Below are 246,840 nucleotides of genomic sequence, written 5' to 3' on the forward strand. Positions count from 1 at the left end.
ACAAAGAGCTCAAACAAAGAAGCTAAGTGTTGGCCCTTGTGAAGAGAGAGTACCCACAGCTAAAAAGCATAACAAAATTGACAAAATCCAAATTTTTCAACAGGAGGAACATTTTTATTATCAACGATAATTTTTTTGTGAAGAGGTGCTTCATAGATTAAGAGGCAGAGAATCAAGCGGCATCAAAGAAGATTTGCAAACTTCACAAAATCAAGGAAATCTCTCTCTCCCTCTCTCTCGCATTTAACCCTAAATTTTTGCAACCAAGCACAATATCTTTAAAATTTATACGATCATCTACATTTATGGAGATGATTTTCTAGTTGTACTCATGCACGCGTTTAGAAATTGCCTATAATTATGTATATGGTGAGACCTATTTCTCACTCACTTTCCTTCAGCATGTACATGGAGCCCATAAACATGAATTTTGAAGATCATGAAGACCATCAACATGAAGACAAAGCACTAGAGGAAGAAGAATTGGACAAAGTAGAAGACAAAGGGTTATACAAATTGGCGAGCGAATATTTTCGAGCTGCAAAATTATCGAGCAAGTCCCTTTAGACATTCTTCATTACTTCGAGAAAATCGCAAAAGTGCAAGCGGATTTTCCAATTTTTTTCTCTCGCTCTCATCACCACAAAGATCATTGTCATCAAAGTCCTCTGTGATGACTAACACAGAGCACACTTGATCACTGCGTAAAGGATTGTGAGCCCAAGACCCTCATCCTTTTATTTTAGAGGCACTCCTAATTGCAAGGCTACACCAAAGTTTTCAAAAAATTAAACAACCCTTTAAATCACTGCACAATCACCGCTAACATTCGTGTTTTACACAATGTCATTTATCATGTAGTCAATACACTCATTGTAATCAACACACTCATTCTATGTTGAAAGGCAAGCATGAGGTAAAGTCTAGCTATGAGCAAGCCGTTATAACAAAATAACATCATATCCTCATTCTGATGAGGAGATACCAAAGATGAAGTTGCATCATTATAGCAACAAGACATTTGAGATTAGGACACCTTTATGTCACAAACGAAATCATTTTAATCACACGATGTAACTACACGACATTGTTTGAGCTAGTGATTTTTTAATCATGAAGAACTATATCATTAAAAAAGAAAATTTAAGTTTTTCCTTCCTTCCATTAACGCACCAAGTCTTCCACATCCTTTTCAATATGCTGACTAGAAATGATCATGTTATGCATGTCCCTGATTATATTCTCAGCGCAAAAATTTGGCTACTTTTTGTGGGTGCCCTAGGTTGAGGCATCATTGTAGCATGTACAACAAGTCACTTGTCTTATTAACATTAAGACTGGTTTCAAGAAAACATGATCTTCAATTGTATCTTGAAAGTAGCTTTGACTCATGTTCGTATCCCTTGCCCTGCCTCTACAATTTTTATAATTGAACACATTGATTCAAATATTGTTCCTTCAAAATTTTTGGCACATTGACATGTGTCTTGCTTCTATCAGAGTAGTAGTTCTCAACTCCATTTCCTTCTAGGTGTTTTGGATTCTAGTAGTTTTTTTGGCATTTACACTTTTCCCCATTGGGCGGACAGGTTGCGTGCCACTGTCCAGTGTCAATGCTAAGGGCAACAAGGGCCACGTGCCAGAGGGAGGGGAAGGGGCTCAACTCTCAAGAGAAGCTGATGTACGTCAAGTGTATGGTGCTTGTGGCAGCATTGCAGATGCTTAAGCCACGTTCAATGTCATCCAAACACCAAATGTGCACTCACACAACATTCTTATTCACGCTTATACTGCTCTCAATGGGCATTTCAAAGATGCGATCAATGTTTTTGAGTCTATGTTCAAAAGAAATGTTGTGTCATGGACCACCATCATATCTTTTGCTACACAACAAGGCTTCTGTGCAGAGGCTATGATGCTCTTCCATAGAATGGAAAGTGCAAGATTTGCCCCGAATATGATCACATTCATAAGCATTCTTAAAGCATGCACCACCCAAGAAGAAGGCTGTGAGATTCATCACTCACTTGTTGTGAGAGGATTTGAAGCAAGCACCATAGTGGCAACTGCCCTTATCACAATGTATGGAAGTTGTGGTAGCTTGACAAATGCGAGATATATATTTGCCAATATGCGTAAGAGAAACATGGTGTCTTAAGGTGCATTAATTACCGCACTCATCGAGAACAATAGGCCAGAAGAAGCACTAGAAATTTTGTTCATATGAGTAAACAGCTTGTGGTACACGAGAAGGTAATGTACATCTATGCACTCAATGCTTGTGCTTGTTTTGGAGCCCTGAAAGAAGGCTAGAAGGTCCATATGAAGATGATTGAAGAAGGGTTTGAGCAAGACATTGTTGTTGGGAATGTTCTTATCACCTTGTATGGACGATCTCGTGATCTAGATAGTGCAATGATCATATTCAGGAAAATGAGGAAGAGGGATTTTGTTTCATGGTCTGCCATCATCTCAGGATGTGCACAAATTGGAGATTCAAAGGAAGCATAAAGACACACATGTTTTAGTTCTTGATGCGTGTTGCAATTTAATCAAATGAAATTGGAAGGGTTTGAGCCCCACATAGCCTACTCCTCCGTCTCCTACTCCTCCATCTCTGATGCAGCCTTCCACTCCCTCTGCTTGTTGCCTTGCTTCGAGCGTCCTTTCCTCTCTGTCTCTTGCTCCCCCTCTGACACAAACACCCTCTCTGACCTACGACATCTTTTATTTGAAAGAAGAGTACTGCTTGCCCAGCTTTATGTTGCCTTTTCCTCGGCCTCTCCCTGCATGGGTTCATTATACAAGCACTATGAATACAAGCCATACACTTGCTCTTCATCCTCAAAGTCATCCAGCCCAAGCCTCCTGTAGTTAACGCAAGCGAGCGAAACCCTCTGTCCGAACAACTTTCGTGGTGGACTGATGGGCACGATGGCGACGAAGCATCTTGCAAAGGAAGGTGCAGGCTTAGAGCTGACAATTCTGCTGGCATTGTGATACCTATCGAAACCAGTCCGTGCCGACGCGAAACGATTCCAGCAGGTTCACAATTTACAATGCAGCAGGGCTCGACTCTCACGTGGCAAGCCCAAAGTCAGCAATGCGGGCAGAGAAATTTCAATCCAGGAGGATGTTGTTGGGCTTGATATCTTTGTGTATAATGGGAGGGTTGCATCCCACATGTAGAAATTCCAAATGTCTGGCTGTGTCCCTTATTATCTTGAACCTCTTCTTCCAATCCAGACGCTCAGGGTAGCCTTTTTCAAACAAGGCCTCCTACAAGCTCCAATTTTTCATGCATTCATACACCATACACCAGAAGCCTTAATCTTTTGCCATGAGTACAATAGCCAAGAAAGCTTACCACATAACGCAAATCAAGACCACTACAGATAAAAAGCAGTGGTGTCTCCAGGTCCATGCATCTTGCAAGACGCGCACAGAGAAGAAGCCAGGCTGGTGGTTGTAAGCTCCCCTTGGATACGCAGTACCATGATCAGCTGGTGCAGAGCTCTCTCTCTCTCTCTCTCTCTCTCTCTCTCTCTCTCTCTCTGCGCATAAATTTCACAAGCACTGGTGCGGCCGCCATGAAGACCAAAGTAGCACGTTTCTTTTGTGCTGAAAGTGAGAGTTCGTCGCCACATTTTTGGGTTTTTGAAGGACCACTTCACCATCTCTTGCGTGCGCCTGGACTCGGATTTCCCCATTGCAACATTGTAGGTGGGTGTGATATGCGCAACAAACCACACAGAGAAGCCTCCCAGAAAGGAGCTTGTGAAACTAGTTCTGAAACCAGCCACCACCTCCCGCATGCGCGTCTCACACTGCTTAAGCTTGCTCATGCAAAATCACCCTACCCTCATGACCCTTTCCCTCCCAGGTCGAGCGGTTGCAGCAACAGACCAGGGAAAGGAATTAGGGTCATGAGGGTAGGTCATCGTCATCACTTTTTTTAAGCAGAGAGGGGTAGGGTCACGCAGATAGGGTCGATCCTTTTATTAAAAAAAGAATATTACCAAAATACCCATCTAATTTGTGGAGTTTTCCAAATTACCCCTCAAATTTCAAGAATTTCCAAAACATTCCCAATATTTTGTCATAAATTCTCAAAATGCCCTTCAAATTTTCCAAAATTTCCAAAATACCCCTGGTTGTGAGATTAAATTTTCCAAAGACAAAAACATTTGTAGCTTTTCATAAGAAGATTGATTTTCTATGAATACAAGATGCTAAAACTAGAATTTGAGTTGATTATGTAGGCCTTGGAGGTGAATTGCTTCGTTGTTTTTAGACATAACTGTCTTTTTTTACGAGGTAATTTGTGACAAATTACATGCTAAGCACTCAATTAAAATGGATCTCAATTGTTAAAAAGGAATAAAGAGGAGAAAATCTTGAACAATCCAACAAAATAGACACAAGGGTATTTTGGGAAATTCTGAAATTTGAGAGATATTTTGGAAATTTCCACAAATTAGACTCAGGGTATTTTTGTAATTTTTCATTTAAAAAACGTCAAGCAAACCAGGGATCTATTGTAGCATGTAGTGCCACAGGAAAGGAAAGCGGCGCCACATGCATATAATTCAATAGTGTGCCTCTTGGGCAAACGATAGCGAGGCGGCATGATGTTAAGGTATTTACAGCGGATGACAGTCTAACGACACGTGCAATTTGATGGCGAGCAATGGGAGGGCATTTTTTTCCATGATTGAAGGGACTGGGGCATTGGATTGCATCCACAAATTTCAGTGTATAAAAGAAACAACTATGCTCCTGTGTTGGTTTTTGCTCTTGTTTACGTGCTAATGCAAAGGATCCTAGCAAGCTTTGGAAGCTTTAAATTGCCATTATGTGAGTGAGGCACGCCTAGATATCCTATGACGTTGGATGTTTTCATTAGTGAGAGCACGCACAATATAGGAGCTTTTAAGAAGTTGTTGCTTCATGACTTTACCTCTGCATCTTGCAGGCAAATGCACTTCAGACTTGGGCCTTTTCTATGCGAAAGAACTTGCAATTGGCTCTAGGTCGTAAAGCTTTTTTTTAATGATCACGATAGACTCATTAGGCAAGAAATTATCCTCACAAAAATGTGGTTCTAGAAGCAAAATGATCACATCAAGTAGCCTTTTGGAGGTCCCTGCAAGGCACCTCTTCAAGATTTGTTTAATCCTTAAATTTGCAATTATAAGGTCTCAAAGAATGAAGAGGTAGCTTAGAATCCAATATTGCACAAGTTGCCAGAGAACTTAAGCGAGATGAGAACTTTTGGTAACTAGTAAACTAGAGCTTTCCACAACTACCTCTTGACAAAATACCTTGCCACTTTGCTTTTATCTTGGACTCCTCCCTTAAAATATTGTATAAGACCTCAAGCATGTCAGCACCTATGTTCACAAATCCATTCATCAGATCCCATGACAACTAGACATGTTAACCTCTCAATCAATTTAACTTGCTTGTACAAGCACCTGCTAGATTCTATGAAATGGTTCTTGTAACATTTAATGGCCTAATAACTTATGTGTAGCGGAAATTAGCATGAACATAGTGGGCATTTCATTAGAATAGATTCCTAATGAGAATTACAAGAGTGCTTGGGTGGAGAGAGCAACAAAAAGCATAACACCTAGTTAGATAGCATCGACAATACTTTCAAAAGAGAGAGAAATTAAGCTATTGACAACAGTTGAGGACCGGATTTTCATGGAGCCGGTCCCCCCTCCAAAAGGCTTTGTATTATGGTTTCTCGGCCCATCAAGAGAGACATTGTACAATACAATTCTTTGTGTTCCTTCAAGACTAGCTAGTGCAATGAAGATGGAAACTTCATGCACTAAGCAAAACACTTAACAAACACAACTTGAATTATCCCCGTTCTCAGACCCAAGACCTCACACACCTTCGAAGATGGTGAGAGCTAGCAGGGTATGAGAGTAGATTGAGAGGAAGAAGGAGTATCTTACGAGAAAGATGTACATCTCCTCACATAATCACTCATATGTAGCATAGCTTAGCTTAGTAATTAGCTTGGTAGAGGAGATGAGCATGCATTGAACCTTGGCTCTTGGTTGGATTTGCATCCACATGCCAAGAGAGTGTTGATGTAGCCTTCTATCTCACAAGCTTGGAGTAGGTGATGAGTTCTCCATTAAAGCTTGGGAAGAGATAGTCTTCTCTTTCTTCACACATGAGCTTGTGTGAGTGTGTGTGTGATAATGCCTTGCAAAAATCAGCCCCCTCTCTCTCTTCGGCGAGCCCTCTTGCTAATTGCTCTTGCTAAAGCCTCATTGGCCCTCCCCAAGTCAAGCCAATTACAATTAAGCAGCATAAGTGATAGCCTTCTGACATGTGTCCCCCTTTCCCCTTTTGTGAGAGCTTTAGGTAATTAAATAATTAAACTAAACTCTCATTGGACCCCTTTGCCTCCTGGCCAATAGGAATCAAGCAAGCCATGGGGCTCCTGAATGCTCATTGGACCCCTTGGGAGACTGCCCAATAGTCTTCTAGGAGACTTAATTCTCATTGGTTTTTTTTATTAAATGTTTTTAAATTAATTAAACTAGATTTACTCTAGCTTAATTCTCATTGGTCCACTTCAAGGGTCATCCAATAGAAATTGGGCACACCTTGTGGGCATTTGGCCTAGGGAGCTGACATGTGTCCCTCATTCCCTTTGTGTAAAAAGGGAGCCTGTGTGTGTGTGTGTGGCTTTCTCTCCCATCCCCTACCTTTAGGGCTCGCCCCCTCCCATGTAGGGATGTGCAAAGACTTTTAGGGCACACACAAAGCATCCAATTTTCCCTAGGGTTGACCTTTGGACACAACCTTTGAATTTTGGAACCTTAGCATTTTGGAAGTCTTAATGGGCTGAACCTTAGGGTCTTTTTAGCCCATTGTTGCACATGGCTTTTTTGCAGATGGCCCCCCCTTTGGATCCCTATTTTCCCTCCTTTGGATCCCTACTGTGGCCGGTCTGCTAGCTTAACCAATATTCTAGCTTTTTCTCCCTTGGCCTTCCCCACATTAAATGATCAATTTAATATGAGAATATCATTTAAGAGAATTAGATATTGATTATTATGACAGTTCTCCGTTTTACTCAGATTTTTCATTATAACTATGACTCTATCGATTTCTCTCTCAAGCATAGAAATCCATTTTTCTTCACAAGTATTAACTTCAAAGGAACGCTCTCAATGTGATGCAATTATTTTGAAAAGAGATCACAACCTTCTATGCTTCCTTGGTTGATTTTTCCCCTTTCATGGTCTTGTCTATCCAGACAAGCCCCAATTTTCACTTGCAAGCTTCCTTTAAAGAATGTCATTGTCTGCAAATCTGTTTCAGTAAAGAAGACGTTAGAACTCAGCTTTTTTCACAACTAAGCATTTAGCAACAACTAAACATCTATTTGTTTCACATGAGCCTCATAGAATGGGCCTTTCTCTTGTGTTCTTAGCAGACCTTAACATGGATTAACTGTTAGTCAAGTCTGGTAAAAAGCAGTAGAAAAATCACCTTGAGATGGTCATGAGGTAGTTGGGTATGCATGCATTGGGCACGTCACTTCATCATTGCTACTACATATGTCATCAATGTAGTTGAAGCGGGTGCATCCACAACTTATTGCTGTCATTTCCTCCACCATTTTAGTGTCAAGCTAGCAAGAGGAAAGGTAGGGTTGCTCAAGGGTGCTGAAGAAGAGAGAGAGAGAGAGAGAGAGAGAGAGAGAGAGAGAGAGAGAGAGAGAGAGAGAGAGAGAGAGTACACTTTTTCTCACTTGCTTTAGGCACTTGTTTTTCCTTGCTTACAAAAGTGGAGTTGTTTCATGCTTTAGGAGGTTCTCGGGTAGCATTGTAGTCTTACAAGGTTGTGTGTTGACTTTATTACAAAATCTAGGTGCCAAATTTTTGGTGCGCTATTTTTGAGAGGAGGCTAGATATGCCACATGGAATTGAATTATATATGTTTCAAGTATGAATAGATTGCTTGCTTGTGTCTCGAGTATTCAATTTTCATAATGGTTCTAAAATCTCATTTTGTGTCAATTAAGTATCAGATTTGTGGTAGTGAAAGTAATGTGCATGGCATAATGTTTTTCTTTCACCATTATTGATCTCTTGTATCAATTTGCTTCGATTTATCTTCACTCAGTTTTTCTTGCTCGGTGATAAGAAACCCCCAAGACAAAGACCATGAAGCAGTTGAAGACACGGCATTGAAGAAGACAAATGTGCTCTTGGTTTACAACGAAGCAAAAAAAATCAGGATTTTTCTCTCAGATTAAAGCGTTGTATTCTGCTCTTGCATTGGAGTGTGGCTCCTGCATTGGAGTGTTATGCTATTTGTCTCCTAGATTGGGGATGCATGTTGTCTTTTCTCTTGGATTGGAGTGTTGTCTTTCTTCATCAAGTTGTAGCCCAAAGTTCAAGGGGAGGATTTCTCTTGTATTGACATCCTTAGTGGATACCATGTGTCATCCTTAGTGGATAAAGAACCTTCAATGTATTCTTCCTAGTCCAAACCTCAAGGGGAGGATTGTAAGGTGTAAACTTTGTCCTAGAGTCACTAGAGTGTAGAAGTCATTAGAGTGTGAGTCATGGAGAGAAGAGTGGAATTATCCCACATGCAATGGTGCAAGGCTATAGAGATACTTGAAGCTCATTTCATGAATGAATAAACCAAGTCTATTTTGCATTACATCTCTCTTGTCTGTGGTGACCTTGTGATGGCTTAGCAAATACTCAAGATCATGTTTATGAGTCCAAGTTAATTGATCTTAGAACCTAATTTGCTTGAGTGGTAATCTAGCCAACACACACTCACTTCTGTGTATGATGTTTAACTTTCATCCACCCTAGCTAGCATGATCCCATTCCCATCATCACAAAGCCTCCTCTCTCAAATTGATTGTCTTTTGAGAGTCCAATAGCACCGTCGTGCTTGTGTGCACCCAATCTCATAGGTGCCAGGTTTATTCTCAAAGAGCTTGAAGTGTATACATTTGATGATGACATGAGCCTGTTTAATGGAAATTTGAGTATTGAAAAGGATGATATAGGCTTGAAAAGTGGCGAGACAACTGGAGTGCATGATGTTGTTGTCGATGAGCATGCTGACTTTGATTTTCATGATGTAGACATGGTTGAGCCAGAATTGCCAAAGTTCTTGGTTGTCGAGTCTTCCAAGGACCTCCATGAAACATATTTAACAGTCTAATGCATAGAGAAAGCAAAGCAAAAGAGTTTTCCATCAATTATGGTGATTTGATGCCAAGTGAAGAAGCTTATGTAGAGGATCTATCTAGTAATGTAGTAGAACTAACCCAATTCAATGCCCCCATGACTCAGGCAATTGATAAACCTTTGCCATCACATCATGCCAAGAATGGCAAGAGAGAGGCCAACCAAACAAGTTGTGTGCACTTAGACACTGATAATGATGAAGCTAGAGGAAATGACTTGGAAAACATTCTCTCTCCAAAAGCCGGTATTAAAGAAGTACTAGACAATATTCTTGTTCATGGAAGCATGGATTTCAAGTGCCTTTTAGCAGATGACAATAATGGTGGTTGTTTTGATGCTCACCTCAAAAGCATTCTCTCTCCAAAAGTTGATATTAAAGAAGTAATAGATGATAGTCCTCTAGATGGAATCATTCTCTCTCTTTAGCTTTCTTGTGTGTAGGGACATGTGGTTCTATATATTTCTCTCTCTCTCTCTCTCTCTCTCTCTCTCTCTCTCTCTCCCCACCATGTCAGTGAAAAAAAATCATGGAGGCACTTGTAGCTAGCAACATTCATCCAAAACTTACAAAGTTGTGGTACGGATTTGTGAATGTATGCTTGGTTTAGGTGATTTTATGAAACTCCATCTTTTGTTGTTCTTGAGGTGGCATATGTGGGTCAAGTATTTACAATTTGAATCAATGTATAGAGTTGTTCTTCCAGCTTACCCTCCACACGGATCACCCACACCATTGTCAACACCCTCCTACTACGCAGCTCCACCACCTGACTACCCTATACACTTTCCACAATATCCTTCCCATTTCTTGCCACCATAACGCTTCCCACGATACTCCATGCAACACCGCCAACCCCACCTCCCTACACCTCTCCACCCCCAAGTACCTCTTTCTCACACTCCTCCAATCACCCACAGTAGCACCCTTAGGACGTCAGGGCCTCACCACCATTTTGAGGCCCACTATTCATTCCACTTTGTAGTTACTTCATTCTAAGGTTCAATTTCTTTGGCATTGTATTCACTAGTTTCCATTTCACCCAATCATGATCTTTGCAATGGTTTTCTTTTCTAGTAGTGTGGTTCTACTTTGCAACAGCTCTATTCAAGTTCTTGGCGTGCCACCCCACTCATTGGACCACTCATCAAGACATTGAATGCAATAGTGATGGGCATCTATAGTGGGGCTATAGGGCTACACAGGGATTAGGTTGCATGGCCATCTTGGTGGACATGCTCAAGAGGACATTCTCTTCGAGTTGGACCATACTTGGTTTGGGGGCCCATGCACTCTTGGACTGCCCCATCACACGGGCGCCCAGTGTGAACACATCAGTTGGCTAGGGTGCGGCTCAGAACACCTTGTCCAAAGAGGTGGCATTCATGATATAGAGTGGAGCCACCCTATGGCCACCCTTTTCAGAGCATTCAGGAGCAAGCATTTAGGAGCTACCAGATAGCACTTCATTGCTTGGGATAGGAGTGATGTGGGATAGGCCGTCCAGTGACCAGTGTGACGACTAATCACCAAACCCACTAGGGCCTTCCATAGGCCACTAGCATCACATATTTCTAGTTTCCAAGGGTTTCCTTGGCTAGATATTTATGTGGTGGTCATTTGATGGCCTTGGCTTGTGGATATATACAGCATGATATGGATTGTAGAGATAATACTGAAAGTCTTGATAGTTTTTGAGAGTCTTGACACAGTCTTGAGAGTCTTGATAGAGTTTTGTCATATGCTTGATGTTGTGAGATTCCACTATGTGTGTCACATTTGGAGCACTTTCCTTGCACTCTTGGGCATTAGCCTTTTTAGCAGTTCACCTTTGTTGTCTACAGTGGGGCATGTGAGCCTTGTAGTCCTATTATGTAGTTACATTGGAATTTCATTTTCTTTTGGAATACGTCATCAAGCTTCAAGGAGCCTTAAAGATTTAAATACTTCAATTGATATGTATGCACACTATCTTCCTAATGAAGATAAAAAATATAAGCTTATTGTACTTTCATATAGAGGGTTAGACACTACCCCTAGTCGGGCAAGACCTATCTCTCACTCACTTGTCATGAGCACTCACATGAGCACACACACAAGCATCGTACTTGACATGTATGCATGCCTTCCATTGGCCATGAAGTTTGCACCTTCAACAGTACGGACCAACAAAATCCAAAAAACCAAAGCACAACATCAACATACGAATGAAGATGACGAAGATGACAAACAACAACAACGTCAGGACGAAGACAATTTTAAAGAGGACAAAAGCTAATGACCTATTCACATACACACACACACACACACACACACACACACACACACACACAAAATGAATGAACAAATTTGTGCTACCTAGGAATATTAATGAACCTCCTAAGTCCCACTTGTGAACCATAGCAATGAATCCGGTAGAGAACTGCTATGATGTATCATGGGACATTGAACCATGGTGATGAATCAAATTGAACCGCCATGATATATCAAATATATCATGGGACATTGAACCATGGTGATGAATCAAATTGAACCGCCATGATATATCAAATATATCATGGGACATTGAACCATGGTGATGAATCAAATTGAACCGCCATGATATATTAAATAGATGAACCATGTTAACCTAGGAGTACACCATGACAAAAATTCATGAACCAAAATAATTAATTCTTTGTACAAGCCCAATTTTGGCTTAAGGGGGTGATCGTAAGGGTAAGCCCAACTCATGGCACCATGTGGAAAAGCCCTCTAGCCACCTAAGAAGGATAAATGATGAGGTGGTCCAATAGCAAGAGGGTGCAACCCTTTAGCCGATTATTGGAGAGCACAAAGCCTATACTAGAGGCTATTTTCTAAGTAATATTTTCACTTTGAGCATTATCATTGTGTCTATATTCTCTCTATATGCTCTTGCCCTTGGCATAATCTGACAGAATCATCATCTCTCTAACCCTAACCCTAACGCCATGGTTAAGCTAAGGCTTCACCCTCCATAGCCTAGCACTAATTATTGGTGAAAGGAATACACTTTTGCATCCACTAACCCATTAGGAATTCAATCACTCGTGCCAACAATGCCTCTTATCCATTTCAGAGAGTTGGAAAGATTGTGCTTACTCCTGCAAATGTCAGTTCTTTCACACTTTTGATGCATTGTATGTACCTAGGATCAAGAAGAATCTTATGTCTGTATATGCACCTGCTATACTTGGTCTTGTAGTCAAATTTGTGGATGATAGATGTATAGTACATGATCTCAGTTTTGGTGATGAAATTGTTGCATCTGGCATTTTACGTTGTGTAAGCTCACTTTATATGACAAGTGTAGGCATAACTTGCAAATGCTGTTGTGGATTCAAAGGCTGTTTCAAATGAAAAACTTTGGCATACACGTTTTGGGCATCTAAATTTTGTCCGTTTGTTGCGTTTGCAAAAATCTAATATGGTTTCTTCTTTTCCGCCTCTTGAAGCACCTGTCAAACACGTTTGTGAAGGTTGTATTTTGGGTAAGATGAAATGTTCAAAATTTCCAAAGGATGGTTTAGTTAGAGCCACATGCAGGTTGCAACTTGTGCATAGTGATGTTTGTGGGCCCATGCAAAATCCATCCTTGGTAAATTACCTTTACTTCGTGACTTTAATTGATGATTACTCCAGGCATGCATGTTTGTATCCATTTAAATCAAATCTCGAAGTGTTTACATGCTTCAAACAATTTTTGGCAATAGCTAAAAATGTCTCAAAATGTACTATGGGCACCCTCTGTTTTGATCGGGGGGGGAATATATGTCTCATGAATTTAATGCATTTTTGGCTAGTTGTGGGATAAAATATCAATGTACAGTGCCGTATACACCTCAAAAAAATGGTGTTGCTGAGAGGACAAATAGATCTCTCACGGAAATGGCACGATATATGGTCAAAATTCAAGCTTTGTCGCATTTGTTTTTGCTTGAGGCTATCGTGTGTTCCACTTATGTACTAAATAGGTCCTACAAAATCTTTGCAATCTATGAATCCATATGAAGCATGGCCTGATAGAAAGCCTTCTATTGAGCACATGCATGTTTTTGGTTGTTTGGCATATGCTTTGGTGCCACAAACACAAGACAAAAAATTGTTTGGCATATGCTTTGGTGCCACAAACACAAGACAAAAAATTGGATGATAAGGCTATCAAATGTATTTTTGTTGATTATAGTGCTGAAAGCAAAGGTTACAAGCTCTATTATCCGCAAACAAAGAGTATCTTTGTCTCAAGGAATGTTGTGTTTGTGGAAGATTTTATTATGTCCTTGATGTCATGTACTAAAGACAGTAACGCAAGCTCATCGGACATTTATGACACCTTTTTGCCTCTTTTTAGTGGTGGGAGTTTGAATGTAAATTCCAATGAGGCAAATGTATAGCCTATGGGGGTTTTTGAAAAGGTTACAGATCAGCCTATTACTGATGTAGATGTACATGATGTACTTGATGAGGAAAGGGTTGAAAATGAGCACGCTAGAGGTATGCCAAGGTGCATACTTTGTGTGACAGTAAATTGGAGGCACCTTTGTCTAGTCATACTCATTTAGGTTCTCGCCATGCATCTTATGCATCATATTTTTATGCTTTGGATGTGTCTAGCTTATGTGATGTTGAAGCACAAAATTCAAAAGATTGGATGGCTACCATGAAATCTGAATATGATGCACTTATAGTAAATGACACATGGACTTTATGTGATTTGCCTCCTGGTAAGAAGGCCATTGGTAAAGTGATTTTACTAGTTAAAACGCAAGACACATAGTGAGATTGATCGCTATAAGGCTCGACATGTTTCAAAGTGCTATGCACAGCAAAAAGGCATAGATTATGAAGAGACTTTTTCTCCCACTTGTGGTATGACTACTGTGAATTTTCTATGTGCATTTGCAGCTCATTTTGGTTGGAATGTACATCAGCCAGACATTGTTACTACTTTCTTGACTGGTGACATATTCGAGGAAGTTTATGTAATGCAACCTTGCGGTTTTGCCGTTAAAGGGTATGAAGATAAAGTGTACAAATGTAAAGAAGCTTTGTATGGGCTGAAGTAATATCCTTATGCTTGGTATGAGAAGGTTGACACTCATTTGGTCAACCGAGGCTTTTGTAAGAGTCCAACAGAAAGCACATTGTATGTAAATCATGAGGGTGATGTACTTCTCATTATTGTTCTATACGTGGATGATTTGCTAATCACTCGAACAAATGAGAGACATATTTCTGAATTTAAGGCTGATTTGAATGCTACTTTCAAGATAAAAGATTTGGGGTTGTTGCATCATTACTTGGGTATACAATTTAAGCAGTGTGATGGTGGTATTGCCTTGTGTCAAGCAAGTTATATAGAGACATTCTATGTAAGTTTGGACTTAAGGATTGCAAACTTATTGCCACTCCCATGGAAACAGGTTTGAAAGTGATTCTTCATGATGCTAAAGATCCTATTGATGTCACTCTTTACCAAACTGTCCTTGGCTACCTATTTATGTATGCAACACGAGGCCGCATATTCAATTTGCAGTCTCACAAGTCAGCAGATTTATGCATAGCCCAAGGTCTAAGCATTGGAAGGCTGTCAAGAGGATTTTTCACTACTTGAGTGGCACTTTACATCTTGTCTTGTTTTATTCCAAGGGGGATCATTGCCACCAGATTTACATGCTTTTTTGGACTCAAATTGGGCTGGTTGTTTTGGCACGCAAGTGTCCACAAGTGGTTTTTGTTTTATGCTCAGTAGCTCATGCATATCATGGTTGAGCAAGGAGCAACTTGTTGTGGACACTTCTACTTGTGAGTCTGAGTATAGGGCAGTCTTCACAGCTACGCTTGAGTGTGTATGGCTCAGACACCTTATGGCTGATTTGGATGTTGGACAGGACACTTCCAACACTATCTACACTGACAGTCAGAGCGCATTGGCAGTTGTGAGGAGCCCAGTTTTTCATGCTCACACAAAGCACATTGAGGTGCATTAGCACTATGTCACGGAGAGGCTCTCAGTAGGAGAGATCAGCTTGGCTTATGTGTCAACACATGACAACCTTGCAGACCTTTTCACAAAGGCATTGTCTCGTGAGAAGTTTGAAGATTTTTGCAAAGCTTTGGGCTTACTCCCCTTTTTGAACAAATCAGGTCCTGAGGGAATGGCACTCCCCTATACTCTATCACTCCTAGGGGGCATTTGTTACCATCACTCCTAGGGGGCATTTGTTACCATATACATGTGGTAGTGATGTGACCGAACACACTTAGGATTGTCGCGGAATTTTTCCCCTCACTAGGAGGTTTTTTCCCCTGTGCATTGTATATATGCCCATCACTCTAGGGCTATCTCATATTTCCATTGCAAACTAAGTAATACACTCTCAATTGTGTGCCTTGAGCTTTCTTCTTCTTCTCCAAGTTGTGTGTGTTTTCCTGCAACCCTAATTCCAACAGACCTCTCCCTTGGCCAACCAAGTTTGGTTACACCATCATTGCCCACCCCTTAGTTGAGCATTGATGCTCAATCATAGCATTATTTAGGTATAATATGATTGCAAGCTAGGAGATTCCCCATGTGCAACGTAAACTCGTCTTACATCAAAAATAAACTAACACGTCTGCCGTAAACCACATCTGTTACGGCTTGGATCAAATTGATGGATGGCTATGATCGATCCAAGCGGTATGGTTGATCCATAGCCATCCATCTGCAAAGCATACATACATACCCCAACATCTCTTTATAGCATGGTTCTTTATCACCCTGCATCCATAAGCCTTTATTCCCATTATAAGCATACATACCAACATTTGAACCATTTGCATTACATGCAATAGTTCACCCACCTGCTAGAGTGGACTTCACAGCATAATTCGTATCAGGTAAGTATCATAACCAATGCATACCACCTCAAAAACAAACCCTCAATAACATGTCCATGAACAACCTAGCATAGAGTTGCAACACATTATTGTTTTCCTCCACTTGTTGCATAGCCAAGCATACCTGCTCTCCTTGCAAACTTGCATCCAAAAGCTCCATTACTAGCTCAAAAAACTAGTCCAACATCTACCTCTATAGCCACAAGAACATGATGTGCTAAAACTTCAACCTTTTCATCATATATTGGGCTAAGTTGCCCAACTACCAGCTCTTGAAGTGATTCTTCACTCTCACACTCTATCTTTATGTGCTCTTCAAACACCTACCCAATCAGACATCACTAGACAATCAAGACAAAAACTAATCCAATACCTCATCACCTATAATGTTGGCAGCACCTTCCTCTTTGCATAGAGCCTCGCTCTCATAAGTTGCACTTGTATCAATATCAATATAGCCAATTGCCGGAGTCACCTCTCCACGGCCACATACTAACTGTGGAACCATACAATGAACCTCTACATGTGCCTCAAGGCAAGGTTGCCCAACCCCCTACATAGCCAAACCATTTTGACATACCTTTTCTTTGTCTTCTCCCAATTGTGATATAGATAGCCGATCACCTTCTTCCACTATGTCTTCGAAGTCTAGTGCTTCTTCAGGGCAATCTACTTCAAGCATTGCTTTCCAGTCTTCACCTTCTTCTTCAATTGTCTCCATCATGTCAGTGCATGTGTGTGCGGTGCGTATGTAGAGAGCAAGAAGGGGGAGAGAGAGAGAGAGAGAGAGAGAGAGAGAGAGAGAATACAAGATGTGGGTGGAGCAACTCAACACTATGTGTGTGAGAGAGCCCCTTATTCTTCTATCTAATATAGAATAATGTGTGTACAAGTAATGGGCGATCAAACCTCTCTGATGTCACACATGCCCGACAAAGGTAAGAGGCACACCGCCTTTACCCCAACAAACCCCCACTTAAAGCCGATGTGACGATAAGTGAAACCTACTAGCTAAACTACTAGTATGTACAAGAAAACTAGGTGAGAGACTCTCTCAACATACGCCCACTAGCTCACTCTGTTGATCTACACGTAGTTGTATCAGTTGTCATGCTAGATCCTGTAAGTAAATCTCACAAACTACTATGTATGGTCTACAAAACTCCACTATACATCATGCTAGTGTCAACTATCCCACGACTGAGAACCCTTGTTGAAAATGCTCCCACTGCAGTTGCTAGATCAGGCCTCGACACTAACAAGTCAAACATGAGATGCCTGAACGCTGACAAATGTGCACAAACCTCGATGTCCTCGCCTTCCCTGCATTATTTGCAATCACCCCATCATCAAGACTATCCATCATGTATGGATGTGTCAACGCCTATACTAGGAAACCTATGTCCCTGTCACCCATAGGCAAAACTGTGCGTCCTAATACCAACTCATCAGTCTCTAACATGAGCATATCAAAGAACTCCATGTCTATCATCTCTGTTTGTTTCTCTATGGAGAAGACCTGCTCTACCTTTGCCTGCACAAATTGTGACAACACCTATCTCTACAGAGTCTACTAGCTCAACCTGCACAGGTAAATGCTCTGTCTTGTGAGCATGGTGGATCTCACATGTGAAAGAGACACATCTCGTCTTTCGCTCAAAGCATGCCAGCAACAAAACCGAGACTATGCCATCTTGAACCTCAAACACATACATAGAATATACCAAGCCACTATGGGCTCCTCTAGCAATCACTAATGAGCCACAATGCATCTGGAAAGACTGATCTATAAGAAGTATCTAACAACCAAAGTTTGCTAATTGTCTCACTAAGGTCAAGCTCTATCTCAGCTGAGAAACATAGCGCACATGTCGTAACGTGTATGATGCACCATTGGGCAAAGACAAATAAACATCTCATTTATCCTCGATGTCAAATGTTGAACTATCTGCCAAGTGTAGACAACCAGAACTCCCACTAGAGAAGGTGCTAAACCAGTCACAATGCGGTGTGACATGGAAAATTGCATCCTCATCTAGCAACCAACATGGAGAAGTGTCACTGCTCAAAGACATGTAATTGGGAGGAATGCTAAATGCAAATGTGACATCACCGTCACTGGCATATGAAGCCACTACTCTAGCATGTGTTTAAACCTCATGTGCACCATGCATAGATATTTGATGTTGTCTCATGCACCTGAAACAACGATGTGTAATGTGCCTTATGTAACCACAATGCCTACATCGTACGTATCAGCAAGAACGAGACCGCCGTCTCTCACTGTCACACATATCTGCTACCATAAGTGAACGCCAAATGGCAACAAAGGTGGAAGGTAACTCAATCACTACACAATGATCAAAAACATGACCAATCACACCAAAACCAATGCTAACATATGCATAAAACAACTCCACAATCTGATATCTGCAAGCATAAACTGGGACAAACTTCTTAACTGAGTATAACCATATAGGCAAATAGAGAGCAAACTAGCTCAAAACACATCCCACAAGAGAAACTGCCTGCAAAATTCTACAAAAAATATGTGAAACATGTGAGTAGCAAAGTCTGTAGCCACACAAGCATATGCTAATCCTCACTCTTGCGAGAGTGGGTATAAGAATACCAACCTGTGTCCAAGCTGACAAAACGTGGGAATGGAAATATATCAGCCAGTATACAAGATGGCATAAAACTATATGTTTTTGCAAATGACTCAAAACTCAACGTAAACCGAAAACCAAAAAATTGCAAATAATTGTCAGAGTGGGGTCAAGTCGACCACTAAACCATCAGAGAGTAAACTGAAATACGCATAAACCATGGCAAGAATCTGTGAATAATGCGACATAGTTTCCCTTGAAAACTAAGCAAAAACTCAAGTACAATCTCTACCGTAAACCATGACATTACTCAATTCCAATGAGTAGAAATGCCAAAATGGCTCCACATTTTCACATACAATGGCAATCCGCACTCAACATACATCAATGGAGTGACCGCGCATAAGCAAGCATTAAAAGAGTTGCAATCCAAAAACTTAATCAATGTGAAAACAATTCTCTCAAGAGAGCTCACCGGCACTTGAAAGTGCTCGCCATTATGCATGTACAATGGGCATCAACCATGTGCCATCACCGTATGAAAATCCATCCGAAGGGACCATAAATCAAAGCACAGAATCATTACCAAAATATCATGTGAAAACCTGTGAAAGAAGCTCCACCTATTGTGTGCTCCAAAAATTGTGTCTCTCAAGAGACCGCTTTGATGGTGTGTAAACGCCTCCGTGACTCTTTGCCCAAATCTACCAAAAAACTCTCAAACCACAAGCTCTGCACAAGCTGAAATTGCATCTTCAACTCAAAATTTTATGCACCCACTTGGAGCAAATGTAGTGCTTCCAAAAGTGCATAAAACCCGTACACTATGCAAAAACAAAAAACCTACAATTTCTGTATGCAGGCAGTCTAAGCTAAATATCAATCAACCAATGAGTAATTTGCAAAAACTTTCTTCTGCAAAGTTGTAGACCACGTCAAAACAAATAGGCCTCACGGGAAAAATTCCCAGATCTCCATTTTGCAAGGAGAAAAACAAATCTAAAAACAATGTTGCTGCGCACGCAATTTTTAGGGTAGCATCTTCACTTACACACAATCTTCCACGCTCCTTTCTAAGACTTCACAAGAACATACATCACTCTCAACTGAGCTCACAAGCTCCCATTGCAATCTCACAAATCTTTGAAGCTTTCTTGATCTCTCCATCGTCGAGAGCGAGCGAGCTATCACCTCAAAGCTCTCGAAGCGTCGTGCTCTTTGCGATCACCATGCACTCTGATACCAATTGTGAGTGTGCGTGTGCGCAGTACATTTGCAGCAATGAGAAGGGGAGAGAGAGAGAGAGAGAGAGAGAGAGAGAGAGAAAGAGAGAGAGAGAGAGAGAGAGAGAGAGAGAGAGAGAACACAGGATGTGGGTGGAGCAGCTCAACACTATTTGTGTGACAGAACCCCTTATTCTTCTATCTAGTAAAGAATAAGGTGTGTACAAGTAATGGGCAGTCCGACGTCTCTTACGACACACGTGTCCGACTAAGGTAAGAGGCACACCGCCTTTACCCCAACACATCATCGCTATGTCAACCTTGACCTCTTGCTTTGTGTCATGGTCCTAAAAACCTACTATAACCTGTTTTTCATGCATGGCTACATTTAACATGACTTCAAGGCCTACTTTCTCATTGAAGTAGCTATCTCTATCTTCTTATATGATTGCATGATGAGAAACATAAGGTAGGATTTGCCCACACATATGTAATTATTTTGAATCTCCTTTACAAATTGATTTACTAAGTTTGACTAGACCGACAACTATATGAAGCACCATTTCAAAAATTGAAGAACTGCCTCATCTCTGATCCAATCTTGAAGGCCCTAGAAGATATTTCATGTCCATATTGATGAGTTAGCTTATGCTATTGGGTGCATATGGGCTCAACCAGGCATGGGTAACATGGACTTTCCCATTTTCTATGCCACTCGCCAGATGAACAGCACAAAGAAGAACGATACCCCCACCTAGAAAGAAGGATTGGAAAAGTTTTATAATTATTTACTAGTTAATCATTTCAAATTTTCATAAATCCTCACGCTCTACTACTATACTTTGTGAATAAACCTTGCAATAGAGGACACATTCTTTGGTTTATTATTCTACTAGAGTTTGACTTTATTATTGTAGTCAAGAAGGGCATCACCTATCAGATATCATACCATATATCAAGAGTTTTTCTTTATTATTATATTCAAGAAGAGTGTCACCCCCGTCAAAGGTCCAACCATCTATCAAGGATGTTTTATGAAGAAGCACTTGACGGCATAGATGATGACTTACTTTAGTCATATCTATTAGACATCAAAATGGTGCCAAAACGAAGCAAACACTTGATTCCTCTTTCATCTTAAGGCAACAAATTTAAGGAGTATGACCCACAAGAAATTGGACAAAAAGGATCTCTCCTCCTATTAGTAGGACGTCTCTATAAGTAGGGTGCTAAATAAATATTGTGCTTATGCATTGAACCAAGGGAATGGAAAGCCTACCTCAATCAAGCCCATGTTCAAATCATTAAACAAACGGATTCCAAATAAACAAACCAATTCTTGAGGTGATTGTGAGTGTACGAACCCCATAATAAACATACCTAGGTCAGTACCCATGCTTTGAGTCATTGTAGCACTCGAGTGGGAAAATACATAGTTGAGTACTTAGAAACTCAAATATTCCCATAAAGAGTTAGAAAGTGGCAATAGAAATACATTGTGATGGAAGCTAGAGAGTCTAAGATCATCTCAAATAATCTCTCTAAGTGAGGGAGATACAGGTACCTCAAAATGTGCAGCACAAAAAGAGACTATATACACATCCTTATGCAAGCACAAGTTGGACTTGTAGGAGGCTATTTCTCTATTGAAACCACAGCCAAGTCAATCCTTGTGGTAGGGCTTTGGTGGCCTACATTGCCCATGGATACAAATTCCTATGTCAAATGGTGCGATGAATGCCAATGAACCAAAATACTAAGTATGACAAATGAAATGCCATCAAGACCAATGATGGGAGAAAGATTTTTCCAAGTGAGGAATAGATTTTGTAGCAAAATACCAACAACTCCACTAGCATACTGAACTCGTGCCCAATACATCATAGAGGAAAAATACCCATAACTCCACCAGCATACTAAACTCATGCCCGGTAACTCAGAGTGGCAGCCGATTATCTTACAAAAAGCAGACACCAAAGCCACACAAAGAAGAAATGACACAAAAACTACATCTCAATTCTTGTACAACAACATTTTCACTAGATGCGGTCTACTGGTAGAGTTAGTTAGTGATCGAGGAACGCACTTCTTAAACAAAGTGATCAAACGTCTCTTAGATGATTTTCTGGTCATTCATAAAAAATCAGCAATATACCACTCTTAGGTGAACATACAAGCAGAGAGCAAGTTAGTGATTGAGGAACGCACTTCTTAAACAAAGTGATCAAGTGTCTTAAATGATTTTTTGGTCATTCATCCAAAATCAACACCATACCACTCTTAGGCAAATAGACGAGCAATGAGCACCAACAAAATATTATGCTCTGTAATCATCAAGATTATCAGTGACTCACGCACATATTGGGACACAATTACGAGCAATTATAGGTATATGTGCTCAGAAAAGACTCATGAAATAATTTCATGACAAAATATGAAGAGCAAAGAGTTTTGAGTGGGTAATTACATCCTTGTAAACACACTAAAACAACATGCTAATAAATTTAAAAATGCACTACGATGGAGTGTTTGTGGTTCATGATATATCATCAAGTGGTGCCATTAAACTTGCAACACTGGATGGCAACAAAATGTCTAACTGGATTAGTGGTTGTAGGATTTAGAAGTACCATCTAACTCTACCCACATAAATGTTGGCACAAATACATGGAACACGTCAACAAAAAATGGATTGGGTACTATAGATTCAAGATGCCAAAGAGGAAGCATGGGTTAGATATCTCAAAAGGAAGGCTTAGGCCCAAGGAGAAATACTACAAGAGCCCCCATCTCCACCTATTCAGGTGATTCCATCCTCAACCAAATGGTATGTGGTGCCAATGTATGAATTAGTGTGTAATTTCTCAATGCAGCCTTTGAGCGCGCTTAAGTTGACACTAGTGCAAGAGAAACTGTGATGAGCTACACCACCTATTTCAATATGACCATCGCCACTCTCACCACACAAATTTTTCTATCAAGGCTACAAATTGTAACAGTTAATGGTCTAGTAACTTGTGTGTAGCGGAAAATAGCATGAACATAGTGAGCATTTCATTAGAATAGATTCCTAATGAGAATAACAAAAGTGCTTGGGTGGAGAGAGCAACAAAAAGTATAACACCTAGTTAGATAGCATGAACAATACTTCAAAAGAGAGAGAAATTAAGCAATTGACAACAGTTGAGGACCGGATTTTCATGGAGCCGGTCCCCCCTCATAAAGGCTTTGTATTATGATTTCTCCCATCAAGAGAGACATTTTACAATACAATTCTTTGGGTTCCGTCAATACTAGCTAGTGCAATGAAGATGGAAACTTCAAGCACTAAGCAAAACACTTATCAAATACAACATCAATTCCCTCACAGTCTCAAACCCAAGACCTCACACACCTTCAAAGATGATGAGATCTAGCGGGGTATGAGAGTAGATTGAGAGGAAGAAGGAGTATTCTTACGAGAAAGATGTACATCTCCTCACAATATCACTCATATTAGCATAGCTTAGCTTAATAATTAGCATGGTAGAGGAGATGAGCATGCATTGAAGCTTGGCTCTTGGTTGGATTTGCATCACAAAGCCAAGAGTTGTTGGTGTAGGCCTCCCTTCTCACAAGCTTGGAATAGGTGGTAAGCTTTCCATTAAAGCTTGAGAAGGAGAGAGAGTCTTCTTTGCTTTACACATGAGATTGTGTGAGTGTGTGTGTGATAATGCCTTGCAAAAATCAGCCCCCTCTCTCTCTTGGTCGACCCCCCTTGCTAATTGCCCATGCTACAGCCCTATTGGACCTCCCCAGGCCTAGCCAATGGAAATTAAGCAGCAAGTGATAGCCTTCTCACATGTGTCCCCCTTTCCCCTTTTGTAAGAGCGTTAGGTAATTAATAAATTCAACTAAAAACTCTCATTGGACCCCGTTTCCTCCTGGCCAATAGGAATCAGGCAAGCCATTGGGCTATTGAATGCTCATTGGTCCCCTTGGCAGACTGTCCAATAGTCTTCTAGAGAGCTTAATTCCTATTGGTTCTTTTATTGAGTGTTTTTAAATTAATTAAACTAGATTTACTCTAGCTTAATTCTCATTGGTCCACCTCCAAGGCCATCCAATAGGATTTGAGTACACCTTGTGGGCATTTGGGCTAGGGAGCTGACATGTGTCCCTCTTTCCCCTTGTGTACAAATGAAGCTTGTGAGTGTGTGTGTGTGTGTGAGTTTCTCTCTCATCCCCTACTTGCAAGGCTCGCCCCCTCCTATGTAGGGATTATGAAGACTTTTGTTGACACACACAAAGCATCCAATTCCCCTAATGGTTGACCTTTGGACACAACCTTTGAATTTTGGAACCTTAGCATTTTGGAAGTCTTAATGGGTTGAACCTTAGGGTCTTTTAAGCCCATTGTTGCACATTGCTCTTTTGCAGATGGCCCCCCCTTTGGATCCTTATTTTCCTTCCTTTGGATCCCTATGGCGGCCGGCGGTCTGCTAGCTTAACCAATATTCTAGCTTTTTCTCCCCTATCACTTCCCCATATTAAATGATCAGTTTAATATGAGAAAATCATTTAGGAGAACTAGATATTGATTATTATGAAATTACCTCTCTTTTGAAATCATAGTCATCCTCGACTATGGGGTAGAGAAGATAAAGCATATTCATTAGCCCTTTTTCCTAGCGGGTAGAGGATCCCTATGTTACCCTACGAGATTGTTCCAGAATGGATGACTAGTCCATTTGGTGCTTGAGAGCCTAAGCTGCCGCAAGCATGTCTGCACATTAGTCCTATCAATCTTCCATAGTAGAGTGACAAGGTCTACTTGGTGTTCGGGAGACGTCGTTTCCACAAACTTGATCTAAGCATGCATACTACTTCATTTTTGTCCATAATAAAGAAAAAGAGAGTCTTATAAGACAAAAACTTTCTTCATTTTTAACATTTGTACATTTGCTTACTCTAGGGAAGCATTGTAAGCATTGACAAGGTTTAGGTTATCCTTTAATTGTATGCCTTGCATCCATCTAGCATCTTCAAAAGGATAATTCTTAAACTTAATAAGGTATCGTCGGATAGTCTTACCGCCTCTTAGTACCTTGTCTTCATGTCGGAGAATGGACTTGGGCTGCAGCACCTCTTCTTGGTCCTCGATCTCCGGTGGGTCTTCAATAGTTGGTTCTTGAGGTGGCTCTCCTTTGTAAGGCTTTATTAGGCTCACATGGAAAGCATTGTGTATGATTCAATGGTTGCACAACTTGAATTGATAGGCCATCTCATTGATTGGCCTAAGAATTTGGAAGGGACCATAGTACCTTTTTGCTAACTTATATAGTACTTTTGGTGTCCCGTAGGATTCTTGCCCGTCGTGTGCTTTAATAGAGCCTTGGGAAATTTGAGTAAGACCCAATCATTTTCTTTAAAGGCTTGGGCTCTTTTGTGCTTGTCAACAACAGCCTTTTGCCTTTGCTTTGAGATAGAGATAGCATCCTTAATCTTTTGGAAAGATTCTTGTAGGTCTCGGCTATACTCATCTGCAGCGAAGATTCTTGTAGGTCTCGGCTATACTCATCTGCAGCGAAGATCTTCCCGTGTACCTTAAGTAGCAAAGGACTTTTTGATCTTCCCTCTATTACCTCAAAAGGTGTTTTTCCCGTGGAAGTATGCACAGTATTATTGTAGGCATACTCCACTAAGGGTAAGTACTTCTCCCATTGGGACCTTTGATCTACTTCCGTTACATAGGCTTTTAGTAGATCAAGAATTGTTAGGTTAGCTATTTCACTTTGGCCATCCGTTTGCGGGTGATAGGCCGAAGAGAAATTTTGCCTTGTCCCTAAATTCTCAAAGAGACCCTTCCAGAAGTTACTAGTCATTCTAGGCTCTCTATCCGACACTATGGACATTGGCAAGCCATGGTACTTGAAGATTTGTGAAATGAAGAGGGTTGCCATTTGATGGGCTTTGATAGTCTTTTTGACAGGTATAAAATGAGCTTGTTTACTGAACCTGTCTACTATCGTCCATATTCCCGTATTCCCATGGATAGACTTAGGCAATCCAAAGATAAAATCCATGGATATGCTCTCCCATGGTGACTTAGGGATTGGCAAAGGTTGACGAAATCCGAATTGCTTCCCTCTATCAAACTTCTTCTTTTGGCATACCACACATTTAGAAACATACTCTTGTACGTTTGCTTTCATGGTAGGCCAATAGAAATATGTTTCAATCTCCTTTAGAGTAGACTAAATCCCTCTATGCCCTGCATAAGGAGGAGCATGAGATTCATACATTACTTTCTCACGTAGTGAGCTAGTAACGCATAGTCTATTGCCGTAGAGAAGATAACCGTCTTGTAAAGTAAATGGTTCCTCTTTCTTCCCTAGTGCAAGGGCTGAAATCACATTTCTAAAATCGGGATCAATAACATACTCATCTATCATAGAAGATAGATCATTGTGAGTTGCTATGGAAACCGCATTCACTCTCGGCCGTCTTGAGAGTGCATCGGCTACTTGATTATGCTTGCCAACAATGTGAGCAATATGAAAATGAAATTGCAAAAGAAAGTTTTCCCACCTCATTTGTTTGTTGGAGAGCTTGGTCTGCGTCATGAAATACTTAAGACTTTGGTGATCCGTTCGCAGAATGAAAGGAGTCCCCAATAAATAGTGCTTCCATGAGTCTAAGGCATGTAGAACTGCAAGGAGTTCCTTTTCATATATGCCTAGAGCTTGATGAATAGGGTCAAGCCTTCGAATTTCATAGCCTATGGAGTGCCCTTCTTGAAGCAAAATAGCTCCAAGGCAATCACCACAAGCATCACATTTCAAATGGCTTGGAGAGATCTGGTAGTGTAAGCACAGGTTGAGAGATGAGCTTTTTGAAAGCATTGTTCTCCTTGGCAGACCATGTGTACCTAACGTTTTTCTTTGTTAGGTCATGTAATGGTCCTGCTATTAGTGAGAACTTTTCTATGAAGCATCTATAGTATGCGTACATACCTATAAAGCTTCTTAACTCATGAAGATTCCTTGGTTTAGGCCATCTTTTTATTACCTCTAACTTTGATGGATCCATTTGGATGCCATCTTGAGAGATCATGTGACTTAAATAATGAATCTTTTGTAAGAAAAATTCACTTTTCTTTCAATTAACATAAAGTTTATTCTCTTAGAACTTGAAATATTACCTGGAAGTGTTGCTTGTGTTTGTCTAATGAATTAGAGTAGATGATGATATCATCAAAGAACACTCCAATAAAGGTTCGGTGAGGCCTGAATAGCTTCTCCATCAAGCGGTTGAATGTGGTTGGTGCATTGGTCAAGCCAAAAGGCATGACAATGTATTCGTAAAGACCAAACGTAGTGCGAAATGTGGTCTTTATAATGTCTTGATCAACTATCCTTATTTGATGATAGCCACTTTTTACGTCAATCCTACTAAAGTAGGTGGACCCTTGTAGCTTATCAAATAGGTCTTCTACCCGTGAAACGGGAAACCTATTTTTTATAGTGATCCTATTTAGTGCTCTATAGTCAACACACATACGATATGTGTCGTCTTTCTTTTGCACTAGTAGCACAGGAGAACAAAATGGAGATGAGTTATGCCTAACCATGCCCTTCTCAACTAACGCATGCACTTGCCGCATAATCTCCTCTTGTTGAGCTTGAGAAACTCTATAAGAAGGTTTGCTAGGCGGTGAACTTCCTGGAAGAAGTTCAATTGCATGGTCATCATTGACTCATTTAGGAGGTAGCTCACAAGGGATGTCATCAATAAAGACATCTTGAAACCCCTTGAGAAAATTGGATAACTCTAATTCCTTTTAATTGTGTATATTCTCTTTCGCTAAAACATTAGGTTCATTTTGAGAATCTTTAACAAAAATCATGTACACGGAAATATAGCTCTTTATTGACTTGTTGAAAGCTTGTGTATGTACAATAAGTATAGTGTTACCCATTTCTTTACCATCTATATACATATCTTTTTCCCTAAACTTAAAGGAGATTCTCCTTTCATGGAATTTAACATTGGCGGCCATGCAATCAAACCATGGTGCCCCTACGATGACATCCTCATGCTTGAGAGGAGAGATAAAGAAGTCCTCTTTGTCCACATAGCTTTGGACATGGAGCCTCAATTTCCCGATTAAGGGAGTGACGGAAGCTTCTTGCCCCTTGAAAGCACCGTCTTGCGGGTAGGACATCTCCCATCTCGTAGGCTTGTATGCCTAGCTTGGTGGCCAACTCTATAGATATAAAATTGTGAGTAGAACCAGGGTCAAAGAGAATAACAGCATCATGTTCTCTTACCTTTCCCCAAGCATGGCATAGATGAGATCCTTTGTGGTGAATTTCCTCCTCTTGGATTCCGACCAAGGTAGCTCTAGGAGGTTCATGGCGGGTGTTCTTTGGGGACAAGCACGGTACGCATGCCCTTGCTCGTCGCACTTGAAACAGCGGTTATCCTTGCGATAACGCTCAAACTCTTTAAGAGAGAGTTTATTTTTGCCTTTATAGACTCCCTTCTCTTTAGCTTTGTTGGAGTTGCCCTTAGGGGACTTTTGGATATTGTCCTTCCCCTTAGGCTCATTGGAACCCTTATTTCAGTGGGCTTAGAATTTCTTTTAGCCCCCGTTTGGAAATTGATTTGAGAGGCCACCATAGTATGGTGTATAACCGTCGATATGGTGCGTGGCCTTTGGGAGTCTACATACTCTGCCATTTCTTCAGTTAAGCCCGCACAAAATTTTTGCTTTTGCTCTCCAAAATCCAACTTCTTGAAGACAGTGGCTTTGAGTTGTAAATCCCAAAACTTGTCTACATATTTGTGAATGGATTCATAGGGAGAGAGCTTCAAGCTTCGCCATTCAGTGAGTACTTTGTCTTTGGCATCGGTGGCTAAAAATTGCTTCATAATGGAAGCTCTTTAAGCTTTCCATGTTCGTGGAGCTTCATCGTTGGCCCATAGGCTAGACCACCAGTGCCTGGTGGACTTTTGAAAGTGCATAGCTACATGGCGTAGCTTAGAGGATGTAAGGTTTCCAGTTTCTGAAACCTTAGAAATTGTACAAATCCTGATCAAATTAACTTGGTTATAGAGAAAACACTGTAGAATGATCCAACTATGGCAAAGATTGGTATTTTTGGAACTGTAACCAGAGCTTTACTATAGTTAGAATTTTTCAGAACCGAATTTTGATAAAATTTGGAAAAATTACGAGCTCTGAAAGGTTACATTATGAATCTAATTAGTTAAGTAAAATTAAATGGTTTCAGTAATTATTATTGCTAAAGACTTTTTATCCTAAGGTTCTAGAAATTGCAAATATTTCCAAGTTTAATCATTAAAAGTCAGAAAAAATAGCAGAAATCTATTCTGGAAACTGAGGGGGCTGTGTGGAGCTATGTGGAACCTGCCCAAGATAGAATTAGTAGCACGGGGTGCCATCTTGAGCCTGGGGGCTGCTTCAGCTACAAGCAACTGCCTTTTTCAGCCTATGAGAGCTTCTGAGTGCCAGAAACCTATAAATAGGACCCATTGCTTCACAATTTCAGGCAGACTCGAAGCCTTGGCAAATTCTCTCTCATCTAGAGGGACCTCTACGCAGAAATCACTAGAGAGCAAAGCTCTAGTTGGTTAATCAACGGTTATTAGCATTAACCTTTTTTAATCAGTACAACTATGTAAACCTATTTACATTTTTCTTAATGAATTCAAGATTAAACCTATTTATACTCTAAAATTCTCTCCTAATTCAAGATTCTCTGTTGATTATTGAGATTAAGCTTAGGAATACTAAGCTAATTAATTATTATATTATATTAGGACTGAAATTACTCATTTTAACCATAAATTAATGATAATTATACTAATTAAATTTAGATTACAATGAGATAATTATCAGAGCTGTGTTAGACTGTCATTATGCTAGTAAAATAATCTTTTAATTTTTTGAGTAATTCTTGTAATTATTTAAGCAGAATTACACTTTATTAAGAAAAAAGTAAAGGGAAAAATGATCAAACTAATCCAAAAAGCTTTGAGATACTTATCAGAGGTAAAAATCATCTTAAGAAACCCGTGATAATTGTCTTAACCTCAGATAATTAGTCTAATTAATTATCTCAGTTAAAAAACATTGGTTTTAAAGAAAAATAAATGTGAAAAAATAGTAAACTAATCCAAAAAGCTTTGCAATAATTTCAAAGAAAAAATACATTTTATGAAACCCGTGATAATTATGCTAACCTCAGATAACAAGTTTAACTAATTATCTCAAAATAAAAACATTGTTTTTAATAGAAAATAAAAGGGGGGAAATTACAAACTAATCCAAAAAGCTTTGAGATAATTATCAGAGGACAAAAACATCTTATGAAATCCGTGATAATTATTTTAACCTCAGATAATTAGTTTAACTAATTATCTCATCAGAGAAACATTATTTTTAAAGAAAAATAAAAAAGGAAAGACAGCAAACTAATCCAAAAAGCGGAAGTCCATCTTATGAAACTCATGATAATTATCTTAACCTCAGATAATTAGTTTAACTAATTATCTCGTCAGAGAAACATTGTTTTTAAGGAAAAATAAAAGGGGAAAAATAGCAAACTAATCCAAAAAGCTTTGAGATAATTATCAAAGGAAAAACACATCTTATGAAACCCGTGATAATTATCTTGACCTCAAATAATTAGTCTAACTAATTATCTCAGAAGAAAAACATTATTTTTAAGAAAAAATAAAAAGAAAAAAAAAGCAAACTAATCCAAAAGGCTTTGAGATAATCATCAAGGGTAAAACTTATCTTAAGAAAATCGTGATAATTATGTCAAGATTGAAAAATGACTATAGATATTAGTAAATCATGTTAGATGATTACATGCTATTTTTTAGCGCTATATTATATCATGAAAAAACCATGATAATTAAGTCATGGTTAGAAACGTAGTAAAGATATTTATTTAAGTCAAATTATACTAATTCTAGCTAGAATTTAAAAGGGGAAATTAGTAAATAATGTTACATAATTACATTCTATTTATCATAGTTAAATTACATGATAAAGAGGCCATGATAATTATGTCAAGGTTAAAAAATTAGTATAGATATTTATTTGAGTCAAATTATACTAATTTTAAAAGAAAATTCAAGATTGAAATTAGATAATTCAGTTGGAAAATTCAAAGATAACTACCACAGGTCACAAACATCCTTATCTACTTGTGATAATTATACCATTGTTAATTAGTGAATTTAGGAAATTATAATTGATTAAAAGTCTTATTTTTAGTAAAAGATTAATTAAAATAAATAGACTTTGCAGTCAAAAGTTTTTACGAAAATTAAAGTAAGTGTAAACCTATGATATAAAGTTAAGGAAATAAAATCTTTAAGAGAAAATAAATAGAATAAGTATTAAGCTCAAAATAAGCAAATCCCAAGCTTAAAATTCGATGGGAAAATTAGGAAAAAGATATACAAAATTATAAGTAGATTAGGATAGCTTAGAAAAACCCTTAGGGAAGCTGTGGAAAATGTTATCATACCTATATAGGTAAATAAAAAATTACTAGGTCAAGAATCTACCAATTAAGACTACAAATTTAACCTAGATTTGGGTAAACTTGGATATAAAGGTTAAGTCTAGCTTTTGTATTATTTTACCTAATGATTAAACGTCCTTTTTATAAGGATAAGAAGTTATGGCACCTAAAAGGACCCAAGCCAATCCTACATCTGATGATAAGGGTAGAGCTCTAAAACGAACTAGAGCATCGCATGATGATGAAGCTGGGTCTAGTAGTAGGCCTATGGGGGAGAGACTTCAGACGCCAACGCAGCAGCAGAAGGTCGTTCAGTCCCAGGTGGTTTTTCCCATTATTTAATTAAGTCTTTAAATAGTTTAAATTCTTTTATAAGTTAGCATTGCATATGTAAGGAATGATTAAGAATCGGAAAAGGAAGAATTGACCAAAAATGGAAGGTAACTTCCAACGTGCATTTGTTTATAATGTAGAAAAGAATTGTTTGGGTTAAAACTGATTGAATTAGAAAAGATATGATTGATCATCCTTAAGACATCTTGTCTCAATACACCTCTGACTCCTTCGTATAAATTGATGATAATGATGGCTTTCCAGCCACGGATAAGTCGGTTACCCCCATGAACGATGAGTTTCTACTCCGTGTCATGTCTTGATGTTTCTACATAAGTTAGGATACCGTTTTTATCCTAGCGGAGCCGCCCGGTTGTATGGGCACCCGGAACCTTGGGTGGGGGTTTATCCACTCCAGATTGTGAATAAGGAATGGGTGTCATTTTTTCACCATTAGGTGGTCTTGAGACAAGAAGAGTACTGGTCATGGTTATTATGGACAATGTTTTGATTGACAGTATCCTTTCGTAAGTCTAAAGATGTCTGTTTTCTAAAAGAATCCTTTCAATGTTGTCTTTAATAATTGATTTAAGGAATTACTGTGACGGAAAGTTAAAAGAAACTATTATTTTAAGTGTAAAAACAATGTGATAGTAATTAAAAAACAAAAGAATCATGTGTGAGTGCGGGGTGGTAAGTAGGGATTGACTAAGGTTGTCAATCATGGACGGGTGGACCTGATTAGTCAGGTAACCATCCATCCCTGCGCACTAAAAACGTTTAGAAAACTTCTTCACTTGGAAGAGGAGTCCACCAGTGGCTGTGCCCTCACATCTGTTAGGGGGAAAAAGCGTTGGTTGAGGATACCTTAGCCCAATTTGTGGAAGTTATAGGGCCGAAATAGTTTTTTGGAGTTTTAATACATTGTCCCGTTTTCGCTGTGAGACAATACTAGGTCTTCTTCTAAGGCTATAGACCCAAGCCATTGTCAATGGTAAAGGTCTATTCCTTGGATTTTTCTTGTTTAGAGACTCTGATTTTTATCAGACCTAGAGACCTGTCAAGGATCCCATCCCGATCTTGGTACAGGCGGGTTGGGGATCTCACAAGTGGTATCAGAGCGTGTGTTAATTAAAGTCTTGGACCTAAATAAACTTTAAGGTATTAGGTTGAAATAAGTGATCTATGACAAATTCAAATTAAAGACGTATTTAATTGAAAAGAGGGAAAGAAAGAAAGAGAGAGAATTATCCCCATCTTTGCAGGAAGTTTTCCATCATGCCTACCGCAAATCCATGGATTTCAAAATTGGGTTTATGAGAGCTTGCCTATCCCGACACTATTCAATGCGAAAAAGCGTGATGAAATGGTTAGATAAGAGATTTTCTCCTTCCACTTGGAAGATCAGCTGGTCAGGATCTAGTGGAATTTTCTTCATTAATGCGGGAGAGTTAGAAGGTTTAGAACTAAATATGAAGAGACTCAAATGGGCTTAAGATCTTCAAGTGATTGAAGTATACTTTTTCATTGGAACGGATAATCGTGAGGAAACCCTTGTAATAGATGATGTCCAAGTATCACAAAATCAGTGGGTGTTTGATCAGGTGTCTAAAGTAATCTACATAGGTAAAATTAGGCCCATAGGTGTAGGTCCTAGTTTTAATGGACCAAAAGATGTCGTATATTTTGACCATATATCTGATCCACCCAAAGTCCACAAGATTCTAATATAGGATTGTTGTCACCCTTGTACATAGTAGGACCTTTATGAATTGTATTAACTCTTGTACATACTATGGTTCTCATGGGTATGCTATAAGCAGTTTTATTTATAACTTGGCCATTGTTTTCATCCTATGTGCAAATAATTTAAAAGCATAAGTAAGAGAGATTTCGTTTTGTACTAAATTCCAGTAATTTAATCTCATGGAAATACTCTTGTAAATAGCCTTTACAATGTTGCTCAAGAGAAAAAATTACTACTAAAGCAAGTTCAATTCCCTACTTTCAAGGGAGAGGGACCCAATTTAGAGCGAGATGCTAAAGCAGGGCAAGATGCTCTGGACGACTATTTTAAAACTGCAGGAACTGCTCAGGAAAACCAAACAATGTTTATTATGTTCCGTCTCAACGGAGATGCCAAACTTTGGTGGAAGCAACACTGCAGAGATAATCCCACGAGTAGTCCGTCTTGGGAGAAAATGAAGCAGGCAATCAAAGAACTCTATCTCCCTCCTGCACATCAGGATATCAAGATGAATGAATTCTTTGGTCTACGCCAGCTAGGACTTCCATTAGAGGAGTACTACACCAAGTTTGTGTCTCCACGACGCTATGCTCCTCAGATGACCATGGAGCAACAAATTGCCCATTTCTGTCAAGGCCTCAACAAACCCCTGAGTACACGTCTCAAAGCCATGAGGCCTACATCAATACAGGATGCCCTTCTCCGGGCTAAGCCTCTTGCAGCCGAAGGAACCAACTCTACAAGGAACTTTAATGAAATTAATAACTTTAGGGGAAGAGCCAGAGGAACTTTCAACCAAGGATATCAACAACGTGGAGTAGCGGCAGTAGTGAACTTGGAGCAGACCTTCCCAAATGTTAGGTGCTATGGATGCAATCAAATGGGGCACTATAGAAATAACTATTCAGAAGAGAAAAACCCTCGAACTACTAGAGCCATTCCTCCAAATCAAGGAGATAATCTAAGAGGAGGTAGAAATGGAGGACGAGGTAGAGGAAGAGCAAGAGGAGCCAGAGCTTATGCAATCATGGGAGAAACAATCTTAATGAACGAGAAAGATGAGAGACCCACTTGCTTGGCTATAGTTAGTAATCCTAGAGCTCAACAACAATAGGCAGTTTGTAACCACTATAAGTCGATAATGTAAAACTTTGAGTTACTTATATAATGGTATACATTATTTTCTTTCCCAAATTACTTAAGGAATCTAAAGTTAAATTAGCATTCAATCAAGAAATTAAGGATTGATCTAGCAAATGAGACAGAGGTTCTCGATAGTATGAAAAGAATTTGAATCTTGAGATTGAGATAGTTATTAAGCAACCAACTCACATTCTTTATGCACATGATAGCCTTCCTTGAAAAATGACATAGATATGAAAGTATTAATGTACGAGACTAATAGGAAGCCAAAAAGAACTCTTAGTATGATACTTCTTAAAACCCTTTACATATTGTTGGTCAATCAGGTTAGAGCACAGAGGGGGTACCTCTGGTGCAATGGTGGAAGCTTGTGCCGAACGCAGATTGCTCAGAATGGCAAGAACACACTTAGCGCGTTCAGATTGGCAAAGTTGAAATACATGATACTTGTCGAACGTTGATTGCTCTGAATGGTCAGTTAGATCGAGCGCGTTCATGTTGACAAGGTGGATATATGGATCTTTTATAGAATTGATTTAACCTGGTATTTGAGATGATACAAATGATTTGTAAAGGTTTTTAAGATGGGCTCAACACTAAGAGTTCCTTGGGGGAAAATTGACTAGCAAGTAACTCTAACTAGGGAAAGAAGTCTGCGAAACAGAGTAATCATAGAACATTTAGTAAAATGGAAGGACTACCCCACTGAAGACACCACATGGGAGGACAAAGTATCACTTTTCAAAGATTTCCCCAAATTCGGTTGACGTGAGGATATCTCAAATTCTTAAGTTGGGGTGATTATAAGGTTTCCAATTTCTGAAACCTTAGAAATTGTACAAAGCCTGATCAAATTAACTTGGTTGTTAAGAAAACATTGTAGAATGATCCAACTATGGAAAATATTGGTATTTTTGGAACCGTAACCACAGCTTTACTATGGTTAGAATTTTTCAAAACCGAATTCCGATAAAATTTGAAAAAGTTACGAGCTCCGAAAGGTTACACTATGAATCTATTTAGTTAAGTAAAATCGAATGGTTTCAGTAATTATTATTACTAAAGACTTTTTATCCTAAGGTTCTAGAAATTGCAGATATTTCCAAGTTTAATCATTAAAAGTCAGGATATTTCCAAGTTTAATCTTTTGCAGATGGCCCCCCCTTTGGATCCCTATTTTCCCTCCTTTATATCCCTACTGTGGCCGGTCTGCTAGCTTAACCGATATTCTAACTTTTTCTCCCCTGTCACTTCCCCATATTAAATGATCAGCTTAACATGAGAAAATGATTTAGGAGAATTAGATATTGATTGTTATGACACAAATCAAGGCATTATGGTTAGTATCAGATGTGTAAATGTCAACATCACTGTTAATGGTCAACAATTCCCGCATCAATTCCACATCATGGTTGACAAAGAAATCAATGAAACTATCATTCTTGGAGTACCTTGGATGTGAACCTACATGGTTACACCAATGTGGTCCACATAATCCCTACAGTTTGTCACCAATGTTCAAACACATGAACTTTCCTTGGCCACTATTCCAAGACAAAACGCCTCAACCAAGCCGACCACAACCAATCATCTCCCATATGGAAGGAACTACAAAAAATTGGCTACCCAAAATAATGCTTTCAACATTCTCAATGATTGTCTGGGTACCCAGTACAAATTACATCAGCTCCACATAGTTGTATCGTACCAAACCCAACATTGCAATCCAACTCTCAAAACTAGGAATTTTAACCACCCACAGTTATTTCAAAGTTCAAAAAGACCTCAAATGAAGCAATGGGTCTGGCTACCTAAATAACCATCATCGAAAGAACCATTGAACCCACATCTTAAATGAAACATTGGGTTTGGCAACCCAAACGACACACACCACCCTCACAAACACCACCACAAAAGCTCATAGAGTCACACATATCTACAAAGCTAAACCTCAACGTCACACTAAATTTCCCAGTGCATTCACCATTAAATAATGTTCTATACACTTGCAACAACTGCTCTTTAAATAGGTACCAGGTAACAAAAAAGCCTTGCCAACAAACAACCTTGAGAGCATTGCTCAAGACTCGCATATTACACCGCATTGTGTTATCCCATGCATTGACTCCATTCACAGAATAGGGTCGCATTATACGGCATTGCACAGGCACTTTTCTATAACCTATGCACACATCCCACCCTTAACACTAGGTTCCTAATGTAACATCACATAAAAGTGCCCTTTTACCAACCTTAACACTAGGTTGGTAATGTAACATCTCATAAAAGTGTCCTTTTAGGGTTTTGAAAAAATTTGTAATACCATAGAAAGTACAATATTTTTTAGAAATCTTTTCTTGAGCTTATAGTTCAAGGACCACTACATATGCGAAAAATGAGAAATTTTGTAAAATATCTCTTATTTTGACCATGGCATGCCTTCAAAGTTGATGTACCAATTGATGTACCACTTCATTTCACTCAAAACACTCATTATTGTGGTATATTGCATACTAAGAAGACTTGGGATTTTTATCTCCCAAGAGATAATTTTTTCCCAACTTATGTGGGAATGTGATCAAAACTCGTCGTTTTTCTAGACTCACGTGCATGGTCCGAGAAGGATGTCCCTGCCAGGATGCCCACTGATCCGCCCAAGTCACTGAAGTGGTCACTAGTGTAGAAGCGATCTATCCGCGATAGATTCACTCCTCCCACTCTGCGGTCCGATCTAGAGAAGGCAAGACTCTCTGGAGGCCTCACAAAGCCAGAATGCTGCCATGTATCCGAGACCCTCAAAGTCATACACAACCTCTCCCAAGCTGCTAACTTGACTCCATGCACAGTAGCATGGCTGCCTCCGATCCTGTTAGAAGGGTCCTCCAACATGTTGAAGGCCCCTCCTACACACCAATGGTCAACCTGTGTCAAAGACTCAACAATCTGTGACCAAAACTCTGCACGAGCACTCGCCACATTGGGCGCATAGATGTTCAGGAAGCCCACAAGCCACCCTGAACCTGCATAGTAATCCACTGAGCCCTGCCTGGCACAATAATCCCTCTGCCCACAATGGCCTGCTGCAATGAGTCCGCAATAGTCATACATACACATAGAGTTAGGTACAAAAAATTTGTGTTTTTCCCATTCTGCTGACCTATCATCAAAATTTATGTTGTCACTGTGAAAATAAGAGAGAGAGAGAGAGAGAGAGAGAGAGAGAGAGAGAGAGAGATGAACACAACGTAAATATGAGAGAGACAATGATATAATGTAATTGAAAGCTTTATTTTTCCATGAACTATTTTGAGAATCTGAGTACTTAAAATACACAAACAGGTAGTTTAAAGTATTTTTTATTGTTTGTAGAAGGTACTCTAAAGTAACTTGACAAGTATTGTAAAGTGCCTATGATACATAGTGTGGGTACTTTTGAGAGACTCAATGGATGTTCCCCAAACCCAAGATAGAGGCTAAAGTCTCGAGTACAATGAGTGTGTTTTCCCAGCTAACAATGCTCTGTACAAGATGATTCAATGCCTCACAATGTCTCTCACTATGTTCTCTATTCTTCTTCCCAATGCTAAGGTGTGAGTGTGCTTCCCAACAGCATCACTTTACCAGCTTGCTAATTTCACTCCCTAAGTTGTAGTGCCATCCCTTCTCTAGCCCAATATAAGCACCAATACTAGGCTCTAGGGACTAGGTACAACTGTGTAAAAAGGGACAATTGCATCCTGCTCTACTGCACTCTCTTGCCATGTCCTTACTCTGGGTACAGGACAAAATGTGGGATCCTTTTGTAGAGTTGCAGGTGCTCTTGCGAACAGAATCAGATATCTTGGATTCTTGTTCAACCAGCTTAATCTCCACTTTGGGTGGTCTTTATCTGCTCCATCTTCTTGCATGTCTTTGTACAGCCTCTCTTTTACCTATAGTAGTTCCACTTTGATGAGAGGGTATGGCAGGGATTGATGATGCCATTGCGCATTGATCTGATTGGGAGTGAGTTTAGTGATGTTGACAGAGTGTAGAACTCTCAACTCCCATTCCATTGCGGCTTTCCACTACTCATCCACCTCTTGGGTGATCTTCTCTTTCAGTGCGTCTTCTTCAGCTTTTGACAACTGGACCATAGGCATTGTGTCTGTATCTGTGATGTTTATCTGAAAATCCTCTTCACCACTCGGCTCTGCTGTGGACTATGTCTCAAACTAAGCAAATGAGACCGAGGGTATGTCTATCTGCGATGGCTCTGAAGTGCCTACCTCTTCCTGCGTATCCGTCCTTCCTTCCCTCAGGAGCTGGTTAACTCTCTTGAGCTCAACTATTTCTTTGAGGTGCTCTTCTTCTCTTTGGACCCGCATCAATGCGAGATCCCTGCGCTATGATTACTCCAGCTTTAATTCTAACTCTAGGTCCTTGTTTTTCTTTTCTAGTGCCTTGTACACTTCATCAGTCCCTTTGATCGAGGCCACGGCTGGATTTTCTCTTATTTGCCGTAAGAAGATTTCCTGATCATTGATTCGTTGTTCAGAGTACTGTAAAGAGGTATTTGCAACATCCAGCTGCACTTGAATTTTCTGAGCTGACAGAGATGTCGTAAGAAGTTCATTTGTAACTTCTCTCAGCTACTCGTCTTTTGCTTTGCAGGCATCGGATAATTTGATGAGTAGATCACCTAACTCCTCCATTTCTTTTTTTTGTCTATCTCTAGCTAGTTGATGGTGTTCAGCTTCTGCTTTCATTTCCTGCACCTGCCTCTAAAGATCGGTGATGACAGTCATCCTGTCTTCTAACTCTCCTTGGAGAGCGTCAATCACCATCTCAAGCTCTTTGGCCTTTGTGTTGCGGCTTAGTGCTACTAAACGGAGTCTCTCCATCATGTATTGCATCTGCCTTGCATATTCGTTTACTTGTAATATTACCTCCTTGTTTGACTGCCAATCCTCCTGTCTTGCCAGCTGAGTGGATGTGCCTGCAGCCTCATGTGTGTCTTTCTGTTGCGTCGTAGTTGTTGGCTCTTCTTGCGTGGAGGTAGAAGGTTGGTCTTTTTCCTTGTCATCTTAAGGCCTTGTTGCCTCGACGGTTTCTTGTTGAGTGGAAGTAGAGGGTGCCGGCCCAGACTGTGTAGTCTCTTCATGTGCAGGGCTCACTTCCTTCTCTGGCTTCGGTTCTTTCTGTTGTTGTTGCTCTTGTGTAGCAGTGGCCTCTTGTGCAGATTCACTTGCCTTTTGCTCTTTAGGCTTTTGAGTAGCTTTGGTGACTTTCTCTTGTTCCAGCTCTTCTTCTTTGTCTTTTTGTTTATCGTGTTGGTCAGCCTCTTATGTAAATTCTGTCTCTTTCTCAGGCTCCGCTTCTTTATTGGTGTCTTGGCCCGTAGGTGATGGTGGTGGGCTTGTCATGGGATGGTCCTGTTGTTCTGTAGGTGGTGAGGTGGGTCTGGGAGACTCGTAACCTTGCTCTTGTGCTTCTTCTCTAGCTGTTTTCTCGGCGTGTCTTTGTTCCTCCACCACTTTGTCTTTTCTTGCCGCGTCTTCTGCTTCCTTCAGTTTGAGGGCTTCGGCTTCTTGGTACAATTTTTCCAAACGCTCTATTGGATCTTCAGCCTCTTTTCTTGTGTGATGCTTCGTTCTTGAGCCTTTAAGTCCAGTAGGCACCCATTTCTCTGGGTCCTTTCCTTGTGCTTGTCTACCACACTGGTAGGGTTGTTTCTCTCTTTCAAAGCGAGCTTGTTTTTTTGCGGGCTCTTCTTGGTGGACGGCCACAGCTTTTCTTTTCATTTCTTCTCTACGAGCTCTCTTTTCCTCGTTATGAGAGCTCTCGCTGATGTGCCTTTCCAGCAAGCTGTCAGCTGATTCTTCATCAGATTTATAAGATCTTTTTCATGACCTTGTAGCCCTTGGAGAGGGTTGTGCTGCCAATATCCATGTATTTTGATCAAGAGCAGATGGTAAATTGTCAGCCATGCCAATGGCATGATATGCTATCCTCCTCAAGACTTCTAGTGCACCCAAGTAAGTGATTTTGCCTTCTTCTTGGTGCCCTTCAAGGTGGTTAGGCCATACTACACGTGGTCCACTGGTTGCCTGGTTGTTGACTTTAGAATTTGGGTAAATGTGGTGGCAACCGCGTGATTTCGCATGGTGTACCGTGGTGGCCTTTTTATGGAAGTGCTGATGGTACAATCTGGCTGGCTCTTCCACCTGTTTGTGAATCAAATCTGTGAAGATAGCCGCGGCTGTCTCTCTGGTAAAGGTTCCTGTTGTTTTCTTGTCTCTTGATCTCATGGTCATTCCTTCTATAGGCAGTTTGAGTGCCTCTATCACTATATCTTTAGTGATGACCACTTTGACCTTGTTTCCTTGAGTGTCAGATATATGTGCGGTTCCATCTTCTTTAACTGTGGATAGAAGCTCGTAAGCTTTCTGAAAATCCACTTCACAAGGCTCCTGTTCATAGAAGTCTTTGAGTCCAAGCCTGCGGTTGGCTTCTTTGGTCTCTCGCTTAGCGGCAACATCATATACTTCTTTGGGTAGGAGTTGCAACTCCACTTGATGCCCCTCTTCACTCTTGAATCTGCCGGTGAAGACTGTAGTGTGATGCTCTTCTAGTTGTTCTCTGGAGAGGTATGTTGCATTGGCTGCTTTGACTGAATCAAGGTCTAGTTGATATGCGGGCAGTTCCTACAACTTCTCCTTTTGGTTGAGCTTCTTCTTGGCCCTCTCTGCTGCTTGCATGGCTTTTATTCAGTGTTAGCAGATTTGTCGAATTTTCTCTGAATTGTCCTTTAGTCTGAAATGCTGACAATTTTGGTCCAATTTGCGTCAAATCAATTTTTGAACAAGCATAGATGCATAAAAACATGCAAGGAACAAAACTGTGAAGTCAAAACAAATTTTTACAACCAAAGTAAATAATCGCGATTATTTACAACTGAGTAAAATTTTCAACTTTTTACAAACTTGGCTTCATAGCCTTGAAGTATATACCAAATACATGCTCTGAGTGAAATATGGGCTCATTTGGATGCATAGGGTGAAAATGGTACTAGATTTTGGCTTTAGGTCTCTGAAACAGTAGATATAAAGGAAATTTGAGATTTTGAGCTCCAAATTGGTTCAAACTTGGCTAGTGGGCTTAACACATCATGTACTTTGGATGTATGATGGCAAAATATCCAAACTTCCCAATTTCAGGTAGAAAGTAAATAATCACGATTATTAACTTTTCTTCCAAAATTAACATTTTTCTCTACAAACAACAACCTCCCACGTAAAGGACAATGTGACTTTAAGCTGGGGTGATAATGTATATATACATACAATAAAGGTAGACAATGACCATGATCATCTACCCAATGCCCATGAGTGCCTGACAATGTGCAAACCGCTCTGAAGGTAATCCCTTTGTTAGATGATCAGCGGGATTCTTAGAGGTGTGAATCTTGGCAAGCTGTAATCACTTGTCCTCAAGCACCTCACAAATGAAGTGATACTTTGCATCCACATGCTTTGTCTTTGCATGAAACAATAGAATCTTTGCCAATTGTGTAGCACTTTGCAAAGACTTCTTTGCGTTTTTTGACAACTTTCCAAGTAATGGGTAGTCATTTTGGCTCATACTTATTTTTTGGCATGCATTAGGTGTGTACACATGATAGGTGAAGAGATGTGACAATTTCCAAGCAAAAATGATGCAAAAGTAAATAATCGTGATTATTTACAACAGTGACAAATTCTTTGCAAAACTTATAAATTTTGACCTAGACATATTCTATACACCTAAAACAAATCCTTAATTGAATTTGGTCAAGTTTGGTCAAGCCGGCATCACTTTATGCTTTGTCGACTCTGAAATCACCGTTTTCTGTGACTACACTGCATGTTGGGTTGGTCGGTCAACTTTGAGGCTTTGGACTTGTCCGCAACATAGTCGTGAAGCAACATATCCAATTCTGGCTCATTTGGAGTCAGTTTGACTCCATATGTCGAATTTGACGCTTTGTAACCTTCGAACCGTTTTCTGATTTTCGAGGGATTTTCTTGATGGATTTCACCAAACCAATCATATACATTGTATATGGACCTCATAAGCAAGCCATCTGTGGAGTCAGATCGGAATTCTGGCAGTTGCCAAAAACCTAGCTTTTCTACTGGGGACCCCCTCGACCTCTGCCGAATGGTCAACTGATGATATAGAAAGGTTATATTATGTTAGGGCATGCTATGGTTCAAATCCCATCTGATTTGGTCGAGTTGGCAGGCCGCTATGATCAGTTTTTGGTCGTAGGTCTTCGTGCACTGCTCGGTTTCTAGGTTTTTTTATAGGGCTTTAGACTAGCTACCGGCCATACAAAATGGATCATTGACGAGTAAAGAATTACCCCTCATGTCTCGTGCGAGACGGCGCTGAAAATGGTCAACTGTGGGAAAAGTCGCGCGAAAGAGGTCGAAATCTCTCTCTGCAAAGGCTGCAAGTGGAAATGAGGTGGTTTTAGCCTACCTTGGATATCTATACCAAGACTTCCCGAACCAATTTTCCCTAGATTCCCCCGTTAGTCCTACTAGGCCGTGAAATCTATGTTACACTCAAAAATTTCCCTGATCGGATTCCTGTAGCTCATTCTGCATGAATTTTGCAAAAGTATGCCCGGCCAACTAATTTAGGCTTCCCGCTTCCATCTTCTGATTGCATTCAAAATTTTTGTGCTTGTGCACCTTGTCTTTCTGATCACCATCGTGTCTTCCGTTTTTCCATCTGAGCTTCCTTGCTATTTATTATTAATTTTTGACTTGTTTATTGAAAAAAATAAGGAAAATAGCAAAATGCTCTACAAAAGTAAAGTAAAAATCCAATAATTAAGAGAATTCATTGAAAAACACATTTTTATTGTTTTTTGTTGGATTTTTTTATTTTTAAGCCTCATTATCAATAAAAATGATGAAAAATATCCAAAAATGGACTATTTTTTATGATTTTTTGATAGTATATACACTATTTACACTCATCAGGGAGATATTATCAGTGAATTTTTCCTTGATGATGAATTATAAGGGTATTATTAGATAATTTTATAAAAAATCACACGTTAACATAAAAAATTATCCTCCCTCTTCAAACATTGCCCTTAATTACTTAGTACTTAGTGCCCTTCCACCCCTCCTAGATGGCGTACTCCAAGGACGACTGTGTGCATGGATTGAACAATTGTGTCTATGCATAGCCGTGGTTGGCTCTACCATGCTATGAATATCAATGCAATTCAAACCAATATGTTGTGCAAGAGCTGGGTCTTGACTAATCAACTCAAGGGTTTCTGATGTCGAGGTTTGCTGCTGATGTCTTCCACAGAGCAAATCTTGTAGCTTGTGTGCTCTCTGTTTGATTGTACCATCAGAATGCTTCAGCACACTGATTGCTTGAGATGTTGGTGGCACTTTTGTTTGTTGTCGAGCTTTTTCTCGCCATTGGTAGCTTGGTCTGCTTGGTGCTGTATGGTTTGGTGGAGTCTTTTTGTTGGAATTAGGGTTGCAGAGAAACGCACACAGCTTGGAGAAGACGAAGGAAGCTCAAGGCACACAATAGAGAGTGTGTTTCTTAGTGTGCAATGGAAAGATAGATAGCCCTAGAGTGATGAGCGTATATACAATGCACGAGGGAAAAAACCTCCTAAAGAGGGAAAAAATGCCCCGGCGGTCCTAGTGTGTTCACACACATCACTACCACATGTATATGGTAAAAAATCCCCCCTGGAGTGATGCGGTGAACGAGAGCTGGCACATGAGTAAAGGGAAGTGCCATGCCCTGAGGACAGGATCAGTCCACAAAGGGGAGTAAGCCCAAAGCTTTGCGGAAAGCTTCAAGCTTCTCACGAGACAATGCCTTTGTGAAAAGATCTGCAAGTTTGTCCTGTGTTGGCACATAAGCCAAGTTGATCTCTCCTGCTGATATCCTCTCCCTGACATAGTGGTAATGCACCTCAATGTGCTTTGTACGAGCATGAAAAACTGGATTCCTCGCAACTGCCAATGCGCTCTGACTGTCAGTGTAGATAGTGTTGGCAGTGTCTTGTCCAACACCCAAATCAGCCATAAGGCGTCTGAGCCATACACACTCAACCATAGCTGTGAAGACTGCCCTGTACTCAGCCTCACAACTCGAAGTGGCCAGAGTAGGTTGCTTCTTTCTCAACCATGATATACATGAACTGCCAAGCATGAAAAAAAAACCACTTGTGGACACTCGCGTGTCAAAACAACCAGCCCAATCTGAGTCCGAAAAAGCATGTAAGTCTGGCGGCAATGATCCCCCCTTGGGATAAAACAAGCCAAGATGTAAAGTGCCACTAAGGTAGCGGAAAATCCTCTTGACAGCCTGCCAATGCTTAGACCCTGGGCTATGCATAAATCTGCTGACCTGGGAGACTGCAAACTGAATATCGAGCCTCGTGTTGCATACATAAATGAGGCAACCAACATCAATTTGGTAAAGAGTGACATCAGCAGGATCGCCAGAATCATGTAGACTCAACTTCAAACCTGTTTCCATGGGAGTGGCAATAGGTTTGCAATCCTCAAGTCCAAACTTACATAGCAATGTCTCTCTGTAACTTTTTTGACACAAGGCAATACCACCATCACACTGGTTAAACTGTATACCCAAGTAATGATGCAACATCCCCAAATCTTTCATCTTGAAAGTAGCATTCAAATCAGCCTTAAATTCAGCAATATTTCTCTCATTTGGTCCAGTGATCAGCAAATCATCAACATAAAGAACCACAATGAGAAGTACATCACCCTCACGCTTTACATACAATGTGCTTTCTGTTGGACTGTTACGAAAGCCTTGTTTGACCAAATGAGTGTCATCTTTCTCATACCAAGCACGAGGAGATTGCTTCAACCCATACAATGCCTTGTTACATTTGCACACTTTGTCCTCTTGTCCTTTTATGACAAAACCGCGAGGCTGCGTTACATAAACTTCCTCAAATATGTCACCATTCAAGAAAGCAGTAACAATGTCTGATTGATGTACATCCCAACCAAAATGAGCTGCCAATGCACATAGAAAACGCACAGTAGTCATACGACAAGTGGGAGCAAAAGTCTCTTCATAATCTATGCCTTTTTGCTGTGCATAACCCTAACAAGTCGAGCCTTATGGCGATAGATCTCACCATCCGGCTTGCATTTCAACTTGTAAACCCACTTCGTACCAATGGCCTTTTTGCCAGGAGGCAAATCACATAAAGTCCATGTGTCATTTTCTATAAGTGCATCATATTTTGATTGCATGGCAGCCATCCAATTTTCTGAATTCTGTGCTTCATCAAAAGACAGAGGCCCCTCAACATCATGTAAACTAGACACAGTCAAAGCATAACAATCTGATGCATAAGATGCATGGCGAGAGCCTGAACGAGTACGACTAGACAAAGGTGCATCCAATTTACTGTCACGCAAAGTGTGCACCAGCCATTTTGGCATACCTCTAGCCTGCTCATTTTCAGCCCTTTCCTCATCAAGTACATCATGTACATCTGCATCAGTAATAGGCTGATCTGAAACATTTTCAAAAACCCCCATAGGCTGTACATTTTCCTCATTGGAACTTACATTCGTATTTCCACCACTGAAAAGAGGCAACAAAGTGTCATAAATGTCCTGTGAGCTTACATTACTGTCTCTAGAACATGATAGCAAGGGCTCAACAGAATCTTCCACAAACACTACATCCCGTGAAACCAGAATACGTTTTTTTTGCGGATGATACAACCTGTAACCTTTGCTTTCAGCACTATAACCAACAAAAATACATTTGACAGCCTTATCATCCAATTTTCTGCGCTGCACTTGTGGCACCAAAGCATATGCCAAACAGCCAAAAACACGCATGTGCTTAATAGAAGGTTTTCTATCATGCCATGCTTCATATGGAGTAATAGACTGCAAAGCTTTCATAGGATACCTGTTAAGTACATAAGTGGCACACATAATGGCCTCAAGCCAAAAAGAATGCGGCAAAGCTTGACTTTTGACCATACATCGTGCCATTTCCGTCAGTGACCTGTTTTTCCTCTCAGCAACACCATTTTGCTGAGGTGTATAAGGCACTCTACATTGGTGTTTTATCCCACGACTAGCCAGAAATGCATTAAATTCATGAGACATATACTCCCCCCCTCGATCAGAACGGAGGGTGCCCATAGTACATTTCGAGACATTTTCAGCCATAGCCAGAAATTGTTTGAAGCACATAAAAAATTCGGACTTCGCTTTAAGCGGAAATACCCATGCATGCCTGGAGTAATCATCAATGAAAGTCACGAAGTACACGTAATTGCCCAAGGACGGAGTTTGCATGGGCCCACAAACATCACTATGCACAAGCTGCAACCTGCATGTGGCCCGAACCGAACCATCCTTTGGAAATTTAGAACGCTGCATCTTACCCAAAATACAGCCTTCACAAACATGTTTGACAGGTGCTTCAAGAGGTGGCAAAGAAGCAACCATATCAGATTTCTGCAAACGCAGCAAACTGGCAAAATTCAGATGACCAAAATGTGCATGCCAAAGTTTTGCATCTGAAATAGCCCTTGAATCTACAACAGCATTTGCAAAATTTTTTCCACACTTGTCATACAAATTGAGCTTATACAGCCCACGGCACAAAAGGCCAGATGCAACAATTTCATCACCAAAACTGAGATCATGAATTGTACATCTGTCATCCACAAATTTGACTACAAGTCCAAGTCTAGCAAGTGCGGATACAGACAAGAGATTCTTCTTGATCCCAGGTACATAAAGTGCATCAACAAGTGTGAAGGAACTCCCATTAGCAGCAGTGAGCACAATCTTTCCAACTCCTTGAACTGGATAAGAGGCGTTGTTGGCACAAGTGACTGAATTCCCATGAGGGACAGACTTAAGAGAGGTAAACAATTCCCGATGTGAGGTAATGTGCTTTGTAGCACCACTGTCGAAATACCACACATGTGAATCTGCAGCAACTGACAAGCATGCATCATGGACAGCAGGATTGTAAGTGCACTCTGCGTTAAAAGCCCATTATGCATCAACATCAGCAACACAGTCTCCTTTCACAGAAGACTCAACAATGGCTGCATTTGTAGTGGAACCAGCATTTGCAGTGGAACCACCCTCTTTCTTCTTAGCCTCTTTGGCCTTCAACTTAGGACACGACTTGATCAAGTGATGATTGGTTTTACAATAATGGCAACGCATCTTCTTTTTGCCCTTATCGCCACAATTACCAGACGAAGTACTGCCAGAAGAAGCATTAGGAACATAATTTTTGCCACTCGCAGCAGAACCATAAGAAGTGGCTGCATTACTGTTACCACCCTTTCTTTGAGAAGCAATAAAGGCATGTTCAATTGCACGCTGCCTAGTCCTGTTTTTTCTAGAAAGTGACTCTTGCAACAGCAATGTGCATAATGCATCAAACTTGACAACTTCTGGATTTCCTTGGGTCATCAGTCTCCAAGTACTAGCAAAAGTCTGGTAGGAATCTGGTAAGGCATCAAGAACAGTCTACACAAGGAAACTGTCTAAAATGACTTCACCTACAGAAATAAGCTGCTCATTGATATCCTTGACACTAGCAAGGAAAGTGTCCATATCATCTTCCTCATGTATAATCTTCGACTCCAGCTCTTTACACAGCAAAGCAATTTTAGCCTCATTGCGGCTTGCATAAAGACCTGCTAAAATATCCCAAGCCTATTTTGCAGATTTTACTGAACGAATGTCAGGAACTATGGTGCGCTTTACAAACAACGCAATCAATGCATGAGCCTGCGCATCCTTAACATCCCAACGAGCTTGTTCTGTCGTAGGCAAAACATTTCTAACAACTGCAATCCTTGCAGCAAGACCTGCAACATCCTCAATATCGCCTACATCCTCAGAACCAGGACGTACATCAATGCCCTGCACAATGTTCCAGACACCCTTTGACGTAGGAACATGTTGCATCATATAAGCCCACATAGGGTAGTTGTCCCCATCCAACCTGTCCTCGACAGCAAACATCTTGAATACATCTGTGTTGTTGTTGTTGTCAGCCATGGTAAATGCTACACCTGATGTGAAAACTACCCAAAAATAGGAGAAACGGAGCGGGAACAACCTGTGCTATATAGCACAAACCGTAGAAGACTATAAGGCACCTGTTATGCAGAAAACGGCACTGACAGAAATTCTGCACAAAATGACGAAATAGCTTGTGCAGTACTGCCTGTAGTGGAAACGGAGGCCGAAATGAACCCAAATCAAAATTCTGAGCAGACCTGCGAACGCTTGCCAAAGCTCACTGAAATCGGAGAAAGTGAGCAGGCGTGTGCTAGAGCAGCTGGCGACTAAGCCCGGGAGGACGTGACCTGCTCTGATACCAATTGTTGGAATTAGGGTTGTAGAGAAATGCACACACCTTGGAGAAGACGAAGGAAGCTCAAGGCACACAATAGAGAGTGTGTTTCTTAGTGTGCAATGGAAAGATAGATATCCCTAGAGTGATAGACGTATATACAATGCACAGGGGAAAAAACCTCCTAAAGAGGAAAAAAATGCCCCGGCGGTCCTAGTGTGTTCACACACATCACTACCACATGTATATGGTAACACTTTTGAGACTTAACTCGCCATTGCTTGATTGGTTTTGCGGTTTTTTGGAGAAGATAAGTGCTCCTTTTTCCTCCAACCATTTTCATGTTAGGTTCCTTGCTCTAAAATGCTCGTCTTTGTGTTTTAACCCTTGGAACCTTCTTTTGTTTTGTCGGTGAAGTCTTAGGAACCTAGATCTGAATCGGTTTATCCTTAAGCTGTGCTTTTGGTACCCAAATTTGCATGACTCCTTGCATGCTACTTGTAGCATTTGATTGTCGAGGGGATGGAAAAGATTGACTACTTTGTGGTTTGGTCTGCTGATTACTTCTTTTCCATTCCTCCTTGCTTGGTGCAATTGGAACAATGAGTTGCCCTCCTTTAGGTGATAGCTTTAGCTAATTTGTATCCCAATTTGGTACTGCTTTGTATGTTCGCATCCAGGGAATTCCAAGAACCATCATCTCATTCATGTGTTCATTTGGTAAGCATACAAATTGATGAGGACATGAACATCCATGTACTATCACGTTCAAGTTGACTACTCCCAATGTTGGAGTTGGGTTCTTGTTGCATCCTTTGATTGTCGTTATTCCTGTTGTCAATGCTTAACTTGTTGCCTTCTTGTATGTGGAATAACTGACTGCATTTACTCTAGCTCCTGTGTCGACCAAAGCATTGGTGCTATGATTGTTGAGTTGTACTTTGATACGCAGGTCCATTCCATCTAACCAGTCATCATCTGTCGAAACTGCATCTTTAGGTAATTTCCATTGTCGATCATCTATTTCCATAGTGTTGATGGGAATCGGTATCTGTTGATTTTTGAGAGCAGCTTTTCGCTTGAGTACCCAAAGCCGAGCTTCCTCTTGGGCTTCATCAATAACCTGTTTTCCTTTAATCTTCCTTTGCTTGGCTGCATGCATTCTTTCTAGCAATTCATTGGTTAGTGGCAAATTGTATTTCTTTAAATTAAGACATCCACTAATCCAATTAGCCATTGGATCACCATCTAGGGTGGACAATTTTATTGCACCACTTGGAGATACATGTTCAATGATAAATGGTCCATTTCCCTTTTTCTTAAACTTGGGAATGTGTTGCTTAAGGGAATAGACTAAAACTAAGTCCCCTTTCTTGAAGATTTTTGTGATTAAGTGGGAATCAAAAAACTGTTTTTTTTTTCGTTTTTGTGTATAGATATGAGCTATAGGAGTTAGCCTTTGCTCATCTAGCTTTTCCAAATCTTCAAGTCTTTCTAACAATTCATGTCCAGTCCATGCAAGATTCTATGCTACCCTTAATGTCAGCAATAGAAATTCTATTGGAAGTATGGCATCAAGACCATAAACAAGGTTAAAGGGTGTAGCATTTAAAGTTGTTTTGAATGAAACTCGATAAGCCCATAGAGCAGCATGGAAATTCATTTCCCAGTCTGTCCTTCCTGAACTAACCACTTTAGTCAGCACCGAGTTAAGAATTTTAATTGTATGCTCAGTTTGTCCGTTTTCTTGTGGGAAATAGGGAGTTGATTTGTTATGGATGACCATAAACTCATTAAGCAAATACTCGACTACCTCATTGAGGAAATGAGTTCCTCGATCACTGACAATCTCTATTGGCAGTCCATATCTCATGAATACATACTCATATAAGAATGCAGCAGTGGTTATGGCATCATTCTTTTGAGTTGCTTTAGCCTCGGCCCAGTTCGTCAAATAGTCCGTAGCTACAATGATATATTGAGCTTGGGTTCTATAAGCAGGTGGCTGTATTGGTCCAACAAAATCTATACCCCATTTTGCAGAAGCTCTAGCCCCCATCATTCGTCTTAAGGACATGCTATCTACTCGTGTTTTTTCTCGTTGACAAGCATCACACCTTCGAACATATTCTTTGGCATTTGCAAAAAGTGTTGGCCACCATATGCCTGCCATCAAGATTGCTCTTGCGATGGTCTCACTTGAAAACTGACCTCCAGCTAATCCAGCATGTGCTTGTTCTATAATCAGAATATACTCGTTTTCATTTGCACAAAGACACAAATGTTGATCTTTACCTCTCCGATACAATTGGTTCTCAATAAGAGCATAGTCTCTTGCTTCAGTTTCAATTGCTCTTTGACGGTGTTTACTCATATTCTCAAGAGATGTTCGGCTTGATAAGTAAGTAACTAGATAGTTACTCCACTTAGGAACAGGTGACATTTGAAACAATGTTACATGAGGTATGAGTGTTTGTTTTTGACATTGAGGACAATCCTTTACAAAAGATCTAACATCTCTCCTCATAGTCGGCCAAAATACTCCAAGTCTCAGGATTCATTGCATAGTTTGGTCTTCCGTAAAGTGAAGTCCGACTATGGTAACATGTGCTTGACTTAGGTATTGTTCTTTTTCTTCAAGATTAATGCATAAGAGCAATATCCCGTCTCGATTTATTTGTATAGCCTACCAGCTAGTAATTGATACATAGCCAATTGCTTGATTAACCTGATTGTGATAGGAAGTGGTATTTGTGAATCCCCTTGAGCAATTGTCATCAATGACACAATGTTTTTCGACCATCTAGGTATCATTTCCACGGAGAACAAATAAGCATCTGGTAGATCATCGTCTACCCCTTTAGGTGATTCTCCTGAAACAATCCTTGACAAATGATTTGCTCGTTGATGTGTAGTGCCTTTTTTTATAACCACAGTGAAATCAAATTCCAAAGAATGATGAACCATCTCACTATTTTTCCTGTGTTGCATGGCTTGTTGACCAAATACAACAAAGCTTGGTGGTCCACAAAGAACACAAACTTGTTGGCTAATAGGTAACGTCTATACTTTTTAACGGCATAGATCATTCCTAATCCTTCCCTTTCGATGGTGGTGTAATTCTTTTCCACCATGTTCAATTGTCGGGTAGCATGAGAAATAGGAAAGTCAATTTTTCCGTCTCTTGGTTGAGCTAGTATACAACCAATAGCAGAATTGAAAGCATATACATGTACGTGGAATACCTTATTTTAATATGGTGCTTTCAATATTGGAGCTGCTGAGGTGAGAGCTTGCTTAACCTTCATGAAGGATTCTTCACATGCCTCGGTCCATTCAAAGTGCGTAATCAAGATATACATGGGTTTTGCAATTATAGTGTACATGTAGATGAACCATCGGTAATATCCACAATGCCCCATGAAGGCTTGTACCCCCTTTACTGTTGTTGGTAGAGGCAAATCAGCAATGACATGAATCTTCTCAATATCAATAGCTATGTCATTTTTAGACACTATATGTCCAAGAATTTTTCCTTGTCTTCCCATGAATGTGCACTTTTCAGGATTTAAACAAATCCTATAAAGTCTACATTTTTCGAATACCTTTTTGAGGTGTTCAAAATGATCAATCCGGATCGATGAATGTATGCATAGATTATCCATATATACTTCTAAGAATTTCCTAAGATATTCTTTGAAAGCATGTCTCATCAACCTTTGAAATGTGGCTCGAGCGTTAGTTAACCCAAATGGCATAACCCGATAAGCAAATATACCCTATTATGTTGCAAAAGCAATTTTATGCTGATCTTTTGGGTCAACTAAAAGTTAATTGTATCTCGAAAAGCCGTCTAAGAAGCTGTAAGCTTCTTTTCCTGCAACTCATTCTAAAACATGCTCAGTTATCGGAAGAGGAAAGTTGTCTCTAATGGTAGCTGCATTCACCCTTTTGAGATTAACACACACTCGTAATTTTCCATTCTTCTTGGGTACTACCACAATTGGAGACACCCAATCTGTGTGTTCAATTTCCTAAATGAATGCAGCTTCCTTTAGTTTTTCAATCTCTTCTTTTATCGTCCTATCAAATGTTTCATTATACGTGTATAGCCTTTGTCTACTTAGTTTCGTATCATCTCTCATGGGTATGGTATGTTGACAGATTTCTGGATCAACACCCTTGAGATCCTTATACGACCAAGCGAAGATATCTCGGTATTCCTTTAACAAGCTTAGCAAAAGCTCTTCTTCTTCTTCTGTTAGGTCATTCGCAATGTAAGCAGGTATAGGCTCTTCTCTTAGTTCAGCCAAGATCCTTTTAGCATTTTCAGGTCCTCGTAAGACTCGCCCTATTTTCGTAGTTCCCTAACAGGTTGTTCGACTATGATTTTTTGATCTTGGAGAGTATACTTTTTGTAATGGGATGGAACACGCATTACATCCTTACCATCCTCTTTCGTACTTTCCATTTCGGTTGTGTATATCTCCTTAGAGCTTTTTTCAACTCTTGATATTTCTTTTTCCGCTCGACTCGAGTCATGAGTAGTTTCTTATCCTGTGGGTTTGCTTGAGTATCCTTCCTTGTTTTTCTTGATGTCCTAGACATTTCTGAGTTTTTGTTTGCAGGATATCTGTCAGTGATTTTGTCCCTGACACAATCATTTGCATCTATCTGCATCAGGAATTCTGTTTTACTGGAGACTGATGGCATAGGTCGTGTTTCACAATTCTGTAGTCTCTTTTTCGTCTATACCATTTTTGTCTTCTTGATTTCTGGTTTGGAAAGTCAAAAAAAATTTCCTCCCCTCCTTTTAAGAGTAGCTTAGCTCTCACATGCTCTTTTTCTGACCCCGAATCTTCTGAGGTAGATGAGTGTTCATCTAACTCACCAGTTGCATCGTAATAGAGGTCTGAAAAGACTTGTTGAGCTTTCATTAAGTCCTTGGGTTCCTCATCTTCATCTTCAATGTTGAGGATTGAAGTCATTTGGATAGGAATTATGTCGTAGCCATCCTCATTGCAAAATTGAGTAGGCATAGACGTATACACACATATATCCATTGTCGCTAAAATTTGAGTCCACTCGAATGGCTCAAACAAATGCTCTGGAAAGGACTCAAGTACATAAGCTTCGTCTGTGCAGTTCCTTTGTTATAGATCCCACTTGCTTCAAGTACAGGTAATTCTTTCCCCAATCTTGTATAAGCTGCACGTGTCACATGAAAGGTCTTCCCAATATGGTTTCATAGTTGAGTTTTTTCTGAAAGTCTACTATGGCAAAAGTGTGTTGATATTCAAGTCCACAGGAATTGACTATCACTTTTTCAAGCAACCCTAATGGGCTCTCAATGTGTCCGTCAGCCAACTACAATTTCATTCGAGTTTGTCTAATGGCTTGTTGTCCCCAGGATTCCCATACTGCTTTAATGGCTATGGCTATGCCAGCTCCATTATTCAGTATCGCCATGGTTTCAATGTCATTATATTTCACGGGGAGGGTGGTGTTTCCTTCTTCTCCTTCATAATATTCTCCGACTTTGTTCATGGGAACTGATTGAATCTCTTTGTTGTCCATTTCATTTTTCAATTCCAATTTTTTTGAGATTAACCCCGTTATCCCCACCTTGTCTAGGGTTTTCTGTAAATCGTTCCATAAGTATGGTCTGAGTTTTAATAGTTCTCCCAAGGTAAGAGTGCATTGGATGGGTGTAGACATGATTGAATGAATGTTGTCTACTTCTAGGGTCTGTTCAGCTCTTTTTACTTGAGTGGTCTTGCACACGATGGATTCATCTTCGTTATCTTCCAAGTAAGAGGGTAATGTTTTCAAGGTCAATGGCTTTGATATTACTGAAGATTTAGATCCGCAATCCCCGTACAAGGATTGTACATCCATGTTTACGTCAAAAGGTAGGTTATCCAACCAGACTTCCTCTATAGGAGCTGACTTTAAAGTTAGGCTCCCATCATTGATCTCTCTCACTTTTTTCCATAAGTGTCCTGGTCAGTCTTCCTCTACGAATGGAATTCCATCTAAGGCATCTTCGTTGTCATGCACTATAAGCTCTGGATCTTTTGTTTCAAGGTGGGGTTCTGCCACCACATCAGATTTTCCTTTAGTGTCTTTCACCACAAGCTCTTCAGGTTTTGCGATACTTTCAAGCTTGGGTTTTTGTTTTTTCAGCATTTCCTGCGTGATTCTTACCAAATTTTCATAAGCTTTCAGCTTATCTGCTTCCATTTTCCATTTGTTTTCCATGTTTTGGTCTGCTTTAAGTCCTGGTTGGTAGGCTTCCAAGGCTGCGTTAATAAGCTCAAAAATTTTATCAACCAGAATGGATCCTCCCAATCTCACGGTTGTTTCTTTCAACTTTTCCTAAAATAGCTTTTTTGCTTTCTCCTCTATTTCAACCCGTTGTTTTTGTTTTCTCATCTCATATCTTTTGCTTCTGCTTCTTTTGATTCTTTGAGAAGAAACTTTCGTATGTTTCGAATCATCAGAGGAGTTGTGTTCTTTTTCTTGGCCTGGGCTCTAGTGATCACCTTGATTTGAACAATCGGTTCACTCTCTAATGAGCTACTAAGTATTACTTGGACTACGTTTACTACGGTTTTACCCTTGTTCAAAGGATTTTTTGGACAATCTTCCGGAAAGTGTCCTCCCTTTTTGCAACATTGTATGCAATAGGCTTGAATTGGTTTGAGGTTTTTGTCAGGCTCTGGACATTCATTTTTCCAATGATCATCAACACCACAGTTATGACAGTTTCTTGTTCTTGGCTTCATCATGGGTCTTACCATGGGAGGTCTGACACCTTGATTAGCTACATAATACATTGGTGCGAGCTCTGGTGGAGCATAAGTCACGGTTTCTTCCATTGATGGTGGATGTGGATTATACCAATCTCCTTCTACCATTATTGTAGATGGACTAGGCTCTCCATAGGGTGTAACAGGCACTAATGCTTGTTCACCTATGACTCCTTCAGAGTGCATGTACTTTACAAGCACTGCATTATGTTTTGGATACGGAGGTTGTTGTCCCAACATAGGTTGAGGTCTTTCCATACCAATTGGTGGTCTTTGAGCTTGGGCCATATTAAGCTGATATATGTACATGGGTTGTCCTTTTGGCCTCATGGGCACGTACTAGACATTCCCATCATACTTTGGTGTGAAGTAGTACTCGTGGGTCTCATGATTGGTCCATTTACCCTCGATTGCACACCATTTTTGTGGCCTAATTCGTTGTCCATGTTGAGGTATCCCCTGTCCTGGTCCACTCATAGGTGCTTTTTGCATGTTGTTCATCATGTCGTTCATCCTTTTAAGCATATCTTCTATGGCTGAGAGTGGTGTTGCAGCAGCTGTTCAATTGTCTCCTAAGTCAATAGCATCTGACACACACGCTTCTAGGGTGGTATGCTTCTTGCTATAGAGTATAGCATGAAGTTCTTTGTTTAGCAGTCCCTCCAGAAACAAAGATACAAGTCATTCTTCTGCAAATATCTCCAGCTCTGGGCATCTGGCAATGTATTGTTTCATTCGAGTTGCACAGTCCCTAACAGACTCACCATGTTTCTGTTTAAAGCTATAGATTTGAGCTACCGTATTATGTTTGATCCTTGTTTTGGAACAAGCAGCTATAAATCCTTGAGCTAAGGTGTTCAAATCCATGATTGACCTTGGTGGAATTTTTTGAAACCGTGTCAATGCTTTTCCTTGTAATGTCATTCCAAACCCCTCGAATTGGGTATGAAAATCGAATATACGTTCTGCTCTTAGCAATTGCTTAAAGCTTGCTAAGTGGTCGTATGGATCCCCTGATCCACTGTATTTTTTGACCCATTTTTGAAAATCAATTGGTCTGATGCGTCCATTTGGTTCAACTCCCGATCTCCTGGCAGTTGGTCCTGTTCCGAGTCCTTCAACCAGTCTGTTGGAAATAGTGACTCATGTAGCCCTGAATTGGCCTTAGTGTCACCCGGTTTTCTACATGATGAGGTGGTTTCTGGTTTCTTTACATTACTCTCAGATGATCTCTCACGGTGTTCATCTCGTGGAATTTTTTCTGTTCCTTGTCCCAATATCCAATCCCTTATGGAATACACGTGGTATTTGGTTTGTTCTACCTCCTCAGGAGTCATCATAACAAAGTTGTTATTATAACAATCCCTAAACAGGTAGGTTGGTACATCTACTGATCCCTTATCTTTAATTTTGAAGATATAGATGATCTTCATGGTCGTTAGTTGTTCTGGTTTGGCATGTGAAGTCCACAAAAGATCTTTTATGTTTCTATCTTCCCAACAATAGACCCCGATCCTAAGATTATCTGTACTAAGCCGTTTCAAAGGTTTCAAATCTACTTGATCGTATCCCTCGAATTCTAAAGTTGGTGGTCCTTCTTTTGCTGACATATCTGGGATTATGGTGTTTACTTCTAAACCCCATTTGTCTATCACATCAAGGCTTTCAACTTATACATACTGAGTTCCGTTTCTGTCCATGTACATTTTTCCTTATTTGTTTGCCCTAATGTCTTCTTCGAACTCAATGCCATGGTCATCAATGCGAATAGTATACTCCTCGTTAGGGTCCAAGTAAACCTGGGCTCCATGACGGTTAGTCTTGTAAAAAGATAGTATATACTTATAGCGCACTGTCGTTCCAGTTTCTGAGTGAGTCGAGTAAGAAGACATTTCGGATGTTGAATCTGAAAAAGTGCCTGAGACTTCTTCAAGAATTGTATGCAAGGAATTGCCTTGATTCATGCTTTCTTTGGTGGATACCCTACTGGAGATTTCTCCGAGTATGCCCTGATTTCCCAGTACATGACCAGATCTAAGGTTCATATAGACTTATGAAGCCTTTGATAGTGTACTTACCTTGGGATTGACTTGTCATCAATTTCCACTTGATTCAATTGCAACTTTCTGTCAAGCCACTGATTCCTCGTCTGCAACCTGATTCCTGTACAAATTTGATCAAGTTAGCTATTCTTTTATAAAGACAATAGATTTTTTGCTAACTCACGTGATTGGTCTCTGTGTATCACTTCAAATCGAGCTATGGGAGTCAAAATTTGAGTTTCAGATTCGACTTTAGCAAAAATTCAAAGGTTTGATTTGCAACCTGGAAACTGAGTGTACCTATACCAATTTTGATCCGATTGAACCCAAAATTGCCATGTGGCTTTATATTATGTTGGTCTAACACTGTATAAGCTCAAAAGTCAAAATTGATGTCTCTGGATAGCAGTAGTAAATGATCGCGATTATTTACTTTTGTCAAAGTTTTGCACTTTTTGGATTGGTTTAGCAAGTATACAACTTGTTGAAGTCTCTAGACAAGTTTCAACAAGTTTGGACAAAATTTGATCAAGTTTATCAACTGTTTTGTGTTCGCAGACTCTGGTTTCGAGAATCTGGCTTAAGTATCACTTTTGTGATCCAAATTTCACCAAAATTGATTTGTGAAGTCCACTTGGTATGCTTGACCTTGTGGTATACTCAAACTTGCAAATTTCTCAAGTTTTGAAGCAGATGTAAATAATCACGATTATTTACTTCAGCTATAATTTTGTAACTTTTTGTCCCAACTTTGACACACATCCGTTAAGCACCTTAAGTTAAGGTCACTAGCCAAGTTTCATCAAGTTTGGATAATTTTTGGTCAAATGGTCATCAATTATCCGTCCACAGACTAACTTTATAATTTTAGTCACAATTTTCAATCCAGTGATTCAAATCTTACCAAATTTGGTTTATGGGCTTATTATAACATGTTAAAACTAGTGGTATGCTGAATTGGTCAAAAAAGTTGAAAAATGGGACAAATGTAAATAATCGTAATTATTTACAACTGACAAGTTTTTGATACTTTTTGGTCAACTGAGCATGTACACATGTTTATCACATCAATATAAGCCTATGAATCAATTTTCAACAAGTTTGGATAAATTTTCCCCAATTTACACTCAAGATTCAAAAAGTCAGTACAAACTTTAGTTTTTACCCAGTTTTTCTCCAAGTTAGTGATCCAAATCTCTTGGGCCTTTACAAAAAGTTGTTTGTATACATGCAATGAGTCAATGGTATGAATCTTGGTCAATTTAGAGCAGAAAGTTAATAATTGCGATTATTAACTTCAAGCTTGAAATGAACACTTTTTTGCAATTTTTTCAAAGACAGTCCTTATATGAGCTATTTTAAGCCTATGAATCAAGTCAAAACTTAATTTGGCCTAAAATGTCAAGAAAAAGTAAATAATCTGAGTTTGGCCAACTCTTGAAATTTTTACCTTGAAGTGTCTTTGAGCTTACCAACTAGTTCAGACAACTATTAAGCTTACTCTTCAGTCGGATTGAGTGTTTCCGAGTCTTTTCGAGCTATTTCGTAGACCTAAAATTTTGCAACTTCCAATCACAACTCACACTTGATTCTTTCAGAGAGAGCAATGTTCTGAAATCCACCTCGGATCCTACTTACCCTACTCCTAGATTCTCATGCAATGGGGTTGTGGGAAGTGTCCACAAACACTTGTTTTCTTAATTTTTATGGTTGTCAGAGCCTTGATCTTAAGAGTTGTCTCGCCTTTCAATCATTCTTTAAATCTTAATATAAATCAACAATCCTACATACTAAAGGCACTCAGCAAGTACGATTACTTCCAAGCTACCTCTACACAACAGAAGACGGCGATCTTAAGCTATGCGGTTTCTAAAAGAAAGTTTTGAACTCTAGGTGAACCTAGAGGAAGTTAAAGGATAACTTCACAAAACGCTCGTGTTTTTCCTTAGTTTAGGTCTCTTCGATCCCCGGTAACAGTGCCAAATGTGGGATGCATGTCTAACCTCACCATCCTATCTTATTGCAGTATTAGCGAGAACCACAATAAAATTGCCAATCCATGGGAAGAAGCTAACTCAACTAGTGCATAGAGGCTACAAGAGGTTGTCAATCTCTGAAAAACAACTAACAACTCGCATCTAACTCAAGCTACACTCAAGTGATTGAAATCATCAAAAGCCAATCACTCATTGGCAAACAAATCACATCCGTTACAGCATCAGATGACATCCAAACGTAACGAAACTTCTAGGACAAGTTTATAAGACCTAAATACACATGCTTATGGTCTCAAACCCCACTTTGGGTCAAGCTCCAAAATCGCGATTATTAACAGCATTGGATTTTTGACCTAGTCGTTTTCAACCCAGAATGCATCTAAATGCTTAGCAATGATGCCCCAATATCCCGCCTATGCTTATTTTTTATTTAAAAGTATGAATTCCTAGTTATGATGAAATTAGACCGCGGGTCAGTGACGCCAAAAGCGACGAAATACTGTGAACTGCTTGTCAATGCAGCTCTTACCTGTTGTTGCAATGTAACAAATGCAACTGCAATGTGACAACCGAGGAGGGAGTAGGAAGCGTGAGAAGGAGAGGAGTGAGCGTCATTAGCTCACGCTGTGTATTTCTTATCCAAAAACTTATAAAAAACTTACAAAAATTGGCTTTTATACCTTAGCCAAGGTTTTTGGGTGGCCAAAACTAATAATCTGGAGTTTTACCAATATTGAGAAATGACTAGCTGATACAATCTGGAAGCTTGTAGCCTTGGCTCATTAATTACAGAGTCTATCCGAGAAAATAGGAGTTACAATATTCCCGATTTATCAAAATAATAAATGTTTTACAAAGAGAACTCCAAAAAATGGTGTCCGTGTTAGCTTGCTGCTCTCTCTCTCTCTCTCTCTCTCTCTCTCTCTCTCTCTCTCTCTCTCTCTCTCTCTCTCTCTCTCTTCATTGTCTGCGTTGTCTACCCACTACCATAGCCTTTGGGAAACACCTTTTCAAACCAAGGCACCCAATTTAGGGTACCTTGGCCACTCTAAAATAAATTAAGGGTGCATGCCCACCTGCCCCACAATTGCAGCATTAACTAGCTTGGCAAGTACATAGCTTTGGACACGATCAAGCTCAATACAGTTGAGGCCTTACAAACTCTTGTACCGTTGGAGAGGAAGAATGGGGGAACACACCCGGCACAAAAAATATTGCCTCTCTGTAGCCCAGGGCATACATAGCACCCCAACCCACTAGATTTCACCTTTAAAACTCACGACACATGTTGGCAAGAACAGCATTTCACTGCTTGTTTCGAGCCACACACGGCTACCGCACACAAAACCACACTCTCACTTCCATTTCGCACACAAGGAGGGGCCCAAGGGGGCACACACATCTGCACCGGCATCTCACACACAAGCAAAAGAAGTGGAGAAGGAGGGGTAGGGGAAACGATGCGAGAGAAACACAATGGAGGCTTCACCACTGCTCAAACACTCTTTACAACTCTTTTGCATCAAACAGCGCATCCACATGATCACCGGGTAAGAAAGCGCACACTTGGGGCTTTGCAAGCACACACCTCTGCACAAAAAATCCAACCCAAGAACTCACACACAGACTCTATCTTGGCTCTCGGCAAGCTCACCGGCTCAAGGCCCTGACAAGAAGCCTATTGTGTCAAAAAGCATGAAAAATGGCTAAATTTTGACATTTATAGGAGTGCCACTTTCAATTTGGACATCTGGGCTCTGATTGGTCCACCTTGCACTCTCATTTAGCAATTTTGGGAGGGTAGCCACCTTTGTCTTCATCTTCTCTCTAACTCTCTTATTTGCACTTGAGGGGGGTGCACTAGTGACATCGTTGGTGCCCCTTGGCATTGTTTTTTTTTTCTTGCCCTCTTTCTACCTTTGAAACTCTCCCCTTTGAACAATTCCCTTTTCATATGTACTACTTGGCCCCCCTTTGCCCATTTGGTCGGCCCTTTGCTTGCACTACTCTCTTTTGCCCTTCTCTCATTTTGAATTATGCTCAAACTGCCCCCTTCTATTCTTTGCACACATGGTGCCCCTCTTGGGGGACCTTTGAATGCCCTCTCTCTCTCGTTCTCTCTTTCTATGTGGAACTCACGTCCTACCCTTTGTTTTTTTTCCTCTCGACCTAGCTCTCCATTGATCGCGTATTCCTCTCTACCTCCTCTGCATGTGACTGACGCCTTGCCCCTAGCACTAACAACAACACTTTTGGGGGGGGGGGGGGGGGGGGGGGTCGCTTTGACTTCACTCCAAAAGGGGCTTTGGGCCCATGTGGGAAATCTCCCTTAGGGCGGGCTACCACGTCATCACTGCACGAGCTCCTCCGAAAACCACCACCTCCATGAGCCCGCCTTGCGTGCTGCCTTCTCCAGCCAAAAGATCAGTGCTATGCACCCCTGTAGGGCCACGAGCACCGCCAACAAAACCAGTGCAGTCTTGGAGACACGATCTCCAAGAGATAGCTACTCCTGCAAACATGAACACATAGCCAGGTGTGGATCTTCTACGATCCACGCAACCCACATAATCCGCACCCGTGTAACTTACTATAGATGCATCACTATTTTCAAAGCGTAAACATTTGCTAGGTATACCCTTCAAATATCGGAGGATTTTCTTCACTGCTTCCCAATGCTTATTGCCAGGGTTTGCTATGTACCTACTAGCCACTCCCACTGCATGTGCAGTGTTTGGTCTTGTGGCTACCATAGTGTACATTAAACTGCCAACTGTTGAAGAATATGGCACTTTCACCATTTCCTCTTTCTCAGCAACTGTCTTGGGAGAATCTTCCTTGCTAAGTTTGGAGTATACTTTCATTGGGGTACTCGATGACCCCCTCCCGTGCATACTAAAATGTTGCAAGACTTTGTCGATGTACTTTTCTTGATCTGCCAACCTGCTCGATTGTAGTCTTTGCAACCTGTCGAAACCCACTTCTGCTGCTGAGCTTTGCCTTTCAATTCTACTGTCTGACCCAAGGCTACCCTCCTTGGTCGCCTCCCCCTTGCTCGGTTGTTAGCTGCCCAATTGCTGCTCCAATTGCTCTCGGTTCTGCTCAAGCCTTGCTTGGTGCTTCAAATGCTCACACCAAAGCTTTGTTAAGGTTGTGCAGCTTGATTAAATCAAGCCTTTGATTCCAAACCTGCATGTTCTAGATCTACAAGAATTTGCAATGCCTTGCTTTCCGGATTCTGTAGATCCACTCCAAAGGATTGAGCCTTAGCTTGCTGGGAAGCAGATGCCGCATACAAAACCAGGGCTCTGATACCAATTGTAGTGCATGTGCTGCTTTGGAGTGTGCAAGAGAGGGAAGCAAGCAAGAGATCGGAGAAGAGAATTGGGGAAGGGGATGAAGCACAGACAGAGTTGGGTTATGGAGAGGAAAGTAAGAGAGTTGACTCTCTCACTTTCTCTCCCTATATTGATTGGGGAGAAAAGTAAGTAAGGGTTGTTTCCCACAGCCACCTAGCCTACATCCCAACACTAAGCAAAGAGAAATGCCATCTAATGGAGCTTAAAACATGTTAGGGTTAGCTTCATTTAAGACCTCCAAAGGTTAATGTTAAAAGTCCTTAGACCTAGCACCTTAGGCAAGCTAGGGCTGAGATTGAGGTGGGAACCTAGTCCAAGCTTCAGGTGCTTGTCGTGCTTGCTGACTAAGGTGCTTGTTGTGCTTGCTGACTAAGGTCCTTGAGGTGCTTGTCATGCTTGATCATTAAGGTGCTTGAGGTGCTTGTCATGTTTAATGACTAAGATGCTTGAGGGGCTTCATGACTAAGGTGCTTAAGGGGTGAGGTGTTCCAAAGTCAACATGGATCCCTACACAAGGGGGGGCGAGCCCTACATATAGGGGCAAGAGAGAGAACACACACATACTCACTCAAGGCAAGCCAAGTCCAAAGAGGCAACAAGGACACATGTCAAGCTCCTCCCCATGTTGCCCTCATAAGGCTCCCCTATTGGATGACCTTTAAAGGGGTCCAATGAGAATTTAGTTTATTTGATTAATTTTCCAAGCATTATTCAAGTCCTCTCTCTCTCAAAGGGGTAAGAAGGACACTTGTCCTAATGCTACCCTTGTTGCTTGTGATTGTCCAGGCTTGAGGAGGTCCAAACATTTGCAAGCTAGAGCTAAAAGAGGGGGTCGACGCAAGCAAGGAGGAGGGTAGCTTGACCATATACCCTTCTCTCTCTCTCTCTCTCTCTCTCTCTCTCTCTCTCTCTCACACACACACACACACACACACACACACACACACACACACACTCTCATGGTGTGGTGCAAGAACTCCATCTCCTTCTCCAAGCTTGAAAGTTGAGAGCCTACACCAACAACTCTTGGCTATGGAATGCAAATCCAACCAAGATCCATGCTTCAATGCTATGCTTGCCATCTTCTTCATCTCCATTACTATGCTACTATGCTATGCTAAAATGTATGAGTAATGGTATGAGAGGACACTACTTCTTTCTTGTATGTTACTTCTTCTTCCTCTTTCCTACTCTCATTCCCTGCTAGCTCTCTCCACCTTCGAAGGTGTTTGAGGTCTTGAGATTGGGGCCAGAGATAAGTTAATGCTTTGGTAAAATAGTTAAAGGCATAATCTTGGTGCATGAAGCTTTCCAACTTCATTGTACCAACGAGGTCTCAAGGAACATCAATCTTGTATTGTACCAAGCCTCTCTACATGGGAGAATCTATAATACAAAAGCTTTTGGAGGGGGGACGTGCTCCAAGTAAACCCGGTCCTCAACTGTTGTCAAATTTCTCTATCTCTCTCTCTCTTTTACAAGTATTGTTCATGCCAAGCTAATTAGGTCTAATGCTACCTTCGATCAATTACTCTTCTAAGAATCCTCTTAAAGGAAATGCTCACTACTATTATTTTATGTATGCTACAATCAATGTTATAGCCACATTCCATTACATTGGTATCAGAAGTATTTGTTTCTCTTTTCTTGCTTAAGAAGAGATGTCCTTAAGTTGTCCATGAAAGGTCGGACATGTTCATTGCAAGAGAGTAAGTGGGATAGGGATCTATTTTCTTGGGTTGAAAATGACTTAGTTTGAGGTACACTCTTAGGAACTATAAACTTAATAATGTAGTCTCTCAGGGCTTTCCTTTGGCTTAACCACTATTGAGCTACTAGCAAACTCAACAGGATCCATAATCAATCGAGCAAAGTTAGAACCTCTTCACTACTCTTTGCAATCAACAGTCTTTAAACCATTAAATTTTCAAAGGTAAAGAAGAGTAGCAACTAAGGTTTTTGAGGGTACCAAAGCACAAAGTAGCATATACCTCAGTTTAATTAGCATGGCTACCAATAATAAAGGGAGTAGAATGAATATTGATAACTTTGATTTTGCACATGAAGGTGCTACTGATGATGCCCCAATGTTTGTGAACTATCTTGTCACTAAGTTGCAACAAGCTATGGGCAACCTTGCCTTGCAAGCCAAAGTTACTCAACAACTTTGTGCTTATGGGATTTCCCTACCTCTCCAAGAAGAGAGAGAGAGCTTAGGGAGCCTCTTGTTGAGACTTCCAAAGAAGACTCTCTCCTTTGCTCGCAAACCAAAGAAAACATAATATGACTACTTTCTTTGGGGTGTTAGGAATCATTCTCTTATGTTCAAGAAGAGATACGATCATTTCGAGATTCAATTGTGAATAAGATTCCAAAAGATTTACGCTTAGTTGCAGCACTGATTGTGTCTTCCGAAGTAGTAATTGCAACGTGCCAAGGGATAGTGGACAAGTTGAACTTTCCATGTTGATTCCAATCACTAGTAGACATGATAGCCTATGTTGGTCATTGTTGGCTACTAGTTTGAGCAGTTTTTATACAAAGTCTATCCAAGGGGTTTAACACTCCAAATTTTAACGAAGGGTTTTAGATTGCAAAGGCAACACCCAGGGTTACCAGTACAATACTACTTGATTTTCATAAATCTTTCAATTAGTGTCACTAGGCCTTTTCAAGTAGGAGATTCGCTCATGTGCATTTGACTATGGGTAAGTGAACGCTATGTTCAACCTCCAGGTACGCATCCAATTTGATTTTATTTCATTTTTGAATATGCTTTGATTCATTTTGCCAAGTAGGATGTATAAGCTTCAATGCTTTTCTCTTCAAAGAAATGACAAGGTCATGTAGGAGCACAAACTTTTGGGATGTAGTGTCCTAGCTACATTTTTACATTATGCAGTAAAAAAGATCCACATGATAGAGTTTTGTTTGGCACATGTTGTCACAAGTGGAGCAACATGGTCTAGGAACTCATGAAGTTTGGTTTAGCTAGTGTGGAGTAAGGATAATGACGGTCCTTCTCACTCATGTCATTGAGTGTTTATAGTTACCTCCAGACACAAGTACATCTCGTACTTGAAGGATGTTCTTTTTTCGGACATCCTTATCTGAGATATATTCCACATGTGAAGAATATGAGTCTTCAACTGACATTGGTGCCCGTTATTTCAATTATGTATCGTGACAGAGTCCCTAGGTGCTGGTCAAATCCGTTTATTAGACCATTCTCTATGCATTGCATCAGGAACAAATTCAATGGCCAAAAATTGTCGATACTTAGTGAGACTTGTTAAGGTTACAAATATTCATAAACAACTTTAATGGATGGTTGTTTATACACATAGAAAAGTTATGTTATGTTAATGAACTAGTTCATTTGGTACCTAAATGTGATGGATTTTTACATTCTATTATGGTCCAAATATGTTGGCACAATTTTCACGTGGACTGTATATAGTTCTTTTCCTGTGAGTTGTGCGCATACTAGTAGACATAAGCATTGGCACGTACGATTATGGATATGCAGGTTTGGATCTATTTTTGTTGAATGCATGCACACTAGGTGCTATGGGCCCTGGTATTCAGCAAAGGCTGATTTGAAGCGGCATGCACATTCATGACATTAGTAGGTTTTAAAGCATTTCACAATATATGTGCAATATTTCTATGAGATTAATTGTAGATCTACCAATCACTAATAGAGGTCATGGATCGATTGGGTGATTGTAGATCAGCTCACTAAATTTTACCAAGATGTTTGTTCCTAACATTATTATTTAATCAACCATGTTGCAAGAAATTGTGATCCCTGTTTACTAATCATGTTGGAGTACTGTTTGTAAATGATGGGGAAACACACCTCAGTATTGTTAGTTATCCAGAGAGGATAGGCAATTTACAAGTGTTAATCTTGTGCTAAAGGATATGCTAAGTACATACGTTAGCACCAAGCAATCCAATTGGAATGGTTGTCTCTCTCGTTGGAGTTTGCTTACCATGAGGCAAAGCATGTTGCGAAACTAAGTTTAGCCTCTTCATGTTCTCAATCTTGAACACCGGTTATGGTGGGGTATTTTTCTAGTGACGATCAATAACACATTAAGGACTTATACTTTGCTAATGAGTTAAGTCAGCCAGTTACTTTCATGGAAAGTGAAAAGAAGTACTCTTTTGGGTACATCTTAGTTGTGATAACTCGTTTAACATACTCAAGTGAGTTCTAAATGTAGTCTATACGCTATGTTGGATATGGGCCGGTTACGTATACGATCGTTGCAAAGGAACAACAATGTAGAAAATCAAGATGTTTCTTTTGATTTCATTGAACCTCTTACTAAACCGTATTCTGATCAAACAAAAAGCTCGATCCATGAAGGATGCCATTGTAGAAAACATTAGTGCTCTTATGAAAATATCACCGATTTTGTTTTCTAGGACGAAAACACTTTTCCAAGGGGGGAGTAATGTAATGCCAAGGGCAAACCCATGGGGTGCACGGACCCAGGCCAAGGGCCGACTGCTAGTTGTGGACATGTGATTCTAATTCCGAATGGCCAAGGGATTATATAAAGGGTGGTAGGGCAGACAATCCTCAAGGCGATTCCCTAGTTCTCACAAAATGGGATGGTATTCACCATCCTTGTCAGACTCCAGATGTGGTCAAGGCATTGCAAACTAGCTTGACACTAGAAGGTAAAGCCTATACATGGTGGATGTCACTCAAGGAGGGGGAATCATACTACACACATGGGCTGCTTTTGAAGATGTGTTTAGAAAATGATTTTTTCCTACTAATGAGAAGAATAGAAATTGGACAACATGGGAGAAGTGTTCTATGCGACAGCACATAAGACAGTGCTTGAATATATCTTGCATTATAGAGATGTTATCGTTAGGCTAAAGGGTTCATACAACTTCTAGTAGGTATGTTTTCATATGTGAATTAACTCTTGAGCTTAAGAAGCATGTTAAAACCCAAGATCCCAAAACACTTGAGGAAGCCATAGTGCAAACACATACTCATGATGATCCTAATGAAAAATCATTGCAGATTATACATATGCATGATAGTTTGCATGCATGTGCATCTCATGGTAATCATCAAGTACATCATATATATAAAAATTGGTAGCCTCATTTGATGAGTCCAAAAGGCCCAAGGGGCCTAGATGCAAATTTTCAACTGAGAAATTTGAAAAGCAAAGAAAGATAAATTATGAATTACTTTCATGGGAAGTGGGAACGACAAAAAGAATTGTCCCAAGGAGAAACGTGTTGTCCAAATTAAGGAAAAATCTTTGCACATGGTGTCCTTACTTTCCCTAGAATCCTCTTCTTGTTAGTCAAATGTAGAGGTAACACATACCAAAGCAATTCATGAGTGTTGTATTACGATCTCTATGTGGAAACCGACATTTGGACCACACAAGATTGTGAGAATGCATGGCTATATCCAAGGTCACAAGGTGAGAATTCTGGTAGATGATGGAGCTTCTCACAATTTCATTAAGTATAAGTTAGTGAAATATCTCAATCTGCCACCTAGTTCCCACTACTAAAAGGTAGCTATGATTAATAGCCATGATGTTGAAGTGTGGGATACACAAGTTAATGGACTACCTTTTGAGATTCATGGTTATTAGACAACTATAGATTTTTGGGCAATGAATATGGATATAACAAATGTGGTGTTAAGTCGAGAGTGGTTGCATGGGTTAGGATCATCATTATGTTATAGTTATGAGCATAATAGTCTTATGTTTGAATCCAATGGTGTGCATGTATTTCTTTTGGAGAAAAAAGATGTACTTTCTTGACCACTTATTTGTACACTCGAGCTTATGAAGCTCTCATCAAACAATGAAATAGAAGAACTCTTTTTGTGTTTCTCTTTGTGTCATTTTTTATCAAAAGTTGATAATGATTCTATTACAATTGAATATTCCTCAATGCCTCATGCTTCTCTTCCTTCTCTTGCTACTTCTCTACCACCATAACAAGTAAATGTTACTAATAGATTTAAGAAACTCTTTATGAAATCCAAAAATGTTTTTCTATAAGATTTACCTCCAGGGTTACCCATTGACATGTTCTACAAAACATGACATAGATGTGGTTGAAGGTAATAAGCCACTTAGTAAACCACCCTATAGATTAAGTCATTATGAGGCTATAGAGGTGTACCATCAGCTTGTTTACTACCTTAGTAGAAGGCTTATTCATCCTAGTTCATCACCATGGATACCTCCCATTTTGCTGGTGAAGAAAAAGGATAGTAGTATGCACATGTATGTAGACTATCATGGTTTGAACGTGGTTACTATTAAGAATAAGTGTCCATTGCCTCGAATGGATGAGTTGTTTGATAAACTCTTGGATAAACTCACACATTCTAGTACTTTTACGAAAATAGATATGCAGCCAAGGTATCATCAAGCAGGAATTAGACTTGCTGTTATACCTAAATTTGAATGCAGATCATTAGTGCACATTCATTGATTTGGGTAGCATGCCCATAAATTAAAATTTGCCAGTTTAAGCAGCAGAAGTGCAAATCTGCTTATTTGGGTAGCACGTGTAGATTTTCCACTTTAGGCAGCATGCCAAATTGGGGTCAATTCGCGTGTTTAGACAACATCAATTACAAAATCATAGTGCAATGGCTGGCCACCAACTCTACTAATGTGATTTTATCAAACCAGGTATCCGCTGGAAGTGATTTGGATTTGGATTATGGTGAGGATATGTTGATGCCACTGTTTATGAATTTTGACTTGTTATTGACTCTAGGCATCTCATCTCCTTGTATGAGCCTATACTCATACAAGGAGATGAGAGAAACAGATGCCTTGGCTATTGCCATTGCCGAGAAGTTTGTTGCACTTGCAAAAGTTGAGGAAGGAGGTGTTGCCTTGACACAATAGAAAATCAATAGGCTATAGTAAAAGGATGTGAGAAATAACATAAGCAAAGACCAATCAGGTGAGAAAGCCCTTACACAGAGAATCCGTGAAGTGTTGTAGTGGTGGCAACGAAAATGTCAGAAGTTGGACATTATTGTAGATTGAACCTTGCTCCAGAATCATATTCACCGATAAGGGAAGAGGCATGCTCTATAAAATATATTGCGCACGGTGCTTTCGATGAAGAAAGAGCTCCAATCCATGTAGGAGCAACATTGGTGGTTGTCAACACTTGGGTTTCTTTCTCCAACTCTCCTTTGGAACTTCTAGTACTAATGATAACCTCCATGTAGGATCAACATCGAATGGTTCCACAAGGGTAGAGAAAATGGAGGTTGGAGATAAGCGAAGTAGGGCATAGTGTGGGAGGGCGCATTCTTGTAGTGAAGCCTATTGTGCCGATAGTAGCTAAACAAAGTATAATTTGTGTCTTTAACATGCCTGTAAATGAGCTAGCTATGATTCTCCAAAAACATGAGGAGGTAGAGGTTATTGGGTTGAAGCTGTTAGAGACTTTCTATGATGTCTGCAACCCTAGGGTCAAAGGGTAACATTCAAACATGTGTGGACCTCGTATTTGCAAAATTTTCCTATTTCAATAGGGTGGGATCCCCTTTTGGAACTAATGACACTTCTGAGCTTGCATACATGTGCTTGAGTGGTAGGGGTTCTGTATACATTTGCACACAATGGAGGAGGGGGTGAGAGTGGAGCATGTTGCCAAGCAAAAAGTGTTTGCATTCCACCATAAATAGACACCTGGTCTGATTCACACCACCTATAGGGAAAAAATTGGGCCCCATTGTCACACATGTATAATCCACTCACCATCTTGTCTTTAAATAGGGAGCACAAGTACTTAAACATTGGATTATAGTCTTGAATAGATTGCATGCTTTATGATGTCTTCTTTTGTACGCTGGTTGAACCTTGGTGATGACCCTCAATTCAGGCAAGGCATGGGCCTTTAATGTGAGCAACCATAGTTAAAAACCTTGGTGATGACCTTCAATTTAGACAAGGCATGGGCTTTTAATGTTACTTGTTAGTTTTTTTGTGTCACAATAGTCATAATAGCATTGCAACCCCTATTTTAGGGTGCTAGAAGAAGATCTAGGTAAGAGGACAGGAAAACCATGGACGAGTGGTTGTTAAAGCGATCAATAGCTTGCAAGGTACATAATTGCATTATTAGCTATCCTCAAGATGTTTTTGTTAATCTTTTTGCTGACACAAGTACTCTTACATTAACGGTGGTAGGCTTTATGGCTTGTCATGTATGAGAGCGAGGAGTGCATTTGTAATAGACCGCTTAAGCCATTTGTATTCAAGTATGGAGAGTTTTTTTTGGGTCACTTGTGTTGGATTACCCCTTTTATATTCCCAAGCTTTTTGAATGTTGTGCTTTTTTAATGGAGATGGGTTGAGAGGAGAGGGTTGTCAAAAGTGTCTAAAGTGGTGATGAAGTCATTACCGAAAATAGTTGCAGTTGTATGTTTAGGGCCATGGGCCTTTGTGATTGGAATAATATGTTGGATTTTTTTAGAATGGTTTGAGCTATGGGACTTCTATAATTATAAATGCTCCTTGTGTCATGTGTGAAAATTGATTTCTCTCTCTCTCTCTTTCTCTCTGGCAAACTAATTTTGTGTCCACTCTCCTAATAGCATACAAGTATGAGAGAGTACAACTTTCAATGGCGTGGTTGGTTCCTCAATGTGGTATTCATGTTTAGAAAGAGAGATCCACTCGCTCAATCAGTACCTTGAGGAGCCCATAGATGCAAAAGGGTGCATGTAGAGCCAAAGTTATGGCTGATAGCGGGCATTGTGATATTATTACTTGTCTTGGAATTGGTTGGCCTTGTGATCTGATCACTTGTTTTGGAATGAAAAAGAGCCTTATTTGTTTGGCTTGCACTTAATATTCCAAGTAAGGCTCCTACATCTTCTTTGATCGTCCAAAACTAAGAAGGATGACACACACACTAAGCATCATGAATTAAAAATAGAGTTTTGTCCCTCAAAAAGGAAGAAAGATGCTAAATATCTTGAACTTGAGGTGATGGAAAGAATAGGAAGCTCCCTTAAATTCGTCATGATTATGAAATGCGCTTCTGAATGCATCCCCCTTAGATGCTATGTAGGAATCAGGCATAGAGAAATAAAACAAAAGGAAGAAGGTTACATATGAGGCGGGCTTTATCCAAAAAGTAAGGTATCTTTTTTAAAAAAAGAAATTGCAACCTGATGTAAAAAGTGAGGTATCTTTAATGGGTTTTTCAAAGTTTTTATTGGGAAGAGACCTTGGGAATTTGATATTGAAATGGTTTAAGGTACAAGAGTGACTAAAGGCTTATCTACGGGGAAAAGACCTTGGGAATTTGATATTAAGATGGTTTAAAGTACAAGAGTGACGAAGACATATCTATGCCACAAATTGAGATGTGAGGATTAAGACCTCCTCCACCTCTCTCTCTCTCTCTCTCTCTCTCTCTCTCTCTATATATATATATACACACACGCACACACACACACACTAGTGTGGCTGGCGGCTTTTGGTCGCCTCTCCTTCTCTCTCCTCTCAGGCGAGCGTTCAATCCACTATCGCACCGAAAGAGCAGAAGAACCACTACCCGGATGAATCTACTGCCATGTGTGGTGGTGGTGGTGGGGGGGGGGGGGGGGGGGGGGGGGGGGGATCCCTCTCCCTTTTATATTAGTATTTTTTTTAAATAAATAAACAAACAAATATAAAAGTTTGGCCTCTCTTATAATTTTGGTATGTCTTTTCGTTGGATACACAACTCATCCAACAATTTGAATGATTTCTCTACCAATATATATATTCATAGAACAACCCATTTCAGCGCGACCTTCAATTTGTATTCTATCAAGTAAGTCTCATTCTCATCAAAACATAGCGTTTTCAATCTTTAAAGCAAACATTCAAGCATTTTGTGACATTTTTGGGCGGTTTGATACATTACACCTTGGGAATTTAGAAATGGACACTTTCAATTCTTGAGATTCACTGGAGTGGGCATTCTCAATGCTTTGGACTTCTGGAAGGAATAAGCAGGTTTTTTGAAGAGGGGATTCCCACAAATGTGTGTGTGTGTGTGTGTGTGTGTGTGTGAGAGAGAGAGAGAGAGAGAGAGAGAGAGAGAGAGAGAAGAAGAAGAAGAAGAAGAAGAATAGTATTTTAACGTTGTAGGAAACTATCCCAAGGGACCTTAAAGAGGTTATACCATTTTCCTCTTTTTATTAGCACACAAACACACACCCAAGAAAAGAGAGAGAGAGAGAGAGAGAGAGAGAGAGAGAGAGAGATTAACATGTTACGAAAGGCCAATGTGGCCTATGAGACAAATATCAATTACATCCATGTTTGTTATCACTCATCAAAGCTGAGTGGAAATAAAAAATAGTAAAATAACATCTAGAATTCATAATCCTCTTGTGATGTCTTTTATGACATGATCCGAAGCTGCACCATTCATGTGTTGACAAGCAAGTCTTCAAAATTTTGAAACAATGGATTTTATTTTCTTGTGTCATGCAAGCATGGCTGTTGTGGTCCTTGAGGTCGAGGTCTTTGTGCTTGACAAAACACAATGGCTATGTTCAGTGTAACTCCATGGTGTGGTCGTCGTAATGACAATGATAGATGGGGTAAGTGGCTTTGCTTTTGATGGGCTACGAATGTCTACAGAGCTAAATCCGTAGAGAAAATCTGTCATCTCTCTTTGTATGGGTTCTTTTGGGTGGATTGTTCCCTTGTCTCATAAGAGTGTTGCACAATGTCTTTGGATCTCTAAAAAGAAGAGTTTAAGGCATCTATGGTTCTCATACTCCATGACATAATGTAGGGATCCAAAGCCCTCCTTGTTGATACCTCCCTCTTACATCATAATATCATGTGCATCTAGATATGTAGTGCTCAATGATACCTACCCCATATATCATAGTATCATGTGCATCTAGATATGTAGCGCTCCTCGATATCTGGGTTAGTGGGTATAGTGTGTGCGCACGCGGACACAAACTCAGGCAGGAGAGAGAGAGAGAGAGAGAGAGAGAGAGAGAGAGAGAGAGAGATTATTAATGTAGGATATACATAATGTCTAGCTTATTTGTTCTTCTACAATTTGCTTAAAAGCACATTTTCTAACTCCTTTGTAGCAAATTTGATGGAGCAAGAAATTATTTTTGAAAAGGATCCAATTTTAGATCTTTAACCTAGGTTTTGGATGAGGATCTTAAATTAACACATAATGTAGATAAATAATGCAATAGAGAGTGAAATGATTAGAATTAAACCCATGGATCAATTTTGTAAATATGGCAAGTCCCCTTTTGGAGGTTTTTGTTGGCCATTACCATGTGATTAGTTGTGCAGATTTTCCACGAATGATAGTGCCGAGTTCCAAAGGAAGGAATTTTAGCCATTATCAGTTAAGCACCCAGATTGCTTGGCTCAATTCTAGAGGCATACTGAAAAATAGAGGACCTTGTCATTCACAAATTTTTCATGAACCATTTTCATGTTCAAGGATATTATTATGGAAGAAAAAGAGGAGCTTTTATCCTCACATAACCATCTCACGAGAATTCTAAGTCGTATATTTTGGTGGCAAAAACCTTTGGACCAAAGAAAATGCATGAGCAGCCATTGAAGTCCCTCTCAAGTAAACGACTTTCTAGGAGTCTTCACATGCTTTTTAAAATCGGCGAGAAGGAATCACTCTTTCCAATGGCATGCGATATTGCCGACGAAGCTTAGCAAAGGTTGCTCCATCGGATGTGCATGCTTGGTGTAGGCATTTTCGGCTTAAGGGCTTGGTAGACAACCTCTACCGGAGGTTTATTGAATTTACTTGTTATTCAAAAGTGATATTTCACCAAACATTTTTTCTACAAGAGAGAAAAAGACGTTCTGAAAACTCCTCCAATTCTTATGTCAAATTTTGATGGGTTTGTCGATGTTTACAATTAAACAAGCAAAATTTTGATGATTATCTTCAAAACTTTCTTAAAACTCTTCCAATTTTACGGTCAAATTTTGTCAATGTTTACAATAAAACAAGTAAAATTTTACGGATTATCTTCAAATTTTGATGGGTTTGTCGATGTTTACGATAAAAGTAGCAAAATTTTACCGAGTATCTTCAAGAAAAGCTTGGAATCTTGTCAAGATTTTCCAATTTTAGTTGGTGAAACTACACGTATGCGGGTGCAATAATGAATGTGGATGCGATAATGAAAAGGGGGTTTATTAGAGGGTATCTAAGTGAGATACCCTCTGATAATTAGAAAAGCAAGGAAAGGAAGAGGAAAAGGCTTTGAGCATATGGCGGGGAGCTAGGTAGGCCATGCGGGTGAGGCAGCTAACATACGTACTTGGCGATGCGCAACACAAGTGGGAGGGAAGGTGGGTGAGAGGATGACCCGTTGTCGGTGCATATGGCAGGGAGCTAGGCAGGCTGTGCGGGTGAGGGAGCTAGCAGACATACCTGGCGACGTGCAACACAAGTGGCAAGGAAGGCGGGTGAGAAGATGACCGGTTGTCAATGCACATGGCGACAACAGACACACCAGTTGGAGAGGGGACATCAGGAGAAAGGTTTTTTAAAATGTATGGGTGCACCCTCCAAGCAATGACAGCTCTAGGGCGAGTTGGATGGTCACTGAAAATAGAGGCAAGCGATAGTGGGCTGGTGGGATCATTAAAGAGAATATCTGGAGATTCTGGCTAATGTAGCGAGAACAAAGCGAATACGTATGTGGGGATTGTATGTCTTAATAATACACTTTGTACTCCCATGAATTAGAAAACTAAAGGCTAGTTGCTGATTCACGGGACTTGAATTCAAGATCATATAATTGAAACACCAACCCAACTCGAGAAAGTTATATCCCTTTTCGAAAGGATTGGCCACCCCTTCGACATCGTGTCTCTTCTCGAGCAATTTTTAGCGAAATTGCTGCTAAGAGGAGTATAAATGAATGATCGGATTTGAACTCAAGACACCGCGAGGGAAGGAGATAAGAAAAGGAAAAGGATGAAATGGATTGAGAATGGGTCTTTTTGGCGACAGTAGGCATCAAAGACTAAAAGTGATCCCACAAAAGTGAGGTCCTACACACAAAACAAGCAAGCAAGCACACTCACGACACACATACAGAAATTCAACATATAAGTTATACATGGTCGAGAGAGAGAGAGAGAGAGAGGACTTTATTAGCCATCCATGAAGAAGCGCTAGCCTAGCCAGGGACCAAAAAATATGCAACACGCGGAGCTTCCTCGCTAGCGTCGTTGTCTCTACAAACCCCCCGCCCCCCCTCCCCATCGCGTTTTCAAGTCTCCTTCAACGCGCACACATATACACACGCACACACACACACAAGCAGGTACGCTTTCCGTCATCGGCCTCCTTGATCATTTTTCTGCTTCTTTCCTCCTATCCATCCCCGCAGACTGCTGAAGTTGGCCTCTCCCTCTACATCTCCGATCCCCGTCCTCATCCTCGGCATTGCCTCTCTGCCGATCGTTCCGACACTTGCAGAAGATCAGGTCGGATCCCTTTCAGTAGGCTTGTAATCGGACAAGGTTCTTGCGCATCTTCCACCACTTCTAGCGCCTTCCCCATTGGTGCCATTGTATTGGAAGCAGCTTCGTTGCAGATTTTAGCAGACTAGATTGCTTCTTCCAGCATCTTCTCTTGCAGGGTTGGAACTCTTGCCTTGAGGTTAGCACCCCTCACTGATTAGCATCATAATATGTTCGTTCTATCATTCAATCTGCTTCGAAAGATTGCTGCATCTTGATACTGGTAAGCTTTTTCACGCATTTCTGAATACCTCTATGTATACTTTTGTCATCACAATCCAATATCTCAGATCCTTTGACATGGCGATGCTTTTTATTTATAGGCCTTGGTTTCTTTTTAATCAAGGATTATTAGCACTGTTGATTGGAGTCTCTATTGCCACGAGATAAGATCAGTAGCTCAGGTCAAACAGGAATTTGTGAAGCCTCTTTCATGCTAGCACAGGAAGAGATTATTTGAAGTTGTCATTTTGTATAATAAGGAAAAGGAACAACGTCAAAGGGGAGATTTTTATCTTTTATGTGCGGAGACATGCTTTGTAGCAAGCCTCCAAGCTCATTATGCCAGATTTTGTAGTAGCACATGGAAGCTGTGGAAACAGTGTTTTGTGACTTAGTTCAAAGATTTCGGTTATGGCTTCCTCGGAGGGTTGAAACACAGGTTATGTCCCGAGATTTCTGGATGCCAGATCAAAGTTGCCGAGTATGCTATGAATGTGACACTCCATTTAGCCTATTTAATCGACGACACCATTGCCGCATCTGTGGTCGTGTGTTTTGTGGGAAGTGCACTCAAAATACTCTTCCTATAATTGACAGTCAAACAGGTCTATGTCATGAAAGTGAGCGCGTGCGAGCATGCAATTTTTGTTTCAAATTGAAACAGGAAGAATGCAAGCGAGATACCATTCAAAATGTGGTCAAACCATCTACACCATCTCTTACACCATCTTCTTCAAGCTTTAGTCTTTCAAGCAGTGGCACAAGCACCAGTGGGCATTCCACATCCTCGACGTTCTCATCTGGCAATCCCAATCAGGTTTCAGTGGCTTATGGCTATAAAACACCTGCTACAGATAGGATAGATCCTATTGCAGAAAGGAAGCAACGAAGGCCGATGCGCACGGGTCGCAAAATTCACCGATCACAGTCCCCAAAAGGAAGAGAGCTGTCTCCAAATCCCTACGACTTTTGCAGCAACAGGCTAGTTGGCAGCCATCCCTGGCCTATTTTACATTCTTTTTTAGTTTAACCTGAAAAAGACCGTCTTAATGTTTTGCCACTGTCTTAACAGGAGTGATGATGACGAAACAGATGATGCAAAGGAAGGACTGTACCAGACAACGAGGATTTTTGATGTGCAAAGTCAGGATGAGGAGGATGATGATGGCTGCATAGAGATAAAGATTGCTCTTGCTGATAACAAGCAGACACCATGTGATTTTTCTGGAAACTCTACACCTTACATTAATAAAGTAACAAGCACAGATGATGAGATAAGGTGTGAGGAGGTTAGCTTGGGGATGGAGAAATCCCCACATGTTGAAAGAAGCCTCTCCAGGAGATCCATGCTATCGTCTGATGATTACGAAGGGCCAGAAGAAAGTGTCGATGAAAGCAATTTTTACACACCCTCTTTGGTTCATGATTCCACTCCTGCAGTTGGTGAAGAGTTTGTAGACGTGGAGAACAATGAGGCAATCTGGGTTCCACCTCCTCCCGAAGATGAAGCCGAAGAGATGGCAATGAGTATGGTTGACGACGACGATGATGGCGACAACGAGAGTGGTTGGGGTAGCCTCAGCAATAGTGAATACAGAATTCGAGAAAAGGCAACAGCTTCTCAGGAACAAAGGAGGGCAATGAGAGCTGTGGTTGATGGTCACTTTAGGGCTCTTGTTGGACAGCTACTTGATGGTGAAGGCTTGGTTGGTGATGAGTACGAGAAAGACGGTTGGTTAGAAACAGTGACCTCTGTGGCTTCTCAAGCAGCAAGTTTATTGAAGCCGGATACAAGTAAAGATGGAGGCATGGATCCGGGGGGTTATGTGAAAGTCAAGTGCATAGCATCTGGCCAGCGAAGTGAGAGGTAAATCTGTTGAATAACTTAGGTTCAGGTGGGTTTTCGCGGATACAACAGGCTCCAAACTATTGGCATATGTTCTTATCTACTGGTTTTGATATGTTTATTGCACTTATCCTGCATAAATAGGCTTTTTTGTTGTTTTTCAGTTGTGTAATCAAGGGAGTGGTGTGCAAGAAGAATGTTGCTCATCGACGGATGACCCCTAAATTTAAGAATCCGCGGCTGTTGTTGTTGGGTGGTGCACTCGAGTATCAACGTGTTCCTAATCAGCTGTCTTCTCTAGACACTTTATTGCACCAGGTTTTTCAGCTTGACTCTCTCCTCCAGAATGTTTCACGTTGTCAACATTAGTTTTGTTTGTGTGTTTAGATCTACGTTTTCTTTTATGCTGCGTTAGGTGCACACTTGCCAACTTTAAAGCCTGGAATTCGTAGGTAATTAAGTTGAAAAGAAGTGTAGACAAACTCACTGGTTAAGCTGGACGTGACTATGCTGTTTACCACTCCCTTGTATCTCGTGCACATGTTCTTGATTAGTATATCCCTATGGATTTTTGTTCTTTATAGGTAATAGTCACACAATTCTTTGAACTCCAACTTCCCATGTTGAAGCAGTTAGCACAGACAGGCATTATGTCCTAGGGCCATACTTGAGACGCAGTAGAGGTTTTTAGTCATAAGGGTCTCAATGTTGAAGACTCTGTGGGAAACACTTTGTGCATCATGTCCTGGGGCCATTTGTGAGACATCAGAGTTTTCTAGTCATTATGTCACCCTCAGATAAGGTACATACAGTACGCAATGTATGTAGAAAATACAAAAACTTATTGTATTTCTATCATCGTTGATTAAAGATAAAAGTTTATGCAAACTACAAACATAAAAACAATATTTTAAGTGAGCGTGCAATGATGCTATTAAACCCTACCATCTCCTCGTTTCAGCCAACCATTCTGCCAGCCCCGCCCACCACCATTCTTTCGTTGCTTCCCTCCATTACACAGCATGCCTTGGCATTAGCCCTTGGCAGCACACAATTTTTGTTGCAACCCCTTCTTGCATCCCTACATTACACAACATCCCTCAAGACACACACGTGCGCCCCCGCACACACCTCTGTGTGCAGTGACATACCTCTCACCAAGACCTTCAAATCCAATTGAAGGGTGCTATGACTGAGACTAGCATTGTTGAAAAAGATCAAGGAAACCCACCCTTAGAACTTGTGGAGATGGTGTCATTTTGAAGTAAACTTGGCATGGGAAGTGTTTCCTATTTGGGGCGCCCTTTTTAACCTCTTGGATATTATAAGCATTCATACCCTTTCACGCTTCTCCCTCTCTCTCTCTCTCTCTCTCTCTCTCTCTCTCTCTCTCTCTCAATAGGAGAGAGAGGGTACGGGGCCACAGGCAGCACGACAAGCGGATTTCAGGAGAGGTTTCTCTACTCTTGATCATATGCAAACACCTCAGAGCCATTATTGAGGAGGGGAGATGACATGGGAGACGGCTCTATTGTTGCTTTGTGGATTTCCACAAAGCCTTCGTACAATGCCCATAGCTAGATTGTGTGAGAGTGCGCATGTGCGGAAGCGTGAGAGGTGAGAGAGGAGAGAGGAGAGACAGAGAACACAAACGTTGCAGATGGTGAAGAGCTGGTGATCAGCCGCCCATGACTACTAGAGCAGAAGACCCAATACACAATAATCAGAGATGATGGAAGTGGGTACCCTCCTGGGCCCCATAAATAGGTGCCCAAGGGGAGGTAGGGCAATGCCTAGAAAAAAATCCCCCGCGACCCAACAAGAAATAAGTGAAATATAAGGGCGCCTGGACAAGGTGGACGGCCGGCCCAGAAGTGGGCAGCCGGACAGTGCAGTCTAAATGCATATGCAAAGGGTGGCCAGCTCGGAGCCGTACATGTATGTCCTAGACTTGTGAAGCAGCAGAGTGGTGTAAATCTAACACCCCCTCTCAGCACCTGATGCTGAACAAACCGCATGAAGCGGAACTTGTGAGGCAAATGATGAAGATGTCTACTGCAATGTCCACTGAAGGACAATACTCCATGAGTGTAGCAGCAATCTGGGGTGTACCGACCGTCAAGAGATCTCCATGGTAAAGTGCCGTCACGAGCAGTGTAGCAAACTGATGTACTCCGCCGATACAGGGTGAAGATACTGCGTGAAGGTCCCACACTGAGTGTGAAAACAACTCCTTGTCGTAATAGAAGTGCCAATAGACCTGCAAGTGTCCTGCCCAAAAGGATTTATGGTGTCTGTAGTCAAACTGTCTGGAGAAAATGGGGAAGCCTAGGAACCGTCATGAGAATGACTGGAAGCCTGTTTATGCATGAACCTGCAACCCAGGGTGGCCAGGTGGCTAAGCTGTGAAAAACTCTAGGAAGGCCAGATGTAGCAATCTGGGCCATAAACATCCTTTGAAACAAGGAAAGCCAGACGAAGCAGTCTGCATTGTAGAAGCTACCGTAAGTTGCAGCAGTCACCGATAGACTGCACGGACCACCACTGGATGGTGTCCTGTCAGTAGGTAGGGTAATCCAAGATGAGGGGAAAGCCAGACTCAACAATCTGTGCTGTGAAGGGCCTCTGAGAAGAGGTGTGGTCAGACCAAGCTTTCTGCACTGTAATCATTCTGTATGAAGAAGGGAAGCCAAACTGAGAAGTCTGCGTTGTGAAGATCCTCTGAGAAGCCGTCTTGCCTGTATCTCCTGCCTCCAATCCTCCGGTGTCAACCAAAACAGAATCCATGCCAACGCCGCCACCAAACCGCATGCCGGTGTGGCTCTCAATGTGAATGAGCTGGGAGTGGCTCACTGCCCAGGTCGGGGGAGAAGTCTGCTGTAAGGTTACCGAGGGTGAGTGTAAGCAACTCTGAAGGTAGCAATTCAAATGATCAGGAGTGTAGAAGAGCAAATGTACTACCAAGTTACCAACATCCAAGCCATGCTCTGGGTGACTCCGGATGTAGTCCCGTAATGAAGAGATCCAAGATCCTCTCCCTAAGTCCATGTAGATGCTCCTGTGTAAGCAAGTGATCTGACGTGCTGAGGGTGGTAAGTGTCTGTCCACCCAAGATGGTGGTGTCCTCTCGGGGGATGTTGGATACCCATATGCCATGAGCATGGCCATATCTTGTGTTAACTCCTCTGATGAGTGCATACGTGTGTCCATAGCAACAACGGTCACCACCCCTCTGGAGTGCTCAACCGCCAAATGATGGCTGGAATGAATGGATCTCTTAAGGATCGTACGCCTGTAGATGATCAAGCCGATGTCGAAGATATTGTGTATTGCAGCAGTCATTGAGAGAGCGCACGGACCACCACCGGATGGTGTCGTGGCAGGAGGTAACTTCATCGTCTGTGGAAAACACAAGCCAAGAGGCTGCTGTCCACCCAAAAACGCAACTGCGATGTGATGAAAACGCTGCTGTCCAGTGATTTTCGGCGCGCTCGTACGCTCTCGGCATGGTCCGGAGCGGTTCAGAGTGTGTAGGGAGGGCGGGGAATCAATGTAGCAACCTAAAATGGGCTGAAAACAGAGAAAAAACAGCAGGTGTATGGCGGAAATCTGTAGCAGATGAAGAGGATTCAGGACCAGCAAGGCGTCGGATGCCGAGCTGGGTCGAGTAGGCAAGATCCAGGGTTGAAAAGCTGAGCGCTGCCCTCTTGCTGCAAACACGCAGCAACTGTCAAAAAACGCAGATTTGGATTAAAAACGCAAATCTAGAAGGGGCATTTCCGGCGAGGAAAAGGGGTCCAAGCCCTAGCGCTAGTAGAGGGAACAACAGTTCTGAAGGTTTCCTGCAAAAATGCAGATGGCAAAGCATTCCGTCGTGATGGAAGCTGTCCAAAAGGTGGCGCCACCCCCTCTTGCAGGCAAATTGCAGAAATGCTGCGGTTTAAGGAAAACATTGGCTGGTCGTTGTCTTCTTGGGAGGGAGGACCTGATGCGGAGATGCGCCTTGGATCATCGAGAGCATGAAGCTGCTGATACCATGTGAGTGCGTGTGCAAAACAGAGAGAGAGAGAGAGAGAGAGAGAGAGAGAGAGAGAGAGAGAGAGAGAGAGAGAGAGAGAGAGAGAGAGAGAGAGAGAGAGAGAGAGAGAGAGAGAGAGAGATTTTTTACGTCTATTAGAAGGCCGAAATCAGCCTGAGACAAATCAATGTACATGGGTGTGTCTTCCGTCAATCGGAAAGACAAGTGCTGAAAAAACTGACTGACTGATTGATAAAGCTGATACAAATCTCCATGATGAGAGTGTGAGTGTGTGGAGCGCTATCACTATGGTAGCCTATATGCAAGAGGGTAGTACACACATGATATGCATCTGGGTGACTGACTAAACTAGCTCCATCCTGTGCTAATGGGTGGGTGTAAGATGTGGTACATGGGTGGAGGTGGAGCCAGGGCTGCTCCGATGGTTGCAGTGGGGTCGGCCATCATCTGGGCTTGTCTCTCCTCAGTGGCTTGGCGATCACGGGTTTGAGTCTCCGCAATCTGGCGTTGACGTAGTCTGGACTCTGGGGCCCGACAACGTGTAGCGCGGGGCCGTCTCCTAGCTCTGGAGGTCTCAGCCTGCTGAAGAGTCACCCCTCTGTGTGTCTGGTGGTGGGGGGTTGGTAGATGGCGTGAGACGAAGAAGTCAGTGAGTTGGGTCTGTTGCCCTCGTGTCTGAGCAGTTGTGGGCTCAAGTAAGGCCTCTCTGTGGCTCTGTATCTCTAGTAAGAATCGCCCTAGCTGGCGCTGATCTCTGGAGTCCATGATCTCTCGCAGGGTAGACTGCCCTGTGAATAAACCCTCATATCTGCCTCTGATGTCATCATATGCTCTGCATCTTCATACAAAGTGCTCCTCATCCTCTAGCTCTACTTTGCATACCCGACATATCTGCTCCTCTCTGGGGGTGTCTGATGCTCTGCCAGACTCAATCTCTAGTCGATGTGAGGAAACCCTCAGCTGGCCAATAGCTACTCTCGAGCTGTGAGGCATGTAAGTATCCATGTATCGTGGTCGTTGAATGAACCCGTGTCACCAGGGTGTGACTACTATCTATCCTTTTTGTTGATTTCTTTCTTATTATTTATTCATTTTCACTTTTTGGAAACACCCCTCTAGAAATCTAACTGCTCTGCATTGCATAGCTAGTGTGGAACTGTTCAGAGGGAGTCCAGGCCGGATGGCAAGAGAGCACTAAGGTTGGACAAGGACTATGGTTAGCCAAAGTGGGGTCATTGACTAGCCAAAGTGGAATCCTTTGCTACAGAGGCTACATTTCAGTTCTTGGTGTGGCTGCAGCGTGCAAAGAGGGTCAAATGACCTAGAAAGATACAATGGCAGCATCTCCTAAAATTTAGGGAACTGCTATTTTGGGACTTGAAAATCTGTTCGCGTCATTACCTCCGGAATGACAAGGGGAACATTTTATTACCCTGCCGTGAAGTCAACTGGGCAACCTGTCGGGAGAATTTTAGGCGGCAACCCCGAAACGGGAAATAGCTTGTAAGTGTGCCAAGTGGCACATTTCTGTGCAGTTTCCTCATGCAAGAGAAGGTAGCGCTGAATTTATAGCTGGGAGGCTCATTTTGGAGCTCTCTGTCACAGGTTGAGAGCTATGGAGTGCTTCCTTTCCCTCTTATGTACAGTGCAGTGCCAGGAGTGATGCCCTTTACGCTACGCACTGCCCTCTCTCTCCCCTATGGCAGCATGTTATGCCCCTCTAGTGGGCTTTTCAATTGACCAATGTACAGTTGTGTGGGTTCATGCGCGATTGCCGAGGCAAGAGCCTCTTGCATAGGTACTGGATTAGCTAGTGGCTAATCCCCCGCAGGTACAGGTGATTCGGAGAGGTTTCATGTGCGAAATCTCGTCTGATTCAAAGGGCAAGTAGCCCTACAGGTGCGGGAGCTCGAAGACTGCTACGGATGCGACTGGCACGCAAAATGGAGCCTGAAACAGTGAATTACAGCCTGCTGTGTATTTTTGTAGGTTTAGGGTTTTGGCCCTAAATGGACCCTAATACCCCCAGGAGGTTCGGGGACGCAAGGGGACCGTTGTACAGGTGATCTGGCGCATTTTCGGGGCAGAAAACAGAGAATTCAGCGTGCTGCAGATTCTCGCCAGGTTTTGCAAAGTGTCCGTATGCGTCGGGAAAGTCATCCAATGCGTGGGGATACTGACTGTGAAGGGTCCTAGTACAGTTATGTTGCCGAAATCGGGCCAGAACAGTTGAAATTCGGCCAAGATTGTGCGGGGCAGCCTGTAGGGAACCACAACTTTTATTCCCTTTGTTAAAGAATAAAGAAATACCGAAAGGGGCGCCTAATTTAGGGGCCAGTCTATTGTTGGTCTTCTCATACAGGTGCAGTCTAGCAGCCTGTATCCCTTTCCCCTTTGTTGTGTCTTGAAAGTACAGGTAAAGTGGGCGACAAATTAAATGGGTGAAAGCAAATAAGGTTTAAGTCTAAGGTCTATCGCCCTTTTTGAAAGTACAGGCCGGTTTCATGGTTCCATCGTCGGGATTAAATCAATTTTTCCCATAGAAGTGAGCCTTGGTCAGTTTGGGCTTGAAGACACAGGGGATCATAGACCAGACACAGGGAATTGCAATTATGGCTGACAGGCTAGATGATGTGACTGAAGAGGTTTCCTCCTCACATGGTCAATAGACACATGAAGTGGGTGAGTCTTCAAGACCACCACATACGGATGATGATATATTCAGGACCCAGTTGGCTACTGCTGTGGCTATGTTCACACAAGTATGGCATTTCCAGGTCAATTTAATAGCGGTCAAGGAACACAGATGAACCCTAACAGTGTTCCCCTGTTTCAGTCACTTCCATATGACAACGCCGTTGGAGAGGCCAACTCCGTACAAAGAAGGTGGCAAAGGTGTGACATTCACGACCTTTACAGGGTTTGATGACAGGAAGAAGGCTCTCTCATTCCTCCAGCAGTTTGACAAAGCCTATGCAGGGGGAAACTTTACAGAGGCTTCAAAGGTCCGCAAGGCAGCCACTTTCTTGACAGGGAATGCGGGACAATGGCGGACAACTTTATTGCTTCAAGGGCAAGCTCCGTCCACATGGATTTACTTTAAGCAGATTTTTGCAGCAGCATGGTTATCTGATGACTTTGAAGCAGATGTCATGATAGAATGGCACCAGCTTAATGCTGCCACTTGCAAGAATTTGGATGACTACAATGGGAAGTTTTGAAAAGCTCTACTTTCAGTAACTTCCTATAGGTTTGTGCCATTGACAGAACAGGTTGAAAAATACTGTTGTGGCCTACCCAAAGGATTGAGAAAATACTGCACGAAGACCAAAGTCACTACTTTGACGCAGCTCATCGAGGTAGCAAACAGTTGCAATGGTTTGCTCAAGGGAGAAGATTGTGAATTTAATATTGGCGTCAAGGAAGGATCAGCCAAGAAAAATTTAGTAAAGAAGTACGTTTCCAATGAGGTTCCTAAAGAGACTCAGGAGCCACCCAACGCAGGGAAAGGCAAAGCTACGGCTGAATAAAAAAAGGGACCTGCAAAGAAATGGAAAAGACGCTTTCCTCGCAAGTCGGAAGAGTAAAAGAAGGTCCTGAGGTCAGAGAACAAATGCTTTATCTGTGAGTAGCCTGGCCACATTGCTTACAGTTGTCCTCAAAAGAAAAGGCCAGCTGATTCTGAAGACAAGGAGGACAGGAAAGGAAAGAGACCCATGGCTGGTCTAGTGCCAGATATGGTGGGCAACAAGCCAAATTCAGATGCAAGTGAGCTTTGCAGAGCATGGGGAAAGGTCATGATCAAACAATGCTTATCTTCTTTGATCTAGGTGCCAAAGCCAACTTCATTTCCCCATAATTGGCTTCAAAGTTGGGAATCAGACCTGAAGAGATGGGGTATACAGCAAAGGCAGGTTTGGCATGTCCTGGCCATACAGAGGCTGTGACACCCATCATCGGAAAGTTGCGCCTACATATCCAGTCCTATGTAGATGCTGAAGAATTTTACATCATGCCACTGGACGGATGTGATGTGTTGCTAGGTATTCCTTGGTTGTTTCGTGTACAGGGAATCATGGATGCCTACAACAAAAAGATCACTGTACAGAGCAGGGGAAAGACTCACATTCTGGATGTAAAGCTTAAAGGGGAGTCTATTCCCACTATATCAGCTTTTGCTATTACTTGTGTAATGAAAAAGAATCTTTCTGCGTACTTGGTTTTTGCACGTGAAGTGTCAGATTGTGATGAATCAAATTTATCTGTTTTAGATAAAGAAAGGTCAATGTTTTTACAACAGTATAGTGACTGTTTTTCCGATTCACTACCGTCTCAATTACCGCTAGAGAGACCCAAGGACCATGCGATAGATTTGGTGCCAGGCAGTAGCCCACCAAATAAGCCTCCGTACAGGGTTAGTGCGGCTCAGCAGAAAGAGATAATGAGCCAAGTACAGGAGCTGTTAGAAAAGGGGCTGATTCAACCCAATTCATCTCCATTCTGTTCATCTCATAGGTTGCTCATCAATGCAAAGAAAAGTGAGTTTTTTTTGGAAGAGATTCACTTTCTGAGACACATTGTCTCAAAGGATGGTGTCAGAATGGATCCTGCAAAAGTTGAAGCGATCAAGTCATGGCCAAATTTGAAGACGGTGCATGATGTCTGAAGCTTTTTGGGACTATGCTCCTATTACAGAAGGTTTATCCGAAATTTCGCTGAGATTGCTTCACCTTTACATGCTCTTCAAAAGAAGGCAGTCACTTTTAGATGGACACAGAAAGAGATTTCAGCTTTTAATCTCTTAAAGGAAAAGATGACTTCAGATCCAGTCATTGTGTTGCCAGATCTTAGGAAGTCATTTGTTGTCCAGTGTGATGCCTGCGGTAGTAGCATTGGTGCAGTGCTAATGCAAGATGGCAGGGTAGTAGCCTATGAGAGTAGAATCTTGCAAGGGCCAGAAAAGACTATGCAAGTCTATGAAAAAGAATTGCAGGCCGTGATTCATGCGCTCTTGAGTTGGAAACACTACCTGCTAGGTGCAGATTTCGTTGTCCAAACGGATCATCAGACCTTGCGATACTTCTTGACACAGACAAACTCATCTGAGAAGCATATGCGATGGGCAAATATCTTGTCCATGTTCCATTTTCAGATTGTGCATGTCGAAGGCAAGAAGAACGTTGTGGCTGATGCCTTGTCAAGGAAGCCACAAATTTCAGCTGTGTCAATTCCTTATCATCATGAACTTGATGATATGAGGGAACAATATGCAAATGAGGAAGATTTTGCAAGGGTCTCCGAGCAGCTAATGGATGGACAACATCATGAACACTATCTTCTCAAAGATGGGTTCATGATGATGCATGGCAGATTGTGTCACAAAGCCATTGCGACGCAACGTTACAGAAGAGAGTCATGTCCCACCGTATGCAGGGCATCGTGGTATCGATGCTACAGTTAAAGCGGTTGAGACATTCTTCTATTGGCCTACATTGAGAAGAGATGTGGATGCCTTTGTGCGAGAATGCCTAATATGCCAGAAGGTCAAGTTTGACGGGCAAAAGGCACCAGGGTTATTGCAACCACTACCTATTCCAGATAAACCATGGGAAAGTATTGCTATGGATTTTATCTTTGATCTTCCGAGAACGCAGACAGCAAACGATGGTATTTGGACCATCATTTGCAGATTTAGCAAACATGCTCATTTTATTCCTGTCAGGAAGAAGATAAAGCCAGATCAGATGGCACGCTTGTTTATGAGCAATATTTTCAAGTATCATGGCATGCCATAGTCGATTGTTAGCGACCGTGATCCACGCATGACAAGTTTGTTCTGGAGAGGCTTGTTTGAGAATATGGGCACCACGCTCAAATTCTCTTCGTCATTTCATCCTCAAACAGATGGGCAGTCAAAAGAGGCAAATTCTACTGTCCTAGATCTGCTGAAGTGCTATGTGTCAGAGCATAAAGGAAAGCGGGAGCAGTATTTGCCATTGGTAGAGTATGCATACAATAATACAGTGCATTCATCAACTGGCAAGGCACCTTTTGAGATAGTTGAAGGTGGCAAGAAAGTTCCTCCCATACTGCATACAAAGGACAAGATATTTGAAGCAGATAAGTATGTTCAGGACATGGATGAAATGTACAAGAAGGTCAAAGTGGCCTTGGAAAAGACTTAGGCAAAGCAAAAGAAAGCAGCTGATCGTCACCGTCGTGAAGTGGTATTTTCACTTGGTGATTGGGTGCTTCTACGCTTTGAAAAGGCAAGGTTAAAGAAGATGAAGGGCAAGGAAAGACTATTTTCAAAGCTCAGCATGCGTTACTATGGGCCTTGTCAAGTATGTGACATAATCAATGATGTTGCATATAGGCTGAAATTGCCTGAGAATTGGAAGATTCACAATGCGTTTCATGTGAGTCTTCTCAGACCCTATGTGGGTGATGTGCCAGAGGATATGCCAGCTGAAGATCAACCGGAAGTCCAGGAACTTGACGAGATCTTGGTCCCGGAACAGATTTTGGCACATAAAGAAAGAAAAGTGAAAGACAAGGTTGCTAGGCGTTACTTGGTGAAGTTCAGAAACTATCCACCAATGGATGCTAAGTGGATGGGAGAAGGTGAACTTGCAGAGTCACCAACTGTGTTATCACTTTACCTTGAAGCCTTCGATTTGCAACCTACCTTGACCCCTTCAGTTTCAAAGCTACATGGATTGTCAGTGTGACAATGGCTTCTGAAAGAAATGATGTACACGGTATTTAAAGTGAGCTCAAATCAAGTACATGTTACATGAATGTTAGAGTTGTACAGATTGTCAGTTTGGCAATTGCTCTTACGGAATGTCCAAAAGTGTGGTTAGTGCTATAGAAGTGAGTATTTCTTGTCAGTTTGTCAAGGATACAGTAATTGCTTCTATTAAAGGGTACATGTGTAACTGCATTCTTAAACTGTCAGTTTGGGTATACTCGAAAGTGTTACTAGATCCAACGTGTACTAAAAGACAGTGGCAAAATGCGTAGCTACCATTTTGTCATTGGAAAGTTAATGACTCAAAGCAATGGCAGAGTGCGAAGCTACCACTATGTCATTGGGATAGGGTTCACACGCAGGCAATACATGTGTCGACGAGGTGTTGAATACACCAGGGTTGACAATGAGCATATATGTGTCGTACATGTGTCGACAGGTCTTGAATACACCAGTGTTCATTGTGAGCATGTACGACATAGATGCAAACGAGGACGTCTGAGATTTCAAGAGGGGGGTATGTCACCAACGTGTGACTACTATCTATCCTTTTTGTTGATTTCTTTCTTATTATTTATTCATTTTCACTTTTTGGAAACACCCCTCTGGAAATCTACTGCCCTGCATTGCATAGCTAGTGTGGAACTGTTCAGAGGGAGTCCAGGCCCGAGGACAAGAGAGCACTAAGGTTGGACAAGGACTATGGTTAGCCAAAGTGGGGTCATTGACTAGCCAAAGTGGAATCCTTTGCTACAGAGGCTACATTTCAGTTCTTGGTGTGGTTGCAGAGGGTCAAATGACGTAGAAAGATACAATGGCAACATCTCCTAAAATTTAGGGAACTGCTATTTTGGGACTTGAAAATCTGTTCGCGTCATTACCTCCGGAATGACAAGGGGAACATTTTATTACTCTGCCGTGAAGTCAAGTGGGCAACCGGTCGGGAGAATTTTAGGCGGCAACCCCGAAACGGGAAATAGCCTGTAAGTGTGCCAAGTGGCACATTTCTATGCATTTTCCTCATGCAAGAGAAGGTAGCGCTGAATTTATAGCTGGGAGGCTCATTTTGGAGCTCTTTGTCACAGGTTGAGAGCTATGGAGTGCTTCCTCTCCCTCTTATGTACAGTGCGGTGCCAGGAGTGATGCCCTGCACGCTATGCACTGCCCTCTCTCCCCCCTATGGCAGTATGTTATGCCCCTCTAGTGGGCTTTTCAATTGACCAATGTACAGTTGTGTGGGTTCATGCGCGATTGCCGAGGCAAGAGCCTCTTGCATAGGTACTGGATTAGCTAGTGGCTAATCCCCCGTAGGTACAGGTGATTCGGAGAGGTTTCACGTGCGAAATCTCGTCCGATTCAAAGGGCAAGTAGCCCTACAGGTGCGGGAGCTCGAGGACTTGCTACGGATGCGACCGGCACGCAAAACGGAGCCTGAAACAGTGAATTACACCTTGCTGTGTATTTTTGCAGGTTTAGGGTTTTGGCCCTAAACAGACCTTAATACCCCCAGGAGGTTCGGGGACGCAAGGGGACCGCTGTACAGGTGATCTGACGCATTTTCAGGGCAGAAAACAGAGAATTCAGCGTGCTGCAGATTCTCGCCAGGTTTTGCAAAGTGTCCGTATGCGTCGGGAAAGTCATCCAATGCGTGGGGATACTGACTGTGAAGGGTCCTAGTACAGTTATCTGCCGAAATCGGGCCAGAACAGTTGAAATTCGGCCAAGATTGTGCGGGGCATCTTGTAGGGAACCACAACTTTTATTCCCTCTGTTAAAGAATAAAGAAATACCGAAAGGGGCTCCTAATTTAGGGGCCTGTCTAGTGTCGGTCTTCTCATACAAGTGCAGTCTAGCAGCCTGTATCCCTTTCCCCTTTGTTGTGTCTTGAAAGTACAGGTAAAGTGGGCGACAAATTAAATGGGTGAAAGCAAATAAGGTTTAAGTCTAAGGTCTACTGCCCTTTTTGAAAGTACAGGCCGGTTTCAACCTGTCTGCTAGTATGTCCAGGAACTGATCTTGGTAATGTGACCGTCTAGATGCTAGGTCGGGTGTGAGCCATGTTCGACTGGTGTAGAGTTGCCATAGATCCTGTTCGAGCACAGTGTTTCTCTCTCTACGTGAGAGGCGGATATGGGGTGAATCTGGGTCATATTGGAAGGGTGGTAGTCTATCCATGTCTAGATCCTGTCTGTCAAACCATGCTCTAACCTGAGTGTACCAAGCTCTGTCATACCCTGTCTCTGAGATCTGTATAGCTGCCCCAAATGCTCTGTGTGTGAGTCTGTCTGCTGGGAGCTCTCTCATTCTCTGAATGAAGGAGATAGTCTGGAACAGTGCCTCTACTATTATGGGAGTGTGGAAGTGTTGGCTTCCTGCGAAAGAATCGCGAGATCATACATACGTGGGGCCTCTCGACCCCACTTCACTGGGTGTCTGTGAGGCCTGGGGCCCAAACTGTCGCTGCATACATCATAGCTGGTGTGACTAATGTGTCAAATAGCCACCCCTTTGTACGTGGCTCCTGAAAGGGTGCCTGGTGACATCGTCGCTCTATCATGGCCAACGCTGCGTACCCCCGTGTCAGTCTGTCTGTAGCTGCCTGTCTCATGGAGATGGGGAAGAGGGGGCGATCAGCCCCCCATGACTACCAGAGCAGAAGACCCAATCCACAGTAACTAGAGATGATGGAAGTGGGTAACCCCCTGCCCTCATAAATAGGTGCCCAAGGGGAGGTAGGGCAATGCCTGGAAAAAATCCCCCACGACCCAACAAGAAATAAATAAAATATGAGGGCGCCTAGACAAGGTGGGCGGCTGGCCCAAAAGTGGGCGACCGGAGAGTGTAGTCTAAATGCATATGCAAAGGGTGGCCAGCCCGGAGGCACACTAGCCGTACATGGATGCCCTAGACCTGTGAAGCAGCAGAGTAGTGTAAATCTAACAGATTGATGCGCAGACTGCTAAAGGGGATTTTTGATTTGGCTCACTTCACTATTGGGGTGAAACAGGGCTGCCCGCTATCTCCTACACTATTTGGCATGCATGTGGATGCGGTTTCTGACTACATTGAGAGGGATGGTGATAGAGGAGCACAGTTGGCAGGGACATGGATCCCACTATTGCTATATGATGATGATATTGTGTTGATTTCTGACTCCCCGGAGGGGATGCAACGTCACTTAGATGCTTTGTACACATTTGCTCATGATAGTGGATTGTCTGTTAACTTGGGGAAGACCAAGGTTATGGTGTTGAATAGCACACCATAGTGGGTCAGGAGGTCAGCATTCACATTTACATACGGCCAGGAGACGGTGGAGTATACAGAATCCAAATGCTTACACCTATCTTGGGGTAGTCTTCAATGGACCGGTATTTTCATTGAGGAGAGCAACAAAGACTAGATTGACGAGAGCTTATGCAGCCTTGGGAGAATTGGAGAGGATGTGTTTGCATATTCAGTTTTAGGAACCTCGAATAAAGCTCTGGCCTTTTGACACTCTAGTGGCTTCAACTATGCTTTACGGAGTACAATTTAAGGGTTCTCAGTGGACCACCAAGGCAGATCTGGTAGCATTGATGGATGGAGATGTATGGAGAGGCCTTCGGTCTCATTGATCTCTCGGATGATTCAGGCTAAGGCCTCAGTGCCACATGTTATTTGAGCTGAGCTAGCTGTCCCCCCTTTCGTGGTCGAGACACTTACTAGATCAATATCCTTCATGCATAGTTTATGGGACCTCCCCAAATATAGATATGCTCGGCTAGCCCTTGAGTCATCCCGATAGGTAGCGCTACTTGGGGATACACCATACTGGTATGGGCAGATGACATCATGGTTTCAGTCACATGGTTTCAACATGGATAGACTGCCTCCGTCCAAGTACTCTATGGATGCACCCTCCCTATTTCTCACACAGACAGAGATCGCACTACTCATACGTGAGGATCTGATTCAGCTAGATACTAGGAGCGCATGGATACAACCGACATAGGAGTCGTGCACGAAGATGACTTTCTATAGAGAGCATCTTCTCCAACTAACAGAGGATGGATATGTGATCAGACTGGCCTATATGGACATTCATTTATCCCATGGGATACGATGTGCTAATGGTCAGATGCGCACATCATCGCATCAATTAAAGAGATTGAGACTGACAGATTTAGGAGAGTACCAACAGAGGCCAGGATTTGGCAGTTGTGTCATATAGAGCCAGAGACAGAGTTACATCACATTTGTCATTGTCCGGTATACTATGAGATACGAGGCTGCTTTCAATGTCTATTCAGAGAGGGTTTTGGACCGTTGGCAAGTGTCATGAGATTTCAGGATCAAGGATGCCTCGTGTCACGTGCGCACTTCACTTGCGCTACGTGGACATGCTTCTGCTACAGTCCAGCATGATTCTTAGCTTAGGACCTAGCTTGGCACCTTTGTGAGCCTCTAGCAGGAGTTAGGCCGGTCATAGTTGCATACCCTCTCTTGCAGAGTACCGCATTTCAGCATATAGGTGTTTTGCTGTGTGAACCACCTCTTATCATCCTATTTATTATAAAGTTATTTTCAGCCTCTATATCCCAGAGTCGTGGGGTCTCACTTGTGTCTGCTCGACCCAGCCTTTGGTGGGTTTATATGCAGCCTGGAGGGGGCGCTTGGAAGGCAAGAGGAGGAGAAGTACCGGCATTCCTCTCAGTCTCGCTGGCGTTTTTCAGCCAGATCGCTAGCGTTTTCCTTGAGAGTTTCATCAACGTTTTCAGCCCTGAAAAGCCAGCTTTTTAATCCAGAACAGCCGGCAATTCAGCCTATGATTGCCATCAGATTTCAGCCCCTAGCCTTGTCATGGTTGTAGATTCTAGCCATCGACATCGCTAGCGTTTTCAGCATTCAGCCATAGCCTCGTCGTCGTCGTTGACATAGTACCCCAATGTCGGGTGCAGCGGAAGTTTTTATGGATTTAGCTCGGACATAATACTCAGCACAAACACAAGGGACACTTTACTTCACTTGAAAGAACTGAATTGAACTGAAAGAAAGAGAGAGACACAAGAGAGAGAGAGAGAGAGAGAGAGAGAGAGAGAGAGAGAGAGAGAGAGAGAGAGAGAGAGAGAGAGAGAGAGAGAAGAGATGACACCGAATGTCGGGTCCCAAACCGTCAAGGGCCCCCTTGCTCTGTTGCCAGAGAAAGTACTTTCTTTAATCTTGCACAAATGCTCATACAATGACTGAATGCTGAGATGCCGATGCTAGTGGGTAGTGACGCTACTGATGTTGGGTACTGGTACTAGTTACTACGTCGACAACGGTGACGACGACGATGACGAAGACGACGATAGCGATGAGGCTATGGCTGAATGCCGAACTGCTAGCGAGGTCGATGGTTAGGGGTATGCAACCACGACGAGGCTAGGACTTAAATCTTGAAACTGAAAACTCTAGGCTGGAGTGGGTGTTGATGGTCGATGCGGCGAGGATCTGCAACCTGGAGGGGTGCGGTTGTAACAAACTTGGACACCCCAAGTCTAGATTCTGTTGCGACACAAAAGATATTCACTCAAAATACTTCACAGTAATTGAGTCGACACGGCTCGACATAGTTCCGAGCCAAGAGAGATTTGTCACGCGACACATCCAACCCTATGTGTCCGTGGACAAGCTACAGCATGATCAGGGTTCAGTCAGTTCAGTCAGTCTAGATTTAGAAGTGATCTGGCACTTTTGTGAGTCTATTCGTAGACCGTGCATGTCCAAACACTTAGTGTAGATGCATATCCTCTGGTTGCACAGAGCATGATCATAAGCATTCCCATCAGAATCCTTCAGGGAAATTTTCTAGTGCATTTAGCCTATTTTACCTATTTTTGACATTTTCACTTATTATTTTTAAGTGACTTTTGTTGGAAAGTAGGTAGGGCAAATTGAGTAAGTTTCTATATAAGCAAACCTAGGCTAGCACTAAATGGTAAAAGAGGCAACAAGAGCCAAGCTCAGCAAGCAACTTCTTAAGCAAGACCTTGGCGGTTCTCCCCTCCAAGCAAAACTCAGCATCTAGCGTTTTCTTCACCAAGCACCATCGCCAAGCAAGTCCCAGTCCTTGGCGTTTTTGCATCAGGATATCATCGCTCACACACCCCCAGACCTAGCGTTTCCAGATTGCAGCCCTGGCATTTTTCATGAGGCTTAGCATTTCCAGATTTGCAGCAGTAGACATGGTGATTTTCAGCAATGAAAGACAATCAGTTTCAGCCCTAAGAAAGTAGCAGATTCAGCCCGGAAAGACCATCAGTTTCAGCCTTTAAGAACCTCAATTTTCAGCCCTAAATTTGCAGATTTTCAGCGTCAAAGACCTACAGAAACAGTCCCAGAATCAGCGTTTTTGGACTAGTCGCAGATTTCAGCCCATAGCGTTTTTGGACAGCAGATACTCACTTGCAGATTTCAGCTTTTAGACCGGTGTCGTCATCCCCGTCGTCATCGCTGACATAGCGTAGACTTGCATCAGTCACATGCATTCAGTTTGTACCAGTTTGTGCAATCAATAGTAGACCACTCTCGTCGACGAGAGTGGGGCCTTCGGAGGAGGGTTTTACAACGTCTTATCTCTCTTCTCTCTCTATCTCTCAGTCTCATACACTTGCACGCACAATGTCCATTCACTTTGTTTGTGATCATAGCATTCTCTCATTAAGAACGAAAGGCTCTACCTTCCATAAGAACGAAAGGAACCTTGAGCACAGTTCGGAGCACTCATCTTGAGCAAAGCGCAAACATTCATTCCGTTGCACCTAATATTGGTATCAGAGCTTTGGCAGTGTTCTGTATCACTCAAGGAAAGAACCACAGGAATCACAAGATTTTTTTTTTGCTTGTTGCGGTCGCACGAACCCAAGTTCACTTGGGCGTGTCGATTCCTAATCATGTTTTTGAAGCGTGATAGGAATCCCAAGAAAGAAGGGCTTGTCCAGCACCGGGCGCGATCCCGTCTTCACTGCAGTGTCTTACAAGGCATAAGCCAATTAAGAACCCAATACTCGGAATTCATGGATTCAACAGAATATTTGCAGTTTCTGCTCAACGAGCTCCACGACATTCTTTCGCGGCATCCTCAGCAGAATCTTCAGATGCTGCAAAGTTTTCAACAAATTTTGAACTACATGTTACCCCCTTTGATGCCCGAGGTGGTAGCTCCTCCTCCGGCACGAGAAAGTACGAGAGCTTCCAACCATTAACCTTCTTAGCCATCTGTTCCGATTGGGGGAGTATTCAAGAATATGGTGCAGCCATCTGACCTTGATCCAGTGCAACCGCCTTTGCCACGGCCATTGCCCCCCCCACCTCCACCACCACAGCCGCCAGGCTACAATGTTTGGAGCCCATATGGACACCCTTATTATCCATACCCGGACATGCGCCTAACCAACCCAAAGATTTCAAAGATGGTGGCACGACAGTTAAATTTTTCACTTTTTCCGGGGCGAAAGATCGCAAGAAAGCATTGCAGTGCTTACAGCAATTCGACAACATCTACGCTTTGGGGAACTATACAGAAGAATCCAAGATTTCTCGAGCAACGGGATTTCTTAAAGGTAATGCTATGCAATGGTGGAGTTCAATCGCGACACAACCGCATGCTCCAAGGACCTGGCAAGCTTTCAAGACAGTATTTGCACGTAGTTACATGACTTCGATGTTTGAAGTCCGGATTTTGGCAGAGTGGGGAAACTTGAAAATGCTTGTCACCGAAACCATGGACGAATATAACCAAAGGTTTCTCGACGTGTACCTTCCGGTGTCCTTCTTTAGATTTGTTCCCTTGGAGGCCCAATGCGAGCGATACACCATTGGACTACCATCATCATTGCAGGAATATTGTCTCTCCAAGCAAGTCTCTACCATGCAAGAGCTTATGGACCATGCCACGGTTGGCTGCAAGCTCATGAAAGGAAAGTTGGAGTTTACCACAGAAGAACCTTTGGCCACTAATCGAACTCCCGGCAACAATGAACAAATTCTCGAGAATCCCGTGAAAACCAACCTCAACGGCCTCGTTTGACATGTCAACGAGACACCTTGTTACAAAAAGGCCGATGCTTCGAATGTTTCCAATCAGGACATACGTTCAATACATGTCCTAAGCGAGCCTAGACGTCCTCAATGCAACCTTCTGCTCCCACCACAGACAGATCCCCGCGGCCACCTCCGGCCAAGAAGGCTAGACCTGCTATTGGACTAGTACCTGATATTTATGGTATACACCTCGAGAGTTTTAATGAATTATGCAGAGCTTATGGAAAAGTCAGGGGCTTGAAAGCTCTTATTTTCTTTGACCCCGGAGCTATGGAGAACTTCATCCATCCAGAATTCTTGAAGCAGATGCACTTTGATTATGATGCAGAGGGTGGAGAAATTGAAGCTGAGCTGGCCACGGAGCAAACTCAGAAAGTGGTACCGCTCATTGGTGCACTTCTAGTGACTATACAAGATTATCATGGAAAAGCCGATTTCCACATTATGAAGTTGGGCGATTGTGACGTTCTCTTGGGCATGCCCTGTCATGACAAGAATGATGCAACTCTCCAGGTCTGGAACCAAACCATCACCATGATGCAGAAGGGCAAGCCCGTTGTCCTCAAAGTTCGATTGTCTGAACAAAACCCTGAATGACCTCTCTAGTTGTTTTCTAGTTAGATACTTTTGAACATTGTTTGAGAAAGTATTGTTTGAACTTTGTTTGAAATGGATGCTATCTGTTTTAAACCTGTCTTGGTGCCGATTTGAAATGTTTGACTCTAGTTTCAATACTGGTTTCATTGATTGGTGATTTTTACTCCCGGGTGGAGAAGTGAGAAATACTGTTTTGGTATTGTTTGAACCTCGGAACGACGTATGCCGATGCCTGGGGAGCGTTTCGTTGTATGCTAGAAAACCTCTGAACGATGTAGGCCGATGCCTGAGGAGCGTTTGGTTGTATGTTTGAACCTCCGAGCGACGTAGACTGCGGTCTGGGGAGCGTTTGGTTGTACAGTCCTCTGAGCTCATGGCGCGGACCTTTTTAGGTTATTTGCGGGGGAAGTGACGAGGTAGTCGTTGAGTAGCTTCATACCGCAGACCGTTTGTCTCGGGGGAGTGCTCAGCGGTGCTGTTTGTTGTGTCTTGTAACATGCATATGTGAGCATTTGTGTTGCATTGTGATGTGTCCATTACTGAATATTCCTAATTGGATGAGATTGCCTCGGTATGTAATTTTAGTGCATCAAGACACCCGTGGAAGATCAGTACGGTCTGGGTGTGATGGCTAATTTTACTACGCCGAAATATCAAGAGTTCCGATCTGGACGAAAGGAGAAGTTAACTCCTTGATCAAAAGAGCAGAAAAGAGAAGCTAACTCCTTAATAAAAAGAGCAACTGATTGTCCCTCGGAAATTTTTGAGCTAACTTGAGTTGTTTTGCAGATATGCTGTAATCGCGGACGATTACTCTCTTTCAAGAAGGGGAGATGTAACCGCTGACGTGTCAAAGCCTAAAGAATGGAGCCAACTTACAGATGATGTGGCTGCCCGAGAGCAGAAACCCTAACCCTAATTTTTACCAAAAACCCTAACCATTGAAACCCTAATTTTGGAAACCCTAACCCTAAACTGCAGAAACCCTAACTCTAAGGGCAGCAGACAAATTTATGAAATTTGCGTTGACATGATGATGTGGTAGGCTTTACGGATTTTCGCGTTTTGTACTGGCTGATGACGTGGCAAGTTGTACGGATTTCCGTGATTTACGTTGGCAACTTTTTGGCTTTGCTTTTGGACCAGATGCTTTTAAGTTTGAAGGCTTTTCATTGTAATTGCTTTTTAGGCCAAGGGCCTTTAAATATGAGGTTAGGGCTCATTCTCTGGCATGCTTCCTGGAGAAGGTGCAGAGTCTGGAGTACCGGCTTGTACTGTGTTGATGCAATATAAAGAAATACCGAAAGGGGCGCCAGGGTTTGGGGCCAATACTCTCTAGGGTGAAATTCTGCCACTCTGTGTCGCGTGGGGAATTTCACTGGGGACTGTTTTGGTGGCTGAAAATGACTGTTTTGGCTGCGTTTTCTTGGGCTAAACTTGGGGGATCATCTGCAACTGAATGGGGGCTGATATGCTACTGTTCCTTGGCTAAGAATCTGTGTTTGTAAGGGTTGAAATCTGCGTTTCTGCAATGGCTGAAATCTGCGTTTTCTTCTATGCTGAAACAGTGGATCTGCTGTCGTTTTTGATGGGCTGAAAAACGCTGGGAAGAGCTGAGGGTTGTTGGCGTTTTTGCATGAAAAAACGCTGGCTGAAGGTGGATTGTCTTGGCAATGAAAACGCTGGCTGAAGGTGGATTGTCTTGGCAATGAAAACGCTGGCCTGAATGCCTTGTGGGAAGTCGCTAGGCAATGGCTGATCTGGCGATGGCTGATCCTGGACAAAACGCCAAGAGGAAGTGGGAGTATGGCGATGGGGGGTCATGAGGGGGGGGGGGGTACTGCTGAGAAGTTGCCTGTTGAGCGGGAAGCTCCTGCTGCCTCTTCTGCCAGAAAGTGTGAACTTTGGTTTGCTTATATATTAACTTAGCAAAATTGCCCTACCTACTTTTGTTGGAAAGTCACTTAAAAATAATAAGTGAAAATCCCAATAAATAGGAAAATAGGCTAAATGCAATGAAAAATTCCCCTAGCTGATGCTAATGGATTCTGATGGGAATTGCGATGATCATGCGGTGTGCAACTGGAGGATATGCATCTATGCTAAGTGACTGGGCATGCACGGTCTACGAATAGACTCACAAAAGTGCTAGATCACTGCTAATCTAGACTTGACTTGATTGACTGAACCCTGCTGTGGTGTAGCTTGTCCACGGACACATAGGGTTGGGATGTGTCACGTGACATATGTCATCATCCAAAATAGAGAAGGGGGACTGTCCTCTAGGTGGTGCATATATTGATGTACTTGGGGGAAGGTAGCAAATAGCAATGTAAAGATATCTGCCAGTCTCTGCTCTCAATCTCACCCACATGTACCTAGCTTGCTCATCCCTGCGAGCTATATGTATCAATGGTTGCAACTCCTCCCTGAATAACACTGCCACTCCTCCTGAGTCCCACCCTTTGTGCTCTGATCGTGTCTCCTGTCTACAGGCCGTCTCCCATCTGTATTCACTAATGTGAGGCATAGATTGCCCAGGGGCCTGATGTGTCTTAGAGTAGAAGATGATGTCTCTCTCGTTAAAACTCTCCTCAAAAGCACCCACATCAAGACGCATAGATCCATTACAATTCCAAGTAGTAACTTTGAGTGTGGTCCCATAGGTCTCACACTGTCATGTGGAGCGTGGCTCCATATCACCACTCTTCCATCTCGGTAAAAAGAAATCTTACCTTTTTCCCTTGCCGCTCTAATCTCTGGCATTACCTCTTGCATATGGGCGACCTGTGAGAGGGTAAGGTCATCCCCACGAAAGATGCCCGTCTTCTTAAGAGTTGGTCTCTTCTTCAAAAAGTCCTTCGCTTCCATGGAGGAAAACGAAGGATAAGTACCCTTTCTTTCGAGGTTTCCCCCTTGCTTCCACTTTTCTTGTTGCCCACTCTCCAAGCTCTTGAGTGCATCGGCTCATGAACTCCCATCAAAGGCATGAGTTCTTTTACCTCTTCGTCTACATTATCTTTATCTTGAAGGCCGCGAATTCTCACATGTAGAGAGCATACACGTCTTCTTTGCTCCTCTTCAAGTGTAAGGTTGATAATGGTGGTTGTGGATGTTTCCTTACTTTTCCCTTTCTTGGCAACCTCAATCCATTTCTCAGCCTCATCTGCTTCTTCTTGAGTCTTTGTGATAACATCCACCCAAGAGGTCGTCATTTCTTTATGCTGCTCTTTCCTCTCTTTGATGGCTCGCACTTGCTCTTTGATTGTGTTGAGTTCTTCTATTACAGAGGGTTGCAATTCTCCCTTCTCAATTGTGTTTCGTGATCGTGCCTCAGTGAGCTCCTTCTTGAGTGATGTAATCTCTTCGCCTGGGCCGTCACATGATCTCCCATTGCAGTGATCTTGCTTTCTTGGGCCAAAACGTGATCTTCGAGTAGTTTTATTGTCTCTAATCGGTGGCGGTTGATCTCGTTAATGGTCTCGGCCATTTCTTCTTTGCACTTTTGCACCGCATCTTCTAAGGGGTCGGCCTTGTCATTTTGCTTCTGTCACAAAACGGGAGCGCACACGAGCACTTAGGAAATCTGAAAATTATAATACTTTGCAAACATGAGAGAAGGGAGAAGATCGACACAGTATTGGGGACCAGAAGATGGGCTGGTCCCCCCCCCCCCCCCCCCCCGTTAAGAGTATTCTTTTATTCAGGGAGAATTCTTATACAAGCACGAGAACCCGAGGAAACCCCTCCGTTCTGTAATCTTAGACCCGAAGGTCGTGCTTTCCCGTAAAGGGCTTGGGCACAAGGCCGTTCCTTCCTGTAAGGGACTTAGGTGCGAGACCGTACTTTCCTGTAAGGGACTTAGGCGTAAAGCCGTACTTTCCCGTAAGACGGGAGGTTCCTGCAAAACAAACCACACAAAGCAACAATTCTCAATGCGTATCAACACTGTATACCTGTCGCTCCTTACTCGGAAAAGCGACTTCCGTACTCAGTCGTCACACGAACACTTGCAGTTTCCATCGCCAGAATCCCAGCGCTAGTGCTTTCTGCTGCTTCCGGCATGTTGCAAACTGGAACGCTGGCTTACCCTTTTATAGGGTATGGCACCCGGCGGGAATAGAGGCCCAAAAACAGAGCCTGGCGCGCCTAGAGAGAGGAGAGAGAGAGATCGCAATTTCAGCCCCCTGCATTAGCTTTTAGCGCTGGCTTTTCTTTTTTTTCAAGAGCCTTGCTTGCTTTATTTTATTAATAAAGGCCTGGTCACTTAAAAGTGACCGGCCACTTAATAAAATAAAGTGTTAACCTGTTCAAACTTTAAAAACTCACTTAGTTAATGAAAACAATGCTACACGGACACATTCCAGGCGTCCCCGGGTGCAGGACACGACACAGATGCAATGCAGACACAGACTCCTCGCGGGAAAACATCTGTCCTCTCGCGACTGTTTCTGCTTTTCGTAAAAAGCTTCATTGAACCCATCTTTATTCTTGTGCTTGCGTTCTTACGCGTATTTTTTTACTCAGTTCGGATTTCCTCCTTAGCCTACGGGATGCCCCCTTACTGATGCACCCGTCACCCATCATGTGACGCATCAGGGGCACTTGTAACCCGGCCCTTTCCACCGAACTTACGAAAACTCCTTTGCGATGTTTACCGTCACCCATCAAATGACACATCAGAGTTTGTCCGTTCTTGATGGCAGTTCCTGTAGCTACAATCTTTTAAGTTCTTAGTGCACACAATAAAATATCCTAAAAAAGAGATTAATCATTAAAAATAAGAAAATAGTCCAATTAGCAACATCCCTCTGGCTTCTAAACAATTGACCTCAACTGTAGTGCTTGGACATATACCTCCAGTATCTCGGGATAAGCTGCTAATTCCTCCTGCGTCATCCACTGAGCATCTAGATTCGAATAGTTCTTAAACTTAACCAAATACTTCCGTGTTATCTTTCCGGATTTGAGAGGCCGCTCTTGATGACTTACTATCTGCTCCGGTTGGAGTATTTCTTCTGTTTCCTCAACCTCAGGAGGTTCCTCAGCACTAGGCTGGCTCGGAGGCGGTCCCACATATGGACGGAGGCGGTCCCACATATGGACGGAGTAAACTGACATGGAAAGCATTATGGATCTTCGAATTAGGCGGTAGCTCTAATCGGAAAGTGACATCATTCACTCGCTCAGTGATCTTAAACGGCCCATAATAACGGGTAGAAAGTTTTACCACTTTCCCCTTATGAGACGCTTGTTTCTTAAGTCTTGCCTTCTCAAACTTGAGTAAGACTAACTGTCCGACTGTTAAGTTTAGATTCCTTCTGTGCTTGTTTGGAGCTTTCTTATGCTTTTCTTGAGAGCGTAGAATAGCTCTCCTAACTTGCCCGTAGGCTGTGTCCAAGTCCCGGACAAATTCATCTGCTGCAAAGATCTTATCCTTAGTTAAAAGGATGGGTGGAAGCAAAGGCTTACCATAGAGAATCTCAAAAGGTGCTTTTCCTGTCGATGAGTGTATCGTATTGTTATACGCATACTCGACAAGAGGCAAATATTTCTCCCAGTCAGATTGCCGGTCTGACACATAAGCTTTTAACATATCCAATACTGTGGAATTGGCTATCTCACTTTGCCCGTCCGTTTGAGGATGGTAGGCAGATGAAAAATTCAGCTTCGTACCAAGATCATCCATCTAGGCACGCCAAAAATTTCCTGTCATGCGAGGATCTCGATCGCTCACGATAGACTTAGGTATTCCGTGATGCTTAAAGATCTGTGCTAGAAAGACCCTAGCCATATGATCTTCTTTGATCGTTTTCTTGACTGGTATAAAGTGTGCTTGCTTGCTAAACCTGTCCACAATGGTCCAGATCGCGTCATTTCCAGTCTGAGTTCTAGGGAGGTCCATGATGAAGTCCATGGCAATACTTTCTCAAGGTTCATTAGGCACAGGCAAAGGTTGTAGCAACCCAGGCGTCTTATGCCGATCATACTTCACTTTTTGGCAAACCAAGCATTCCCTGACATACTTATCAATGTCTACTTTAAGGCTAGGCCAAAAGAAATATCTTTCCATTGCTAAGGTCGTAGGGAGAATACCCCGATGTCCCGCATAAGGCGAAGCGTGTGCTTCATCCATGATCTTCTTTCTTAATGGTTCCGTCACACATATGGCATGAGGGTGGTAGAGATAACCGTCCCGAATGGAATAGGGAAACTCATTCTCTCCACGATGTAGCTTTCCCCAAATGGTGGAGAAGTCTGGACCATTCGGATATAAATCCGATAGTGCTTCTAATTCTTGGTGATACACCGAAGTGATAGCGTTCACCCTTGGCCGCCTAGACAATGCGTCTGCGACTACATTCTTACTCCCAGCCGTATGAAGGATAGACAAAAAGTTTGCCCATCTCATCTGTTTCTCAGATAGTTTCCTTTGCGTAAGAAAATACCGCAAACTCTGGTGATCAGTCTTGATCACAAAATCCTCTCCTAGAAGATAGTGCTTCCAGTTGGATAAGGCGTGTATCACAGCCGTGAGTTCCTTTTCATAGATTGATGCATGCAACTCTGCATCCTTAAGCCGTCTGCTTTCGTAAGCCACTGCATGGCCTTCTTGGTTTAACACTGCTCCGATGCAATCGCCTGAAGCATCGCAGTGAACCTCAAATGGTTTCCTTAAGTCAGGCACTATCAAAATAGGTCCATGGCTTAGCAAGTACTCGAGCCGACCAAAAGCTCCTTGTTGTCTCGATCCCCATCTGAAAGGAATCTTCTTCTTTGTCAAATCATGAAGGGGTCGTGCTACATGAGCAAATCCTCGGACAAACCTTCGATAATACGAACATAATCCCAAGAAGCTACGTACATCATGTACCGTAGTGGGAATAGGCCAATCTTCTACCACTCGGATCTTGGCAGGATCCATACTCACTTGATTGTGAGAGACTATATGGCCTAGATAGTGTATCTCTGAGAGAAAGAACTCGCTCTTCTTTGCATTCACATGCAACTCATGCTTTCGCAATTCTTGAAACACTAAGTCCAAGTTCTTCCGATGTTCCTCTTTTGACTTAGAGAAGATGAGTATGTCGTCAAAGAACACTCCCGTAAAAGCTCGATACGAGCTGAAAATGCAGTCCATCATGCGATTGAACGTCGCAGGAGCATTGGTCAAGCCGAAAGGCATTACCAAAAATTCATATAGTCCAAAGGTTGTGCGGAAAGCAGTCTTGTGGACATCCTCAGGGGCGATCCGTATCTGATGATACCCACTCTTTAAGTCTATGCGACTAAAGAGACTTGCACCCTGCAACTTATCAAGTATATCATCAATCCAAGGGATCGGAAAGCGATTCTTGATCGTGATCTTGTTTAAAGACCTATAGTCTATGCACATTTGAAACGTGCCATCTTTCTTCTGCACCAGTAGAACTGGAGAACAGTAGGGTGAAGCACTTGGCCGTACTAACCCTGAAGCTCGTTGACTTGCTTCAAAATTTCCTCTTGCTGAGCAAGACTTACCGGATAAGGGGGTTGATTGGGAGGCGAGCTACTCGGTATGAGATCTATGCGGTGATCTTCCGGGCGTACCGGAGGGAGTTCATCAGGAAGTGTTTCCGTGAAACAATCTTTGTACTTTTCAATAAATTGAAGACGTTTAATTTCCAGACTAGAGAGAGAGTCCCTACTAGTTTTATCCTTCTCAGGTGCAAAAATCAAGTAAGCAGAAACACACTTCTTCATTTCTTTCTTAATGGAGATATGGCTTACAATTGGGAAATGCCAATCTCCTGCATCAGCATGAATCTTTATTTTCTTACCCTCATGATCAAAAGTGAGGGTCTTTTCCACATAATCGGGAATAGGTGTCATGTGGAAGTGCCATGGCATACCCAAGATGATATCACATCCCTCGATGGGTGCCATTAAAAATGATTCGCGGTCCTTGTACTCGCCGATCCGAAGATTGAGCTGTCCTTGCACGGGAGTTGCATTGGTTGTCAACCCCTTGAATGCCGATCCGGATGTAACCGGTGTGCCAAGCTGAGGTGGTGTGAGGCACAATCGTTCCGCAGTATCTAGGGAGATGAAGTTATCCATCCTGGATCATAAAGAATCAGTACTCGCTGGTTGTTTAAAGACCCCCAGCCCTTCAGAAGTTGACGCTTCCCTTTCTCCGTTTCTGTGTTTCCTTCAACATTTGGAATTGAGTTCGAGGTTGGCGGTGCGGGCTCCTTCCTTGCTTTCTCTTGCCTCGTAGAGGCTTGTTCTTGCCGTTGCTGCTTTAGCGGGCAATCCGGTTTCATATGTCCTTTCTCGCCACAGTAGAAGCATCTTCCTTCCTCTCTGAAAGTTTGAAGTTGAGTAGGAGAAAGATACTTAGTTCGCTTGCCAATGCTCTCTGGCTTCTTAGAATGATCATCGTCCCTAGATGGAGGACGTTTTCTTCTTTGGCCCCCATTGTCATCGTAGACCCCTCTTTGTCTTGCACGGTAAGTGCTATGCTCCATTTTTCTGGGCGTCCCAGTTGAGTGCAAATCCTCAGCAATGATTGCTGACTCCATCATCCTTTGAAGAGTATCATGCGGATACACCTTCATACTCTTTCGAAGCTGCGGTTGGAGACCCGCTTCGAACTTTCTTTTCTTTTCCTCGTCGGCAATCTTCATGAAGGGAGTGACCTTCAGAAGAACCGACCAATACTTACTCTCTCATGTTCCTTCTGGGCAAGCCAGTCCCATTCCTTCCGTATGTCCTGCTCGAAGTCAGGTGGAAGAAATTGCTCATAAAATTCAGATTTGAAGCTCTCCCAAGCTTTGGCTTGTGAACCTTCCAGAATCTTGGCTAACTACCAATTACTTGCCGTTTCCTTGAGGTGCATCCCCACATGGCGTAATTTGGATCTTTCTGTGAAGTGCCCATTGGTAAAGGCGACTTCAAACTGTCTGATGAAGGACAGTGCTTTGGAGATGTCTCTCCGTCCGTTGTAGGTTTCGAACTTGATGTCCTTGTCGCCCGATTTGAAGACTCTCATGCGATGTTGGGACTTGCGACCATGCTTCTTGAATCGAGGCTTATCTTTAGGTTGATGTAGGGTAGTGGCAGTAGTAGCGGCTTCCTTCTTCTGACGAGATGATCGAGAAGTAGAAGTATAATCAGGAGAGTAGGATGGAGATGAGATAGAGATGTCCTTGCTCTCGTCTAACAGAGAGAGCGCTTTTTCCTGACCTTTCCGTGAAGTAGGCCGTTTATTCCGATCCGAAGATCCTTTGTGCACTTCGGCACATTCTTCTTCTCTTGCCTCCTGTGGTCTTACGCCAACAGTGTTGTCTGGATGCTTGGCTGCATCAGTTCCATTCGAACTTGATGTCCTTGTTGCCCGATTTGAAGACTCTCATGCGATGTTGGGACTTGCGACCATGCTTCTTGAATCGAGGCTTATCTTTAGGTTGATGTAGGGTAGTGGCAGTAGTAGCGGCTTCCTTCTTCTGATGAGATGATCGAGAAGTAGAAGTATAATCAGGAGAGTAGGATGGAGATGAGATAGAGATGTCCTTGCTCTCGTCTAGCAGAGAGAGCGCTTTTTCCTGGCCTTTCCGTGAAGTAGGCCGTTCATTCTGATCCGAAGATCCTTTGTGCACTTCGGCACGTTCTTCTTCTCTTGCCTTCTGTGGTCTCACGCCAACAGTGTTGTCTGGATGCTTGGTTGCATTAGTTCCATTCGTTTTCTTCATTCCGCCCAAAAACTTTTGGATGTCTGGCAACAGTAAGATTTGTTGCAACTCCGCAAGCTGAGCTTGCACTTGTTGAAGCTCCTCTTCAACGCTTCTCCCTTGGTTCGACATGGTTCTTCCCGTTCTTCCCGGAATCGTCCTTCTTTGCAGAGAAAGAGAGGAGTCCGAGCTCTGATACCACTGTCACAAAACGGGAGCGCACACGAGCACTTAGAAAATCTGAAAATTATATTACTTTGCAAACATGAGAGAAGGGAGAAGATCGACACAGTATTGGGGACCAGAAGATGGGCTGCTCCCCCCCCCCCGTTAAGAGTATTCTTTTCTTCAGGGAGAATTCTTATACAAGCCCGAGAACCCGAGGAAACCCCTCCGTTCTATAATCTTAGACTCGAAGGTCGTGTTTTCCCGTAAAGGGCTTGGGCACAAGGCCGTTCCTTCCCGTAAGGGACTTAAGCGCGAGGCCGTACTTTCCTGTAAGGGACTTAGGCATAAAGCCGTACTTTCCCGTAAGACGGGAGGTTCCTGCAAAACAAACCACACAAAGCAACAATTCTCAATGCGTATCAACACTGTATACCTGCCGCTCCTTACTCGGAAAAGCGACCTCCGTACTCAGTCGTCACACGAACACTTGCAGTATCCGTTGCCAGTCTCTGCTCCAGAATCCCTGCGCTAGTGCTTTCTGCTGCTTCCGGCATGCTGAAAACTGGAACGCTGGCTTACCCTTTTATAGGGTCTGGCACCCGGCGGGAATAGAGGCCCAAAAAGCAGAGCTTGGCGCGCCTAGAGAGAGAGAGAGAGAGATCGCAATTTCAACCCCCTGTGTTAGCTTTTAGCGTTGGCTTTTTTTTTTTTTAAAGAGCCATGCTTGTTTTATTTTATTAATAAAGGCCTGGTCACTTAAAAGTGACCGGCCACTTTAATAAAATAAAGTGTTAACCTGTTCAAACTTTAAAAACTCACTTAGTTAATGAAAACAATGCTACACGAACACATTCCAGGCGTCCCCGGGTGCAGGATACGACACAGATGCAATGTAGACACAGACTCCTCACGGGAAAACATCTGTCCTCCCGCGACTGTTCCTGCTTTTCGTAAAAAAGCTTTGAACCCATCTTTATTCTTGTGCTTGCATTCTTACGCGTATTTTCTTACTCAGTTCGGATTTCCTCCTTAGCATACGGGATGGTCCCTTACTGATGCACCCGTCACCCATCATGTGACGCATCAGGGGCACTCGTAACCTGGCCCTTTCCACCGAACTTACGGAAACTCCTTCGCGATGTTTACTGTCACCCATCAAATGACACATCAGAGTTTGTCCGTTCTTGATGGTAGTTCTTGTAGCTACAATCTTTTAACAGTTCTTCGTGCACATAATAAAATATCCTAAAAAAGAGATTAATCATTAAAAATAAGAAAATAGTCCAATTAGCAATAGCTTCCTCATGTTTGGTCGTCGTTAACAAACGAGAGAAAATTTTACGGCGGAAGGAGACCTACGCGCACAAGGACTTCCACATTATGCATACATGTTCCCACATTAAGCATACATGGCATACATTTCTGCAAATTACAACCAAGCCCCGCTTTATTCAATTTCTGCAATTTCTACCAGTTCTGCAATTTTATGAAATTCTGAAATCTGCTATTTTCTGAAAATTCTGCACTGAAATTTTTTTGCGAATTTCTGACTGTCTGCTATACCTGGGGGGGGGGGGGGGGGGGGGGGGTGTGGGGGGATTGCAAGGCACACACATAGAGAGAGAGAGAGAGAGAGAGAGAGAGAGAGAGAGAGAGAGAGAGAGAGAGAGAGAGAGAGAGAGAGAGAGAGAGAGAGAAAATAAATGAAATGTTATATTAACGTCTTCAAAAGGCCAAAATGACCTATGAGACCAGAATGTGTGGTGGATCTGATACAAAGTTAGAGTAACAAAAATGACAAAATAAAATACTATGGAATCCTAAACTGCTAGGTGGGATAGCTGAATCACAAATCACAAAAGATCCAGCATTGGTCGCTGGCGGATCTCTTCCAGCATTGGTCGCTGGCGGATCTCTTCAATCTCCTCCATGGTCAATAGCCTGACCAGCGTCGTGCATGTCGGGCCAAAGTGATCCGAATCCTCTGATGCAGCCTCCGTCGATGCTGTGTAGTCCTCCGTAGTCGTGGGAGAGAGAGAGAGAGAGAGAGAGAGAGAGAGAGAGAGAGAGAGAGAGAGAGAGAGAGAGAGAGAGAGAGAGAGAGAGAGAGAGAGAGAGAGAGAGAGAGAGAGAGAGAGAGAGAGAGAGAGCATACGATCGTGTTGAGTGGGAGTTTCTCGAAGGATCATTAGACAGGATGGGTTTCCCTTCGAGATGGATCGCAGGCATTTCCGCCCTCTTCAGGACTGCCAGCAGTGCTATTACTATTGGTGGTCGTGTCAGTCGCAGTTTTGAGCTCTCTCGATCTGTCCGTCAGGGATGTCCTTTAGCAGCATATCTGTATCTGTTTGTAGGAGAGACTATGTCCGACTTTCTTCGTGCTCAGAGTCATGCATTTCGTGGCTTGACCATGCCAGTACCTTCAGCTCCGGACCTTATTGATCAGGAGTTTGCTGATGACACTATGCTGATGTTGCGTTATTTGCTAGCAGCTCTTGATGCCATGCGGGAGGCCCTGGAGGTTTTTTGCATTGCCAGTGGTGCACGCATTAACTGGCATAAATCCTATGGGTTACTGGTTGGCAGTGATGACATACCTACTTGGGGGGTAACTGATGGTTTCACATGGCTGCAGCCGGGTCAGTCATGCAAATATCTGGGCTTTCAGGTTGGATTTGACGTTTCCTCACAGCAGCAGTTTGCACTCGTACTACAGTTTATTCGCAGGAAGCTATGTCATTGGTCTTCACGTCATCTGTCGTTGGTTGGCCGTGCATTGGTCGCCAACCAGGTCATTCTGGCTACAGTATGGTATACGGCCTCCTGTTGGATGCTACATTCTGGTGTGATAGCACAGCTCCGCAGACTCGTGCGAAACTTTTTATGGAGTGGCACAGATGGGACTACTGATACTCGTGCTCGAGTTCGCTGGTCCAGGATTATTCGTCCTAGGTCAGCGGGCGGCCTTGGCATTATTGATCCAGAATTACAGAGCCGCGCCCTTCTTACCAAGCTTATTGTTCGGGATCTTTTTCCCGGCCAAGAACCTTGGAAGATGCTTCTTCAGGCCGCTCTTTCCACAGCGACTCCACGCCTCGGCACTAGAGATGGCCTTACTTGGCAAACAGGATATCGTTTTCTCTTTACGGATGCCCCCTTGTGCACCAGCACTCTCTCACCCTTCATCCGTTTGCTCCTTCAGATCTGGGTATCCATGCGACGAGCTATCATACGCTCACCTCCCTCATGCCATGAAGAGATTGAGCGCCAGCCTCTCATTTGGAATGATGCAGTGCTTGATTCTTCGGTTAATCCACACCGTCAGCTTGGAGAGAGGACTCACATTAATTGGGCTGCTTGGGACATTGGCCCTGCTGCCTCTATGCGGTTGTTTCATGAGACACGTATGCTAGATGCAGATTTTGTGGCAGAACATTATGACATTGGTCGCGGGGTAACAGACAGACTGCTTGAGATTGACTCCGCCATTCCTTCACACTGGGACGCAGTCATGCGAGGCACGGTTCAGATGCCTCCACATTGTGGCTGGGAAGGCCTCTTTGCTCAGAGCACTCTCTTATTAGTTCGTTTTGACACCATGCTGTTCACAGTTGAGACTGACTACTCTCCGGGGATGCATGCTAGATTGACATATGCTACCACCTCTCCGCACCTTGTCTACCGCGGCGCTCGATGAGAGGCCATACGAGTAGTTGGCTCCCGTGGGAAGCGTTGGTGTGTTGACCCCCGTTTCGCTTCCGCTGATGCTGCACTTTGGAGGCTTTGGGTGTGGGAGGGTCGTGCCCTATCTTAGCTTTATTGGGACCCAGGAGAGTGGCATTGGCCTCACTCTAACCCCACCGGTGGACATGTATCATTCTTTGAGTACACTGTCAGAATTGGAAGATTCGCATTGATGAGACAACACCCAGAGCAGCCCACTCGTATGCGTTTCTGGTTACATTCAGGTCTCTCCCATGCCTATCTACAACAGTTTTGGTCAGCCATCTGGGATTTATATGTGGCTCGTCGTATTTCTTTTTTCATGTGGATGATTGCACATGCAGGACTTCCGGTTGGGACTTGGCTAGCTTCTATGGGTCATGATCCGTTATGTACTGTCACCAGGAGGTGTATTTTTCCTGTTGCCTTCCGTAAATAAGTATTAGATATATTTATTTTATTTTTTTACTTGTTTGTCCCGGAACCCTTGAAAAGGTGCAAGTGGACATTGCATAGCCAGTGTGAAACGGCTGTAGCCAAATGGGTTTCTCACATCGGGGATCTAGGCCGGTCAGACAGGGACTGCCCGAGCCAGTTAGCACTGAATTCTGATGAGTATGGAAGCTCGTGTGCGCCAAACTGGAATTTGGGCCACTCGTCAAGTCATTGCAACTTTATAAGTTGGAAGGGGCCAGTAAATTAACCCACATTGTAGATGTTGGTCAAATGGTAGTCTTCAATGATGGTCAGGAGACCGATAGGGACGCCATGGAAGCATCTCCTAAAATTTAGGGAACTGCTATTTTTGACCGGAAAATGTGTTTGCGTCATTAGCTCTGGAATGACAAGGGGAACATTTTATTGCTCTGCTGCCAAGTCAACTGACGCACCAGTTGAGATATTTTTAGCAGGGAAAGCCCAAACTCGGAAACTGGGCGACGTGTCAGCCTGTGATCGATTCTGCCACTCTGGGAGGCAAAAACGAGCTGCATATCAACAAAGGGGGCGCCATTTTCAGCCTCAGGTGGATTGTAGCAGGTACAGAAGCTATGGAATGCTTACCTTGCCCTCTATGCACAGTATGGTGACGGGAGTGATGCCCCGCACGCTACATACTGCTCTCTTTCTCCCCTACGTACAATATGTTATGCCCCACTAGTGGGCTTCTCATTTGACCTATGTACAGTTCTGGGGGTTTATGCGCATTTGCCAAGGCAAGAGCCTTCTGAACAGGAACTAGATTAGCTAATTGCTAATCCCCCATGCGTGCGGGAGCCCTTGGGACACGCGTAGGCGTGTTCGCTCCGCTAAAAACGATCCGAAACAGGGAATTACAGCCTGCTGTGTTTTTCTGCAGGTTTAGGGTTTCGCACCTAAACTTCAAGGAACATCGGGGGAGCCTCGTGAGAGCCTTGGGATGCATGTACAGGCTTTTGGCCTCCCGGCAGTGAAAAACAAAGAATTACAGCCCGCTGAATTTCTGTGACAGCTCACCAGAAAGCTTCCAGATATCGAGGGAATCCGTCCTAGACAGGTGTTTTTGACCTACAAGGGTTTTTGCGTCGTTATGTTGTCGAAATCCGGTCGAAAACCTGCGTTTTCAGCCCTCGCCAGGTTTGGACAGCTTTGTGAAAGCTTGTGCTAAGTGGTCGGATCGTCTACCTTAATTTGAATAAAGAAATACCGAAAGGGGCGCCAGTCTTTGGGGCCTACAGGGTGTCGGTCTCGTGTGCGCAGTGACATTCTAGTCGCTGGACGCAACTGTGTTCTCTTCCCTTCTCAGTGCTCTGTGTAAAGTTAACAGGTAATTGAAATAGTACCGCCCTCTACGTTGTACGGGCCGGTTATATGTACTCGCTGTCCTTTGCGACTACTTGAGTCACCTGCACACTGTCTTTGGTCATGCTCGTCTTCTCAAGTAGTGTGGCTAGCAGTTTGCTCTTTACTTAGCAGAGCTGGTGTTCAACATGGATTTCTCACTTGGGAATCTGTCTCCTGGTTGATGCCGATGCCCGGACATCATCTTTTCTACGAGGGCTCAGACATAGATCCAGCTCTTATGCTTACCTCGACTGGTTATCGGCGAGGGACTTTGGCTATGTTACCACAGATTGCTTGGCAGGGGGATCCTCAGAAATGTGATGAAATCTTCTCAGTCATCACTGGCATTGCACTATGGAATGTTTGGATAGCTCGTTGTCTTCACATTCTCAGTGCGGCTCCACAGCTCCTTCCAGATACCCTCATTGCCATTTGGCTGGACATCATTCACACCCTCATTTGGCAGTGGGATTCTTCCTCAGGTACATCTAGAGCAGCCGAGGCTCGTCGATTTGACTTCCTTCGGCATTGGGCTCGATCTCCACTCTTCTTTACACTTACAGGTGGACAGATTACATGGCATTATGCACCTCCGCAGTGGTTTCTCCTCCACTCATCATACAGACCACCATGAGATTGTTCTAGTCGAGTTGTCACTATAGTGGCTCTCACCCTTTCATTCAGCTTGTACACACCACGTGATAGGCTATTTTGGCATCCGCTGGGGATTATATTGTACTCAGTAATATACAGCCCTGATTTTTCCAAAAAAAAGAAAAAGAAAAAAGAGAGAGAGAGAGAGAGAGAGAGAGAGAGAGAGAGAGAGAGAGAGAGAGAGAGAGAGAGAGAGAGATGAAATGAAATGTTATATTAACGTCTTCAAAAGGCCAGAATGACCTATGAGACCAAACTGATACAAAAGTGGTGAATCTGTTACAATGTTTGGGTACCTTAGTACTAAAGTACTAAGTGTGAAAAGTGTGAAAAACTAAATACAAAGTATTAAATAAACTTCTTAGGAGCATTCTAGGTGTCTGGCTAGAATGTTTCTAATCCTTTGTTGTAGTCTCCTCCGGTGAAGTGTGCTTCTGCATCTTGGCCGTGGTCGTCTCGATTTCCTAAGCTCAGTCGCTCTGTCAATTAGCGTGCCTTTGGTATGATTGTGGGTATTCCTTTGTGCTGGCTGTTGGCCTCTTGCTTCTCCTTCCACTCCTGCTTCTCTCGATCCGAAGAAATCTGTGATCGGCCTCTGAGGCTGTAGTGCTCTTTGTCTTCTCATTAGATTATCCCTGTGCCGATGTAGTTCCAGTAGGTACAAGACTAAGCATCTTTGATCTTGGTATTGCATGATTCTATCTAGAGGTCCAAAGTCTTCTTTAAAGAGGCAATGAAAACGCCCCCGTATCTCATAGTATTCTGTGTAGTGGCATATATAGTGTAATTCTGTCTCCGGCTCCATTCCGCATAACTCGCAAATTCTGCTCTCAGGTGGGATTCCCCTAAATCTGCCAAATTCAATTTCCAACTGGTGTGAGGATGTACGAATCTGACCAATAGCACATCTCAAACCATGAGACAGGTGGATATCCATGTAACTCGGGCGAATCACAAATCCATCTTCAGATAGTTGTAGGAAGTTTTCTTTGTAGTCGGCCATCTTCGTGCCCAATTCTTGAGTAGGGTCTGTCCATGTCCTCTTAGTATCCAACTGTATAAGATCCTGACGGATGATTTTATTAATCTCCATTCGTGTAATTGCCAGTGATGGAGCCTCAAGAGAGTATTGGAAGGGGGGTAATCTTTCCATACTGAACTCGTGTCTCTGAAACCACGAGGATAGTGCGCATACCAGCATGATGTATCCCCTTTCATTGCTAATTGTCGAGAGCATTCGAGGGCCAGTCTAGTATATCGACAATTATTTGTATCCCACAAACCATGTATAAAGGACACTGATTTGGTAAGAGCTTCAATTTCTATCGGAGGGGCAGCTAGTTCCGCTTGGGTAATCGAGTGTGGTACGGAGGCCTTGGCTCTAATCATTCGGGAAATCATAGATACCAAAGGTCTCTCCATTGACTTCCAATTATCCTGATCCACAGATGGTCCCCAAATCTGGACCCCATAAAGCATAGCCGAAGCCACCACAGTATCAAAGAGCCAAAGTTTTGTTCGTGGTTCCTGAAACTGCACTTGTGAACACATCCTCTCCAACCCTCCCAAGGCCGCAGAGGCTCTGGATAATCTAGCATCCGCTGCTTTCTTAAGAGTAAACTTCGGTCCTGCAAATACCACCCCATGGTATGTGTATGCATCTGTGTACTCTACTGTATCCTGGCCATATGCAAATGTAGGTGCCGATCTCCTGACCCACTGCGGTGTGGTGTTAAACACCATAACTTTGGTTTTACCCAAGTTTACCGACAGTCCACTGTCCTCCGCGAATTTATGTAATGCATCTAGCTGCCTCTGCATTCCATCTGGTGATTCTGCTATCAATACAATATCATCTGCATACAACAACAAAGGGATCCATGACGTTGCAAGTTGAGCCCCTCTGTCACCCTCTCTATCAATGTAATCTGATACCTCATCTATGTACATACCAAATAAAGTAGGGAACAGTGGGCATCCCTTCTTTACTCCAACGGTGGAATGAACAATGTCGGACTCCCCTTCTGGAGTACGTACATACCCCATTACTGACCCGTATAAGACCATGATCCCCCAAATAATCTCTTTGGGGACCCCTAACTCTTGCATCCTGCACATCAATCTGGCCCTTGGTACTGTATCAAAAGCTTTCCGAAAATCCACAAAGCAACAATACATGCTTCTCCCGCTTGCTCTTCCTTCCTTCCTCAATAATGGCTCTGAGCGTAAGAATATGATCTAAAGTGGAATAACCCCTCCTGAATCCAGCGTGTCCTGTTGCTCTTATGCCCTCATTCTCTGCCCATCTACTCAATTTTTGTTCAAGAATGGATGCGTACAGTTGGGTCAAAGTGTGACCTACCATAATGGTGCGGTAGTTCCCGGGTATCATAGAGAGAGAGAGAGAGAGAGAGAGAGAGAGAGAGAGAGAGAGAGAGAGAGAGAGAGAGAGAGAGAGAGAGAGAGAGAGAGAGAGAGAGAGAGAGAGAGAGAGATATGAAATGAAATGAAATGTTCTATTAACGTCTTCAGAAGGCCAGAATGACCTATGAGACCAAAGAGTTACAATGTGGTGGATCTGATACAAAGTCAGAGTAACAAAATTGAGAATGACAAAATAAAATGCTATGGAATCTGAAATAGCTAGATGTGATGCTTAGATAGGTGGGATAGCTAAATCACAGATCACAAAAGATCCAGCATCGGTCGTTGGCGGATCTCATCAATCTCCTCCATGGTCAATGGCTTGACCGAGCGTCGTGCATGTTGGGCCAAAGTGATCCGAGTCCTCTGATGCAACCTCCGTCGATGCTGTGTAGTCCTCCGCAGTCGTGGGCGTCTGGATCGCCCTAGCTCGGTCGTTCGGTCGCTCAATGTGCCTCCGGTGTGAGGCGGCGAGCTCTCTTGTGGTAGTAGCTTATCCGGGTGTCCAGTGTCTGCTCTAAAGAAGTCTGTGATCCGTCTCTGAGATTGGCTGGCCTCTCCTCTCATCAAGCTCTCTGTGTGTGTTAGGTGCAGTGGAATGATCGAGTCCTCTGATGCAAACCGTCGATGCTGTTCGTCTCGCAGTCGTGGCGTCTGGATCGCCCTAGTCGGTCGTTCGGTCGTCCAATGTGCTCCGGTGTGAGGCGGGCGAGCTTCTGGTGGTAGTAGCTAATCCGGGTGTCCGTGTCTGCTCTAAAGAAGTCTGTGATCCGTCTCTGAGCTTGGCTGGCCTCTCCTCTCATCAAGCTCTCTGTGTGTGTTAGGTGCAGTGGAATGATTGTTTGGCTTTTCAAGATGAGTGCTCAGAACTATGCTCAAGGTTCCTTTAGTTCTTATGGAAGGGAGAGCCTTCCGTTCTTAATGGAAAGTGCTATGATCACAAACAAGTGAAAAATCTTGGGGCTGTTTTGGGTGGCTGAAAATGACTGTTTTGCTGCGTTTTTATGGCTGAAAATGGAGTGTGTCTGCAACCAACTAGGGCTGAATTGTCTGCTTCTGATGCATGCTGAAAACGCGGAGTCTTCTGCTGCAAAAGGCCTGAAAACCAAAAACGCTGGCTGACTGCTGAGCGTTAATGAGAAACGCTGGTCCTTGAGGATCTGCTGGCGACCATGGGGAATTGGCAAAACGCCAGGGAACTGGGGGATGCTGGCGCTATGCAAAACGCTAGTAAGGGGGAGGTACTACTGAGGATGTCCAAAAACGACAGAGGTTTGGAGAGGGAATCTGCAAACGCTAGGGTTGATGGGTTCTTGCTGAGAAGGTGCCTGTTGAGCATGTGCTCCTGCTGCCTCTTCTGCCAGAAAGTGCTAACTTGGGTTTGCTTATATATTAACTTAGCAAAATTGCCCTACCTACTTTTGTTGGAAAGTCACTTAAAAATAATAAGTGAAAAATAGCAAAAATAGGAAAAATAGGCTAAATGCACTGGAAAACTTCCCTGGCTGAATCTGATGGATTCTAATGGGAATACTGATGATCATGCTGTGGGTAACCAGAGGATATGCATCTACACTAAGTGACTGGGCATGCACGGTCTACGAATAGACTCACAAAAGTGCCAGATCACTTCTTAATCTAGACTGACTGGACTGACTGAACCTTGATTATGCTGTAGCTTGTCCACGGACACATAGGGTTGGATGTGGCACGTGACATCCCCTCCTTTTCAAAGTGAGGTACTGGTACCGAACTGTATGGCGTCGAGGGAGATTGCCAAAAGCATCCGGAATCCTGGAAGAGACTCTTCGCCGGCCCACTCCGAATTGTCGGTCGTGCGGTACTTGAACTTCATAAAAGTATGCAACGCTTGTTTCTTTGGGCCGCGCCGAAAGCGACACAAAGTCTTCTGTGGCTCCTTCGATGCTTCATCCTCATTGAGAGTCATGCTTCCTTCTTCGTCAAGAATCTCCGTGGTTGACCATTTCCAACACAAAACCATGAACATACCTATTCCATGTAAAGTGAGTGGAAAAAATCTTGTCTTCTCTAAAGACTGTGTATGCAATGTAGATGAACATAGAAACGGAGTGACCACCCGTTCATCAAACACATGTAAACAATGAGATCGAATCGTGTCATTCTTATCTAAATCAATCAACTGTGGCAATTCACAACGGAAATGCCCATGCTTAGTGCTCATACTTTCATGTGCTCGTTCGGAAACTGTGTCACGCCAAGGAAGAGACATGGAATGTGACTTCCTGACTTACATACTTTTTAGCTTTTCATGAAAAATCCACATACATTCGTGCTCATCCATGAGAGAAACGTGCTCAACATACAATATGTCATGCCTAGGAAAAGGGATCACATAACGATGCTGATGAAAATACAGGAAACGATCACGAATGAAACATTCGAACAATGCATACGTATCAATCATGCGAACACATAATACTTCTTGTAAGGGTTCTTTGGACCTAGGCTCGAGAGCCAAGATCGATCCTTCTTGAAGGGGTTCTTTCTGACTGCGTTCTTTTTGAGGGGGTGCTTTGGACCTCGACTCGAGAGCCAAGATCGGTTCTTCGTGATTGATTGAATCTACAACGAGGTTAGCTTCGCTAGAAAAAGCATCCACTAACACATCATCCTTGTGAACAATCACATCATCTTCATGCAACTCATCATGCTTGTGAGAAATCACATCTTGATGATGCAAATCATCATGCTTGTGAGAAATCACATCTTGATCATGCAAATCATCATGCTTGTCATTGTCAATCAAAACATCATGCAAGTCATTGTCAATCAAATCATCATCATGCTTCACACAATCATGCAAATCCTGTGTCTCATGCTTTGGAGAAGAAGAGATTGAGAGTCTCCTTTTCCCGAATCTCTTGCATCTGTGCCTGAGCTTGAGAAAAGAGTTGCAAGAGCTCTTCCCTTCTTGCTTTGATCTCGTGATCAAATTCTGCTTGTCTTACTTTGCTCTTTGCTTGTCTTTCTGCTTCATCTTCTGCGTGTCTGCGTTCCATTTCTGCTTTTCTTTCTTTGAATTCATGATCCAATTTGGCTTGTCGTTCTTTGGCTTCCAAGCGTGCTGGCTCGCGCTCACGCGCTATGGCTGCCATTCTTGCAGCATCTCTTGCTTTGCGTTGTAAATTCTGTTCCACAAACAACAACTCCAACTCCTCCAGTGGAGTTAGTGCAATCGTTGTTGTAGATGGGGAAGGGTCGGAAAAACCTCCTGGTGGGGAAAATTCTTCTTCGCCTCTCTCATGCTCATCACCTCCAAGCGAAGTATCCATTCCGCTTCGAGTGATGATCATTCTGAAGTCGTGGGTTCTTGTGGTCTTGTGTTCTTAAGTTCATGAGGAACTTGGGTTCTTGAGGGTCTTGAGGTTTTCTTTCGCTTGCAAATCGCGTTTGAGAAGGATCTTCTCTTCACCCGAGTTCTACTCTTTTCCGTAGGCGCACCCCTTGGCGGCCTTGCGCTCACACCAAGGTTTCTTTTTCCCACCTCACGTTGATTGGTCGGCGGCTAAGTGCACGGTCCGCTCTCACTGAGTGAAAAGAGACACAAGGGGAGGCTGAACAAGCCCTTCTTTCTTGGGATTCCTGCCACTCTTCAACAAAACACGATTAGGAATCAACACGCCCAAGCAAACTTGGGTTCGTGCGACCGCAACAAGCAAAAAAAATTCTTGTGGTTCTTGTGGTTCTTTCCTTGAGTAATACAAAACATTGCCAAAGCTCTGATACCAATGTTAGGTGCAGTGGAATGATTGTTTGCGCTTTGCTCAAGATGAGTGCTCCGAACTGTGCTCAAGGTTTCTTTTAGTTCTTATGGAAGGGAGAGCCTTCTGTTCTTAATGGAAAGTGCTATGATCACAAACAAAGTCAATGGACACTGTGTGTGTGAGTGTATGAGATTGAGAGATAGAGAGAGAAGAGAGATACGACACCAGAGACGTAAAACCCTCCTCCAAAGGCCCCACTCTCGTCGGCAAGAGTGGTCTACTATTGATTGCACAAAGTGGTACAATGCGTATGCAATGGACTGATGCAACTTGGGACTATGCCGATGACGACAACGGTGATGACGACGACGACTTTAGGGCTGAAATCTGTGGTCTTCTAACCGCTGGAATGTGCAAATCTTGGGGTTGTTTTGGGTGGCTGAAAATCACTGTTTTGCTGTGTTTTTATGGGCTGAAAATGGAGTGTATCTGCAACCAACTAGGGCTGAATTGTCTGCTTTTGATGCATGCTGAAAACGCCGAGTCTTTTGCTGCAAAAGGCCTGAAAACCAAAAACACTGGCTGATTGCTGAGCGTTAATGAAAAACGCTGGTCCTTGAGGATCTGCTGGTGACCATGGGGAACTGGGAAAACGCCAGGGAACTGGGGGATGCTGGCTCTATGCAAAATGCTAGTAAGGGGGAGGTACTGCTGAGGATGTCCAAAACCGCCAGAGGTTTGGAGAGGGAATCTGCAAACGCTAGGGTTGATGAGTTCTTGCTGAGAAGGTGCGTGTTGAGCATGTGCTCCTGCTGCCTCTTCTGCCAGAAAGTGCTAACTTGGGTTTGCTTATATATTAACTTAGTAAAATTGCCCTACCTACTTTTGTTGGAAAGTCACTTAAAAATAATAAGTGAAAAATAGCAAAAATAGGGAAAATAGGCTAAATGCACTGGAAAATTCCCCTGACTGAATCTGATGGATTCTGATGGGAATACTGATGATCATGCTGTGTGCAACCAGAGGATATGCATCTACACTAAGTGACTGGGCATGCACGGTCTACGAATAGACTCACAAAAGTGCCAGATCACTTCTTAATCTAGACTGACTGGACTGACTGAACCCTGATCATGCCGTAGCTTGTCCACGGACACATAGGGTTGGATGTGTCACATGACATTGTGTGTGCGCAGCTCGAGCAAAAACAGACCCAAGCATCTCTGATTCTCCTACCGCATGACTCTGGAGAGTGGTCCGAAGCCCTCTCTGAACAAGCAGTGAAAGCGGCCGCATATCTCGTAGTAGACGGGGCAGTGGCATGTGTAGTGCAACTTTGTCTCAGGCTCCAGGTTACATAGGAGGCATGTCCTGGCCTCTGCTGGTACTTTGCTGTATCTCCCAGTCTCGATCCGTAGCTGGTGTGAAGATGTACGTATCTGGCCAATAGCACACCGTATCAGGGAGGGTGTGAGATTCAGAGAGGGTGCATCCAGTGAGTACTGGAAGGGGGGCCGTGTGTCTATGCTGAACCCATGCGCCTGAAACCATGATGTCATCTCCCCATACTAGCATGCTCTAGCTCCCTGCATGGCTAACTGTCGAGAGGACTCAAGTGCAAGGCGGGCATATCTGTTTCTGGGAAGTTTCCAAATGCGGTGTATGAAGGAGACAGATTTGCTGAGCGCCTCAACCACTAGCGGGGGGGGGGGCAGCTAGCTCTGCTCGTATAATGGCATGTGGTACTGAAGCCTTGGCTCTAATGAGCCGTGAGATCATAGAGACTAGTGGCTTCTCCATATCCCCCCATCCATCAGTGCGACCTGTCCTTCCATGATGATCCAATGAAGGTCCCCAAATCTCAGCTCCATAGAGCAATGCAGAAGCCACCAGGGTGTCAAAGAGCCAGAGCTTCGTCCGAGGCTCCTGAAACTGAACATGTGAACACATCCTCTCCAATCTAACCAATGCTACATGGGCTCTGGTCAATCTAGTTTCTGCTGCTCTTCTCAATGAAAATGCTGGTCCACTAAAAACCACTCCAAGGTAGGTGTAAGCATTTGTATACTCCACTGTCTCCTGGCTGTATGTGAATGTGGGCGCTGACCTCCTGATCCATTGTGGGGTCGTATTAAATACCATGACCTTTGCAAGGTGCAGCGGAATGAATGTTTTATTTTCTCAAGATTAGTGATCTTTATTGCTCAAGGTTCCTTTTAGTTCTTAGGGAAAGAGAGAGCTTTCCATCTTATAGAGTGTTGTGGTCACGAACAAAGTGAGTGGATATTGTGCGTGCAAGTGAATGAGACTGAGAGAAGGAGAGAGAAGAGATACGACACCCGAGAGGTTGTAAAACCCTCCTCCGAAGGCCCCACTCTCGTCGACGAGAGTGGTCTAACTTGATTGCACAAAGGTGTACAATGCGTATGCAATGGACTGATGTAATGGGACTATGCCGATGATGACGACGACTTGGGCTGAAACTGTGGATCTTCTATATGCTGAATTTCTTGGACTGTTTCGTGGCTGAAAATGACTGTTTTTGTCGATGGTTCTTGGCTGAAAATCGGTGGATCTTTGCAACGCTTCAAGGGGTTGCTCTGCTACTTGTCAAAGGCTGAAAACGCTAGGTATCTGCTGCTGGTTTGGGCAGAAACTCAAAAACGCTGACCTGCTGAATTTCCCTTGTCAAAATGCTGGGCTACATGCTCCCAAAAATGCTGTGGAACTGCCAGCAATATAGGCTGGATATCTGCTGCCAAAAATGCTGGTCTTGTGAGTCAAAAACGCTGGTCCTGGCTGATTTGTTAGCGACCAAAAAACGCCAGAAGTAGGCTGCTTGTAGGGGGAACAAAAACGCCAGAAGGGGACTGTATGCGACGGCTGAATTTGTGAAGAAAACGCCAAGGAAGTGGGAGGCTTGATGGCGAGGCTAAATGCTGAGGGTGCTGAGAGGCGGGGGGGGGGGTGTACTGCTGAGAAGTTGCCTGCTGAGCGGGAAGCTCCTGCTGCCTCTTCTGCCAGAAAGTGCTAACTTGGGTTTGCTTATATATTAACTTAGCAAAATTGCCCTACCTACTTTTGTTGGAAAGTCACTTAAAAATAATAAGTGAAAATAACCAATAAATAGGAAAATAGGCTAAATGCATTGGGAAATTCCCCTAACTGATGCTAATGGATTCTGATGGGAATTCCGATGATCATACTGTGTGCAACCGGAGGATATGCATCTAAGCTAAGTGACTGGGCATGCACGGTCTACGAATAGACTTACAAAAGTGCTAGATCACTGCTATTCTAAACTAACTTGAGTGACGGGAACCCTGCTATGGTGTAGCCTGTCCACGGACATATAGGGTTGGGATGTGTCACGTAACATCCCCTCCTTTTCAAAGTGAGGTACTGGTACCGAACTGTATGGCATCGAGGGAGATCGCCAACAACATCCGAAATCCTGGAAGGGACTCTTCGCCGGCCCACTCTGATGTGGGGGTCGCGCAGTACTTGAACTTCATAAAGGTCTGCAACGCTTGCTTCTTTGGGCCGCGCCGAAAGCGACTCAAAGCCTTCTGTGGCTTTTTCGATGCTTCAACTTCGTCTAGAGTCGTGCTTCTTTCGTCTTCAAGAATCTCCATGGCTGAAAATTCTTGAAACCATCTCCAACACAAAACCATGAACATACCCATTCCATGTAAAGTGAAGGAAAAAAATCTTGTCTTCTCTAAAGACTGTGTATGCAATGTAGATGCACATAGAGACGGAGTGACAACCCGTTCGTGAAACACATGCAAACAATGCGATCGAGTCTTTTCTGGGTGATTGACATCAATCAACTGTGGCAAATCACAACGGAAATACCCATGCTTGGTGCTCATACAATCATGTGCTCTTTCGGAAACTGTGTCATGCCAAGGAAGAAACATGGAATGTGACTTCCTGACATACAAACTTTTCAACTTTTCATGAACAATCCGCATACATTCGTGCTCATTCATGAGAGAAACGTGCTCAACATGCAATATGTCATGCCTAGGAAAAGGGATCACATAACGATGTTGACTAAAATACAGGAAACCTTCACGAATGAAACACTCGAACAATGCGTGCGTATCAATCATGCGAACACATAATACTTCCTGTGAGGGTTCTTTGGACCAAGGCTCGAGAGCCAAGATCGCTTCTTCGGGATCTATCGAATCGTTGTGTGGGGGATCTGTGGACCTCGACTCGAAAGCCAAGATCGATTCTTGGTGATTGATCAATTCTACGACGAGGTTAGCTTCGCTAGAAAAAGCATCAACTAATACCTCATCTTGGTGAACAATCACATCTTCTTCATCATGCTTGTCTTTGTCATCCAAATCATCAAGCAAATCATTATCATTCAAATCATCATGCTTCTCATAATCATGCAAATCCTGTGTGTCATGCTGTGGAGAAAAAGAGATTGAGAGAATCTCCTTATCCCGAATCCTTTCAACCTTGTCCTGCATATTAGCAATGAGAGATGGAGAAGGAGCAGTGTCCATTCCATGAAAGAGAGTAGGAGAATCGCTTTTGGCATTGAGAGTTAAAGTGTTAGCCTCAAAATCAATGAGAGCGTTAGTCTCACGAAACCATCGAATGCCCAAAATCGTATCACATCCTGAGAGAGGAGAAACAACAAATCTTCTAGTGAAGGCAGTCTGTTGAATTGCAAACAACACATCAAGGCACTCCTCCGTGATGAGAGCGTCCATACCGAGACGAAAGCCAGAGACCTCGATAGGAGATCTCGGACTAACTTCGAGACGGGCTCTCTCAACAAGTGAGGAACTAATCACATCATGCATACTACCTGGGTCAAACAATATGATGAAACGGTGCCCCGACTTAGGACCATAACATTTAATGAGAGAATCATCAATGGGAGGGTCCTGAGAAACTTTGGGCACAATCGTGTTATCATTCATTGCATTGACAGATGTGGTGGGTGCTGTGGGTTCTTTAGATTCATTCGATTCAAGCTTAGGACATGTTCTTTTTATGTGACCCTTAATGTGACAATGAAAACAACGACCTTCCTTAGAATAAGTGCTTTGTTCTTCTGAAGTGATGTAACCTCCTACAATTCCTTGTGCTACCTTTTCATCTGGAGTAAGCTTAGGTTTAGCAGTTGTGTTAGCCTTACCCTTAGATTCATTGAAAGAATTCTTTGATAAGAGACTGTTGGAAGATTGGTTAGAAGAGTTATCATTCTTACCATTCTTACCGTTCTGCGGGTTCTGAGAAGTCTGCGAGGTACTTGTGGAAGTCTTGTTCTCCTTAGGCTTTCCCTTGTTGTGCTTCATCTCCTGTGCGAGAGCAATCGCTACCGCCTTGTTGAGATCGATTGGATCGAAAACCTCGACATCGTACTTGATATACTCGTCCAATCCAAAGAGAAAAGCCTCTTTGCGCTCTTCATCCGACATGCGTAGTTGCGTACCTAGCTACAAAACACGATTAGAAAAAGACATGACTGGCATACCATTTTGCTTGAGAGCGCGCCAATCGTCCTTCAATCGTGCGAGGTAGTGAGGTGGCATAAACCGCGCCTTGAGATTGTCTTGGAAATCAGCCCAACTAAAAGAGAGGGGCGTGAAATCGTCGGCTGCCTCAAGGTGCGCGGCTAGCTGTTTCTCTTGCCATGCGTGGTACCAATTAATGGCATCACCGGCAAGGTACATAGCTGCCGTCAAAACTTTGCTATTTCCTGTCTTCTTAGTTGTCACAAAATAAGCATTAAATTGATGCAACCAAGAATGAATAACTATAGCATCCATCTTACCGTCATACTTACTGAAAGCCAACTTTTCTGTAACTGGATGATTGGAATCCGCATCGTGGTTTGCGCCACTTGACGAACTCCCACGATCTTTCGGTGGTTCGGTCTTTGAGGCTAGGATGCGGGAAATAAATTCTTGATGACGAATCTCCCTTTGAGCCTCTCGTTCATCGCGCTCGCGTTCGAAAGCAAGTCGATTTTCTTCTTGTTTAGCGGCAAGAGCAATGCGCTCACGTTCTTGAGCAAGGCGATTTTCTTCTTGTTTTGCGGCAAGTGTGACGTTTCTTTCATCGCGCTCGCGGTCCTTGGCTTCTTGTGCTTCTGCTTTGCTTGCGAGTTGTGCCAATGCAACTCGATTCGTTTCTTGTTGTTGTGCCATCATGTCCAACATCGACTTGACCATCATCTCCATAGAAGTGAGGACAACTCGTAGCATAGATGGCGAAGGGGGAGGGTTGGAAAAATCTCCTGGTGGGGAGAATCCTTCGTCGCCTCTCTTATGCTCATCACCTGAATGCAAAGTATCCATGCCGCTTCGGGTGACGACCATGCACTAGGATCTTGGGGTCTTACGCTCGCGAGGAACTTGGGTTCTTGAGTGTCTTGAGGTTCTTGAGGTCCTTGATTCGTGAGAATCTTGGGTTCTTGAGGTTCTTGGGTCTTGGGTTCTTGGGGTTCTTGAGTTTTTCTTTCGCTTGCAAATCGCGTTGGAGAAGGATCTTCTCTTCACCCGAGTTCTACCCTTTTCTGCGGGCACACCCCTTGGCGGCCTTGCGCTCACACCAAGGTTGCTTTTTCCCACCTCACGTCGATTGGCCAGCCGCTAAGTGCATGGTCCGCTCTCAATGAGTGAAAAGAGACACAAGGGGAGGCTGGACAAGCCCTTCTTTCTTGGGATTCCTGTCACTCTTCAACAAAACACGATTAGGAATCCCCACGCCCAAGTAAACTTGGGTTCGGGCGATTGCAACAAGCAAAAAAATTCTTGTGGTTCTTTCCTTGAGTAATGTAGAACGCTTCGAAAGCTTTGATACCAATGTAAGGTGCAGCAGAATGAATGTTGTATTTTCTCAAGATTGGTGATCTTTATTGCTCAAGGTTCCTTTTAGTTCTTAGGGAAAGAGAGAGCTTTTCGTCTTATAGAGTGTTGTGGTCATGAACAAAGTGAGTGGATATTGTGCGTGCAAGTGAATGAGACTGAGAGAAGGAGAGAGAAGAGATACGACACCCGAGAGGTTGTAAAACCCTCCTCCGAAGGCCCCACTCGTCGGCGAGAGTGGTCTAACTTGATTGCACAAAGGTGTACAATGCGTATGCAATGGACTGATGTAATGGGACTATGCCGATGATGACGACGACTTGGGCTGAAACTGTGGATCTTCTATATGCTGAATTTCTTGGACTGTTTCGTGGCTGAAAATGACTGTTTTTGTCGATGGTTCTTGGCTGAAAATCGGTGGATCTTTGCAACGCTTCAAGGGGTTGCTCTGCTACTTGTCAAAGGCTGAAAATGCTAGGTATCTGCTGCTGGTTTGGGCAGAAACTCAAAAACGCTGACCTGCTGAATTTCCCTTGTCAAAACGCTGGGCTACATGCTCCCAAAAATGCTGTGGAACTGCCAGCAATGCTGCGTTTTATAGGCTGGATATCTGCTGCCAAAAACGCTGGTCTTGTGAGTCAAAAACGCTGGTCGTGGCTGATTTGTTAGCGACCAAAAAACACCAGAAGTAGGCTGCTTGTAGGGGGAACAAAAACGCCAGAAGGGGACTGTATGCGATGGCTGAATTTGTGAAGAAAACGCCAAGGAAGTGGGAGGCTTGATGGCGAGGCTAAATGCTGAGGGTGCTGAGGGGGGGGGGGGGGTACTGTTGAGAAGTTGCCTGTTGAGCGGGAAGCTTCTGCTGCCTCTTTTGCCAGAAAGTGCTAACTTGGGTTTGCTTATATATTAACTTAGCAAAATTGCCCTACCTACTTTTGTTGGAAAGTCACTTAAAAATAATAAGTGAAAATAACCAATAAATAGGAAAATAGGCTAAATGCATTGGAAAATTCCCCTAACTGATGCTAATGGATTCTGATGGGAATTCCGATGATCATGCTGTGTGCAACCGGAGGATATGCATCTAAGCTAAGTGACTGGGCATGCACGGTCTACGAATAGACTTACAAAAGTGCCAGATCACTGCTAATCTAAACTGACTTGACTGACGGGAACCCTGCTATGGTGTAGCCTGTCCACGGACACATAGGGTTGGGATGTGTCACGTGACAACCTTGGTTTTACCAAGGTTGACAGACAAGCCACTCTCATGGGTAAAGCTATGCAAAGCATCCAAGTGACGTTGCATCCCCTCTAGAGAGTCGGAGATCAACACAATATCATCAGCATATAACAATAGTGGGATCCATGTTCCTGCCAGTGGTGCACCTCTATTACCATCTCTCTCAATGTAGTCAGAAACCTCATCCACATACATACCAAACAATGTAGGAGAGAGCGGGCAACCCTGCTTCACCCCAATAGTGGAATGAACCGCTGCCGCTGTAAATAGGCCCGCTGAGATGCGTACATGCCCCACTATTGACCTGTACAGTGGCAGGACCCCCCAAATGAGCTCTGTGGGTACTCCCATCTCCTGTAATCTGTGCATCAATCTAGCTTTGGGTACGGTGTCAAATGCTTTGCGGAAGTCCTCAAAGCTGCAATAGATCCGTCTCCCATGTGATCTGTCCTCCTCAATGATGGCTCTGAGTGTCAAGATATGGTCAAGAGTAGAAAAACCTCTCCTGAATCCTGCCTGCCCGGCTGCACGTATCCCCTCCTTCTCTGCCCATCTACTCAGTTGCTGCTGCTCAAGAATGGATGCGTACAACCGTGCCAATGTGTGTCCGATCATGATAGTGCGATGATTCCCAGGCTCCATAGGGTCTCGTGACTTGAAGATAGGTACAATAGTAGATAGTCTCCAAGTATGAGGCAAGCCCTCACACATGGCACGGTTACAAGTGCTCAGCCACTAAGCCATCATGATCATATACCCTCCCAGTCCTCATCCTGTCAATGGCCTTCTTCACCATCTCAGCGGTGAAAAAAGCACATGTATGGGGGCATCGATCGGGGGGGGGGGGGGGGGGGGGGGGTCGGGAAGGGGCGGCTGTCTAGGAACTGTGAACAGAGATGACACGTATTGGCCCCAAGCCTTTGTGGAGGTAATGGCAGGGGGAGGGGAGTGCTCATGAAAGAGCCGCCATGCGTCATGTGAGTCCTGACTCAAGAATAGCTGGTATAGATCCTGCTCTAGGTGAGCCAAAAATGCCCTCTTCTTCCGTTGCACTAGGCGTCGGAAGTCAATCTGTGACTGTCTATGAGTGATGTCCCCCAAAAGCACCTCTCTCTGGAGTCTAGCTCTGGTCTCTCGGCATTCCTCGTCATACGAGCTGTTCTGGGGCATGCTCCCAGAACGACGTCTCTACTCAGGCTGTGTGTGTGGGTATGCCTCTGTCGCTGCATCATGTAACGTCTGCGTCAGTATAGTTGTAAGCTCCTCCAAAGGTCGCCCTGGCTCTTTTGTACACAAGCGTCTGTAGATCCCATCTATGTATACAGAGTCCGTCTCCCGTGTGAAGGTGTAGCGAGTAGGAGCTGCTGCCTAAGGCCTGTGTGCTACACTAGACTCGAAAGAGATGGTCAGCGACACAAGAGCATGGTCCACTGCCACACCAATAGACTTGGGTCCAACTGTGAGGTCCTGGATACTAGAGATGAGACTCGGCTGTGCCATGACATAATCCACTGTGCTAGCTCCATGTCTGTGTGGAAAGCATGTAAAACCCCCCGCAATGGGAAATCTCTGTAGGCCATTCAAGATGACCAATCCATGTGCAGTCCCCATATCTATCAAGTGTCATCCATACTCAGGATGCTCCCCATCTTGTGATAGTCTAGATAGGACCTGTCTCTGCCACATCTTGCTCTCTCAGCATCTCTTCTGAAGTATCGTAAAAAACTGTCTGATGATGAGCAGTCCTAGCATTGAAATCCCCTAGAATGATGATGTCACCATCTTTAGAGAAATCCCATATGTCATCATCCAAAATAGAAAAGGGGGACTGTCCTTTGGGTGGTGCATACACTGACGTACTCGGGGGAAAGTAGCAAATAGCAATGTAAAGATATCTGCCTATCTCTGCTCTCAATCTCACCCACATGTACCTAGCTTGCTCATCCCTGCGAGCTATGTGTATCAATGGCTACAACTCCTCCCTGAATAACACTGCCACTCCACCTGAGCCCCGCCCTCTGTGCTCTGATCGTGTCTTCTGTCTACATGCGGTCTCCCATCTGTATCCGCTAATGTGAGGCATAGACTGCCCAGGGGCCTGATGTGTCTCAGAGTAGAGGATGATATCTCTCCCACTAAAACTTTCCTCAAAAGCACCCACATCTAGACGCATAGATCCATTACAATTCCAGGTAGCAACTTTGAGTGTGGTCCCATAGGTCTCACACCGTCATGTGGAGCGTGGCTCCAATATCACCACTCTTCCATCTCGGTAAAAAGCAATCTTACCTATTTCCCTTGCCGCTCTAATCTCTGGCATTACCTCTGCATATGAGCTATCTGTGATAGGGTAAGGTCATTCCCCAGGAAGATGCCCGTTTTCTTAAGAGTTGGTCTCTTCTTCAAAAAGTCATTCTTTGCTTCCATAGAGGGAAAACGAAGGATGAGTGCTCTTTCTTTCGAGGTTTCCCCCTTGCTCCCATTTTTCTTGTTGCCCACTCTCCAAGCTCTTGAGTGCATCGGCTCATGAATCCCCATCAAAGCCATGAGTTCTTTTACCTCTTCGTCCACATTATCTTTGTCTTTAAGGCCGCAAATTCTCACGTGTAGAGAGCGCACACGCCTTCTTTGCTCCTCTTCTAGTGTCATGTTAATTATTGTGGGTGTGGACGTAGTTGTTTCCTTGCTTTTCCCCTTCTTGGCGACCTCAATCCATTTCTCGGCCTCATCTGCCTTCTATTGAGTCTTTGTGATAACGTCCACCCAAGAGGTCGTCATTTCTTTGTGTTGCTCTTCCCCCTCTTTGATTGCTCGCACTCGTTCTTTGATCGTTTTGAGCTCTTCTATTACTGAAGGTTGCAATTCTCCTTCTTCAAGCGTGTATCGTGAGAGTGCCTCTGCGTGCTCCTCCTTGAGTGATGCAATCTCTCCGTCTTGGGCCGTCATCCGATCTCCCATTGCCGCGATCTTGCTTTCTTGGGTCGAAACGCGATCCTCGAGCATTCTTATTGTCCCTAAAAGTTGGCAATTGATATTGTTTATGGTTTCGACCATTTCTTCTTTGCATTTTGAAACTACGTCTTCTAAGGGGTCGGCCTTATCACTTTGCTTCCTCATGCTTGAGAGAGAGAGAGAGAGAGAGAGAGAGAGAGAGAGAGATTTTATGAAATGTTAAATTAATGTCTTCGAAAGGCCAAAGTGACCTATGAGACCAGAAAGTTACAATGTGGTGGATCTGATACAAAGTCTGAGTAATGAAATGAAATGTTACATTAATAATTAAACGTCTTCAAAAGGCCAAAATGACCTATGAGACCAAACTGGTACAATCCTCATGAATTTGATACAATATCAGGGTACGAAATAAAATGAAGTGAAATAAGATAAAGGCTAAAAGGCTACTGTTATGAATCTAAGTAGCTCAGAGCTGTGTAGCTCTATAGAAGTGTTACGGTGAAACAATGGGTAGTACAATCTCAGTGTATGAACGTCAATGTCTGAGGATGTCCGGCATTGGGGGCTGTGGGAGGATGTACCGCATAGCTCGTTGCAGAATATTGTCGATGTCTACCATGGTAAGTACTGGTACTGGGCGTCTCGAATGTTGAGCTAAAGTAATCCATATCCTTTGTCGTAGTCTCCGTTGATGCTGTGAGGTATCCCCAGTCGTGGGCGTTTGGATCTCCCTAGCTCAGTAGCCTGATCGAGGAGCATACCTTTGGTATGGGTGATATCTGGGCTATGCTGAGCCTTTGTTTGCCAGTAGGTGGTCTAAAAAATCTATACTTTTTCTCTAAGACTATCTTTCTGCTGGTCTCTGCAACAACAGGCTCTCTTTGTGTCTGAGTAGCGTGAGTAAAAATAACCCAAGACATCTTTGATCCTGATATTTCATGACCCTGAATAGTGGTCCAAAACCCTTTCTGAAGAGATGATGAAATCACCCCCATATCTCGTAGTACACTGGGCAGTGACATATGTAATGCAACTTTGTTTCAAGCTCCAGATGGCATAGCTGGCACATCCTAGCCTTTGCAGGTATCCCCTTAAATCTGCCAGTCTCAACCTCAAGCTCATGTGAAGAGGTGCGTATCTGACCAATAGTGCATCGTATCCCCCAAGATAAATGAGTATCCATATAACTAGGTCTAGTCACAAACCCGTCCTCCGTCAGTCGGAGAAGATGCTCTCTATAGAAAGCCATCTTCGTGCCCAACTCTTGTGTCGGCTGAATCCAAGTTCTCCTAGTGTCAAGCTGAGACAGGTTGTGACGGACGAGCCTGGTGATCAATGTGCGCGTGATAGACAGAGAGGGTGTTATCTACCCATGTACACTCTAAAGATCACTCATTATGGACTTGACAAGCATGAGTAGTGAATGGTGGTTGATGAAATTTATTGAAATGAGATTCTTGAATTCTATTCAGGTGTTAATGAGGTAGGTATTTGAGAGTTTCTTTATAAAGTTTCTCCTTTGCTGGATTCTTTGTACCTGCATAAATCTTGTGGTGAACGTGTTTAATAATATTGGAAAGTCTGATGACGACAGTGAATATTTTCTGATTGATGTTTGTGTCTATGGGGGACTTATTTTTAGTGTTGCTTGGTCTCATTTTTGAGGAACTTCTGTTATATAGGAAAAGGATCATCTTTCAATGACTGCTTCGCGGATTGAAGCACACCATCCCAATGTTGTGCTTGTGGAGAAGACAGTGTCGCGGCAAGCACAAGAAAGGCTTCTCTCAAAAGAGATTTCTTTGGTATTGAATGTGAAAAGACCACTCTTAGAGCGCATAGCTAGGTGTACCGGAGCAGAGATAGTACCTGCTCCTGATCAAATTATAAAGGCGAGACTTGGACATTGTGATTTTTTTCATGTGGAAAAATTTGTCGAGGACCTTGGGAGTGCAGGGCAGGCGGGAAAATTGCTAACAAAAACTCTAATGTTTTTTGATGGGTGCCCAAGACCTTTGGGTTGCACGGTAGGCAACCAGATCTTGTTTTAACTTATATATTGGTCCCTTTCTTAGTACAACAACAGTAAGGTTTTTGAAACTGTGCCAGGTCTTGCTCAGGGGGGCCAATGGCGATGAGCTTAAGAAGGTAAAACGAGTTGTTCAGTTTGCAGTTTTTGCTGCCTACCAGCTGGCCTTGGAAACTTCCTTCCTGGTAGATGAGGGAGCCACAGTACCTGATCTATCATTTAAGTCCCCTATCAGTGTTGCTCTACCAGATAAGCCTTCAAAGCTTGATAGGTCCATAACTACTGTGCCTGGGTTTCTCCTTCCTGCTCCAGGGCCCACTACATGTCCTGAGCCACAACAGAACCGTGCATTTAGTACTATCAGTAATATGCCATCTTCAATGAATACCCCACACTGGAGTGATGTACATAGAAAGCCATCAAGCTCAATGGTTTCTGCCCCATGGTCTGTAACATCTTCGTGTTTTTCTTCAAGGAACAATTCTCCAAATGTTAGCCCTCGAGCGGCTGATTCTCACGACCCATCTAGAAGGATGTTTGGTCCTCTACAAGCTCATAATATCAACTCAAGCCTGGTACTACCCACTACAAGAGGTCCAACTGGCTCAGCTGATCAGAAAATAGCTTCAAGCTCACATAGTACAATCTACAATGCGAGTATTGGACTTCAGAACCTGACAAGTATGTACAGATCTGGGATGAAGTCTTCAAGTGCTTCTTTGAATCAACTAGAATTTGCAGAAGCTGAGGGCTCAGGTATAGTGACACGGATGCTAAAGGTAAACTCTGAATTAGAAATCGGTCACGGTTCAGATCTTACTACTTCGGAAGCACAAAGTGGACTGTTGTGGGAGGATCAAGAGGCCAATCATGAAGAGTTTCCTCCATCGCCATCAGATCATCAGAGTATTCTCGTGTCCTTTTCAAGTAGCTGCCTGCGCAAAGCAACAGTGTGTGAAAGAGGCCACCTGTTCAGAATAAAGTACTATGGGAGTTTCGACAAGCCTCTCGGAAAATTCTTGAAGGACAATGTTTTTGACCTAGTGAGCTTCCTGAACTAAATTAACTTCTCTACCTCAAAATGACACTACTTTTGCTAACGTCAATGATTTGGAATGTGTATAACAGCATAACGTTTGTGGGTTCTGTGAAGAGACCAGAGATGCACATCTCCATTGCTACATGCATCGGCAAGGCAGCTTGGCCATATCTGTGCGTCATAAGAATCAAGTACTGTCAGGAGAAAGAGAGGGAAAGATATGGATGTGGCACCGATGCTTGAAATGCCCTCGGGTGAATAAGGTGCCACCTGCAACTAACAGACTGTTGATGTCAGATGCAGCTTGGGGTCTATCTTTTGGAAAATTCCTGGAGCTGAGCTTTTCAAATCACGCGGCTGCCAGTAGAATTGCAGCTTGTGGCCACTCCTTGCACAGAGACTGCCTTCGTTTCTATGGGTATGAAAATCTTCATATTCCAATGTGGGCAATTTTTTTCATGTCATTTGGTGGTATTTGAACAGACCTGGTATTGTTTGTGCAGCTTTGGTAGTATGGTTGCCTGCTTTAGATATGCCCCAATCAATGTGCACTCTGTTTACTTGCCTCCATCGAAGCTGGAGTTTAATCATCCAGAACTAGATGAATGGCTACGTAATGAGATAGGAGAGGTACTTTTTCCATGAAGAAGAAAGCTTATGTTTATGTTGTTTGTCTCTTGATACTGAAAGACGTTTTTTTTTTCAGGTTACTGATAAAGGGAAGCTAATTTTTGCAAAGGCTTTTAATACACTTCGTGAGATAGAAGAGAAGGTAGCAACTTCTGGAATTTCAAAAGCGCCAGAAGCTCGAAGACGAATAGCTGAATATGAGGCTACGTTAATACGAGATCAAAAGGCCTTCTTGGTCAGACAATAATGACATTTGAAAATTTCAAAGTGTGATCCTAAAGCTTGCTACTCAGTATTTGCTCATTAATAACATGTGTATAGGTCGTCTTTTCAGGATACTTTACAAAAGGCCGCTCCCATGAGGAAAGAGGCATGTGACTTGTTTGGAGACATATTGGAAATCAATTCAACAAGAAGGGGGTTAGCTGCGTTGTCCCTTGTGTGGAGTCAGCGAATTCAGGTTTTGCAAGCTTCTCTTAAGTTGAATAAAGCTGTCCCCACTTCTAGGTCTGCCAATTTGGATGACCCCTCTATTCTATTGGGAATAAAGGACAAGAGGCCATTTGAGGCTCAGGAAGCTCGCAGCACGCCTATGGGCGACACTACCGTAGTACAAAAATTGGTGGTCGCTTATGTGAATGAGACAATGGGCGAGACATCAATAAAGGCTCAGGACACATTCAGCAATTCTTTGACTGCTGTGGTGGAACTACAGAAATCTGAGGTAGCTCATACAAATGAGTTGACGAGTAACTCTGGAGACTCACCACGTAATGTCTTATCAGGTGGTGAAGATGCCAAACAAAACTTTGAGTTTTCTGCTGAGCTAGAGCCTAGAAATGATTTGGCTCCTCCAAATCTTGTCCTTCGTGATCAGAATATTGATATGACAGAGTTGCCAGCATCTGTAGAAATTGTTGAAGACTTGAACAAACTGCACAGCAGGCCATTGTTAATTGCAGATAATTTACCATCAGTGGAGGGAAGAACCGATCTCAAGATGGGTGAGGAAAATTGTAGTTTTTACTCTCATGTGCTCGAGGAAGATGATCTTCTAGTGCGAAGAACTTTATCTGAAGGGCAATTTCCTGTATTACCTGATCTTTCAGACACTTTTGAAGCAGCGTGGACAGGGAAGGGGCACACTGTTGAAGCCCATGAGGTAAGCATATCATCAACTGGCCAAGAAATTGCATCACAAGGTTCTGGTATAGGATCATCTGTTATGGTTGATGAACCTGTTTCTGCCCAAACTGTTGAGACCGTTTCTGAGGTAGATAAGGATCCCGTTTCAAACTTGACTGCATTGGTGCCTTCCTTGTACGAAGAGGCTATGTCAGGTTCCGAAGGAGTGGTGGCCTGTACTGCCTCTTCAGCTTTAAAAAGTGAGGCTTCAGAGGATTTAGGGTTGGTGGACACTCCCTTCTCAAATTTGTATAGGGCCTACAATAAGGGCTTTCAATATCCATTGAATGGGTCACCTGGATTAGGTTCCCAGTGGCTGTACACTTCATACACCATGATGCTCCCAATTGGTGAAGGGCGAATATTTCTGCCTTTAGGAATTCATGATACTGTTATCCCTGTTTATGATGATGAGCCTACCAGCATAATAGCATACGCTATCACATCTCACCAATACCAAGCTCACTTATCTGATGGTCCATCTGAGAGAGAGAGACTCCGGGAGACAGAGAGAGAAAGTGATGGCAAGAGGGATTTCAAAGAGAGAGATTTAGACTCCTTACCTACAGAGTCTGTGGTGTTCCATCCACTTCAAGTAATGGAAAGCTCTCCTGATCAGAGTGAAACCACTCCCAGGGACAAGACTTTACTTGCAGATGAAATGCCCAATACAGTCTCAAGGGAAAGCTCAAACTTACAATATTCCAAAGCTACTCATGTAAAGGTTTCTTTCACAGATACTGATCCTCAAGGAAGAGTAAAATATATGGTTACTTGCTACTATGCAAAGCAATTTGATGCATTGCGGAAAACATGCTGTTCGGATCAGATGGATTTCATTCGATCACTATGCCGTTGTAAAAAATGGGGTGCACAAGGGGGGAAAAGCAACGTTTTTTTTGCAAAGACAAGGGATGATAGATTTGTCATCAAACAAGTCACGAAGACTGAATTAGAGTCCTTCATTAAGTTTGCTCCTGAATATTTCAAGTATATTTCAGAATCTTTAAAGTCTGGCAGCCCTACATGTCTTGCAAAGATTCTTGGCATATTTCAGGTTAGTGCTTATTTGTCTAATTTAACTTCTTGTTCTTCTTTTTCTTCATGCATTCCCTTGTAGTACTTTCTGCTTTCAGTTAAATTGTGCTACTTTATTTTGTACCTGTGTTTGTCTTTACTTGATAGCCAAAGGACACACCCATGTGCATTGACCTGTCTCATTGGCTGAGTTCGGCCTTTAGAAGACATTATGAAGTGCTCTCTCTCTGATTTGTATCACATTTGTATCACTAGTGATCTGTATCCATCTTTGTATTAGCTTTGTATCAGCTAACCCATTATATCAGCCCTCAGCCCATCACCTCTCCCCACCTATTTCGTTTCAGTTTCAGTTTTTTCAGTTCTTTGTACTTTTTGTACTCAAGACATTGTATTAGATTCACCAATTGTAACTTTTTGGTCTCGTAGGTCACTTTGGCCTCTTGAAGACGTTAATATAACATTTTATTTCATTTCTCTTCTCTCTCTCTCTCTCTCTCTCACACACACACACACACACACACACACACACACACACACACACACACACACACACACACACACACACACACACACACACACACACACACACACACACACACACACACACACACACACACACACACACACACACACACACACACACACACACACACACACACACACACACACACACACACACACACACACACACACACACACACACACACACACACACACACACACACACACACACACACACACACACACACACACACACACACACACACACACACACACACACACACACACACACACACACACACACACACACACACACACACACACACACACACACACACACACACACACACACACACACACACACACACACACACACACACACACACACACACACACACACACACACACACACACACACACACACACACACACACACACACACACACACACACACACACACACACACACACACACACACACACACACACACACACTTGTGAGGCCTTGTCATCATCTTTGTGACTGAGCTCTTCTATAGGTGACGATAAAACATGGAAAGGTTGGCAAAGAAGTTCGCATGGATCTTATGGCAATGGAAAATCTTTTGTATGGACGCCATGTGACTCGTCTTTATGACCTGAAAGGTTCTTTGAGGTCTCGCTATAATGCTGATACCACAGGAAAGAACAAGGTTTTACTTGACCAGAACCTTTTGGAGTCAATGTTAAGCAATCCCATCTATATTGGGAATAAGGCTAAGCGTATTTTGGAGAGAGCTGTCTGGAATGACACCTCATTTCTTGCTGTAAGTTTCTGTTTTTACTTTCCAACCTTCAACCATGATTTTTAATTTGGTATTAATTGCAGATTATGTTTGCAGTCTGCGGATGTAATGGATTATTCTCTCCTCGTTGGAGTAGATGAAGAGCGCCGTGAATTGGTGCTGGGTATTATTGACTTCATGAGGCAATATACATGGGATAAGCATTTGGAGACTTGGGTGAAGGCTTCGGGGATCTTGGGTGGTCCAAAGAATGCTACACCAACTGTCATTTCTCCCAAACAATACAAGAAGCGGTTTAGAAAGGCCATGAAAAACTACTTTCTAATGGTGCCTGATCAATGGTCACCTGCTGCTGAGATATTTGGCCCGCCTCATGTTGATTCTGTTGAGAGTTTTCAGTCAACATCTTGAGGTCATTTTTTCAGAAGATGAAAGTCACTGTATATATGTATTTATCCAACATTCAATCCACTATGTTCCAGGGTGGGTTATGGGAAGGCCAACGCAAAGCTGTTAGCTGTCATGTAACATGGATTCGTTCTTAAGAACAGAATTTTGTTTTCCTTGTAGTTTCTCTATTGATTAATCCTCCCATCACAATTTTATAGTGACATGCTTTAACGAAATATGGTACAGTCACAAAAATGTAAACCCCCCCCCCCCCCCATTCCTCCCTTTTTCTTCCCCCCTTTCCACATGTTTTCAGTAATTCTCACAGCCGTTCTTGTTGCTTTTCTCATATGCTAACATGCTTATTGCACAGGTAGAAGAGCCACTCTTGTAGACATATAGGAAGGGAGTTAGCCTCAGCTGGCTTTTTAAAATGGTAAGAAAGGTATTTCAGACGCATCACTGATTTTTCTCTTCTTAAAGCTCTTTCAGGCATATCAGCTTTTTATTGTTATGGTTATGTAGAAAGTGCCATTCCTGCTTGTATAGTTGGAGGCGAGTAGCTCTCAAAGTACAGTTTGTCGTTGTTTCCAGAGGCTTATCAGGAATCAGGTTGTGCTTTGATTGTGCTCGAGTTTAGGATCATTTTGGAGCACATCAGCATATTGATGTTATATTGGTTGTGTGCAGGAATATACTAGCAATTTGATACAATTTTCCAGGGCCTAGCCTCGTGGCTAGCTCCCTTCTTTCTTTGCTCTTGTGGTGTCAGGTAAGATGTGAAGCTGGCATGTGTGCACGCGCACACACACTGATCCTTTCACCCTTCACATTCACACACCCGAGTGCACGAATGCATGCATGCACACACACATTCTCTCTCCCTCTCTCCTACTCTTTTCGGTATGTAGATTGATGAGGTATTGGACTACATTGATAGAGGGGTAGATACTAGATAAAGGGGCATACTTATCGGGCACGCGGACACCAGATAATTCCGATGCCCTGCATAAAGGGCCAATCTGCCCGGGCTGGACATAGCCAGCCGCCGACTGACACTAATGACAACCCCCTTCTGATACTTCATCTCTAGGTGACAAAAGGATCTACACTCTTAGCAACGGCAGTGATTGCAGGACATTGCTCCTCCACTTTCTGTGTCGGTCTTCTCCTCTCCCTCTTGCTCTCTGTGCGCCTCGTCATAGGTGCAACAAGTGGTATCAGAGTCGTGGTTGTCAGCTTGGCCGCAGAGACGACTTTCAGGAACTTCGGAGCTCGAGATTGAGGAGGGAGATGTATGCCTTGATGGAATTGAAGGTGATATACTTGGCACACAGCTCATGAATGTGTTCTCTGTGTGGTTTCTGGAGCTGAAAGGCTTGTAACCGAGAAAATTGTAGCTCTGTGTGTGATATTAAACAATGTGTGTGCTTTGTGTGTACTGCAGGCCATCAATCTGTCAATTGGGCACCACTGGTGAGATTAAGCAGCAGGCAGTGCTGCGGACAATGTGACACACTGTGTGTGTATGTTTACTCAAACAGAGGTAGCGCTGGTTTCTTATTGCCACTGAGCGCTGGAATCTAAGCCATTCAGTAGCGTTGGTTTAATAAAAATCATCAAGTGGCTGTACAGGTCGATTTAAAATAAGGCAGTGCTACTCAAATCCAGACGTAGGTCGCTGGTGGTGACAAGAGTAAAAAATGTTGGAGCTTCCTGTAGGAGCAATGTTTTACCTTAATCCTGGATTCATCTAGGTATATAAAAATGCTAGAGCTTCCTGTAGCAGCAACGTTTTACCTTCATGGACAGTTTGCAGTGGTCAGGTTGCAACAGGTCGCGGTAGCTGGGCAGCAGTGGAGACAGCCTTGGAACTGTAAGTGCAGCCTTGTTAACGATGATTGCGTAGATGCTTTGGTCAACATGCATGCTGGATGCGGTGAATTCCAAAAGGACTAGGGTTTTATTGTGTGAAAAGCGATCGTCTCTTTGGAATGCATCAATGCTCAGCTGATCCGAGCACAGGAGAGTATCGGTTTTGATGCTCTTGTGTGTGCCAGAGTCCAGACGTGAATTATTGCAGGTGATGAATGTATTTGGGATGCCAGAGTGAATGTTCGGCCGGTGGTCACTAAGGACATGCCAGTTTATTGGCTCCTTTCACTATGTAGGAGATGTGTGATGCAGTGGTTGGTTATGATGGTGCTTCTTGTCCAAGAGAGGATGGTTTGATGCAGTAGTTTACCTTGCAGTCCTGGGATGTGTAGTCCTGTTGTGCTTTTGAGATTGCAGCATATTTTTGATACAGCTGTGATGCCTCTCACTATGTCAGCTAGGTTGATATACCGAAAGGTGGAGTTTCCTCCCACGTACGCCAATGGAGGCTGGTCACTCTCATGTTTTCTGTGATCTTGGCCCGGATGATACACGTTTTGTGCAGGATAGATGCATTTTGAATGATATTTTCACTTTCTAGAGGCAGTGGAGTGGGCGAGACAGGTGGGACAGCCAGTGGCTATCATGCTTCTCAATTTTGAGAAGGCATACGATCGAGTGGATTGCAGTTTTCTGAAGGGAACTATGTAGAGGATGGTTGTTCTTTTACAGTGGATTACAGGAGTTGCTGTGCTTTATCGCTCTGCTTCTCGTTCTGTTACTATTAGAGGTCACATTGGGTGGAGGTTTCATCTCTCTCGTTCTGTCCGGCAGGGATGCCCCCTGGCACACCATCTGTTTCTGTTCCTCGCCGCGCCACTTTTCTTGCAAGGCAGGTCTCTACAGTTGTGTGGTCTTGCTATGCCTTTGGATGGCTCACCAGGCTTGCTGGACCAGGAGTATGCAGATGACACGTTGTTTTTTAGTATGATACACATATTTTGGATACTTTATGGGCAATTCTTACTGCCTTTCGTTTGGCCTGGGATGCTCTTATAAACCGGCACAAGTCATTCGGTTTTCTTGTCAAAGTGGACGAGGACTGTCAGTAAGATGCTCTGGTCCATTTCACTTGGTTGTTCCAAGGACAGACTTGCGGATATTTGGGCTTTCATGTTGGCATTGATGTATCGCAGAGCAAGAATTTGAGCCAGTTCTTTAGTCTAAAGGAGGAAGCTTTGCTATTAGTCTTCCTTGCATTTATCTTTGGTTGGCACAGCTTTTATTGTAAATCAGGTACTTCTTGCAACAGCCTGGTTTACTACCTCTTGTATGACTCTCCACCCTAGAGTGATGTCACATTTGCAGCGCTTAGTGTACATCTGTTTTGTTGAGTTGCTCTGATGGCTCTAGAGACACACAACCTGGAGTTCACTGGCACACTGTTATCTTGTCTCGAGAGGAGGGAGGTTTCGGTATTATTGATCCAGATATGCAGAGTAGTGCATCGCTTGCCCGAGGGACAGTGGCCTTTTGTGTAGACTGATGGGGAACCATTTTCTTCCTTTGAGTACACTATTTCCATGAGGAGGTGGATCCCATTGAGGGTGCATCACCCTCCTCACCGTCCACCTTAGTTATAGATTGGTATGACTCGCACATTTCTTTTGCTTTTCGGCTATAGTTTTGGTCATGCATTTGGAGCCTTAGAGTCAGCCGTCGGACATGCTATTTCATGTGGATGCTTGCACATGCAAGATTTTGTGAAAAGGCACTTGGGCTAGGTGCACTGCCCTGACATGCCAGCGATGTACTTTATTGGAGTTGTCCTTTGTTTTTGGGTGTGTCCTTATGCACAACCGGCTTGGAGGGCGGTATGTTGTTTGCTTATCAAGTTCGCATTCATGATGGATTTGTGACGTGGGGGACAATTGCATGGCTTTTGCAATTTCAGGGTCACACACTCTTTTTGAGAGCTTTCCTATGAATTTGGTCTTCTTGTTCGGATTTTTGGGTTACAGACAAGGCACTCTTGGGATTCTGCATTCTACTCAGATTCTGGGATCACAGCCCTCATGACATCGATCACCTTGATGGCCATTTAAATTGAGGTGGTGCATACACTTTGCAGCCAGAGGGATATTCCAGTAGGCTTGTCTAGGGCAGCGGAGCGGTGTAGATACTCTTTTCTTCGGCTATGGGTGAGGTCTTCAATTCTTTTAACACTAGTTTGGTAACCTACCAGGACATAAAAGTGTCCTTTCAGGGTTTTGGAAAAAAAAACTCAATACTCATAGTATATGTGTGAATTTTCAAAAATCCTTACATGAGTTTCAAGCTAAGAACCCATTCCAATTTTGAAAAATAAGTAACATGCGTATCTGTTTATTTCTTGGTCATGACAAGCTTCCAAAGCCAAGGTAGTGCTTCATTTTATCGAAAAAAGCATACTTTCATGGTTACCCCCCTTGTTACACCGCATATAAAATTGTTCATGCTACAAACCTATATTTCCCATGAACTTCAATGGGTTCCTAGTCTTAGTATATGGCTGCTATAGCTCTTAAACTATGTGTATAACTAGATACAAAAAAGTGGCATTTTTTGCATTCTTTTGACCTGTTCTCTGTGTTTGCTTGCCCACGCCTATATTCTGCACTATATAACCTATATATTGATATAGCTTGGTACTTCACCCTCATATTGACACCCAAAATCCATAAAAGACATGGAAACATGCCTTACTATGATCATTCTAGACACAACCACGACACAAAAATTGCGATAATAAAAAAATTGGAAATAACTGCAATAATGAAAAAAAAATTGGTTTACACATTGTGGCCATCCTAGCCTCCTTGAAAAATAGCTATTTATGCCCAAATCGGTTTGTATGCCTAGATATGGACCTAAGCTAGAAGTTTATAATGTTCATTGGATGTAGTGACCAATACTAAACATAATACATTTCTAATCCAAAATGAGTGTGATTTTGGTAAAGTGGAATTTTCTTTCCGACTTGTATTTTTAGCTCTTTGGGTTATTAGGTTTCCCAAAACTCGAGAAAGAAGCCTTAGATAGTTATGAGACTATTTGCACAATGAAAACTACCTTTGTATAGCATAAACATATCCAAAAAATTCATGAAAGTGTAATTTTTTTTCTCTAAATCAGCATGGCAAATTTTTGAGAATAGGCAATAACTTTGAATATATACGCTTGTCATGCCTTAGAAATATTAGAAAACCATTAGAATGGCGAAAAATAATTATGCAACACCCTAGAAGCCACTTAGAGCCGTTCAAGGGTGGTCTATGGCTAATTTTATGGAAAATGGTAAAAAAAAGCACACGTTTTTTTTGGGACAGTTTAGGTTGGAAAATCCTTGTTAGATACAATGTTAAAGGTGAAATCAATAGCCTAAAAAAAATCCAAGTTTTTTTCAGTTCATAAGCTATCTTTATGAATATCAAACATTCGAAAACGAAATTAGCATCTCTTACAATAATTCTAGGAAATTGCTTGGTTAACAGGATATAAAAGTGTCCAAGGACATAAAAGTGTCCTGTTACCAATCTAGTGTCAAGTTTGGATCAAGGTCATATTACCTCACATTATGTACTTCCTCAATGGTTTATTTTGCATTATGGATTATGTGGAAGGTCCGTTCTGCTCAGATTTTGGGATCACAGCCTTCACCGACATCGATTACCTTGACAGTCATTTGGACCGAGGTGTTGCATACTCTTCGCAGCCAAGGGGATACTCTAGTAGGCTTGTCTAGGGCAGTGGAGCGGTGTAGATACTCTTTCTTCGCCTATGGGTGAGGTCTTCAATTCTTTTAAGTTTGGATCAAGGTCATATCACCTCCCATTATGTACTTCCTCAATGGTTTATTTTGCATTCTTCCTATATGCCATCTCGATGTATAGATAGCGCTCATGCTGTACTCTACGTTTTGTACTTCTTTTGGGTGACATGCTATTGAGCCTCCTAAGAGGTCTCTTTGTAAGTAGCATACAACAACTCTTTCTGTGTGTGCGCGCACGCGCGCAGAGAGAGAGAGAGAGAGAGAGAGAGAGAGAGAGAGAGAGAGAGAGAGAGAGAAATGAAATGAAATGAAAGGTTATATTAACGTCTTCGAAAGGCCAAAATGACCTATGAGACCAAAAAGTTACAATTGGTGAATCTGATATCATACATGAGGACGGAAATTACAAAGAACTAACACTAATACAAAAAAACCCTAAGGAAAAAAAGGAAATGAATCTGAGGCTGATTCAGGATTGAGATGAGATCGGGGGGGAGGTGGGTTCAAATGAAATCTCTGATCGGTCCCTGTCGAATCTCATCAACCTCCTCCATAGTCAGTACTCTAGTTGGGCGTCTTGCATGTCGAGCTAGGGTGATCTGTATCTTCTGCTGTAGCCTTCGTCGGTGATGGGAGACCCCCCGAGGTCGTAGGGCGTCTAGGTCTGCCTAGCTTAGTGGCTCGGTTGAGCAGTGTACCTCTAGTGTGGGTGGGCTTTGAGATCTGTTGTCATGACTGCTCCTCTGGCTCTCCCCTGGCTGGCGTAAAGAAATCTGTGATTCGTCTCTGAGACTGTCTTTCACCTGATGTCCTCAGCAAGCTCTCCCTAAGTTTGCGCAGCTCTAGCAGGAACAATCCGAGACATCTCTGGTCCTTGTATCCCATGACTCTAGAGAAAGGTCCGAAACCTTCTCTGAACAGGCAGTGGAAGCGGCCGCGTATCTCGTAGTACGATGGGCAATGGCATGTGTAATGCAGCTCTGTCTCTGGCTTTGAGTTACATAGGTGACATATCCTGGCCCCTGCTGGCACCCCCCAAAAACGGACAGTCTCGATGTGGAGTTGATGTGAGGATGCGCGTATCTGCCCAATAGTGCATCGTATCCCATGAGATAAGTGCGTATCCATGTATGCAAGCCTAGTCACAAACTGTCCTCCGTGAGTTGGAGAAGATGCTCTCTGTAGAAGGCCATCTTCGTGCCCAACTCCCGTGTCGGTTGTATCCATGTGCTCCTAGTATCTAGCTGAATCAAATCTTGACGTATGAGTCTGGTGATCTCTGTTCGTGTGAATGACAGGGAGGGTGCATCCAGGGAGTATTGAAACGGAGGCAATCTATCCATGTTGAAACCATGTGACCGAAACCATGTTGTCATCTGTCCATACCAACATGCTGTATCGCCTTGTAGCGCTAGTTGTCGAGATGACTTCAGGGCAAGCTGAGCGTATCTGTCCCTGGGGAGATCCCATAGACCGCGTATAAAGGATAGTGATCTAGTCAATGCCTCCACCAGGAGGGGTGAGGCCGCTAGCTCGGCTCGGATAATCTCATGCGGCACTGAGGCCTTAGCCCGGATCATTCGGGCGATCATAAAGACCAGAGGCCTCTCCATACGTCTCCATCCATATGTGTTGCCAGATCTCCCATGGTGGTCTACTGAGGGTCCCCATACCTGAACTCGATAGAGCATAGCTGAAGTTACTAGAGTGTCAAAAAGCCAGAGAGCTTTGCTCGCGGTTCCTGAAACTGAACCTCTGACACATCCTCTCCGGTCCTCCCAAGGCTGCATATGCTCTCGTCAGTCTAGTCTCTAATGCTCTTCAGTGAAAACACTGGCCCACCGAAGACTACCCCAAGATAAGTATATGCATCTATGTACTCCACAGTCTCCTGGCCGTACGTAAATGTGGGTGCTAACCTCCCGACCCGTTGTGGTGTGGTGTTGAATACCATATCCTTGGTTTTCCCCAGGTTGACAGACAATCCACTGCCACGAGCAAATGTATGCAAAGCATCCAAATGACGTTGCATCCCCTCTGGAGAGTCAAAAATTATCACAATATCATCAGCATATAGTAGCAACGGAATCCATGTCCCTGCTAGTTCAGCCCCTGTGTCTCCTTGACACTCTACATAGTCCGAAAACTCATCCACATACATCCCAACAAGAGTCGGGGATAGGGGGCATCCCTGCTTTACTCCAATAGTGGAGTGGACCATGTCAGGCATTCCCTGAGTGGTGCGTACCCGCCCCATCACTGTGCTGTATAGAGCCAGAATACCCCATATTAGCTCTGTAGGCACACCCATGTCCTGTAGTCTGCGTATAAATCTGGCTGTCGACACTGTGTCAAAAGCTTTGCGGAAATCGACAAAGCTACAATTGAAAATAGGCACAATCGTAGACATACTCCAAGTCTCAGGAAAGCCTTCATACATGGCTCAATTAAACATCATCGCCAGGAGCTCTGCGAGCATATCCATAGCATGGATGAAGTGCTCTGCTACCAAACCATCATGATCATGTGCTCTCCTAGTCTTCATCCTGTCAATGGCTTTCCTTACCCTCTCGGCAGTAAAGAAAGAACATGTCTTCGGGCATGTCTCTAATGGGTCTGGCAAAGGTGGTTGCCTTGATGCTGTATAGAGAAATGTGGCATATTCCCCCCATGTCTCAGTGGAGATGACCGCTGGTGGTGATGAATGCTCGTGGAATAGCCTCCATGCTTCACCTGAGTCTTGACTCATAAATAGCTGATACAGATCCTGCTCTAGCTGAGACAGGTAAGCCCTTTTCTTTCGTCGCACTAGGCGTCGAAAGATAACCGTGACTGTCTATGTGTGGTAATACCCATGAGACCAAAAAGTTACAATGCGGTGAATCTGATACAATGTTTAAGTACGGAAAATAAAAAGAAAAGGTTATGATACGAGCAGGGAAGGGGTGAGAGTAGTGAATGAGGGCTATAATGACACAATGTGGGTATGTGTGGTACAAGATGAGCAGGGTGAAGAGTCCTCAAAAGAGCTAAATCACAGGAGATTTATCAGAGGAGAGAGAGAGAGAGAGAGAGAGAGAGAGAGAGAGAGAGAGAGAGAGAGAGAGAGAGAGAGAGAGAGAGAGAAAGAAAGAGAGAAAAAAAGCTTTATTAACGTCTTCGAAAGGCCGAACTCGACCTATGAGACAATATTATATACATGTGTTGATGCTCTAGGCATCGGAAAATAAAAAAAGGGTACAAACTGAAATGAGCCTATACTATGCAAGAGGGTGTGGTAGGGTGGTGCATGTGGTGTACAATGTATAGTGTGGGTCCTCGTGTCGAGGTGTGCTCACGCATCATCAGGCTCAACTAGGGGCTGCAAGGTGATACCACCATGAGATGATCGGGAGGGTATCTAAAAACAAGCAACATATGTAGGGTAGAGAATGTGGTACATCGGTGGTGGCCTGCTCAGGTATCTCTGGAATGCTGGATCTCCTGGTGTTGGTACATGACTCTGCTCTAGATACTGATGGTGTAAGGTTAGTATCCTCGAGATCTCCCTCTGGTGACACCCATGTGTCCTGTATCCTGGGAGCCTCGGTCTCCGACGTGCCCTCTGAGACTCTGCCTGCAGAAGGGTAAGCCCTCTACTCTGTGTAGGTAGTGTGGGGGGGTCTGGTCCTGCTCGTCGGAAAAACTGTGTGATGGTAGTCTGTGTCCTGCTATCCTGACTCTGGCGTGGCTGTAACAGCTGCTCTCGAACCTTTAGAGCCGCAACTAGGAACTGGCCAAACCTCCTCTGCTCTCGGCCTATCATATGCTGCTGTAATGAGTCTCCAATGCCATATCTCTCTCTCAGCTCTGTATATGCTGGGCATCTCATGACAAAATGCTCCTCACTCTCCACCTCCGTCTGGCAAATCCGGCATGTACGCTCCTCTTGTGGTATGCCTCTGGCTCTGCCACTCTCAATCTCTAGCTGATGTGATGACACTCGGAGCTGGCCAATGTTGATCCGAAATCGGTGTGGCATGTACTCTTGCATGCATGATGGAATCTCAATGAATCCCTGCTCTGAGAACCTCAGAAAATGCTCATAGTAATATAGCATTTTAGGAGGTAGGGTGTCTGTGGGTCTGCGCCATGTCCTCTGAATATATGTATGCCATGTCTCCTGTCTGATGACCCTATTCCGCTCAGAGCGTGAGAGGGTATAGGTCGGGGCCTGGGTGTCATACTGGAGTGGTGGTAGTCTATCAATATCAAAACCGCGCTGAGCTAGCCAATCTCTTGTCTGGGCATACCATGAGCTAGTGTCCCCTGCCTGTGCCATCTCTCTAGATGCAATGAAGGCTCTATGAGAGATCCTATCTGGATCCATATCTTTGAATCTGCGAAGAAGGCAAACAGTCTGAAAGAGTGCCTCTACCAACATCTGTGGTGCAGCCAGCTCAGGTCTAATAATGTCGTGTGGAACTGATGGCTTGCTGCGAATCATCCTGGAGATCATAATAATCTGTGGCCTCTCTATCTGTGTCCATACTGAGTCTGCCAGTCCTGGTCCCCAAATGGCCGAGGCATACATGAGTGCAGGTGTGACCAGTGTGTCAAAGAGCCACCCCTTCGTCCGGGGCTTCTGGAAGTGGGCCTGGTGGCACTGTCTCTCCATCAGAGCTAGTGATGCGTATCCTCTGGTAAGTCTATCTTTGGCTGCCTGTGTCATGCAGAAGGTCCCTGATGCTGTGGTGAATGTAACCCCCAGATATACATATGAGCCTGTCACCTCTATATCCCCTCCAGCTACTGTAAATCTACTCTGTCGGCGAATTTGAGCCGATGTATGAAATATGAGAACCTTGGTCTTGCCAAGGTTCACCGTGAGTCCTCTCTGTGCGCAGAAATCATCCAGGGCCTGCAAATGTAGTTGTAGTCCCTTTGCCGTCTCTGACATCAAGACAATATCATCTGCATATAAGAGTATGTGTACAGTAGTCCCTGCAATATCCACACCCTCTCCACCCCTGTGCAAGATGAAGAATACAATCTCGTGAATGTATAGACCAAAGAGTGTAGGTGATAGGGGGCAACCTTGTTTCACACCAATGGTGCTCACAAGGGTGTCAGATAATCCACCCGAGCATCTCACTCTGCCAGATACATGCTCATACAATGCATAGATCCCCCATGCCATCTCCTCTCCAATCCCAAGCGCAGCCAGACATCGGAAAAGTCTCTCTCTAGGTACTGTGTCAAATGCTTTGCGGAAGTTAACGAAGCTGCAATATAATCTCCTCTTCCTCACCCGTGTCTGGTCGATCAGACAACGAAGGGTGAAGATATGATCAATAGTAGAGAAAGCTCGGCGGAAGCCTGCCTGTCCTGGTGTCCTCATACCCTCTCCCTCTGCTAGAGAACTGAGCTCCTCCTCTAAAACCGCGCCATATAGTTTGGCCAGTATAGGACCAATCATGATAGTGCGATATGTGCTAGGATCCATGGCATCCCCAGATTTGTGGATAGGCACGATGGTGTGCGCTGTCCACGACTCTGGGAATCCCTCTGAAAGCGCGCGGTTGAAGAGGTGGGCAATGAGTGGTGCCAATGCATCACAACCATATATAAGATGCTCTGCTTGTAGGCCTGCCTGATCTCTAGCCCTCCCATGCTGTAGGTGGGATATAGCTTTCTTCACCATGTGGGTGGTGAAGAAAGTAGATGATGTGGGTCGGGTAGCCGATGGCGTAGGTATGGGTGGCTGTCCTGGGATCTCGTATAAGCTCTCGGCATATCTGTGCCATGCCGCTGGGTCCTGAATAGGAGTGGATGGCGTGGGAGGTCTGATCCGACGCCATGCCTCAGCACTATTCTTGCTCATGAGTAAATGATAGATGTCCCAATACTGGTGCTCCTCCCACTCCCGTCTTTTACGACGGGTAAGTGTCTGCATCTTGCGCTGAGCCTGGCGATGTGTAATCTCCCCTCTGATCTCCAGTATATGTAGGTGTCTGTGTAGATCTCGACATTCTTCGTCGTACCACCTGTTTTGTGGCATAGTGCCAGTGCGTGGAGGGTGTGTGTGTATGCGATGTGGGAAACTTTGAGTGGCTGACTCGTGTAAGATGGATGTAATGTGTGTGGTGAGTGTGTCCAGAGGGGCTGTGGGGTCTAAGTGTATAAGGTGCTCATGCAGGTGATGTATATAAACAGGAGTGAGCTCATGAGTGAAAGAAATGGTAGTGTAAGTGTGAGGGGGGGAGGCGGGGGGGTCAGCAAGCTGTGTAGCAAAAAGGGAGAATGTGAGATAAGTATGGCCCGCCCCTATCGGTGTGCGTGCAACGCTGAAGGAGTGTATAAGCTCTGCTGTCTGGGTAGAGCCCAACAAATAGTCTACTGTGCTCTCTCCGCCACTGCGTGGGAAGCAAGTGAATCCCCCAGAATCTGGCCACCTCGCCATCCCGTTATAAATAACGAGATGGTGCTTGCTGCCAAGCTCAAGAAGGTGTCTGCCATATCCAGTGTTGTCCTGTCCCCCATTTGCAGACACTACTCACCCCCATGTCCTCTGCATCAAGTGCCCTCATGATCTCCGGCTGCTCCATATCATAGATCTCACACTGTCGGCTCTGTGTCCTCCCGTTGAAGTCCCCCATGAGGAGGACTTCCCCGAGTGATGTGTAGTGAGAAATGTCCTCCGACAGTCGGGAGTAGGGGTCCTGGATAGCATATCGTGATCCATGTGGTGAAAAGTAGCATATGGCAATGTATAGCCCTCTCTCGTGGGTGAGCTCTAGCCGTACCCACATATAGCATGCCTCCTCGTCTCTACTCATCACCTGTATCCGGTTGTGTAAGCTCTGTTTGAATAGTATGGCCACCCCTCCTGACCCCCGAGCTGTACTCTGTCTGGTGATGGTCCTGTAAGTTGACTCCCACTGGAATCCTGTGACTACAGGTAGTCCTCTCTCTGGGCTCTCATGTGTCTCCGTAAAACATACAAAGTCATGCTCACTGATGATCTCCTCTAGGCGCTCCGGATGTGTCCATATAGAACCATTGCAGTTCTAGACTGCCCCTCTGAGTGGTGTCTCCTGTGCTAGTGTATGTGTCTCATAGGTCCCGAATCCCTATGAGATTGGGCGGCCGTCGATGAAGATTCTACCATCTCGAAAGAAGGCCTTTTTACCTTCTTTCCGTGCCTGAAGGACCCTGGGCATGCATGATTTCCCGTGCTCGATCTGCATCCTAGTGAGGTCCTCGTCCATAAAGATATGGCCGCCTTGGAGGTCTCGTAAGAGCACCCTTTTGCGAAAAAAGGTGGTGCGGTTCTCATCTCCTCGTAACTGCATGATCAACGGGCGAGCTCGAGTGGTGTCACGGCCGGCTCGCCATGCCTTTGTAAAAGGCATAGTCTCTTTGTAGCCTAGTTGGCTACAAAGCTCTCGTGCATCCTCCTCTGCTGAAGGTCCCTCTTTAAGGCCAGTGATCCTAACATTGTGTTTCCTCATCTGGCGCAATCGCTCCTCCTCGAGAGTAAGCTGAACCCTCAAGTGCTCTCCCATGTGAACCTCCTCGCATACCTCCTTCTTGATATTCTTTTTAACTACTTCCACCCATCCCCATTGTTTGGCCTCCATTTCTGTCTGGATCTCTTCTTTGATGTCTGCTTTCCATTTATTTTTGATCTCTACTTCTATGTCTTCGAAGCTCAAGATTTCCCCCTCTTCCCTCGAGATCCGGAGGTGGTTGATGCTTTCTTGTATACGGTGTATCTCCGTGTTGGAGGTGTCACGGAGTTCTTCGAATGCTTTCTTCCAGGCCTCCTTTTCTTCTGTGAGGCCTCTGATGTTATCCTCCATCTGCTTCATCTTTTCCGTCATCCTCCTTACTTCGGCGTTCAGTGCCTTGTCCGCATCTTTCTTGGCCTGTGTGATAGCTCCGGCTATCATGTCCTCCACTTCTTTCCTGTCAAGAGGTGCCATGGTCGAGCTCGAGGAGGCGAGGCTGAGCGCACGGGAAGCCTAGTGTTTACAGCCCAGACAGATCGAGGAGATCCGGACCCGAGAACGTCGAGCTGCTGAGGATACCCTGAGCATATAGACATGCACATATCCCTAGTAATAGAGCCCTATCCACCCCCATAAATCCCATCATTCACCATAAGTTTTTTTTTCTTTTTTTTTTGTACGAGTTTAAAGTGTTTTATCTTTTCCAATAGACAGAGGACATACACACATGGATACCTGATTTGTCTCATAGGCCTTCGACCTCACATAGACATTAAAAGCTCTCTCTCTCTCTCTGCGGTGGAGTGGCGGGGCCTGACATTATCTCAGCATGCTGAAGAGTCACTCCCCTCGGTGGATCTGGAAGTGGAGGGGGCGTAGCCCTCTAGAAGAAGTCTGTAAGCTGTGACTGTCCCCCCCCCTCCCATTGGGTCTGTAGGTGGCTGCAGAAGTGTACCCTATGCCTTTGTATCTCTAGCAAGTAGCGTCCCAGCTGTCTCTGATCTTGAGAGTGCATGATCTTGCAGAGGGTAGATTGCCCTCTGAATAGTGATTCGTATCGACCTCTCAAATCAACATAAGCTCTATATCTACAAACAAAATGCTTCTCACTCTCCACCTCCTCTCTGCATACTCGACAGTCTCTCTCCTTTTTGGGAATGTCATGAGCTCGCCCCACCATGATCTCTAGTCCTTGTGATGATACTCAGAGGTGACCAATTGCCACACGTGAGCTGTGGCATGTAGGTGACCATATAGCGTGGTTGCTGTATGAACCCGTCCTCCGGTATGGTAAGAAAATGATCTCTATAGTGTTACATCTCCCGTTGAAGGGGAGATGTGATCCAAGTCTGTTTGATACTTAGTTGCCAGAGATCTTGTCGGAGCACTATGATTCTCTCACTATGTGAGAGATGAAGCTGGGGTGAGTCGGGGTCGTACTGGAAAGGTGGCAAACTCTCAAGATCAAGGCCATGTGCTCCGAACCATGCTCTAACCTGTGTGTACCATGCTCTATCGTACCCAGACTTTGCTATATGTATAGATAACTCCAGTGCTCGCCGTGTGAGTCTGTCAGCCGGGAGCTCTCTCACTCTGGATAAAGCAGACCGTCTGAAAGAGTACCTCTACTACCATTGGGGGGGGGGGGGGGGGGGGGGGGGGGGGGGGGGTTAGCAAGCTCTGCCCTGATGATGACGTGTGGCATTGTGTGCTCGCCTTGAAATAGGCGAGAAATCACATAGATCTGTGGTCTCTCAATCCGTGCCCACTGGCTATTTGTCAATCCGGGTGCCCACACTGCTCTTGCATATGTTAGGCTGGAGTGACTAATGTATCAAATAGCTACCCCTTTTGTGCTGGGCTCTTGAGAGTGTGCTTGATGGCATCTCCTCTCTAGCATTGCCAATACTGCATATCCTTGGGTGAGTCTGTCAGTGGCGGCCTATGCCATGTAGAAGTGTCCCTGTCTGCTAGTGCATGTGATTCCCAGATAGACGTAGGAAGTGACCACCTCTAGTGGTCCTCCTGCTTTTGTAAATGTGGTTGCTCGTCGGAATGATTTGGAGGTGTGGAAGATCATGACCTTGGTCTTCCCAAGGTTCACTGTCAACCCCCAGTCTGTACAAGACTCATCCAAGGCGCTCAAGTGGCTCTGTAGGCCCCCTCGTGACTCTGAAATCAATACAATGTCATCAACATATAGCATAATGTGGACTAGAGTACCTGCTAGGTCAGCTCCTGCCCCTCCCGTGTAGGATGGAGTCGGAGATTTCGTGTATGTAGAATCCAAAGAGGGTCGGGGAGAGGGGGCATCCTTGCTTAACACCAATGGTGCTAGCAATAGACTCTGATAGGCCGCCTGGACAATGAACTCTCCCGATCACTCTCTCATAGAGAGCATAGATGGTCCATATCGTCTCTGATGGTATCCCCAGACTCCGAGGGCACCGAAAGAGCCTCTCCCGTGGGACTGTGTCAAACGCTTTGCGGAAATCCACAAAGCAGTAGTAAAGCTTCTTCTTCCGCACCTTTGCCCCATCAATGAGGGAGCGCAAAATGAATATATGGTCGATGGTGGAGAAGGGTTACCTGGAGAAGGGTTACCTGAACCCTGCCTGGCCAGGAGCCCATAGACCCTGAGTCTCCCCGTATGAACTAAGCTCAGCCTCTAGTATTGCCCCATGTAGTTCGGCCATTGTATGGCTAATCATGATAGTCCTGTAATTCCCTGTGTCTCCAGATTTGTGGATTGGCACAATGGTGTGCCTGGTCCACTCCTTTGGGAAGCCCTTTCCTATAGCCTGGTTGAATACATGTGCAATCAACGGGGCTATCGTGGTGGCTGTGTGAATGAGGTGCTTACTCTGTAATCCTTTATGAGCTGGTGATTGGCGGTGCCGTAGGTGGTGAATGGCCTTCCTGACCATCTCTGTTGTGAGGGAGGAAGAGCTCGTGGGTTGAGGCCCGTGTGGTTGTGGAATTTGAGGCTGGCTCGACACCTCATAGAGTCTTTCTGCATAATCATGCCATACCTGTGGATCCTCAATAGGAGTGGTCGGTTGTGGCTCTTGAAGGGTGCACCATGCTGTGGCATTGTCCATGCTCATGAACAAGTGGTATAGCTCTAGCTTCTTCTTCCGCACCTTTGCCCCATCAATGAGGGAGCGCAAAATGAAGATATGGTCGATGGTGGAGAAGGGTTGCCTGGCCCTGCTTGGCCAGGAGCCCATAGACCCTGAGTCTCCCTGTATGAACTAAGCTCAGCCTCTAGTATTGTCCCATATAGTTTGGCCATTGTATGGCCAATAATGATAGTCCAGTAATTCCTTGTGTCTCCAGATTTGTGGATTGGCACAATGGTGTGCCTGGTCCACTCCTTTGGGAAGCCCTTTCCTATAGCCTGGTTGAATACATGTGCAATCAACGAGGCTATCGTGGCGGCTGCGTAAATGAGGTGCTTACTTTGTAATCCTTTATGATCTGGTGATTGGCGGTGCCGTAGGCAGTGAATGGCCTTTCTGACCATCTCTGCTGTGAAGGAGGAAGAGCTCGTGGGTTGAGGCCCGTGTGGTTGTGGAATTTGAGGCTGGCTTGACACCTCATAGAGTCTTCATGCATAATCATGCCATACCTGTGGATCCTCAATAGGAGTGGTCGGTTGTGGCTCTTGAAGGGTGCACCATGCTGTGGCATTGTCCATGCTCATGAACAAGTGGTATAGCTCTAGCTCCTGTGCCTTCTCGAAAGCTCGTCGCTTTCGGTGCATCTTCAGCTGGCGTGTGGCCTCTCGATCAGTGAGCTCGCCAAGGGTCCGTTGCGCGCACAACCGGCGGTAGAGGTCTTTGCGCTCAATATCATACCAACGGCTCTATGGCATAGTCCCTTGGGGGGGGGGGAGAGTGTGGCTTGCATTGGTGGTGTGCGGAAAAGAGCTAATGGCTGATGTGTGAAGAACATATGTGATGTGGGAGGCAAGCGTAGGTAGTGGTGTGGAGGGGTGGAGTAAAAGGAGTCCCTTCTCGACCTCTGTAGAGTATAAGGGGGCTAGCTCATGTGTGAAATAAATGGATTGTGGGGTGTGGGGTGCGTGCTGTGGATGTGAAGGCGTGTGGCGTCACTAGTGAGGGAGAGTGAAAGATAGGTGTGGTCGGCTCCAATTGGTATGGGTGGGATGGTGAAAGAGCTAAGTAGGTGGGTGGCCTCTCTGGATCCCATGATGTAATCCACGGTACTCCCTCTACCGGTTGTAACTCCATGTGCTATGCACGTCAGCCCTCCTGAAGTGGGCCATTGTGCCATCCCATCATAAATCACGAGATAGTGCTGAGAGCTTAATCTGAGCAAACGATGGCCATACTCTGTAATGTGAGTTGTGTCTGCTGAATCTCTCATGGTGGCCTCCTCTTGTGTGGTGAATAGTGCCACCTGGTCCTTTGTGTCGTATGTCTCACACTTGTTTCCGTATGTCTTGGCATTGAAGTCTCCCATAAGGAAGATTTCCCCTAGTGTAGAGTACTCCATAATTTCATATGACAGGCATGTGTATGGGGTTGACCTCTCTTCCCCCTCCCCTTCCGTTTTTGTGGAAGCAAATTTGGAGTCTGAGAGGGTGAAGTACCAGAGAGCAATGTAGATAGTCCTTAATGTCTCACACTGGTTCCGGCATGTCCTGGGATTGAAGTCTCCCATAAGGAAGATTTCCCCTAGTGTAGAGTACTCCATAATCTCATATGGCAGGCATGTGTATGGGGATGATCTCCTCCCCCTCCCCTTCCGTCTCTATGGTAGCAAATCTGGAGTCTGAGAGGGTGAAGTAGCAGAGAGCAATGTAGATAGCCCTGTCTCGTGATAGCATAAAGCGGATCCAAAGGTAACGGGCCTATGGGTCCTGTGCAACAATTTGTATCTTGCTTTGGAGTCCCTGTCTGAAAAGTATAGCCATCCCTCTCGACCCCTCTGTAGCGTGCTGGCGAGTACTCCCTCGATGTGAAGACTCCCCGTGAAAGCAATGGATCCTCGATAGGCTCCGCTCTGGGCTCTCATGTGTCTATGTCAGAAAAATGAGGTCCCGTCCTCTCATCACCTCCTCAAGCCTCTCCATATGTGTCCATAGATCCCCGTTGCAATTCCAAACCGCGAAGTGGATCTCCTCATATGTCCCACAGGCCGTGAGTCCCTATGCGATGGTCTTGCCATCAATGATGACCCTACCATCGCAATATACCGTCTTCTGCCCTTCTTTACGAGCTTTCTTGACTCTAGGCATGCATGCTCGACGATGGTCTTGTTGCATCTTTGTGAGGTCGTCGTCAAGGTAGATAGGACCCTCTAGCCCTCTTAGGATAACCCTCTTTCGGATGAAGGATGTTTGAGACTCCTCGGAGGTGAATTGGAGGATGAGGTCTCTTTTCTGTAAGTCTTTGTCGGCTCTCCAAGCTTTGGAGAAGGGTAGCTCCTCTTCTTCCTTGTACGCGAGTTTTGTGCATAGGGATTTGCCATCGCCATCCGGTGTGGATCCCTCTTCTTCTTTTATGCCAGTCATTCGTACATTGAGATGACGGGCTAGTATCGCAAGGTCTGATGATCTGTTTGGACAACAAAATCAGCACCTAAGAGGTAGTGCTTCCAGCTAGAAAGTGCATGAATCACGGCCAAGAGCTCTTTCTCATAGACTTGCATAGTCCTCTCTGGCCCTTGCAAAATTCGGCTTTCATAAGCTACTACCCGTCCATCTTGCATTAGCACTGCTCCGATGCTACTGCCACACGCGTCACACTAGACCACAAATGACTTCCTGAGATCTGGCAAAACAATAACTGGATCTGAAGTCAACTTTTCCTTTAAGAGACTAAAAGCTGAAATCTCTTTTTGGGTCCATCTGAAAGTGACCTCTTTCTTTTGCAATGCGTGAAGAGGTGATGCTATCTCTGCAAAATTTCTGATAAACCTTCTATAGTAGGAACACAATCCCAAGAAGCTTCTGACATCGTGCACAGTCTTCAAGTCTGGCCATGTCTTGATAGCTTCGACCTTTGCGGGATCCATTCTAACACCATCCTTTGAGACTATGTGGCCCAGAAAGTGAATCTCTTCGAGGAAGAATTCACTTTTCTTAGGATTGACAAGTAACCTGTGACTGCGCAGCTCTTCGAACACAATGGTCAAGTGACGCCTATGCTCCTCTTCATTCTTCGAATACACTATCATGTCATCGAAGAATGTTCCAACAAACTGTTGATGCGAGCGGAAAATCCGGTCCATCATTCTGTTGAACGTGGCAGGAGCATTTGTTAGCCCAAACGGCATCACTAGAAACTCATAAAGACCAAATGTCGTTCTAAACGCAGTCTTGTGCACATCCTCTGGCCTTATACGAATCTGATGGTACCCACTCTTAAGGTCTATCCTACTGAAAATTGCAGCACCCTCTAAACGATCGAGAATATCATCAATGCGAGGAATAGGAAACCTATTCTTGATGGTATTCTTATTCAACGCACGGTAATCAATACACATGCGCCATGAGCCATCCTTCTTCTGCACTAGGAGCACTGGGGAGCAAAAGGGTGAAGAACTAGGCTGAATCAGCCCCTTCTCTAATAACTCCTCAACCTGGCCCATAATCTCTTTCTGCTGCGCCGCACTAACCTTGTAGGGAGGTCTATTTGGCGGGCTACACCCTGGCACCAAATCTATCCGATGGTCCTCAGGTCTCTCTGGCGGCAATTGCGACGGTAATGAATTAGAAAAACAGTCACTAAACTTTTGCAAAAATGCTGACCTTTCTTTATCTAACACAGATAAATTTGACTGATCACTATCTGAGACATCACTTGCAAAAATCAAATACATAGAAAGATGATTCTTTATTACAGAAGTGATAGCAGAAGCAGATACAATAGGGACTGACTCTCCTTTAAGCTTTACATCCAAGATGTGAGTTTTGCCCCTATGCTGTACAGTGATCTTTTTGTTGTAGGCATCCAAGACTCCATGCACTCGGAACATCCACGGGATCCCCTACAAGGCATCACAACCTTCCAGCGGCATGATGTAAAACTCTTCAGTGTCCACATACGACTGAATATGCAGACGCAGTTTTCCAATGATGGGAGTAACACACTCTGAGTGGCCAGGACATGCCAACCCTGCCTCTACTGTGTACCCCATCTCTTCAGCTCTAATGCCCAGCTTCATAGCTAACTCTGGTGAGATAAAGTTGGCTTTGGCACCTGGATCAAAGAAGATGAGTGCCGTTTGATCCCTAACTTTACCCCATGCCCTGCATAACTCACTGGCATCTGTGCTGGGCCTGTCACCCACCATGTCTGGCACTAAACCTACCGTGGGTTTTGGCTTCTTGCCTTTCTGATCTTCTTTATCCTCTGAGTCAGCTGGCCTTTTCCTTCGTGGACAATTGATAGAAAAGTGACCAGGCTGCTCGCATATAAAGCATTTGTTCTCAGCCATTAGGACCTTCTTTTCCCCGAGCGACTTGCGCACAAAAGGCTTCCTTTTCTGTTTCTTTGCCTGCGCTCCAGAAGTCCCGACTGAATCCTTGTCTTTGATGGCCTTTTTTTGACCACCGTGACGCATCAGGAGCCGTTTTCACAAAGGGCTTCTTCGCTGAATTTTTATTTTGCTGCCCTCCTTTATCACTGCTCGGAAATCCACTGTCCTCTCCTTTCAACAAGGCAAGACCAGTGTTCGCAACTTCCATAAGCTGAGTAAGGGTAGCCACTCTATTCTTTGTACAGTAATCACGTAGCCCTTTAGGCAGCCCACAACAATACTTCTCTATCTGCTCTGTCAATGGCACAAATCTGTTGGAGGTCACTGAGAGTAATGCTTTACAAAACCTCCTATTGTACTCCAGCAAGCTCTTGCACGAAGCTGCCGTAAGCTGGTGCCAATCTGTCAGGACATCGGCTTCAAATTCATTTGATAGCCAAGCAGATGCAAACATTTGCTTGAAGTAAACCCAAGTGGCGGGTGCCTGTCCTTGCATTAACAATGTCGTCCACCATGTAAGCGCATTGTCCTTTAAGAAAGTGGCAGCTTTCCTAACCTTCGAGGCCTCTGTAAAATTCCCTCCCGCATAAGCTGTATCAAACTGCTGGAGGAAAGTGAGTGCCTTTGTCTTGTCCTCGAAACCACTGAAGGTACTGAACTTTACCGCTGCACCACCTTCTTTGTAAGCCTTCGGCTTCTCTAGTGCCCCCAAATTGTCATACGGAATGGTATGCAACATGGGCACTGTACTAGGCATCATCGGCACGTGTTGGCCATTCACATTTTGCGTCAGAGGTGCGATATCTGGCTGCTGTCCAGAAAAGCCAGCCATGCCAAAATGACCCTGTGGCACCCCAAACTGACCCTGGTTGCAGTGGAAACCTTGCTGCATGCCGATACTACCATACATGGGGTTTGGCATGATGCCTTGCATACCCCCGAACACTGTTCCTGGCATGTACGGCTGACTTCCAGACGCATAACCAGCCATACTTTGGAACACTGATCCACCCCCGAAATACCTAGGATGTACCGTGGGTGGTGGAAAAACTGAGTGCATAGCCTCGTATCCAGCTCCCTGTCCATTCAAGACAGCATGCTGGCTCTGAAAGGTGGCGGGCTGAATTGGCATAACCTGTGGAATAGGCGTTCTAGCCACCTGTTCAAGCACGGGAGGAACCTGCTTTGGAGCCCTCGACTCCGCAACATGCGAGTGTTCCCTTTCCTCCTGTGCCACATGAAGTACCTGGGCTTGAGCATCAACAAGCTCCGTACGCGGCGTAGGTTGCCTATTTTGCTGTTGCACTGGTGGCGCTTGCAAGCATTCCATAAACCTCGGATTCTGCACCAGCTACGAAAAGACATTCACCGCGGCAACTAACTGAGTCTTGAACGCATCATCCTCAAGTTGCCCTGTCATAAAGCCCTGTACTACTGGAGGGACATTCACGTTGACAGGAGGTACAGACTGACGTGGCCGTGAGCTCTCGCCAATCTCAAAAACTATAGGAATCTCCTGCCTGTCCTTTGAAGAGGAACCCTCTTCCATAATTCCCTTCCCCTTGTCGGCCATAGTGTCATCCCCGTGTTACCGCACTGTGGGTCTTTACCCTGAACAATCCAGGCTCACTCTTTGAGGAAAAAGTGATTGAGGTCCCGACGACGGAACCATGAAACCGGCCCGTAGGGCGGTAGGCGTTGGCTTTCACCCGAAATTCTTTACTTTAGACATACACACACAGAGCACTTGCAAAGGAGACCTGTAACGGGAATTAACACTTAATCACACACACGGCTCGGAAGATAGAATGCTCCGAGCAGACGCCGACAACCTGTAGGCCCCAAAATTGGCGCCCCTTTCGGTATTTCTTTATTCTTTAGGAGGGTAAAGTACAAAGAAGAGTCCTGGGAATCCTTTGACTGTAGCCCACTAGATACCGCCTGTTTTGGCCAAATTTCGGCAGCATAACAGCTCGAAAACTTACGCGAAACCAATTCCCCTGCTGGAACTCGCTTCTACTCGCGTATACCCTCTGATTCCTGTCCAAAAACAGTAAATTCAGCACGCTGTATTTACTGGTTTTTGCCCTGTTTTCAGCCCCAAACAGTCCCCTAACTGTCCTCTGCCAGTGGGGCACGATTCCCAATGGTCCTGGCGTCCGTATGGCTGAAAAACAGTAAAATTACAGCACATACACAACGCTGATTTTGCACCTGTACGGTGAGGTTATGACCCTCACCAATGCCTGCTTTGGAGCAGCAGCTAGCTACCCCTGTTCCTGCTCAAGGAGGCTCTTGCCTCAGCACAAAAGCATGAACCCACACAATTGTACATCAGTCAAATGAGTAGCCCTCTTGTGGGGCATCACATAACTGCACGTAGGGGGGAGAGAGAGCAGTGTGTAGTGTGCAGGGCATCACTCTTAGCACCACACTGTACATGAGAGGGAAAGGAAGCACTCCATAGCTCTTAACCTGTGACAAAAGCTGAAATGAGGCCTCTCCCAACAAAAAATTCAGCGCCACTTCTCTTGCAAGAGGAAAGTGCATGAAAATTCGACACTTGGCGCATTTACAAGCATTTGCCCGTTTCGGGTTCCCCGCTTAAAACTATCCTGACCGGTTGCCCAGTTGACTTCACGGCAGAGTTATAAAATGTTCCCCTAGTCATACTGGAGGTAATGACGCGAACACATTTCACGGCCCAAAATAGCAGTTCCCTAAATTTTAGGAGATGCTTCCGTTGGGCTCCCACTGGTCTTCTGGCCATCTATCCTCATTGGGACCGCATCCAAAAGTGCAATGTGGCCCAACTGTCGGATGCTTTTTGTTGGTAGTCCCACCTTGACTTTACGCCTTAATTGAGTTCACTTCCTAGTATCCACCAACTTGCTAAGTGCGACGGGGGGGACCTATATGATCTTGCTCTGAGCCTAGACATCCTCTTACCATACGAATTCCAGTGCCGACCACTTCCCGTCTGCGGGTGAATCTACCGTTCACATTGGCCATACAATGTCCGACCGTTTGCTACTTCAAAAAGAGGGTCTCAAAACAAATAAAATAAACCCCATTGAAAAGAAACCAACAACCAAGGTTAGCAGTTGCCACATCTCTGTGACATGGTTAATAACTGCCACGTCCTCGTGACAAGAGCAACCAGTAGGCCAACAGAAACTCTCATCCCAAGAGGGGACGCCCAAAATTGAAAGGGGGGCTGATTTTCTCAGTGTGCTCTATATTGTGTGAGTAGTGGGTGCAAGTGATCGCAGCTTTAATAAAAACCTTGCCTTCTCCCTTGTCTCAGTAGCGCGATGATTTGTTCGAATTAGGGTTGTAGGAAAACACACACAGCTTGGAGAAGACAAAGGAAGCTCAAGGCACACAACACAGAGTGTGTTACTCTTAGTGTGCAATGGAACTATAAGATAGCCCTAGAGTGGTGGACGTATACACAATGCACATGGGAAAAAACCTCCTAGTGAGGGAAAAAATGTCCCAGCGGTCCTAAGTGTGTTCACACACATCACTACCACATGTATATGGTAACAAATCCCCCCTGGGAATGATGTGGTGAACGAGAGCTGGCACATAGAGTATAGGGAAGTGCCATGCCCTATGAGGACATGATCAGTTCACAAAGGAAAGAAGCCCAAAGCTTTGCGGAAAGCTTCAAACTTCTCACGAGACAATGCCTTTGTGAAAAGATCTGCAAGGTCGTCCTATGTTGACACATAAGCCAAGCTAATCTCTCCTGCTGAGAGCCTCTCCTTGACATGGGCGGTACTGCACCTCAATGTGCTTTGTGCGAGCATGAAAAGTTGGGTTCCTCGCAATTGCCAATGCGCTCTAACTGTCAGTGTAGATAGTGTTGGCAGTGTCTTGTTCAACACCCAAATCATCTGAGCCATACACACTCAACCGTAGCTTTAAAGACTGCCACGTACTCAGCCTCACAACTGGAAGTGGCCACAGTAGGTTGCTTCTTGCTCAAGCATGATATGCATGAACTCTCGAACATGAAACAAAGACCACTCGTGGACACTCGGGTGTCAAAACAACCAGCCCAATCTGAGTCTGAAAAAGCATGTAAATCTGGCGGCAATGATCCCCCTTTGAGATAAAACAACCCAAGGTGTAAAGTGTCACTCAAGTAGCGAAAGATCCGCTTGAAAGTCTGCCAATGCTTAGACCCTGGGCTAAATTTGTTGACCTATGAGACTGCAAACTGAATATCCGGCCTCGTATTGCATACATAAATAAAACAGCGAACAGCAGTTTGGTACAGATTGACATCTGGAAGATCACCGGCATCATGAAGACTCAATTTCAAACCTGCTTCCATGGGAGTGGCAATAGGTTTGCAATCCTCAAGTCCAAACTTACATAGCAATGTCTCTATGTAGCTTGTCTAACACAAGGCAATACCACCATCACACTGCTTAAACTGTCTGCCCAAGTAATGATGCGACAGCCTCAAATCTTTCATCTTGAAAGTAGCATTCAAATCAGCCTTAAATTCAACAATATATCTCTCATTTGGTTCAGTGATCAATAAATCATCCATAGAGAATGACAATGAGAAGTACATCACCCTCACGCTTAATATCAATGTGCTTTCTGTTGGACTGTTACAAAAGCCTCGTTTGACCAAATGAGTATCAGCTTTCTCGTACCAAGCACGAGGAGATTGCTTCAACCCATACAAAGCTTTCTTACATCTGCACACTTTATCCTCTTGTCCTTTCTTAACAAAACCGCGAGGCTACGTTACATAAACTTCCTCAAATATGTCACCATTCAAGAAAGCAGTAACAATGTCTGACTGATGTACATCCAAACCAAAATGAGTTGCCAATGCACATAGAAAACGCACAGTAGTCACACGACAAGTGGGAGCAAAAGTCTCTTCATAATCTATGCCTTTTTTATGTGCATAACCCTTTGCAACAAGTCGAGCCTTATAGCGATCAATCTCACCATCCGGCTTGTGTTTGAACTTGTAAACCCACTTCGTACCAATGGCCTTTTCTCAACAGGCGAATCACATGAAGTCCATGTGTCATTTTTTATAAGTGCATCATATTCTGATTGCATGGCAACCATCCAATTTTCTAAATTTTGTGCTTCATCAAAAGACAGAGGTTCCTCAACATCACAGAAGCTAGACACAGCCAGAGCATAACAATCTAATGCATAAGATGCATGGCAAGAACCTGAACGAGTACGACTAGACAAAGGTGCAGCCAATTTATTGTTATGTCCCAACCATTTTGGCATACCTCTAGCATGCTGATTCTGAGCCCTTTCCTCATCAAGTACATTATGTACATCTGCATAAGTAATAGGCTGATCTGTAACATTTTCAAAAACTCCCATAGGCTATACATTTGTCTGATTGGAATTTACATTCAAACTTCCACCACTGGAAAGAGGCAAAAAAGTGTCATAAATGTCCTGTGAGCTTACATTACTATCTCTAGTACATGACAACAAGGGCTGAACAAAATCTTCCACAAACACGAGAAACCAAGATATGCTTTGTTTGCGGATGGTACAACCTGTAACCTTTGCTTTCAACATTATAACCAACAAAAAATGCATTTGACATCCTTTCATCCAATTTTCTGCGCTGCGTTTGTGGCACCAAAGCATAAGCCAAACAACCAAAACGCGCATGTGCTCAATAGAAGGCTTTCTATCATGCCATGCTTCATAAGGAGTCATAGACTGTAAAGCTTTCGTAGGACACATGTTAAGTACATAAGTGGCACACGTGATGGCCTCAAGCCAAAACGAATGCGGCAAAGCTTGGCTTTTGACCATACATCGTGTCATTTTCGTAAGTGACATGTTTTACAACACCATTTTGCTGAGGTGTACACGGCACTGTACATTGGTGTTTTATCCCACGACTAGCCAGAAATGCATTAAATTCATGAGACATATACTCCCCTCCTCGATCGGAACGAAGGTGCCCATAGTACATTTCAAGACATTTTCAACCATAGCAAGAAATTGTTTGAAGCACATAAACACTTCGGACTTCGCTTTAAGCGGATACACCGATGCATGCCTGGAGTAATTAGCAATGAAAGTCACGAAGTAAAGGTAACTGCCCATGGACAGAGTTTGCATGGGCACATCCGAATTTTGCCAGTTTGCTACGTTTGTAGGAATCTGATATGGTTGCTTCTTTGCCGCCTCTTGAAGGACCTGTCAAACATGGTTGTAAAGGCTGTATTTGGGTAAGATGCAACGTTCAAAGCTTCCAAAGGATGGTTTGGTTAGGGCCACATGCAAGTTGCAGCTTGTGCACAGATCCTTCCATGCTTCAACTTCGTCTAGAGTAATGCTTTTTCCTTCTTCAAGAATCTCCATGGCTGAAGATTCCTAAAACCACTTCCAACACAAAAACATGACATACCTATTCCATGTAAAGTGACTGGAAAAAATCTCGTCTTCTCTAAAGACGGTGCATGCAATGTAGATGAACAAAGAGATGGAGTGCCAAACCGTTCACCACACACACGCAAACCATGAGATCGAATCTTTCTCTTCTGATCTAAGGCAATCAACTGTGGCAATTCACAACAAAAATGCCCATGCTTGGTGCTCATCCTTTCTTGTGCTCTTTCTACGACTGTGTCGTGCCAAGGAACAGACATGGAATGTGACGTCCTTGAATGCGCCAAAGCGTGCATGTCAAAGTTTTGCATCTGAAATAGCCTTAGATTCCAAAATTGCATTTGCAAAATTTTGCCCACACTTGTCGTACAAAGTGAGCTTATACAGTCCACAATATTAAATACCAGATGCAACAATTTCATCACCGAAACTGAGATCATGGAATGTACATCTGTTATCCACAAATTTGACTACAAGTCCAAGTCTAGCAAGTGCAGATATAGACAAAAGAATCTTCTTGATCCCAGGTACATACAATGCATCAACAAGTGTAAAAGACTGTCATTTGCAGCACTAAGTACAATCTTTCCAACTCCCTGAACCGATAAGAGGCATTGTTGGCACAAGTAACTAGATTCTCATGAGGGAGATCTTCTAAAGAGGCAAACAAATCATGATGTGAGGTAATGTGCTTTGTAGCACCACTGTCAAAATACCACACACGTGAATTTGCAGCAACTGACATGCATCCATCATGGACAGCAGGATCATAAGTACACTCTGCACTAAAAGCCACTCTGCATCTACATCAACATCACAATCTCCTTTCATAGAGGACTCTACAATAGCTGCACGTGTATTGGAACCTGTAGTTGATCCAGCCTCTTTCTTCTAGCCTCTTTTGCCTTCAATCTCGAACACTACTTGATCAAGTGATTATTAACTTTACAATAATGGCAACACATCTTCTTTTTGCCCTTATCACCAGGATTCGCAGACGAATTGATGCCAGCAGAAGCATTAGGAGCAGGTGATTTTGGGACGTACATCAACGCCCTGCACGGTATTTCAAACGCTCTTTGGCACAATGACATGTTGCATCATATAAGCCCACATAGGGTAATTGTCCCCATGCAATCTATCCTCAGTAGCAAACATCTTGAATACGTCTGTGTTTCTATCAGCCATTGCACCTGATATGAAAACTACCCGAAAAGTGAAGAAACAAAGCGGGAATAACACGTGCTATATAGTACAAACCATAGAAGACTGTAAGAGACTTGTTATGTAGAAAACAGCACTGATAGAATTTTTGCACAAAATGAAGAAATAGCCTGTGCAGTAATGCCTGTAGTGGAATCAGAGGCCAAAATGAGCCCGAATAAAAAATATAAGCACACACCAGAGCTCACAGAGTCGGAGAAAGTGAGTAGGCGTGTGTTGGAGCTCCTGACGACTAAGCCCGGGAGGACGCAACCTGCTCTGATACCAATTGTTGGAGTTAGGGTTGGAGGAAAACACACATAGCTCGAAGAAGACGAAGAAAGCTCAAGGCACACAACAGAGAGTGTGTTACTTAGTGTGCAATGGAAAGATAAGATAGCCCTAGAGTGATGGTCATATATACAATGCACGGGGAAAAACCTCCTAGTGAGAGAAAAAATGCCCTGGCGGTGCTAAGTGTGTTCACACACATCACTACCACATGTATATGGTAACATAATTTGCTCTCTCTCTCTCTCTCTCTCTCTCTCTCTCTCCCCCCCCCCCCCCCCCCGCTTTGCACATATGGTAATGCCCCACTAGTTGGGCTTCTCAAATGACCATGTACAGTTATGTGGGTCTTATGCGTGTTTATCAAGGCAAGAGCCTTCTGAACAAGAACCGGATTAGCTAATTGTTAATCCCCCCACAGGTACGCATAGTTCCATTGCGACAAATTGCGAAAACGAAGAGTTCTCACATGAAAACTCGTCCAATTCAAAGGAGAACTATCCCATTGCATGCAGGAGCTCTTGAGACATGGGTAGAAGTGTTTGTGTAGCATGACTACAATGTCACTTCACAGGACAGACAATTGGACAGTTGGTACAGTTGGTCTGGTATACACTGAACGGACCCTCTGGGTTGGCTGGGGAGTGACACGTGGCAGGGTACCGACGAAGGTCTAGTGGACATCGTGGCCAGGTCACCACCACCACTCAGTTTGGAGATAGACTTAGCTGACTGGACATTTATGAGACGTTGGTGGCTCTTTATGATTATACATATGAGTAGTCGTTTTGGGTCATTTGCATCATTATCTTTCACGTAGTCGTCTAGAGTTAGTCTATACACATAGCACTTATTCACCATCCCTGCACATCTGAGCCTCGACACCCCATTGTACCTAAGAGTCCTGGGCTGGAGCTGAGTGTGCTGCCACGCCAGAGTCTGTATCAGTTCTTTGAGATAGTCGAGTCATTTGTTGTGGTCTACTATTGTTGTTGTGTCTCTGTGAGCTCAGTTGTTGTCTGTTGTTTCCCTGTTTTCAGTCTGTTTAGAGTGAGATTGTCACGTACGTTGCATTGAGGAGCACCCACTGTAGAGAGCACGACACACTATCTGCGCTACAGGTGCTCTCATTTTGGCGACGGTGGGACTCGAACCCACAATCTCTCGCTTCTCTGTTTCACAGGTCTAGACTGCTGCAGGGTATGCAGGTGCATCAGCAGGTCCCTCTCAGCAGTTCTTGGGATCGTACACACAGCCCCCATTCCAGTACTATACTTCGCAGGGGCCTCAAGGTCAGGTACCACAGGTGCAGAGAGTTCCTTGCTGTGACGGTGTTGCTAGAGCACACCGCCATGGTTGTGCCACTAGGCGTCCTGAGTACACTTCAAGACATGTGCTTTCATCCGCTGTGCAGCAGGTGGCTGCTCCAACCACAAGGAGCAAGTTTGTTCAGAACATAGTCCAGCAGCTGCAGTGTTACACAATCGATTTGATGGCTCCCCCGAACGTCGAGACTTCTAGTGCAGCAGTGGCGACGACACTTTCTCTTGGGTGACAGGACTGTACTGCTTGCTACTCCTTTCATTGTACATATGGTTACTTTTTGCAGTTTTTCAGTGTTTAGCTCACCTAGACGGTAACCAGTCTTGTGGCGAGCTACGTGTAGCAGGGCTACAGTGTCACTTCACAGGACAGACAGTTGGACAGTTGATACAGTTGGTCTGGTTCACACTGGACGGACCCTCTGCGTTGGATGGGGAGTGACACGTGGCAGGGTACCGACGGTGGTCTAGTGGACATCGTGGCCAGGTCATCACCACCACTCAGTTTGGAGATAGACTTAGCTGACTGGACATTTATGAGCCGTTGGTGGCTCTTTATGATTGTACATATGAGTAGTCGTTTTGGGTCATTTGCATCATTATCTTTCACGTAGTCGTCTCGAGTGAGTCTATACACATAGCACTTATTCACCATCCCTGCACATCTGAGCCTCGACACCCCATTGTACCTGAGAGTCCTGGGCTGGAGCTGAGTGTACTGCCACGCCAGAGTCTCTATCAGTTCTTTGAGATAGTCGAGTCATTTGTTGTGGTCTACTGTTGCTGTTGTGTCTCTGTGAGCTCAGTTGTTGTCTATTCTTTCCTGTTTTCAGTCTATTTTGAGTGAGATTGTCACGCACGTTGCACTGAGGAGCACCCACTGTAGAGAGCACGACACACTATCTGCGCTATAGGTTCTCTCATTTTGGCGATCACGGTGGGCGATCATGATGAGACTCGAACCCACAATCTCTCGCTTCTCTGTTTCACATGTCCAGACTCCTGCAGGGTATGCAGGCGCATCAACAGGTCTCTCTCAGCAGTTCTTGGGATCGTACACACAGCCCCCATTCCAGTACTATACTTCGCAGGGGCCTCAAGGTCAGGTACCACAGGTGCAAAGCGTTCCTTGCTGTGACGGTGTTGCTGGTGCACACCGCCATGGTTGTGTCACTAGGCGTCCTGAGTACACTTCAGGACAGGTGCTTCCATCCACTGTGCAGCAGGTGGCTGCGCCAACCACAAGGAGCCAGTTTGTTCAGAACATAGTCCAACAACCGCAATGTTACACAATCGATTTGATGGCTCCCCCGGACATCGAGACGTCTAGTGCAGCAGTGGCGACGACACTTTCTCTTGGGTGACAGGACCGCACTGCTTCCTACTCCTTTCATTGTACATATGGTTACTTTTTGCAGTTTTGCAGTGTTTGGCTCACCAAGACGATGACCGGTCTTGTGGCGAGCAACCTGTAGTAGGGCTACAGTGTCACTTCACAGGACAGACAATTGGACAGTTGATACAGTTGATCTTGTTCACACTGGACACACCGTCTTGGCTCGCAGGGGAGTGATACGTGCCAGGATACCGACGGTGGTCTAGTGGACATTGTGGCCAAGTCACCACCACCACTCAGTTTAGAGATAGACTTAGCCGACTGGAAAGTTATGGCTCTTTATGATTGTACATATGAGTAGTCGTTTTGGGTCATTTGCATCATTATCTTTCACGTAGTTGTCTAGAGTGAGTCTATACACATAGCACTTATTCACCATCACTGCACATCTGAGCCTCGACACCCCATTGTACCTGAGAGACCTGGGCTGGAGCTGAGTGCTGCCACGCCAGAGTCTGTATCAGTTCTTTGAGATAGTCGAGTCATTTGTTGTGGTCTATTGTTGCTGTTGTGTCTCTGTGAGCTCAGTTGTTGTCTATTGTTTCCTGTTTTCAGTCTGTTCTGAGTGAGATTGTCACGCACATTGCATTGAGCAGCACCCATTGTAGAGAGCACGACACACTATCTGCGCTACAGATGCTCTCATTTTGCGATCATGGTGGGACTCGAACCCACAATCTCTTGCTTCTCTGTTTCACAGGTCCAGACTCCTGCAGGGTTTGCAGGCGCATCAGTAGGTCCCTCTCAGCAGTTCTTGGGGTCGTACACACAGCCCCCATTCCAGTACTATACTTCGCAAGGGCCTCGAGGTCAGGTACCACAGGTGTAGAGCGTTCCTTGCTGTGACGTTGTTGCTCGTGCACACCGCCATGGTTGTGTCACTAGGCGTCCTGAGTACACTTCAGGACAGGTGCTTTCATCCGCTGTGCAGCAGGTGGCTGCTCCAACCACAAGGAGCCAGTTTGTTCAAAACATAGTCGAGCAGCCGCAGTGTTACACAATCGATTTGATGGCTCCCCCGGACGTCGAGACTTCTAGTGCAGGAGTGGCGACGCCACTTTCTCTTGGGTGACAGGACCGTACTGCTTGCTACTTCTTTCATTGTACATATGGTTACTTTTTGCAGTTTTTCAGTGTCTGGCTCACCGAGACGGTGACCAGTCTTGTGGCGAGCAACCTGTAGCAGGGCTACAGTGTCACTTCACAGGACAGACAGTTGGACAGTTGGTACAGTTGGTTTGGTTCACACTGGACGGACCCTCTGCGCTGGCTAGGGAGTGACACGTGGCAGGGTACTGACCGTGGTCTAGTGGACATCGTGGCCAGGTCACCACCACCACTCAGTTTGGAGATAGACTTAGGTTACTGGACATTTATGAGCCGTTGGTGGCTCTTTATGATTGTACATATGAGTAGTCATTTTGGGTCATTTGCATCATTATCTTTCACGTAGTCGTCTAGAGTGAGTCTATACAAATAGCACTTATTCACCATCCTTGCACATCTGAGCATCGACACCCCATTGTACCTGAGAGTCCTGGGTTGGAGCTGAGTGTGCTGCCACGCCAGAGTCTGTATTAGTTCTTTGAGATAGTCAAGTCATTTGTTGTGGTCTACTGTTGTTGTTGTGTCTCTGTGAGCTCAGTTGTTGTCTATTGTTTCCTGTTTTCAGTCTGGTTTGAGTGAGATTTTAACTCACATTGCACTGAGGAGCACCCACTATAGAGAGCACGACACACTATCTGCGCTACAGGTGCTCTCATTTTGGCGATCACGGTGGGACTCGAACCCACAATCTCTCGCTTCTCTGTTTCACAGGTCCAGACTCCTGCAGGGTATGTAGGCGCATCAGCAGGTCCCTCTCAGCAGTTCTTGGGATCGTACACACAGCCCCCATTCGAGTACTATACTTCGCAGGGGCCTCAAGGTCAGGTACCACAGGTGCAGAGCGTTCCTTGCTGTGACGGTGTTGCTGGTGCACACCGCCATGGTTGTGTCACTAGGTGTCCTGAGTACACTTCAGGACAGGTGCTTTCATCCGATGTGCAGCAGGTGGCTGCTCCAACCACAAGGAGCCAGTTTGTTTAGAACATAGCCGCAATGTTACACAATCGATTTGATGGCTCCCCCAGCCGTGGAGACTTCTAGTGCAGCAGTGGCAACGATGCTTTCTTTTGGGTGATAGGACCGCACTGCTTGCTACTCCTTTCATTGTACATATGGTTACTTTTTGCAGTTTTTCAGTGTTTGGCTCACCGAGACGGTGACCAGTCTTATGGCGAGCTACGTGTAGCAGGGCTACAGTGTCACTTCACAGGACAGATAGTTGGACAGTTGGTACAGTTGATCTGGTTCACACTGGACGGACCATCTAGGCTGGCTGGGGAGTGACACGTGGCAGGGTACCGACGGTGGTCTAGTGGACATCGTGGCCAGGTCACCACCACCACTTAGTTTGGAGATAGACTTAGCTGACTGGACATTTATGAGCCGTTGGGGGTCTTTATGATTGTACATATGAGTAGTTGTTTTGGGTCATTTGCATCATTATCTTTCACGTAGTCATCTAGAGTGAGTCTATACACATAGCACTTATTCAACATCCTTGCACATCTGAGCCTCGACACCCCATTGTACATTGTACCTGAGAGTCCTGGGCTGGAGCTGAGTGTGCTGCCACGCCAGAGTCTATATCAGTTCTCTGAGATAGTCGAGTCATTTGTTGTGGTCTACTGTTGCTGTTGTGTCTCTGTGAGCTCAGTTGTTGTCTATTGTTTCCTGTTTTCAGTCTGTTTTGAGTGAGATTGTCACGCACATTGCACTGAGGAGCACCCACTATAGAGAGCACGACACACTATCTGCGCTACAGTTTGCTCCGCTCAAAACGATCCCAAACATAAACTTACGGCCTGCTGTGTTTATTCGCAGATTTAACTTTTTGCACCGAAACTGCAAGATAATCACAAGGGAGCCTGGAGAAAGGTTTGGGTTGCTTATACAGGGCTTAGGACACCTGACAGTGACCAAAACAGGAAATTACAGCATGCTGAAATTCACTTGCAGTTCATCAGAAGGCTTCTAAAGTGCAAGGGAATTTGTCCTAGACATGTACTTATGACCTATTGGGGTTTTGGCGCAGTTATGAAATGGGTAGAAAACCTGCAATTACAGCCTTTGACAGGTTTGGACAGCTTGGTGAGATTTAGGTGAAAGTGTTCGGTCGTTTATTTGCAATTGAATAAAGAAATACTGCAAGGTTGTTTCAAAATGTATGTACAGGTCCGTTCCGTACCGTACGGCCGTACTATACGATCCGTACGGTACGAATCAACCCATACAAGTCAAAAAAAATTAAATCTTTTTTTTGGGAGATAAGGCCATTGAGAGGGTTTCCGAGCCATTCCGTACACTTTTGGGCACATAAACAGAGATGTCTTGAAATGTCTCTAAAAGATAATGCATGTAATCTTGTTTTTTAATGGAAATTTCCTAGAAATTGAGGTTTTTTTTAAAGAGTACGGATTTTTACGTAGATAAAAATATTTTCTGTACGGAACAACATACAGTACGTACAGATCCACTACGTACAATACGTTTGGAACTACCTTGAAATACTAAAAGGGACACCACTCTTTGGGGCCTATAAGGTGTCATTGTCTACTTGGGAGCGCTCTAGCTACTAAGTTGCGGATTGTCTTGAAGTGGTGAATTCAAGTTACAGGTTTATTTATGAAATTACTTTGTGTCGTAAAGTACAGGGAAAGTTAAACGGTCTAATTACAGGTGAAAGCCAAAGTTTTACCGCCCTTTAGTAAGGCTACAGGCCAGTTTTGCCAGGGGACATCCCTATTGGATTGAACGAGACAGAGGAAAGCGCCGTCTAATGTGACCTCTAATCGTTGTAGCGCTTAAAGCAATATGGTATAATGCACATACACCTCTGATTCACTACAAGGGAAAACCTATGCTCTTAATAGTGCCATCCAATAAACCCGAATCTACTCTATCATAAGGCTTCTCAAAATCAAGAAGCATGAACGCTATAAGACTAATCTATCTGACGAGCCACTCGATTGCCTCATAGAAAGTGAAGATGTTGTCCAAAATACAACGGTCCTACACATAATCTGTCTCTAAAACATGGATGAGATCAGGCATAAAGGGTTTCAAGCGCATACTGATCATGCGAGCAAAGATCTTATACACGAAAGACATGAGAGCGGCGCATGGATGAGATCGGGCATAAAGGGTTTCAAGCGCATACTGATCATGCCAACAAAGATCATATACACAAAAGACATGAGAGTGATTGGTCTCCATTGTCGGAGAGACGATATCTCCGCCTTTCGGTATAAGAGAAAGAAGTTCCTAACACATAGAGGCCGACATCTGGCTATAAACCTGAAAGCATAACAATGCAAAAAGAATTGTCTAGTCAACCCATCCTCTCCAAGACAAGAGGCACCACTTCGGCCAAACACTACGTCATGCATCTTCTACATAGAGAAGGGGGCTAGTAACGTACGGCACATAGCCTCTGTAACCACAAGCTGTACACCTCTTCTCTGGCACGCGAAATATCTTCAGTAAGGTGATCGGCAATGAACAAATGCTCAAAATAATTTGAAGTTATGTCAAGGATCTCATAAGGATTCGTACATAATTTTTTGCAGAATCACATAAGGATCTAATGGAAGTCCCCTTGGGACACTCCCAGAAGTGTGCAAACAAATCCTTATTCATCCTATCCGCTTTGGATATCCATGTTGAGACCAAAGCATGATAGGCGAATTCAAATTTCTCAAGTTGAACGTGACAAAGTGTCTCCCTGGTATCAACCTCGCGCTCACCTAGGAACTCATCTCTTGGAAACTCCTGGAGTTGCCAGCGTATGCAACTTAAATGGTCTTGTAACTCACACTCCCTGCGGAATAGGCTCGTCGCCGCTCTTCAGCTGTCTGTCTGCAAGCCTAGAAAGACGCAGTGATGCATGTAACCATATAGGACGCGAGATCTGCGCAACCACCGCGTGTCTAAACATCGTGAATCACATGAGACAATGAAGCATCCTCCAAGACCGAGAGAAGTATGCACGATCCTCGCCAAGGATAGGGGTAGTATGGTCCACAGACAAAACCAAAGGTAAACAGTAGCAATCCTCTATACGGAACCACTGTATAGCTCCTAAGCTCTATGTCACCATGTCTATAGCAATGCAGGATGGAATGCAACCTGCCGGAGTTTCAATAGCTTGCAAGGTTTGGCAAAGAAAAAAATCCATCACTGAAACCTTGTCCATGTCTCCGTACCAACAAAAGGGGGGGAGAAGGAGAGCATGGGACTCTACCTACTACCTAGAAGACAGTGTGCCTTTTGTGCAGCAGCGTAAAATGTAGAGCCGAACCAATAACGGACTAGTGCTATTACCACTGTACTCAGCTCTAAAAAACTATCAAGCTGGTAGCATAGAAGCTATGAAGGATCAAGGAACCTAAGGGGTGGAGGGGCACACAATAGAGGTAGAGAGGATGGAGTGCCATGGGTGAGGGTAGGTGGGTTGGGGTGGGTGGCAAGGAGTGATGGTGCTACAATGTGAGTGGGTGGGGGTGGAAGGGGAGAAGGGGCTGGTGAGAATGGCAGAGGTGGGAAGTCAGTCTCTATAGCCAAATGTGAGGTACTCTTAGGCAAATGTCGTGAAGTAGAGGGTATATCCAGGTGGTTGAACCAGCTGGGTAGCTGAAACCTATGAGACTATCGGAGAGACAGTTGTCGAGGTGGTGAGCGTGGTGCTGTAGGAGGCTATGCCCGCCAAAAGGTATAGCAACGAGGGGCCTTCTGCCAACTCTCTCTCTCTCTCTCTCTCTCTCTCTCTCTCTCTCTCTCTCTCTCTCTCTCTCGCACGACACCCAGAGTGTCGATCAGGATAGGCTTCATGCTACTGCTATATTGTATCATGGTGACAATTATCCCCACTTTGTACCTTTATGGCATGATACCATTGCTCAGCCTACCAGCCACCCATAGGAGTTGGTAGCACTCCTATCAGTTCTTTGTTTGTAGTTTTCTTTGTTTGTACCCAGACTTGGTACTAGACTCATCATTGTAATCAGTTGGTCTCATAGGTCATTTTGGCCTTTTGTAGACGTTAATATATCGTTTCATTTCATTTCTCGGCCCATCGCGTTGCTGCTACTACGTATTCTTCTCCATCGCACTGCTGCTGACCAGCACCCCTTCTCGCACTGCTGCTGCCCATTAGCAGGCAGCCCATCCACTGCCCCCCCTCGCGTGTGCTGCCATCCCCCTTGCTGTTTTGTGGCTACTATCCAGCCCATTCAGCCCCCCCCCCCCCCCAACACACACACACACACACACACACACAAATACGAGGTGGCACACCTATGTGAAAAGATACAAGCAACGGATGATGGCTTCTCCACACAACAAAACACCCCCCAAGACGCTAAAGGTGACTTTCATGCTCACACACAAACGGCTCACAGAGATGGAAAAAGAGATGAAGTGGAAAGCGGAGATGGAAGGCTGGAGGGAGGAAAAGGCAAAAGCAAGTTAGTAACAAGGAACAATGGAAAGTGGAGAAAGAGGACATGCGGGCTGAAATCGACGCGATCAAAGAGGATGTATCGACCCTTAAAAAAGAGTTGGCTGAGGTTATGACAAGAGGGGAACTCGAAGGAGAAATTCAGCCCTCAGTGATCGAAGAGCTCAAAGTCATCAAGGAGCAAGTACATGCGATCAATGAGAAGCAACATGAAGCAACGACGTCTAAGTAGGTGGAGGTGATCACCAAGACGCAGAAGAAGATGGATGAAGCGTAGAAGTGGATAGAGGTCGCCAAGCAAGGAAAAGGGAAGGAGACATCAACCCCCACACCAACCATCATCAACATGACACTAGAGGAGGAACAACGGAGACGCTCGTGTGTTGTACATGTGAGAGTTACTGGTATAAAAGATCGAGATAAATTCGAGGAAAAAGTAAGGGAGCTCATGGAGTCGATGGGAATAGATAAACCAACGCACACAAAGGCATGGAGAGTCGGTAAAAGAAGTGGAGGTGTGGAACGTGCTCTCATTTTGCGCTTTCCCACTATTGAGGCGAAGAAAGAATTTTTGAAGAAAAGGCCAACATTAAAGAAGACTAGCATATTCCTTGGTGATGATCTCCCTCTATCACAGCTTGCCGACATGCACACATGTAGGAAGTTATGCCACAGATTAGGGCGGCAAGGGGAAAAGGAAAGATAGCCTTCTATAGAGAAGGGAAGGTGTCATTATGGAGCGGGGGGTAGCAGTTCTTTTTAGGGAAGATTCCCAATCGATTGTACAATATTGTACAGAGAGACGATCATGCAAGGTACAAGTGGGTGAGATTGAAGGCTGACACAGGCAGATTTCTCAATATTGCAATATGCTACTTTGCTCCAAGTACATCAACCTATGCGTCACATAGAGGAGAGTCTCCTTTCTCTATGCTTGATGATGACATATGGGAGGACTTCACTGTTGGATCCCTGCCAATTGGGCTTATGCCATCTAGAGCCAGAGACAGAAGTACATTACATATGTCATTGCACAATGTACTATGAGATACGAGGTCGTTTTCACTGTCTATTCAGAGAAGGTTTTGGGCCTCTATCTAGGGTAATGAGTTATGAGGATCAAAGATGTCTTGGGCTTTATCTACTTGAGATACACAAGCATAGAGAAACCTTACTGAGGAGAGTTGAAGAGAGACACCCCCAGAGACAGATCACAGATTTCTTTACACTAAATACTGTACATCCAGAAGAACAGACAGAGGAGCAACAAGCGACGATGGAGAGGTCTACCCGTACTACTGGCATTCTAATAGACCGAGCACTGGAGCTAGGGAGATCTAGACGACCCCGAGGGAGGAGAGGAGCTACACAATTTCGAAGGAGACTACGGCAAAGGATTCAAGCCATACTCTTGCGTCGTTCAAAGTGCAGATGAAGATGGATCTCTACTCCCCTCCCATATTGTCTTCACATTGTCATGCTTAGTTTAGGATCCCGCAATATTTATATTTTGTTATCCTAGTTTAATTTATTTTGTTAATATGACTTGGTATCAGATACACCGCATTGTAACTTTCTGGTCTCATAGGTCACATTGACCTTTTGAAGACGTTAATATAACATTTCATTTCATTTCTCTCTCTCTCAGACTTGGTACTAGACTTATCATTGTAATCGTTTTGGTCTCATAGGTCATTTTTGCCTTTTGTAGACGTTAATATATCATTTCATTTTATTTCTCTCTCTCTCTCTCTCTTTATAGCATTGGGTGCCATTTTCTAGCATTGGGTCTGGCGAGCAGCTGGCCTAAGGGCGAGGGCGAGGGCGAGGGCGAGGGCTGGCCTGAGGGCGAGCAACTGGACAAGTTGCACCTGCTGGACGAGGGCGAGCAACCTGCGGCGAGGGCGAGCAGCATGAGGCGAGCAGCTGGACGAGGGCGAGCAGCCTGAGGAGGGCAAGCATTATGTGGCGAGCAGGCTGACGAGGACGAGCAGGCCTGAGGGGAGGAGACTGAGACGAAGGACCCTCTCGCGCTGCCAACTTGTTGGACGAAGGACGAGCTCGTCGCGCTGCCAACTTGCTAAACGGAGGACGAGGGACGAGCTCTCTCGCTGCTGGACGAGGAACGAGGGCGAGCTGTTGGTCGAAGGCGGGGCGAGCTGCTGGACCTGGTCGAGGACGAGCAGGTGGACCTGGTCGAGCTGCTGGTCCTGTGTCAAGAGGGCGAGCAGCTTGCCAAGGGCGAGGACGAGGGCCCTAACCTCTGAAGGACGAGGGCGGGCTGTGCCAAGGGCGAGAGCTAGCTGCCTACCAAGGGAGAGGGCTAGAAGAGCCAAGGGCGACCAGACGAGACCAGTGCCAGGGCGAGGACGAGAGCAATCAAGTCAGCCAGGACGAGGGCGAGGACTTGGTGACGAGGGCAAGGCCAACCAGGGAGGAGGCCAGATCTCAACTGGTGAGGGCCTTGACTCAGTGCTCGCTTTGTTCTTCTCTCTCGGATGGACCAACCAGTCGAGGATGGTGATGCAAGTGGCTTCACCACGCCACAAAAAATGAAAGCGACTTTCAAGCGGAGGAACAGAGATAGCATACTCTCCTCGCCAAGCTCATTGCGGGCAGGGAAAACCGTCGGAATCCAAGATGATTTAATGATGGAGAGGGTTCAAGTGATGATTAAATTTGAGCTCGGCTTTATGAGAGATGACATCAGGAAAGAGATGTACGCAAACGCAGAGAGTTATAAGAATTCTATGTATGCAGATATGAGGAAAGAATTCGATAAAGGGATGCTTGGTAAGCATGATGAGATGTATCTATCTGTGAAAGGGGAGATGCAGGCTCTAATGCGGGCAGAAGTGAATGTAATGGAATGTATTATGCAGAAAAAGTTGGATGAGGCAATTGCAAGCTTTGAATCTTGGAAAACCAATGTGGAAAAGTGCATGAAGGAAAAAGATGCAGTGATTGAAGAGCCTAAAGGAGAACTTGCAGCGTGCAAAATTATGCCCAAAACGGAAGGGGGAAATCAGCCCTCGATGTTAAAGGAGCTCGAAGATATTAAGGAGCAGGTGAAAACTCTGCGCGAAGGGGAAGAACTAAACTTGAAAGAGACTTCCTCATGGGCGGAGCGCCTTTCTAAAACACAGGATAAAGTTGACAAAGCAGAAAAATGGATTGAAGGTGCAAAGAAAGGAAAGGCCCGGATGCCAGAAGCCGCACAGACTTCTACCATCATCAATATGACCATTGAGGAGGAACAGAAGAGGAGGACTAGAGCCCTCCATGTGCGTATTACTGGTATCAAAGACACCGAAAATGTAGAAGACGAAGTGAAGGAACTCTTGCAGCGCATGGGCATCCCAGAACCTATGCACACAGGTGCTTGGAGAGTAGGAAAGAAGGGAGTGGATGAGAAGGGAAACGTCAAAGAGAAAGCACTTATTTTGCGTTTCCCGACTTTGGAAACAAGGAAGGAATTTTTGAACAAGAGACCAGTACTTAAGAAAACTGGAATATTTATGGGGGATGACCTTACTTTAGCACAAATAGCACATATGCAAGAGTTGATGCCAGAGATCAAGGCAGCAAGGGAGAAGGGAAAAATTGCCTTTTACAGTGGAGGGAAAGTAGTGGTTTTGGAAAAACGCACAGCATGACGGTGCGAGACATATGGGACCACACTCCGGATGGCGGCATGGAATTGTAATGGATCATATAGGCTAGATGTGGGTGCCTTTGAAGATAGCTTCAGAAATAGAGACATTGTCTTTTACTCGGAGACACATCAAAAATCTGGACAGTTGATGCCAAGTGTGACTGGCTATTTATGGGAGACAGTTTGTCGGCCAGACGCTAGATCCCAGTGTGGAAGTCGAGGTTCAGGAGGGGTAGCAGTCTTATTCAAGGAAGAGTTGCAGCCGCTATTACAGATTGTCCGGAGAGATGACCAGGCGAGATACATGTGGGTAAGACTGAGAGCTGAGACAGGCAGATTCTTATACATTGCTATATGTTACTTTCCCCCTAGCACATCAGTCTATACCTCACCTAGAGGGCAATCCCCTTTCTCTATAGTTGATGCTGACATATGGGATTTCTCTAGAGATGGAGATATCATTCTCTTGGGAGACTTTAATGCCAGGACGGCCAACTCCCAAACGGTATTTTATGATACCTCGGAGGAGATGCTTAGAGAGATGGATATATCGGAGATGGGACTTGACAGACACTCACAAGATAAAGAGCACACAGAGTATGGGAGATATCTCATGGAGATTTCAACTACGCATGGTCTGGCCATACTTAATAGTCTAGAGATTTTTCCTTCGTCTGGGGGATTCACATGCTTTCCACACAGACATGGGGCCAGTACAGTGGACTATGTCATGACTTCACCGAGCTTCATCTCTCATATTCAAGATCTCAGTGTGGGCCCTAGGCCTGTTGGAATAGCAGTGGACCATGCTCTCCTGACTTTTTCAGTCTCTTTCTAGTATAGTGTCTCTCAGACACCACGGAGGATTGCACACACACGGTATACTTTTACACCAGAGACGGATTCAGTCTATGTGGAAGAGATTTACAGACGAATGGGGGCAGCCGAGCCTGTATATACAGTGGAGGAGATCACCACTTTATTGACAGAGATCTTGCATGGGGCAGCAGTAGAGGCATACCCACACACTCAACCAGATCAGAGAAGACGTTCTGGGAACATGCCTCAGAATAGTTGGTATGATGAGGAGTGCAGAGAGATGAGAGTTCAGATTCAGAGCGAGCTTATACTTGGAGTCATTACATATAGACAGTCTCGGATTGCCCTTCGGCGTTTAGTGCGACGGAAGAAGCGGGCCATTTTAGCCCAGATGGAACGTGATTTGTATCAGCTCTTTTTGAGCCGAGATTCAGGTGAGGCCTGGCATCTCTTCCATGAGCACTCACCTCCTCCAGTGATTACCTCTCTCGAGATTTGGGGTCAATATGCAGCATCATTATATACAGTACCTGGGCAACCACCATTACCAGACCCTCTAGAGCCATGTCCAGCCACTAGTACCTTCTTTACCACTGAGATGGTGAAGAACGCCATTCACAGGATGAGGACTAGGAGAGCATATGATCATGATGGTTTGGTGGCAGAGGACTTGATACATGCTAGAGATGTACTGTCAGAGGTTCTTGCGCGGTTGTTTAACCGTGTCATGTGTGAGGGACTACCCGAGTCCTGGAGATTATCTACTATTGTACCTCTTTTCAAGGCAGGGGACGCCACGGTACCAGGGAACTAACGTACTATTATGAATGGGCAAACATTGGCACGGTTGTATGCATCCATTCTTGAACAACAACTGAGTAAATGGGCAGAAAATGAGGGCATACGAGCAGCAGGACAGGCTGGATTCAGGAGGGGTTTCTCCACTTTGGACCATATTCTTACACTCAGAGCCATTATTGAGGAGGGTCGGGCACATGGGGGACGGATGTATTGTTGCTTTATGGACGGGTGTGCACTCCTGAGGGGATTTCTGACATTGTTCATTCCACTATTGGAGTGAAACAGGGGTGTCTTTGTCCCCTACACTTTTTGGTATGTATGTAGATGAGGTCTCTGACTACATTGACAAAGAGGGTGACAGAGGCGCTCAGCTGGCAGGGACATGGATCCCTTTATTATTATATGCTGAAGATATTGTGTTAATGTCAGAGTCGCCAGAGGGCATGCAAAGACATTTGGATGCATTGCACAACTTTGCAGAGGATAGTGGACTGTCTGTGAACCTTGGTAAAACCAAGGTTATGGTGTTTAACACCACACCACAGTGGGTCAAGAGATCGGCACCTACACTCGTATATGGCCAGGACACTGTGGAGTACAGAGATGAATATACATATCTGGGGGTGGTATTCACGGGACCGAGGTTTACCCTGAGGAGAGCAGCAAGGACTAGACTATCCAGAGCCTATGCGGCATTAGGAGGGCTAGAGAGGATGTGTTCGCAGGTTCAATTTCAAGAACCACGAACAAAACTATGGCTCTTTGATACTTTGGTTGCTTCAGCTATGCTTTATGGGGTCCAAGTTTGGGGACCATCTGTGAATCATGACAGTTGGAGGAACATGGAGAGACCCTTGGTATTTTTGATATCCCGGATGATTAGAGCCAAGGCCTCGGTACCACATGCGATTATTCGAGCGGAGGTAGCCGCCCCTCCTATAGAGATTGAGGCTCTTACCAGATCAGTGTCCTTTATGCACAGTCTATGGGATACACATAGAGGCAGATATACTAGATTGGCTCTTGAGTCCTCTAGACAGTTAGCGATGCAGGGAGATGCATCATGTTGGTATGCACAGATGACCTGTCACCTCATGGTTTCAGAGGCATGGTCTTAGCATGGATAGATTGCCTCCCTTTCAGTATTCCCTGGATGCACCACCCTCCCTGCCAGTCACACGGACGGAGATCACTAGACTCATTCGTCAGGATCTTATACAGTTGGACACCAGGAGGACATGGGTAGAGCCGATACAGGAGTTGGGCACGAAGATGGCTTTCTACAAAGAGCACCTTCTCCAACTTTCAGGGGATGGGTTTGTGATTCGTCCGAACTACATGGACACTCATTTATCTCATGGTCTGCGATGTGCTATTGGTCAGATTCGCACATCCTCACACCAGCTGGAGATTGAGATGGGTAGATTCAAAGCGATACCACCAGAGGCTAGGATATGTCAACTATGCGGTAGAGAGCCAGAGACAGAGCTACACTACATATGCCACTACACTGTGTATTATGAGATACGAGGGCGCTTCCATTGCTTATTCAAGGAGGTTTTTGGACCCCTAGATAGAGTCATGAGGTATCAGGACCAGAGATGCCTTGGCTTATATCTACTTGAGCTACACCGACATAGAGACAGTGTGTTGGGGAGACATGGAGTACGACAGTCGCAGAGACGGATCACAGATTTCTTTGGATCGAGGGAGCCAAGAGACCAACCACCAGCACAAGGTTGTACCCGCATTCATACCAGAGGCACCCTCATTGACAGGGCGATTGAGCTCAGGAGATCGAGACGACCACGACCGAGACACAGGAGCACACTACATCGACGGAGACTCCAACAGAGGATCAGAGGCATTCTAGCACGACACCCAGATTGTCATTGAGGGCCTATTCTACATTTTCACATCTCACATTTCACACTTCATTAGAGTTTTCATTTTTACTTTCAGTACTTTTTGTACTTGTACTTCGGACATTGTATTAGATACACCACTTTGTATCTGATGGTCTCATAGTCATTTTGGCCTTTTGAAGACGTTAATATATCATTTCATTTCATTTCATTTCTCTCTCTCTCTCTCTCTCTCTCTCTCTCTCTCTCTCTCTCTCTCTCTCTCGGAACCCTAGTGCACCCTGCCCATGCCTGCGCTTGCCCACCACCCTGTCTGTTGCATCGCGTCAAACCTCCCTTGCCTCCCCCAAACCACCACCACCCCCCCCCCCGCAACACATACACACATAAAAACACACACACACACACACATCCACACAATGGCATCCATATTGCCGTGACACATTCGCAGTTGACCGCAAACGAGTCGAGAACACAGGAAGGATGGCCAAGCCAAAGGAAAAGGTCGGGAAGGAGATGAGCAAATTGGACAACAAGATCAAAAGACAACAAGAAAATTGTCGATGCCTCCATCACCAATATCATCAACTGGCTTATGAAGCTCGAGAAAGAAACGGAGAGTCTCGCCAAGGAGAAGGAAGCATGGAAGAACGAGAAGGAGAAGTGGGAGGAGGAAAAAGCGAAATACAAGGACGAATGGAAGAAAGAAAGGGAAGAAGTGAGGAGCAAATCAACCTCCTCATGCTTCTATCACATTCCTCGCCGTGAAGGAGAGATCAAAGCGGAAGCCAAGGAAGCCCTCAAGGAAGAGATTACCAAAGCTCTCACCGCAAGCATCGAAGACAAATTGGAAGCCACCAAGGAAATATGAGTCGAAGTAGTCAAGAAGAATATCAAAAAAGAGGCGAGGGAGCCCAAAAGGATGAGGCACTCATTGTACACACAACCAATGAGAAAGAGAAGATGGTTATCCGAAAAGCATATGCGATGGGCAAACATTCTTTCCATGTTCCACTTCCAGATTATGCATGTGGAAGGTAAGAAGAATGTTGTGGTTGATGCGTTATCAAGAAAGCCACAAATTTCAGCTGTGTCAATTCCTTATCATCATGAGTTAGATGACATGAAGGAACAGTATACTGCTGATGAAGATTTTGCAAGGATCTTTGAACAGTTACAAGAGGGGCAACATCTTGAGCACTACCTCCTCAGAGATGGTTTTATGATGATGCACGACAGACTTTGTGTCACTAGGCCACTGCGACATAAGGTCATGGAAGAGAGTCATGTCCCACCGTATGCAGGGCATCGTGGCATTGATGCAACAGTTAAAGCGGTAGAGATGTTCTTCTATTGGCCTACCTTGAGGAGAGATGTGGATGCCTTTGTGCGAGCATGCATAGTTTGCCAAAAGGTCAAGTTTGACAGGCAAAAGGCACCAGGGTTGTTACAACCACTGCCGATTCCGGATAAGCCATGGGAAAGCATTGGTATGGACTTTATCTTTGATCTTCCAAGGACGCCAACAGGGAATGATGGTATATGGACCATTATCTGCAGGTTCAGCAAGCAAGCCCATTTTATCCCTGTCAGGAAGAAGATAAAATCTGATCAGATGGCACGCTTGTTCATGTACAATGTGTTTAAGTATCATGGTATGCCACAATCAATTATCAGTGATCGTGATCCTCGCATGACCAGTTTGTTCTGGAGAGGATTGTTTGAGAACATGGGGACTACGCTCAAGTTTTCGTCTTCGTTCCATCCACAAACTGATGGACAGTCAGAAGAGGCTAATTCTATTGTCTTAGATCTACTGAAATGCTATGTCTCAGATAATAAGGGCAAGTGGGAACAATATTTGCCTATGCTTGAGTATGCGTACAATAATACGGTGCATTCGTCTACTGGCAAAGCACCTTTTGAGATTGTTGAAGGCGGCAAAAAGGTTCCTCCCATTTTGCATACAAAGCACAAGATCTTTGCGGCAGATCGATATGTTGAGAACATGGATGAGATGTATAAGAAAATTAAAGTTGCCTTGGAGAAGACTCAGGCAAAGCAGAAAAAGGCTGCTGATCGTCACCGTCGTGAATTGTTGTTATCACCTGGTGATTGGGTTCTGTTAAGGTTCGAAAAGGCAAGGTTAAAGAAGATGAAGGGCAAGGAACGGTTGTTTCCTAAGCTCAGCATGCGTTACTATGGGCCTTTTCAAGTGCTTGACAAGATCAGCGATGTGGCTTACAGGCTGAAACTGCCTGATGCGTGGAAGATTCATAATGCGTTTCACGTGAGTCTTCTAAGACCCTTCGTGGGTGATGTGCCAGAAGATATGCCAGTTGAGGATCAGCCAGAAGTTGAGGAACTTGATGAGATCTTGGTACCTGAGCAAGTTTTGGCACATAAGGACAGAAAAGTTAAAGGACAAGTTGCAAGACGCTATTTGGTGAAGTTCAAGAACTATCCGCCTATGGATGCAAAGTGGATGGAAGAGCATGAACTGTTTTAGTCACCAAATGTATTGCAGCTTTACCTTGAAGACTTTGGGTTACAGCCTACTTATGCCCCAACCCAACGTGTGCAAAGGAGGGGTAATGATATAGCTAGTACATCAAATGTACATATGAATTCAGTGCCATAGATGGAAATGGCAAAAGTATGAAGGCCTCATTAAGTCATTTGTATCTATGTATGTTACGACCTTTCTTGCGGATACATGCGATGATAAAAGAGTGTTAATAGCACAAGATCATTAGTGGCGTGTATTTATGGTATGCAATCAAGGACGTTTGCGATTTCAAGAGGGGGGTATGTCACGAGGACGTGGCAGTTATTAACCATGTCACAGAGATGTGGCAACTGCTAACCTTGGTTGTTGGTTTCTTTTCAATAGGGTTTATTTTATTTGTTTTGAGACCCTCTTTTTGAAGTAGCAAACGGTCGGACATTGTATGGCCAATGTGAACGGTAGATTCACCCGCAGACGGGAAGTGGTCGGCACTAGAATTCGTATGGTAAGAGGATGTCTAGGCTCAGAGCAAGATCATATAGGTCCCCCCCCGTCGCACTTAGTAAGTTGGTGGATACTAGGAAGTGAACTCAATTAAGGCGTAAAGTCAAGGTGGGGCTACCAACAAAAAGTACCCGACAGTTGGGCCACATTGCACTTTTGGATGCAGTCCCAATGAGGATAGATGGTCAGAAGACCGGTGGGAGCCCAACGGAAGCATCTCCTAAAATTTAGGGAACTGCTATTTTGGGCCGTGAAATGTGTTCGCGTCATTACCTCCGGTATGACTAGGGGAACATTTTATAACTCTGCCGTGAAGTCAACTGGGCAACCGGTCAGGATATTTTTAAGCGACGAACCCGAAACGGGCAAATGCTTGTAAATGCGCCAAGTGTCGAATTTTCATGCACTTTCCTCTTGCAGAAGAAGTGGCGCTGAATTTTATGCTGGGAGAGGCCTCATTTCAGCTTTTGTCACAGGTTAAGAGCTATGGAGTGCTTCCTTTCCCTCTTATGTACAGTGTGGTGCAAGGAGTGATGCCCTGCACACTACACAGTGCTCTCTCTCTCCCCTACGTGCAGTTATGTGATGCCCCACAAGAGGGCTACTCATTTGACTGATGTACAGTTGTGTGGGTTCATGCTTTTGTGCTGAGGCAAGAGCCTCCTTGAGCAGGAACAGGGGTAGCTAGCTGCTGCTCCAAAGCAGGCATTGGTGAGGGTCATAACCTCACTGTACAGGTGCAAAATCAGCGCTGTGTATGCGCTGTAATTTTACTGTTTTTCAGCCATACGGACGACAGGACCATTGGGAATCGTGCCCCACTGGCAGAGGACTGTTTGGGGCTGAAAACAGGGCAAAAACCAGTAAATACAGCATGCTGAATTTACTGTTTTTGGACAGGAATCAGAGGGTATACGCCAGTAGAAGCGAGTTCCAGCAAGGGAATTGGTTTCGCGCAAGTTTTGGGGCTGTTATGTTGCCGAAATTTGGCCAAAATAGGCGGTATCTAGTGGGCTACAGTCAAAGGATTCCCATGACTCTTCTTTGTACTTTACCTTCCTAAAGAATAAAGAAATACCGAAAGGGGTGCGAATTTTGGGGCCTACAGGTTGTCAGCGTCTGCTCGGAGCATTCTAGCTTCCGAGCCGTGTGTGTGATTAAGTGTTAATTCCCGTTACAGGTCTCCTTTGCAATTGCTCTGTGTGTGTGTGTCTAAAGTAAAGAATTTCGGGTGAAAGCCAACGCCTACCGCCCTACGGGCCGGTTTCAGCTCTCCTATTGCCATGTGTCCACTTTGCTCATTATCGTGTAATTTCTAATACCCACCAACTTATGAAGTTGTGTTGAGGGGCTAAATGATTTTAACTGAGCCTAGCCACCTCTTTACTTGTAACATTTAATGGTCTAGTAACTTGTGTGTAGCAGAAAATAGCATGAACATAGTGAGCATTTCATTAGAATAGCTTCCTAATGAGAATAACAAGAGTGCTTGGGTGGAGAGAGCAACAAAAAGTATAGCACCTAGTTAGATAGCATGAACAATACTTGAAAAGAGAGAGAAATTAAGCAATTGACAATAGTTGAGATCCGGATTTGCATGGAGCCGGTCCCCCCTTGCTAATTGCTCATGCTACAGCCCTATTGGACCTACCCAGCCTCAGCCAATGGAAATTAAGCAGCATAAGTGATAGCCTTCTGACATGTGTCCCCCTTTCCCCTTTTATGAGAGCTTTAGGTAATTAATAAATGCAACTAAACTCTCATTGGACCCCTTTGCCTCCTGGCCAATAGGAATCAGGTAAGCCATTGGGCTGTTGAATGCTCATTGGTCCCCTTTGGAGACTGTCCAATAGTCTTCTAGAGAGCTTAATTCTTATTGGTTCTTTTATTAAGTGTTTTTAAATTAATTAAACTAGATTTGCTTTAGCCTAATCCTCATTTGGTCCACCTCCATGGCCATCCAATAGGATTTGAGTACACCTTGTGGGCATCTGGCCTAGGGAGCTGACATGCGTCCCTCTTTCCCCTTGTGTACAAATGAAGCTTGTGACTGTGTGTGGGTGTTTCTCTCATTCCCTGCTTCTTTGGCTCGCCCCCTCCTATGTAGGGCTTGACAAAGACTTTTTGGGATACACTCAAAACATCCAATTCCCCTAATGTTTGACCTTTGGACACAACCTTTGAATTTTGAAACCTTAGCATTTTGGAAGTCTTAATGGGTTGAACCTTGGGTCTTTTGAGCCCATTGTTGCATATAGCTCTTTTACAGATGGCCCCCCCTTTGGATCCCTATTTTCCCTCCTTTGGATCCTTACTGTGGCCGGTCTGCTAGCTTAACCAATATTCTAGCTTTTTCTCCCTTGGCACTTCCCCATATTAAATGATCAGTTTAACATGAGAAAATCATTTAGGAGAATTATATATTGATTATTATGACATTACTACTTGGATTCCAGTGCCGATCTGCCCAACCATCTCGTGGTTGCCAGGCCTTGACTTTGTGGGTGAAACTTTCAGCCAACGGTTGTTTCATATTGGCTAGGCAATATCCAGTCGTTCATGATTTCAAAAAGAGGGTCCCAAAAATTGAATAATAATCAAGGGAAGGAAACCAACCGTGACAGCTTACTTCTTTCCATTTTGTTTTTTCCGAGAAAAAGATCCTTCTATTAGTTAATGAAACTGCCCATAGGGCTACAACCACCTCTGCGAGAGAGGGCTAAAACAAGCATGATGGGGAGACTCTCCCAATGAAAAAACATCAACTGTACAAAGAGGCTTAAATCAAGAGATGGGAGGAGGGAAAAGCCACATAGGTGGTCGGTAGTGCCATCTGAGTACACCGTGGACCATGGTGTAGAAAGGCCCAAGACGCCAGAGTCGAAGGAAAGCCTCTCTGCGCTCCCGCATGCGGTCGGAGCTGCCCTGTAGTCTCTTGAGCTGTCCTCTAAGAGTGTGGATCAGCTCTAGCCAAAGATCGCGAACAGTCTCTGCTGGTGGCACAGGGCGAGCCTCAGAGATGCAGAAGCAACGGGCCCGCCAGATGAACCAGAGTGTCAGGCCACTGATGAGCTCCCAACACTCCTCTCTCTCATTGCACCACTCCTGTGGAGTAAGCTCTGTGGTAGGCTTGAGTGTAGGTCGCCCCCTGCGTCACTATCATCCTGCTGGTGGAAGATAGCTCAAACTGAAGTGTCGAGCCCGTGAGGGCGGACCAAGCAGTTGCTCCCCAAGTGCACTGTCGAGCCGTGGAAAGAACACGCATGAACCGAAGAACACGAAGCCACACCTCCTGTGCCAAAGGACAGTCCCAAAGACAGTGACGCTGACTCTCCACAAGATGGTCACAAGCTGCACATGCGGCCGAGAGACCACTATGCACTAGCCAGCTCCCAATTGCTGTAGCTCTGTGTGTGACCAGCCACTGAAACAAGGTGATTCGCCTCGGTTATCTGGAGTCCCACAACCTCTCCCAAAAGGCTGCCAAAAACTTAGTTGTGAGACCCTCCTCCTGCCAATGAGGTGCTGCAGCAGGGCGAGCCTCTCTGTGTGCTGCTAGTATGTGACGTCCCAGTCGAACAATGTATTGAAAGAACGGGACACTTGGGTGGTCTGCAGAAGAGAAAGGGTCCCTCCAAAGCCACTCTCCAGGATCCCACTGTACTCGTGCCAGTGGACAGCACTCCCAAGCCCACAGTCTCCAGTGTCCAGTCTCAAGAGCTGTTGGGTCAGGATCGAAGACACAAGTCCTCCCACAGATGCCCACCACCTGGATCCTCTGAAAATAGCACTCTGCCACCTGCGGGGCCTCTACTGCAACTCGCTGTAAGCGTCCCTCACGCGTAACTCGAAAAAGAGGGAGGATACATTCTCTGAGCAAGCCCGAACTGAGATGAGAACCTCCAGTCGCATGAAGGCTCCCATCCATCTGGGCGTTGCTCGCTTGAGAGGTGTGAGCCACTCAGCTGGTACTGCCTCTGAGATGTCCAAGCACATGCTTTGCACCCCTCTCATGCCATGTAGCCGAAAGCCATGCAGCTCCTCTGACAAGCCTGAAAGCTGTAACCAGTCACGTAAAGAGCGTGCTGGACCTGCTGCCATGGGACCTCAGGAAACATGAGGCAAACTACCAACCAAGTGGCCTCTGTGAGTGCTAACCATGGGGTTCCAAACAAGGGGGTGTCTCAGGCGCTCCTCCGTGCAAGTAGGCTGACGTTGCTCCAGGCCTCGCCGCAAGTGCTCCCAAGATCGAAGCAAACTCACAGTGAAGCGGTCCTCCAGTCTCCTGCTCAAACCAACTTTGTGCATCTCTGTGAAGATCCATCTGGTTGAAGGTCGCCAGGGGCCTCCAACCTGAGGCACCCTAGCACGAAGCCGCTGTAGCAAGAACTCCTTCCAGGGCTCCTCACCTGGAAGAAGCTCCTGACTATGAACTTCCCAAGAAGGGCTCTGCTTTGCTGTGCTGGGTCAATGATCCCAAGCCCTCCCTGTGAACAAGGAAGAGTGATGACTTGCCAAGCCACTTTGGCTCGGGCTATCTGAGTGTCAGGACGTGACTAAAGGAAGTTCTTGATCAGCCTCTCTACTTGGCCGATACAAGAACTCGAGAAGATCCAGCAAGAAGTGATGTACCACATAGTCGCCAACAACACTTGGTTCGCCACTACTACTCTGCCAACCAAATAAAGTCACCTTAGCTCTAGTGTAACAACTTCCTTCTGATAGACAGGAGGAGGGGAGCATCTGCTGCTCGGGAGACAAGTCCAGACCAACCTGACAGCCCAAGTACCGAATTGCAGTCCTTGGGAAATCCACCTGAAGCCCTCACCTAGCATCCAATCGGGCACAGGAGCACTACCAACCGAGAAAGCCATTGTATTTCTCCAGTTGATCACTGTGCCGGATGCACAACAGAAGGTCTCAAGAGCCTGCTCACACCTGTGAAGGTTGGCCTCCTGGCCATCCAAGTACAAGGCTGAGTCGTCAGTAGACTCAACGTCCAGTAGCTCATCTCCCCGAATAGGAAGTGCTAAGCCCTGCAAACCAACCTGCTGCGACACCAAAAACGTGTTCATCGCCTCAACATAGAACAGAAAGAGGAAGGGGGCAAGAGGGCAGCCCTGACTGACCGAACGTGTGAGCATGAAACGATCGCCTCTACCTCTTGACAAAAGTACTTGACTGTATTGCACAAAACTGACACCCCTCTGATCCAAGCATCTGAGAAGCCCATCCTGCATAGAGTGCCCTCCAGAAAGTCCCAATCAACTCTGTCGTAGGCCTTCTCAAAATCGAGAAGAAGAATCACCAGATCCTCGCTAGGGCAGAAGCCTCCCAAAAAGTAAAGATGTTTTCAAGGATACTACGCTCCTTGACAAAACCAGTCTGGGTCCCATGTATAAGGCTCTCTAGAAGTGGCTGGATCCTCAAACTCAGAGCCTTGGCAAGAATTTTGTAGGCTGAGTTGAGGATGGTGATGGGGCGCCACTGTCGAATCTCATCCAAGGAGCCACCCTCCTTGGGAATGAGGTAGATCAGACACTCACTCATGCTGTGAGGCATCTCTCCTGTGTGCAAGATGTACTAGAAAGCACTACAGAGATCAGGGCCAAGCAAGTCCCAGTACTCCAAGAAAAAACTGGGAGTCAAGCCATCCTCCCCTGGACAGCTACCACGGGGGAGTGCACTAAGAGCCGTGTGCAACTCCTCAAGCTGAAGTGGAAGCTCAAGTCTCTGGCGCATCTCCTCAGTCACAAGGCAAGGCATCTGTCTCCACACCTGCTCTCTGCATGCATCCTGACTCTTTGACTGAGGCTCTGCAGATAGTAACTCACGGTAAAAGTCAGTAGCAACTGCACGCATATCCTTTGGCTCAGAAGCAACTGACCCGTCGGGCCTTCTTAACTGACTGACCTTGGCATGCGTATGTCGAGGTCCTACTGCCTCGAAGAAAGCACCAATCACTCTGTCACCCACCTGCGTCCATTGAGATGCCTGTCGGTGAAAAGCAAACTCATAGTGCCGCTCCTCTATGCTAACAAGCTCTTGGCGAGCCTGCTGTAACTGCTCCTCCAACCAAGGACTGTCTGGATGCTGCTCCTGCATCCTCTGCAAGGAAGCAACGCCGTGTTTGAGATGCTGCTCCTCTCTCGCTGCAGTCAGGTGAGTCAAGGACTCCTGTAGAAAGAAACGACTAAGCTGAGCTAGTCCCGAGGCCACTCTGTTAGCAGGAGAGTCCTGCATATCCGAGTCTCTGTCCAAAGAGCCTCTACTCGCTCTCTTAGTGCAGAGTCGAGCAAGACCCTCTCAGGGATGCGTAGCATCATGCTCCCCCGCCTCTGTCTGTGTCACTGTGAGGATCACTAGTGCATGGTCCAAGAAGGAGGTCCCTGCCAGGATGCCAACTGTCTTACCTGAGTCACAGAAACAGTCACTAGTGTAGAAGCGATCTATCTGCGATATATATAAGGGGTATGAGCCTCCCGAAGACCGGCCACGGGAGGGGACCCCCCACCTAGGCACGTTAGCCTCACTCCACGCACTCGCTCACCGTGGGGACTCCACGCAAGGTTCCCCGGGGCACGCTATGACCCGTCGGCGGTGCGGCGGAGCCTGAGGCTACGTGGGGCTAGGGACCCGAGACGCGAGACCCGCGAAGACCCGCGAAACACAAACGGCCGTCGACCCATGGAACGCAACCACGCCCGAGCCGGCCCCGTCCGAGCCGGGCCCCCGAGAAGGCAACTTGACCCGAGCCGGTCCCGTCCGAGCCGAGCCCTCCTGAGCCGGTGCCGTCCGTGCCAGGACCCCTTGAAGCAACACCTCGTCCCTCGGCCGCGTGCGGGTATGAATCCCCGACGGGCCCCTTGAAGACAGAAGTTCCCTCGGCTGCGTGCGGGTAAGAATCCCCGCCGGGCCCCCTCCCCGACGCGCCCAGAAACTGGGGCGTCACACTTGGTCCGAACGAGAGAAGGCCAGGTTGTCTGGGGGCCTCACAAAGCTAGAGTGTTGCCACACATTTGAAACCCTCAGAGTCATACAAAACCTCTCCTAAGCTGCCAGCTCAACTCCCTGCACAGTAGCATGGCTACCACCAATCCTGTCAGAAGGGTCCTCCAACATGTTGAAGTCACTTCCAATGCACCACTGCTCTGCTTGCGGCAGAGACTCAACAATCTGTGACCAAAACTCTGCTCGTGCACTTGCCACATTGGGCGTATATATGTTCAGGAAGCCCACAAGGCAACCTTGAACCTGCATAGTGATCCACTGATCCCTGCTTGGCACAATAATCCCTCTGCCCACAATGGCCTGTTGTAGAGACTCCACAATAGTCATACATACCCCACCCTAGATGCCTCCAGGTCCAAAAGCAGCTGACCAAAAAGTCTCATAGCGACCACGCAAAATCTGACCACAACGCCGAATGCGGCTCTTAGAAAGATGATGCTCCTGCAGTATAAGAATGTCAATCTCACCACTCACAAGGCATCTCTGCAGCTCCTGACGCAGCCGACCCCTCTGTCGCTGAAACTGGGGCCCTCCTAATCCCTACACATTCCATGAGATGATCCTCATGGAGTCAATGAGAGAAAACAGATGCTACAACAACAGCCAACCTCGCTATCTTTGAGGCCGGTTTGGATGGGGAGTAATCCGCATCCGAACGACCTCTAGATAGGTGCGCAAGAAGTGACTGTCCCGCCCAGGCCCAAGCCGAGCGTGCAGCCCGAAGGGCTACATCCTCCGTCCAAGAATCCTCATGCACAAAAAGATAACACGGAGGGCCCTGAGTGTCAGCAAACAAGTGCACCACAATGTGTCTGCAACCCGTTGCATCTAGAGGTGTCACACTGAACTTGACAAGAGGCCAAAGTGTCTGCATCATATCTATCACTGCTAAGTCCCTTGTGTGATGTGAGAACTCAATAGCCTGTGTCTGGAGCTAGTCAAGGACTGTGTGCTGGGTCCACTCCGTGGTATCCCTACCACACAACGGAAATGAGAAACCCACCGCTGTGTCCAGGGCCTCACTGCCTCTAGCTGCAAGAAAGAGGACGTGGACTCGAAAGCTGGCCTCCTCCAAGTCGGAAGAGGAATCACCTAGAAACTGAGTGAAGCTGTAATTGAAGAAATCCCAACGTCTGCAAATGTCCAAGCTGGTTAGACCTCTAGGGATCGCTGCAAAGGGAGAAGTGAGCACCAAAAAAGGTGGCCTCAAGTAGGGCTGTCCCTCACGAGCCACATGGCTCGTAGCGAAAGCACCACCAAGAGAACGCCTCGTGGCAGAAGCGTGGCCAAAACTCTGTGTCTGAGGAGGAGTGGTGGAGGGGTCCGGAGACGAGGCTGTGGGCCCCATCGAGGAGAGGGGAGGGGGGGGGGGGGGGGGGGGGGAAGGAGGCGGGGGAGGCGGAGCGACAGCGGCTGAGGGAGGAGGTGGCGGCGGTGGAGGAACAGAAGTGGACGGGGCCTCCTCAGGCAGGCCTTGCTGAAGGGGGTCGAAACGGTTCCCAGTCGGAACCCAGTGTTGCTAAGCTGCAACAGGTCGGTGACCAGGAGGAGCAGTGGGGTGAGCTCTCCCCTGACGGAGGCGGCCAGGCACTTGCTGCCAATCGTCAGCTGGCTGGTCACTGGTCTCTGTCGAAGTACCAGCCTGTGTATCTTGTGTACCTGGTTGCTTGGCATGCTCAATCTTGGGCGGCTGCGCATGCTCGGTGGGTCGAGGTCTCCTGCGAGGACAGGCCTTTGCCAAATGGCCCATCTGTTTGCAAATGAAACACTGGTTCGGGAGACCCGAATACTCCACACTCTGTCTAATCCATCCCCCACTCACCCTACGCAAAAGTACCACCTTGGGGAGGGAGTGTGTGTCATGAACAAGAACCCGCACAGTAGGTAGACCTGCGGCCTTGGCCACAACTGAAGCTGCCGTGCGTGGAGACTCCAAAACTGTCCCGAACATGGAATCAATCCGGGGTAGGAGCGGATGATACTCTCCCCTCAGGCCTGGAAAGCAAACCGAAATCGGCAAGTCTGCCTCCTCCTCGAGCACATCTCTAGTAGGGTCGAAACCGTGATGCCAACGTCGGAAGTAAGCTTGAGCTGCTTTGATGCCGAGCGGGCTCATCGAAATCACTTTGGTCGCCATATCTGCAGACTCCAACTCGACCTGGTAGTACCCTCTCCTAAGGTTCTGGACATCTGTGATCTTGCCCACATCGGAAAGAAGATGGGCCTCTAGTAAATCCCGAACTTCGCTCCGACTGGGCCGAGTGCCAATGATTTTACAGATAACCGAAGTGGCTTGCAAGCGCTCCACTTCGGCCATTAAGCTCGCTTGCTCTTTTGGCGAAAGAGCAAGTCGAAGGGTCGGCTCCGCGGTGTCGGGCGAGGGGGCTTCTGTGGAGTCCCTCTGAGGTGGAGCAGAGGCCACCATTCTGTCTGCTGCTGAAAGAAATCGTAGGTGTCGAGGCGAATGCCAGCAAGCTGAAAAAACAGCCTACAAGCACGTAGAAGGCGAAAAAGGGATGGAAAAATGGGGGGGGGGGGGGGGGGGGGGGGGGTAAGAGGGCTGAGGCCAGGTGGCGGGTGGGTGTAGCGGTGGCAAATGGGGGCGCAGGGGCTGGCTGTACCAGCGCGCTGGAGGGCTGGACAGCGGTGGGCAGGGGAGCGCGCAGCGCGAAGGAGGAGGGGGGAGGTGGGAGCTATGGCGAGGGAGTTGCACGCGGCTGGAGGGGGGGGGGCGGCAGCAGTGAGCTCGCATCCCTCCAGCTTTCTGTCAGGATCAGACCTCTTCTTCCATTTTTTGTTGAGGCTATGTCTCGATTCTTGCAGCACATGGCCCCACAATTGAGAGGTCTTACTATGCCTTTGGCTTACACGCCAAATTTGTTGGATCAGGAGTATGCAGATGGCACTATGCTCCTTGTATGATATGATGCACCCACCTCGGACAGTCTATTGGATGCTCTTGCCACGTTCTTGCTTGGCCAGTGGTGCTCTCATAAATTGGCACAAGTCTTTTGGTTTCCTTGTAGGAGTGAATGAGGATTGCCAGTGGGGTGCGCTTGATAATTTCACTTGGCAGATATTTGGGTTTTCACGTCGGCATTGATGTGTCATTTGAGCAGCATAGTCTATCAGGAAGAAACTTTGTGTAACAAACATCACAAGAATTATCGACCCAATTTGTGACCTTGATTCATTTTAGTTTCTTTCGATTTTATTGTTGTGCAAGATGTACATGAGAGTTATGGCAGCCACAGTTATTGTCTGATTCTCTCCTCTTTCCTTCAACTTGTCTATGTGCTCGTTTTTTTCAGACAAATGGTTGTAGTATGCTCAACATCAGTGGTCTGGTGCAAAGGAGTGTCATTTCAAACTGCAGTATCTGAAAGCGGTCTGCATAGTGTACACGGCAGAAGATTCTGGGTTGACTGTTGGGGACAGTTTTTTGAAGACAAAGGGCAAGATCTTCACTAAAGGAACTGCGTGATATTGGCAATTCATTTATACTGAAGTTGTATCAGCTGCGATGAAGTTCGAAATTGGAAAGCTTGGAACTCTAGTGAAAAAGGGGGACAGGATATTTTTTTCTTAAGGAACAGAGAAATTCGAGGTTCTCATAAGCAGTTCTTTTCTTTTCAAAGCTACATGATGTAGCTTCATAATTGTTATACTATAAACTTTTTGTAAAGATGAGGACTTCGCTCCAATGTTGAATGTAATCTATAAGCTCAGTATACCAACTTTAAAATTTGACTGTGACCTGTAAGCTCTGTAGCTGGAGAATACAATTACTATCTTATCATCAACCAATGTGATCAGTATGCTAATATTTCTCTGCCTGCTGTGTGTGTGAGTGTGTGTGAGAGAGAGAGAGAGAGAGAGAGAGAGAGAGAGAGAGAGAGAGAGAGAGAGAGAGAGAGAGAGAGAGAGAGAGAAAGAAAGAAAGCTTTATTAACGTCTTCGAAAGGCCGAACTCGACCTATGAGACAATATCATATACATGTGTTGATGCCCTAGGCATCGGAAAATAAAAAAAGGGTACAAACTGAAATGAGCCTATACTATGCAAAAGGGTGTGGTAGGGTGGTGCATGTGGTGTACAATGTATAGTGTGGGTCCTCGTGTCGAGGTGTGCTCACGCATCATCAGGCTCAACTAGGGGCTGCAAGGTGATACCACCATGAGATGATAGGGAGGGTATCTAAAAACAAGCAACATATGTAGGGTAGAGAATGTGGTACATCGGTGGTGGCCTGCTCAGGTATCTCTGGAATACTGGATCTCCTGGTGCTGGTACATGACTCTGTTCTAGATACCAATGGTGTAATGTTAGTATCCTCGAGATCTCCCTCTGGTGACACCTATGTGTCCTGTATCCTGGGAGCCTCGGTCTCCGACGTGCCCTCTGAGACTCTGCCTGTAGAAGGGTAAGCCCTCTACTCTGTGTAGGTAGTGTGGGGGGGTCTGGCCCTGCTTGTCGGAAAAATTGTGTGATGGTAGTCTGTGTCCTGCTATCTTGACTCTGGCGTGGCTGTAACAACTGCTCTCGAACCTCTAAAGCCGCAACCAGGAACTGGCCAAACCTCCTCTGCTCTTGGCCTATCATATGCTGCTATAATGAGTCTCCAATGCCATATCTCTCTCTCAGCTCTGTATATGCTGGGCATCTCATGACAAAATGCTCCTCACTCTCCACCTCCGTCTGGCAAATCCGGCATGTACGCTCCTCTTGTGGTATGCCTCTGGCTCTGCCACTCTCAATCTCTAGCTGATGTGATGACACTCGTAGCTGGCCAATGTTGATCCGAAGTCGGTGTGGCATGTACTCTTGCATGTATAATGGAATCTCAATGAATCCATGCTCTGAGAACCTCAGAAAATGCTCATAGTAATATAGCATTTTAGGAGGTAGGGTGTCTGTCGGCCTGCGCCATGTCCTCTGAATATATGTATGCCATATCTCCTATCTGATGACCCTATTCCGCTCAGAGCGTGAGAGGGTATAGGTCGGGGCCTGGGTGTCATACTGGAGTGGTGGTAGTCTATCAATATCAAAACCGTGCTGAGCTAGCCAATCTCTTGTCTGGGCATACCATGAGCTAGTGTCCCCTGCCTGTGCCATCTCTCTAGATGCAATGAAGGCTCTATGAGAGATCCTATCTGGATCCATATCTTTGAATCTGCGAAGAAGGCAAACAGTCTGAAAGAGTGCCTCTACCAACATCGGTGGTGCAGCCAGCTCAGGTCTAATAATGTCGTGTGGAACTGATGGCTTGCTGCGAATCATCCTGGAGATCATAATAATCTGTGGCCTCTCTATCTGTGTCCATACTGAGTCTGTCAGTCCCGGTCCCCAAATGGCCGAGGCATACATGAGTGCAGGTGTGACCAGTGTGTCAAAGAGCCACCCCTTCGTCCGGGGCTCCTGGAAGTGGGCCTGGTGGCACTGTCTCTCCATCAGAGCTAGTGATGCGTATCCTTTGGTAAGTCTATCTCTGGCTGCCTGTGTCATGGAGAAGGTCCCTGATGCTGCGGTGAATGTAACCCCCAGATATACATATGAGCCTGTCATCTCTATATCCCCTCCAGCTACTGTAAATCTACTCTGTCGGCGAATCTGAGCCGATGTATGAAATATGAGAACCTTGGTCTTGCGAAGGTTCACCGTGAGTCCTCTCTGTGAACAGAAATCATCCAGGGCCTGCAAATGTAGTTGTAGTCCCTTTGCCGTCTCTGACACCAGGACAATATCATCTGCATATAAGAGTATGTGTACAGTAGTCCCTGCAATATCCACACCCTCTCCACCCCTGTGCAAGATGAAGTCTACAATCTCGTCAATGTATAGACCAAAGAGAGAGAGAGAGAGAGAGAGAGAGAGAGAGAGAGAGAGAGAGAGAGAGAGAGAGAGAGAGCGCACACTCATTGTACAAAATGCCTTGATGTTTGCATAGGCTACACATTGTTACCCTGCCTTTGTACTCCCTTTGGGTGATAGGCCATTGAGCATCTCCAGAGGTCTCTTATGTACACAAAATACGGCCCTTTTTCTTGCCCCAAAAAAAAAGAAAAAAACGGGGGAGAGAGAGAGAGAGAGAGAGAGAGAGAGAGAGAGAGAGAGAGAGAGAGAGAGAGAGAGAGAGAGAGAGAGAGAGAGATGAAATGCTATATTAACGTCTTTAAGTTCAAAATGACCTCTACATCATGGTGAATCTGGTACAAGGTCTGGATCAAAAGAAAGAAGCTAACTAAAGAGAAACACCACTTGAGCTATAAAAGATGGGTATCAAGAGCGTGAGGGGTATATATACAAAAGGTGGGTGTGCGTCTTAGAGAACAAATAAAAAATTGTGGATATGTGTGCATTAGATTCCCTAGATGGCTCGCATCGGTCGTTGCATGATCGTGTCGATGTCCTCCATGGTGAGAGTTGCACAGAGTGTCCTCTCATGTCTCGCCAATATTTACGACCAATATATATGAAGAGATAGATAGATTTAATTATCGTCCACGAAGGTCAGATATGACCCATGGGACCAAAACAAAAACATTACATCTGTGTTTTCGGGGTGGAGGCGTTAGATACATATCAGTTAGGGACTGAGGGTCCATTAGGGGTAAAGGAAAAGGAAAGGATACAAGACAAAAAACAAAACCTAGGGGGGGTCAGGTAGAGGGGGAGCTGGCTTGGGAGTTCGAAACTCTTGAATGATGGCGAGAGAGAGAGAGAGAGAGAGAGAGAGAGAGAGAGAGAGAGAGAGAGAGAGAGAGAAATGAAATGTTATATTAACGTCTTCAAAAGGCCAGAATGATCTATGAGACCAAACTGATACAAAAGTGGTGAATCTGTTACAATGTCTGGGTACCTTAGTACTAAAGTACTAAGTGTGAAAAGTGTGAAAGTGTGAAAATAAATGTGAAAAAACTAAATACAAAGTATTAAATAAACTTCTTAGGAGCATTCTGGGTGTCTGGCTAGAATGATTCTAATCCTTTGTTGTAGTCTCCTCCGTTGAAGTGTGCTTCTGCATCTCGGTCGTGGTCGTCTTGATTTCCTAAGCTCAATCGCCCTGTCAATGAGGGTGCCTTTGGTATGAATGTGGGTACTCCTTTGTGCTGGCTGCTGGCCTCTTGCTTCTCCTTCCACTCCTGCTTCTCTCGATCCGAAGAAATCTGTGATCTGCCTCTGAGGCTGTAGTGCTCTTTGTCTTCTCATTAGATTATCCCTGTGCCGATGTAGTTCCAGTAGATACAAGCCTAAGCATCTTTGATCTTGGTATTGCATGACTCTATCTAGAGGTCCAAAGCCTTCTTTAAATAGGCAATGGAAACGCCCACATATCTCATAGTATACAGTGCAATGGCCTATGTAGTGTAATTCTGTCTCCGGCTCCATTCCGCATAACTTGCAAATTCTGCTCTCAGGTGGGATTTTCCTAAATCTGCCAAATTCATTTCCAGCTGGTGTGAGGATGTATGAATCTGACCAATAGCACATCTCAAACCATGAGACAGGTGGGTATCCATGTAGCTCGGGCGAATCACAAATCCATCTTCAGATAGCTGTAGGAAGTTTTCTTTGTAGTCGGCCATCTTCGTGCCCAATTCTTGTGTAGGGTCTGTCCATGTCCTCTTAGTATCCAACTCTATAAGATCCTGACGGATGATTTTATTAATCTCCATTCGTGTAATTGCCAGTGATGGAGCCTCAAGAGAGTATTGGAAGGGGGGTAATCTTTCCATACTGAACTCGTGTCTCTGAAACCACGAGGATAGTGCGCATACCGGCATGATGTATTCCCTTTCATTGCTAATTGTCGAGAGGATTCGAGGGCCAGTCTAGTATATCGACAATTATTTGTATCCCACAAACCATGTATAAAGGACACTGATTTGGTAAGAGCTTCAATTTCTATCGGAGGGGCAGCTAGTTCCGCTCGGGTAATCGAGTGTGGTACGGAGGCCTTGGCTCTAATCATTCGGGAAATCATAGATACCAAAGGTCTCTCCATTGACTTCCAATTATCCTGATCCACAGATGGTCCCCAAATCTGGACCCCATAAAGCATAGCCGAAGCCACCATAGTATTAAAGAGCCAAAGTTTTGTTTGTGGTTCTTGAAACTGCACTTGTGAACACATCCTCTCCAACCCTCGCAAGGCCGCAGAGGCTCTGGACAATCTAGCATCCGCTGCTTTCTTAAGAGTAAACTTCGGTCCTGCAAATACCACACCAAGGTATGTGTATGCATTTGTGTACTCTACTATATCCTGGCCATATGCAAATGTAGGTGGCGATCTCCTAACCCACTGTGGTGTGGTGTTAAACACCATAACTTTGGTTTTACCCAAGTTTACCGACACTCCACCGTCCTCCGCAAATTTATGTAATGCATCTAGCTGCCTCTGCATTCCATCTGGTGATTCTGCTATCAATACAATATCATCTGCATACAACAACAAAGGGATCCATGATCCTGCAAGTTGAGCACCTCTGTCACCCTCTCTATCGATGTAATCTGATACCTCATCTATGTACATACCAAATAAAGTAGGGGACAGTGGGCATCCCTGCTTTACTCCAACGGTGGAATGAACAATGTCGGAATCCCCTTCTGGAGTACGTACATAACCAGTTACTGACCCGTATAAGGCCATGATCCCCCAAATAATCTCTTTGGGAACCCCTAACTCTTGCATCTTGCGTATCAATCTGGCCGTTGGTACTGTATCAAAAGCTTTTCGGAAATCCACAAAGCAACAATACATCCTTCTCCCGCTTGCTCTTCCTTCCTCAATAATGGCTCGAGCGTAAGAATATGATCTAAAGTGGAATAACCCCTCCTGAATCCAGCTTGTCTGGTTGCCCTTATGCCCCTCATTCTCTGCCCAATCTACTCAATTTTTGTTCAAGAATGGATGCGTACAGTCGGGTCAATGTGTGACCTACCATAATGGTACGGTAGTTCTCGAGTATCATAGGATCCCCTGACTTGAAAATAGGTACGATAGTAGATAATTTCCAAGATTCAGGTAGTCCTTCACACATGACCCGATTAAACAGACGAGCAAGGACTTCTGAAAGTAGATCCCTGGCATGGATCAGATGTTCTGCTACTAAACCATCATGATCATATGCTCTTCTTGTCTTCATCTTATCAATGGCTTTTTCCACCATTTCCGTAGTAAAGAAAGTACTAGTAGCAGGGCATGGCTCTAGCGGATCTTGTAATGGTGGTTGTCCAGATACCATATATAATGATGTTACATATTGACCCCAAATCTCAGGAGAAGTAATCGTCGGAGGCGGTGAGTGCTCGTGAAATAAACGCCAGGCCTCATGTGAGTTCTGACTCAAGAAGAGCTGATATAAATCCTTCTCCAGTTTGGCTAAAAATGCCCTTTTCTTGTGACGTACTATACGCCGAAGAGCAATTCGAGACTGCTTATATGTGATGATCCCAAGTGTAAGATCTTTCTGGACCTGGGTTCTCGTCTCTTTGCATTCCTCGTCATACCAACTGTTTTGAGGCATGTTCCCAGATCCTCTCTTCTGATCAAGTTGAGTATGTGGGTATGCCTCTTGTGCTGCTCCATGTAGTATCTCTGTTAACTGAGAAGTAATCTCCTCTACAATATATACTGGCTCGGCTGCCCACATCCTATTATAGATCTTTTCCACATAGACTGAATCAGTCTCTGGCGTGAAAGTATATCTTGTGTGTGTCTTCTTCCTTTGTACTTGAGAGGCATTGTATTGGAAGGAGATTGATAAGGTCAAGAGAGCATGATCCACTGCAATCCCAACCGGTCTGGGTCCCACCTTAAAGTCCTCGATACTAGAAATAAAGCTTGGTGAAGTCTTGACATAATCCACTATACTGGCCCCATGCCTGTGCGGGAAACATGTGAATCCCCCAGATCAAAATTCTCTAGACCATTAAGTATGGCCAAACCATGTATAGTTGCCATATCCATGAGATGTCTCCCATATTCAATGTGTTCTTTATCCTGTGAGTTTCTAGTAAGCCCCCTCTGTGATAAATCCACTTCTCTGAGCATTTCCTCAGAAGTATCATAGAATATTGCTTGAGAGTTGGCCGTTCTGGTATTAGAGTCTCCTAAGAGAACGATGTCTCCATCTCTAGAGAACTCCCATATGTCATTATTCAGGGGACTCTCCTTTAGGTGAGGAGTAGACTGATGTACTTTGGGGGAAGTAGCATATAGAGATATATAGAAATCTACCTGTCTCGGTTGTCATTCTCACCCACATATACCTTGCTTGCTCATCTTTCCTGATAATTTGTAGTAGTGGTTTCAGCTCCTCTTTAAATAAGACTGCTACTCCTCCTGAACCTCGGCTACCCCGTAGAGATCTCTTGTCTGGTTGACCAGCTGTTTCCCATAAATAACCCTTCACATGTGAAAGTGTATCAGGTGTGTCTCTGAGTAGAAAACTATGTCTCTGACCCTAAAGCTGTCTTCATAGGCACCTACATCTAGCCTATATGATCCATTACAATTCCACGCCGCTATCCGGAGCGTCACCCCATAGGTCTCGCACCGTCATGATGAGCGCTTTTCCAGAACCACTACTTTCCCTCCTCTATAAAAGGCGATTTTCCCCTTTTCTCTTGCTGCCCTGATCTCTGGCATCAACTCTTACATGTGTGCCACTTGTGCCAATGTAAGGTCATCTCCCAGGAAAATACCGGTTTTCTTAAGAGTTGGCCTCTTCTTTAGAAATTCTTTCCTTACTTCTATATCCGAGAAGCGGAGAATAAGTGCCCTATCCTTTACGTTTCCCTTCTCATAAATTCCTTTCTTGCCCACTTTCCATGCACTTGTGTGAGTAGGCTGTGTGATGCCCATGCGTTGTAGCAGTTCCTTCACTTCTTCATCTACATTCTCTTTGTCTTTGACTCTTGTGACCCGCACATGCAGAGCCCGATTCTTCCTTTACTGCTCTTCCTCAATAGTCATATTAATAATGGTGGAGGTAGGTGTGGTCTCGGGCAACTGGGCCTTCCCTTTCTTCGCATCCTCAATCCATTTCTCTGCCTCATCAACCTTTTCTTGTGTCTTAAAAAGACGTTCCGCCCATGAAGATGCCGTTTTTGATTTCTGTTCATCTCCTTTCCGTAGAGCTTTTATCTGATCCTTCATGTCCTCGAGCTCCTTCAGCACCGAAGGTTGGTCGTCCCCCTTCTCCTTAGTTGCAGATTTGCAAGCCGCAAGTTCTCCTTTTAGCTCCTTGATTATTGCATCTTTTTCCCCCATGTGCTTTTGCATATTTGTTCTCCATGCTTCAAAACTTGCTACTGCCTCATCGAGTTTCTTTTGCATACAGCATTCTGTTTCATTTACTTCGGCCTTGATTAGGTTTCGTAATTCCGTTTTCAAGATCTGAATTTCCTCATTCTGTATCCCTCGGATCTCTCTCCTTAGTTCTCTCATCATGTCTCCATACATGGAGTTCCTGTAGCTCTCAGCGTTCGCGTGCATTTCCTTCCTGATGTCATCCCTCATATAGTTTAGCTCTGATTTGAGCATCACCTGGACCTTCTCCATCATTAGCTCATCATGTATCCTGGAGGTTTTTCCAACTCGTAAGGATCCTGGTGATAGTACTGTATCTCTGTTTCTCCGTTTAAATGTAGCTAATGTTTTTTTTGGGGTGGTGTAGCTATCTACACCCGGCCCTTCCCCTTCGGTAGGCGGACCCATCGAACCCGAGCCACAAATGTGGCGACCCCTGCTACCTATGGAATCTTCGGCAAAGGCAGCGCCTGTCTGCAGCTATGGTGAGAGAGAGAGAGAGAGAGAGAGAGAGAGAGAGAGAGAGAGAGAGAGAGAGAGAGAGAGAAATGAAATGAAATGAAATGTTATATTAAACGTCTTCAAAAGGCCAGAATGACCTATGAGACCAAACTGATACAAAAGTGGTGAATCTATTACAATGTCTGGGTACCTTAGTACTAAAGTACTAAGTGTGAAAAGTGTGAAAGAGTGAAAATAAATGTGAAAAACTAAATACAAAGTAGTAAATAGACTTCTTAGGAGCATTCTAGGTGTCTGGCTAGAATGCTTCTAATCCTTTGTTGTAGTCTCCTCCGATGGAGTGTGCTTCTGCATCTTGGTTGTGGTCGTCTCGATTTCCTAAGCTCAGTCGCTATGTCAATTAGGGTGCCTTTGGTATGAATATTGGTACTCCTTTGTGCTGGCTGTTGGCCTCTTGTTTCTCCGTCCACTCCTGCTTCTCTCGATCCGAAATCTTCCAGTGACGAGGTGGACGAATTGGGGGGGGGGACTGCTCGCTGCCCTAAGAGCCCATGCTCTGCTGTCCTGGTGCCCTGAGACCTGTGCACGCTGCTGTTGCGTACTCGTGCTGAGGCTGAGGCCTACGCGAGCGTCGAAGCTGAAACCCCTCGTTGAATCTGTGGTGGCATCTCTCCTCCCACGCGCGTGCTTGCCTGCGTGCCAATCTGCTTCCCATGCCTCAACCCACACGCTGGCGCAGGCTGCTGTCTGGTTCCTTCTCATCTTTCTTCACCCTCACCCTTGCATCTTCCTATGTTGAACTGTGGCCTACGGTGGTTTCTTTGTCTTCCCTTGTCTCTTAACATAGGCTTTTTGTTGTGGTTGATTTCTTGTCTGCATGTTGTCTGTTGGCCTTGCTTGTGACTCCTTTTGTTTCTGTGTGATGCATGGTTTCTTTGCATGTGTTTGCCTGCCTGCTTCTGGGAGGTGCTTGCATGCTGTCTGTTTTTGCATATTTTCCTATTTATTTCCCTTGTTTTTGATTAAGAGGTTCAGGTGTTTAGGGATTGTGGTGATCACGGAAGTTGGGTGGTTGAGCCTCTAACTTCTTCTTCAGCTTATTCCATACCATGTTTACTTCGTTAGTGTAGAAGCCAAAATCGCGTCCCTGCCCTCTCGTTAACCCACGTGGCGTGGCTGCTCTCTTCTAAAAAAAACCACTGCCATGAAAAGCTCTAAAAAAACTACGACGTCAACAGCGATGCTCTCAGCAGCAATTCGATCTTCTCCACAAGCACTTTGCAGGTTCCCAGAAGCAGCTCGGAGCTTTGTCTGCAGGTTTTTCTCTGGCCACCGTTTGAGAGAGAGAGAGAGAGAGAGAGAGAGAGAGAGAGAGAAATGAAATGAAATGAAATGTTATATTAACGTCTTCAAAAGGCCAAAATGACCTATGAGACCAATCAGTTACAAAATAGTGAATCTAATACCATGTCTGGGTACAAAAGAACTAGAAAAGAACTAGAAGTGGAACAAAATACTACTACTACTACTACAATCTAAAACTACGTGGGTGTAGCAGCTGATACAATAGGTACCCGGTAAACTGGATGTAACAGTGTGTGAAACAAAGATGGAAGAAATGGTGAGGATCCATCCTCATCTGCACTCTGGATGTCGAGAGAGTATGGCTCGAATCTTCTGTTGTAGTCTCCGTCGATGCTGTGTAGCTCCTCTCCTCAGTCGTGGTCGTCTGTATCTCTGTAGCTCCAATGCTCGGTCGATGAGAGTGCCAGTAGTGGTCGAATGAGTGTGGGACGAGCTCTGCAGTGGTGGCTGCTCCTCTGGCTGTCCCATATCTAGTGAAAAGAAATCTGTAATGTGTCTCTGGGACTGCCTCTCTCTAGCTCTCCCCAGTAAAGTGTCTCTATACCTGTGTAACTCAAGTAGATATAGTCCAAGACATCTCTGATCCTCATAACTCATGACCCTAGATAGAGGACCAAAACCCTCTCTGAATAAGCAGTGGAAACGCCCCCGTATCTCATAGAACACTGTGCAATGACATATGTAGTGCAACTCTGTCTCTGGCTCTCTTTGGCATAATCGGCATATCCTGCTGTCTGCTGGTATCCCTCTGAATCTACCGGTCTCAATCTCGAGCTGATGTGAGGATGTGCGTATCTGACCAATGGCACAACGCAAACCATGAGACATATGTGTGTCCATGTAGTTGGGTCGAATCACAAACCCATCTCCTGTGAGGTGGAGAAGATGCTCTCTATAGAAAGCCATCTTCGTGCTCAACTCCTGATGCGGCTCTATCCATGTCCTCCTGGTGTCGAGCTGGATCAGGTCCTGACGAATGAGTCTAGTGATCTCCACCCGTGTAAGAGACAGCGAGGGTGCCTGAAGAGAATACTGGAAAGGGGGCAACCTGTCCATGGTGAAGCCATGCGTCTGAAACCATGAAGTCATCTGTGCATACCAGCATGAAGTGTCCCCCTGTAGAGCTAACTGTCTGGAAGACTCAAGGGCCAATCTAGCATATCTGTCTCTAGTAGTATCCCATAGGCTGTGCACAAAGGACACTGATCTGGTAAGCGCCTCAATCTCCATGGGGGGGGCAGCTAGCTCTGCTCGAATGATCGCGGCATCTTGAAGGCATGTGGCTCCACGCAAGATGTTGATATGGGCACAAAAATTCAGTCATATTGTTAGTCAAAGGATGTTGTAAAAAGATATTGTGCTTGGCACTATCTTGGATGTATGCCAAATGTGGTGCGTTTGAGAAAGAACAAAAAGTGCTCGAGGAGCTTCCTGTCCAGAATGTCATTTCTTGGAATGCACTGAAAATGGCATTTTGGCCCATGAGAATTTTCGACTAGACGGGTCCAAAGCACCCGCTTCTCTACTCCAACAATCTAAGACTTGCCTTGAGAATTCCTTTGGCTCTCACGCTCCGTAACATCCTACCCGTGATAGACTAGACCAAATCTGGCCATTTACCACGAGGTAAATACTCTTTCTATTTCCAACTTCTGTCTTAGTCTTCTTCTTGGTATATATCAGAACCCAAAACACCTGCTTCTCTACTCCAAAAGTCTAAAGCACCCGCTTCTCTACTCCAACAGTCTTAAGACTTGCCCTGGGAATACTCTTCCAAAGCATGCACTTCTCTACTCCAATAGTCTAAGATTTGCCCTGGGAATTCCTATGGCTATCACGCTTCGTAACATCCTAACATAGACTTACCGTGGGAATTCCTTTGGCTCTCACACTCCAACGGGTCCAAACCACCCACTTGTCCACTCCAACAGTCTAAGACTTTCCTTGGGAATTCCTCTAGCTCTCAACATCCTAACATAGACAACCAAGTCTGGCCATTCATCGCCACATAAATACTCTTTCTATTTTCAACTTCAGTCTCAGTCTTCCTCCTTCAAACCCAATCCTTACTCGCCCTGTGACTTTTGGTCTCCAATTTCCCTCACAGCATCATTACAGGTTACGTAGACCCAAGCTCAAACTCTAACTTACGGTTTCGCATGGAGGAGTTGTTGCCAATGATCAAGAGAGTTAGCGTTCTTCGCAAAGTTGTCAGAGGATGCTAAGGCGCACAAGGACAGGGCCAAGCTGCTATGGCTAGTTGTCGGAATGTCGTCTCTTCAAGTGCATTGATTGTGGGATATGCCCAACAGGGACATGACCAAGAAGTTTTGGCTGGACTGTTTTCAACATGCGAAGCGAGGAAATTTTTGTCCTTATGTAATCACTTGTGCTTGCATCTGAAGGTATGTGGCACTACTACATAGGAGCAATGACCACATATGCAAGATGTGGTGCTCTTGAGAAAGCACCGAAAAGTGCAAGAAACTTTCTGTCAGGAATGTCGTCTCTTGGAACGCATTGATTGCCGGATATGCTCAACACAAATTTAGAAGACACAGAGTTGGGCAAAACAACTCACAATGATATTGTTACTTAGTGGCTATCCAAAATCAAATGTTTTTATTGCACTGCCTTGGGTGACATGTATGGAAAATGTGGCAGCCAGGAAACCTTGGGGTTGTTTTCAGCCAATGGGAAGCGAGGACATAGCTCCAACTGCAATCACCTATGCTTTCGGCTTGATAGTAGGGGGCACTATGCAAGATGGTGATATGGGCAACAAAATTCAATATTCTGTTTTCCTTTCTTTGTCTTCCTCCTGGTATATATCAAAACCCAATCCTTACTTGCTCCACACTTTTGGCCTCCGATTTCCCTCACAACATCGCTACAGGTTTATGCAGGTCCACGCTCAAACTCCGACTTACGTTTTTCGCATGGGGAAGTTGGTGCCAATCATCAAGAGAGTTAGTGTTCTTCGCAAAGTTGTTGGAGGATGCTGAGGTGAGCAAAAGCCGTGGGCTAATTTCAAGAGATGCAAAGCGAGGGTATCTCGCCTGATACAATTACCTATGCTTTCGTCTTGGAATGCATGTGGCATTGCCTTGGCCCTTGATGTTCAGAGAGTTGTCTCTTCAAGTGCACTGATTGCGAGATATGCGCACCAAGGGACAGGACCAGGCTGTTGTGGCTGGTTGTCCGAATGCCATCTCTTCAAGGGCATTGATTGTGGGATATGCCCAACAGGGAAAGGGCCAAGAAACTCTGGCTGGCTGTTTTCAACATGCGAAGCGAGGATATTTCCTCTGATGTAATCACCTATGCTTGCATCTTGAAGGCATGTGGCACTACCTAGGAGCAATAATCTCATATGCGAGATGTGATGCTCTCGAGAAAGCACCAAAAAACACTTGAGAAACTTTCTGTTAGGAATTTCGTCTCTTGGAACGCACTGATTGTGGGATATGCTCACCACAAAAAGCTCTCAGCGTATGCGAAGCAATTTGGAACACGCCAACTTGGGCAAAGAACTTGCAATGATAGTGTTACTTAGCGATTGTCAAAAACAAAATGTTTTGCTTGCACTGCCTTGGTCGACATGTATGGAAAATGTGGTAGGGCTAGGAAGCCCTAGGCTATTTTCTGTTAATGGGAAGCAAGGACGTCACTCTATGCTTTCGCCTTGAAGGTAGGTGGCGCTATGCAAGATGCTGATATGAGCAACAAAATTCAATCTTCCTATTCCCAACATCAGTCTTTGTCTTCCTCTTGGTATATATCAGAACCCAATCCTTGCTCCGCAACTTTTGGCCTTCAATTTCCCTCACATCGTTGCTGCAGGTTTACGCAGATCCAAGCTCAAACTCCAACTTATGTTTTTCTCATGGAGAAGTTGGTGCCAATGATCGAGCGAGTTATCGTTCTTCGCAAAGTTTTTGGAGGATACTGAGATGGGCAAAAGCCATTTTCAATAGATGCCAATCACCTATGCTTTCGTCCTGAAGGCATGTGGCATTGCCTTGATGTTCGAAGTGTTGTCTCTTTAAGTGCACTAATTGCAAGATATGCGCAACAGGGACAGGGCCAAGATGCTGTGGCTAGTTGGCGGAATGTCATCTCTTCAAGTGGATTGATTGTGGAATATGCCCAACAAAAATGCAAAGCGAGGACATTTCTCCTGATGTAATCACCTATGCTTTCATTTTGACGGCATGTGGCACTATGTAGGAGCAATGATCACATATGCGACATGCGATGCTCTCGAGAAAGCACCAAAAAGTGCTTGAGAAGCTTTTTATCCGAAATGTTATCTCTTGGAACGCCTTGATTGCGGGCATGCTCAACACAGAAGGCTCTAGGCTGTTTTCACCTGATATGAAGCAATTAGGAAGACACCGAGATGGGAAAAGAACTCACGATGATATTGTTACTCAGCGGCTGTCGAAAACAAAATGTTAGGCTTGCCTTGGTCCTTCATGTACGCCAAATGTGGCAGGGCCAAGAAACCTTGGGCTGTTTTTAGCTGATGCGAAGCGAGGATATTGCTCTAGATGCAATCACCTATGCTTCGTCTTTGAAGGTAGGTTGCGCTATGCAAGATGCTGATATGGGCAACAAAATTCACAATGATATTGTTAGTAAGGGGCTATTGAAAACAATTTAGACCTTTTTGGATCAGCTAAGATTTGCCTTGCCAATTCATTCCTCTAGCTCTCACTTGCTTTGTGACTTTTGGCCTCCAATTTCCGACACAACATTGTTACATGTTTACGCAGACCCAAGCTCAAACCTCGACTTATGTTTTTTGCATGGAGGAGTTGGTGCGAGTTAGAGTTCATTGCAAAGTTGTTGGAAGATTTTGAGATGGGCAAAAGCCTTGGGTTGTTTCCAACAGATGCAAAAATAAGGGCATCTCTCCAGATGCAATGACCTATGCTTTTGGCTTGAAGGCATGTGGCATTGCCTTGATGTCTGGAATGTTGCACTCCCAAGAAGCAGACCACCTTGCATTTTTGCAGATCAGGTCAACGTTTTTGCATCAGGCTGCTAGCGCTTCACTTCTGGGATCATTTCATCGCCGGATTCATGCATCCTACTTAAATTTCAGACCTTCCTAATGTTAATAATATCCATCGTAGTCTCACTTACCCTTGGTCGATATGTATGCCAAATGTGGTGCACTTCAAAAAGCACAAAACGTGCCTGAGGAGCTTCCTACGAATGCCGTCTCTTGGAGTGCATTGATTGCAAGATACGGGCAATAGGAGCCGGGCCAGAAAGCTCTGACTATTTTCAACGATGTAAAGTGAGGCCCTCTCTCCAGATGCAGTCACATACGCGTGCATCTTGAAGGCATGTGTTGGTATGCAATATGTCGATATGGGCTTAAAAATTCACTCTGATATTGTTAGTCAAGCGTTGTTGCAAAAAACTGCCATGCTTGGCAATGCCTTGGTCCATATGTATGCCAAATGTGGTGTGGGATGTCGTCTTCTGGAAGGCACCGATTGCAGGATATGCCCGACAAGGGCCAGGCCAGGAAGCTCTGGGTTGTTTTTAGCGGGTGCTTGAGGAGCTTACTGTTTGAAATGACGTCAGTTGATTGGGGGATACCCACAATAGGAGTAGGGACAGAAAGCTCTAGTTTCAGTGGATGCAAAGCAGTATCTCTCCAAATTTAGTCAATTAAACTTTGGTCTTGAAGGCTATGCTTACATCTTGAAGACATGTGGCTCTACACAAGTGCTCAAAGAGCTTCCCGTCTGGAGTGTGGACTCTTGGAATGCACTGATTGCAAGATTTGACCCATAGGGGCAGGGCCAAAATGCTTTAGCAGATGCGAAGCGGGGACCTCTCTCCAAATGCAATCACCTACGGATGCATCTTGAAGGCATGTGGCTCTATGCAAGATGCTAATATTAGTAAAAAATTCACAATTATATTGTTAGTTAGAGGCTCATGAAAAAGGATGTCGTGCTTACCACTATCTTGGTCGATATGTATGCCAAATGTGGTATGCTTGCTTTAGGAGCTTCCTGTCCGGAATGTCGCCTCTTCGAATGCACCGATAGAAAGCTCTAAACTTTTTCTTTGACATAACACAAGGGCATTTCATCAAAATTGTTTCTTGTGTCATTTCTTGGAGTGTGTTGATTGCAGGAAATGCGAGAGCTCAGAGGAAGGATTTGTACTAGATCAGGAGGATAAATAGTAAGCTCCTCAACAACGCACTACTTAAAAAAGACATAGATTTACGAAGCTCACAAAAGCATAAGTTTTCTCTCGATGGGCTTCTTGCCCTGAATGTCTGGGCTGATATGCCCAACACGATTGTGGCAAAGATGCACATTGGATGCAAAGGGAAGGCCTGTTTCCATATGCAAAATGACATGCTTGGTGGCGCTTTGTTTGATTCTCTCTGGACTTTTCTCACTCGGAATGTATTGACTGAAGGATATGTCCAACATGGCTAGGACAAGGAAGCTCTGGGTGGTTTTAATCAGATGTGAAGGGAAGGCCTTTCTCCTACCGCAATCTCCTATGCTTGCACCATGAAGACTTATCGCCTAATGCAAGACACACGTGGGAGAATTCACAACAAGATTGTTGGTTGTGGCAAAAGATGTGATTGGTGATACTGTGGTTGACAACATAGACAGACAGAGCGTCAAAAGCGATGAGCCGTCAGAACCAATCCAATAGGACAAACAGAGCTTCACCAATTTTTGGGGAACACATTTTTGAAGTTCGTATGCCAAATCTGGTACCCACATGAAAGCATGAGAAGTTCTTTTTCTGGAATGTTATCTCTTGGAATGGTTGACAGCAGGATATCCTCAACATGGCTGTGGTAGACTCTTTATCTTTCTTGCTATTTTTACCAGAGGCAAAGACGTGCAGACTTCTTGCGAGACAGATGGTGTGATCCATGGAAGCAACAAAGACAAGGAGACTCTTTGGAAAGGAAGCTTTAGCTGACATCATCGTGTTGGTTACGACAATCGACAAATGAATGTAGAAACAGAAGGTATGTAAATACTTTGTATTCTTTACTCATTACTGAGAACACAATGAAACGAACACACTGGAAATTGCACGCTGTCGTGGGAATGGCACGTTCCCTCGTATTATTAAAATTGGGGAGGACTGTGCAAACTCCCCCATGCAAGGAGACTTGCATGTTTTTTTTTTCTTCCAAACATAAAAAGGGAACAATATCTAAAAATGAACATATTTTAAACGATCCGTATCACTTTATATACATTCTAACCCTTCTTACGGTTCTTTTGCGAGGTACACGACTCAAAATTGTTGCATCACAATCGTAACGCACTTGAGACGGTACCAATTAAGAAACAAAAAAAATTGCTTTGACGAAAGGTAACAAGCTCTCTCTCTCTCTCTCTCTCTCTCTCTCTCTCTCTCTCCATTTTCTTCTCCAAGAATGTATACACTTGTTGAATCTTTGAATGACGCAACCATGCTTACACAAATAACAAGAATGCACAACATAAAGCGAGATTGAATCAAAGAATTATTACAATTTAATAGCTAACGACATATTTAGACATATCAAAATTGAGACATCAAGATCGTGGCGTTGTAAACACAAGAAAACAAGAACATAGAAGAGAAAATCTTGAGAGAGAGAGAGAGAGAGAGAGAGAGAGAGAGAGAGAGAGAGAGTTTGTGCTTTGTTTTCCACAAATCCTATTACCTTAAGGTGACAACCCTTACTACGATTCAGTACAAATGCGGCTAACGAAGCACTCTAGTTTACTTATGCAGGTTGCAGAGAGCCATAGCCCTGTTCTTGCCAAGGATGGCTATGAGTCTATCTCTCTCCCCGAGTTTTGATGCAAAGTCTTTGGCAGTGGTGGTGCTTATTCTGCTTGGATGCATCGTTGCTTACGGCCTTGGAGACAAGGAGTTGGCTATTGAAGATTCTTGGTTGAAGTTTCGGCCTCCTAGTTGCAATCTAGATGGCTTGCTTCTACTTCAGCTCTCTGCTTCCTTCTTCCTTTACTCCTTTGCTCCTAGCTTTTGCCGTATCATCCATATTTTGTAACTTTGTATCAATGGTAGTTTTTCCCCTATGGTTTGTGGATGTTGAACATTACAGGGGTTTTTCCACTATCAGATCCGTACTATTCTGTGTGCCTTCGGGCTAATATAATGCCTTCGGGCCTGTAACTATGATTATGAAATACAAAAGGGTCTCAAGTCCCACTTCTTTTTTTTTTTTCGACACACCAGAGGGCCCACAGGGGGAGGTGCTTATCCCTTCCAAATATTAGCCATGTTACATGGTCGGGCAAGGGCCGCGTACCATCGGGCAAGAGCCACGCGTAGGCATCACCATGGCCACCTAATTGATGCACCACATGCTGGGAACAACGGAGAGAACTCGTAGCAACCAGCTAGGAACCTCCTCCTCGGGTGACCCACCCCAGGAGGAGGATGCACTCGAGTGTCCAAGGGCAAGAGCCCTAGCAACGTGAACACCAGGTGAGCACAAGGTGTCCCTCTAGAGTGTGACCCAATAGGGGATTTGAACCCACAACCCGTAGGTTGAGAGGCCAAAGCCTTACCGTTAGACCAACTCTTTGGGGACTCAAGTCCCACTTCTTTTGAGAGAGAGAAAATGAAATGAAATGAAATGATATATTTACGTCTACAAAAGGCCAAAATGACCTATGAGACCATCACGGTTACAAAATGGTGTATCTGATACACTGTCTGTAGAACTGAAAAGATGAAAAAACTAGGAAAGAAAAACTAGACTGAAAGCTGGTACAAGCTAGGGGGGGGGCGAGGCATTGACTAGAGACTCTCTAGCCAGTACAACAATCCAATGATACAAACTCATGCAAATGAAGAAGCTGAGGGTGAGGGAGCATCTGCACATCAGGGTCCCAAGATGTCCAGCATTGGCCGCTGGCGAATCTCATCAATGTCCTCCATAGTAAGCACTTTGGCTAGGCGTCTCTCATATCGTGCTAGAATGGTCCTGATCCTCTGATGAATCCTCCGTTGATGCAGTGATGATCCTCGCAATTGCGGGCGTCTAGATCTCCCAAGCTCCATGGCCCTGTCAATCAGTATACCTCTAGTGCAGGTAGGTCCTGGAGGTTGCTCTGGATCCTGCTCCTCTGACTGGCGCGTTTCCACACGAAAGAAATCAGTGATCTCCCTCTGTGACTGTCTCCCTCTATCTGATCTCCTCAAGAGGCTCTCTCTGTGTCTACGCAGAGAGAGAGAGAGAAATGAAATGAAATGAAATGTTATATTAACGTCTTCAAAAGGCCAAAATGACCTATGAGACCAATCAGTTACAAAATAGTGAATCTAATACCATGTCTGGGTACAAAAGAACTAGAAAAGAACTAGAAGTGGAACAAAATACTACTACTACTACTACAATCTAAAACTACGTGGGTGTAGCAGTTGATACAATAGGTACCCGGTAAACTGGATGTAACAGTGTGTGAAACAAAGATGGAAGAAATGGTGAGGATCCATCCTCATCTGCACTCTGGATGTCGAGAGAGTATGGCTCGAATCTTCTGTTGTAGTCTCCGTCGATGCTGTGTAGCTCCTCTCCTCAGTCGCGGTCGTCTGTATCTCTGTAGCTCCAATGCTCGGTCGATGAGAGTGCCAGTAGTGGTCGAATGAGTGTGGGACGAGCTCTGCAGTGGTGGCTGCTCCTCTGGCTGTCCCATATCTAGTGAAAAGAAATCTGTAATGTGTCTTTGGGACTGCCTCTCTCTAGCTCTCCCCAGTAAAGTGTCTCTATACCTGTGTAACTCAAGTAGATATAGTCCAAGACATCTCTGATCCTCATAACTCATGACCCTAGATAGAGGACCAAAACCCTCTCTGAATAAGCAGTGGAAACGCCCCCGTATCTCATAGAACACTGTGCAATGACATATGTAGTGCAACTCTGTCTCTGGCTCTCTCTGGCATAATCGGCATATCCTGCTGTCTGCTGGTATCCCTCTGAATCTACCAGTCTCAATCTCGAGCTGATGTGAGGATGTGCGTATCTGACCAATGGCACAACGCAAACCATGAGACATATGTGTGTCCATGTAGCTGGGTCGAATCACAAACCCATCTCCTGTGAGGTGGAGAAGATGCTCTCTATAGAAAGCCATCTTCGTGCTCAACTCCTGAGGCGGCTCTATCCATGTCCTCCTGGTGTCGAGCTGGATCAGGTCCTGACGAATGAGTCTAGTGATCTCCACCCGTGTAAGAGACAGCGAGGGTGCCTGAAGAGAATACTGGAAAGGGGGCAACCTGTCCATGGTGAAGCCATGCGTCTGAAACCATGAAGTCATCTGTGCATACCAGCATGAAGTGTCCCCCTGTAGAGCTAACTGTCTGGAAGACTCAAGGGCCAATCTAGCATATCTGTCTCTAGTAGTATCCCATAGGCTGTGCACAAAGGACACTGATCTGGTAAGCGCCTCAATCTCCAAGGGGGGGGCAGCTAGCTCTGCTCGAATGATCGCGTGAGGTACGGAGGCCTTGGCTCTAATCAATCGGGAGATCATAGATACCAAGGGCCTCTCCATACGTCTCCAACCATCCTGGCCTACAGAAGGTCCCCATACCTGTACCCCATACATCATAGCTGAGGCAACTAAAGTATCAAAGAGCCATAACTTTGTCCAAGGTTCCTGGAATTGAACCTGCGAACACATCCTCTCCAAGCCTCCCAAGGCCGTATAAGTTCTAGTCAATCTAGTCCCTGCTGCTCTCACCAAAGAAAACCTCGGCCCAACGAAGACTACCCCAAGGCACGTGTATGCATTTGTATACTCCACAGTATCCTGACCATATGTGAAAGTAGGTGTTGATCTCTTGATCCACTGTGGTGTGGTGTTAAACACCATAACCTTGGTTTTACCAAGGTTTACAGACAATCCACTATCCTTTGCAAAACTGAGTAATGCATCCAAATGTCTCCGCATACCCTCTGGTGAATCGAAGATCAATACAATATCATCAGCATATAACAAAAATGGGATCCATGTCCCTGCCAGCTGAGCACTTTTATCACCCTCTCTGTCAATGTATTCAGACACCTCATCAACATACATACCAAATAGAGTAGGAGACCATGGGCAACCCTGTTTCACCCCAATAGTGGAGTGAACTAAGTCTGATAGTGGGTGCTTACATGTCCCATCGTTGATCTGTATAAAGCCATAATCCCCCAAATCAACGCTATGGGCACCCCCATCTCCTGCAGTTTGCGCATCAATCGAGCTCTCGGTACCATGTCAAATGCTTTGCGGAAATCCCCGAAGCTACAATAAATCCGTCTCCCATGTGACCTACCCTCCTCAATGAGTGTTAGAATATGATCAAGAGTGGAGAAACCCCTCCTGAAACCAGCTTGACCCTTTGCTCGTACACCCTCACCCTCTGCCCAATTATTCAGTTACTGCTCAAGAATGGATGCATACAACCGTGCCAATGTGTGTCCAACCATAACAGTGCGGTAATTTCCAGGCTCTGTAGGATCACTTGCCTTGAAGATAGGCAGAATAGTAGACAATCTCCAAGTCTCAGGTAATCCCTCACACAGGACCCGATTCAACAACACTGCAAGCACCTCTACCAGCATGTCTCTAGCATGTATAAAGTGCTCCGCTACTAGACCGTCATGATCATATGCCCTCCCGGTCCTCAACCTGTCAATGGCTCTCTTTACCATCTCAGTGGTAAAGAAGGTGCTCGTAGGTGGGCATGGATTTGTAGGACTCGAAGGGGGTCCTGTCGAAGAACCGTATATAACGATGTCGCATACTGGCGCCACACATTAGGAGAAGTAATCACTGGGGGAGGGGAGTGCTCATGAAAGAGTTGCCATGCCTCTCCCGAGTCTCTACTCAAGAACAACTGATACAAGTCTCGCTCCATCTGGGCCAGGTAAGCTCGTTTCTTCCGTGGCACAAGGCGCCGAAAAACAATCCTAGACTTTCTGTAAGACATGACTCCTAGAAGAAGATCCCTCTGAAGCTGGGCTCTCATCTCTCTGCACTCCTCATCATACCAACTATTCTTGGGCATGCTCTCCCAGAATGTTGCCTTCGATCCGGTTGAGTGTGTGGGTATGCCTGAGAGAGAGAGAGAGAGAGAGAGAGAGAGAGAGAGAGAGAGAGAGGGTTTTGCCATTGATTTTGCTACCTGCTTACTGCCTCCGACAGCTTATGTTCGTGAGTGCCACTCCCCGGTTGCTGCATGGCTCTCCTCGTTGAATTCTGGCGTGGCTGCCGTCAATGAACCCTCCCTCGTCACCGCCCTCCCCCACCCCTTGCGGTTTCTCTATCTTCTCTATCCTGTTTCCTGGTGCAGGTGTATGCTTTCGTTGTGGCATTGTGGATTTTCCGTGCGTGCTTTATTTTCTTTTGTGTGCCTGTTTTGTGGATTGCTTGTGTGCATGTGTGTGCTTGTGGCTGTGTGAGATGCCTGGTTGCTTTGCGATGGGGGTGTGTGTGCACATGCTTGCTTGTCTGCTTGTTGTTAGTTTTGCTGGTTTTGTCTTTGGATTTGGGATATTGTTAGATGGTCGAAGGGGTGGGTGTGTGTGGTGGCTCCTCCCTTTGGTGGTATTGACCTGGGACGTGAAGATGCTTATGCAGTATTGCTTCATCAGCTTGTCTTACTTATTGCTTATGCGGATGTAAGGCTTAGTGGGGATTCTCTTCTTGCTCTCCATCAACTTCTCCTGCTCATATTGAAGGCTCTTTTACAAGTGTTGGTGATGGGCCTCCCTACTGTATGAAAAAAGCTTATTAAGTGGATGGTGGTCCAGCTTTTATGCAATCTTGGTGCTGAGCGCCACTAGTTGGGGAAACTTCTATAGCATTGTGTCTTGGTAATTTCGCACTGCTTAATTAGGGCTGTAGGAGATCTTGGGCAGATTTGTGTAGCCATGTCCTAGAGTCATTAGCCTCTTCACCTTCCTGCACGTATGTTGATACCTATACCGATCCATTGGTTTTTCCCCTCAGCATTGTGCTCTGTGCAGACCTTGAGGGGTTTCACCATTGGTTGTATCTTAACTTATGGCTTTATGCTGTACTTTTGTATTGGCCTTTACTGATTCTCTGTAATAACAACAGGGTACAAGCTGTGTGTGTGTGTGTGTGTGTGTGTGTGTGTGTGTGTGTGTGTGTGTGTGTGTGAGAGAGAGAGAGAGAGAGAGAGAGAGAGAGAGAGAGAGAGAGCAGAAGAAGAAGAGGATTTTAACGTCATAGGAAACTATCCCAAGACACCTGAAAGATCTATCCGACGAGAATTGAACTCAAGACCTATTATTCAAGAGGGAAATGGCATAACCAATCTACCACACTTGGGTGATAGAAAGGTTATGCCGTTTTCCTCTTTTTGTGTGTGTGTGTGTGTGTGTGTGTGAGAGAGAGAGAGAGAGAGAGAGAGAGAGAGAGAGAGATTCTATTATTGTCCTCGAGGTCAAATATGACCTATGGGACCAAAGTTATATGTGATGTAGTATGTCTGGGGCTGATAAGTGATTCTCAATGCTCCAAAATTGTGGTGATGAGAGTCTCAATGGAGAGCCCACATTGTGGTTGGGAGAGGAAAGTGTGTAGGTCTAATAAGTCATTGCTAAAAATGTGAGGGAGGCGAGTTTGGATGTGACCAAAAGCTGAGCACTCTAGTAGCGTGTGGTATTCAGACTCTTGAACTTGTTGATGTTTCTTTTCACCATTGGCTTGTTGCTCATTGTCTTATGTGCCCATCCACGTTTTGTATAGTGCCATGTGCTTAAAATATCAGCATATGGGAATGCCTTTGGAGAGGTGCCCTTGCTTTGCATTTAATGAACACAAGCAGAACTTAGAACTTACTAGCCCTATCCTTGTTGTGAATATCTAGCATTCATTGCATTGCATGGGAGAACATCTTCAACAGGAAGCTCATCCTAAACTCTTTTCTTGTTTCAAAAGAGAATTGTGTTTGGCACACTTATCCACCAAAGTAATTGTCACAAATTGCTGATGTGTCGAGCCATTGAAGAACGGACTTGCAGATCTCGGCCGAGGGGTCTAAACCCTAAGTGAAGAAGCAGAAGCAACAGATGTACGGAATCCCACAATTCACGTCGATTGATGATGTGACATCTTGTATGAAACTTCGGGTTTTGCGTTGTCATGTTGACGTGGCAGATTGTACATTGACATGTCGACGTGGCAGATTACATGGATTTTCGCGTTTTGCATTGATTGTTGACGTGGCAGTTTTACGGATTTCCACGATTTACATTGGCAGCTTTTGAGCTCTTGTTTTTGGACCAGTTGCTTGTGAGTTTGAAGCTTTTCATGTAAACTGCTTTTGGGCCTAGGGCCTTAAACATGGGGCCATGGGCTCATTCTTTGGCATGTTTTTTGGAGAAGATACAGAGTTTGGAGTATTGGCTTGTATTGAGTTGATGCTATATAAATAAATTTTGAAAGGGGTGCCAAGGTTTGGGGCCAGTACTCTCTGGGGTGGAATTCCGCCACTCTATGGTTCATGTCGTTTCTCTCTTTTCGTTCAGTTGTTATTGAAGTGCTAAAAGTCTGTTCAATCTGTTCTTTTCTATTAGCACGTGGTGTCCGTCTTGTGACAGTGGTATCAAAGCATTAGCGTGTGCTTTTTTGAAAGCATACCGGTCCTACAAAAGAGTAGACAGAGCTACTGGAATTTTATTTGAAGTATCTCGGAATTCCGACCCCGGACTTATTAGCAACTCCCACCCTTACTTTATCACGTATCCGACGTGCTCCCGTCTTCACCACTCATGTGTTACAGGGCATAAGCCAAAAAGATCACTTGCAAGGGAAGGATCCAAGATTTGTTTCGAGTCACTGTTTTCCTCAAAAGCAGTGTGATATAGATGTTGATCTTTATAGCTACCAAGCCGTACACTCCAAAGACTTGGCAAGCTTTCAAGAATTTTTTTGCCTGAAGTTATATGGCTTCTAACATCTTCTTTTGGAGTGCAAATTCTGGTAGAGTCGGGTATCCTGAAATGCTTGCCATGGAAACCCTAGCAGATTATAACTTGAAACTTCTAGACATCTCTCAATAGGTGTCTCTGGTTGATAACCTCGGAGCTCCAATGTGATTGGTATATCTTGCAGCTATGATCACCACCACAGGAACACTATCTATAAAGTTAGTCGACTTTTCGAGCTTGACTGATGTCGAGATTGCTTTTTAAGTTTGAGTTCTGATTGATGTTTGGTGATCCTGTTTGAAATTTGTTTGAAATGGATCTGTTTTGAACCTGTCTTGGTGTCGATTTAAATTGTTTGACTTTGGTTTTAATACCGATTTCAATGATTGGTGATTTTACTCCTCGGTGGAGTAGTGAGAAATGCTGTTTTGGTATTGTTTGAACCTCGGAACGATGTAGACGGGATGTCTGGGGAGCATTTCGTTGTATGCTAGAAAAATAATATTGTTGTTACTCCTGGCGCGGACCTGGATGGTTATGCGAGAGGAGTATTAAGAAGTCTGAGCAGTGGTTATTCTATGCACCTCCAAACGACAAAGACTGCGGTCTAGGGAGCGTTTGGTCGTAAAAGGCCTCTATATCTCCTCGCCCGGACCTTTTTAGGTTATGCGGGAGGAGTGATGAGGAAGTCGTTGAATAGCTCATAGCCCGGACCTTGATGGTTATTTGCGGGGGAGTGCTCATCTACGATTTTATGTTTCTATGTCTTGTAACATGCATATGTGAGCATTTGTGTTGCATTGTGATGTGCCAACCACTGAATATTCCTAATTGGATGAGATTGCCTGGATATATAATTTTAGCGCATCAAAACACAGGTGCCGATTTTAGTACGCTGGAATGTCAAGAGTTCCGATCTGGACGAAAGGAGAAGCCAACTCCTTAAGAAAAAAAGAGCAGAAGGGAGAATCTAACTCCTTGATCAAAAGAGCCGAAGGGAGAAACCAACTCCTTAACAAAAAAAGTCACTCCGATTGTCCCTTGGAATGACACTCGAAATTTTTTGAGCTGACTTGAGTTATTTGCAGATATGTTGTAATCCTGGACAATTACTTTCTTTCAAGAAGGGGGGATGCCATAAATTGTTGACATGTCAAGCCACTGAGGGACAGACTTGTAGATCTCAATCGAGGGGTCTAAACCCTAAGAGAAGAAGCAAAAGCAACAGAGGTACAGAATTCCGCAATTCACTTCGACTGATGACGTGGCATCTTGTACGGAATTTCGGGTTTTGTGTTGTCATGTTGACGTGGCAGACTGTACGGATCTCTGCAATTTTCGTTGACATGATGTGGCCGATTGTACGAATTTTCGTGTTTTATGCTGATTGCTAACGTGACAATTGTACGAATTTTTGTGATTTACGGTGACAACTTTTGAGCTCTTGTATTGGACCAGTTGCTTTTGAGTTTGAAGCTTTTCATGTAAACAGCTTTTGGACCTAGGGTCTTTAAGTATGAGGCCATGGGTTCATTATTTGGCATGTTTCCTTGAGAAGGTGTTGATTTTGGAGTACTGGCTTGTACGGAGTTGATGCAATATACATAAATATTGAAAGGGGCGCCAAGTTTTGGGGCCAATACTCTCTGGGGTGGAATTTCACCACTCCGTGTTGCGTGTCGTCTTTCTCTTTTAGTTCAGTTGTTATTGAAGTGCTAAAAGTCTGTTCTTTTCTATTGGCACGTAGTGCTCGTCTTGTGACAATAATGCCAAGAACTCCACTAAAGCAATGTCAAAACTTTTTATGCTTTCAAAAGTACACAACGCTTAACATGTATGTAGCCCAAACCAAGTATGGTGTCTTTTGTCAATAGCCCTTGACTACCGGTCCACACTATTATCTTGCATACTTCTACATGCCTCAAGTGATTGCACCTACTAAAATTGTCCAGAGCTTATTGGGCTTACCCCATCCTAGAGAAACCTATCCTTTAGTTATCTAGCCTATGCACATCTTTTTCGTTTGGTGGGGGTGTAGAGAGAGAGAGGTATGGCAAGGAGAGGACAACATTCTCACATGAAACATAATGATAATGTTCATCTTGACATATGCACATTGCCCTTGATACATATGTAAGACAATGTTTTATTGGAAATAGAAATAGATGTCTCTGTAAAGAGAAATGAGAAAATGGATTTTAAGTTGAATGGAGTTGAGTAATATATGAAGTATTTAAAGTTTGTTCAAACTTTGCATAGTGGTCCCATATGGGAACTTACAAGAACGAGAAGAAAATGAGGAAAAAAATCTCACTACTCATTGTGACAAGGATTTTCAATAATCAAACTAAACATACTCTTATTATATTGATCGCATGGCTTCGAACAACCGCACTCCTTGCAATTAGTTATTAGTTAATCCTTACACTTTGGCTCATACACACGTCTTCTTTTGCCTTTTCTATGACAAACAAAGAATTGCAAATATCTTGCATGTCTTAATATCTTGCAAAATTTTTAGCTCAAAATCAAACCCTTATTATGAAGAGTTTTTTTTCCCATCAAGTTTGATTCACTGAATACCTCCAATTTGGCATTCTTATTTTTTTCCCAACCTGATGGGATTCTACCGAAATAGAGAGTGCAAATGCATTAGTAACAAATTATGTGTCTATGAAAGGCCTTACGATGACAATCAAGGCAATATAAACAAACATTTAGATAAATCACACAAGAGTGTATGGTGGTGCTTTTGGTGGTTCAATGATGTTGTGAAACCATTTGTGATGGATTTCCTCTTAATATGAATGTTGGATCCCAAATGTACTGAACTATTTGCATGTATTTTCGATGATGGCCTCGCGAGATCTTTGTTTCTTGCTTAATTTTGAAGGGTTGTGAATGAGATTGTTGCGGGTCATTTTCACTTCTCCATGTTGTTTTTGTAGATGAAATTCATTATTACTTTCCCAGTTTGGAGTAGCTCTATTTATAGGTTCAAAACCATGGTGTTCCTAGGATAATATGGTCGCTTCATTGCATAAGGAAGAAATCATAGAATTCACGATGGCTCGAATATGAGGTCTAGTTAGATATTTCTCCAAGTGGTGCGCACGATTTTATTTATATCTCTTAGTAGTAGGTTTGAGGGTTCAAGCTCAATCAATTGAAGTTGGTAATTTAGTACTCCATTGATGACATTAACTCTTGACCTAGGGTTTATTAGATCTTGTTATTTAATGTCATTGCTTGCTATTCATACTAGTATCATTGGATCAAAACCATTGAAAGGTTATGGTATTGATGATTTACTTTGTATTTTTGTGTGGCACTTGTTGGTTGACTTGAAGTTGAGCCATCTTCTTCATTACTGTTAAGTCCACGTCCTCTTGGTCAATCTCCTCTCGCTTGGATCAGAAGGGGTGATGTCCTTCTAATCACAAGCCTAAAATGAAAATTAAAAAAATACACACTTTGTCAAGAGGGGTTATGGCCTCATGATCTCAATATGATAGACCCATGACAATTTTCAAGAAGGAATACTTGTTGGAATGTTTACACTACATGGATGGTAGGTATAAGTTAAAAAGGTTTTAAGTAGGACATGGATAACAATTGATAGGTCCGTTGACACTTGCAATATGTATTCAAAGCTAACAAAAATGTTGTTTTGGTTATAGGGATGTAGGTGAGGATTCTATATTTGCTTAGGATCTTTTTGGCTTTGTTGCTATCCGTCATCGTTAAACTTGGCCTCTGTCGCTTTAGTATCAGCTGTTCTTAACTATCTTATGTACAATTCACTAAAATGATACTTCATTCTTACTATGATCTATGAAAATGAATCAAAGATTGAGTCGTTTTTTTGTTAATCCTTGTCCTTTGTCTAAAGCCAATTGTCTTTTTAATTGATATGTTCTTTTGTGTATAAGTATTACTTTAAAAATAGCAACCTCAAAACACACGCGCACGCACAGTGCGTGCGTGCGCACACACACATACACACTCAAACTGACTAGTGAACTTTCTCACAAGCTTGGATTATCTGAAATTGTCTCATGATTGGGCACCTAAGATGAAGTCATAATTTGACGTCTTAGTAAAATCAACTATACCAAAAGTATGTTGGGAGTCAATTCCACAAACATTAGGAAGAGGACGAGGTCTAGGAAGGCCTCTTAACTTCCCATGGGATTATGGATGAGATTTTAAATTTAACAAATTAGTGAACACCATGTGTGCAAGAATGTTGGGTGTCAAGAGAGGTGTAAAAGGTCAAAGGATACATTTTCTAACGCAAAAGACAATGGATTTCCCCCCCCCCTTTCCACAACTTCCAATCTTAGATTTGAGTCGGGATTATGGCGTGAGACTCTTTCCATAGATATGCCATATGATATAGTTTTCCTTGCTAATTTTTCAAACTTCATTTTGGAGAAAAATTTGAATTCAAATTAATTGGCCGTTTGTGCTTCTTTGAATTCAAATGTTGCCCTTTGATTCTTTCTTGATACTAAAGGTTTGACTCCTAAATTGACACTTAGAAAGTCTCTTAGATCCCATTCTCGTCCTAATAGGGTGATTATGAATGCCTCTTGTAGCTTCATTGTGGTTTTTTTAATGGCTGGGTTGCCCTAAGATTCCAAGATCTTCTTATTAGCAATGGCTACTTTAGTACCCCTTTCTAATATGGCCATGGTTCCATTGTTGGCATACGCCATTGGTAAGGTGGTGTTAGCTTCCTTGGCCTTGCACTAACTCCCAATTTTCCTCATAGGTATGGGCTCTATCAACTTAGTTTGTCTATGTTTATCTTTTACCTATGCAATCTACTCGAGAAATTCCTTTCAATTGCGTTTTGTTAAGTTGGCCCACATATAGAGAGAATGGAGAGAAGATTTTTTATGGATATGGAGAGAATGGTGTTAACCCTCACGGTTCACGGACACCCTATCACCTACGATGGATGTTGTATTATTTACTTGGTAGAGTCAGGTGCCGGGCTTGTCGGTCCAATAGGAAAAGGGTAAGGGTGATCGCCGATGAGAGGCGCACTCTAATTGGAACATTCAAGAGATTAGTTGGCTAAGCATGGGCGCTCAAGTGTGAATGGGGTGAGCTCATATAAAATTCAATTAAACCTAAAATTCACTCATTCTCTCATTTGTGAAATTGAAGAGTGCTCTTGCTCCATCTCCATCTTCTTCTTCTTCATCTCCTTGTGTGTGTATGAGAGAGAGAGAGAGAGAGAGAGAGAGAGAGAGAGAGAGCATTGCGGCGGCACAACGGCGGCGAGGCGGTTGAGCGCGGCGTAGCGGCGTCTCCCTCTTCTTTGCGGCGAAGAATCCTCCACGACAGGAAGCGTAGAGCGGTGAGTGACACACCAACGCCATCTTTGAGCTTGCTAGTTTATGCTTGTTGTGTCCTTGGAGTCATTTGTGGCTCGCACGCGGTGTATCGACAAGTTACTTGCATTGACACGTGCGACATACGCACACATTTTTGGCGCCGCTGTCGGGGAATGCCATACACTAAGCTTGAATGGCACTCTGTGCTTCTTTTGTGGTGCAATTTCAATTGTAGGAAAGGTAGAGAAGGAGTGTGCGTGTGTTGAGAAGAAGGATTTTGGTATTGTGCTGTGTATTTTTTTTGTTAATGGAGTTTTCAAAGGTACTGTGTTTATTCTCTGTGTATTAAGGTTGTTAGTTTTCTTTGTTAATGGAGTTTTCAAAAGTACCGTGTTTAATCTCTGTGTATTAAAGTTGTTAGTTTTCTGTGTACGGTAAGTAGGAGGTAGATCTATGAGAGTTAATAGAGTGTGTTAGTGTGTAACAGTAGGTGTATTAGTTAGAAGTAGGTATATAGAGTGTGTGTGCGCTCTCGCGCAGGCCGCAGCGACCTTATTCTTTTAAAAATATATATATTAATTAAAAAAATAAAAAAATTTAAAGGTAGGACCAGGATCGGGAATATCTCCGAGATCGAAGCTCAAGTTCACGCTCAGGCTTAGACATCTATTGCTCTTTAAAATTACGAATTTTAGCTTCACACGTAGCTAAAAATCGATTTTGTTGAGGACCAACGTAACTTCAGATGCCCGAAAAATTGTGTTGTAAAGCACACATCGACCCTCTAAGTGATACGCTCGTTTCTAGCTATCACACACTTTAATAAAAAAAATCAAACATTAAAAAATATTAAAAAAACATTAAAAATGTAAAAAACACGAGTGAAAACGGACGCTTAAAAAAGGTAAGCGGTTAACGTTCGAAGCTATTCGTTGACGCTTGTAGGGTGCCAAAGGCACATGCATTTGCGCTCTAGTCGTGTGCTAGAGACGGAGCAACTAGAGAGAATTTCGACTTACGCGAGTTCTCAATATCCACCTACTTTAGGTTCCGGACCCTCGGTGGGGACCCAAGGTAGTACAAACCAAGACCCGAACATAGCGGCTAATGACTCTTCCTCTGACTACGACGTCATGGAGGGTTTCCCAATGCTTAATCTCGATAGCTCAAGCCAAGACATGGCATGCCATGGGCCCGCGGTCCGGGCCGAGCGTGCTTAGCCGTCTGAAGGAAACCTTTAGTAGAGCCACTCGCTCCAAGCATGGAGCTAATGATGTAAATGAGGGGGGTGGGGAAGTAAATTCTCCATTCGTGACCAACGTAGACCCTATACCGTTAGAGAATGTGCACGTGAATACTTCATTCACTGCACTTTCTGACTCTTCAGAGTTATTTCCCTTCGAGATCATATTATCCGATGGTAGAAGCCTTGCCGAAGTGTAAGAGGTTGAGCGATATATCCTTGCAGCGAGGGAAAAGGAAATTGAGAGCTTATGCGAGAAGAGCAATCGAGTGCTCCTGACTTAGCAACCGCTAAGGGCCAACCCCTAGAAAGCAACATTGCATGTAGCTCAAAGGACACCCCTAGCACCTCAACCCTAGATGGAGTGTTCTTAAATGAGAACTGGGAGTACGAACTACAAACGGAAACTTTGACCGACCTATACACAGGTCACACTTATCACGTGGGTTGGTTAGATGTCCTACAATCTACAATGGATGCTACTAGTGTGGAGGATCAACAACAAAGAGTTTGTGAGGTCATCCATAGGGTCATTGAGTTAGAGAGACGGAACAAGGGGATCAACATGCTTTCAACGGGTCTCATGAGATTCTTGGATACAGGGAAGGCTAAACAACCGACCTTATTGCAAATGGAGACTCCCTCGGTAAGTCCGATGGATCCTCCATATGTTGTTTTTCTAGGGGTCTCAGTGCAATGTGAGCCCACAAGTGATAGCTTTACCTTTCCAAGTCTAGCTCATCTTTCCCTTGATGACACCACGGCTACCATGCCTACCCCAACGATGGGCATGCCAAGAAACACGCCATGGACCTCATTTGTTAGTAAAGCACCACTACATGGTAGCTCAATGCCAGCAACGGTACCTACAAGTGTGTACCAATCGTATACACCCATGGATGCTCGTACTCATGTAGTCCCTACTCCTCCCATTATTTCAACTATCTATGCTCCACAACCACAACACCCAAGTTTTTATTCCCTGCGAATATACCGGCTAGCATTAGCATGTCACATCCGACGTCTGCTATGCCTAGGGCCACACATATGAACTATGGACCACCACATGGCACAACATCGTACCCAGTGTGGAACCCAAGGGCTTCCTATGTGCCAAGCACAATGCCAATACCTACTCCACATGTAGTCTCTGGAGCACCTCCACCCACGATGCTTGCTCACTTAGGTGACTTGGCAACATTTGCTCAAGCTATCGGTCGATCTATTGCTGAGAATATGCATAACGCGCCTGATAGAGAGCCTAGAAGTAAGGCAGTACAAATAGCCAAGCTCACACAAAAATTTAGTGGAGACAGGGATGTGAGAAAGCATGTCGAAGTGTTTGAACAAATTTGCGATTCTATAGGAAAACACAATGAACTACATAAGAGCAATGCTTTAAGCCTAACCTTAAGTGGAAAGACTGGGGATTGGTATAGAACCCTAAGGGTGGAAGAAAAAACAATTTACCCTGCTCTTAGGAGACTGTTCTTAAAAGAATACATACTAAAGGGAGTACTTTGGGGTGTAGCCTCTCAACTCCAGAAATCCCAACGAGAGGAAGGAGAGTCGGTGAGAGACTTTATTAGTTTCTTGAAGCATTTGAATTCTTGATGTAATCCAAATGAGCGCTTCAACAATAACGAATTGCTTGATAGATTCATTAGGGGATTACGACATGAGGATATCTACAATGGCTTAGTCATTAGAGGTATCACCACTTGGGAAGCAGTCATCACCAATGCCATCCAATTGGAGGATAATTTAATGATTCAAGGAGAAAGAGTGTCTGTTGAGACTAAATCTATTAGCTCGCAAGCATCAGGGCATCAGCCTATGATCCTAAAGCCTATTGCTAAGGAGCCAAAGATATCTGAGATGACTTTAGCAGATCTCACCAAGGCTATTCAAGAGAGTCTTAGAGACAATCGTGCTCCGCAAAACAATCATATGTATCTAAGGAGGGAGCAACAATGGTGCTCAGTATGCTATGGATCGCATAATACTAGTGAATGCCCTACGTTTAGAGTAAAATTCAATGGGAATTGCAATGCATATGGAAGGTATGGTCATCAAGCTAAGGATTGCATAGTATTTAAGCGTACGATGGCCAATAGACCAACCTTAGTATAGACAGATACAACTCGAGTGCCTGCATTGATGCCGGCCCCACCTCTTGAACAAACATCACAACACATGGTCCCTAAGGCCCAAAATGTTGTTCAAACAACACCTTTACCACCTTCGGTGCTAGGACCGCAACCACTACATCCGAGAATCACTTATGTGAATCAAGTGGGTTGTGAGTCATCTATTTCTTGTTTGGAAGGCTGTGAGGAAGATATAGATCCTAATATTGCCTATGGGCTGGATGTGCTTGAAGAAAGTCCACAATACTACATGGAGGACTATTGGGGACAAGTCAAACCTTTATATCAAGTAGCTGCTCTTGCGGCAAGAGGCCAAAATATCAATTACACTGCTAAGAGACCACCTCTTCAATGCTATGAGTGTGGAGGCCCACATCGTGTAGCCGAGTGTCCTATTAGGCTACAAAAGAACACCACACTAATGCAAACCAATCAAGAAAGCACGTCTACAATGTCGATACTCATGTGTAATTGATGTGGCATAGATCATTTGATTGCCCAATGTCCAAATAATCCAAATGCATCGAAGATCACGCATTTAAACTTGATTGAAGTTACCGAGGAGCCATCACAAAGTACACCTGTGGTACCAATAGACGTACTCACACGATCGATGCTCCAAAAACAAAACTATATTTGAGGAAAGAGACACGACATCAATTGCCTAATTTCAGAAAAAGAAGAAAACACGAAGAAAGAGATCGCAAAAAGCAGCGAAGTCAGACCCCAGTTCAAAGACCAACATAGGGACTGGTGACGACCCTGTATATATAAACGGCGCTGAAGAAGATTCTGATTCAAGTGAAACCATGGAGACCAAAACGACCACTAACATAGAAACCAAGAAGGAAGATCTTCATGAGCCACAATGGCCAGGATCCAAGAAGAAGATAGGAACTTATCCAAACCCTACAGAGGAGATTGAGTGAGTCAAGGAATTAAGGAGTTTGGTAGAAGATACCCAAAGGGATCTAGAACCAGCACCTAGGAAGATCCATATTACATACACCGTGTTCCCTACGCAACAACAACCTCACCAAGACCATAGACCCTTAGCCATACCTAGTGTCATCCAAGAAGAAAGTGACTTGAAGACATGGGAAAGTGGGCGTACTTACTTCTTGATGGAAAGAATGTTTACAGAGAGATTACTTGATCCTATCAAAGAAATGGAGATCCCATCTTTTCACATCAAGGGACTCAAGGCCAAAAGGTGCCGTTAAACATTGCCAAATTGATGGATTTCGTGTCTTCAGAAGTTAGAACCACCATCATGTCCAAACTATATAAAGACCCTGAGCTAGTCTCAGCTCTTCGAGCCTTTCTCAATGGGGAACTAAAGTTTGGGCTACCACAATTTGCACAGATGGATGGAGCTGGGGAGATGCCAATAGAGGAGGAACACTTAGATCCACAACCCAACCTAGATGAGAACCTTGTTATAGAAATAGCTATTAACAAGCTGGGACAATACTTTGAGGGTGATGAATCCAATGCGACCATACCAATTACTACTAAGGCTTGATGGTGGCGTTGGGGTTAGCATTGTGACTAAAAATTGCTGGGAAACTATGGGAAGACCTCACCTTGCGACCACAACCATAGTAGTGAAGATGGCCAATGGGTCTATTGTTAAACCTATTGGGATGCTAGAAGATCTCAAGATCAAGGTCTTTGGAAATAAAATAAGAATTACGTTCATTGTTATGGATTTCTCCAAACACACTATGGCATCGAAGATGATCTTAGGACATCCTTTCATGAGGGAAGCAAAAATGGTGCATGACTGGTCTAAAAACCATGTCTACTTGCAGTTCCAAGATTCTGTCATTCGAGTGGGTCTTGTGACGGGTCGAGCACATCCTCTAGGAAACAGGTTTTTCACTCGGTCCCATTGCAGTATTGTTACACGTGTAAAGCGGACACTGATGTTGGGGAAGATTCTCCTTATATGGATGTACTACTTGGGATGACTGAGTCGGATAATGTGGATTGGGTCCACCTAGCAGCAACCATAGATACTTGGGAAAATAGGGGGACGACTTGGGTAACACCTGAGGGGGATGAAATGCCTGTACCCTTAAATATGCTACGAGCAATGCATATAGATTTTGACAAGACTCATCCTCATATGACGAAGAAAACATACAATTGGGTCCCTAAGCTTCTCCAGCGACCATAGCTAGTGCTAAAAAACAGAAGCCTTGTAAGAAACGTCCCACTCGCTCTAAAAAATGTAAGAAAACGTGGCGTTGGATTCCTAAACGACTATTGGAAGCCCAAAACTACTATGAAAGAAATGATCACATCTGGGTGCCAAAACGTAGATTGTGTTCTTACTTGTCACCTAACCCATGTGAGTCCAATTATGTAGCTCCAAAACAAATTGACGGTCGTGGAAAGGAAAAAATCATAGAATGCTATATACCCGCTCCAGAGCTAGTTTGGGTACCGAAGAAAGAACGATTTGTTCCACATAGCTCAGGAAGGGGGGAGTCCCATGAAGCTTCTAGCTCCTCATGTAATGCATCCATAGAGGTAAAAGCTTCTCCACAACCTCCACCTACAGTAGTGGACCTCCATGAAGCTACAAAAGAATCCACACCTCCCAGTGTTCAAGAATCACCTGATGAACCACTTCAAGTTCGTCGATCCTGGGAGAGTACCTTACCACCCTTGCAACTCGATGAGGCACCTAAGGTAAGAGAAAACTAATGGCAAAAATCCTCACCTATTACCAATTGGAACGATTGGTTTCAAAGGGCGACGAGGTCATTTCAAACGGTATGATCTACCCAAGGAAGAGGGGAGTGTTTACTGACAGTCATCATTCACTCGCTTCCCTGTCAACCTTCCTCCCTGACCTCTCAATCTTCCAATTTTAGGGAATGTATATATAAAGTATTATACTCACATAAAACAAAAATAATGAAGAGCAAGAGAAATTAGCAAACGAGTATGCACAATAAAAGTCAAAACATTGACCCAGACCTACACATTCACATCCGGTACACTGAAACAGAAACCTATGTCATAAAACACCTTTGATCCTCATCACTCGAGTGATGGAGGGTAGGAAGGATGAGTACAATAGGAGTGTTTTTTGAGTGATTAGCAAAGTTCTTTCTTCCCGCTGATGTACCTCCTAGAGATATTCTTTGTGTTTCCTAGTCTGTATTGGAACAGTTGCTGTGGTTAGGATTTGGACTTTCATGGAATCTTTCTCTTGTTCACACTTCAAATCAAGCGCGACCATCAACACAAATAGGTGTTTCTTGTCCATTAGCATTGTCCCTTATCTTTTTGCATCCATGTTTGTCTGCTTTAATTGTGATTGGTAGCATAATATTCAGTACATTTGCTTAGTATCAAACATTAAATTCAATGTAATTTTTTTTGTGATAATCACTTGTTTAGGTTTAAAAATCAAGCAGTCTGACTAAGTTAGTTTAACCAAGTTAGGTGTTAGAGATCTTCTCTTAATACCATGGGGAATGCCTTCCTAATAATAAATGGCTACTTAGGTTCTTAATTCGATTTAGGCAGCATTGTGTGAAATGTACTAGGGCTTTCTAGTGGGCTTAGTCCCTATTGACCTTTAGCTTAATTATTATAAAGGGAGTTTACTAGTATGATGAGCCTTAGAAGGTGTAACAATGTCATATGACCCCCCAAAGTTATAAAATTAAAATATTGAAAATAAACAAATAAATCTCATCTTGATTTGGTACTTCACTCATATGTATCGCCTATGGTACTAGAGCCCTATAGGTTCCCAGTGTGGGCGCTTTTCCTTGAAAAGCAAAAAACCCAAGGCATACAAAATAAGCACTCACATCAAAATTGAATCACTGTGAAAAGACATTGGGGGGTCAAAGAAAAGATAATCAGTCAAGCGATGATTTCATGAGAAATTCCTTTTATCATAGCTTAACTACAATGTCTTTTAGGTATAGCCTCTAGTAAGCCCTCGAACATGAAATACTTGGCTCTCGCGATTAAACAAGTTAATTGACTAGAGAAAATTGAGAAGCTTACCCATGGTATTAATAGTCGATCTCTAGTGTCTTTCGCTCGTTAAATTAATGACCCCAGACTTGTTTAATTTTTTACCTTTACATCTGTTTATACATTTGATTATAGGTATAGCCTCTAGTAAGTCTTCTAGTTTATCATAGCTTAACTACAAGGTCTTTTAGGTATAGCCTCTAGTAAGCCCTCGAACATGAAATACTTGGCTCTCGTGATTAAACAACTTAATTGACTAGAGAAAATTGAGAAGCTTACTCATGGTATTAATAGTCGATCTCTAGTGCCTTTCGTCCATTAAATTAACAACCCCAGACTTGTTTAATTTTTTACCTTTACATCTGTTTATACATTTGATTATATTGCAATTTAATCTTTATTGCTGACAAATGGTTTAAAATTCTGTTACCAATCACATTTTCTGCCTACAACTGCATATGATTTTTAATTCTATATGAAAACAATTATTGCGTCAATGTTGTTTGATTTTGCAGTGACTGAAGAAGGCTAAGGACATTCATCTCAAATGATCTTCCACCTCTACGAATGAGCTTCAACTCAATAGCTTTCGAGGACGGAATCTACATCAGGAAGGGGGGCATGTTAACCCTCACGGCTCACGGACACCCTATCACCTATGACGGATGTTGTATTATTTCCTTGGTAGAGTCAGGTGTCGGGCTTGTTGGTCCAATAGGAAAAGGGTAAGGGTAATCGTCGATGAGAGGCGTACTCTAACTGGAACATTCAAGGGATTAGTTGGCTAAGCATGGGCACCCAAGTGTGAATGGGTGAGTTCGTATAAAAGTCAACTAAACCTAAAATTCACTCATTCTCTCATTTGTGCAATTGAAGAGTGATCTTGCTCCATCTTCTTTTTCTTCTTCTTCATCTCCTTGTGTGTATGAGAGAGAGAGAGAGAGAGAGAGAGAAAGAGAGAGAGAGAGCATTGCGGCGGCACGACGGTGGTGGCGAGGCGGTTGAGGCGGCGTAGCGACGTCTCCCTCTTCTTCGTGGCGAGGAATCCTCCACGACAGGAAGCGTAGAGTGGTGAGTGACACACCAATGCCATCTTTGAGCTTGCTAGTTTAAGCTTGTTGTGTGCTTGGAGCCATTTGTGGCTCGCACGCGGTGTATCAGCAAGTTCTTTGCATTGACACGTGCGACACACGCGCACAAATGGATTGAAGAATATTGGTGTTACATGTTTCCTTTAAAGGCTTCATTTTAATTATAGTTTACATAAGTGCTCTTGAGAAATTTCTTTCAATCGTTTAGCTCCCTTGAGCTTCAATTTGTTGGTTTAATGTAGATTCCTTCACTTCGCTCTCTGATTTCTACAATGTTGACCCCATCTCTTGTACATGATGATTTTGGTCACTTTGGAGTGCATGGATTGTCCCATAGCTCATCTAGACCCTCCCTATCAAATTTGGATCGGTTTCGAGTTGATTTGTGGTCGTAAGTAAAAAATAACTTTGTGCACCTCCAACCCGCTTTCCATTGCTATAGACATCATTTGATGTTTTCTCACGCTCCCAACTAGGTAAGTTGTCTATAAATCCCATGTAGAAGCTCCTGGTGAAGTCAAGATCCAGGACCAACACTTTGCAAAAGTTGAGATTATTATCTAGTGACCTCACTAGACCCCTAGCAAATAGTCATATGAGTTTATAAATCCATGTAAAATCTCCTTGTGAAGTCATAATCCAATACCAACACTTTGTAAAAAAATGAGATTATTATGTAGTGACCTCCCAACACCCGTAGCAAATAGTCATCTGAGTTTATAGGAGTTTTCTATGGATATGCGTTGATGGTCCCATTCAAGTTTGGTTCACTCTGGTACACTGGACCAGTCACTATAGTCTATTTTGTATCCTTCTACTCAAGGGAGGTCCTGAGGGCCTAGGGTTTTTTTGGGCTATTCATTTTGACGATCTCGTGATAATAAAGCTTATTAGTGGGTTAAGAAACATATCACTCATGTCTTGTGTAAACTGTGCATTGTGGAGTCCGCTAGAAGCGTGCAAAGGCGTATAGAAAATGGTTTTCAAGAGCTCTCCCCAAAAGTGAGAAGTGGAAATGAGGCTACTTTTGGCCTACATTCTCTTATCCCTCCTTGTTAGTCCCACTAGGTTGTGAAACATTATTTCCTTTAAAATTATCTTCATTTGAACTCTCTTTGCATAGTTTTTAGAAAGTGTGCAACTTCAGGCACCATGGGCCTAATTTGAGCTTTCCATCACCATCGTCTCTGAATTGAACAAGATTTGATATACTTGTTTGCCATGTCTTCTTGACCACCATCGTACTTTTTGTTCCTCCATTTGAGTATGTTATTTATTTATTTATTTATTATTTTTTACTTTTTAATTAAAAAAGTGAAAAAAAAAATAGAAATCCAAGTCAACGATTATCAAAATACACTTGAATATCGCAGTTTGTCATATTTTTATGGATCACTCCATTTTGTTTTCTTTTTTGGTCAAAAGTACACAAAGTAAGCAATAATTACAGATTCATTGACTTTTCTTATTATATGTATACTATATACACACGCCTAGGGGTTATTATGCTTAAAAGAGCATAGTAAGTGGATTTTGCTCAAAAATCACTCGTTAACATATAAACACTTAAACGATTCTTCAAACATTGCCCTTTCAAATAGCAATTTTCATGCAATTGGGTCCACATTTAGAATGCCTCCCCCCTCCTAGTTAGAGTGCTCCGGAACGAAAGTGTGTGGCTTGGGTAGTATTTTGTATGGGTTAAAGAATCGTATCCATGCATAGCCCGATTTGGCTCTATCATGCTAATGTTGTCAATAGAGTTTAAAACACTATGTTGTGCAAGAGGAGGATCTTGAGCAAAGTGCTCAAAGGTTTTTGATATCGAGGTTTCTTATATATTGTTAATCTTTAAGAGTAGCAATTGAGTACATTCTTTGATACTCAGTTGTGAAGAATTGTCATGGGGGTATTGATGATGACTTTGCTAAGAAACTCACTACTACTTTGTCTGTTGAATCTTTCGTTGTTGAAGCTTTGGAACCCAATTATAGGATGACTTGACTGGTGCCCTAGATCTGTGCCGGTTCTTTGGCTTCCAGATCGATTTGGTTGTCATGGTGGTACCCTTTGCTTAATCTCACTTGTATAGGAGAGAATTTGGTTTTGATGTGGCTTGTTTGAGGTGAGGTTAAGTTATTTGGGCACCCAAATTTATTTAGGGTTTGATTGAAGTTGGGCCTTTGGCACCTAATATTTCTTGGTCCCTTGCATGCTTGTCTTATGAGCATAAATTTTGGGTCAAGCATTGTGATGTTGATGCCCGTGTGATGTAGGTGTGGTGCTTTGAAATGAGTATACCGATTTAAGAGGTTGAAGTTCAACTTTCCACTAAAGTGGGTTTTCCTCCAAACTTTGTTTAGCATGCATATCATCACATACATTGCTTGATGCAAATGGAGGGTTTGAAGAAGGAAAAATTTAAATGCAGTTGGCTTGCAAAGAGGATAATCAACCTTGTGCTCAGTAACATCTCAAAACAAATACTTCTAAAGCACCATAGTTCCGTCTTGGTTTCGGGATGCACAAACTGCAAGGGAACATTTGATGAAGCCAAAATTGGGAATAGATTGTTCACCATTCTAGATGGCGTTTTGAGATGCCATGTGCAGTTGGTGGGTGTAAAACAACACCCTTTTGAGATGCAAATTGAGTGTATCGTACTTTTTGAATGCTCCCTTGTGTTGGACTTGCATCTTGAAATGCTGTACTCGAAAGAGGTCCCAACAATGGGCGTTTTGAGATGCTATCAGTCTTGCAACAGTAGGGGGCCAATATTTGAAGGCATTTTGAGATGCCCTTTGTGAACATACATTCTAGCTACAACCCAAAGTGACCCTTAAATGAGTGTTTCGAAATGCAATTGCAAAGTTGTAGTAGGCAGGTAGATTGGCAATAACAGTAGCATTTTGAGATGCAAAACTTACAAGCATGCAAAGTTTGCATACAAGGGCAGTGTGGTGAGGTGGTATCCAAGAGCGTTTTGAGACGATCCATGCTAGTAGTGCAACCGAATAAGGCATCTCAAGATACAACGATGGAGTGTTGATATGCAATGCCCTCGTTGAGATCTCGACCTCCGGCAGAGTTTGCAACAAAGCAATGATAGAAGTGCCACCTGCATTAGCGTTTTGAGAGGTAGTTGTGTTTGCCTTGGGTAATAACGGGCCCGTCTCATCCACCATGTCTCTGATACCAGTTGTAGGGATTATGACAACTTTCCTAATTGACATGACCTCAACAAAGTAGAAACAAGCAAAGGGATAAGACGAGCATGCCAGAATAAAAGAGAGAGAGATTATCTTTTAGGTTTTTGAGCCTTTTAAAGGCATTATAATGGCTGTCCAAGGGGTTTGATCCCCAACACATGAGCACACAAATTGAAATGTATGTGTACTTTGCACCATTGGCCATGAAGTCTGCACCCTCAACACTTTAGACCAACAAAAATCAAGAAACCAAAGCATGACATCGACATCAACACAACAACATGACAGCGACATGAAAATAAAGAAGGTGATAACAACAATGGGTAGTTTTCACATCAGGTAAAGACATTTGTCATGGCCGACAACAACACATATGTGTTCAAGACGTTTGTTGTTGAGGACAGATTGGATGGGGACAATTACCCTATGTGGGCTTAATGATGCAACATGTAACATAGCCTCGAGGTTTTGTCAAGAAAGGACAAGAGGATAAAGTGTGAAAGTGTAACAAAGCTTTGTATGGGTTGAAGCAATCTCCTTGTGCTTGGTATGAGAAGGTTGACACTCATTTGGTCAAACGAGGCTTTCGTAACAGTCCAAGAGACATCACATTGTATGTAAAGCGTGAGGGTGATGTACTTCTCATTGTGGTTCTCTACGTGGATGATTTGCTAATCACTGGACCAAATGAGAGACATATTACTGAATTTAAGGCTGATTTGAATGTTACTTTCAAGGTGAAAGATTTGGGGCTGTTGCACATTACTTGGGTATACAGTTTAAGCAGTGTGATGGTGGTATTTCCTTGTGTCAAAAAAGTTACATAGAGACATTGCTATGTAAGTTTGGACTTGAGGATTGCAAACCTATTGCCACTCCCATGGAAATAGGTTCCAAATTGATGAGTCTTCATGATGTTGGTGATCCTGCAGATGTCACTCTTTACCAAACAGCTGTTGGATACCTCGTTTATGTATGCAACACGAGGCCAGATATTCAGTTTGCATTCTCACAGGTTAGCAGATTTATGCATAGCCCAGGGTCTAAGCATTGGCAGGATGTCAAGAGGATTTTTCGCTACTTGAGTGGCGCTTTACATCTTGGCTTGTTTTATCCCAAGGGGGGATCATCGCCGCCAGACTTACATGCTTTTTCGGACTCAAATTGGACTGGTTATTTGACACACGAGTGTCCACAAGTGGTTTAGGTTTCATGCTTGACAGCTCATGCATATCATGGTTGAGCAAGAAGCAACCTACTACGGCCACTTCCAGTTGTGAGGCTGAGTACATTGCAGTCTTCACAGCTACGGTTGAGTGTGCATGGCTCATACGCCTTATGGTTAATTTAGGTGTTGGATAGGACACTGCCAACACTATCTGCACTGACAGTCGGAGTGCATTGGTAGTTGCGAGGAACCCAATTCTTCATGCTCGCACAAAGCACATTGAGGTGCATTACAACTATGTCAGGGAGAGACTCCCAACAGGAGAGCTCAACTTGGCTTATGTGGCCAACACAGGACAACCTTGCATATATTTTCACAAAGGCATTGTCTCGTGAGAATTTCGAAGCTTTCCGCAAAGCTTTGTACTTACTCCCCTTTGTGGACTGATCATGTCCTCATGGCATGGCACTTCCCTTTACTCTATGTGCCAGCTCTCGTTCACTGCATCACTCCATTGGGGTTTTGTCACCATATGCATGTGGTAGTGATGTGTCTGAACACACTTAGGACCGTCGGGGAATTTTTGTCCTCACTAGGAGGATTTTCCCCCCGTGCATTATATATATGCCCATCACTCTAGGGCTATCTATCTTTCCATTGCACACTAAGTAATATACTCTAGGGCTATCTATCTTTCCATTGCACACTAAGTAATATACTCTCTATTGTGTGCCTCGAGCTTCCTGCGTCTTCTCCAAGCTGTGTGTGTTTTTCTACAACCCTATTTCCAAACAGACAAGGTGCTACGGCATGGTAAGATTATCCGATGATATCTTATTAAGTTCAAAAATTATCATTTTGAAGATGCTAAATGGATGCAAGGAACACAATTTAAGGATAATATAAACCTTGTCAATGTTTACAATGCTACACTAGAGTAAGCAAATGTAAATACGTTTTAAATGAATAATGTTTTATCTTATAAGACTAGTTCTCTTTTTATTGTGCACAAATTTAAGTAGTGTGCATGCTTAGAATCATGTTTGTGTTGATGCCGTCTTTCAAACACCAAGTAGAAATTTTCACTCTCCTTTGGAACTATGATATGGATTGAAGAGCATATGTGCTTGGGGTAGCTAAGTCTCCCAAGCACCAAATGGATTAGTCATCCATTCTAAAATGATGTCGTAGGGTAAAAAGGGATCCTCTATCTGCTAAGAAACATAGACTAATAGCTAAAAGTCTAAGACTTTATCTTCTCTACCGCATAATCGCGGACGACTATGGTTTCAAGGGAGAGGTAATGTCATAAAATCTAATATCTAGCTTTATCCAAATGATTTTCTCATGTTAAACTGATAATTTAATATGAGAAAGGGGAACAAGAGATAGAAGATAGATATGTGTTGTTAGACCTAACTCAACACGAGGCCAAAAGAAGATGGTTACATCTCGAAAGGGGCTCAAAAGGAGATGGTCTACTGAAGAAAATGTGCTAATAATGGACCTTAAAAGACTTTAGGGTTAGCTTCATTAAAGACCTCCAAAGGTTAGTGTTAAAAGTCCTTAGACCTTAAGCAAGCTTGGCCTGTGCTTGAGGTGTTCAAATCAAAGATGAGCCCTAAAGGTAGAGGCATGAGAGAGAACGCTCACACACACACACACACCCTCACACACACACACACACACACAAGGCAAGCCCAAAAGGCATTAAGGCCACATGTCAAGCCCCTATAAATATTGCCCTCATAATATGCTTGAATCCTATTGAATGACCTATAGGAAGGTCCAATGAGAATTTAGATTCAATTAAATATTGAAGATTTTTCTCTTAAGAGGGGAAAAGGAGGACATTTGTCCAAATGCTACAATTAATAAATTAAAGTCTCTCTTAAAAGGGGAAAGGAGGACATTTGTCCAAAAGCTACAATTAATAAATTAAAGTCTTCCTCTTAAAAGGGGAAAAGGTTTCCAAATGCCACAATTGAGAAATTAAAGTCTTTCTCTTAAAGGGGGGAGAAATTAAAGTCTCTTAAAAGGGGAAAAGAAGGACATTTGTCCAAATGCTACAATTAAATTAAAGTCTTTCTCTTAAAGGGGGACATTTGTCCAAATGATACAATTAAAGTAACCAAGATCTTTTTCTTAAAGAGGAAAAGGAGGGCGCTTGTCTAAAGGCCACAATTAATAATAAATAAGAACTTTCTCTCAAAAAGGGAAAGGAGGACTTATATACTCCACAAACCACACACACACACATCCCATTGTGTGTTGTGCACAGACGTCATCTCCTTCTCTAAGTTTGAGAAGTAGAGAGCCTACACCAACACCTCTTGGCTGTGGAATGCAAATCCAACCAAGAGCCATGCTTCAAAGTAATGCTTACCATCTTATCCACCTCCATTATGATGCCATGCTATGCACTAAGTGTAATGGTATGTGAAAAAACTATTACTTTCTCGTAAAAATACTTCTTCTTCTTCTTTCCTTCCCTCATTACCTGCTGGATTTTTCCACCTTTGAAGGTTTTTGAGGTCTTGGGACTGAGGCCGGAGACAAGTTAATGTTTTTGCAAAAGTTACGAGCATAATTTTGATGCATGAAGCTTACCATCTTCATTGTATCAATTAGGTCTCAAGGAACACAAAGCTTCTATTGTACCAAGTCTCTCTTCATGGGAGAATCTATAATACAAAAGCCTTTTGGAGGGGGGACAGGCTCCAAGTAAATCCAGTCCTCAATTGTTGTCAATTTCTCTAATTCTCTCTCTCTTTTACAAGTATTGTTCATGCCAAGCTAACTAGGTATAATGGTTATGTTTCTATCTCTAATCAAGTACTCTTCTTATGTTTATGATGAATTCTCTTAAAGAAATGCTCACTACAATCATCTCAATTTCACTACTCTCAATGTCATAGCCATTTCTCATTACAGATTCCGTTCATCCCTTGCTATCATGTACTAGAGACAGTAATTTAAGCTCACAAGACATTTATGACACTTTCTTGCCTCTTTGCAATGGTGGAAGTTCAAGCGTAAATTCCAATGAGGCAAATGTACAACCTATGGGGATTTCTGAATGTTACAGATCAACCTATTACTAATGCAGATGTATATGATGTATTTGATGAGGAAAGGACTGAGAATGAGCAGGCTAGAGGTATGTCTAAATGGCTGGTGCATACTTTGCGTGACAGTAAATTGGATGCACCTTTGTCTAGTTGTACTCGTTCAGGTACTCATCATGCAATCTTATGCATCAGATTGTTATTCTTTGGTTGTGTCTAGTTTATGTGATGTTGAGGAACGTCTATCTTTTGATGAAGCATAGAGTTCAGAAAATTGGATGGCTGCCATGCAATCAAAATATGATGCACTTATAAAAAATGACACGTGGACTTTATGTGATTTGCCTCCTAGCAAAAAGGTTATTGACACGCAGTGGGTTTACAAGTTGAAACGCAAGCCAGATGGTGACATTTATCGCTGTAAGGCTCAACTTGTTGCAAAGGGTTATGCACAACAAAAAGGCATAGATTATGAAGAGACTTTTGCTCCCACTTGTCGTATGACTACTGTACATTTTCTACGTGCATTGGCAACTCATTTTGGTTGGGATGTACATCAGTCATACATTGTTACTGCTTTCTTGAATGGTGACATATTTGAGGAAGTTTATGTAACGCAGCTTCGTGGTTTTGTCAAGAAAGGACAAGAGGATAAAGTGTGCAAATGTAAGAAAGCTTTGTATGGGTTGTTGAAATCTCCTCGTGTTTGGTATGAGAAGGTTGACACTCATTTGGTCAAACGAGGCTTTCGTAATTAGTCCAACAGAAAGCACGTTGTATGTAAAGCGTGAGGGTGATGTACTTCTCATTGTCGTTCTCTATGTGGATGATTTATTGATCACTGGACCAAATGACAAACATATTGCTAAATTTAAGGTTGATTTGAATGCTACTTTTAAGATGAAAGATTTGGGGATGTTGCATCATTACTTGGGCGTACAATTTAAGCAGTGTCATGGTGGTATTGCCTTGTATCAGACAAGCTACATAGAGACATTGCTATGTAAGTTTGGACTTGAGGATTGCAAACCTATTTCCACTCCCATGGAAACAAGTTTGAAATTGAGTCTTCATGATGTTGGTGATCCTGCCGATGTTACTCTTTGCCTTATTTATATATGCAAAACGAGGCCAGATATTCAGTTTACAGTCTCACAGGTCAATAGATTTATGCATAGCCCAGGGTCTAAGCATTGGTAAGGTGTCAAGAGGATTTTCGCTACTTGAGTGGCACTTTACATCTTGGCTTGTTTTATCCCAAGGGGGGATCATTGCCGCCATATTTACATGCTTTTTCGCACTCAGATTGGGCTAGTTGTTTTGACATGCGAGTGTCGGTTTTTGTTTCATGCTTGGTAGTTCATGCGTATCATTGTTGAGCAAGAAGCAACCTACTGTGGCCACTTCCACTTGTGAGGTTGAGTACATGGCCGTCTTCATAGCTACGGGACACCTTATGGGTGATTTGGGTGTTGGACAGGACATTGCCAACATTATCTACATAGACAATCAGAGCGCATTTGCAATTGCGAGAAACCCATTTTTTCATGCTCGCACAAAGCACATTGAGGTGCATTACCACTATGTCAAGGAGAGGCTCTCAACAAGAGAGATTAGTTTGGCTTATGTGCGAACACAGGACAACCTTGCAGATCTTTTCACAAAGGCATTGTCTTGTGAGAAGTTCGAAGCTTTCTGCAAGCTTTGGGCTTACTCCCCTTTGTGGACTGATCATGTCCTCAGGGCATGGCACTTCCGTATACTCTATGTGCCAGCTCTTGTTCACCGCATCACTCCGAGGGGGGATTTGTTACCATATACATGTGGTAGTGATGTGTGTGAACACACTTAGGACCGCCGGGACATTTTTTCCCTCACTTGGAGGTTTTCCCCCTTGCATTGTATATACGTCCATCACTCTAGGGCTATCTTATCTTTCCATTGCACACTAAGTAATACACTCTCTGTTGTGTGCCTTGAGCTTCCTTCGTCTTCTCAAAGCTGTGTGTGTTTTCCTGCAATCCTAATTCCAATAGGTTTATAAGATTTGATAAAACCAGTGTTGGATTGGACTCATGTTGCATTATTTCTCAATATGTGCTACTATTTATCTGATGATATTTACTACATCTATGTCATCTCTTGCAAATTAGTCTATAATGGTACTTATGCTTTCATATTAACTCTCAAGTATCTCCTGTTACATCATATACACTTATTCCTATTTTTGCTTCTCTCCTCCCTAAAATCTCTCACAGCCAGAAGCCTGGTGCTTTCTTGGTTGACCCGGAGAATCGCGCACTCCGACAACACGATTCCTATTTTAATCTACGCAATATCTAATGTGAAATAGTGAACTACTTGCCTTTTCTCTTTTCCACTAGATAGTGTTGGAGGCTTCGATGTTCTTTGAATCTACAACATATATCACTCTCTCCAAAATTGTACTCTTCAATGGGGAGATTTCTTTGGTCATAGGCTTTATCTCTTTCGTATGGTCCTTTTGGATTTTATAATGGATGGTGAGTCGCAGCCTCCTTTAAGTCTACATTCATTTTGGTATTGGCCATAGAGTAGTGGATGCTGTATAATTTTGAGTTTCCGTTGAATCCTTGTCATGTACTGAGGAGTATATGAGGATTAGAGTGTTGTGCTACACCTTTGTTGATGGTGCATGGAGTTTTCTGTAGTTTGTTGTATTTGCTTGGAAGTTGAATTGAGGCTACGATTACACAGGAACATGCGCACCACAACTGGGTTGAGATGGCATAGAGCTATTTGCCGAGCTAAAAGGAAAAGTTGGCTTCTTGCATTGTTGTCAGAGGGGCAACCTGACCTGCTCAACCATGTTTTGGAGACCCTACCGAAGCTCAAAAGTCAACATGTGAGGCAATGTCAAGGGATGTAAACATAAGCATCACAAGATAGGACTGCTATGATCTCTGGTTGCTCATGCCAACATTCTCACCTTTCGATCCTCGAAGAGTTGGCATCAACAGCCCTCACGGATTGATTCACTGGTCTC

The 246,840-nt window shown here is 44.1% G+C and overlaps 3 protein-coding genes and 3 pseudogenes across 3 annotated transcripts; 4 read left to right on the forward strand and 2 right to left on the reverse strand.

The window, feature by feature from the left end:
- Window positions 1-2,761: 2,761 nt before the first annotated feature.
- LOC147419541 (uncharacterized) lies at window positions 2,762-3,399 on the forward strand (annotated as a pseudogene).
- A 73,256-nt stretch (window positions 3,400-76,655) lies between these two features.
- On the forward strand, window positions 76,656-139,547 carry LOC147419542 (1-phosphatidylinositol-3-phosphate 5-kinase FAB1B-like). The gene is made up of 12 exons (XM_086505434.1): window positions 76,656-77,175; window positions 77,276-78,155; window positions 78,247-79,041; window positions 79,185-79,338; window positions 133,452-133,796; window positions 133,879-134,841; window positions 134,927-135,255; window positions 135,341-135,467; window positions 135,544-135,702; window positions 135,802-137,709; window positions 138,733-138,999; window positions 139,075-139,547. The coding sequence occupies exons 2-12, from the start codon at window positions 77,536-77,538 to the stop codon at window positions 139,387-139,389; spliced, it is 5,982 nt and encodes a 1,993-aa protein (XP_086361560.1). The 5' UTR covers window positions 76,656-77,175; window positions 77,276-77,535; the 3' UTR covers window positions 139,390-139,547.
- LOC147419543 (uncharacterized) lies at window positions 83,408-84,067 on the reverse strand (annotated as a pseudogene).
- Window positions 139,548-139,752: 205 nt separating the features above from the next.
- On the forward strand, window positions 139,753-198,208 carry LOC147419544 (uncharacterized). The gene is made up of 8 exons (XM_086505435.1): window positions 139,753-139,804; window positions 139,894-139,980; window positions 140,059-140,140; window positions 140,462-140,685; window positions 140,816-140,844; window positions 141,126-143,444; window positions 173,608-173,874; window positions 197,717-198,208. The coding sequence occupies exons 4-6, from the start codon at window positions 140,662-140,664 to the stop codon at window positions 141,325-141,327; spliced, it is 255 nt and encodes an 84-aa protein (XP_086361561.1). The 5' UTR covers window positions 139,753-139,804; window positions 139,894-139,980; window positions 140,059-140,140; window positions 140,462-140,661; the 3' UTR covers window positions 141,328-143,444; window positions 173,608-173,874; window positions 197,717-198,208.
- Window positions 177,504-177,991, forward strand: LOC147419545 (uncharacterized; annotated as a pseudogene).
- A 91-nt stretch (window positions 198,209-198,299) lies between the features above and the next one.
- LOC147419546 (uncharacterized) lies at window positions 198,300-200,412 on the reverse strand. Its single transcript, XM_086505821.1, has 2 exons — window positions 200,372-200,412; window positions 198,300-200,212 (listed from the first exon to the last, which is right to left on the reverse strand). The coding sequence occupies exons 1-2, from the start codon at window positions 200,410-200,412 to the stop codon at window positions 199,366-199,368; spliced, it is 888 nt and encodes a 295-aa protein (XP_086361947.1). The 3' UTR covers window positions 198,300-199,365.
- Window positions 200,413-246,840: the final 46,428 nt, after the last annotated feature.

Source organism: Adiantum capillus-veneris, chromosome 29 (genome assembly GCF_014529385.1).
Source record: "Adiantum capillus-veneris isolate H3 chromosome 29, ASM1452938v2, whole genome shotgun sequence".
NCBI classification, from domain to species: domain Eukaryota; kingdom Viridiplantae; phylum Streptophyta; class Polypodiopsida; order Polypodiales; family Pteridaceae; genus Adiantum; species Adiantum capillus-veneris.

Bases quoted from the DNA above. Each gene is read 5' to 3' on its own strand.
- LOC147419542 (XM_086505434.1), top strand. From the start codon at position 77,536: ATGGAAGCTGTGGAAACAGTGTTTTGTGACTTAGTTCAAAGATTTCGG. The intron at 78,156-78,246 runs GCTAGTTGGCAG...CTGTCTTAACAG, and splicing joins TACGACTTTTGCAGCAACAG to GAGTGATGATGACGAAACAG. The intron at 79,339-133,451 runs GTTTTTCAGCTT...TCTGTTATATAG, and splicing joins TAGACACTTTATTGCACCAG to GAAAAGGATCATCTTTCAAT.
- LOC147419544 (XM_086505435.1), top strand. From the start codon at position 140,662: ATGTATGCCTTGATGGAATTGAAG. The intron at 140,686-140,815 runs GTGATATACTTG...TGTGTACTGCAG, and splicing joins ATGCCTTGATGGAATTGAAG to GCCATCAATCTGTCAATTGG. The intron at 140,845-141,125 runs GTGAGATTAAGC...GGATTCATCTAG, and splicing joins CTGTCAATTGGGCACCACTG to GTATATAAAAATGCTAGAGC.
- LOC147419546 (XM_086505821.1), bottom strand. From the start codon at position 200,412: ATGCTCAATGGCCTATCACCCAAAGGGAGTACAAAGGCAGG. The intron at 200,213-200,371 runs GTAACAATGTGT...CATCTTGCACAG, and splicing joins AAAGGGAGTACAAAGGCAGG to GGGTGGAGAGGGTGTGGATA.